The sequence below is a fragment of the Pleurodeles waltl genome, chromosome 2_2 (assembly GCF_031143425.1).
Source record: "Pleurodeles waltl isolate 20211129_DDA chromosome 2_2, aPleWal1.hap1.20221129, whole genome shotgun sequence".
NCBI classification, from domain to species: Eukaryota; Metazoa; Chordata; class Amphibia; order Caudata; family Salamandridae; genus Pleurodeles; species Pleurodeles waltl.
The window spans coordinates 637,783,329-638,071,686 of NC_090439.1; positions in this window are offsets into that span (position 1 = coordinate 637,783,329).

The window sequence follows — 288,358 nt, forward strand, 5'->3', positions numbered from 1 at the left end:
CCTGGATATAGCTGAGCTGGTAGTTGGAACGGAATATCTAGCGAGGACACTCTCGGACCACTCGCCGTTGAGAGTGTCACTTAGCTGGGGTAGGAGCCGACAGGTGATCCCAACTTGGCATTTACAAGTAGACGCGCTCCAAGACCAGGCACGTGTGGACACGTTAAATACCACAATACGAGAGTTCTGGGAAATAAACAAACTAACAGCAAACACACGTGCGGTTGAATGGGACGCCCACAAGGCAGTGATCAGAGGGCAGTGCATTGCTACAAGCTGGGGAGTAAGGCGCACACTACACACCGAAATTGTTAAATTGGAAAAGGATCTAAGATCAGCGGAAATAGCAACCGCACAGGGGGATTCCCCCTACACGACATTACAAGCAGCCCGCAGAAAGTATAATGAAGCAGACAACAGACTCCGTTACCATGATTATAACTACCACTTAACGCGCTTGCAAACAGAGGGTGATAGATCGGGTAAAATGCTGGCCTGGTTATTGCGAGAAGACAAACAACATTCTCCCATAGGCGCCATCCGGGTCGATGCGCACACCACAGTAACCACACAGGCAGAGATGAATGAAAAGTTCAGAGATTACTACAAGAATTTATACACTAAGTGCACCTCGTGCACGGTTACACAATTTGAGTCATTCCTGGGGGGCTCCCCCTTGCCGCAATTATCTCAAGCAGACAGGGACACACTAGAAGCACCTCTAACAACAGGGGAAATAGACTTAGTCTTAACACAGATGCCCAGAAACAAATCGCCGGGAATAGATGGCCTCCCAATAGAGTATTACTCCACGTTTTCGCCCCGCCTGAAACCCCAATTATTGAAGGTGTTCGAGGAAGCGTGGGCTACCGAACGGTTGCCTCCGTCTCAGACGGAGGCCATGACAGTGGTACTCCCCAAACCGGGCAGCGACCCCACGGACGTAAAATCCTACAGACCACTTTCACTCCTGAATTCCGACTGTAAGATACTGGGTAAAATATTGGCCAATAGACTCGCTCCCATCCTTCACACTCTCATACACGAAGACCAAAAGGGCTTCATCCCCAACAGAAACACCTTTTTAAACATCCGTAGACTCCTTAGTGTAATGTGAGACACCCTCTCAGATGCATATGATGAAATGGTGCTGTCACTAGACATTGAAAAGGCGTTTGATACCCTGGAATGGGATTTCCTCTGGACAACAATGAGACAGATGGGAATAGGTCTCAACTATGTAAGATGGGTCCGCACACTATACTCAAAACCACAAGCTAGAGTGAAAACAGGCGCAGTTATTTCTGAAAGTTTCCCTATAACAAGAGGTACGAGACAGGGCTGTCCCCTCTCTCCACTATTGTTTGCAATTGCAATGGAGCCACTAGCAACTAAAGTGCGCTTCATGGCAGTCGAATGGGGATTAATTAGGAATGAAACACATCACGCAATCTCGCTATATGCAGACGACGCTCTTATATACACTCGGAAAGGCGCGGAGTCTATACCCTCCATAATGACACTCCTAGCGGAGTTCGGTAGGATCTCTGGGCTGGCAGTAAACTGGGACAAATCGTGTGTGTTCCCACTGACTAGATGGAGAACAGAACGACAGGAAGGGATACCAAGTGGGCGCCTGAAATGGTGCTTTGAATCATTTAAATACTTAAGGGTCCATATTTACCACAGCACAGAAGATCTCAGAGATGGTAATTTGGGGAGAGCCCTAACCTCCATGAAGGGCTCTTTACGCTTCTGGAATAAACTTCCGCTCTCTCCGCCGGGCAGGGTAGCGATCGCAAACATGTTGGTCTTGCCCAGACTACTGTATTACTTCACGGCTCTGCCAATTGTTCTCCCACTAAGCTTTTTCAGCAACCTGAACACAATGCTGATACAGCTCATATGGGGGGGAGGGAGAGCGCGGGTGGCGCTATCAACACTGCAGCGAACGGTAGATTTGGGCAGACTGGGGGCTCCCAACTTCGAGCTTTATTACGCAGCGGCACAACTTCAATGGCTGCAGCATTGGCTCCACAGGCCGCTGTCAGCTGAAACTGTATGGATGCAGACCCAGTTAAAAGGAGACCGCCTGTTAACATGGCTATCACACAAGCACCCTAAAAACTAACCTATCAATGCACTACTGGCTGTGGCACACGCTTGCTGGGGGAGGTATATCCAGAAGGGACAAGGAACAGTGCCATACACCCCGTACCTCCCGCTGGAGTGTCTTCTGGAGCAACAGAGGATCGCGCCGCACATGTTATTAGTATGGTCGGAGGCGGGTATACGACTGGTGGGTGACTGTTTTGAAGATGGTAAACTGATGTCATTTGAGGCTATCCAGGCTCTCACAGACGTGAACCCTGGTCGATTCCTATCGTATTTTACGATATGCCACGCAATAAAGAAAATATGGGGAATGGGCACTCTAGAGCCAGAGACTTCCCCCATAACACATACTACAGGACGGCACCCAAACTAAAGCAATCTCCAAGCTATACAAAATACTTAGCAAGTCTTCAGAACCCCACTTAGAAAGAGCTAGGGAAAGGTGGAACACTGTCCTCCCCACCCCGCTCCTACAGGAGGACTGGCTGAAAGCATTGTCACACGTCCGGGGGGTATCAAGGAACCCCAGATTCCGCTACACCCAGTTTAACTTTTTACATCAGACGTATCTGTCCCCGGCCAGGCTGAAATGTATGTTTCCTGAAACAGCGCCGACGTGACCTAGATGCATGGAACCAGCTGCCCACTTTTACCATATGGTTTGGGAATGCCCCCGGGCGCAAACAGAATGGAACAGGGTGGTGAGGGAGCTATCAGACTGGACGGGACTAGAATTGGAAGCGGACCCTAGATCTTGCCTATTGGGTGTGAGGACAAGAACAAAAAAGCACAGACACTTACATTAATTTGTAGACCTATCCTTCGCGATGTATAAAAGGTTGATAGCAATGCACTTGAAAGCCCCCAATGCTCCGGACCAGAAATCTTGGCACACCCTCACATTACGGTGGGCCCGCACAGAACACCAGGTGCTTATAAAATTGACACGAGAAGGTCAGACACACACGGGATGCAACACCTGGGAAACAATGGTATCCAAACTCGAAGCAAAAAATGACGATAAACCTCCATGAAGGGGATTAGATACCACTTAAATTGCATCTAACAGAAACCTACCCAGACACAACAACATAGATCACGACCAAGACAAGAAAACGGCTGTAGGGGCGCACACTCTCTCACCCATCCAGGAGGTGCCATTCGGTAAGACCACATTTTTAAAGGAACATAAGAGAGGATGCCGAGAAAATCAGGCATTCCCACTACCTACCTTCAATTAAGGCTATGAAGTGCACCTATGGCTTCCAGGGCGGCGCGGACATAAATAGCAAGTGCCACACCACAACCACAAAGAGAGCCTCTCTGATATCCAGCATCAGCGCAATATCACGAACAAAGCAGCAGAAAATTAACACTGTATGTAATAAATGGCTAGTTAAGTGTGTTAATGGGGGGGTTTAGTGGTTTAAATGTAAAGTCAACCAGATAAAAGTGATCCTGTAAGTATTTCTGACTACTGCATGTATTGTACATCTGCTTTATAAAAACTAATAAATTTTTTAAAAAAAAACACATAAAACTACACACAAACTAAATGTAAGGTTCAATTTCATAAGTGGATTTTATGTTCTGATTATGCGGTTCCCCTATTTTCAAGGAAATAAGCCTGCATGGAATTCCCAGTATCTTGTTTAGAGGCACTGTCTTCCAAGACTTGTACTTCCAGTTTCCAGCAAGGAACGGATGTCCTCACTTCACCTCCGTTCAGCTGCGTAAGCAACAGGTTATGGTCTGACCCAGTTCTAGTCAAATACTCCGTGTGATCAACAGTACCATGACCTGATGAAGAGCATAGAACTCATCCAAACTAATATGTAGGGCGCCCATGCACGAATAAAAGGAGAAATCTCTACTTTGCAGATGGTGCTCCCTCCAGGTATTCACTATCCTCTATGCTCTATCGATCCCATATGTGACTCCGCCAGATCACTAATGGCTGCATCCAGCAGCGAGGTGTAATCTGTCTGGAGATATGTCAGCAACACAATTAAAATCACCTCCAATTCCCAGGGGGTAACGCCCCATCTGGGTTAGTTATCCCAAGAGTAAGTCAAGGAAGCCCCTTTGATCGACATTGAGTGCATAGATGTAAACCAAATCTTTGTCCCTGCCATCTAGTCATTTAACCAAAGCTAATGAACCTCCCTCTGCATCATTAATTTTAGTAGTACCTGGAATGGATTCCTAGATCTGACACATAAACCTGTAGGCACTGGTAGAGTAGCTAGTAAAATAGACCTGACCTATCTATGTTTTTGGAGTGCCCTTCCTTCTATAATCATTAAATGAGTGCCCTGGAAGAATACTGTTTGGGCTTTTCTCCTCTTTAAGTAGGCCTGCACTTTGTACCTTTTGGACATATTGCTAAGTCCCTGTACATTCCAGGTGACTTGCTTAACTTTTCAGGCATTTTTAGCAATGATAATACGATTGCAACCATTCCTTTCCGCATCAAATCTTGACAACCTACAGAGCCACTGTTCCATCTCAGATGCCTCCCTAAGTTGCTGGTCCACGTGATTGGAAGCGCTCTAAATGAAAAATGGGTGCATGAATAAATACAATGTAATGGGCCACATAAGCAGAAAACACAAAGAATATGTCAGCAACTCGTTGAAAGAACATACTTTGTGGCTTGTAATAGAGCATGCCTTCTCGTATAGCCTACATGAAACGTGAAAAAGACCCTAAAAGGTTTGGATCAAAAAGATGTAGGGCCATATTTATCAATCTTTCATGTAGCGCAACACAGCAAACCACCTTGCTGCATGAAAGGGAATGGGCATGAATGCACTGTATTTAACATTATAAGATGCATTCCTGTTCTTTCATAGTGATGGCACACTTTCGGCTGCCTAGCATCAATGCAGGCATCCTTGTGTCATATTGCAATGGTACCTGCATGGTAGGCAGGCTTGTTTTTGTGCAGGAAGGGATATCTTCCTGTACAAAAAACAATCCTGAGAGGCAATTTCCTCTTTCTACGTGTGCAGCAGAATGCAGCACACATAGAAAGAGGAAAAGACGAGGAGAATATATTTCTCCTCATTACGTGACATAGCATTTTGACGCATTCACAGGTCTACCACTAAAGGTAAATCTGGAAATACATCGAAATTCTTGGGTGGCTGCAAGGGAACATCCATGCTCTACCCATGGAACGCCTCTCTGACGCAGAGTAACCCCATTTGCGCTGCCTCACGTTACTCTACATTTACCAAGCCATGCAAAGTCCATGCTACGTTGCTTTGTGTGGGTTAATAAATCTCACTTAGGTTTTAGGTCACCGTTGTGCCCCCTTGTGTGGCATGAAGGAGATGCAAAACCTTGATGAATATACCCTGTACTGTTAGAAGGAAGAGCAGCAGAGCATTCATTACAATGTGCGAAGCCCAATGTGAGGACACACCTTTGAAACTGGAATTAAATAATGCTTCTAGAAGATTGTGGTCCCAAACACAGGAGCAGTCATGGGGGAGTACCAAAGGAAGGAATTACACAAGCATGAGTAACTTGGTGTAATTGGAGGGGGTCACCTACCTTTGCAGTACTGATTACATGGAATGGGCTGATAAGTTAGCCTTTGTTTCTGGGCCCTGTTAAGAGCACTTTAGTAAAAGTCCTTGGAGGTTGCTCGACGACACACAGGCAGCTTGGTGAAGGCATCTGTCGGAGATGAGAATGCGTAGCTCAAAGATAACTCTCTTTCCATGGGTGTGGTGGTTTGTGTGCATGCATCACTGATGTCAGTATGGTCTCATGGGATGTGTAGTCCGGATCTAAGAAGTGTCAATGCTTATGTTGCTTCGTAAAATTATTTTTAAAGAAAAAGCAGTAACATGTATGAGCAGTATGTATGGGCACGTGTCTGTGACTTTATCGTAGGCTGCCCCCTGAAATTCTTCAGAGTACCTTGGGTATACCATTAGATGTTTTATGGAAATTGTAGCTCAGAAAGACACTACGTTGGCTCAAGGAGCATAAATGTTACATTTTGGAATAACTCTGGAGGGAATAATAAGAAAAATGCCAGATGCTTTGTGTGCTTTAGGAAAGCAAAGTGTTGATGATACACGTAAAGATCATATGTCTTATATTTCAAAAATCTTATGGAGTTCTGGGCTGATGGTATCAAATTTCATGATCAAAACTGTTCTCTTTTTCACGCTGCATGTTCAGTGGTTCCTATTCTGGATTTCCTCTAGATAATGTCGAGGACCTTCTATCTCAGTTGGTTTTCCATAAGAGATGTGTTAGACTTTTCATGCTTGGCGTGGTATCCCCTAACTTTTTGCCTCTGTTTCCCAGGTTGTTGATGTGTGCTCGACTCAGTTTTTGATGTTTTTGTTACTCTGGGCACTTTACCACTGCTATCCAGTGCTAAAGTGCAAGTGCTCCTATTTAAAATATATATGTAATTGGCTTTCCATGATTGGCATGTTTGATTTACTTGTAAGTCCCTAGCACAGTGCACTAGAGGTACCCAGGGCCTGTAAATCAAATGATACTACTGGGCCTGCAGCACTGACTGTGCCTCCCACATTAGTAGCCCGGTAAACATGGCTCAGACCTGCCACTGCAGTGTCTGTGTGTGCAGTTTTAAACTGCCAATTCGACTTGGCAAGTGTACCCACTTGCCAGGCCTAAACCTTCCCTTTTCTTACATGTATGAAACCCCTAAGGTAGGCCCTAGGTAGCCCCATTGACAGGGTGCAGTGTATGTTCAAGATAGGACATATACTAATGTGTTTTATATGTCCTGGCAGTGAAATACTGCCAAATTCGGTTTTCAGTGTTGCAAGGCCTATCTCTCTCATAGGTCAACACGGGGGCTACCTTTAAACATGATTAAAGTGTAGATTCCCTTTGGGAGCAGATAGGCATGTGGAGTTTGAGGTCTCTGAACTCAACAATTTAAAAATACATATTTTAGTAAAGTTGGTTTTAAGATTGTGTGTTTGAAAATGTCACTTTTAGAAATTGTAATTTTCTTGCTTAAACCATTCTGTGCCTCTGCCTGTTTGTGGATTCCCTGTCTGGATCAGTTTGATAGTTGGGCTGTTTGCACCTCTCTCTAGACAGTGATACAAAGGAGCTGGGGTGTATCCTGCATATCCTGATGAGCCATCTGTCCTAGGAGAGAGGGGAGAAGTGGTCACTTACACCTGAAAGGGCTGTGCCTGCCCTCACACAATGCAGTCTCCAACCCCCTGGTGTGTGTCTGGGGCCTGGCCTGGGCAAGGCAGGATTTCACAAACAAGAGAGACTTTCCTTTGAAGTGAGCCTACTTCAAAGGCCAAAATGGGTATAAGAAGGGCACCTAAAACCACAGACTTTAAATTGCTTCTGGAGATCAAGAGGAACCTCTGTCTGGAGAAGAGCTGAAGAGCTGAGGAGAAGTGCTGCCCTGCCTGAGACTGTGCTTTGTGGAGCTATACTGCAGTTGATGCTTCTGGCTGCACAAGGGGACAAAGACTGGACTTTGTGTGCCTTGCTGCTTGTGAAGAATTCTCCAAGGGCTTGTCCTGAGCTTGCCTCCTGTTATTGAAGTCTCAGGGACATCAAAGACTTCTCCTGCCATCCCCTGGACCCCTGCCCTGCCAAGTGGTGCTATATCCAGTTCCTGGAGCCTTGGAAGGTGAAGCTGGCAGCACAAGACTGAAAATCCACGCACAGACCACTGTGCGGGGAAATTATCAACTCACCTTCCGAGACGCAGCAGAAATCGACGCTCCACTGGCGTCGCGACTGGAAAATCGATGCATGTAGCCGGAAGAATGACACGCAACACCCGCTGACAGAGGCTGATAACATCGCAACCCACATTGCGCAGTTTTGCTGATACTGTGCTGGAGAATTTTCGACGCAAACCTTGCTGGACGTGGGAAAACGATGCAACGCCTCCCCGGACCCGAGTGCTGCCCGGATTGACGCATCGCTCTCCTGCGGGGAGGAAAAACGACGCACGACGACCCGACCGAAGAAGAAGAAGAAATGGCGCACGGTCTCGCTTGTGGGTGAGAAATCGACGCACACACACCCGTGCGTGTTATTTTGACGCTACCCAGGTACTTTTCAACGCTAACAGCATTTTACCTGTTTTCTCAAGGATTTAAGACTCTTTTTGCTTTTTAATTAATGACTTGTGCATGTTGGATTTATGTCGTTTTGGTCTTGTTTTGTTTAGATAAATATTTCCTATTTTCTAAACCTGTGTTGTGTCATTTTGTAGTGTTTTCACTAAGTTAGTTTGTGTTGGTACAAATACGTTACACCTAGCACTCAGAAGTTAAGCCTGCCTGCTCGTGCCAAGCTTCCAAGATGGTGAGCGGAGGTTAGCTGAGGGTGATTTTTCTTTACCCTGGCTAGAGTGAGGGTCCTTGCTTGGACAGGGGGTAACCTGACTACCAACCAAAGACCCCATTTCTAACAAGATGCTTCAGTAAAATATTTGACAAGGGTAGCAGTTGTTGTTTTGCAGTGAATTCTGGACTAATGCTGCTCAGTTCTTTTTCTGATTTCCGAGTTGTTTTTGCTTTTGTAAAGTATATTGCAATGAAATATGATACATTAAACACAATTCTTAGTTTTTGAGCAGAGAGAAACTCTGGTATGCGACCTTTAAACCCATGTTATAAAACTCTGCTCCCATGGTCTGTTGACAAGCAGCACATTCTCCTCACTTAAGGTGCCTTATATTGACTGACATTCTCTGAGGTTCCTTATTGCTTTGTCAGCATAGGAGTTGGGTTCAGTACCTTACTCTAATTATATGGTCTTGAATAGTATTCCGTCTTTTTTGAGTACAAACATTGGTCTTTTTAGAAAGTAGATTCAGAAACCAAAAAAAAGTCCTTTTATTTGCACATATTTCTTAGCAATAGTAATAGTTATTTTCCCTATCACACCTACTTCCTGAAAAGCATGTTTTTTGTTGAATGTAAGAGACTATGATGAATGTTTGAAATAGTGATGGATATTGTTTCCAGTTCTTACTGTATGAGAAAATCTTGAAACATTTGCCTGATATATATATGCTTTACATTTTCATTACACAAAGGCACTGGCCTGTTCAATGAGTGTATGATGAATGGCGTGATTCCTTATTTGATATAAATGGGTTGGTTCATTTTTTGACAACCAAGTTTCAATTTATAAAGTCAGTGACTTAGTGTGTATCAGTTGATAACTTTGGGTCCAGTCTCTTCTTGCTTGACAGGAACCCATCCCCTTTTTGTCTTACATTGGTGCCCGAGGGTCCATCCTTTATGGCTTTGCAAACTAGACGAAGTACACTATTTCTGCATTTGACTATCAGGGTAGTGAGGATGAGCAGTCAAAGGCTTCTCAGGGAGACAGTGTGGAGGACAAGTGTGTAAAACTCAACTGTCAACAAACAGGTACACTAACCTATTTTAATCTTACAGCAAAACAAACTACACAACTCAGGGGAACTGTTCTCAGTTGGCATCTGTTTTGCAATCTTCAGTGAGTTGCAATACCCCTTTTTGTGCCCTCTTCCTGTGGTCAGATTACTCTATTATGTCAATCACCCAGTATATAGATAGCATGGATATTGGCACCGGTTAGGTACATCCACAGTTCTCAAAATGACCCCATTGTCTAGTGTTCAGAAAAGGCAAAGCAATTCGAAAGAATAGACGTGATCCCACAAGAAAGAATGGGGAGAATGGCACGCCTCCTCTTGATGCAGTCCGGCTAAGTTAGATTCCCTAAAACTACTTCCCAAGTCCCTTTTGGTGAAAGGATTGCATTTTCACACTTTGTCCAATAAAACTAAAACATTAGGGGCCAGATGTAGCAAGTCGGCAATTTGCGACTTGCAAATTGCGAGTCCCTGCGACTCGCAATTTGCAAATCGCAAATTGCTATGCAGTACGGTGTCTCAGACACCGACTGCGACTCGCAATGGGGTCGCAATGACCCACCTCATGAATATTCATGAGGTGGGTCGCAAATTGCGGCCCCATTGCGAGTATAGGCACTCGCAAACATGGAGGCCTGCTGTCGTCAGCAGACCTCCATGTTTGCGACCTGCTTTTCAATAAAGCAGTTTTTTTTTTTTTGAAGTGTAGCCCGTTTTCCTAACAGGAAAACGAGCTGCACTTCAAAAAAACCTAAACCTTTAGTTTCGTTTTTTTCAGGGCAGGGAGTGGTCCCTTGGACCACTCCCTGCCCTGAAAAAATATTTTGGGGTCCAGTCACAAACTGGAAGGGGCCCCATGGGGACCCCTTCCAATTTGCGATTGGGTTACCATCCACTTGAAGTGGATGGTAACTGCGATGCCATTTGCGACCGCATATGCGGTCGCAAATGGTATTGCATCCCAATGCGACTCGCAAATAGGAAGGGAACACCCCTTCCTATTTGCGAGTCTGAAATGCTTTTTGCGAGTCGGTAACGACTCGCAAAATGCATTTCTGCATTGGGATACGCGTTTAGCGAGTCGCAAACGGCAAATTTTGCCGTTTGCGACTCGCTAAACGTTTGCTACATCTGGCCCCAAATCTATAATTTCTACTAGTACAGGGTTCACCTGTTGCTGATTGGCTCCTCTTATAATGGCCTCATTATCCGGCTCGTCTGGTAACAATATTGTTGCAGCTTGAACTCCAGTCAGTGTCCCTATTGTTCTCCTCTTGAGAAAGTCAGTCTTACACATTTTACACATATAGGCCCTCATTCTGACCCTGGCGGTCGGTGAAAAAGCGGCGGCCAACCCGCCAACAGGCCGGCGGTCCAAAATATGCAATTCTGACCCTGGCGGGAACCGCCAACACAGCCCGCCGCATTAAAACTCCGCCCGCCACGGCGGAACAAACAAACAGCGCGGCGGTCCCCGCCAACAGCCAGGCGGCAGACAATGTACCGCCCACCCTATCACGACCCACCAATCCGCCACCTTTTCCGGGGCGGGAGCACCGCCGATAAAAACACGGCGGAAACAGACTACAAACGGGAAAACGCTCACCTCCACATACACCACGCGAGATTCCGGCAGTATGGAACCCGAGTTGCAGGTCATCCCCGCACTCCTATACCTGCTCCTGTACCAGGAGCACGCCCGGCGGCGCGGAAGACATCGGTGAGTACTGCACCTACGACACAGGGGAGGGAAAAGATTACCGGCACACACCCACCCACCCACACCCACTACAACACACACATCAATGCATTCCCACAGATCACTGTCACAACCCACAAACCCCCCCCTTCCGAAAGAATGCAAAGACCAAAAGAAGAGATCTCAAACGGGCAGATATATTGAAAAATGGACAGCAGTAATCCAAATAAATAAATAAACTATGTACAAAATATATACATCTACTAAATGTAGTCCAACCACTGTCCGTGGACCACAGGGGTCCTGAGCAAAGGGGCAAGGCCCAGTCCCACGACAAGAACTCCACGGAGAGAACACTGCAGGGGCATCAGAAAGAAAAAAGGACAGGCACCTCAGGGGGAAGGGAAGGGGGGGCACCTCAGCCACTTGAGTACACGACGCCAGATCCACGAGGGGACTCCATGACCACTGGCCCTTCCTGGGGAGAGCAAAGCCACAGTCCAAACAGTCCATACAGTGGGTGGCCTGCCCACTGGGCCATCCTGGGGAGAGCAAAGCCACAGTCCATACAGTCCATACAGCGGGTGGCCTGCCCACTGGGCCATCCTGGGGAGAGCAAAGCCACAGTCCAAACAGTCCATACAGCGGGTGGCCTGCCCACTGGGCCATCCTGGGGAGAGCAAAGCCACAGTCCAAACAGTCCATACAGTGGGTGGCCTGCCCACTGGGCCATCCTGGGGAGAGCCAAGCCACAGTCCATACAGTCTATACAGTGGGTGGCCTGCCCACTGGGCCATCCTGGGGAGAGCCAAGCCACAGTCCATACAGTCCATACAGTGGGTGGCCTGCCCACTGGGCCATCCTGGGGAGAGCAAAGCCACAGTCCAAGCAGTCCATAACAGACTCCACTGCCACTGGAGGAGGCATGTTGGCCAGAGGACATCCTGCAGCCCTGCCCGAGACAGATCCTGCCCTGCCACGTCCGCCAAAGGGCCAGCGGTTCCTGCCTCGAAGGGCCCAGTTCAGCGGTCCTTGCCTTGAAGGGCCCAGTTCAGCGGTTCTTGAGACGGCGGGCCCCAGTGGAGCGGTGCTGGAGACGGCGGGGCCCAGTTCAGCGGTTCTTGCCTTGAAGGGCCCAGTTCAGCGGTCCTTGCCTTGAAGGGCCCAGTTCAGCGGTTCTTGAGACGGCGGGCCCCAGCGGAGCGGTGCTGGAGACGGCGGGGCCCAGTTCAGCGGTTCTTGCCTTGAAGGGCCCAGTTCAGCGGTTCTTGCCTTGAAGGGCCCAGTTCAGCGGTTCTTGAGACGGCGGTCCCCAGCGGAGCGGTGCTGGAGACGGCGGGGCCCAGTTCAGCGGTTCTTGCCTTGAAGGGCCCAGTTCAGCGGTTCTTGCCTTGAAGGGCCCAGTTCAGCGGTTCTTGAGACGGCGGGCCCCAGCGGAGCGGTGCTGGAGACGGCGGGGCCCTGTTCAGCGGTTCTTGCCTTGAAGGGCCCAGTTCAGCGGTTCTTGCCTTGAAGGGCCCAGTTCAGCGGTTCTTGAGACGGCGGGCCCCAGCGGAGCGGTGCTGGAGACGGCGGGGCCCTGTTCAGCGGTTCTTGCCTTGAAGGGCCCAGTTCAGCGGTTCTTGAGACGGCGGGCCCCAGCGGAGCGGTGCTGGAGACGGCGGGGCCCAGTTCAGCGGTTCTTGCCTTGAAGGGCCCAGTTCAGCGGTTCTTGCCGTGAAGGGCCCAGTTCAGCGGTTCTTGCCTTGAAGGGCCCAGTTCAGCGGTTCTTGCCGTGAAGGGCCCAGTTCAGCGGGTCTTGAGACGGCGGGCCCCAGCGGAGCGGTGCTGGAGACGGCGGGGCCCAGTTCAGCGGTTCTTGCCTTGAAGGGCCCAGTTCAGCGGTTCTTGCCGTGAAGGGCCCAGTTCAGCGGTTCTTGCCTTGAAGGGCCCAGTTCAGCGGTTCTTGCCTTGAAGGGCCCAGTTCAGCGGTTCTTGCCTTGAAGGGCCCAGTTCAGCGGTTCTTGAGACGGCGGTCCCCAGCGGAGCAGTGCTGGAGACGGCGGGGCCCTGTTCAGCGGTTCTTGCCTTGAAGGGCCCAGTTCAGCGGTTCTTGCCTTGAAGGGCCCAGTTCAGCGGTTCTTGAGACGGCGGGCCCCAGCGGAGCGGTGCTGGAGACGGCGGGGCCCTGTTCAGCGGTTCTTGCCTTGAAGGGCCCAGTTCAGCGGTTCTTGAGACGGCGGGCCCCAGCGGAGCGGTGCTGGAGACGGCGGGGCCCAGTTCAGCGGTTCTTGCCTTGAAGGGCCCAGTTCAGCGGTTCTTGCCGTGAAGGGCCCAGTTCAGCGGTTCTTGCCTTGAAGGGCCCAGTTCAGCGGTTCTTGCCTTGAAGGGCCCAGTTCAGCGGTTCTTGAGACGGCGGTCCCCAGCGGAGCGGTGCTGGAGACGGCAGGGCCCAGTTCAGCGGTTCTTGCCTTGAAGGGCCCAGTTCAGCGGTTCTTGCCTTGAAGGGCCCAGTTCAGCGGTTCTTGCCTTGAAGGGCCCAGTTCAGCGGTTCTTGAGACGGCGGGCCCCAGCGGAGCGGTGCTGGAGACGGCGGGGCCCTGTTCAGCGGTTCTTGCCTTGAAGGGCCCAGTTCAGCGGTTCTTGCCTTGAAGGGCCCAGTTCAGCGGTTCTTGCCTTGAAGGGCCCAGTTCAGCGGTTCTTGAGACGGCGGGCCCCAGCGGAGCGGTGCTGGAGACGGCGGGGCCCAGTTCAGCGGTTCTTGCCTTGAAGGGCCCAGTTCAGCGGTTCTTGCCGTGAAGGGCCCAGTTCAGCGGTTCTTGCCTTGAAGGGCCCAGTTCAGCGGTTCTTGCCGTGAAGGGCCCAGTTCAGCGGGTCTTGAGACGGCGGGCCCCAGTGGAGCGGTGCTGGAGACGGCGGGGCCCAGTTCAGCGGTTCTTGCCTTGAAGGGCCCAGTTCAGCGGTTCTTGCCGTGAAGGGCCCAGTTCAGCGGTTCTTGCCTTGAAGGGCCCAGTTCAGCGGTTCTTGCCGTGAAGGGCCCAGTTCAGCGTGTCTTGAGACGGCGGGCCCCAGCGGAGCGGTGCTGGAGACGGCGGCCATTCTATGGCCAACTGCTCATTGCCTGGTGGTGCCCTCCTGGGCAGCGGGGATGGTGCTCCTTCAATGCCCACCTGGGCTGTGGGTGGTGGGGCCCTCCTGGCCAGCTGGGCTGGGTCCTCCCTGGGCAGCGGCTATGGGGGTGGTGGGCTCTCCCGGGGCAGCTGTGCTGGTTCCTCCCGGGGCAGCGGCTATGGGGGTTGCGGGCTCCTCCTGGGCAGCTGTGACGGGTCCTCCATGGGCAGCAGGCCTGCTGCCTGACTTCTCCGCCTTGCTGCCCTTGCCCTCCTTAGTCGGGAGTCTGTGGCCCTTTCCTCCCTTTGGAGTTGTGGCTGTTGACGGTGGCTGGCTAGTGTCCTGGGGGGATATCGAATCCGGGCTCCGGCGGCGGCCCTTCCGCCTTCTGCTCCTCTTCCCAGGGGGTGGGCTGGCTGTCCCCTTGCTGCTGGGCGAAGATCCAGACCTGCGGGCTGGTGGGCTCCAATACCCCTGCACCCTTGTCAAGGGGGCTGCAGGGCTGGTGGTGGCGGAGGTGCTCTTTTTACCCCGACGAGAAGGAGGGGGGGGCTCAGGGTCAGGAAAGAAGGTAGCAGTAGAGAGATAGATTTTCTTGGGACAATGGAGAGTGGTAGGTACAGTGGGTATGGGAGTGGAGGGAGAGGATGTGGTTGTAGGCGAGACAAGTTTGCTGTCTTTGGGTGCAGGTGCAGGAGCGGGAGGCTGTCGTGAGGTGGATGGCTGTTGGGTGGGTGGGTGGCTGCGTTTGTGTGGTGTGGAAGAGGGGGTGACAGACACAGTGGGAGAGGACACAGGGGACGTGTAAATGGCAGTGGGGGTGGTGACTGCACGTGTGCGGACTGGAGTGGAGGGTATGCTGGTGATGGAAACACTGGTTGATGGTGAGGTGAATGAAGGTGTGAGTGTAGACGTCACAGGGAGGGAGGAGGGAGACGAGGAGGTGGGGGTCACAGAGGTGGTAGTGACTGTTGGCATGTCTGCATCGGAATGTTGCTTGTGTGAATGTCTGCGTGATCTGTGGTGCTTATGTTTGGATGAGCTGCTCTTGGGTGTTGAGGTGTGTGCAGGCTGGTCTGATGGTGTGGGTGGGACAGGCAGAGGAACAGGAGACTGGGAGGAGGGAGTTAGTAGAGGGAGGCAGGAGACAGGGACAATGGCTGCCGTCAGTGCTGAGGCCAGAGCCTGGAACGATCGCTGATGGGCAGCCTGACCCGAATGAATGCCCTCCAGGTACGCATTGCTGCGATGAACCTCCCTCTCCACCCCCTGGATGGCATTCAAAAGGGTAGTCTGCCCAACAATGAGCGTTCGGAGGAGGTCAATGACCTCCTCACTGAGGGCAGCGGGGGTAACAGGGGCAGGGCCTGAGGTGCCTGGGGCGAAGGAGATGCCCGGCTTCCTGGCAGAGCGGGCATGGGGCGAACGCTGAGGGGCTGCTGGGAGGGCGGAGATGGTGCGCTGGGTGGCGGCTGTACCTGTAATGGCGGGGGGCACGGATGGTGCCACCCCCGCAAGGGAGCTCCCTTCCGAGGACGTGTCCGTGTCGCTGCATGGTCCAGTCGTCCCCGTCGTGGAGCTCCCCTCGCCCTCCGTCTCACTGGTCCAGTCAGACTCTGTGGCATGGCCCTCCTGGGCCATGTGAGATGCAGCTCCCTCCTGCCCCGATGCCACTTCTCCTCCGCCTGATGATGCTGATGCACACAAGCACAGAAGGACAAACAAAAAGGGGGGGGGAGAGAGAAATAAAGAGATTTTGAGTACATGGATCACCGGTACAGTTAGCGGACATGACAGACACAGATGCCCCCTGCACTAAGTTGCGCACTTGGGGTCCGCTACGCATTCAGTGGAACATGCCCTACACGCCTAGAGTTGACAACTGCACCCATGGATGACACGGCCCAGGGATGGCTGTACTGACACACTACTGAGGGTGGTGGCTGGGGACACAGGGGCTTACGGGGTGCCCAGCCTACAGATATCGCCCTGGCCTAGGGGGACCCACAGCCCTCCTTCCCCACCCAGACACCTCCACTGCGCGACAACAGAGTAGATGATGCTTGTACTCACCCCCTTGTGTCTGCTGTGCTGCCCTCACGCGCCCATCCAAATCAGGGTAGGCCACCGCCAGGATCCGGAACATCCGGGGGGTCAGTTGACGGCAGGCACCCCGCCTACGTTGGGAGACCATCCCCAGCAGAGACTCTTGCGGCAGTGGGTGCCCCGTCGATGGTGGACCCCCAGGGTCCGGACTTCCTTGGCGATGGCACGCCAAATCCCGATCTTCTCATGGGCGCGGACCTATGTGACACGTACAGGGAGGGAGAAATACCACGTTCAAGTTTGTCTGCATTATCGTTGCCAGTGGCCCAACGCCCCCCATCCCCGCCAGGCCCCCCGCCAGGCCCCCCGCCAGGCCCAACATGCCCCCCATCCCCGCCAGGCCCCCCGCCAGGCCCAACATGCCCCCCATCCCCGCCAGGCCCCCCGCCAGGCCCCCCGCCAGGCCCAACATTCCCCCCATCCCCGCCAGGCCCCCCGCCAGGCCCCCCGCCAGGCCCAACATGCCCCCCATCCCCGCCAGGCCCCCCGCCAGGCCCAACATGCCCCCCATCCCCGCCAGGCCCCCCGCCAGGCCCCCCGCCAGGCCCCCAAGCCAGCCAGTGGCCCCAAATCCATATTGAATTAAACTCACTTGTTGGTCTGGAGGACCGTAGAGTAGCGCATACTGGGGGAGGACCCCATCCACAAGTTTCTCCAACTCCTCTCCAGTGAAGGCAGGGGCCCTTTCCCCAGTCGCACCAGCCATTGTCCCTTCCAGACCGAGGTCACAGCAACACTTGCAGTATAGGTCCTCTCCTGTGAAAGTTCAAGTCGCAAGTGGATAAGTAGATAGGAAATGGCGGTCACGTCTGCGGCGGTGCGTACCGCGGCGGTGCGTACCGCCACCGCCGGCGCCCTTCGCCATTGGCTCCTGAAACCCATAGGCTTCAATGTTAACCAATGCGGCTTCGCGCCGCGGTCTTCGCCCGCCGACCGCCGCGGTGTGCCACGCCAGCGCATTGACCTCACATCCCATTGTCACACTTCACAGGTCAGGCAGCCGCCATTTCGAGGGTCCACATGGCTCAATTTCAACTGCGTCACACAGGCCTAGGCCTTGCATAGCCACTCAGACACGCCATCCACTGCATAGAGAATCGTTTACTGTGCAAGCTGTGAGTACGTACCTGTGGGTTGCTTGACTGTGTGCTCCATGTTGTCCTTCCTAGGCACCGTCCGCTGGGTTTGGCGAGGAGACGGATGAATCCTCGCGTGTACCGACCGCTGGTGGACCTGTCGACAATGGAAGAACGCCACATTATCCTGACCTACCGGCTTGACCGTGCCACTATACATGAACTGTGTGCCCAGCTGTAGCCCGACCTGATGTCCCCCATCCGCCAACCCACAGGGATTCCCCCTCCGGTGCAGGTCCTGTCAGTACCCCATTTCCTGGCAAGTGGGTCATTTCAGACAACAGTGGGAATCGCTTCTGGGATGTCTCAGCCCATGTTTTCGAAGGTGTTATCCAGAGTGTTGTCTGCCCTGAGGAAATACGTGAGGAGCTACATCATTTTCCCTGAGGTGGGCGAATTGGCTACAGTGAAGGGTGATTTCTACGCCCTTGGACATATTCCCAACGTCATTGGTGCCATTGATGGGACCCATGTGGCTTTGGTTCCCCCAAGAGACAGGGAGCAGGTGTACAGGAACAGAAAAAGTTACCATTCCATGAACATCCAGGTGGTGTGTTTGGCTGACCAGTACATCTCGCATGTAAATGCCAAGTTCCCTGGGTCAGTGCATGACGCCTTCATCCTGAGGAATAGCAGCATCCCTTACGTGATGGAACAGCTAGAGAGACACCGTGTATGGCTATTGGGGGACTCTGGGTACCCCAACCTGTCGTGGCTACTGACCCCAGTAAGGAATCCCAGGACCAGGGCAGAGGAACGGTACAATGAGGCCCATGGGCGTACTAGGAGGGTGATCGAACGCACCTTTGGCCTCCTAAAGGCCAGGTTTAGGTGCCTGCATATGACAGGTGGATCCCTAATGTACTCACCTAAGAAGGTGTGTCACATCACCGTGGCCTGCTGCATGCTTCACAACCTGGCTTTGCGCCGCCAGGTGCCTTTCCTGCAGGAGGATGGTCGAGACGGTGGTGTAGTGGCAGCTGTGGAACCTGTGGAGAGTGACGAGGAGGAAGACGACGGGGCTGAAACAGACAACAGGGACAGAATCATTGAACAGTACTTCCAATAGGACACAGGTAACAATTCAAACATAATTTAGTGAATGTGAACTACTCTCCTGCATCTCTGCTGCCTGTCTATTTGCCCCAGTGTATGATGACTGAGTTGTGGCTTTTCCCTCCCTATTTCAGATCTGGGGTCCCCACTACGAGTCCTGTGCTTCGTTTCCCCATGGACTACAGCTTTGTGGCAGCTGTTTGTTGACTTCACTATGTACAAGGACATATTTGCAATGTCATGTCAATTACAATATTTTGAAATCACAGCCAGACTCCAGATAGTTTTGTGCTAAATGGGTGTTTATTTAAGTGCTCAAAATGGGATGGGTGGTTTCAAGTGGGTGGGGGCTATGGTGAAGGAATGTCCATGGCAGAGTCCAGAGTAACAGTCACACAGGTGCATTGTCCAGAGGCCTGTGGAGAGATGGAGCATGGGCAGTTCAAGGATGGACAGGGTGACAATGTGGGACAGTGGGATGACATCAGGTGGTATCCTTTGCTGGCGGGGGTCTTGACATCCTACTCTGTCTTCTTGCGAGATCTCAGGGCCCTCTTGCGGGGTGGTTCTTCTCCTGCAGGAGGTGGGGGTCTGGTGGGCTGCTGTTGTGCGGGGGCCTCCTGACCACTAGCGCAGGCGGAGGTGGTTGGCTGTTCTTGGTCCAGGCTAGTGGCAGGGGCCCTTTGTTGTTGTTGAGTGTCCGTCCTGGTGTTGATGAGGTCCTGCAGCAGCCCGACCATGGTAACCAGGGTGGAGGTGAGGGCTCTGATGTCCTCCCTGTACCCCCGATAGTGTTCCTTCTGCAGTACCTGGATCTCCTGGAACCGGGCCAGTACCGTCGCCATCGTCTCCTGGGAGCGGTTGTATGCTCCCATGATGGTGGTGAGGACCTCGTGGAGAGTGGGTTCCCTGGGCCCGTTCCCCCCCCCGTTGCACAGCTGCCCTGTTTCCCTGGGCCTCTGCCCCCTGGCCGGTGTGCCCACTACCACTGCCCCCAGGTCCCTGTTGTTGTTGGGGTGGTGGGTTATCCTGGGTGCCCTGTAGTGGTAGACACACCGCAGATTGACGCGCCCTGGAGACAGAGGCATGGGCCCGCTGGGTGGGAGCTGTGCTGGTGTTCCCAGAGGGGTTTGGGTCTGTGGTGGCCTGTGGCTGTCTGAGGGGAACCGACTGTCCAGAGGTCCCCGATGGTCCGGGCTGGTCATCGGTGTCCAGGTCGACAGAGCTGCTGTCATCGCTGACGGCCTCTTGGGTGGGGGGTGTGGAGAATTCTGGGCCCTCCGTGGCGGTGTGTTGGCGGTCGGGTCCTGCAGGGGTATAGAGGTATGGTTATAGTTTCAATGTGTGGCATATGGGTGTATCTGTGGGTTCCCGTGGCCCCAAGTGCTGGCATTCGTGTGTGGGGGCTTTGGTGAGGGTGGCTTGTGGGGGGGATGTGTATATGCTTTGGTGATGGGTGTCCATGCTTAGTGGACGCATGCCGGCCTAGGTTTTGGGATGTGTGGGTTGTGATGGTGAGACATTGGCAGGGAATAGGTGTGCTGGGGGTGGGGGTGAGGATGGTGGTGGGGGTGAGGATGGTGGTGGGGGTGAGGGTGAGGGTGGGGGTGAGGATGGGGGTGAGGGTGGGGTTCGAGGATGGGGGTGAGGGTTGGGGTATGATTTGGCATGCAGGTGGGGGGGAAGCAGTAGTGAAGCTTCAACTTACCAGTGTCCATTCCTCCGCCGACTCCTGCGAGGCCGTCAGGATGCAGGATGTTCAAGACTTCCTCCTCCCATGTTGTAAATTGTGGGGGTTGAGGTGGGGGTCCTCCGCCAGTCTTCTGCACGGCGATGTTGTGCCGGGATACCATGGAACGCACCTTCCCCCGTAGGTCGTTCCATCGCTTCCTGATGTCTTCCCGATTTCTGGGGTGCTGTCCCACAGCGTTGACCCTGTCGACAATCCTCTGCCATAGCTCCGTCCTCCGGGCAATGCTGGTGTATTGGACCTGTGTGCCGAAGAGCTGGGGCTCTACCCGAACGATTTCCTCCACCATGACCCTGAGTTCTTCGTCTGAGAAGCGGGGCTGTCTTTGGGGTGCCATGGAGTGGTGTGTATGATGTGTGGGGTGGAGTATGTGTAGTTAAGTGTGTTGAGTGTGGTGGTGTATGTTGTTTTGTGTGTGGATATTGTGTGGGTGATGGTGTAGTGTGCCTCTGTGTGATGGTATTCTGTGTTCGATGATGTGTCTCTCGGTGCTTCTTTCTGAATTTTTTGTCGTAGGGGTTTGTGGGTGATGTGGGTGTGTGTTTTATATTGTATTGTGTGTGTGGGAGTGGTGTGTGTATGTGTATCAGGTGTGTGGAATTCAAATCGGCCAATGTGGCTGAGTTTTGTTCGTTCGTGTGTATTCTGACTGCGGCGGTGTGTACCGCCAATGGAAAACCGCGTTTGAATGACCGCCGCGTGGATTCGTGGGTCGTAATGGCATGGGCGTATTTCTGTTGGCGTGACGGTGGAGGTTTGGTCACCTCCACTTTTCCGCCGACCGCTGGTCTGGCGGTCTGTTGTGGCTGTCGGATTTTCGGAGGTTTGGCTGCTGCGGGTCAGAATGACCGTGGCGGGTTACCGCGACCGCAGCGGAATTATGGAGGATTTCTGACCGGCGGTGGGCGCCTTTTACCGCCGAGGTCAGAATGACCACCATAATGTTACATTTTACAAGATCAGCATCTTCTAGCAAAGGGGTCTCATGAGAAAGACTTTTAGGTACGGACATATTTTCCAGTACAGTGGAAATTCACAATTTAATTCTCGAATCAAACATTTTATTAATCGGTTTAGAAATACACCTTGACATGAGGCCGTGCTACTATGACAGGACTTCTGCTAAGTTAAGGCCTATGATTATTAAAGCTAATACATAATGCATAACCCTCAATATGATGTATTACTACATTAATCAAACATTAGCTCCATATTTCATATTAATAAACCATTAATAAGTATACTTTGTGAGCATTGGCAGCCACTCACCTGGACATATTTTTCAAACGTGCGCATTATTTTTCTCTATATTAATACATTTTCTATGTAAATCCATTACTCAGAACACATGAATATTCATTAATATTTTATCAAACCAACTGCCTCAGCACCTGCAGAGGGCGCTAGACCACCACACACGGTTTCTTTGCTTTTAAGCAGTGTGAGACAGGGAGAATGCTTTACCAATAGGTAGTTTTCATTACTATGATTCTTCCTTCCAAGACCTCTTCTTAGTCCTTGCTTTCACTGAGTAGAGTCTTCCTCAGGAGAAAGACTTCCCGTTGTCAAAGTCGAAACTTTTTAAATAAAAATACGTAACCTAAGCACTTCTGTTTTTGCAGCAAGTGGCCATAAATGATCAACCTAATGTCAGCTCCCCAGGAACCTATTACTATACCTACAGGGACGAAAGTGCCCCATCCTCAGTGAAGGAGAGAGGAATCCAACAACTGGAACGAGATGGTGGAACTATAGTATTGCAGATTACCGGTAATTAGGAAATTACTTCACCATTCCCTTCTACCTTATGGCCTTATTTGCATGAGGGAATACCTCAGCATTATGCAATCTATCTCAATACTAGAATGAGGATGCACACCACATTATGGCCTCCTTGCCACACTCCTCTTTTAATGACATGAAACAACAGTGGAAATCAAGGGCGGAGTCTCTTATCCCCTGCCTCGGCCGGCAATGAGGACATTCCCGTGCAGCAGAGAGCATGTCAGACAGACAGGCAGCCTCTTCAATTCAGCCCCGGAGGCGGTCACATTCTGGCGGCATGGTCCAAAGAAATCAAGTTTCACCCACCTGCACGGGGAAACCGCGGAGGATCCAGTAACGTTGCGGTCAACTCTAGGATAACTCATGGATGTCAATTAACCGAAATGCCTGGGGTAGCGAAAGCGACATCACACGCCATTTGACCTTTACTTTCAGTCACACACATGCTTACGCATAAATGAAAATTCACGCATATACACACATTCACGCATACACACACAATCACACATACACACACTGCCTCTCACATAATCACACACTCACCTGCAAGCATGCACACAACGTACATTTAAAGGCTTTTTTTGCTTACCTCAGCTGACAGAGTCATATTCTGGCTAATTGTGCTTAGTTTTGTATTACATTAATGGTGAATAATATCTTATTATTCACTGTTAGTGTAATAAAAAAATGACAGAAAGGAAGGAAAATAGAGCCCCAATCAACATCCAAAAGGACGAACTACCCCCTTTGTTTCTAACACTGATTTTGTCACCTCTGACAAAAAGACACCTCTGAGGCCAGTGCCAGGGCTTGCAAGCGGCAAGTCGGGGGTTGCTGGCCACCCCAAAGTGAAGTCCATGAAATGATTGTGTACGTCGTGATAGGGTCACCCAACTCAAGATAGACATCCAACAGATAATTTAGCGATATCATCTCGGGCGAAGGACTGAGAAAGACCAGGGACCAAAATACTTTTTTTAAAAGCACCTGATGTAAAAAAACAAAAAAATGTGTTTGCTTCCTCTATGTAATAAATCTGTAAGATAACGAGTTTAATATGTCGCGGTTTGGTGTACTTTTGAGCAGTACAATAATCCCTTGTGCAATTCTTTGCAAACCCTTCAGGGGAGGCGAAATTATGCAGGATATAGCCAATAATATGTGGTGAGAGTGGATAAAATAGGAGGATTCAAAGCCAACTCTATGTATGTTTTCAGAAGTGGTAACAATAAGGGCCAGATTTATTGGCTGTGTGGCACAGGACATCTCAGCAAGTCACTTTGTTGCACTGCTCTATGTCACGTGGAAAGGGCATTAATGCACCGGATTTATCCAATATGGTGCAACCCTGTCCTTTCCCACTGCACTGGCACCGTTTTTGATGCCTAGCGCCAGTGCAGGCACCTTTGCACCATGGTGCAAGGATGTCTTCGTTGTAGGCAGGATTATATTTGTGCAGGAAGGTGCACCTTCCTGCACAAAAACAATTTGGGAGTTTTTTCCTCTTTCTATGTGTGCTGCGCAGCACGCATAGAAAGAAGCAAAACGAGGAATAAAGATGTTTCTCCTCATTGCATCTCCCCTGGGGAGGCGTAAGCTTTTGGCACACCTGGGAATGCATCAAAATCCATGGGTTTTGTGTGGGAAAAGCCATCATAACACCCATGAAACATCTCCCTTTACACAGAGTAAGACAATGCAGCAATTTGCACTGCCTTGCCTTACTCTAAATCTATGAGGCCATTCAGAGCCACGCAAAGTGGCTTTGCGTGGCCTCATAGATATGTTTCCAAGGTTTGCACCACCTTTGCATCACTAGATGTGACGCAACGGCGATGCAAACCTCCATAAATATGCCCCTAACTCTTTAAGACAGTTTTCCTGCCAAAGGGGACTAAATAAACCATGGGCCATTACAGCCAGAGACGACCTAAAAACAGTGGGAGAGGTGCCTTTCATAGCCATTTATTTAAATAGGTGGGACTTTTGAAAAACGTGTTTTGACAGAGCAGCCAAAGCTATCAGGGGCAGTGTCAGAGGTACCAAGGGTCCAACTTAGGGATAACACCTTTTGTTCCTGGCTAACCTTCATTGACATACATGTGTTAATGGCACCCATATGTTAAAAACGAGTGTCATGAATGGCTTGGACACGTTGGAAGTATACAAAACAATGGGCGAGTATTCAGTTGATATTTCATTAATTCCTCTTTAGCTTTTGATGTCCTGATATTTCTGTATACCTTCAGTGTGCGCCAGTAGCGAAGGACTTTGAACCTGAGGCTATTCAGAAACATAATATGTCATCATAACGTGCTACCTGTGGGTCAACTAGAAAGCACAGTTCCTTCCGTGGTGCAAAGCAGGCATTTTCTTATCTTAATTGGAATCTTCATGTTCCTTATATGTCTTATCAAGAGCAACAGGAAGCAGACACGAGCAGGAAAACAAACAATAGATGAATGAAATGCCTGTCCCCTGGGTAGTAGTGAAGCAAAAGGCATTTCATTCATCCCTGGGTCACCTGACTCGAGAACCAGTGCACCCAGGAAGGAATGCAATGAATGCAGAACATATAGACCAGTTCCTAAGATAGAACATCCAGTTACACAAAGATTGTGATAGTAACAATCACGCTCAAATACATTTTGGCTAGTCATCCTAAATAGTTGATTGTTTTAATTAGCGTTAAGACATTAGAATGGCCAGTGAATTTTAAAGAAGGAGCATGCACAAGGGAAGATGATGACACGGGCTGCTACATTCCCTTGTTGGTTTCATGAGTACGCTTAGTACTCGAGTTAAATGCACACGTGAGAAACCACTAGAGGCGGCCGTAGGTGAGGACTTAGTCATCCATTTTGATAAACTGTGAGCATCCACTCAAGATTGAGGCAAACCATTTAGCACTCTATACCTGAGACCCAAACTATTTTCCAGGGTTTCAAGCAGAAAATTATGGTCAAAGAGATGGAATACTGTTGTTAACTATTTCAAGCTTAATCTGCCTAAATCAGCCTCAAAAAAATTCTAAAAAAACCCAGGGTCAAATTTATCAAAGAGTTGTGTTGCACTTGCACCATGCAAGGGGCCGCAAGGGCAACAAAAGGACTAAGTCAGATTTATCAAGCCATGCAAGATCACCATGCATGGCCCTAAGTGGTTTAATAAATGTGAAGTAACACAACGCATAGTATATCACTGTGTTGCGTTACTCGGCCTCAAGAATGCGTTCCATGGGTGAAGTGTTGGTGTTCCTACACATCCACATATGGTTTGTGGGGCATTCCCAGAATTACCATTACTGGTAGACCTGGGAATGCGTCAAAATGATACGCCTTACCAAAGAAGGTGTAATAAGGAAAAATATCTTTATTTTTCATCTTTCATGGTGCATTCCGCACTACACAAAGAAAGAGGAAAATGCCTCATACGATTGTTTATTGTGCAGGAAGGTTCCCCTTCCTGCATAAAAACAATCCTGCCTGCATTGATGCAGGGCAGTACATTGTGCACGGGCCACCCCAATCACGGGAGCCCCGATTATAGCGGCGCCGCTGGACTGGAAGGGGGTGGTGGTTGGGGAGTGACAGATGCCCCGGTCCCCACCCCAGTACAGCTGCGCAGCCGATTGGCTGTTTGGGCTGCCGCGGCCCCGGGTGCACTTTTGTGTTTCCAGGGTCCCGCGCAGCGAAGACATCACGGGCTTTGCCTTTAAAAGATGGCTGTGGTGGGAGGGCACGTCTCTTGCTTGCGCTCGCTGACCAGACCCAGGGCTCTAACGACCTCCGGAAAGAACCTGTGCTGCTCCTCAGCCCCCACCCTTTCTTCTCTGTTTTTTCTCCTTTCTTGCAGATTTACAGTGAGGATGATGATGACAGCTGGAGGGACTGTGTAAGCAGGCCAGCACGCCTCACGGATAGCTGTATGGGTTCAAGCTGAGCTCACCTGACCCGAGTTTACCTCGGTGGCGGCTTCTGTGGGGCTCCTGGGGCTTCTGGGTGAGGGGCCTTGGGGCTAGATCCAACGAGGAACTGGGCCTTTTTACAGATGCATCAGGCAGTGAAAGTTTTGGGGCTATAGTTGGTATGGCCAGGTGTGCTCAGCGATGGCCCTTGCAATGGGTCCAGGAGGGCCTAGTGGCTAATATTGGTTTCCTTGAGCTATTTTCAATTCTAGTGGCATTGTCAATCTGGCCAGAGAGATTTCAGAACCAATCTGTGATCTTCTGGTCTTATAACATGTTGGTTGTTGAGAGCACTAACCAGCAAGCAGCCAGGTGTAAGATGATCCTGAGGCTACTGAAAGAGACAGTGTTACTGTGTTTCAGGATGAATGTGACTTTCAGAGCTAAACACGTGCCTGGTGTTCTAAATAATGCTGCTGACACCCTCTTCTGTTTTAAGATGCAGGTTTTCAGGTCTTACCTCCCAGGAGCAGAAGAGTTCACTACGCCCTTCCTGGAGCATCTGGGGCAGATTGGTGCCAAGAAATACCGGACCTCATGGCAGCCAGCTTAGCATCCGGAACAAAGAAGGCTTATCAGGGAGTATTTGCAGCCTATATTAATTTCCTGGGTGGGGTAGGATCATCTCCTAGTTTTGATGCATCTTCACTCTCGGCATTTTTGGAGTTTTTGAGGGGGTGAGGAAGTCTATTGCATGTACCAGGCATCACACTGCAGCTATTTCTTTCTTTCCACAGCTGCGGGGGGTGCCTGATAGAAGCAAAATTGTTCATGGTGAGAAGAGTCCTTAAGGGCTGGCAGCTGATCCAGGGCGCTACGCCAGACTTTAGCCATCCTATGGATGCGGCAAAGTTACGAGCCTTGCTAGCCGCATCAGATTGCATTTGTATTTCTCCTTTGGAGGTGACCTTATTTAAGTCAGCCTTTACCCTGGCCTTTTATGGGGCCTTCAGATTGGGCGAACTGGTGGCTAGGAATAAGGGGGACATCACAGGAGGGCTTCAGTTGGTAGATGTTTATTGGCTGGAAGGATCTGGGTCCTTGGTGATCAACATCTGTCGTTCAAAGACGGACCAGGAGGGGGGATCACATCCTACTGTGAAGAGCCCTGGGTAGTGAGTGTTGTCCTATACATAACTTGGAGGCCTTCTTAGCACAGCGCCATCCGGGGTCCGTTGGTGCGGTTTTGATACATGCTGACGGCCACTCACCAGGTACCAGTTCTCACAGGTGCTCAAGTGCTCCTTTTCAACAGCAGGTTTGGATGCCTCTAAGTTTGGCACTCACTCCTTTAGGAGAGGGGCAGCCATGGCAGTGGTGGCAATGGGGTTTTGTGGAGCGGCGGTTAGGAGAATTGGCAGGTGGTCCTCGGACTGCTACAAACAATTTGTGAGATTGCATATGCTATGAGTTAATGTCCTTTAAACTTTGATTTCTCTGTACTCTCTGTAGGTGTCCGTGAGAACTGGTTGATGGTCCTGAAAGTTCAGTTTCATGCAGGAGCTGGCAGGGGTCACTGATGTGTGGGTAATCGGCCACTCTCATGTCCGATGGGCAGGTGAACTATATGTAATTGTATATGTACTGCAATACGCACATTGAAGGCTAGTTTTCGTCTTTCTTTCTTTGGCCGAGGCGGGCTGTGGCTCACTCAGTTAAGGACAGTTCTGGACTCAATGCGGACCTCAGGGTGCTTATCACCAGACATCATCATTTTGCATCTTGGGGTAATGATTTGGTCTCGCTAGGGCGCAGGCAGCTGTTTGAGCTGGTGGTATCGGAGGCTGGTTGGTTTCCAGAGGCAGCTCTTGCTTCGTCGAACATGATTCCTCGTAGGCTGTGGAGAGGCGGTCTTTCAGATAAAGCCCTTAATGACTCAGTGAGAAAGTCAATAACAATCTGGCCAAGTTGTTTCGGACTCCAAGGTTAGGTGTGGTCTCACATAGCTGCATTCATGGAGAAGGTTTCTTCCTGCAGCATAGCGTATATCTTTCTCAAGTTGGTTATGAAATGTTTTGGAGATCTTGCTCGCCTGGTTGTGTCATTGTACTTGGTAAGGGGAACTCTGCTGTGGGGGAGGCCACATAGTCGGTTAACTATGTGGGCCTGTGGTGGGGCGAGATTATGACTAGGAATACAAATGGGTACCTTTTCTTATAGGAACAGGATGGCAAGCTAATTGGACTCTCCAAGGAGTGCTGGCTGGGAAGTAAGGACGACATCAGGAGGCGCAGGGGTTGCGAGCTGTTGCTGGCATCTGGCCCAGAAGGCCAACCACCTGCGCATGTGCAAAAGGCCTAAAACGAGCACTGGCCCTTGGGGGGTGTAGCCTGAGAGTTGCGGTGGCACCTGAGGTAGGTATCCCGGTGGGCAGGCAGGTCCCCTCCTTGGTAATACAGTTTGGGAAGGGATGCGAATCCCCTTATGGAGATCCTACCGCTGGGATTCATAGCGGGAGAAGGGGCACTACCCAAACAGTCATGATCTCATTCACAACCACCAACATTAGGGTACACAGGAGAGAACTGTTTTACTCAGTGTTCGGAATTTGGATGTATTAGCGTACTCTGTTAAGGCTAGGCATCCATCGGAAACCCTGTAAATACTTTGTAAATATGATTGTGGTTATTGTGTATAATTTTAATGATAATGATCAATTAATGTGAAAATAAAAATACGCCCTGGGGTTCACGACCCCTAAACCCAAAGAAGTATGGCTGAACTATAAAGAAGGCTTGGGGAGAGGTGAGAGGTTGTTGGTGGGTGGTTGTTGGTGGGAGGAGGCCTCGGAGATACCCAGCCATATGCACGGGCCACCCCCAATCATGGGAGCCCCGCTTATGGCGACAGCACTGGGCTGGAAGGGGAAGAGGGTGGGGGTCGGGGAGCGACAGGCACCCTGGCTCCCACCCCGGTACAACAGTGCAGCCGACTGGCTGTTTGGGCCATGCACAGTGATGACATCATGGGCCCTGCCTTTAAAGGGCGACCACGGTCACCGGGCGCGTCTTGTGCTCGCCGGCCCAACCCAGGGCTCTAACGACCCCTGGAAAGAAATACCCACCCGCCTACCCAGTCTGAATTTCAGGTTTTTCAGCCTTTGAACTTGAAAAGGACAGTTTCTCGTCTCTTCAGGACAGAAAATGGGTCCCCACAGATCACTGAATCACCCTCTACTATTAGCTTTCATTTTAGTCTTCAACTTGAGCCAATAATTGCCCATTGAGTCCCTGGTATCCGCCGTGCATTGCCGAAAATATGCAGCCTCCTCACACGGTTAACTTCACATTTAGGTGCTAGGCAGTAATATGTTCCAAACATTTGCCAAAGGAGTAAGACCCCTTGTCAGGCTACTGCATGTGAAAACATCCAATGTTGTAAAGTCGTCAAGTGCTCGAAAATATGTAAAGTATGGTTTGCGAGGGTGCACTTTGTAAAAGTGCCACATAGCTGTGCAAAGGCATTTGTGAATCAAACCCTAAATAAATACCTATATCAGCTGCCCTTGTGTCAGGCTTGAACCACAACCCGGTTCTGAGTTAAAAGATTATTTCTTGGTTTCGAGGTCAGTTTTGTCTCTAACCATATTACACATCTTTGAGGAAAAAGATGAACGAGATGGTAGCGGTATTGTTTTAATCTGAATGAAAAACAAACGTTGGCTTATGATCCATCAACAGCAGTCAGCACCGTTTGGAAAACAAAAGCACAGATAATATCAACAGAAGTGGTAGTTCTGACGTGTACACGAGTAAACTACGACGTATAATCCAATACTTTACAATGAGCACCGCTTGATGCATTTGTACTTTTCAACGCGTTTGTAATTTGAAACGAATAAAATGTAATTCTCTAATGATTTAATAACAGAGCAAGCTAGAAAAACCGAAACTTTCAAACCTGCAATAATTTGGAAATTCTCTTATCCCACTAAATAAAGGTATAAACTTGAATGAATTAGAAATATTTTTAAGTACCTGTAGTTTTCCTCCAAAGAGCAAATGGCCATATTCACAAAACATTGTATGAAGTTGGGCCTAATTTAGGTGCCCAAAATAATCACTTTACAAATGTAAGTTCCAAGTCTTTAATTAGAAAGCCAGATTAATGTGTACTTGCAAATGCGCTGATTACATCAGTTTGACACATTTGTCGAAGTGACAAGTTTAGAGTTAAGGACAAGTGTGTGAGCATTCTTGGACGTGCCAACTTAAAAAAAGTAGGTGAACACCGACAAACCTATAACTTTGTGAGTATTCGCATACCTATGCCGGTAGTTTGTCACCTGAGAACTCCACCCAGCCATACATCTATAAAAAGCAGAAGCAAGTGTGTTTCCAGGGTGGCCTTGGGGAGGAACACTCCCAGTAATGGCAGCCTCTTCAAGGGGCTTTTCTGTGGGGAAAAATATTTTTCCAGCAGAACAAAGGTACTTCTTCTAAAGTACATTTGTGTTGGAGTTAGACAGGCAGACTGTTCCAACTGATGCCAATTGTAGAAATATTCATTTTATTCACTGGATTCCTCCAGCAAGATTATCACTGGAGCAAAGGTCCTTAAAAATTGTGAGATTCTTTGTCAATCCCTGAACAGTCGGAAATCTGCTCCAAGGGTAGAAGTTCCAAAAAGGAACAGATGTTCTACTTTCCAATGAGAAAGGTCTGAATCATTCCCTTTGATGAATGCGGTGTATAAATATGCTTTTTTCAGCGCTGGTGCATGCCGCAGAATGTGAGCAAACATTCAGTGGTAGGCCGTTGCTGCACTATTGATCATGTCAAAAGATTTGAATGGCACATACTTCACATCTTTTGAACTTCCTCCTCCAAATAACTTTATAAGTTATCGGCTTATTTTTATAAACGTTTCACTGATTAACAACTAACACGTGGAAGCAAAGGCTAATGATAAGTGAATGGATTTCAGCGCTTGACATTTTTAAGATTTCTTGTCTATTTTTAGTGCACACCTGCTATCTCGTGACATACCCACTATACTGCAGTACAAACAGTTTGTCATACTTTTCAAACTGTTTTTTGTGCAAAAAGAAACAATCTGTTATGTGAGGCAAACTTATTTAGTGTTGTTTGTTGAATTTTGGGCTTTTTGGAATAAGGGAACCTACTAAAAAATATGAAGTCCTACCTGGCACAGGTGTGTACCAACAAATTGTGCATTTTAAAGTATTTTAGAGATCCACAGCATCTCTGAAGCACTCCAGGAGAATTACGGTTTTCAGAGTTTCCACTTAATAAGTCTATGAATCCTAACTCTTCACCTGTGGGTCGTCTTTAGAGCAGATACTCCGTAGTCATGGGGGTTAAGGCAAGTGTGTAATTGCACATTTATTTTTTCCTCATACAAACTATTTTCTGTGTGAAGAAATCCATTAATCTACATCCTGTGACAGGATAAGTGTGCTTGTGCCACCTTGCACTATTTATTGCACCACTTCACAACTATTTGGACTAAGTGTAAACTTAGAAGTACAATGAGTGTGTGAAAAGCATTGCCCCACAAATCTTTGACTTTGACGATACTTATTGGCGTTGCCAGTTCTCTTAACACTCTAGTGGTAACACCCTTCCCCAGCGTACCGTATACATTTGACTGTGGAAAAGCTACCTATCATGCAGAAAGTATTTAATGCAAACTGTGAGCAGATATTCCCGCAGACCCTTATTTTGTGACTTATGAATTGGATTCGCAGTCGCTGCTTTTTGTACGCATGCGTAAAAGCTTCTACGAACAAGGCCCAGAGACCGTTGATCCATTGCCTTTGAGTTGCCAGTCATCTTACAATAATAAACCTTCCATAAAATGTGCAGTGCAACCTTTGTTGATTGCTGTGTCGAAGTCGAGCCTGGACATGCCCCAGATGGTTGGGTTAAACTGGGGGATGAATGAGGGGTTACTGTAAACCAATATGTCTTTCCTCACTGGAATCTGGGGCCAACCTTTTGGAGTTGGCCCTCGTGAATGTAGTCGAGCACTGGGAGCTAAACACAGCCTATAACGATATATTAATAACAGTCCACATTGTATTATGTGAGCGCAGAGGGAGAGAGACTGTCACCAGGAGGATTTGAGGGTAGACGTCAAATTATATCCATGCAGTTAGACTTAACATGTGATATTTCTACAGCCTTTTTCCCTTCACTCCCCCATTTTTGTTAAACTTGTTTTCATCCTGTGTGCGCTATCTGTGCACTTTCCCCCGTTAACCAGAGGTAAAGTGGTTGTGCTCTCTCTCTTTAACATGGTAAAATTGGCCTAATTAGCATAATTAATTTACTTATAATTCCCTAGAAAATGGTACTACATGTAACCCATGACTGTATATGAAATGCTACTAGTGGGCAGCAGCATTTATTGTACCACTCACAAAAGTAGCACCGCTAAACCTGACAGGCCTGCCACTGCAGCTGTGAGTGCAGTTTTAAACTGCTATTTCATCGTGGAAAAATAATCTTTTTGCCAGGCCTAAACATTCCTTTTTAATACTTATAAATCACCCGTAAGGTGGTCCTACCAGCTATTAGGGCAGAGTGCATGGTATTTAAAAAGTAGGATATGTGTACTTAATTGTTACATGTCCTGGTGGCGAAGATGGCAGCTAAACAGGACGCTTTCTAAAATAATATTTTCGATGGATATATCTTAGTCTGGATTGGTTTCTGCATAGTATCTTTGGAGGATTGAAGAAATTGATTTAGACTCTCTGAGGATTTGGAATTGATTTAATGCAGCAAACAGAAAAGAATTAACCAACTGTTTTTAATGTTTCTTGTATAGGTTTTTGATCCATTGGAATATGTATTATTCTTCTTTCTATCTATCACAAGCACTTTTTCTCACACTACCTGTCCTTTGGTGTGTTGTTTTATCAGATGGGCTGTCCATCTAGGATGAATATATTAAATTGATATTTATGTATAAGTAACTAAATGAATATTATATTTGTATGAATAAATAGTTTGTTTGTTTTTCACCTGTGCTGTTTTATGATATATAAACAATTTGTTTTCCCCCGTTAGGGCATTGTTGTATGTAATGATTATCTTCCACCCAGCCCGATCTGGTTTTTGGGTTACCCTCTGTGGTTTACTAGCACCAATACTAGTCAGTCAGGTTTCCTAGACAAGCTCACTCCAGTAGTCTTTTGGGACCCCCATACCCAGAACTTTGGGGAGGTGACTTCAATTGCATGTGAGTTGATCTTGACCTCTGCCCCCTACATGTATTGGCACCACACAGCATTTTCGCACATGGATTACTCACCAACTCTTACAGGACGCCTGGTGGCTAGGGCACCTGACCCACCAGGAATACTCATTACCTTCCCCGGTTCATGATGTGCACACCAGGATCAACCTTTTCCTTCGCACTGAACAACTGGACCCCCCGATAACACATGCAGAGTACTTGGCACATACTCTCTGTCCACTGCCCATTATTGGTTACCCTCAGGTGGGGTATACAATGCCCCACCATACCCACATGGCAGTTGCAAACATAGGCAATCTTTGATTCCCACATTCCACGAAAAGCTGGTGCAGGGCATCCCACAATACTTTGACCTTTACAAGGGCACTGCCTTGTCTCAAGGCTTAAAGTGGGATGCACGTAAAGTTGTTGTACGTGGCCACTACTTCCCATTTACTTGAGGGATATGGAGTCACTTGGTGGGAGAGATCTCTGCCATTGAGTATGATCTACGACCCCTGGAGATGAAGGAAGCCACTCACACCGCAAAGGCTGAGCAGCTCTAGCAGCTGTGCAAGCAGGTAGCCAAAGCTGAAGTTTTCCTGAGTAAACATGACTACAAATGCCTCACAGCCCTGCTACATGCTGAGAGAGATTGCTCGGGGAAGCTACTGGCGGGGCTTGTGAAGGAGGATTAGTGAAGTGCTCCAATTGGAGAGATTGGCCTGGATGATTGCACGTTAATCACCTCTCATCAGGGAATCAATGCTATCTTTCAGGAGTATTACCTGAGGTTGTACACAGCAACAGCTTCTTCTAGAACATACTGATGGTCAGGTCGAACCAATTGCAACAAGCTGAACTGGACCAGCTACTGCAACTGTAAGAAATACGTTCCACTATCTTACAAATAACCTGCAACAAGACGCCAAGCACAGACGGGCTGCTGTTTTAATACTATGCAACCTTTTCCACTCTAATCACTCAACACCTGCTGGACATGTTCACCGAGGTCAAAATGCTGGGATGCCACTTGGCCTCGCTACGAGAGGCCCTGACAGGATACTTCCAAAACCAGGCAGAGACTCACTTTATGGTCCCTCTCACCATCCTCTCTTATTACTGAACCTCGACTGCAAGATCCTGGGCAGAGTGCTAGCGAAGTTAGCGATTCAATGCTCTTTGTGAGCCGGAATGCGCTTTATAAATATACACACAGACATACACACATACTTCCTCCCAATAATTAATGCTCTTGTCCATGCTGACCAATCGGGATTGGTCGTAGCCTTTCATCAACATTCGTCCCCCAACTACGCCTTCTACATGACACTACCGTTGACGCCTTTGGGCAAGTGGCTGTGTTGTTGGACATCAAGAAGGCGTTTGACACCCTGAGCTGGAACCTTCTCCTCACCCTTGAAACCATGGGATTCGGTCCTGGTTTCTTAGGATGGATTCCCAAGCTGTATGACAGGCTATCAGCACAGGTCAAGACTGGTCAGCTGATCTCCAACAGCTTCATTATTTAAAAAGGCACCAGCCAGGGTTGCCCACTCTCCCCACTCATCTTCACCCTTGCCAGTGGTCGCAATCTTGAGGTATCCCAGAGCTAGGTGCCCATCACATCATTTTGCTTTATGCGGATGACGCCTTGGTCTACTTGTGAAACGTAGAGGTCTCCGCATCTGCTGGATGACTTTGGGGACATATCAGGGCTCCATGTGAACTGGCCCAAATCATGTTTGTTCCCTCTGGCACTGTGCTCTAACCCACTCTGCATCGCCCCCGTGGGCCTGTCTCCAGGGGTGTTACAACACTTTTAAATACCTGAGAGTCCAGATCTATCTTTCAGAGAAAGACATCAAAGAGGACAACCTAAACAAGGTGGTCGGCTCTATTGTTCGGTCCTTGCCCTTTTAGCTTTTGCTGCCTCTGTCCCAGCTGGATTGTGTGGTGATCTCCAAAATGTTGGTGCTCCCCGCTTACTTTCTTTTTTCACCACACTCCCAATAGTGCTCTTGAGGAGATTATTTTGAAAACTGCATGGCTTATTGCTCAAATTGATATGGAGCGAGGAGCTGTTGATGTTCACATGCCACCTTAGAGTGCCCACTGACTGAAGAGGATCTCTGTGCACCCAACTATGAGCTTTATTACATGGCGGTGCAATTACAATGGCTTCTGGCCAAGTTATGCATACCCACATTTCCATCTGTGTGATCCTGGCTAACCAGAACCTCTACATGTGGCAGTCAGATTCAAAAGACCACCCCCCTCAGGAGATGCACCAGATGGCTGTGGCCCACACTTGCTGGGGCAGGTTTGTACATGCCAAAGAAACTCATATACCATATTCACTGGCTTTTGTGATCTGGGATTTGTCCTGACTTCGCAATGTGACACAGCAGCATGATGTGGCTCCCTGGTGAGAAGCAGGAGTTGCTCAAATGGGGAACACTATAATGAAGGCTCCATCATGACCTTTTATGATGTCATGGACACTTATGGAGTAGGAGCTGCCCAGTTCTTAACATTTCACAACATGCACTATGTGCCACATGGGGTGGTGGTGACGCAGAAACTTCCACGTCTGCCACGCTGAACATGCTCCTGTCATTGGTTAGCTCGCACCATGCAATTACCACCCTATACATGTTCTGTAACTCAACCCCACCAAAATATGTCACAGGGGCGTGCACCAGAAGAGATGTCATATTACCACAGCAGCCCCTATCAAATAAATCTTGGTCCTGTGCCCTACAATTGGTAAAGGATGTATCCCATAACCCCAGATTTTACTTCATACAATTCAGCTATGTGCACATCTACCTCTCCCCTCAGCGCATCAAACTCATGTATCTGGTCCAGACCGCTGAATGCCCCCGATGTAAATTGTTGGATGCTGTATTCTACTGCATGGTGTTGCTTGCCCGACACTACAACCAGTATGGCAAGAGGTCACTGCCATGGTGTTTGAATTGGCAGAACATACTCTTGAACAAACACTTGAATTCTCCTCACTGGGTCTACAGACCCGTGCAAAAGGTGACAGACACCTCCACAAGTTCATTGACCTCACCTTTGTCCTATTTAAAAGACAGATACCTATGGCACCCACCACTACCGAACCCCAACGCTGGCTGTCCACACTACTGCCATGGATGTGTACAGATACCAACACTCTTAGGCTCCTTCGCATGAGGGAGGCACAGAAATAGTCCGAGAATGCTGGGAAAACTTCTTGCTTCATGATGAAACCAAAAATGATGCCCCCCGGAACCACACCACGACCCTACATGCATGAACTCACACTCATATGATCACTGGCAAATCTTTTACCCCTAGAGTTGCTGTTGCCCCACATCTCCTGCATGCAACACATCAACTAACATGCATGCTACTATAAGGCTTCCACAGGACCCATGCCCTCGTACCCCAAGCACACGTCATTGTTACTTCCTCGGTTGCAACCCTCCCGGTGATGACCACTCATGCTCCCTGACCTCATGCTACTTTCACCGTGCGATCCACCCTGGCGACGGACCCTCCCTATTTAGCTCATGCTGTGCACTCTGTCACATTACCTCTCTATGGAGACATCACAGTCATAACAGTTTGAAATAATTCTTTATGTTTTCATCATGCTCATTCACGATACTGTTGTGTGACAATGGCTGTAACGTCATATTAAACTGTTACCATATACATGACTAGCTGGGACATACTGTTATGCTTATAATTACACCTGTCACTGCTACCATGGATTGTCCTCAAAATTCAATAAAACACATTGTTAACAAAAAGTGTTACATGCCCTGGCAGTGACAAACTCCAAAAGCAGTTTTTTTCGATATAGTAAGGCTATCTATTGGGTTACCTTGTTAAATTTAACTTCAGATTGGTAACAGAAAGATAAATACTTCTTCTACTCAGTTGAGTTGTAACCCCTCTTTAATGGTAATGTCAGATGTTAAGTTACAATGCTGAAAATGCCACTTTTAGAAAATTGGCATCTTTCTGCCTAAATCAAATGTGCCTTTCTACCAGTGTGCGGAGTCACATGATTGTTAATGGCTCTCCTGTGGTGTGTTGTGTATTCCTTCCAGATGTGGGGACAAAAAGGCCTTGGGAGTTTGGCAGGGTGTTTCTCTCCTGAGCAGAATGTCCTGGGACGTTGTACTCCGCGTTCCTTAGCTTTAAAAGATAGCCTCAGGATGATGCCCTCCTGCTTCCTCAGGACGATGCCTTCACTCTTCCTGACTTCTAAGGGTTACGTGCCTTGCCGCTGACATATGAAGATCAAACCTAGGCCTCTCTGTGTTACCCTTAGACAGTTTGAAGCCAATCCAAGGAAAAGAGAAAGGTTAGAAAAAGGAGGCATTCCCAACCCACAGGCTGGCATTGGGTATAAGAATAGCACCTCCAGACCTTCTCATCAGAACACTCCTGGACGTGTGTAAGATTCAGAAGGACTGGCATGTTGTCTGAAGAAGGAAGACTAGACCTGTTTGTCTTGAACCCAGGCTTCCTAGAAGTAACTTCAAAGATCAATCGGTTGATCTCTCATTTGAGCTACAGGAACACAAAAAGCTTCCAGAGGCCTCCTGTAACTGCCCAGCTGACCAGAACCAATGGGACCTGCCAGGTCCTGCCTGAGCCCTGCTGCTGGCCTCTGGTGGGGTGTGTCCTAATCCGCAAGAGGTGCCCCTCAGGTTCTGAACCCTTGACTGGCATTAAAGTGTACTCCTCCTGAACTCCAGGTAAAACTCTAGAGGTTTTGGATGTCCCTTATGATGTCCTCCAATGCAAAGCTCCAGTGTTGACCTGCTTTTCACGTCAGTGACAACGGGTTGTGACTGCCATGACCATAGCGTCTCCAGCCAAAGCGAGGCACCAATGATGGCCTGTTCTTCACATCTAACAGTGCCTGCTCATTGCCCTTCCAAAGCACAGCTCCAGCTGGGGCTCCTTCCATGGACTTGAACTCTGAGAAGGTAAGCTCTTCACCAGGGCAAATCTGGTATCTGTATGGGACCCACAATCCATCGCAGTCCATCCAAAGATATGACTTTGACCTGGTCAAACATAAACAGATACTTAGGAATGGCGTTTTGCACTTTTTGGTGCTATTTTCACCTAAAACTTAATGACTGTGGTTCTACTTATTAGAGTTTTGGAGTTTTGGTGTCATTTTATTCATTAAAATTAACTTTATTTATTTTAAATTGGTTTAGGATTTTTTAGTATTGTGTTTTCAGTTTATTTCTGTTTAAGTGCTTCATAAATACTTTACACATTGACTCAAAGTCAAGCCTGACTGCTGCTGTGCCAAGCCACCAGAGAGTTAAGCACAGGTATATTTCATGACTTTTGCAGTTCACCCTGACAAGTAGTGTGCTTATTATGTGAGTGGGGCTTCCACCCCTCTCAACTAATAACCCAATTTATTACAAATGTCTACAAGATAATTGTGTGTGTTTCTTCAGGGCTGATTTTAAAGTAGCATTCTTCAAGATCCCTCTGTCTATTTTCTCTTAAGGCAGCCTCCTTGTCATCAGATTACCAGAGGTTTTACTTGTGTTCTGCCCTGTATAAATGATGAGCGGTGAGAGGTACTTCTAGGTCAGAAGCAGGATTCCTGTCCCTAGTAATCATTGCTGATACAATTGATCTCTGTCTAGTGCTGAATGTCTCCAGGGTATTTTGCCACATGGTGGAGTGCCCCACATTCTTATTCCAGGTTTAGTAGATCTCTATGTCTATTACTCCAGTCAATCTAACTAACAAACTCTCATATCCGCGGCTCAAATTAACTCATATTAATACTAAAACTGTACTCATTATTTCCCGATACTAATCCATCACTAATTCTTGTTGGGTTCCAGAGTAGCGTGCTACTCACCGAAAAGTGCTTCAACGCCTCGTCAGGGGTAGTAAGCGCTATATAAATACGATTACAATACAATACAATACAATACATAGAACACCTGGTGGTTCTTGAAAGTGTTAGTGAGTGGGGCCATGTTAGACTTGAAGAAGAATGTCGGATGGCTGATCCCTGGGAGTAATCTCAGAAAGTAATAGGTCCAGTTTGAGTTTCTGGGTGTGATTGCTGAGAGAAGATGAAAGCCAAGACATTATGGACAATTCCGCGAAATGATTCTAAGCACTTCAGCAGCAAGTTAAGTTTTATGAAAGTAGGAAAGGAAGTCTTAATTATTGATATAATCTTAATATTGGCTTGCTAAGAGCTTGGATATATATATATTTAGCATAACCTTTTTGATTAACAGCTAAATGTGAATTTATTGACAAAGAGTATTTGCCATATTGTGGCTTGAGGTACATGCAGACACACACCGTGTCAACTGCTGTTTCAGAATCAGATATACTGATTTAAAGACAAACATTTGTTCTTAGAATGTATTAAACTATCTGCGTGTAAAAGCAGGTACTGCCATCACACAATGCTGACTTCTTATGCCTGGCCAAATAATTAGTTATTTCATTGATGACATAAGCAGGAAAATTGCAGAGTCCCCTAATGTATTTTGTTTTGCCAGCCAGGTAATTGGTGTGATGTTTATATATAAAACCTGACTCTGCTGAGACACAATCTATCAGATGAGATAAATACCACCAAATGATTTGTATTTAGGTGCTAACTGCTCTAAGATCCACATGTTGCAGTAAATATCAAGCATTTTCCCCCAATATATATCAGCTGGTTTGATCTACCGCTCATAATAAGGCCTCTATCTGGATGACGCCCATTACTCACTATGAGCAATGGTTATTGGGTAAATCCTTTTTTTTAGGTCTCACCAACCTCATGTAACCCAGAACAAAATTCCCACAAATGAAAAATGCATACACGTGTAAATATATGGGGGGAGGGGCATTGGGGGCAACCCCCGCTTTCGCAATGGGTCTGTAGAATTGTCACTCAGATTATGCTTTTACACACCACAGCAAAGGACATGGAATAGTGCGTCAAACCACTTTAGCTGTTAGTTAACTTACTCTGTGAGGGACAGCATTTCTTACCTGATCACATGTTCACAGAGATCAATACATTTTTGCATTGTTGTAATCCCTGTACCTTCCTCGTGCCCTTCACCTTTGCTAATTAGACATAGGATAACATGCTTTAAACTATTTTCATGGTAGATCTTTACTGCACCCCTTCAATCTGGGTGATTTATCAACATGTTTTACATTAACTGTGTAAAGCTTCTTATGATAAGTTCTAGTTTGAAACCCCGCTATTTGAAAGTTTCTAAAACCTTGTTGTCTGTGAAAATGTATTCCTAGGAGCAGCATGTTTTAGAACATGTATGAAATCAGTGAGATATGATACGTCTGCTATGGGAAATTTATTTGCCTGGTGCTTTAAATCAATATGAGCTTCTGGGTGAGAATAGGGGCCACACACTCAATGTTTGTTCATAAATGTAGTGCATGACGAAGTTGATAAAAACGTCCGCTATTAATTCTTTGCATATTAATGATCTGCTGGAGCCAGAAGGATGAAAGGAGAAAAGTCCTTCAAAGAAAAGGTCCCATAACCGCACCAGCTACCATTCAAGTCCAGAATGGATAGACAACTGCCTCAACGCCCAACAATCTAGAACCTGGCTGGCACCTGATGTAATCATGGTTCAAATAAATTATGAAACATAAACAACAGATTAAAGCCAGAATAACATGAGAACATGAGATGAAACATCACATATTACAATGAAGTATTCCGTTTCCTAATCATTCTTTACCATACCCTCTCTGAGAGCACTGAAAATCAGCTGTGCTTTTGTTTTGCTTGGTGCTAGTCCTGACAGCCTGAAGGTGATCTTCCCCCAACTATTTGCCTGCCTCCCTCCATTTTTCTGATCTTGTTTTTGCTGGTTTTAGGACTCTGCACACTTTACCACTGCTGACCAGTGCAAAAGCGCTTGTGCGCTCCCCCTAAACATGGTAATATTGTCTCCTACCCAACTGACATATTTCATTTCCGAGGTGAAAATCCTAAACTCTTGAGATGCTCCATCTCCGTACAGGGAATGGACTTTACAGTGGAGCATCTCCCGGGGACTGACCACACCAATGTTGATGGTCTCTCCAGATTCTTCCGCCTTATTGAAGAGAGCTTCCAAGAGGTTGGGAAGCTCTCCCCACTTTCAGCTGGGGGAGAACACATTAGACCTGACAGCCTTAGGTCCCCCAGTGTTTTGCCTGCCTCCCTCCATTTTTCTGATCTTGTTTGTGCTGGTTTTAGGACTATGCACACTTTACCACTGCTGACAAGTGCCAAAGTGCTTGCGCTCTCTCTCTTAAACATGGTAACATTGGCTCCTAGCCAATTGGCATATGTAATTCACCTATAAGTCCATAGTAAAGTCAACTATATGTGCCCAGGGGATGTACATTAAGTGCTACTAGTGGGCCTGCAGCCCTAATTGTGCAACCCACATATGTAGACCCTTAACCATGTCTCAGGTCTGCCATTGCAGAGCCTGTGTGTGCACTTTCACTGCCACTTCAACTTAGTACTTAAAATTACTTGCCAAGCCTTACACTCACCTTGTATTACATTTGTCACCCCTAACATGGTCCTAGGCAGCTCATAGGGCAGAGTGCTATGTAAGTCAAAGGCAGGCCATGTACTGGTGAGTTCTACATGTTCTGGTAATGGAAAACTCCCAAAGTCACTTTTCACTATTGTGACACCTGCTCCTCTCATAAGCCAGCATTGAAAATTCCCTTATATGCTTTTAAGTGGTATTTTCTGATCTGCAAGGAGTGGCATTGCCATGTTTGGTATGGTTGGAACAGTAGTGAGAAAGCCTGCTTGCTGTTGAAGTTGGATTTAACATTTTTATTTTAGAAATGCCACTTTTAGAAAGTCGGCATGTCTCTGCACTCACTGCTCTCTGTGCCGTACAGCCTGTCTCCAGTTCACATCTGGTCTGTGCTGGTTGACAGCTCCCCTTGAGCATTTCACCCAGATAGCCATAAACACAGGACACTCAGCTGCATCTGCATTCATCTGCATACTGTTGAGTCTTCTGGGGAAGGAAGGGTGAAGGGGCTCTCAGTATCCCTTCAAAGGCTAGTGGCCTGACCCCACACAAAGGACTGATAACCCCACGAAGATATCCTGGAGGACAGGGCTGGGATGAAAGGGGAACTGGTGCACTTCAAAACGACTCTTTGAAGTCTCCTTCACTTCAAAGGCACAATTGGGTACATATAATGGGTATGTGACCCCCTAAAATCAGACACTTCTGGACCTACCATTGGACTCTGTTAGAAGGACTGCAGTGCTGCCCAAAGGACTCAAGTGGATTGTTTTTCTGGAAGGACTGCTCTTCTGCTTGTTGCACTTCTGCCGGCTGCTCCCTAACTCTGCTGGAAGGACTCTGCCTATCCGACCACAAGTGATCTCCAAGACCTTGTCAGCTTGCCTCCTGTTAGGAAGTCTAAGGGCCATCAAAGACCTTGCCTAAAAGAGAAAATCCATGCCTAAATGCACCTCACCTAAAAAAACAGATGGAAAAACCAACACAATGCATGCAGAATCGACGCAGCACCCGTCTCATGGTTGAAACATCAATTCAGTGCCTTTAGAATTGAGACAGTGCCCGTTTCACTCTGGTTCCATCATCATAGCACATCTGAATTTTCCACGCATCATCCCATGGCATCAATTTGTCATCAACCCCGCATCACAGTAAGGAACTGAGGCTGCATGACCGGAAAACGATGCATCGCCTTTCCTGCGAGGAAAGAATCGATACATCGCCTCTGCCATCCCAGAAAAATTGGCGCATCACTTTGCTTTCCGGCACCTCACCTCTTCTTTGGCCTGCATCGTCTTTGCTTTTGACACAGATAACTGGTGTGGAGTACTTTTGTGGTGTTTTCACTGTGTTACTGTATGAGTTATTGCACAAATACTTTACACATTGCCTTCTAAGTTAAGCCTGCCCGCTCTGTACCAAGCTACAGGAGATTGAGCACAGGGTAATTTAGATTGCGTTGTGACTTACCCTGACTAGGATTGTGGTCCCTACTTGGACATGGTGCATACCTCTGCCAGCTAGAGACCCAATTTCTAACACTTGGGTATATAATAGAGGCATAAAAGAGTATATTTGTTTTGCTTTTACATCTTTGTAGTTTGTTGGTAGATTACTTTGATTAAGCAAAGGTCCTGAATCCTCAACCCCCTTGTTTGTAAATTAGGAAGTGTGCCTCTAACTGTAATTCTTCTGAAAATTAAGGTACTTACATTGTTTATGTGTAATTTCATTACAAATTTCCTTAGCATCAAATATTATCTATTGTGGCTTAATTCCAGCAATTAATCACAGGGCATAATATCAATATATACAAAGGTCTTCTGCAATTTAATTGTCTTTCGTTCCGCTCACTCTCAAAACAGAATTAGCAACTTTGATGTTTGTCAAATAATCAAAGACTTGGCGGCGAAATGTTATTTCTTTACATTTTGTATTTTTGTATTTTCCTCACTGTAGTTCGGTCACTTCTCATATCAGTATCTGAACCCGTGGTTGGTTTCATCATCAGTTTTGGCTTTACCACCCAGTGACTACCTCAGCATAGAGTTCAATTTGTAGCACTGCAGCATTTATTTTAGAGCGGTATGAATATATTTCTGTGTGTCTAGTATGTTTGCCTTCTCGCAAAGCCATGCGAATGATCCATGCCTGTAATTAATTGCTGTAACCAATATTCACACATTGCATTCACGTCTACTGGCAAATTAGGCATCATGTTATTACTCCTTTCATCTATCAGACCAATTAAGTAACACAACTCGCCACAATATAAGACTGATTAATTTGAATTTTATGTAGCTTTGAAATGTTGCTTTTTACTTTTTGCAGTCTCACGTTGTAGAATAGAGCTGGATACTGTAAAAAAATACAATATTAGTTTAGGATGCATGTTTGCAGTCTTCATGCGCATTGCATGCACCAGAGGGTGCTAGTGTTCCTATTACAAGAGCATTTCAAGCAGTAGAGGGCGTAATGTTGACAGTCCTTAATTCTAAGATGGGTGGTTTTAGAACATTTGTTCAGGAGGGTTTTAAATCATTTACTAAAAGTATTGATGCATTAGCTGGATGTGTTACAACATTATGGCGGTCATTCCTACCTTGGCGGGCGGCTGTCGCCGCCCGCCTGGCGGGAACCGCCAGAAGACCGTACCGCGGTCAAAAGACCGCGGCGGTCATTCTGACTTTCCCGCTGGGCTGGCGGGCGACCGCCAAAAGGCCGCCCGCCCGCCCAGCGGGAAAGCACCAGCAACGAGGAAGCCGGCTCCGAATGGAGCCGGCGGAGTTGCTGGTGTGCGACGGGTGCAGTTGCACCCGTCACGATTTTCAGTGTCTGCCAAGCAGACACTGAAAATCAATGTGGGGCCCTGTTAGGGGGCCCCTGCAGTGACCATGCCAGTGGCATGGGCACTGCAGGGGCCCCCAGGGGCCCCACAACACCTGTTCCCGCCAGCCAGGTTCTGGCGGTGAAAACCGCCAGAACCAGGCTGGCGGGAAGGGGGTCGGAATCCCCATGGCGGCGCTGCTTGCAGCGCCGCTGTGGAGGATTCACAGGGGCAGCGGGAAGCCGGCGGGAAACCGCCGGCTTCCCTTTTCTGACCGCGGCTTTACCGCTGGGGTCAGAATAGCCCCAGAAGCACCGCCAGCCTATTGGCGGTGCTTCCTCCGTCCCCTACCCTGGCGGTCTCGGACCGCCAGGGTAGGAATGACCCCCTATGTGGTGCAACACATGATGGAAGTAATAATCAAAGGCGCTGTACAAAAAAACGTAATTTGAAAGGTAAAAAGGCATGTAGAGCAGAACATGTAGAACAGTAAAAAAAATTGGTCGATTCTAATAGTGTGCTGACTAGAAAAACTGTAAATGTACAGGAGAAACGTCACAACGTTAGAATTAGAAGGTACAGGCATGGGTAGAACCCTCCTCTAGCAGGCACACGGTTACCAGAGGCAAGAAAAAAAACACTAAGGGGCATACGTATGAGCCCCTAGCACCACCTTGCAGCATTTATTTCGACACAAATGTGGCATTAAAGTGTCATTTCCCACGCACCATATTTACAAAGTGATGCAATGCTTGCAATTGCGCTACTTTGTAACCCCTTGTGCCACATTATGCCTACACCAGGCATAATGGATGCAAAGGAGCGTTCCTGAGCTGGGGGGGGTCCGTAAAAATGGTGCAAAGGAATCTATGAGATTCCTTCGCACCATTTTTATTGGCGGTTTTTAACCCCTGCTAAGTGCAGGGGTTAAAAAGAGCCTTCCATTGATTACAATGGGCCTCTTTGTGGTTTGCAGGATTAGCATGATAATTTGTGACACTAGTCCTGCAAAGCGCTAGACTAGCGTCACAAATAATAATGCTAGTCACCCTTACTACCGCCACAGCGCGCCGTATTATAAATACGGCGCTACCATGGTGGCTTTAGGGGGCGCTAAGGGGGGCAAGAAAAGTGGCGCTGCACCAGGTGCAGCGCCACTTTTCATAAATATGCCCCTTAAATATAGCCATGTTATTCTGCTGGTTTCGTTTATGATGTTTAAATAAAGGATTTTACAATATGCATGACAAAAGTTTAACATTTTCAGCATATTGAGATTCTGTAAATAAACAGAAAATGACATTTTATTTAAAGCAACAAACAACTGTTTTGTATTTTTTAAGAAATTGTATCCATGCAACACCTTCACGTAGAAATATTTGTTGGTTATGAATGATCTGCGTAACCTTCCTTCAGCTGCCTTTGTTGGATACTGACCAGGGGAAAGTTCCTGCTCCTCCTCAGAGTAATCATCTTGAGGGCCAACATACAATGCTTTTCCGTGAAGCTGCTTTATGGAGCATCGGACAACAAGTCATTATTTTTCAGGATGTTTCTGGTGAATAAGCCTGAAAGACCTTTGTACTATGGCCCTCGTGCATCTATGCGCCTATTGTATCTCCGTTCACTGGGATTTAACAGCATTCAAATGAGATGGCTAGAATATGCACCGTCACATAATGAAGCAAGAAAAATTCTAAAAGTAGAGTCGCGAAATAACATAAGAATATTTACAGTTTCAAAAAGACTCCATCTCCATATTCCTAAACGATTACATACTTAGCAATATTGAAACTTATAGCAGGCTTTAGTCCTCCAATGGTAACATTAAACAATGTCTGTTATAATACACTCGACATTGAATACTATCTGAAAATTTAGGTAATGCTTGATTTTTCTAATATGATAAAAAAAATTCTCCAGCACCGGCCATGCAAATCAGAACACGTATTCCATCTCTTCAACCTATTACCTGAGGGAGTTGTGCAATCCAAAAAAACTGACTTTGTGTTGTTGACTTGCTGTGTTTGTTGAAGCAGTATGTAAGTCTAAGCATAGTATCTAGAAACTTTCTATTGAAATCTTGATACAGCACTCCGTGACAAACCACCTACTGCAGTAGTTGTTCCCTGGTAACTGCCTGAAGTCAAAAGATGCAGAGAACAAAATACTTCTGCATGTGTTGGAATAACCTTACTTTTGTGTACCTGCTTCCCCAATATAGGATTTAAATAATTTAAATAATTAATAAGGTCACAAGCCATTTGCCTGCCTCCTATATGTCTATGTCCCATACATGTGCCCTCTTTTGTTGCATTAAATATTGTGACCCGAAGCCTAAAAAGAATCTCGTCTCCTCCCTCTTCTGTGCTGCCATTATTCTCGTTCATCTTACCACTTGGTAAAGTGCACCCATTCCGGAGAAACATAGGTGCATGATAAAGGTTGGTGAGAAAGTAAATGTTTATCACCTGCTTCCATGCAGTAGCAATTTGCAGATTAAAAAAGGAAAGTTTGCCTCTATTCACAAACTGGCCATTCTTGATACACAGTGTTAGACCTGACAGCCTCAGGGTGGTCTTTCCCCAACTTTTTGCCTGCCTCCCTCCATTTTTCTGATCTCATTTTTGCTGGTTTTAGGACTTTACACATTCTACCACCACTGACCAGTGCTAAAGTGCTTGTGCTCTATCCTCTAAACAAGGTACCATTGGATCCTACCCAACTGGTGAATTTCTTTTACCTATCCGTCCCTAGGAAAGTATGTGCCCAGGGCCTTAAATTAAATGCTACTAGTAGGCCTGCAGCACTGATTGTGCCACCCACGTAAGTAGCCCCTTAACCATGTCCTAGGTCTGCCATTGCAAGGCCTCTGAGTGCAGCTTTACTGCCACCTCGACGTGGCATTTAATACTCTTTTCCAAGCCTTAAACCCCCTTTTTATTACATCGAAGTGACCCCTAAGGTAGGCCCTATGTGACTCACAGGGCAGGGTGCAGTGTATTTCGAAGGCAGGACATATACTTGTATGTTTTACATGTCCTGGTAGTGAAAAGGAAGAAAGTAGCTACATCATGGAGCATATCTTTGGAATTGCAATGATAAATCCTCGTTACTAGTAAAGTCTGATTTAACATTACTACTTTAGAAATGCTACTTAAAGGAAGTAGGCTATTCTCTGCTCTTACTGCTCTAGGTGCCTTAAAGCCTGTCTCCAATCCACGTCTGGCCTGGGTGACAGCTACCCATGTGCATTCCATCCAGACAGCCATAAACACAGGCTATTCAATTGAATCTGCATTCATCTGCATGCTGTTGGGTCTCCTGGGGCAGAAGGGTGGAGAAGCTCTCACTTACTCTTTAAAGGGTAGTAGCTTGACCCTGCACAAAGGACTGATAAACCCCTACAGTTCTCCTGGCAGACAGGACTGGGCTAAATGGGGAACTGGTGCACTTCAAAAACAAATTTGTTATGTCTCCCCCACTTCAAAGGCACATTTGGGTATAAGTACTGGGTCCCTACCCCCCTCAAATCAGATACTTCTGGACCTGTAACTGAACATCTGGCAGAAGAACTGCTATGGTGCTTAAAGGACTCAACTGGACTGCTTTTCTGGAAGGACTGGGGCCTGTTTGTTGCCTTGCCACCTGCTGCTCCTTGACTCCTGGAAAGAATCCCCTTATGTCCAAAGTGATATCCAAGGGCTTGTTGGCTTGCCCCCTGTTCCCCAAAGTCTCAGGGCCATCAAAGACTTCGAAGTCCACCATGGAACTCTGCTCTACGAGGAGTCTGGCATCGTCCTGCATCTACTTTGCCAGCAGAGCTGACCCGCAAGCTTGTGTGGCTGAACTCTGAGCGCTTTTCTGGGATCAAGTGTCAACAACTCTGCTCTGACCCAGAGTGACTGAGGGATCAAGTGCATCACCACAAGAATGCCTCCCATGCCTGTGATCTCCAATGCCGAAGTGCCAAGGGAAGCCCCATTTGCTGTGCTCCCCGCCAGGTTGCCTGTATGATGACAGTCAGCATGTCAGTGCCGCCCACCCCATGAGGAACTCCAATGCCAGGCTCCGACAAAAAACAACTCAACACGATCGCCTACAGCTCTAGAAATGTGCTTATTTTCCTGACCTCAAGCAAGGTTGTGGTCTGTACGCACACCTGCATGCGTCAGTCCTGTTGTACAGATCCTCCAACAGGTGCAGTGTGCACCAAGCGATCCCTGATTGGGATCGACAACACTTTGAAACCTGCATTTTGCACTGTGATTCCCTTGCACATTAAACTTTTTAACTAATGGAATAAGTATTGGATTTCTCATGTTTTTATCATATTTTACTCAGATAAACATTCTCCATTTTTCTAAACTGATGAGTCTTTTTGTGGTGTTTTCACTGTGTTACTGTATGAGTTATTGCACGAATACTTGACACATTGCCTTCTAAGTTAAGCCTGCCTGCTCTGTGCCAAGCTACCCAATGGTGATCACAGGATAATTTAGGTTGCGTTGTGACTTACCCTGACTAGGATTATGGACCCTACTTGAACAGGGTGCATACCTCTGCCAACTAGAGATCCAATTTCTAACACATAGCATTACTGAATCACTAATAGAGAATTGCTATTTGGTAAGCACTAAAATACAAAAATATTTGCTATATAACAGTTAGATATTTATTTGGTTCATTATGCAAAGTATGTGAATTACTGATTTGAAAGGCTTTATACACAGCGATGTGCTGGTATTACATTTGCAAACCAGTTTGCAACTGGCTTAAGAATCACAAAATGTTACCAAATCAGTCCATATGTGAGGCGGGTTCAGAAAAGTGATAACCCACAATGTGAAAAGATGGAGACATCCATTGACATGGTTGACCATTCACTTCCATCTTCAGCAAGGCGCACACACCTTGCCCAGTCATGTGCACGAGGCTTCTGCGTGTGGAATATGACAATGTTTAAGAAATGGAGGATGTGTCTTGACAATGCATATTTGATGAGGTGGTGATTGAAAGTTGATTTATGCAATGTTATTGATGTGGATCAAGCTAAAGTTAGTCAGTTCTTGTTGGGCTCTACATTTCAATCACAGAAGGGTAGGGATGCAAGAGTGTGTGATGTAGCATAAGATGGGGCATAGCATTCTAGATACAAGTGTGTGATTATTGGCATGCCCATACCATCCTAGATACAGGAGTGTGTGATTATTGGCATACAAGTGTAGTTGTCCTTGGGAGTGCATACTTGACTATTGAACATTAAAGCTCTGTTTTTGCATATATATTCATTTGCCAACTGACTGACGCATATCTTCACATCCTAATTGGAAACATGCTCAAAATTATTCTTATACACTCCAGGCATTAATTTGAAGAGATGTAATTCACCTTTAGGACGGGGCATGGTTCTTAAAATGTGAAGTGTGTCCAGACATGATGTGGCATAAGATGGGCATAGCATTCTAGAAAGGAAATTAATTATTCATCGTATAGTATGCTGTCACCAGCTTGAGAGAGGTCAACAACATATCACAGCCTTCCAGGCTCAGAATGGATTTATGGGGAACCCTGTAGTTTGAGCCATGCATGAGCATCATTGAGAACGCCGGAGCAGGCATCTTATGCCACGCTCAAGAAGATTTGGAAATTATTCCAACTGGGTCCTGAAAAGTGTTATGTTAATGGAGTGAGTGAAGTCTGGGGCTAGTGGGTTGGGCTTAGAATGTTGCTTGGCATTAAATAAAAAAGAGAGATCAATGTGGACATGTTTAAGCAAAGATTTATGTGGAATAACTTTCAGAATGTGTAATTCTGTGACATCACAGACATAGACGTTTCAGGTACGTTACTGTTGAGCCTCACTGTTTGTAAGAGTAAAGGGAATGTTAGGAAACCTTTAATTTGCCATTTTCTTTCCTGTTCTCCACGGAACATTACTTCTCATTTCTCATAACTTCTTATCTTTGTCATTTCCTGATCAATAGGGAATATTGTGGCAGTGTTTGGATGCACACCTCAAACAGCCAACAATATCTGAGTCTCCATTTGAGCTTTTGTTTTTACAGTCATTTACTACCTGACCTCCAGCAGGTCTAATACTTTTGGTGGAGGTGTGAGATCCACAAACAACATCTTTATGGAGAGGCTGCATCCTCCTACAATATAACTTGTTTTCACTGTTCAGTGACCTAAATATTCCATCTTCAGGATTGGCGTTCATGAGTATCGAATCACCAAAAAAGCACCGGAGCAGCTGCTGAAGCAGATGTCTTAATTATTAATGAGTGTTTATGTATTTGAAATAATGACTTATGGAGAAAATGGATAATGTAGAGAAAAATTAATGTGCAAGTTTGAAATTGTGACCTCAGAGAATGGCCAGTGTTCATGAAATGTACTAATTGATAATTGCTATGTATGAAATATTGAAAATGTGTTAGATTAATGTAGTAATATGTCATAATAAGGGTTATGAGTTTTGCTTTAGCTTATTAATTGTAGGCCTTAACTTAGCGAATGTCTTGATCTAGTTTGCCAGTCCTTATGCAGAAGCTGTATTTCTTAGCGTTTAATAGAAAATGCTGACAGAGTCAACTAACTGTGAAATGTTCATTGTCTAATAAAATGCTTAACCGAAGCTTACTATGGGAGCCGAGGGACAGGAGATGATGTCTCTAGTAATGTATCAAAATGTATGTAATGTGCGTGAGATGTACCTTCGCAGGACGCGAATAATGAAGACACTGACTGGAGAGGAAGATGCAACAAATTCGATATCTGACAAGCCGGATGATGAGAACATCGTATGGCAGACCAATCAACGTTGTGTGAAAGGAGAATTTTTAGAATTCATAGATTTGGTATAGAACAACTATTGGACAGAGTAATAACGTATGATTAATTGACCAATTGGGAATTAAGGATAGTTTGGGTGACTTTGATATAACAACATGACAGAGGGAAAAGATTCAGATTAGACTTATGCAAATTTGAAGAGAAGAAGAGACTTAGAAGAGATTCGAGATTCTGTCATTGGGCTCATACTCTCTGAGAGCCTGATGTGTATCAGATCAATTGTTGACCTGAAGACTAAGACTGATTCTGTTTGCTGACCCATACCGAGGATAGGTAGATATGACAATATGACTGAATTGAAATTTTATGCCTTTCCTTTATAGGTACCAACTGCGCTGTTTATTAGGTTTCCTTAGCTAGATGTTTCCTAAATTTGTGTTCTAAATTGTTTTGCATGAAGCCCCACATGCTGATGCTAATCTGGATTAGTTGAGGGTATCTACATGACAACTGACAAATTACAGAGATAAATGGTTGACGGACTACTTTGTTGAACCTTATGGATTATGTAGCCTTTTTGAAACTAACTTTGCTAATGAAGTGCACTGATGCTTTAGAATGTATTGTGACTCAAGCCTTGAATAGGTTGTGTTTCTCGAGTCTTTCTGGTTAATAAATATTGATCTTATATGCGTTCTGACTTGATTTCGAGATGAAGCTACATGACTTTAGCATTGTTAATATAAGGGAAATGAAATTGCTAAACTTTTACCATAGGTGTGGTTATTCATGGCTGACAAGTCATGGTGTGTGACAATTACTGACTCCATTGATTACTGATTATTGATTTGACAAATGATTATTGTTTATGATGTATTGATTATTGATTTCCATTCCTGAGCTATGGTAAGAACATCTTGAACGAGTCAAAAGGTTAAACGACCTATACGCGCCCCCTTGTAAGTTTACTTATTAAGGATCGATGCGCTAACAGTTAAGCAATGGCATCATGTTCCTTTAAGTCACTGATAACACCACAGGGGTGACCTGTCCTATTCATAGATGCCGAACCGCCTGCCTGTGGAAGGGCTTGAGGAAGAGTAAGGGTATAATCTAAAGAATGTAAAAGGGATCTTGGTGTCATGTTTACTTCTTGTTTCTTTCGGTGGCTTTCAGAAGCCTGAGGGAGGAGATAGCAAGGGCAGTGCTGTGAATTTTTTTTTTTTTCAGGTTTATATTTTTGTGCATCAATAATGACATTTACCATGCATTTCAGCACATGGTTTATAGACTGAATGAACATAAATTGCAATGAAAACAAATTTATTATGATGCATAGAAGTGAAGTTATTAAAGTTATTTAGTTCAGCTACATTTCTGTGCAAACCTTCCATTTTGAGCAAGATGGCTGCCATATCAGTCGCTCACTCCTCCTCCCCCTCCTGTGCATATTCTTTCCCCACAGACTTTATATAGCACAGTCAAGCTGATGTCATAATAGTTTATTTTCACTATTGTCCTGTTTGTGTTGAATCTTTTATGGTGCAGATGTAAGATTGCAACAAGTATCAATGTTTTCAGTTTCTTCACTGGTCTGATTCATTCAGAGAAAGTGTTATTGTTCAACATTTCATATTTGTTAAAACGTTATCGGATGACATTAATATGGAGGGTGTTGAGTAATTATTCAAAGAATTGAGACAGTGCCTTGCTCATGTGTTAAGGCAATGACGTTTATTATTCTTGTGTTATAGTTTGCTAAAGAAATAAAACTTTCACGCACACCACAATGAGTTTGCAATATTGCTAATATTCTATGCAAGAATTATCTATAAAAACCCTTTGCTTTGAGGGTGAACCAGAAGACATTCTTATTCTATTAGGGATACTACCCAATTTATTTTTAATTTTGCTGTTCATTTGGGAGTAATTTCTGATTTTACATACTCTTTGCAAAAAATTAGGTTACAGGTTGAGAGAGGTGAAACCCTACTCAAGCAGCAACCACTATCCTTGTCAGAGTGAAGTCAGAGGCAAAACCCAAATTAACCTCTGGTAGTTTAGCATGGAGCAGTCAAGCTTAACTTAGAGGCAATGTGAAAAGAATTTAGCAGCATTACAAACAATAATAAAGAGAAAAAAACACCAGAAAAGGCCCACACAATTTAGGAAAACAGTACATTTTATTAAATAATTCAAGACCAAAATGGAAAAAATCCAATCAGTAGAACCAGAGATATTCACTTTAAATGTTTCAGTCAATATAGTGCCAAAAAATTCAAAATGTCAACTGAGGCTCTGTGGGTGTGCCAGACTGGGGCAAAGTCACAAGTTCAGGCCGACCACAATGGAGCATGGGCAGGCTACAGGGACAGTTAGGCCCGCTGAACACAGCACCTAAATCCTCATTATGAAGTGATGTAGAGTCTCATGTTGAGGATGCGTTGCTCAGCAGAGGAGATGCGAGGAGGTGTGTTGCACAGAGGCAGCTCTGGTGAGCTGGGAAGTGTGACTCAATGTCCTTGCATGGAGATGCGTTGGCTCCGATAGGCTGTGCTGGGCAATGCAGAATCCTTGTGGGACGTATGCACAGCAGGGGTGATGCATCAGTTCCAAGGGCAGTGCGTTGAGCAGCGAAGACGATACACCAGTTCTGTGAAAGATGCGCTGCGGAGGAGATGCGTCAGTTCTGCTCAACACAGGTGGGGTGGCAGAGCACCTTCGGCCTAGTTCCATGGTCCAGGACTTGGGGGGACACCACTTAGGAAGGTGGGACTCACAGATGGCAGAGTTCAGGTGATGGGTTCAAGGTTGTTGGAAGCCTGTTATGTTCCTGAGGGTTCTGATCAGAAGGCCAGACAACTAGCCCTAGGATTCACTCTGGGGCCCTGGGTTTAAAGAGGCAGGGACAGTCCTTTTCACTCAGACGAGGGCTGCACAGCAGTGCAGCAGTACTGTAGAGCAGCAATCCAGTAGAGTAGCAGTCCTTTCAGCAACACACGGTCCTTCTTTCTGGCAAAATCTACAGGTCCCAAAGAGTTGGGGCTCAGGGTCTAATATTTATACCTCATGCCCATTTTGAAATAAAAGATGCTTCTAGATGTTTCCACCTCTCTGAGGTATCAGGCATTCCCTTCCTCTCTGTACTGGTCCCTGCTTGTCTTGGGCCAAGAAAGGCCAGTGTCAAACCCCTTTGTGAGAGTGCTCAAGCAGACCCTTTCTGATGTGCAAGTGTGGCAGGTGACAGCTCCTCCCCCTAGTTAATTCAGAGTGGCCCATCCTACCAAAACCTATCTTCCCTATGACTCACTGTCTAAGAGCAATACCCAAACACCAATTTCCAGTTACACCTAGCCATGTGACCCAGGATCAGGCTGCAGGCACCGTATGGTTGGGACAGGAAAATGTTAACCTTCTAAAAGTAGAATTTTCAGAATAGTGATTAAAAATCTAACTTTACAAATAAAGCGGGATTTTAAAAACAATTATTTAGGCACTAAATTCAAACTGTATACCAGCTCCCAAATCTGTATACCAGCTCACAAATCGGAAGTCACGGTCTATTAAATGTAATAAGGTAACTCCAGTGTTATCCTACAGGAAAGGTAGGCCTTGCAGTGGTGAAAAACAAATTTAGGAGTTTTTTGCTACCAAGACCTGAAAAATTTAAAAGTACATGACCTACTTTTAAAATACACTGCCCCCTGGGCTGTTTAGAGCTTACCCTAGGGATGACTTATGTGTATTAAAAAGGAAGGTTTGGGACTGGCAAAAGGATTATTTTGCCATGTCAAAATGACAGTTTAAAAACACACCTACAGGCTGCAGTGGCTGGCCTGAGGCATGTTTAAAGGGCAACTTAAGTGGTTGTGGCAATCTATGCTACATGCCCACTTGTAGCATTTAATGTACTGGCTCTGGGCATATTTAGTACCACTTTACATGTAACTTACAGGTAAGTTAAATAGGCCAATTGGGTGTAAGCCTATTTGACCATGCTTTAATGATCGAGCACAAACACTTTTGCACTGGATAGCAGTATTAAAGTATGCAGAGTCCTAAAGCCAGCAAAAACTAAATCAGCAAAACGAGAGGGTTGCAGGGAAAAAGTTAGGGGAGAACCATGCCAAGGATATGAGGTCTAACACTCTGTATAACTCTTGTTCTGAGAGCTTTCATTGTAATTATTCTTTAACTCCTTTTCAAATTTTGTAATAAAACCCTTTAACTCCTTATCAATCTAGAACTCAGTTATTGAATGGTTTTATTTACTTTCTTAAAGTGTTTCCTCTCCTAATTTGATGATCGGAGAGGTGCCTTAAAGTGGGGACACATTGCCTCATGAAATTGATGGTTAGCACTCTCTCCGATGCAGTAACCCGTGGGAAAATTGTGCCAGGGGTAACAAAGGGCAAGACAGGGGTAGCATCTGCTATTTTTGCTACTTCAAATTGACATTCATAATGTGATTGACTCGCAGAATGCTAATGTTGGTGCAGATGCTCATTTCAGGTGACATGGTTAGCATGTTTTTTTTTAATTTCCAGGTGGCTTGGCTATTTTGTGATAAAGCCCAGTGCAAAGATTATTGGCATTCTAGGCAAAGAACACTTTTGGTGGTCCTTTATAAAAGGTTGACAATTACTGCTGATAATGTGCAATCCACTGCCTCTTATGGGTGGGCTCTTGGGTGGCAGATTCTTGAATTGTACCTGAGAGTGCATGCTCTGGGTGCATCATTGCCAAATGGAGAGGGCTATTAATTTATTTATTTATGAGAAGTTCTTTAGGGCTCTGCCTGCACATTTCACTAATTTCATAGTGTTGATAGAGTTGGGTTTAGATCAGCACAGCCTGGGTCTTAGAGTAGAAGGTGATGTGGCAGACCATCAGTTATAAACTGATGAAGGGACATGGTGGAATTCTCCAAACAGACTCACGTTGAAACTGTGCTTTTCTTTTGAGTGTGAGTTTGCTTTGAGGTTGATTTTCTAATCATCATCACCATGGTACATGTGTAATCCATTAGCCACGCCAGTGTTTGTGTTGCATTATTGCAACTTTCTGCTTTTTGTTCAATACCTTTGAGAGGGATTTCACATTTAGGGCTTGACTTTGCGCAGGGATTACAATTACAAAATGTGCCAGAATTTACTGCAGGAAAAATACAGGGTAAATTTAAAGAAATGTGTAATGAGCTTCATAAAGCACAAAATCAGCATGCAATTTCTCAGTTTTTAATTGGGAGAGTTGAAATCAGCAATATTTACCGCAGCCGTGAAATATCGCAGCCCTATCGATATTTACCAAGCACTGTAAATACTTCAGCCCAGCGGTTCTTAACCTTTTGACTTCTGTGGATCCTCGCTAAATCATTACTGGAATCCATGGACCCCCTCTGAGTCAGTATTATCTTCTATGATTTGAACCTCAAAACAATACGAAAAATTACATAAACAAACATACACCAAACAAATGCTTAAACAGTGAAATCTTTTGTTTAATTCACAATCGATCATAGAAATCGTTATCGAATTTTCAATGTTGCTTCTGTATTTGTATATAGTTTGTTAATGTTAATGTGTTAATTTTAATATTATTTAATTTGGTAAAACAGTGGCAGACTCCGTTTGTACGCCATGTGGACCCCGCAGTGGTCCTCAGACCACATGATAAGAACCACTGGCCACAGCCCGGTCTGGGCCACTCGTAGCGAGGGCTACTATAATAATGCACTGTGTCAAAAGGTGCCCAAGTGTGACCAAGCAATGCGACGTCAGGGCCGTCATGGCTGTGAAAAATGTGTGCCCTGACCCATATGAGAAGCGCTGACAAATGCCCCGCCCTCCTCCTCGCGCGGGTCTTTGCAGCTCTCTCTGCTGCTGTCTCTGCCCAGCTCTCGCGGAGTGATCAATCTGGCTGGGGCCATCACAAGGCTGGCTGGGTGCGGTGTGCTGATAGCTCTCCTGATTAAGTGTTTTCCTGTGCCAAATATAGCTGTGATATACTACAAACAGGCAGTTGGTTTTTATACAACCTTGTCTAGCTGCTACTAGACTGCCTGGCATGTCATACTCATACTTAAAAATAAACTGAGAAACAGGAAAGAAAGTACAGAATTATTGTTTTAAGCTGACTGCGAGGGCTTATCATCAAAGTGGCAGAACCTCCATTGTATGTAGAGAAATACAGCGCTGGCAGAAAACCCAGTCAGTCAGAGCGCCCAAATAAATCTCTCCTGTACTCAAGTGTCAGTCTAGAGCACCGTGTTTGGAGTGTCTTACTATGTGTTGCTGAAAGGCATTTGCAGGTCTCCATTATGAGTGGTCCAGTGTTTGATGCGATGTTTACTGCATCCATTAAACTGGAACTCCGAAGAGGTCAAAGTTCATTGGTGTGATATACAGTAGCTACTACCAATTTTGAAAGCATACTGGGGAGTAAACACGCGGAATTTGGTGCTTAAAGCACTTAATCCCTATGTCCTTCAATTCTGGAAGGTTTGATCTGCCAAAATGTAACATGGTGTATCTACTTTATTGCACCCAGTATTTGTGCAGGCTTGTGAGTCTGATGACTGTGCAACCAGGGGTTTACAAGGAACAGGGTATCCTGGACCACTCCTGAGGACCTTAGGTGTTCAAAGCAAAATTACATTTACCTCTTGAAAATCATACGACTAATGCACTGTAACGGCAGAAAATCGATCACTGATAATCGTGACTGACCTTGCCCACGGCTCATTATTGAGTGTTGTACACTGTGGTGAATTACCCCGGAATGTTACCTCCGTTGTAACTTGTTAAATAATTCAGCGTAACCAAGGTGGGCAGCCCTCAAAATATCTTTTTCACTTTTAATTTATAAATGTAATCAAAATGAATAGAATTGGCAGTGCTACCCACTTTGTTATATGTTGACACCCTATGAGTTTGACTCTGAAATAAAAAAGAACAGCTCCTAATAATAGTAACAGTAATTAAACATTAATATGCACTTTGGGGTGTACTAAATGTTTTAAAATAGCCAAATTGATGTTCATCTGTGCTGTAGCACAAATGTCGCCGGAATGCTAGATTTACAAATAAACATGAACATATCTGTAAGGAACTGTTTGCATTCCATATATGTGTGACTGAGGCATTACAAAGTGTAGGTCCCATATTTGCTAATAGAGCTTTCGTAACTGATGAGTGCGGCGCAGCTTGGAGCTGCACAGCTTGGTACTCTACACATAAAAAGTACTGGTGAACAGGTAATACTTTCTACTGCAATGGCTCCCGGAAGACACATGGATTGAGAGACATGTGCCTGTACCTCACCGACGAGGGTGGTGGACAGCAATGTCCTGATCCTCACCTTAGTAGGCTAGTCTAGAGATATGGAACTGATAAACTGGCACGCACTCAAACATTGCAACTCTAAAGTCACCCACTTTCATCCAGCCCAGACCTCCTACCACCATCACACATAACAAACACATTGACTACAATTACCCTTCATAGTGAATAATACTCATCTTGAACCATGCATGAAGCAAACAGTCAGTCTTATTACTGCAAATGGGCTTGATGCCATCCTTGTCAATGAGACCTAGTTTGCATCAACCTTGTGCATACCTGATGTCTTGTTCCCCGAAAACTAGAGCGCACAGCAAATTGGCAGGGCTACCGTTATCAAGATATAGGAAAGAAGTTGTCAAACAACAAGAAAAGAAGTGGTGGACAACGCAGATGTAAGAAAACATGACACCCCTTCATGCCATACACAGATGTCTAAATACATTCACTTAAACACATCAACATTATATTCACCCAAGTATTATTCCTGGCAGTCCTTCGGAAGGTCATTGAGAAAAGCATCACCAAACTACCGACAGATCAGATTAAAAGAAGGACCTTCTTTGAAAACTACCTGTCAGATTTCCAACTGCTGTGTAGTATGGAGAAAGCAATTCTTTAAATCTTCAATGTTGTCCTACAGGTACTGGACATTGGTTGCCCCTTGTCCTGCTTCTCCTTTACCCCCTCCTTCCGCCCATTTACTATTTCTTGACATGTTTTCATTGTTAATTGACTTCCACAGCATTATCCTCCAATGGCGCAGCCAACACCTGGAAAACAGAACCGGGAGCTCCAGGCCTGTTGTTCCCAACATAAGCTTATCCAAGTCTCATGGGAGTTTCAAGGCTACTCCTGTCATCAGTGATCTTCATCCTGTGGAAAGAGCCTCTGGGAGGACTGATGACTGATAATGATGTCAAGATCCACTAATATGTTGTTGACAGGCAACTTTGTCTATAAGTCTCATATTTCCACCATATCTATTTTTTGAAGAGCACATGCCTGGATGTCCAAGACCTATAGGAAGCTGAGATCTGTCTCTGATTTTTAGGTCGAGCAAGCAAGTGCTTTGACCTGTTGTAAGTATTGTGGGCTTTTAAACATGCCCACCACACGTCCATCACACTCACTCGTTTGTGAGCTTGCCTTGTCCCTCCTTGGGCGGTTTTGTTACCGCCTTGTAGACTGTCCCTGTTACATGGATAATTGCACGGTCGGCAATGTGTTTGACTGCAGGCAAACTTCTTTTTCTTTTTGTGTCTCTCCTTCGCAGTTATGCTCATGGCGGCCATGGCACTTTGAATCGGCTCACTTATGTCAACTGTTTTACTTTTCATTTTAATTTTAAGTGGCAAGAGAAGTCTTGTTAGGAATTTACAAAGCTAATATCTCTAGCTCGAGCAAATGCGAGACCCATTGCATTGCAAAAGCTTGCTTCCTATTCCTGTCCTCCTCCTTTTTTCAAGACTACTTCTTAGAAACTCCCATTCTTGTACAGCTCTATGTTGCTTTGTATGAAAGTTCATTTTATGTGCACCACATACACATATACTTACCTGTTCCAGGGAAAACAGTAAGGTCTAATGCAGGTACTTTCTGAGATGTTATTGTATTGTGATTTGTAAAACGCGTAGCTGCCCTAACGGATTTCCCAGTGCTTACATAACAGATCAAAGCACACCGACAGAATTAGAATAACCAGGCCTTCAACTGCTTGCAGAACCTCTCAGAGTAGGTACAGAGCCTTAGAGGGGGAGGCGAGAGTTCCAGTGTTTAGGGCCAAGATATGTAAAAGAGCACCCTCCTTTTCTAGTCAAATCGACTTGTGGAATCACTGCTAAGTTCTGGTTACTGCACCGCAGGGGCTGTGGGGGCCTTAATTACGCCACTGAAATGGGGCCACATAGAGATTAAACAATGTGGGGATCGATGCTGAGCCCTGATATACTCAGGAATGGCAGGGTGCAAAAATACCACTTGTCATTGGTCCTTCAAAAACCAGGAAGTAAACTCACTTTCTCACATTCAGGATTCCTGGAAATGCAGGAGCACAGTGGTGTACAAGACAGTGACATCAAGAAGAAAGAGAACAGCTAGTTCTCTGTTGTCCACAGAACAACAAATGTTTTCCAAAAAGGCGACCAAGCTGAGATGAGGTCTGAAGTCTGTTTCTGAGCCATCAAAAAAATACTTTCCTCCATAAAAGTCAAAAGCTGAATTTTAATTGCAAAATCAGCAATTTTGGAAACGAAAAAAAGAGTGAAATGGGGCAGCAAGTAGACTGTGTCAGTGGATCCACGTTAGGCTTCTCCAAAAGATGTAATATTATAGTCCAATGGTCTCAACACATGTTATTACCACCCCCTCGCGTAAAATAATTTCATCTGGTACAACAAAATGACAAACATGTTTAGTTGCGTTTATTCTGTAAAATTTTAAATACTGCAAATAAAGGGAAGAATTGCGGTCATACAATGGACCCATCTGTTCACAAATATAGGCAAACCTCGCAGTGCTTTTCAATTTACCACAATTGATATGTGCACTGTAAATCCAAGCAAGGAAGACAACAATTAAAGTGGAGTCATTGGGTAGAGGGGCAATATTAAAGAATAGTCCAAATCCTATGTTCTCTTGTTACTTGTACATTACAATAAATTCCATATGTGAAATTTAAAATTCCTTGTAAGCAAGGAGCCCACTTGTGTGAGGGTTTTAGAGGGTATGCAAGAAAGATTGATACTAATTATCATACCCAGCTGCGCACTGGCCTAGTGTCATGTATTACCCCTTCAGGCAGTCCTAGCTTTGTAGCAAACTGCACTTCGTACGCTGGTATTTTTAAGCCCATATTTACACTGTGTTACAATAATGTCACTAAGTGCCCATTAAAGTGTGGCTTTCGCATTTTTTTCAGCCTGATGCTTGTCTGCGTTTTTCAGGTGCAGATTAGGTGCTCCTCTTTGGTAGAGTCTTGTGCCAACTTGACATCCAACCGCACCTCAACCCACATTTTAAAAATCCGTGCTATAGCATGTTTCCAGGATGGTGGCACTTCACTAGCTGAAAGTCAAAGATTGCAGATTTCTAAATGAGGTTTTTGATGTGGCCACAACCATTGTTTTCCTGATGATATACTTCAAACATGGGTCCAAACCTGGCTGTCTGGGAATGTCTTTTTCGACAGTCAGCATGTGTTTGAGTATCTGTGCTGAAATTAACTATCAAGCAATCAATTAATCAGCATTTTTATAGCGCAGCTCTATTACCCCTGGGGGTCTCTGGATGCTGAGGTTAAGAAGGTCTCAGGTAAAGAGCCAGGTTCTGAGTCTCCTTCTGAAGTCCGCTAAGGAGGGTGATGTTCATATGTGGAGGGGCAGGTCATTCCAGATCTTGGTGGAGATGTAGGAGAAGGAACGACCAGCACTGCGAATGCGCCGAATACTGGGGTATGTGTAAGGGCCAGGGAGGTAGAGCGCATGTGCCTGGCGGATTGATGGAAGTTCACGCTGTGGTTGATGTATGCCAGTCCCTGGTCATGTAAGGCTTTGTAGGCGTGTGTGAGAATCTTGAACTGGCATCTCTTCTGGATGGAGAGCCAGTGGAGGTGCCTGAGGTGGGGGTGATATGAGTTCATTTGGGAAGGAAAGGATGAGTCGGGTTGCTGCATTCTGTATGGTTTGGAGTCCCTTGAGGAGTTGAGTGGAGATGCTGGAATAGAGCGTATTGCCGTAGGCTAGCCGGCTGGTGATGAGGGATGGGGTGACACTCTTTCTGGTGCTGATGGAGATCCATCTGAAGATTCTACAATGCACGTGGAGTGTGGGGAAGCGACTGCATTGATTTGATGCTTTATGGTCAATTTGCTGTTAAGGATGATGCAAAGATTGACAGTCTGTTGGTGTGGAAGTGGGTCCAAACTCAGAGAGTCACCAGCTGTTGTCCTATAATGATGTGTTTTTTTCTGAAAATCATCACTTCGTTCTTGTCCAAGTTGAGCTTAAGGCAGTTGGTTCTCATCCAGTCGGCGGCACTGGTCATGGTGTTGCGGGAATTTGTACTAGTGCTGGAGGGGGTTTGGTGAACGAGAAGATGAGTTGTGTGTCGTCTGCGTAGGATATGATGTTGTGTCTGTGGCATTTGACAATTTGGGCGAGGGGACTCATCTAAGTGTTGAACAGGGTGAGGCTGAGGGACGATCTTTGGGGTACATCACAGATTATGCTCTTTGGTCCCGAGGTGAAGGGTGGAAGGTGGTTTCCCTGCATTCGTCCCGTAAGGAAGGAGGGGATCCACTTGAGGGCATTCCCCTGGACACCGATGCTGTTGAGTCTGCTGACGAGGGTGTGGTGGGATATGGTGTCAAATGCCGCTGATATGTCGAGCAGGATCAGCGCTGCTGTCTCTCCACATTTGAGGAGGGATCTGATGTCATCGGTGGCCGTGATCAAGGCAGTCTCCATGCTGTGTTTGGCGTGGAAACTGGCTTAAGAGGTATTCAACAAGGTGTTTTTCTCCAGGTGTCCGTGAGCTGGTGGTAGATCGCCCTCTCAAGGACTTTGGAGGGGTACAGGAGTTGAAAGATGGGGCGGTAATTTTTGAGTTTGCTGAGGTTGGTGGAGGTTTTTTTCATGAGGAATCTGACTCAGCGTGTTTCCATCTGTCAGGGAAGGTCACCGTGGTGATGGAGATGTTGAGGATGTGGGTAAGTTCCATAACAGCTGAGTTCTTACTATAGTGAGTGTGTCGTAGTCGTAGTCTTTGCTTCCTGGCTCTGTCTCAATTCTAAATAGTTTGTGTTTCCTTGAGTTGCCATATTTGTCAGAAGCAAAAGACACATAGAAATAGGATTTGTCATGCTCCACAAAGGGAAGAATTTTCTCACACATATTAAGGCTATATTAACTGTGTTTATGGGGTAATTGGAGGGGTTTGTTTTCTCTGTATGTTGAAGGACAGTGATGTTTTGACCACCAACTGCTTTGGTCTTTGTTCTTGCAGCTCATATTTTGTGGTCCATATGGGATTCTGAAATTGTAACGATGCTCAGCCTTTACATATGGAAAGATTTTTTTGACTCTACCTGCCTCTTTGATATTTTATCATTTGAGAATGGTAGAATCAAAACATGTTAAAAATCAAACAGCTGCCTTTCTGGTGAGGATGCAAATCGGCAAATCAGAATTTGCCAAAACACTGGTGTAACCACTTTGCTTCCAGTATTTTGGTTGATTTGCCAGACACAAAACACAAAATGAGCTGGATTCTGCTAAATGTATTAAGTGATGTTAGATGAGACTTAAGGTATGCATAGTGGTCAGCTTAATATACTTGACACTTATTATTTGAAATATTTTCTATAGGGCTGACAGCCTTGAAAGGCCTGGCAGTGATCTACAAACAATTAAAAGTTACATTTTCCTAACAGTTAAAGAAGATAGATAATAAAATAAAAAATATATAATGAGCTAACCTAACACTAACAAAAAGGCAGCGTTCTACGAAAAAAGTAGGGCCCATATTTATACTTTTTTAGCGCCGCATTTGCGTCATTTTTTGACGTAAAAGCAGCGCAAATGTACAGAATGCAATTGTATTTTGTAAATTTGCACTGATTTTGCGTCAAAAAACGACGCAAATGCGGCGCTAAAAAAGTATAAATATGGGCCTAAATGTCCAAGAGTTTAAACAGGGTTCTCACCAGAGCGACGAAGACTTTTCTAAATGATCCAGGAGCAACATTGTTTTCAGTTTATTTTGAAAAGATTGTATAATCTCTTCTAACTTCAATAAAACCTAAAATGCTTTTCAAACAATCCCTATACATACACGGAGTATCCAGATATATGATATAGCTGTTATAGTTCTCCAGCCTCCACTTATATTTTTTAATTTTTCAGTGAATGAATATGGATCCTCAAATGAATATTGTTCAAGGTGGTGACCTTCGTCTTGAATCTGGCCAGACCCACAAACAAATGAAGGCTTCTAAGAACTAAGGTCTTATCATATGATCATAGTACAAGCCATTGGGAAACATTCTGTCAACAGCATCCCTTGAGACCTGAAGAAGGCAAGTGGGCTGGAGAGATTTTCAGGACAGTGAGCACTGCTTCCCAAGGATACAAATGAAATAAAGCCATGGCCTGTACCTGCGTCTAGAAGCCAGTCAGAGGTTTCAAACGACATTTTCTTAAAATGGAATAAACAGAAATTAGCACATTTCAAAACATCCGTTCTGTGGACTGGAAGTGAGGAGCCGATCCAATGTGAAGCCCAAAGATTTATCTACTAGAGCTACTGTGGGGGTGCAGTTGAACTCATCCACTCAGTGCTGTACAGGGAGTGTACACATTCTGACATGCATTCAAAGAAGTTCAGCCGTTGCTTGATTCCGTTTTAAGCAGTGACAGACGATCAGCGTCTCCGGTGGCGTAACGAAACTTTAAGCCCCCCCCCCCCCTCCCCGCACAGTACACAGAGGGGCCCCCTGGAACTGGAGGTCCCCCGCACCGCCACTGAGCGTCTCCTTGGAGTCAAGGCAGCACCTTGGGGTTGTAAGATTAGCAAAGCACTGAGTAGCATCAACAAACTGGTGTACGGAGAGTCCCAGCCTTTTTTCAAACGTAAACTTTAAAAACATGAGCGGAAAGAAGAATCTTTGTGGCACACTGAGAAGGGACGCAGCAGATTTTGATTACAAGTATCACAGCCTCACTAACTTTGGCTAGTTTGAAGGTAAGTACAGAAGACCACTCAGAGCAGTGCGATCAAAACTCTTCCGATCCCTCATGATATTAGCGAGAAGCTACTGTTTATTTCTTCAAAAGATGCAGAAATGCCCAGACGCACAGGCCAACAGGTAGCCCGCCACCAAGTATGGCCAGTGAGTTAATAATAAATAATTACTCAGCACTACAAGGTCTCTTTAGGAGTGGTGTGACATAACCCAATCAAAGACATTCTGAGCGCCAGCCTTAAATTAAAGACGCAATAACCAGTTGTTGATTACTTCTATGTGTACCAGGCAGACTGCCAGTACATAATATTTTATTCTGTTCCATAACATGCATTAAAACATTGGAATGTTGAGAGCTTATTGAAGACAATGGGGTAGCTGAGGGTCAGTAACACCTGTATAGGGGTTACGCTGTAAAATTGAAATGTTTAAGTTATAACATTTGTTGAAGCAGATATGCTAATTAAGAAAATTATTAATGATATATATGTGTTTACTGATGAAAAATACGTAGACAATTTAATCATACAGAAAATAATGTGCACATTTGAAAATGTGCCCTCGGGGTGTGATCACCATGTGTACTAATAGAACTGAAACTGTATGAAATAATGAAAATATATGAGAAAAATGTAATGATATGTTATAATGAGATGTATAACCTATGTTCTGCATTAATTTGTAGTGCTAAGTTAGGTCAACTAAATGCCTAGTTTTCGTGGGCCTCACACACACGAAGAGCTGAATTACTGAACGCTTTACAAAGGACTGGAGGCATGCAATGACCCTGTCCCGCTCGATGTAAAAGTTGCTCAGCTAGAATTTTCTGCAATGTACCGGCAGACAGGAGATGATGAAGACAATTTGTTTCAATTATGTGTAGAGCAGGCTAAAAGTACTTTCCCAGGACTTGAACAATAGAAGCACTGACTGAAGAGGAACATGCAACAATTTCGATACCTGAAGAGCTGGATGATGAGGACATCATATGGAGAACAAATCCACGTCTTGAGAATGAACTGATATGGAAATTAGTAGATTTGGTAAACAAAAACTATAGGTTAAAGTTATATCTGCTGACTGATTGACCAATTAGAAATTAGGGGGATGGACTGGGAGACCCTAATAAAAAGTCATGACAAGGGGCTAAAATTTCATATGATGTGGGGAGATGCGAGGGGAGAATTGATGACATCAGAGACTCTGTCCGAGCTGCTGTCGTTGGGCTCATAATCTGTGAGCCTGATCCGTAGCTGACTAATTGATGACCTGAAGACGAAGACTGACTGGTTGCTGATCCATCTTGGATAGGTAGCTATGAAAATGTGACTGACAATTGTATGCCTTTTCTTCTGGGTACCAACTGCGCTGATTATTGAAATTCTTACTTAGATAGATTTTTCAAAATTAATGTTTTCTCTGAAAGGTTTTTTGCATGAAGTCCCAAATGCTGATTCTAAACTTGGTTAGGTAGGCTGATAAGGGTGACGTTGACAGTGACAATTGACTGACGAACTCAATTGCTGAACTTTGCTATTAATGCTGGTATTCTTAGCTTATGGAATTGCATTTTCGCATAAGTTTCCTTCAAGTGATGATGTTTTCTATTAATGAATTAATAAAGAAGTGGTTTTGAATAAAGATTTAACTAATAGAGATGCTTTAGAGTTGTAATCAATAGGGAAATAAAAATTGTTAACTCCTTTCCGAGTTGTGGTTATTCATGAGTAGATTATTTTAAGCTGTTTTCTTATAAAATGTTTCTTGATTATTGATGTTGATTATTGGTTCAGTAGTCACTGCATGCCTAGGAAACTCCATGCGATTCAAAAGGTTCATCGACCTATACGCGTCCACTTGTAAGTTTACTTACTAAAGACCTGGCGCGCTAGCACATTCTAACTTCAGAAGGTGGAATGTTCTAATAGTTGTACAGCCCTTCTGGCTCAGCTATACCTGTTTTAAAGGCCCCCTTCCTTGTTATAGCCCCCTGCCGGTGGTTTGAGCCTGTAGCTCAATTTCAGGACCTTTAACAAGTGGCATAATCCTCAGTGGTGGCCGATAAGCTTATATTAGAACATTGCGTGGTATAGGCCTTCATTTCCAACATTCTTTCTGTTCTTCACTTTTTAATACAGAACATTCCAACCTCAGTAGATGGAATATTCTAATACTGTTAAAGACCTTCTGTCGTGGGCTATGCCATTCATTACAGGCTGTGCCTGAGGTTCAGGCCTTGAACTTGGGATCTGGGCCCTTAACAATCGTATCGTTCTTGGCAACGGACTGTAATGCTACAATGTAAATTATTTCCACATCAAGGTAAATGCACTCTGTATCAATCAATCAAGGATTTATAGAGCACACTAATCACCCGTTAGGGTATAAAACCAGTCCAGTTGCATCTGGCACAAACTTGCACATGAATCCCTTCGGCATTCATCATACAGGGCTCACTAGAATGCTGGACACTCCATATGTGTGCAAATGCCCAACTATGCACTGTGCCGAATATACATGCTTGATTTGTGCTGCACTCTGTTGCATTGAGGGCTTCCATTATTGATCTTGGGCGAGGACCAAAGGGTCCTCCCAAATGGAATTATTCCTTAATTACCCACACTCCAAGTATGCTGCAGTCTCTGACAGCGCCCCCTCTTTGTAGAAGGGCCTTCAGGCTCAGTTGAACTCATGTAGCATTAAGCCTCCCTCCCTTCTACATTTCACTCTCAAATGTAGGTTCAAAGTCACAGTTGTATTTTGCATAATATCAAACTAGGGAATGCAGGACCTCCCCCGTACACATCAAATTGATGGTGAACATTTAAACTCAAAGCATTGGGCTCACACAACCGGCATTGTATCCTATTCTGAAACGCATGAACAGACTCGATTAAAAAGAACAGCATCAACAACTTTTGCTTTTTGTTTGCACTTGGTCATTTTCTTTATGGTCTAGAATGTCAGTGTGGTCCAGTGTTCCATACTAATAATGCAAATAACCCTCCTGTGATATAGCAGTAATTATAGCTTTAAGGTGTTAGACTGTATTAGGATTCTATGTGTTGACATGGGGAGCTTGTTCAGGGATCTAGAGTGTGCATCCTGTGAAAGGAGCAGTTGGAAGGTGGAGAAGGAGATGTGACGTTTCCCTTTCCTGGACTGAACTTGAAGAAAATAAGGTGAAAACTTCATCATCTATCCATGATGACCATCTTTTTTACATTAGTGATGTACAAAAAAGTATGGTAAAGATAGAATGGTGGATGACCAAAAGAAAAGAAATCTAAGAATTTTTTTTACGTTATTGTGCACAAGTATCGGAGCGCCGGCATCGCCGTAGCCCGCGTTTCTGCACGTCTTCTCTCGCGGGGCGGCCCGGCAATGACATTTCGTGCTCCCGTTTGTACCGCTTTTCCAGCCTGCCTACCTGATACACCTTTCCTTCCTTACCTGGTAGAAATCCTCTTCTTTCTTCCTTTTCCTTCTTCTTGTCTTCCACTTTTACCTCTTACCTGGTTCTGGTGTCCATGTTGTCTTCTTCTTGGTGTTCGTTTTCCCAGCATGCCTTTTTTCTTTTTCCTTTTATACTGCTACTTTTTCCCTATTCTTTCCTATGCGGCCTTCCCAATCCAAGATGGTGTCGCTCTTTCTTCCTGTTTGTCACTTCCTGTCTCCTGGTATATAAGCCTTTCAGTTCTGGTCTTCTTTGCATTGCAAACACTTCTGCTTGGTGGTAATCCTTGTTCCTGTTTCTTCGTGTTTTTCTCCAGTTCCTGTTGCTCTTGGCAAGGGATTATTCCATTTATTCCTTTATTCTTTTTTCCTCTTTTTCAGGAGTTCCTGTGTAGAGGTTATTCCCACATTTTGTTTTTTTTGCTCTGGGACTCCTTCTGGAGGGTACGGTCTGCTTAGGAGTTTCCTGTCAAGCAGCATTGTGGCTACTATAAAGGGTCGCCCTTATCTTGGTCAGTCCAGAACCAGCAGAAGACCGGGTGTTCCTTCAAGTTCTTCAGCCAACGGTGGGAAGCGACGTGCAGACAGTGACACAATGGGCTAGTGACAAAACTTGCACAGCATGGACAGCCAAGTGTAAAGTGTTGGATGATTTGACATTTTGGAAAATATTGCAGGTCTCAAGATAAGATAAAAAAAGTGGAAGAAGTGAATGTGGAAGATGACTACGAAGACGAGGATTTGTTTTCTGGAGAAATAGTTTCTTGAATAGGAGATCAAAACAAAAATAATCCCATGAATACGATGAGTATTAATGAGGTCTCAATAGGAATGTTATTAGACTCAGGTGCCAAGATTTAATTGATTTAAAGTAAGTGCTTTCTAGAGAAACTAGTTAACAAAGTATAAATGTTTAAACCCAAGATTCGTCCTCTAGAGTGTGGAGGTCAACTGATCAAGCTGGATGGGTATTTTATGGGAGAAATTTAATATATGGGGATGTGTGCAGCAGGATAAATGTACATTTTAACCAAAAGAGGCAGCATCATCAGCTGGTTTCATCAGAGAGATGTAAAGTTGATGTTGGATCCTAACAGTGAGAAATCAATTGTTTTGAAAGAATTTAAGTTGTGTGAAATGGATTTAACTGGATCTAAAAAGGACAGTGTGGATGCAGTCATGGGGAAAAGTGCAAATGATGATAGTGTCTTTGATACAGTGCACAGTGAGTTTTCTGATGTATTTACAAAGACACTGGGATGTTTGACAAAATATTTGCATAAAATTGATTTGAAAACAAATATCACTCCTAGTGTAAGCAAAGTCTGGGGACTCCCAACGCCTTTGAGAAAAGGCATAGCTGATCAAATTGAAAATCATAAAACAGAAGGAATTATAGAGGCTGTATAAACAACTGAGTGGGTGGCTCCGGTGGTTATTGCATGCAAGGCCATGGGAGCTGTTAGATTATGTGTGGTTTTAAGATTTACAGATTACAGATCAGATTACACTTGATAAAGACTCCATGAATTTAACATCATTTATTACACTTTCGGCCTGTTCAGGTTCACAAGAATGTCTTTTGGATTAATATCGGCAGCTGTGGTATTTCAAAGGACAATGAAGGAAGTGTGGAGTGGTATAGATAATGCAAAGATATATCAGGATGCCATACTCATTTTTGGTCAGACTCAAGAAGAACATAATCCGGTTGAGAAAAGTCTTGGGGAAACTTAGAGAGAGGGGCCTTAGTTAAAAGAGGAAAAATGAAAGATTGGATGTAAAGAGATAATATATCTAGGACACAAATCGTCTGGAGAAGGGGTGAAACCTAACAAACTTACCGTAAAGACCATTTCAAATTGACCTAGTCCTGAAAACAAAGAGGACTTCTTAATTTTTTGGGGGATGACAGATTGCTATGATAAATTTGTGCACAAGTTTGCGAGTCATACTACCAATTTAAGAAAGTTATTTGAAAAAAAGTGTGAAGTCAATGTGAACAAGAGAGTGTACCAGTGCATTTGAAGACATAAAAAATGCAGCAGCCCCATCTTTACAGAATGTTGATACTTTAGAGAGTTCAGTGTTAGTAACAGATGTTAGTTCAAAAGGCTTAGGTGCAGTATTGAAACAAGGCAGAGGTGAGAAAGAAACAAAACATCTTGTTTATCTCAAGGTGGGTCGTAGGACTGGAAAATAGATACTCTGCGATAGAAAGAGAGGCTCTGTTTATCTTTTGGGCTGTATAGAAATTAAAGATGTTTTGGGGGCACTATTTTTGTTGTACAATCAGGTCACAACCTTTTAAGGAAGTTTTTTCAAACAAGGAATATATGCTATTTCCAGCTGAATATGTAGGTGAATAATAGCATTACAAGAATTTGATTTCAAAGTTGAATACACACTGGGAGTTGAAGACAAAGTGGTGGATTGTCTGTCTCGTTTTGTCACTAATGAAGAAGATGAAAAGTATGATGAGTAGGAATGGGATTTGGAGAATTACAATGTATCTGAGGTCACAGAAGATACCATAAAAAAGAAGAGTGGAAAATGTTAATGAAGGATGATGGCAATATGCAAGAAGTTATAGGTCTACTTGAGAATGGGTGGAAAACTAAAAAAGGTATAAGTGCAGAAAGTACAAAGTACTCAAATGTGAGAGCCGAGTTATCTGTTTGACAGGAGCTGTTGTGGAGAAGTACAAGTCTTTTTCCTCCGATTTGTGTTAGAGAAAAATAGATACACCTGGCACATATAGGACACCAAGGGCTATGCAAAACCAAAGAAAGAATTAGATTACAGTGTTGGTGGCCTGGTCTTGACATTCAAGTGGGGAGAAAAAGTTGAGAATACCAGGAGTGTATGACACGTGACAAAACATGCAAAACGAGGATACAACCAATGGTGGTGAGGGATTATCCAGAAAAAGTGTGGCACGAAGGTCCACTTGATATTTTGGGCCCAGTACAAAGTGGAGCTAGTAAACATATGTGATGGTATTAAATGATATATATTCATGATGGCAAGAAATATGTACAGCACATAGAATAGAAACTAGTAATGTTGTGAGTTTCTTGAATGAATTAGTAGGCAGGGAAGGAATTCCATGTTGCATTCTTACAGACAATGGGGTGAGACTAGTCTCTTGTGAAATGAAAGAAGTTTTAAATAAAAAATGGAATACAACATAAACAATGTTCACTTTATTATCCAGAATCTAATGGAATTGTAGCAAGGTTTATAAGGTGCTAAAGGAGTCTATTCAAATAGCAAAAATTCAAAGAAGAGATTGGAGGAAAGTGATTCAAGAAAGGGTGGAGGAATATATTTTAACACCACATTCAATCACAGGGAGGATTCCTATTCAGTTATTCAGAGGTAGGAATCCAAGTTGTTTGATATGCCTGCCATGGATGAAAAAAAGAAGTGGTGGTCAAAGTGGAAAATGGTAACTGGAGAGACAAAAAGAGAAGATGGAAAGAATTGCCTAATTTAAAGCACTCTGTGCGTACTACATCTGTTACAGGGGGAGGCCTTGTAAGAGTTAAGAAAACGTATGTGGGTAGTAAGGTAACATTTTAAAACCCTCTCAGAGTAGTTAAATTATTTCAAAATGCTTTAAATTAGAAGACATTGCATATGGGGCCAGATGTATCAAAGCTTTTTGCATTCCCAAGCGGTGCAAATGCCCGTTTGTGAATGCAAAAAGCCCTTTCAGAATGTATCAAAGGCATTCTGAATGTAATTTTAAGGAATTGCTAAAATAGCGATTCCTTAAAATTGCGACCCTGTTTAGAGAGTCGCAAATTGCGACTCTCTAAATAAGAAAACGCAAATAAGGAATCCTTATTTACGATTTCTAAAGCACATGTATGAAGCAATTCCTTAATGCGAATTGGGCATTAAGGAATCGCTATTACCACCAAGTTGAACTTGGTGGTGCTAACGCTTCCCTCTATGATATTTCATTACACATCAGGACTTGTTTTAGGGCAATGAATCTTTTGACCCAGTTGAGAGACACCTTAGGACGAGATAGCTAATCAATATGTCAACCAATACATCTATAATGTCATCAATATTTATCACGACAATACATTTCACTTTAGTCAAAGTCATTAATCAATTCAAGGACACTATCATGACCTTTCAGCCATGAATAACCACACTTCGTTTAGTAGAATTTTGTGAGTTTTATTCCCTATTGTTTACAATTCTAATATCAGATATGTCAATCTTAAAGCCAAGAAACATAATAGCATAGTCACGATATGGCAACTTTGGTAAGATTTCATTAAAGCGAGAATCAGAAACATCAGAACATAACACAGCGTAAACATAGATCAAATTTAGCAGAGTGTCAATAATGCGTCAGTTCAACAAAGCATAGTCTCGGTCGTTTGTCTATTTGCGTCAGTTTAATGAACATCTGCCCTAATCACCGATTAGCATTTGCATGTTGGGCTTCATGCAAAACAATTTAGAACACCAATTTGGAAAACATCTAGCTAAGGTCTCTGTCAAAACAAGCAGTTGGTACCTAGAAAGGAAAAGCAAACAGACAAATTACAAATGCATTGTCATAATTACCCTCCAAGGATTAGGTCAGCACACAGGAACAGTCTTCGTCTTCAGGACATCAGTCAAATCGCCATCAGTCAGAATTCAGCTCTGGGGGCAAAAGGGCACTTCCCTCATAAGGAGGTAAAGTGTAAATGGGCAATTCTAAGGGCAAGGATGGTTTTAGATAAAGTAACAAATCACCAAACAGAGTGACAGAGTTTCTGGATAAAATCAATAGCATTCCCTACCTAGTTCTAAATGACTTCCTGTGACATGGGTTTTTTATCCCTTTTCCGTTGTACATTCCCCCAAAATTCTATTGGTCGCTTGTTATACCCCACTATCTCTAACCTATCAAATTAAACATTAGGAAATCCTAATCTTCACCTCATATTGTTTTACAAGTTTTTGATTGGTCTTCGTAATTGACTTCTTCAGAGGTGGCATGTCCGGTATGAGTTCATCTTTCTGTAATTCTTTGCACATCTTTTGGTCAGCAGTTCCATTGTCTTCACCGGTTTGAATGACCTTGTACATTACATTAATCTACACTGTTTCAATTCAATTTTAACATTTTAGTCTGTGGACGAGGGAAGATGGTGAGAAAGGATCTAATGTGGTTACATTCATCTTCCAAATCGAAGGAATAAACAGGGTCATGTCCCCTGTGAGTCAGCACACTGAAAAATAGAAACATGCATTTAATATAAGAGCCAGGCAGCTAAGCTGCAGCTCATGCTAACTTAAGGCCTATGAGGTTTTCAATACAGATTTAATAACGCAAGTGTTAGTATAAACTTATTGAACATAACATAACAATTTTGGTCATCATTATTAGTTTGCATATACATTGGTGGCCACTCTTCGTGGTCACAATTCAAGTATATGTCTAAGCAAAATTACTATTATTATGGTTTCTATGCGGTAGTATCACACCTAAATTCGTAAACATTTCATGTTAATATAGATTATATAAGCTGCGCTCTCTCAGTGGTAACCATGTGCAAATTTTAAAAATGCATTTGAAATGCATTTTTAAAATGTACATGTAAAGCACACATGCCCTTTTGGCATGTGTGCACCTTACATGTTGTTAGAAAATGTTTTGGGGTGCAGCAGAGCACCTTGGACTTTGCATTTCCCAAAATTGCAAATTCCAGTTAGGAATTCGCAATTTGGGACATGCAAATATTCGCAAATATGGGCCGACAGGCCCATAGATGCGAATGGGGGCTGGAATCGCAATTTGCGATTCGGTAATAGCATTCGCAATTTTTAAGAAATCGCTATTACCGAATCGCAAATATTACACATTACATTTTGTGACTCAGAAATAGCGATTTCTGAAAAATCGCTGTTTGCGATTCGCTAAGGGTTTTATTCATACATCTGGCCCCATGGAATCTAGGTAGAATAGCATTATTTCAACAGGCTGTGGGAGATAAGACGAAGTTTTGGGAAAATTGTGGGTAAAAAAGAAAATAGTGAAAACAAAAGGTGTTGGGGAAGTGGGAGGATAATAAGAAACCCACTTTTCTGAAGGATTATGTGTAACATACAAACTTTTTACATATATAGTTTGTTTTGTGTGTTTTGTTATTATGGGGGGGATGTGTCATACAGGAGTAGGTATAGCTTTAAGGTGTTAGAATGTACTAGGATTCTATATTGTTGTCATGGGAAGCTTGTTCAGAGATCTAGAATGTGCATCCTGTGAAAGGAGCAGTTGTAAAGTGGTCTCAGAGATGAATGGGACGTTTCCCTTTACTGGACTGAACTTGAAGGAAATAAAGTAAGTATTTCTACGTGTGAAGACCATCTTTTCTACATCACCCAACACCCCTCTTCCCCCACCACCACCACGACCACCTCTCCGGCTATTTCCCAACCCCCACAACATAATCCTGATGGTCTGACCCAGAAACACATTTTGAATGAAAAAGAAAAGGATAAAAATGGCAGCTAACGTCCGGTGAGGGACGTGGGTGTTCACACAGCAGCAGCCACTACAGTAAAAACCATTTGCTTATTTCTTTTATCACTCTTAGCAGTGGCGGCCGGCAGCTTTGGCAGGAGGGCGGGCGGGGCACACACACAAACACACACACAGACTCATTCTTTCACACCCTGACACGCACGCACGCTCACCCATTAACAACACTCATTCCATTCAAACATGCACGCACGCACCATTCATTTTACAAATTCACACACATTCATTCTTACACACACGCACGCACGCACTCACATCCAGTAACAACACTCATTCCATTCAAACATGCACGCACGCACCAAACATTCATTTTACAAGATCAAACACATTCATTCTTTCACACACACACACGCACGCACATCCATGAACAACACTCATAACACTCAAACATGCACGCGCGCACCAAACATTCAAAGGAAAACATAACACACATACACACACACACACACTTACCTTCAGCCTCCAGGTCCCAGGAGGGTTGGGACTGCTGCCTTCCTTCATTGGCTGACCTTAGGTCAGCCAATGAGGGAAGGCAGCAGTCCCAGCCTCGTCACAGAGTGGGATGGGGTCAGTGAGACTGCTGACCCCACCTCACTCTGTGACGAAGTGTCACTGATTGACACTCGCCCTGGGCGCTTCAGGGCTTAAACCTGAAGCGCCCAGCGAGAGTGTCAATGGGTGACGCTTTCCTCGTCACCCAGGGGAGGGCCTGGAGGCACCTTTGCTGGGCCGAGGAGATCACGCCCATAAGGGTCGTGATCTCCTCAGCCCAGCAAAGTTCAGCTCAGGCAGCTAGGAGTCTGCGCAAATCGCACATGTCTGCTCCTGGCTGCCTGACCTGAACATAAAGAGTGTCTGTCAGGCTGACCTTTGTTCAGCCTGACAGACACTCTTCATGGGGTGGGGGAGGCGTGGCCCCTCCGCCCTAAAGGACGGGCCGCCACTGACTCTTAGTGATTTCACTGATTATTTTTGTGGTTCTTTGTTCAGGCCTAATTAGTTGGTAATGCTGTTGACAGCTTTATTTACAGCAAACAAAGGACCATAGGCCAGCACATGCACTTTGCAGAAACTCCCGACTGCATCTACAGTAGAACTAGTGCAGGCATGTACCTAAAGATAACAAGGCTTTGCCATAACAGCATTTCTGTGATGGTTACCCAGCAGGATGAAGAGAATTCACTAAGCAATTGCTAACATTTTTGTAATTAAAAAAATCACAGGATTAAACACATAAGGGGTCATTTACATTTTTGAAGACAGGAAAACCATCCTCTCCTGTATCAGAGGCCTTACCTCCCACCCCAAGATGTCATGGCCGCCGAAATCACATGTTTTTTGTTTTTCAGAAACAAAACCGAAAGCTAAGGGTGTGTTTCACAAAAACTAAAAAGAAATGTCCGTGACGCATACATTGTTTTCTCTTAATGCGTCTTGTGCATACTTATTTTGTTCCGGTCTGGGAAGCCGTGCCTTTCACTGAAGGCCCATGTAGAGCTACCATATGATGCTGAAAAACAGATAGCCCTGTGGCAGAGGCAGCTGAGGCCCTGACATTGGAAACCTAGTGGTTCACTTTCTTTAAATAGGGCAGGAGATTTGTAAGAGTAGTGGATGTGGCCTTCCACCAGCTAACAGCAGATGCCCAGCTTTGAGTCTGAGTCAATGTTCCATCCTGATACAACACAATAGCGCGTGGAGAGCCCATGCCAGTCTCTTAGAGAATTTAATCGGGTGAAGCATAATTCAGCATGGCACCAGCAGAACCCTAAACGCGTATTGACTGGATAGAAACTTTCAGTGGGGATACCTGATGCAATAAGCAAGCTCCAGTTCAAGGAAACAAGACCATTTTGGCTATTTCATCGGCATAAAAAGGTAAGTCCAAATCATTCTAAATAATGTGTGTCAGAAATAGAGACAATGGAAGAAAATGTTATGTGCATTTTGGTTACCGCTTGATGTCAGCATGCAAAATTGTGTTTGTTCTGCATATGATTTTGTTTCACTGACATTGGAACTTTGTAGGGTTAACTATTCTTTGAGAAAAAGCGTCACAAAAGGAGAAAACAGAAAGCTGCAAGAGTGAGCAGCAGGGAGTGGCTGTTAACGGAATAAAGGAGCCCCAGATCGCTTCAGGTCTAAGCTGCCTCCGTATTACGTGTTCACACATTGAATTGCAGCAGCTGCGTGTTTCAGAGGAGAGTTTTGGAGACCCACGTTTTTATTTACAAATTAAGCACTGCTCAGCATCAACAGCTTGGAGCAAAGTGGTGGTCTGCAGCAAAATATTTACTTCTAGAATGCTGTCAGCCACCTCTGCAGTATGGAGTTTCCGGAACATCCCACATTTTGTGCACCCTTGGATCACATGAAAAAAAAAATGTACAGGGGAGTGTAGAGGATTCTCTAGAGAGAAGAGATAGATGAAGCAGACCACGATCAGATGTTAACCAGAGTGCAGATGAGATGAGACCAGAGCAGAGTGATATCAGTGTTCCTGTAGCAGTGTGGGTTTAGCTGTGGTTAGGCCCAAATCTTCTGAAGACATAACTGATGGTGTCCCCTAGCTGAAGTAAACTGCTTGTTGCTACCCTAACTATTGGTAATGTATGCCATTGTAATGTTATATGTGTCTCTTTTGCTTTCCAGGTACCAGCTGCAATTTATGATCTGAATGCTGCATATTATTTATTTTTTTATTAACCGGAGTTAAAGAGTTTTTCTAAATTGGTGTTACTAAATTCTTTTCACATGAAGCCCAAAATGTTGATGCAAATTCGTGGTTAGTGAGGCAATTAATGTGAAATGCTCATGACTTATTTTGACATCTTTTAAATGCTGTACTAATGTATACTTTGCCATTATTACCACTTTTGGTATTATTCATAAGTGTGATTCTTTTGGAGATTATTTGTTTGGTTGTCTTAATCAAATTGAGACATATAAGACCTTCAAATCAACCGTTATTAATCCTGTATGTTTATCATTTGTGTTTGAGAGTTATTTTTGTGATGTTAGCATTGTTAATCTAGGGAAATACATTTAATAATTTTTCTTAATAAACTGGTGTGGTTATTGAGTGAGTTTTAATATCATGGATTGTGTTGATTATTGTGGATGCTCACATTACTCATTGATGACATCCCCTCAAACTTATGTTGCTTCAATCCATCGTCCTCTAGTGCAGAATCCACTATTCAATGTAAATAATAGCTGGGATTCCGTGGCGCTGCAGAATTTTTTGGTAGCAGATTACAGTTACGTCATTGTTTTGAGAATGTCATAATGAGGTCTTGAGGTTCTTTTGGGTGAAAAATAAATTGTTGGGTTCGTTGAGTTTTTCTTTTCTAAAATGTTATACGGATTTTGGAAGATGAGTTACTAGTTGGCTTAAGTGACTTTCCCCAGTTCTTGGAGACCCCCTAGTTTAAAGGGTATGTTCTTAGAAGTGTTTGATTGAATTGAGTGAAGTGATTTTGTGCTTGCACAGCTCTAGCTAATTTGCAGATGATTGTGGTGAATATGAGTTTAGAGGAGTAGAGATATTCAAAGTAGCTTTTTAGATGAAGTAGGCATACTCTTACAGGTATGAGAGTAGGGAAGCAGTGTTCTTCATTTGAGTGTGGCGCTTGATGCAGGAAAAATTACCCACGTGGTTGTTGATGACAGACCTAAGGAGAGGGTCTGGGACTCCAGAGTATATTGACAAGTGCAGAGAGACACCTGGTATATGTTGTAATTCGTTCATTTAATAGACCGATCCATTGTGATTGGTAAGTCAAGTTTGTAGGAGATTGGTGTGACTGAAATTATACCGAAGACTTGGTGAGTAAAAAGTGCACAAGACAATAGTCCAAGGAACAGTGGAGAAGTGAAGTTCGTGGGTCGAATTTTACTCATGATTGTGGGAACTGTGAAAAAGAGTAGGCGAAAGCTGAAGGTTACTTTGGAAGGTTCTGAAGCGATTGTATTACCTTACCTCTAGTAAATGAATGAACTTGTTTTCTTATTTTTTTGTCTAAGTTAGCTCGCGAATTAATATTGTGTTGATTTTGTGTGTGGGTTGTGAAAGAAATTGGTACGATAAGCTTTGTCAGCTTCTCAGCGAGTGTGCTGAGGAGGGGTGAATGGGGTAGTGTTACGTAGTTGGTGCCGCGCTGGGATTGGAGATTGGTGAAAGGAGTTGTGCACAGATTCGTCAATCAGTCCGACAATAGAGTAGTGCGGCTGGAAGGTGAGGGGGTTGAAGAGAATTGTTGATTCGTAGTCACTTTTCATGATTGGTTATTCTTTCTTTACTTTTGTTTACTGTTTGTACCTGTTTAGTTTAATTGAGTTTGTTAATAATTTTGTCGTGTACATCAGGTTTGAACAAATCAGTTGAAAATGACGTTTTTCAAAGCTTTGAGAAGCACGCTGAGGGGTGATGAGTATATTCCAGCACTCAAAGGAGAGGTTTGTCTGCCAGAAAATACTCTGGCATATATTGTGTTTGAGGAGAGGGGTGCAGGAGCATGTCTTTGGTTGAAACATTGGGTCAAAATTACAAAGAAAGAAGGTTGTCTGGCTTTTCCAGAACATGGTACATTTAATTTGAGAATTTTGGATAATTTGAAGTCAAAGATGTACAGTTTAAAACCTTCACCAAGGCCAGCACAATACGAAGCTTTAGCGATATGGGAGCTGGTACCAAAACAGCAACAGGCATTAAAATCTGAAAAGATAATGAAGAAAGTAGAAAAAATGCTAGTGGAAGCTATATGGGAGGAAGAGCAGAAAAGGTGGAAGGCAGAGACAAAGGAACAAAGGAGGATGAGACTGAAACAAAAGATGGAAAGAAAGAGAAAAAAGGGTTTAACAGAGATTAAAGAACAAAATTTGAAAGACTCAAAACAATGTTAAATGACGATGATGAGATTGGGGATGATGAGATAATTTCTCAGATTTTAGAGACCTATCCTCCACCAAATGCAGATCAGAGGAGGGATAATAGATCAAATGGGAGTGGAATTAGGAATACAATTCATACTGCACCATTGACTTCAGAATCATCAAGGATTAATCTGGACAATGAGAGGGTTCAGATGCAGAGTAGTTTCAATGACTCATTGAGCAACAGACAACAGTTTGAAATGAACATTCCTGAAATACAGCCAGAGGCTCAGATTGTGAGGACAACTACTAATTTAGTGTTGTCACAAGGTCAGCAAGGGATGAATTTAAGAGAGCCTGTTCAAATACAGATTCCACAGATGCAGAGCATGGGTGCAGGACAGATGCAGAAGGTTGGATCGTTGACTAATCCAGATGCAATTACAGTACCTATTACAATGGGTCCGGTAACTCCATTATATGCTTGTATGGATAATGGTGGAGTGATTTCATTAATAAATGTGCAGAATAGATAGGGACCAAGTGTGAATTAGACTAATTATTTAATAGATTTGTCTCCTGTTGAAAATTCCGGAACTAAGGGCCACATGTAAAAACATTCTGAATTACGACCCGCAAATTGTGAGTCAGAGGGACTCGCAATTTGCGAGTCGCAATTCAGAATGTTGGATGGTGTCCCTGACACCATCTACGATTCTCAAGGTGGTCGCAAAGGCCCACCTCATGAATATTCATGAGGAGGGTTGCAATTTGCGACCCCCTTGCAAATGGCGGCCCTCACAGGGATGGTGGCCTGCTGCGGACAGCAGACCATCAAGTCTGTGACTGCTGTTTTGATAAAGCAGTTTTTTTTTTGTAATGCAGCCTGTTTTCCTTAAACGAAAAACACAGGCAGGAGAATCAGTAAAAATGCTGCCAATGAGACAAACACCAGGAGGGAATTTTATACATGTACCTTGGAATAGGAGTGATATTATAAGTTTTACAAACAATTACCCAAGACTGAGAAAGAAACCGATAGAGTGGTACCAGCAGACAGATAGGTTTGTGAAAATTTCAAAGTGTCTGTGGGAAGATTTGAATACACTTTTTGATATTGTGGTTCCAGCAGATTTGTGGATTGAATGCAAGAGGAGTGTTGATTGGCCAACGAGTGAACCGCAAGGAGATTTAAAAACAGGTGCTCCATCTCCCGAAGTAATGAAACATTACTATAAGGTCATTGAGTTTCTGAAAATGAGAATTTGCCAAAAAATGTTGATTGGCAATGCATAGATAGAACATCACAGGAAGGAAAGGAATCAGTTCATGCATAGTATGAATGATTGTTGAAGGCGTTCAAACAATTCAGTGGTTGTAGCAACAATTGAGAAAGAGAGCATGAATCATTTGGTGTTCAGATTTGTTGAAGGGTTGAAACCAGAAGTGAGTCAAATGATTAAGAATCACTTAATTTGCTGGCAAGCAAAGCCGATTGACGAGGTGTTGCAGTATGCTAAATACTGTAGTGACGAAATTGAGTTGAAGCAGAAAAGACTGAAAGAGAAAGCCATTGGTGATGCAGATTAAGGCTGCACAGACAGGATTGCAGGGAAATTTTCAACAACTGTCACAGGTAAATGGTTTGTTTACGAGTCAAGGTAGAGGCAGAGGTCGAAGTGGAATGATGATTCCGGTAGTCAATAGAAATGTGGATTTGAGTTCAGTGGTGATGGAAAATGAGCAGCAAAGGCAAAAGGCAAAAGGTGTTCCTCAGGGAGGAATGGTGCAACAGACTAATGGTGTAAATTCATATCAGAGCATGAGAAGACTTAGAATGGGAGGTCAAAATCAAAATTTCCAGAACAATGTGAATAATATGCAAGGTTTCCAGCCTTTACAGCCAATGCAACAGATGCAGAATGCACAACCTCAGGTACAACAGGTACAAATGCAACAAATGCAGCCACAGGTACAGATGGTGCCTGTACAGCAAATGCACATGCAGAGACAGGTTCAAGTAAATACATAGCCCGATGGAGCAGCAGCAAGTAATGCTTTCGCAAGTGGTCACAAATCAGAGTAAGAAGAAAAGTGTAAAAACAGCTGAACAGTTTACATTACACAGTGAGAATGAAATAAAAGCGGAATGGCCATTGGATAGTTCAGATGAGGAGGAATATATGATGGCCGTATCATTAGAAGTGGATCAGAGGGGTCCTTATGTGAAAGGTGAAGGACATGGTCATGAGGTTATTTTCTGGTTGACACAGGAGCCACACGCTCGACAGTGAGAACTATAGAAGTTCCAGACATACCAGTTTCAGAAAGGACAGTGCAGATAGTAGGAGTTGCAAATAAACATTTGGTCAACACTCTTACAGAACCGGTTCCTGTGAAAGTTGGTAATTTTAGAGATTACTATAGCTTTGTTGTTTGCCATTCCAGTCCAGTGTCATTGTTGGGAAGAGACTTACTGTGCAAAATAAATTGTTCGATCTTGTGTTCAGTGAAAGGAATTAAAATTGAGACGAACAGTGATGAAGAAAGAGATTTGTCAGCTGATGGTGAGAGAAAGACAAACTTTTGGGAATTTATTTTGTTGGATTTTGATGATCACGAGCAGGTAAATGAGGATTACAATTCAGTTTTTGAAAAGAAAGATCTAACAATCGATTTGCAGGAAAAAGTTAAATGAAAAGTTTGGGACTTCTCAGGTAAAGACATTGGTTTGATTAAAGGAGTTGAAGGGGTTCATGTGGCAGTGAAAGCGAATGTAGTGTTTCCAAAGACTGCACAATACCCAATGACAAATGAGGTAATTGACGGGATAAGACCTTTGATAGAACAATTTCTGGAACAGGGATTTTTGAAAGAAGTGATGAGCAGTCCATGTAATTCACCAATAATGGGTTTGAAAAAGTCGAATGGAAAAATGTGTCTTGTTCAGGAGTTAAGGAAAATAAATGACATTGTGGTGAAGTGTAGTCAAGTTGTGCCAAATCCAGCAGTGATAATGGTTCAGATTCCATGGGATGCAGAATGGTTCACAGTAACTGATTTGTGTCAAGCTTTCTTTTCAGTACCTCTAAATGAGGATAGCAGATATCTCTTTTGTTTCAAGTTCCTGACCAGAGTTACTGCTGGTGTAGAATTCCTCAAGGGTTTTCAGAATGACCATCAATTTTCAATCAGATTTTGAAGAAGAATCTGGAGTCATTGGTAATGCCTCACCAATCGACATTAGTACAGTACATTGACGATTTGTTGATTGCATCAAAGACAAAGGAAGGTTGTAGGGAGGATACGATTGCATTGTTGAACTTTCTGGGAGACATAAAGCATCTCCTGCTAAACTGCAGTACTGTCAGCAAGAGGTGAAATATTTGGGACATTCGATTGAGAAAAGGTCAAGGAGATTTTCAAGAGAAAGAGTAGCGGCAATAATGAAAATAAAAATACAGAGTTCACAGAAAAAGTTGAGGATGTTTCTAGGAATGGTAGGATTCCAAATTTTCCAGCTATTTCAAAACCACTGCAGAGACTGACACATAAGGATGTTTCAGATCCCATAAAGATGGATGAGGAATGCATGAGAGCTTTAACTGACCTGAGAGAGAGTTTGTGTCAAGCAGCAGCCTTAGGTATGCCTGATTACACAAAACACTTTCTTGTTGTTTTGTCATGAGAGAGATGGATGTTCTTTGTCTATCTTGACACTAACACATGGTGGAGTCAATCGCCCAGTAGCGTATTTTTCAGCTACTTTGGATAATGTTGCAGCAGCTTTACCCGGATGCTTACGAGAAGTTGCAGCAGTTGAGCAGAGTATAACTCAGAGTGAAAACATTGTGATGGGTTATCCTCTGACAGTGATGGTACCTCATTCAATAGAAATTCTATTGACTAGGTCAAGACACAATACCTGACAAGTGCAAGATTGACACAGTATGAGACAGTGATTCTTGGAGCACCAAATGTAACCATCAAAGGATGCACAGTGCTTAACCTGGCAACATTGTTACCAAATGAAGGGTAAGATCTTATAGAATAGACGATGTGGAACATGATTGTTTGGAGGTGACAGAACTATGTACCAACCAAGAGATGACATTAAAGACACTTGTTTGGAAGACAAGGATCAAATTCTCTTTGTCAATGGTTCTTGCTTAAGGTACGACAGGGGTGCCTTAAGAGCAGGATATGCAGTGTGTATAGTCACTGGCATACTAGAAGCTTCATGGCTTAAAGGAGTAATTTCTGCACAAGTTGCAGAATTTGTGGCTCTTACTAGAGCATGCCTACTATCAGACCAGATGAAAGTAACGTTTAACACTGATAGTCAGTATGGATTTGGTATTGTACACGATTTTGGGCAAATCTGGTCACAAAGAGGGTTCCTGACATCTTCAGGTTCACCAGTGAGAAATGGAGAAAGAATAGATGATTTGTTATGAGCTGTACAAAAGCCTGAGAAAATTGCTGTGGTCAAATACAGTGAACATCAGAGAGGACAAGATTATGTAACATTAGAAAATGCTTATGCAGACCAGGTTGCAAAATGTTGTGCTCTGAATGGTATTTCATTCAAGGGAAATTGGGAATTGATGTCTGGAAATTTTGAGATATATGCAAACTTCATGATGCAAATAGTTGAGACATTAGATGAGTTGAAAGCCATACAGAACAATGTTCCAGAAGAGGAGCTTAGGGATTGGATAAGACATTGTTGCATTCAAAGGGAAGGTGAAATTTGGGTGACAGTAGAGGGGAAAGTAGTCTTGCCAAAAAGTTTGTTGACACAAATGGCTAGATACTATCATGGTCAAGCGCACATAGGGAGAGATGCAATGATCAGGAGTTTTAAACAGTTCTGGGACAATCCGAAATTCAGACAAGTGGCGGAGCTGGTTTGCCATAAGTTCATAATTTGCCAACAAATGAATGTCGGCAAAGGAACAATTGTCAACATGGGACATATAGGTATGGCGGGAGATCCATTCAGTAGAATGCAAATGGATTTATTGAGATGCCTGCATGTGCTGGTTTGAAATAGGTGTTGGTGATTGTGTGCATTTTCAGTCACTGGACTGAGGCATATCCAACAAGGAGAAATTACAGTCTTACAGTAGCTAAATAGTATTTACGAGACCTAATTCCACTTTTTGGTTTTCTGATTTCAATTGAATCAGATAGAGGAACACACTTCAATAATGAAGTGATACAATTACTTTTTCTGCATTAAACATTCACCAGAGACTACATTGCAGTTATCGTCCAAAAGCTTCAGGTCTCGTAGAGCAAATGAATGGAACATTAAAATCACGATTGGCAAAAGTGTGTTCATCGACAAATTTAAAATGGCAAGATGCTTTACCACAAGTGCTAATGTAACTGAGAAGCACTCCTGATAAGAAGACTGGGTTGTCTCCAAATGAGATTTTAATGGGGAGAGTGATGAGATTGCCAGCAATACCTGCAAATACACTTGTGAATATTACAGATGATATGGTGCTAGATTACTGCAAAATCCTGGCTGATGTGGTTTGGTCTTTTTCTCATCAGGTGGAAGCCGCAACAGTACAACAAGCGCAAGGTCAAGGCCATAGATGGAGAGCTGGGGACTGGGTGTTTATATGGAAGCACGTAAGAAAGTCTTGTCTGGAGCCACGGTGGAAGGGACCTTATCACACTGTGCTCACTACGACGACAGCTGTGAAGTGTGCTGCTTTGCCGAATTGGGTGCATGCGAGCCATACGAGAAAAGTGCATGATCCAAAAGAAAGAGAAGAGGAACTGTTGAGATTACCAACAGTTGAAAACATTGGGAACAAAGAGAAAGAAAGTGAGCAAAATGATGAAAATGACAGAGGTGTGCCTACTCCTATAACAGACGAAAAAGAGCAGAATACTGAAGAAGCTGAGCAAGCTGCAAAAGGAGTAAAAGAATCAGTCACAAAAGAAAAGGAAAAGGCTGATTTTGATCTGAGGAGGGTGACATTGAAAAAGGGTAAATCAGAAGAATCACCAAAAGAAAGATCTGCTCAGAAGAGGGTGGACCACAGAAGCAGGTGGTTTGACATACCAAGCTGAAGAAAGGACAGACCCTATTGGGAAAGGAATTGAGGGTAGTCCCACCCAAGTGGGTTATACTCTTCCTGAACTAGTTGCGGGGATGTCAGAAGAAAAAGGTCCAAAGGCAAGTTAAGACTCAATATTGAGAAGATTGTTAATGAAAAAGACATTGAAAGGAGACAATTGGCCAGAGAAAGGTTTGAAGAGTGGAAGGGTCAATGTAGTTCCAACGATTCAAGAGAAAAAGAATTAAATTAACGAGAATATACTAATGAAGAAGAAGGTGAAAGTGGCAGAAAACGGAAAAGGAAAAGAGTTGTGAGCAAGAGATATGCAGGACCTGAATGGGCATATATAAATACAAATGATTGATAGGAAGAATTTTTGAGCTATTGTTTTGACAGAGACATTGAAAATGTTTGCTTCGGCATCTGAATACTGCAAGAAAAGACTTTGGGAAAATTAAATGAAAAGTCATGCTTAAAAGTACATATTCATGATATAAATAACAATACTTACTAGAATAGACAAATAGATAACTGGATTTGACAAGCTGCTATATTGGAATTGACAAGGAGACGGTCCAAGAGCAAATGAATTACTGAAAAATAAAGAAATTGGTATTTTTTTTTAAAGATTTTTTTTTTTTTTTATTTAGAAAATATGTGTAACTCACATAACCAAAACAGTAGAATTAGTTGTTGTAAAGTGTTAAGTATGGGATTGGCGGTAGTGAGTGTGTTAATATGTTTATTGTTGTTTGTAGGAGTGCCTGTTTATGAGATGGATGGAGCCAACCAGACTATGAAAATGGATAGTTTTTAGATTTGACTGATAAGTCCCTAACAAAAGATACATTTAGAATATATGTCAAATACTTACACGAAGAGAAAGAGCTATCGCTTATTGCATGAGTATTTTGAGGTGATGGACGCAAAAGGTTGTTATGTATGCACACAGATTCCGACTTTAGTGGAAGAAGGAACTACTTATCATAGTCTGCCTGTAACTTACGCTATAAGTTGTAGTCTTTTGCTAACGTGTTTCTATAATCAAGAATATATTCAGTATTTCTATTCAAACTATGACATAACATTGTCATTTGTACCTGTCATAGGTTTTTTTAATAGAATAGCTAAAGAAAATAACATAGTAATTATGAGAGATTCGTTGAGCCTACTTTCACTTTTGGAACAGCTTTTGCTCACCAAAATAATTTAGTGTTTACTAACACCTGTAGAAAATAAATTCTTAGATAACACAGAAGATAGAAGAAGAGAAATAAAGGCAAAGATAGATAAGGGAATAATAAGTAGAAAACCTGCAGAAGATTATGCTTATACTGACATTAGTAAACAAGGAAAACCAACAGTAGATGCTGAACATGTAGGAAGACTTTGTAGACATAGACCTTGGAGTAAGAATGATAGAGTGTTTGTTAGAAAGAGTGAATGTAGATATGTTTTTATATTCAGGAGTAAGTGGGATTTTATAATGAATGGACAGGACCCCCGGTCACTGGGATTTATTATATTTGTGAGAGAAATGCATATTACCGTCTTCCCAGAGGATGGTATGGAACATGTTATGTGGAAACAGTCTTTCCGAAAATCTATCTGTTGGAAGACTTGAGTAAGATTCCTGCAACGATGAAATTTCAAATGAGACACAAGCGAGAATCAATTTCTAGCATTGTGGGAGACATTTTGAAGGCTATAATTCCTTCAGTGGGAGTAGTCTTGAATTCAATCAAAATACAGAAGTTGTCTACAATAGAAGATAACATGGTGACAAGATATTCTGGAGCTATCATTCCTCTAGACACAGAACTGGCTGCTACAAGTGCTATGGCACTTCAGAACCGTCTTGCGTAGACATACTTTTGGCGAAAGAGGGTGGAGTTTGTAAATTACTTGGTACAAATCACTGTTGTTCATTTATACCTGACAAGTCAGGTAAAGTTAGGGAGCTGATTAAAAATGTAACCAATACTAATAGAGAAGATTTAAAATAACTAACAGAAACTACAATTTGGGAAAAAGCTGGCAAAGGGATTAAAACTGTGGGAAATTGGTTTAGCAATGCGGGGAGAAATATTATTTTGACAATGGCAAAATGGGTGTCAATAATTGTAATTTGTCTAATTGGAATTTGGGGAACATATAAAATGATAAAATGTGTTAAGAGAAGAAAATTGGAAAATAATAGAACAAATTTTGAAACTCAAATGAATAAATTCTACAGAGAAAATAAAAAAAGAAAGAAAAACAATGTGAAAATAAATGAGAATAAGTTTTGAAATTGATGATAATAAATGAATTTATTACAGATTGACGTGATTACATAAATAGTCATCAGAGGAGGAATTGTGATAGTGTGAATTTTTTAATATGTTTAATAATGATTTTGGGGTAACTAAGGGCCAGAGGTAGCAAGCAGTTTTGCCCATTCTGTGTCTATGGGAAAATGTGTTCGTACATATGGCCCTAAATGTGTAATGAATTAACGTGTAAAACAGGTGACTTTTGAAAATGGTTGCCACAGTTTGTTTTCTGTTCCTAACTGAGCAAATTTCTAACTAAATGTTGTGGTTATTTTCCATAATTCAATTCTTACATGAAAGTGTATTCGAAGTTTGAGTAGATGTGTCCACAGCTACCTCTAGTGGGTTGCTGCATTATGTCTTACAAGGTCATGTTTTAACCAAGCATTGAATAATTTGAATTTCTATTGTTTGAGAATGTTACTAATACTTGGTTTTTCCTCGAGGATGGAAGTGAAGTGGATACAGTAAAAGTTTCTTCCTGGGAAGAGGTGTTTTGAAAGGCGATGAATCAATTGAGCTACAGACGAGACGGAAGAGGAAAATATATTGACGAAGAAAATGTTCTAGTTAATGTAGAATTGTCGTATTTAGGTTATCAATTTAGTTGTTGATTGGCTGAAGCATAACTACCCCATAGACTGACCAATCATAAGCTTTTTAGGATTTAGTATAACAACCTAGGTAGGATTCTCTAGAGAGGAGAGACAGATGAAGCAGACGATGATCAGATTTTAACTAAAGTGCAGATGAGATGAGATGAGAGCAGAGTGATATCAGTGTTCCTCTAGCAGTGTGGATTTAGCTGTGGTTAGGCCCAAATCTTCTGAAGACATAACTGATGGTGTCCCCTAGCTGATGTAAACTGCTTGTTGCTACTCTTACTATTGGTAATGTATGTCATTGTAATGTTATATGTGTCTCTTTTGCTTTCCAGGTACAGCTGCAATTTATGATCTGAATGCTGCATATTAAGATTTTTTTTATTAACCCGACTTAGAAGAGTTTTTCTAAATTTGTGTTACTAAATTCATTTCACTTGAAGCCCAACATGTTGATGCTCATTCGTGGTTAGTGAGGCAATTAATTTGAAATGCTCATGACTTATTTTGACATCTTTTGAAGTTGTACTAATGTATACTTTGCCATTATTACCCGTTTTGGTATTATTAATAAGTATAATTCTTTTGGAGATTACTTGTTTGGTTTTCTTAATCAAATTGAGATATATAAGACGTTCTAATCAACCATTATTAATCCTATATGCTTATCATTTGTTTTTGACAGTTATTTTTGTGACATTAGCATTGTTAATCTAGGGAACTACATTTTATAATTCTTCTTAATAAACTGGTGTGGTAATTGAGTGAGGTTTAATATCATGGATTGTGTTGCTCACATTACTCATTGATGACATCTCTTCAAACCTATGTCGCTTCGATCCATCGTCCTCTAGTGCAGAATCCACTATTCAGTGTAAATAATAGCTAGGATTCTGTGGCGCTGCAGCACATGTTTGCCGCCGGTGCTGCCTTGTTAAGCAAAAGCTGCTGTGAGGCAGCAAGAGTAGGAGGTCCAGGCCTGGCTAAACATGATCAAATGTGCACATGCGTGTGCACCTGAGTGAGGGCTGCTCAGGGAGGATTCCTGGCATGTGCACCTCAACAAATGCACATAAGTAGCCTGGTGCAGAAGGGACCATGCAGGGTGGTGATCTGGAGTATATCTTATGAGGTAGGTCTACACATGTGAGGCACAGTCAGTGTGCTTTACCGTTTTCACTCTAGTGGCACATCATTATATGCCAATGGGAACGGCTGGTGTAGGGTGCATCTCCTGTTCCCTAGGGTCCACAGACTCCAGAGTCGCACTAATGTGCATTGTAACCTGTTTGAAAAGAATAATGCAGTATCTCAGTGCAGGTCTCATCACCTTCAGCAGTCACTGCCCACACCATGAGAAAGGGACAGGTGGCGTTAAGGGGCGCGGGGGGGAGCTGGTGGGTGTAAAAATTAAATTTAAAAAACCCACTTACCTCCTCTGTCGCACCACTCCTCTCTTCCATCGCTGCTGCAGGCACAGGCTCCCAGCCTGCCTTGCGGCCAATCCTGACGCTGCTCAAAGCAGTGTCAGGATTGGCTAGGAGTGCCCAACCAGGGCACTCCCAGGCAGACTGGGAGCCTGTACAGGCTCTGAGAGAGCCTTGTGCGCATGTGTGTTTGGCTGGCCTGAGACAGCTAGCCAAACACACATGCGTTCTGAGGGGGAGTGCTGAGCATTCCCCCTCACTCCTCGTCACCCCTGTGGCCCCGCCCCTTCATAGGGAAACAATAATAAACTCTGTTTATTATCGTTTCCTTGTAAAGGTTTGCAGCTGCTGCTGCTGGCAGGAGGGAGGCGCTCCTCCGCCCTAATGGAGGAGCCGCCCCTGGCCTTGGGACCCCATGGGTGATTAGCCATGCTTTAGAAATTATTGATTGATTGATAGGTTACAAAAGCATATTTCTACAACTTATGGGTCATCCAGGAATGTCATCTTTCTCTGACTCAGCTCAGGATTAGGGACAATTACTGCTCTTTTCAGCTGCCCGAGCAGGCCCATGCATCAATCAGCCAGCTGTTGTTCCGAGCCACGTAATAGGCTTGAGAGGCCCTGGAAGGAATGTCAGGGGGGAGGAGCCGAAACTCTCAGAGCACATGTGGCAACTAACTTCTGGACGCTGTCATTTTGAGCTATCCCAGAAGACGGTGCAGGAAGGTTGGGACAGGGGTGGAGAAGTGATGTGGCACATCTGGATAGGATAGAGGTGCAGCCCTGCTAGACACTTCGGCCCCCACTTAAAAGGTCTTGCACAGGGGAGGGCTCTCTCTCTCTTGGCAGTGTTCCCTGCAGGACACTGGGACTGAAGATGGGCATCATGGACAACTGGAAGGAAGAACCCCTTGACTGCCCACTGGGGCAAGGGCTTTGCCCCTGAATGACTTCAGACCAAGAGAGGCGCATACCAGGGCCAGGTAATGTGGTCCCCTTAAATCCCATAAAGGGTCAGTTGGGGGAAAGACTGGACCCTGGTGCAAGGACAGCACACTGCCCAGAAGAGAAGAAGGCTTCCAAATGAAAGTCTGGCAGAGGGAGTCAGTGGGACTGGCTCCCTACTGAGGTGGGAACTGTCTAGGCCAGGAGGCCAAAGGAAAGTGCTCCTGGTGGCAAGGGCTCACCACCAGGAGTGAAATGAGCCAAAGGTCATCAAAAATGGCCCAACAGAACTTTCCCTGGTTGATGACAAAGCGTGTGGGGCTCCGCCACAACCAAGGATGTGCGTCTGGGGTGGGCCAGAGCATGGGGGCTGACCCCCACAAAGAATGGAGCTAGGGAGCGCCGCTCCGCATCCCCAGGAAGAAGAGGCTGCATGAAGTGTAAGTGAAAGTCCTGGACCCCCTCCCGTGGCCCTCGCTGAGATGCCAAGTCGGGGATACTGTTGCGCCCCCGTGAAAATAGAAATAGGCACCCCAGACCTCATTCCAAGCCCCACAGGGAAGCAAAAATTAGGGAACGCAATAAAGATAGCAGGAAGGGGCCCCGGACCCCAATCCGTGGCCCCATAGAGAAATGAAGCCGGGGAAGCCATTGTGCCCCCTGTGAAGATGCCCGCTGGCTGTGGGAGGGGCCGGAGGCCAAAGATGAAGTCAGGGAGCGCAGTCGTGCTCCCCATGAACAAGGAGGGGGGCCCCAGTCCCTATCCTGGGGGCCCTGATGGTCTGAAAGAGGAGGGTGGAGTGCTGCTGCACTTCCCCAGGTGGCCTGTCCGGCCACAGCTTCACACACATCTGCCCACAGGAGTGGGCAGACACCAATTGAAGGTCCAGATCCTGGTGCAGCACAGGAAGTTCCTGCCCGTGGAGGGCGCCAGCGGGAGCAGCCTGGGAGTGGGCTCCCGCACTGCTTCCAAATGAAGAACTCACATTGTGTTGGGAGGTGTCCGGATGGGACCTGGAAGCCCAGGGCAGTGAACAAGACCCTGGCAGCAATGCTGCCCTCTCCAGCTCAGCGGAGAGCTGTTCATTAAATATGCACGCTCCGACGAAGAGCACCAAAGAATGCATTGAGGTCCATCATGTTGGCCCTAGGAAGGGCTCTTTCTCAGCTTGTGGTGGCCCCAGGCAGATAGGGTCACCACCAACAGAAAGCCAATGGAAAGGGGGGGGGGCTACAGGAGCAGCCCAGCCTCCCCACACAAGATGTTTTGTGTCCCCACCCTAGGTTGGGTGGGACTTGAAAATGATAACCCTTCCAGGGTTCTAGCATGTTTTTAATCAAATCCTACCTGGAACTTTTGTTTCAGGGTAATGGAACTGTGCCCTCTAGGGGCAAAGCTCATGGCTGCAGTTTCTGTGGTCTGAATTGTGATAACAGGATTGTTATAATGGTGAACAACCTCTAGGAGTGAAAGGCTGTGTTTACAAGTGTTTTTACAGTAATAAAGTCCCTTAGGCACTATAGTTAAAATGGTAGCACGTTATGCTAAATGTGTTTTAAAATGTAAAGATACCCTCTAGGGGTGAAGGATGGTATTACATCATGATTAACTGCCAAGTGATGTTCTTTAGGGACTGTGTCAACTCTGCATCATTTTTTTGCTTAGACATGTTCCTTGTTGATGTTTGCTTGAGTAATGAAGCAAAAAGAACAGTTGATGGACGGAATGTAGAACAAATCAAACATTCACCCCCAGTCACAGATCTGGGTTTAATCCATCATTTTTTTTGCTCACCATGCCATTCCAGTTTGGACCCAGTCATATGCAAATCAGTCTTGACCCTGTCCAGCTCGAACTGCCAGACCAGGTCCTCCCTGGACCAGAAACAAGCATCCTGGGACCGGTTTCAGGGTATCACCCCTCTTCAGCCAGGCTAGCTTTGTGTGCTTGGTTATTACAAGCCCACATCACCTCCCTTGAGTAAGCCTTGGTCTGCTCTGCAAAGCTACCCTATGAGAGTCAAGCACTACAATCGGTTGTTTGGTTGCTAGTTCTTTCCTATGGACCTAATTTAGAGATCTTATCTTCATACAAGGCCTGGCAAAGCCTTGATCTAGACTTTGACATTTCCAAATAGCTGCAATACTGTTTATTTCAGGAAAAATGGGGCACAGTGCAGTTTAAAGCTGGGAAAGCTTGTGTCCATACCCCCATCCCAGGGAAATTTTGATGTTGGGAAAAATAGTTTCCTTGGCCCTTTTTCCAAAACTTACACAAAACTTTTCAATGTATATTTTCTGTGAGAAGTTCAGGCATTCCATGCAGAACTAAAAAACAACTTTGAAGTGCATAAAACATCTACAGAACAATAACCACCTGTAGAGATTAAACACACACCTACTGTATATGTCCATTGACTCTGAGGTTATTAGTAGATATTGGTTGTAATCATCTTTTCTTATTGATATTCGTATTTATCATGACTTCTCGGAAAGCATGTAGATGTGTTTCTACCAATTTGGCACACTAGGAGGAGAACATCTTAGAGGATGTCAGCCAAAATATTATGCAAAGGAGTAAGTTTAATGAATGTCATACTTGCATTTCTAATACCAAAACGGAATAGTTGTTTTTCGCAGAGTTCATCTGTAATACACTTTAAAATCTATAGGCCTGATTTAGATCATGGCGTGGGGAATATTCCTTCACAAACGTGATGGCTATCCCGTCCGCCATATTACGATCCCAATAGGAATATAGAATGGGATCGTAATATGGCAGACAGGATATCCGTCACGTTTGCTGGAGTATTCCCCGCTACCAAGATCTAAATCAGGCCGTATGTGTCTACTACTTTCAGGTGTTGTTGGGCCTAATGAACTAAAGGAAAGTTACGCTTGCCCATTCTATTGTTAGGAAAGAGCATTGCTTACATTTCAGGGTCCCATTCTGCCAATGTGCTATTCATGTGACACTTATTAAATACACATTATTTTACATGTAGTAGGAAACTTTCATACTTCCAACAGTGTTATTAAGTAAAGGTTATCTATCTGAGGAAACTTTAGATGCGCCCAATAACCTTGTGAATATTGCACTGGGAAAGCAGTAAGGTTTGTTGGTAACTCAAAACTTAATTTATAACTAAAAACTTGTGTAACATATTTTTCAAGGGTACTATAGAGTTCGGTTAGGTTTTCAATCACTCAGCTTTTTCAGTCAGCCATGGCAGTTATTATTCTAAGCTATTGCTGTTTGTAAATAATCTTTGTTGCTTCATAAATTGTGTCTGCGAAAAGACATGGTTGCTTTTATCCAAACTGCAGTCACAATTTGATGTCTACTGATAAACTTTCATATCAATGTTGTTAAAATTGTGGGGGTTTCCTGCTTGCACTAAGTAAGCGAGTGTGAAGAGAACTAAGACATCCTAGTTTCTCAAGTTAAAACATTTCCTTATGCTATTTGTCTAATTCTAAAAGTACAAACATCAACAGCATAGCACCCAGTTCTTCCAGCAAATCAAAGGAAATTGACGAATATCTGTGTTACTTTAGGAAATTAGTCCTGTGAATTTGGATTTATATATGTGACAAAAAGTACGCCCAATAAACAGCGCAAACTAGCATTTGCCAAGAGTAAATTACTCTGACCTCTTTTATGCATCGGTCCAGACGGACTCAACTCCATTCCAAGTTATAAATCTGAACATATTTGTGCTGTCAAATTATTATTGTGAAGAATGTTGACTATTCAGTGTCACTTCTACACAGGGTTGCTTGTCCTGGAAAATACCTGATTTCAAAGTATTAGGTTGAAGGGTAGCAACATTGATGATAATGATTCTGGAATGTCATAAACGCTACCCCTACATGGAGCAGTAACAATTGATAATGTTTGCCTTCCACTAAATGTCTATGTTTACACCCAATACATTAATGTTTTTGTATATATTTGCTATGCTGTGCATTCTCACTCGTTTTACTATTACCTTACACTGTCTCATCTTTTCAGTTGGAACACCTGACCTTTTCTTTGTTATCCAACAAATTGTTTTTGTCTATAGATTATGTCTTTGACTAATGAGAATTGATGAAGTATTTATTCGCATAATCCATTTGCCAAATATATTTTTTTAATGCAGGCTCTCATTAATTGTGACTTGAAATGCACTTTTTGACCTTTTAAGTGTGGAAATTATTCCCTGTGATTCGAGTCTATAGGGGAGTGTATGGATTAGCCTCTTTCCCTAATAAATATCATAATAGTTTTTAAGTTCTTCACATCATAGGATGGGGAAAAGGAGAGGAGGAACGACCCAGTGGATAAGCAAAGGGCAGTCGGGGAACAAGGAATTCAAGGACCAGTCGATGGGGGAGTCTTACTTACCTTAGGGCACGAGTTATAGTTACTTGAAATAACTTTAACTATAATAGCTGAATTTCTATGGTTGTGTACCTTCAAAATGTGATCCTAAATATAACATCCCTGTAACCTTTGGGGACAGATTTAAGAAGCCCTTAGAGCCACCTTGCGCCACATTAGCGGCATTTTTTTAATGCTAATGTGGCATTAGGTTGGCAAACACGCCACGCCATATTTACCAAGTGACACAATGCACGCATTGCACCACTTCGTAAACCCTTGCACCACATTATGCCTGCGCCAAGCATAATGTATGCAAAGGGGGCGTTCTGGAATTAAGAGGCCCAGACAAATGGCGAATCTATAAGATTCCACTGTGCCATTACTAGCATCATTTTTAACGTCTGCCTAAGGCAGGTGTGAAAATGAGGCTCCCATTGTTTTCAGTGAGCCTCTTTTTACTTCGCTAGTTCCCTAATGTGCACCATGGTACGCTGTATCATAAATACAGTGCACACATGGTGGCTTTAGGGGGGCGCAAAGAGGCACAAGAAAATTGGCGCATCATAACATGATGAGCCACTTTTCATAAATTTGCCCCTTCGTTTTTAAAGGGAATTTCTATGTTTTTTTTTAAGTTCTATTTCCTAACTATAACATCCCTGTAATCTTTTTTTTTTTTTTTTCAGTGAAGTTCTATGGTATTTTTTAAAAAAAAATATTTGTAGTTACTATATGTTAATCCAACCACCTCCCATACCAAGCCAAAACCCTAGAAACACCTTAACACCCAAAAACCCACACCCACTTTAAATCCTAAAAAAATGAGGAGCACCAAAAAGGTGACCCGATAAAGGGTGATATATTTTAGTTACAATATAAATCATTTGTTGATGATACCATACTAATATTAAGAATAGTGGGTATTCTAAGGTGATTTCACCCTGCTGGGATTTCATGAATCATGTTTGAGAGAAAACTGTTCTCTCATGATTTTCCCATAGAGTTTATGGAAGGTGCTCCAGAAGCTAAAATGAGAGCGTATGTGCTGTAACTTCACATTATCATTCTCTGCCATATGAGAACAAAGTCAGACATTCTTAATAAAACATGTACTTCAAACAGGAGCAGTCTGTCAGATGATTTCTTTGTGTTCTACTGCAGCCCCCAAGATTGTTCTAAAGAACAACTAGAGCACTAAAACTCTTACTATTGACAAAAGTGTGGCGCATCTGAAGCCATCTTGATTAAATCAAACTGGTAAAACTCAAAACATTTAATTTAGAAAGGAACAAAATGAGGGTGTTCATTTTGTCATAGAAATCATGATCAGTGCTCTAAAAAGAAAAATTAGGACACGTTTTAAGTATTCAGCTAGAGTTATTTCAATCAACTCTAACTTGTGCACTACAGTAACTATAACTCGTGCCTTCGCCAAGAACTGCTAATTACCCCAGGTATTACATCACTCATGAATCTTCTAGGACATCAGTAATAATATCACGGTAACATCTGCGGTACAATTATTGATGAGAAAACTGTGCATGACCGGGGAGTGAGTTATAGTTACCTTAGAGCACGAGTTATAGTTACTTGAAATAACTCTCACTGTAACAGTTGAAAGACTATGGTTTTGTGTGTGTGAAATCTAAACCTAACTATAACGTCCCTGTAACCTTTGTTTTTTTTAGTGATATAAATATATATGCACACACACGCACACACACACATCAAAGGCATGTGTGGTAAAGGTATATGCCTGGTAAAGGCATGCGTTGTAAACGCACTGCGTGATAAATGATGCATGGTAAAAGTATTGTGTGGTAATGTCTATATTGCAATGGCTGTTTCCGCCAATAAATCAGTTGATATTTACCAACGTGTATGAAATATAAGTAGGTTATCTCAAACAAAATATGCAATTATGTCATGAAATAATGTGCATAACACTGAAATTTATGTTCCCTTACACACCAGGAACTCATCATTGCCATTTGGGTCCATAGGACACTGGTGTGAACTTCTTGAACTTTCATAAGTAATTTTATTTCCTGGGATCATTCCACTTAATACAAGGAACTGTGGATATTTGCCTGGCTTAACTGTCACTACTGGGGCTGGACGCGATTGACTGGTTGGGAGGACACAGAGCTGCCAATGTTTGAGATATGAGTGACATTTCAATGATTATGAGTGACACTTTCTCACAAGCAAAATCAGGCAATGAAGTCCAGGGAAACATATAAATGTAAAAAATTACACCTATTTGAGTAACAAGAAACTCTAAGATGATCTTGGAACTGCTGCAATGCAACAGAAATGGAAGGGAAATAACCCGATCGTACTGTAAAACAAATGTGTGACCTTGACATTAAACAAGTTATTATTAGTAGTCAGAAAGTGAGGATTCACCCAGAGCTGAGAGGCGCGGCGAGTCTTGTAACAGGCACCAGAGGGAGTCCGATCCAGTTTTGTAATCATCTCATGATCCTGCCTCTGCGAGGACTGTGCAACCTCTCCTCACCAAGCCAATAAATGCCGTCGCGCATGATGCGGCACCAATGTCGCTGTTGCAAAGGAAAGAAACATAACTGCCAAGACAAACAAGAAAAGAATGTGCAAGTAAGTGATCATACAGTTGCGGTAGCAATCTGTACAGCCAAAGTCTCAAAGGTGAAGATGAACAGAAGAAGCAGTAACAACAGCCGTCAGTCTAGGACAAGTGGATAGGGAAAGGGCCGGTAAGTGTGTAGATGTCTGAGCAGGGACACGCGCTAAACTAAAAGACATGAATACATGTTGCTGACACTGTTGCAGGCAGTGTTGTTACGAAACCTGAGCCGCCCCCTGCCCCCCCCCTTGCAAAGTACATACAGGGCCCCCCTTATGAGCTCACCCTGGATCCTGCAGGCCAGGGTACTGTGCTGAGGGGGCCCCCTGGAGCTCGGGGCACCCCCGCATCACAGGGGCTGCGGGGGCCTTTGTAAAACTTCTGGATGCAGGCTTCTTCCACCTCGGCCTAAAATGGGTGGCCCTACTTCTCTTTTCTTCTTCCTTTACAAGGAGAAGTCATACAGCTTTGTTTCACTGCGTACACAATTAACTATCCTAAATGAAAGAAACAACATTTACAAAATATTGTTTAGTAATGTAGTTCATTAATTTACATGAGAACTATTATATTCAACCATCATGTGAAACATGCTGAGAAACATAAATCTTTTTTGCCATTCATATGGCCTTCAAAACTGCAAAGGTCAACCTAGTGTGATGTCCAGTCCAGTATTTAATTTTTTTTTAAATATAAGAGTACAATGTTTTGTGTGCTAAATTATATGCATCATTTTGCAATTGAATATGTATAGCGTTTAATAGCCATGATGAGGTGTCATGGTGGTTCTGGTCATGAGGCAGGATAGTACTCTGTTAATTTTGGACTGCAAATTAAAGGTTCGTGGTGACAACAGTCAACCAGTTGGAAAAACAAACTACCTCTGCATGAAGCTCCGTCCTCGGTGACGTGCCCCATTCATGAGCACATAGGACAGACTGTGAGTGTGCAGTATTGCAGTCCGCGCTGCTTGCTCCCGTCCAGCTTGTGTCTGTCTGCCTCAGTACCGGTGGCGTCAGGAGTCACTATAAATGTGTGACTTTGCATTTTGGTACGGTGATGCGGACCACCACACTAATATGCGTTAGTCTAACCCCTGATGCACGGTACTTGGAAGGGCTGAGGACGCGTCAAGTAGACTCACGAGTTAACCGCTGGTTATGGCAAATAACGCTGATTTCTATTGACGTTATCTGGTGAAGCTGGCGGGGCTGAGACTGAATGTGTCCCTGCTTCTTTTATGAACTGATACGGCACAAGTTTGCTGACACGTCAAACAACCGCTATCCTGACTGTTTCAGTACTACTGCTTTGGCAGTTGTGATACTACTAGCACAATGACTTAAGGACGGGATGTTAAATGAAAACAGGCTGCAGACAGTTTATTCTCTGATCTTATGTGAAAACAAGACAGCGACAAATACTCCATTAACTGGTAATTTATCTTTACGGCAAAAATATGGTACATTAGAAAAGCTATATAAACAAGTGATGGTAGGCAGTCTCTTTGCAAAAGTACATAGACTGCAATAAAATACCATGGCCCGTATTTATACATTTTTTAGCGCCGCAGTTGCGCCGCTTTTTGATGCAAAAACAGCACAAACCTACAAAATACAATGGGCCCGTATTTATACATTTTTTAGCGCCGCAGTTGCGCCGCTTTTTGACGCAAAAACGGCGCAAACCTACAAAATACAATGGTATTTTGCAAGTTTGCGCCGTTTTTGCAACAAAAAACGACGCAAATGCGGCGCTAAAAAATGTATAAATACGGGCAAATGGTATTTTGCAAGTTTGCGCCGTTTTTGCGTCAAAAAACGACGCGAATGCGGCGCAAAAAAATGTATAAACAGGGGCATGAGACTTAAATATTTTTACTTTTCCGTCGTGTGAGGTTTCTGATCCTTCCACTTTGGAAGAATGTGCTGATAATAATGCCAAATGCTCACAAGAAATGCTGCATACTTGGTTAAAATATGCTTGGAAGGACTGCAACAAGCTTTGGAAGGCGATCAATGAGCTCGTTGATGAAATTAAGAACATAGAAAGCAAGGAAAACTTTGATGATAATATCGAAAGAAATAACATTCACCTTGATAAACTGGCAGAATAAATTAAAACCAGGAAACCTTGGTAATATCTAAGGAATTTTAATGATTATCAATAAGGTAGATTAATAACGTTTAGTAAAAAATATGATATGTTAAGAAGAGGTGATATGAATAATTACAGTCAACTGGGCCAGGAGAAACCAGTATCGGATGTGAATTCAGAAGTATGTGTGGACAGCTACACCTCAGAAAAGAATATCTCAGCCACCTCAGATAAACCTTTCTTGAGGTTGAATTTTTTAGTTGAGCTTCGCCTCCTAAATCAAAGTAAGGGTGCACCCAACAAAATCAGAAACAGACCCAGGGAAGAGGAGCAAAAGGTAGAGGCAGAGGAGAAGAAAAAACATGTTGTGGAAGATGGAAACAACACCCTGGTGGGACGAGTAACAAGGAGTCAGAAATCGGAAAAATGAATGGACAATAGTCTCCCAATGTGGTAAATCTTTCTGATAGACTGTTAAATAAAGATGAATTGGATGTTTTTACTCATGGCTTATCTCTTTGTCCTACAGCACCATTCAACTATACAGACAGTTGCACTAAATTGTTTGAATTCACTAAGAAATTGAAAGTAACAAAGTGGTTTAGACCGAAGGTGGGGACCACCAGTAATACTTTGGTTCCGTAAATACCAATAGGTAGTCTGAATATGAATGATGCAGAACTGTTACATACTTTGACTGAAATGGAAATGAACGGTACTAGTGATGGGATCCGATTCTTAATTTGGATTTGGACAGTGGTATTAGTTGCCCTACCAACTTTAAAACCAAATCTACTTTTCTCCCTCCCACCCCTACTGACTTGACTGATATTTTTAGGGAGGTTGTCGTTGAAGATTTATTGAAATTAAGAAAGAACAGTACAGCCTTATCCCATAAATACAATTTGACGATACAACAACAGATGTATGATTCATTTTGGAAAAGGATGAGAGTATTGTTATTAAGCCCTCCGACAAAGAGGGTAATGTGGTGGTAATGTCCAAAAGCATGTATTCGGTTGAAGGCTTGAGGCAATTGAATGATCCTGAATGCTATGCTAAGGTTCCTAACACAGAGGTAACAGAATCCCAAAATAAATACCGGAATTTACTGGATGACAGGAGAGATAAGGGGTTAATTGAATGGGAGGAGTATCGGTTCTTAAAATGTGAACTTCCTACAACTCCCATTCTTCTTCGTAAAATACACAAAAGTCTATCTAATCCTCCTGGGTGACTGTCTCCTCGAGGTAGCCTACTGGAAAAGATGTCAAACTACATAGACTACTTTTTGAGATCTTGTGTCACAGCCCCACCGTCCTACATTCAGGGCAGTAGAAACTTCCTGCGTATTAAGGATGGCATTGGATGAGAAAGTGAATTTGTCATGATGATGCTTGATGTTAACAACTTGTATGCTGTCATACATCATACATGATCTAGGTATTTCTACATACAGGTATTCACTTAGAACATGCTTGTTAGCTTATCTGTTACACACAGAAATGATACTTGATATGATTTAATTATTGTCTAACAACGATTTTGTTCTCAATGACATGCATGTCTAACAGATCCAAGGGACTATGACAGAGACCTGCTTCACCCCCAGTTATACACATCTTTTTGTGGGCCGGTGGGAGATGCAGCTTGTCGGCACCCTTGATCTGTTTCATACTAATGTAGTTTTTTGCATCACTTTTGTGGAAAGGTTGATTGATAATGATTCGAATCTACTCTTCTCATCTAGCATGAGTGCTGTGTCAATTGAATTTCCTGATTTACAGATTTCAGCAGTAAACAAAGACCAAAACAAAAACCCAGTCAGTAGAAGTTGAGATATTATTTTTGAAAGATTAAACTCAATATACGGCTTAGAAGTCACTTGTGGTCAAAAGGTTACTTGAGGTCACAAGGGACAGGTACAAATCTAAATTTCAGGCTTATCACGATGGAGGGTAGGCTGCCTACAGAACCCACATAGGCTCTGCTGAAAAGCACCTTCGATGGCGCAAAGCATCGATGTTGAAGGCATGATGCGTTTGTTCCGATTGGCGAAGTTGGGTAGATCCGTTGTTGTCGAGCCTCGCAGTTGGATCTCGCGTTGAACTCTGTTGAAATTAATGCAGTGTGTCATTGTTGCACAGATCATTGTTGTTGGGCTGTACAGGCTGTGAATCTGCTGTCATTGAACAGCCTCTACGTCAGCTTCGAAGGGGGATGCATCAGTTTCAACTGGCACAATGGTGACGAAGCGTTGGTTTTTGCAGACATCAGCTCCAGAACCCACTTCTGAGGCTCAGGACTGGAGAGGGGCACCTCCGGCAAGGGTAGGACTCACAGATGGCAACGTCCAGCAGCACCAGGAGAGTTGTAGGAAGTCTTTGATGACCCTGAGACTGCAGGAGAACAGGGGACAAACCAACAAGCCCTTGGAGTCACTCTGGATTCAAGTGAGATGTGTCCAGTCCTTGTCTTCAGCAGGGCAGAGATCACCAGGCATCAGGGCAGCTCAGCAAAGCAGAGAAGCAGTTCCTTAAAACAGTCATTCCAGGCAAAGTGGAAATCCTTCCAGAACAGTAGTCTTTACTCCAACAGAGTTCTTCCCAGGTCCAGTAGTGTACCGATATTGTAGGGTCAGGGCCCCAGTACTTATTCCCAAATGTGCCTTTGGAGTGGGGGTGACTTCAAAGAAAGGCCTTTGAAGTGCACAGTGATCCTTTCTTCCTCGTCCTGGCTCCAGACTACCTATTCAAGTGTAGGTGTCAACTCCCCTCTACCCTTCTTGTCCAAGAAGGCCTATCAGAATGCAGATGAATGTAGGTGAGTTCTTTGTCACACCCACCCTTCCTGTGTTTGTGGCTGTCTAGAGGGAATGCATCTTTAGGAGATTGCTTCCCCAGGAACAGAGGTGGAGTGCTATAGAAAGAGAAGCTTTTGCTGTGGTTTGGGCCCTGAAGAGGTTGAGCACAAAGAACTAACGATGGACGGAATGCGGAACAATGCAAACTTTCCCCCCTGGTAACGGAGATCTGGGTTTACTCCATAAATTTTTTGCCCACCACACCATCCCAGTTTGGGTGCAAATCAGCAAATCAGTCTTGACCCTGTTCCCCATGGGAACAGTCCAGCCTGACTTGCCAGGCCAGGTCCTCCCTGGACCAGAAACAAACATTCTGGGACCGGTTTCGGGGAATCACCTCTCATCAGCCAGGCTAGCTTGAATCCAGTGGTGCAGTGAGCATGGGACCCACGTCTGGGCATACCCTTCCCACTTAGGACAACAAAGGCAAAGAAAACAGATGTTGGACAGAATGCTGAACAATGCAAACATTCTCCCCTAGTCACTGAGATCTGGTCCCAGGATGCTTGTTTCCGGTCCAGGGAAGACCTGGCTTGGCAGTTCGGGCTGGACTGTTCCCATTGGGAGCAGGGCCAAGACTGATTTGCATATGATGGGGTCCAAACTGGGGAGGTGTGGTGGGCAAAAAAGGGATGGATTAAACCTAGATCTTTGTGACTACTTCATAGAAGTCAGCTCAGTCATAGGGGCAACATTGGTGCCATATCCCTTGACACCTCCTATAATACCCAGTGAGGTGCAAGAATTTTCTGACAGATTAGGTTTTGGGAGGATCCCAGGCCATGATAGCTTCAATCTTGGCCTGGAGGGGCTGCACCTTACCCCTGTCCGCAAGGTTTCCCAAGTACACCACAGACCCTTGCCCTATCTGGCAATTATTGGCATTGATAGACAGGCATGCCTGTTGCAGGGCATGAAACACTTCCCGGAGGTGAAAGAAGTGATCCTCCCAGATGCTACTGTAGACAGCTTTGTCATGCAGGTATGCAGCTGGGAAAGCCTCCAACCCAATAATGACCTGGTTCACCAACCTCTGGAAGGTTGCAGGGGCGTTCTTTATTCCAAAGGGCATCATCCTAAACTGACAGTGGCCCTTTGAAGTGAAGAAGGCTGACCCCTCTTTGGCTTCTTCTGTTAAGATTATCTGCCAGTACCATGATGTAAGATCAAAGGTACTTAAGTATTAGGCAGCCCCTAGCCTATCAATGAGCTCATCCACCCGGGGGATGGGAAAAGCATCAGTCTTTGTCACGAGGTTAGGCCTCTATAATCCACACAGGACTTCAGTTCAGGTGTGGTGCCTGGTGGGACCGCTTTTGGTGCCAGAACCACAGAACTGGACCATGGGCTACTGGAGGGTTCTATCACCCCAACTCCAACATCTTAGAGACTTTGCTCTTGATGCTGGCCCTCACCTTATCCGGCAACCTGTAAGATTTATTCTTGACAGGGAGGTTGTCTCCTGTGTCCACATAATGGGTACACAGGAGGGTAACCCCAGGAGAAAGGGTGAAAAGAGAGGAGGACTGCTCCAACACTTGGCAACAGTACCTCTGCTGTTTGGGAGTCAAAGTTGGGAAAGGATTACTCCTTCCACAGACCTATCCTTCTCCTGGAAGGATAACAGGTCAGGGAGAGGTTCTCTCTCCTCCTCCTCTGCTCCATCTATCACCAACATCATGGTAAGCTTAGAACTCTCAAGTGTGGTTTGATGCGACTGATGTGAAGCCAGTGGGTTGCCTGGCAGTCTTAAGGTCCACCACATAGGTGGCCTTACCTTTCTACTCAATTACCTCATAAGGCTCAGTCCATCGGTCCTGGAGAGCACTGGGTTCCACAGGTTCCATTACCCCCACTTTCTGCCCAGGTTGGTACTCCACAGTGGTAGAATGTTTATCATACTACTTCACAGCCTGACTGGCTTCCAAGTTGTCAGAAGCTTGCTTCCACAACTTAGCCATTTGGCTTCGGAAGGTTGACATGTAACTCGCTGCATCCTAGGGAACTTTTCTGAGAGCTTGCTCCCACCCCTCCTTCACCAAACTGAGAGGTCACGTGACAGGGTGCCCTGATAGAAGCTCAAAGAGGCTGACGCCCACTCTCTTCTACGGTACCTCCCTGTAGGTAAACAGACAGGGAAAAAGCATATCCCACTGTTTTCCTCACGTACACTTCTGATAATGCCTTTCAGAGCCCATTGGGTTGAGAGAGGTAAAGGGTGGAGAACTTGTACGTTACTCTACACTCTTTCCACATGGACTGTATATATGCAGACATGAAGTTTGTGCACCTGTCAGACACCACTTCCTTGGGGAAACCCATTCGGGTAAAAATCCCCATGGGGGCCTTTGCCACTGGAGGTGCAGTGGCGGTCCTCAGAGAGATGGCCTTTGGGTAACGAGTGGCATGATCCACCAGAACCAGGATAAACATGTTGTCTGAAGCAGTCTGGTGATCCATAGGCCCAACAATATTGATGCCATCCCTGTCGAGGTGGATGCTAACGACAGGTCAGGGAGAAAGGGGGGCCTCTGCCCTGTCTTCCCACTGACCTGGCAGGTCACACAGGACCTACAGAACGCATCTGAGAATGTCCTGATCTTAGGCCAATAAAAGTGGGGGCAAGCCTTGTAAAGGTCTTGTCTTGACTCAAGTGTTCTGCCAGGGGAATCTTGTGAGCCAGCTCCAGTAGGAAGGCCCTGTAGCATTGGTGGACCACCAGGAACCATATTGTCCATGCACAGAAACCTTAGGTTTACTGTAAAGGAAGTTGTCCTCCCTGTAAATATGATAGCTCCCAGAAACATTTCCTGCTGCTTGGGCTTTGGCCTGTTTCCTCATGCCCTCAAGGGTTGGGCACTCCCTCTGTGCCCTACAGAACTCCCCCTTTGTGGATCCTCCTTCTACATGCCAGTCAGCATGTGTAGGCAGGTCACCAAGGGAAGCAGTACCCTTCTCTGTGGACTCCGGGACAGCCAATGCAGGTGCCTCATGCATCTAACTTGGTGTACACTCAGGGGTTGGTTTGCCACGCCTTCTGCTTTTGCCATTTCTAGCAGCTGGCTGGGCTATTGTTCCAGGCTCCAGAACTTTTTGGCTTCATTCCCGGGCAGTTATGGACCTTGTTGTTGCACAGATCCATACACTTAACCCCAACATCTCCACAGAAGTTGTTAACTTAACTTCTTCCCAGATAGTAGACTCCAGGTCATTACCCAACAAACAGTCCACGGGCATGGCAGGGCTCACAGCAAACATCAGAAGTCCTGAACCCCCTCTCAAATGGAACAAGGGCCACATGATATTGGCCCTCTCTGTTGTCAGATACCACAACTTAGTGGAATGCATGGGGAATCACCTGCTCTGGGGATACCAGATGACTCCTTTCCATAGTCATGCTGGCACCTGTGTTCCTCAGAGCCTCAACACCTTGCCCATTGATGGTGACCCATTGCCTAAACTTGTTAGCATTTCATGACCCATGGATCTTAGGAACCAACCAACTAACACTAGGGTAACCCCACTAACCCCCCACCCATTAGCTGGGACAAACTCCTCCCCCAGTACTTTGCTAGCCACCCCTGGGTTCTTACCTCCAATCCTCCAATGGGAGGATATGATATTTTTCTGCACTTGGGGTCCCCCTTGTAGTGTCCATACTCACTGCACTCATAGCACTTGGGAGTTTGGGGCTGCTGACTTTTGTCAGGGTAATTTTGTTTCTGGTGGCCAGATTGGGAATGAGAACCAGACCCTTTCCCTTGTGAGTTGTTTTGGGGGCCTTTAGAGAACTCCTTCTTTTTATCCCCCACCCTCCCTTCTTGCTTCTATTGGGAACCCTGACCATCCTTTTGGAAGTCCCCCCAGATACCTTCTTGGAAACGTTGGTGCTGACCCAGATGTCCGCCTCCTCAGCAAGCTTCCTAGAGTCAGTCAGCTTGCTATCCACCAGGTGTTGGTGCAGCTCTGGCAAACAATTATCAAGAATGTGCTCCTTCAGAAATAAGTTATTCAACCTGTCATAATCAATAACTTTGCTGCCCCTCACACAGACCTTCGGTGCCTTCCCAGCATAGTCCAAGAAATCCACCCATGTTTGTGTACAGTTTGTAATTAGCCCTGAACAGCTGCCTGTACTCCTCAGGTGTCAACCCCAACTTACTGACTAAAATGGTCTTCATGCAGTGTAGTTGGTACACAACTTATGTACAGAGTATGTCCCTTTCCACTGTGGGTATGTTCTGCCACCGACTACCGCCCTAGAACTCCTCCGGGACCCTGTGCACTTTTAAAGCCACTTCACAGGCTGCCAACCATTTAGCTATGTCATCCCCCACACTGTAACTGGGCACCATATCTTCTGGGATATGAAACCTGGACTCATGTGATGACACTGCAGGTATGCTGCCACATCTGTTTGGTATTTCATGTTTGGCTATATTAAGGGAGTACCATGGAGATGGCTTAAATGTCACATACAGGATAAGTAGGAGAACTAATACTTTACTATCTTAATGATCAACATATTTCTGTCTGGTGGGCTCCTATGAAGTTGATGACATTGATCAGGACCTGAATCCCTACTGCCTTGCACTTAGTGCCCATACATTCACTCAGCAGTCAGCAAACACAGTGAATATACTCATGTTTGAGGTTAAATGTGCAACTCTTACAAAGGGGTAATATTGCTACATGGAAGTCACACTAGACAGTCCCTCTAGTAACACATCTGTTAAAGGGTGATCCCCATGTACATCTATTCGTAAGGAACATCCTTCACATATACATATTTTGGTAGCCTATACGGAGGTTAACATACTTGGTAATGAAGCAACACTTCAGTTTGTTCTCAAAATGACCAGTGTTTGGGGGATGGCAGAGATCTGGAACTCTGTACTTGTGGAATCCGAAAAGAATTGTGAAAGGGTCTTCTCCTTAGCATAAAAGTGTTTAGACACAGAGACTATTTAATCTAAATGGAGAGCTGTCCTCTCCAGGTCTGTATTTTCTTGGACAGTACAGGGGATTTTAAATCACTGTATTATACTTCAGACATCCCATTGTTAAAGTCCATGTAGCCTCTAATGGGAGCCATTTCAGCAACACCAAGATTTGGGTGATGTGGTTACAATTTTGTGGCAAGACCACAAGCTCATATTATGCTTCTCTAATCTTGCTTTCATTTCACTAGCAGCAGTCAAGAATAACAAAATATACATTTCCCATAGGGCTTACAGCAAACAAGCCAATGGGAAAGTAATACTAGTACTGAAAGAAATACCAGTCAGCAACAAAGAACACATATTATATCTAACTTGACTGCAATCAGCCCTCTTTTCTGGCTGCTTGCAATCAAGGTAAGTATTCTTTATTTACATGTTTAAAATGATAGGTTGTTTATACTGATATATATTTGTTAATGCTTAGAGTATTAACTTTCAAAAACACACTGGGCCTCATTTACAAGGATTTAGTGCCACCACAGCATAATTTTTTCTGATGCAGCGGCGGCGCTACAATAACTCCAGATTTACAAAGTGACACTAGAGGCCTCTAGCATCACTTTCCCCTGCCTCGTGTCATTTTTTTAACAGCGCCGAATCTGGCTGCATAAGACACCGACAATGAAATGCAAGGTAGCTGTTCCCTCTTAAAAAATGACGCTTGGCAGCTAGCCCCGTATTTACATGCCTTCTGTAAAATGGCGCACAGCTAGGAAAAGTCATGTTAACTCTGACTAGTGTCAAAATTTTTTACTTTTCTGACCAGGCATTAAAATGACTCAGACACAGGTATTTAAAGAAAACACATCCAAAGCACTCTGACAACCTGGAATACACAATAGATCTACTCTTGCTACAACTTGGGGCACCAAGGAGACCACTGCAACCCCCACCATCACCACCACATGCACCAGCACCACCACAGTCACCACCACCCGCACCACAGAGGCAGCGTAGGAGAAAAGAGCGCATCTACGCAAGCTGTCATCCCTGATTGCCCTCTTGGAGGCAGAGGATATTACTTTCTACTGGCTGCACAGGGAGTCCATCATACAACTGCTCTGTCTCATTGCGCCCCAACTGCAGGCAATGGTTGAGAGGACCACCACCATCCCCCCGCTGACCAAGCTCCTGTCTGTGCTTCATCTGCGCCACCCTGTGCCATGGCCCTCGTAAATGAGGCCTTAGGTGCTAGATGATAAACCACTGCCCAGGGACAGGTGACATGTAACTGTACAAAAGTACAATGCTATGTTGCATTACTCACATCTCACATTTTGGAGGGTAATGCTACACACAGATATCACTCACCATGCTTTAGAGGCAACTGCCTTGACTAGAAGGTGCTTCTGCATACACAAATTCCATCCTGAAAGCTAAGTGGAACACCTACAATCCCTGTTGCAAGTGTGAATGTGTACCAGGCGACTTGTATGTAAGTCTAGTTGCATGGACCCCAAATTGCAGTACGATGCAGAAATTGCAGATGACCACACACAAATTTGAAGGATACATGTGTTGTGTGCACAAATTGGCCACAACTTTGTTACATGTGTACACAATGTTATACCACCCTGACATCCAACCATGGATTGGGAAATTGCACTTGTCACATCATATCACTCGACTGGAATGTGTGAGGGCATGCTGTGTGGATGGCATCATGGTAAACTTATGGACAATATAGGACATCCAAAGGCATGGCCAAATGTAATGTAAGCCAACACCAACATCTGGGGATGAGCATGGACCCATACGTGTGTCTGTGTCAGCGATGTCTGTCATGTCACCAACAACCTAGGCTGGACCTACAAAAAAGTTTCACAGCCCTCTTCTGTCTCACCAAATATATAGTGGCAACACAAAACACTGAGTGGACTAGAGAAATGAGAATCAGCCACCATCCAAGCCTGCTCCACAAACAGGCCGGTCAGGAAATGTAATTGTATGTTTATCTTCCCATGCACTGTATTTGACATCACATACAGTGAGTGAACAGTCCTCTGGAAATGGCACTACACTGCCATGATTGAACGATCATGTGTTCATAATTAGAAGACGTACATGCATGAAAATATCAATACACATGGCACTTAAGGGCAGGATGTATCCAAAGGAAGTAATCTAAAGCAATGACACTTTTTAATCCTTTAACTTTTGAGCTGACCAAGGTTATGGCATTCGGCCATGGACGATGACACCTTTCGCAAACCCACAAACAGATGCAGAGAGGGCCTATAACCAGGCACATGTTCGGACCAGGAACATCGTGGAGAGGACGTTTGGCTTGCTACAAGCCCGCTTTCGCTGCCTTGATGTATCAGGTGGGTGACTGCACTACTCCCCACCCATGATCTGCAAGATGATTCTGGTATGTGCCATTTTGCATAATATCTGTGTAAAAAACAATGTCATCTGGGATGAGCAGCAGGAGACTCCCTTGGAAGAGGATGAGGATGAGATCCAAAATCATCCAGATATACAGAATTTTGCTGCCGGTGCATGGCGATGTGCCCACATTGTGTAGCATTTCTTTTTGTGAAAACGTGGAATAAGGCATGTCTGCCAAACATGGTAATGGATAATCCCATACAACATATGTCTTGAAGTGTTTGTCAAAGTCCCATTTCTAAATTAAACAAAACCCATGAAGCCATTAGTAGACCTCAAGAGTCGTCACTATAGTGTGAACACTGTCATCATCCTCTAAGTACCAGACTCAATGCACTGCGGTGTGAAAAGTGAGGTGTGTAATATTTGCATATCCTGCAAAAAACATGTTTAACCGAAAACACTCATATCTGCCATTGAACTGTTGTTCAAAAAGGGAAACAGATAGATAGAAATCACTACGTGATGCATCAGGCCAACACTGTATGTCAAGGTCTGTAAATAGTTGTCAGGACCTGCAACAGTTGATCAGTGTGAGATATGTGTCAAATAAATGGATGAAAGATTCATAACTCTGGTGACAACTCACAACATCCACATCTTTTGCACTCACATGTATGACAAACAGTAAGAGCATCAAAGAGGACAGTACATCTCTATGTGTAGCACAGTGCGCGACAAATCAGTGATCATCTTGCATGTAGCCCATCAATGTCTTTGCATGTTGCATGCTGTTGGCAATAGGTTTGAGTACATCAGGACACAGAATGACATGTATATGGGACAATTAGCTGTAAAATAAATTCACCCAAACCACCTCTACTCACTGTGCATCTGACAAAGGATATAGGGGGTCATTATGACCCCGGCGGTAGGTGATAATGTGGCGGTAGTACCACCAACAGGCTGGCGGTACATACCCCCACATGACATTGGCGGATTGGCTGCAGCCAACCCGCCAATTTACCATTCCTACCACCATGGCGATAGCAGCCGCCCCCGGCGGCCGCTATTGTACCGACTGCGGCATTTTGAGCCTCCCTACGAAAACCATGGCGGTAGGCCCTATCAGTGACAGGGATTTTTTTCCCTTTCACTGGTTGGAGGCTCACCCACCCCCCAAACACTCCCCAGACGCCGCCCCTCCATCCACGCTTCCCACCTTCTGATCCCCAGCCCCCATTCACGCACACTCGCAGACACGCACCACGTATACACACACTCACTCACACTGGCATACACGCATTAATTCACGCATGCATCCATTCATTCTCGCACACATCCGTACACACATTCACACGAACACGCAGACATGCATTGACATTTCCATTCGGACACTCATTCTCACACATGCACACACACACACACACACAACACCCACTACCCTTCACCCTTGTTGGAAGCCCAACTTACCTGTATCCAGGGGGTCTTCCGTCAGGGAACAGGATGGGGCGCTGCTACCACCAGCAGTGCCCGCCAGCAGAACACCAGCAGACCGTATCATGTGTCATGATACGGCTGGCCGGCAGCGGTCTACTGGCATGGCGGTGCTAGCAATAGCAGCGCCACCTTACCACCATCCACCAGTATGGCCACAGCCGGATTTCCGCCCTTCTTGTGGCGGAATTCCGGCTGCGGTCCTAATTTGGCAGATGAATGGTGGCTGCAGCGACGGTCTTTTGGTGGCCGTTGCCGCGGCGGTAGACGGCTTATACTGCCACTGTCATAATGAGGGCCTTAGTCTGTAGCTGTGGGTCACTACTCCTCACAAATACACCCACATGGAAGCCCAACAGAGTCTAGATCATGGCCTGAACAGGACCTGCTACATTATGGAGGAGACTCCCTGAGTACACCAGTATCACTCCTGGAGTAAGGATAGGTTTTGGGAAGATTTTCTCTACTCCCCACCAATAGCAACTAAACCAATACTACTGTGCTGGAGTATGGGGAAGATGGGGGAAAGCCCGAAATGTAACGTAAATAGCATCAACATTGCTGAGGTTACAAAAACTAGTCATGGGTGTGGTACATACGTGAGTGAAACACACAATGTCAGAACAGCGTGATAACAAGAAAGAGGGTACCCATGTAGGATAACACATAGCATCACAACCAGTGCTTGGCCAAATTACATGCCAAGTCACGTTGTGAGAAAGTCACCCAGTTTGCATATACTACACATTTTGAGTCACTGAAAATGTTGTTGAATGACCCTGGGCCTGCTAACCAGGCAAAAGCACGATTGCCAACAACAGACTCCTGCAAGTCCCAAGTAGATAATAGGGCAAGGTTGAATCCAAATACCTCTAAGTCCTTAGTAGATAGCACGGCAAGGTTGATTCAAACTACCTGTAAATCCCTAGTAGATAATAGGGCAGGAAAGGTGTGACTGTATGTCAGATGTGCTGCAAGGTGCTGAGACAAAACTGGGTGGCAAACTGGCAGTGTGTCCCCTGATGGGAGGCCCCTTGAAGTGGGGAACATGAGCAAATTGCACCATTCACATATACATACTCATGTGTGTACTAAGTATCACAACACGTGCCTGCACCAGACACTGCCCCCCCCCCCTTGCTTGACAGCCTGCGGTCTGCAATTTGGGACACAGCACATATTGGACATCTGCCCTGTCCTAAATGTGGGTGTGCGGGCCAATTTCCAGGGCTAGTCCACGGCATCCCTGGGGGTTAACTAAGCAATGGACTCAGGTGCCAATACATAGTTGGCACATAGGGCAACCCTCTGAATGTGTAGTGTCCATGAAGCATAGGAAATGTGGCCTATGCGTGGTCCGATCCTTCTAATGCACGTACTTTCACCCATGTACCCTTTCAATACATACATTGGACACATGGAAAGAGAGGATTGTGTGAAACACAACTGGTCACAGGCAACAAAGGAGCCCATATGACAACAAAAACGATTTCCACATGACACCATACACATATACATATATTTGAGTCATTGGGGGTCATTCTGACCCTGGCGGTAATTACCGCCATGGCGGAGGTCGGCGGTAGCACCGCCAACAGGCTGGCGGTGCACCGCTGGGCATTCTGACCGCGGCGGTTCAGCCGCGGCCAGAAACGGAAAGTCGGCGGTGTACCGCCGACTTCCCGCTGCCCTTGAGAATCCTCCATGGCGGCGGAGCGTGCTCCGCCGCCATGGGGATTCTGACACCCCCTACCGCCATCCTGTTCCTGGCGGGTCTCCCGCCAGGAACAGGATGGCGGTAGGGGGTGCCGCGGGGCCCCCGTAAGAGGGCCCCACGAAGAATTTCAGTGTCTGCTTTGCAGACACTGAAATTAGCGACGGGTGCAACTGCACCCGTCGCACCTTCCCACTCCGCCGGCTCCATTCTGAGCCGGCGTCCTCGTGGGAAGGGTGTTTCCCGCTGGGCTGGCGGGCGGACTTTCGGCGGTCGCCCGCCAGCCCAGTGGGAAACCCAGAATGACCGCCGCGGTCTTTTGACCGCGGTACGGTCTTCTGGCGGTTCCCGCTTGGCGGGCGGCTACCGCCGCCCGCCAAGCTTAGAATCACCCCCATTGTGTCAAAACAATTGACGCTTTGTCCCATTGTATGTATTTTCCAGCCATCCCGTATGCCAAAAATTGACGCATGCCAATGCTGAAGATGTGGATGCTGTGTTCATGGCAGCTCTCATCTATGGGAACACTTGAGCCAGCATAGCAGCAAGGAGGACCTGCATGGCCTGCAACACTGCAGCAATGTCAGGGTGAAGGGCACCCAGGGTGGCAGTGAAGGAGTCTTGCTTCCGCTCCATTGACTCCAAGACATTTTGTATTTCCCCCAGCCTGTTGGCAACATTGCTCGTGGTACTTGGGCTGGGAATTTGCTCATGCCTCAGCCTCATGACACAAGCAATGCCAGACAGAGGCTGCCGGAGGCCAGGGGGTGGAGAGTTGGTGCCTCATATGGAAGACATGTTGTTCTCATTTGTACTAAGGCACCTCAGGACTGCTTCTAGGGTACCCGCCACAGTCTCAATCCCCACTTGCACCATATCAGCCAGCTCACGCTGGACTCCTACCAAAGTCTTTTAAAATGTAAGTGCTGGGGCTTGGCAGTCCAGGGCTGTGGTTGAGCTGGCGAGTAGAGCATGTTGGCTGTGGGGTGGATCATCTAGAGACACTGCAATGCTGTCTAGCCTCATGCAACCGAAGATGGTGTCTAGATGGAACCCAGGATTTGCTGGAGGGTATCCGGATGCCTGGTTTAAAGTTGGTCATCAGCATCACCAGAGAAGTCTAGGACAGGCAGCTGGCCTGGAGATATGGTGTCATCCTCTGCAATGAAATAGAGTTAAGTTAATGTCAATCTCTGCTAAATGTTGACATGAGTGATCAGGTTTACAAACAATGTTTCCAAGGGAGCACTTATAAGATCTATTTTCAAAGGCCCTAGCAGCACACTGTGCAACTGGAGTGTCATTGATGTTGATACTCCAGTGGCACAGTGTGCAGACCCATAAATTGCAAGACCACACCACACCAACTTGTGTCACTTGTTATGGCCCTGTAATTATGTATCCCTTTCACTCATTACACTGCATACAAGGTGAGGTCCTGTGGGTGTTCCCCTGCAAGACCCATTGAATCCATAGTAATTTGAGACATTTGCAGATTTAGATATCTGGAAATGCGTCAGATTCCCATCCAACCTCAGGGATGGCATAGTAGACCTGCAACACAGAGATTAGACATTTTAGTTCACATTTTTTCATATTTCAATGTTTGCATCATTCAGCAGCACACATATTAAGTGGAAGTTGACATTCAGGATTGTTCAAGTTCAAGAACATGTCCCTTTGAGCACATGAGCACTCATCCCTGCAGTGCATACACCCCTACACCATGGTGCAACGGTGCAAGTGTTGGCGCCAGGAAGCAGGCAGTACACCATCATAGAGGGACGTGGTGGGTAGGTGTTTATTGGTATCCCTTTGCCAAATCCCTGTTTGACCTCCTCCAAATCGTACATGTGGCACCATGAGACATTGTTGCATCATTCTCCTTCTAAGCATGTGCCACATTCTTCCCCCGATCCACATGACATGTAGGTTGTGGTCCCCCGATGGGTTTTCTCTGGCAATCCTTCAGGTATGCCACACGCCTTGCCCAGCCAGACCCAGTGGTGCATGTGTATTTGTGTAGGTACCATGCAGAACACATGTCCATTTCCGCCTCATCAGTATGTAGACTCCACATTCAGATCAAATATAGTGTTGCCATGAGGAGTCAGCACCTCCAATGCAGAGCAGTAGAAGTGTCCCACCATGCCGACACATAATCATTAGTTTGTACACACATGATCCAGTGTTGTACATCTTTCACATCACCCACCCTTCATTTGCTAATTTGTAATGGGTTCCTGTGGTTCCTTCCATGGCAGATGACACCTGTGTGCACGCTCCTGCCCACCTTGTCAGCTGGGTGCAATTTAGTTTTATGCAGGGTACAACAGAAATGTCTATTGCCATGTCCTTATGTGTGTATGCTTCCCGTTGCCCACACCTGACCCTCTCAGAAGAGTTGTTTGTCATGTGACACAACCATTCCATTCAGAGGATTTCCATCCTAGATTAGTGCTCATAGGCCCAAGTAGCTACATGGTGCAAGGATGCCTGCATTGGAGCTAGGCAGCAGTTTGCGCGCCATTGTCTTGTATTTCAGTTCATACCACACATCCCTGCACTTTCCACATGACACAGTGCTGCACAGCAAGCTAGCTGACTTCACTACACTGAGGGCCTGATTACAACTTTGGCGGAGGGTGTTAATCCGTCCCAAATGTGACGGATATACCACCCACCGTATTACGAGTTCCATAGGATATAATGGACTTGTAATACGGTGGGTGGTACATAAGTCACATTTGAGACAGATTAACACCCTCCGCCAAAGTTGTAATCAGGCCCTGAGTCTTTTCCTCGTACATGATGCACAAAGGGCCTCATTTATGTGGCAGGTACCACAGGACGGTGCAGCAAGTACCTTGCTGCAACGGCCTGCATCACCGGGAAAGGACAAAGATGCACAGTATTTACAAGCTAAGGCACATTTCTTTCCACTCCCCATGCGCTTGTGCACAAAGTGCTGCCTAGTGTCAATGGAGGCACCCTTGCACCATGGTGCATAATGCCTGCCTAGTGGGGATGAATGTTTTTGTGCAGTAAGGGACACTTCCCTGCACAAGATACAATTACAAGAGGTGTTTTCTTCTTTCTATGTGTGCTGCATTGTGCAGTACACGTAGAAAGTGGTAAAAACAGGACATGAAGATATTTCTCCCTGTTGCATCATTCTTACGTCACCCTGGGGTGGCGTAGGAATGTGACACATTCCCAGTCTTGTAAATCTGTGACTGCATGAAATCCCTTCAGGTTCCATGGTTGTTGCATGTGAACACCCCAAGCAACACCCACAGAATGGCCACTTTATGTAGTGTTATGCATGAAAGCTGCCCATATTTACAAGGCCACGAAAAGCAATGCAAGGTGGCTTGCATGGCCTTGTACATATGGGCTGGCACACTGTGCCTCCGGAACGTCAACAAAAATTTACACTCTAGTGCTGCAGCGTGCCGCAGCGCCTCATAAAAGACGCCCAAAGTGAGGTACACGTGGAATGATGCTTTCCTTCACACAATGAAGAAAGTGATGTGATAATTCTGGTCTGGGATGTGCTAATTGTGTGAGGTCAGTGCACATTACACCGCTTTGCTGTTTAACCATAAGTGCCTCAGTATACTACACTACTGCTTACAGACAGTGCATTCTGGCTCAGGGACATGGCTACCATCCCCTTTTGATGTTGCATAATGACCACATTGCCCTCCACTGTGACTTACCCTATGGTTATTGTAGTTCGTGATATACTGCACTGTTGTGTCCTTGGACTCCGGTCACCAACTCCTCAAAGATGACAGCAGCCAGCATCTCCTCCTGGCCATCTAGCACCTCCTGGGGTGCTGGACTTCCACCTCCAGTCTGCAATGGTGCCTTGTGATTGCTTGCCAGTTTCTCCTTTCTTCTGCGCTTGCAATTATTCCAGCGCTTCTTACAGTCAATGATTATCCTCATCACCTCTGCCACAGTGTTGACTTTGTCCACTATGGACTGCCATATGGCCTCTTTCTTCCCTAATGGCAGTTTTGAGGAGACAAATAGGTGTTGTTGATGCTGTGTCACCTCACAGGTCAAGATGTTGTTTTCCTCCTCACTGAACCTGCACTTCCTCTTCCCTTTCTCCTGGGAGTCTGTCTGGACATCCTGGCTGGTACTGAACCTGCATTTCCTCTTCCCGTTCTCCTGGGAGTCTGTCTGGACATCCTGGCTGGTACTGGGGTTGTTGGGGTTGTCCAGGGGTGTTTTTAGGGGTCTCTATTTCTGCTTCTTCAGTGTCTCCTGTTTGTATTTATTTTGTGAAGGGGGGTTTTGCAAGTGTTTTTCAGAGGCTTTTAGGTACAAAAGTGACAATACGCTGCCTGGCGTCAGCTTATGTGACGCTAATCAGGCTAGCGTCACTTTTTCAGCACTAGCTTCAGTTTGGTTTATGACGCGGCACACATGCTAGCATAATTTTTTTCTACGCTGCCCAGATCCTAATGCCGTTTTGTGGATACGGTGCAAGGAGGTGTTAGGATCTGTCGTTACACGGTGTTAAGAATTTTGATGCAACGCTGCACTGCAGCAGCTTTGCATCATTTTTGTAAATGCAGCCCACTATGGGCCATATGTACGAAAGCTTTTTCCCATAGACACAGAATGGGTAAAATCCTTTCGTACATCTGGCCCTATGTCTTTCCTTTTATCTCCCCTCCAGGACCAGTGGCATAACGAAACTTGAGGAGGCCCCCCCAGCATAGTACCTTCAGGGCCCCTTTCCCCCTGGACCCAGCCAGAGGCCTGCCGCCCGTGGACTGTGCTGGGGAGACCCCCTGGAGCTCAGGGGCCCGCCACAATGCGGGGGCTGCGCGGGCCTTTGTTACGACACTATCAAAAGATGCATTGTGCGACTGTGCTCTTCCTATTCTCACTTCGCATCATCAAAATATGACGCAGTCACTCCCTCAGAGCTTACATCCTGTCAGGAAGGCTGCCCGAGGGGAGCGCTCACCTGGGGCTTACCTCACTGCTGCAGCCCAGTCCTGCCTGCCTTCAGCACCCTCTTCCTTTAACAAGCAGATACAACCTCTGCAGTGTTTCTCTTTGTCTTCCCCTTTTGGGTGCAGTCCGTCTTGAAGCTCTGCCCCACCACATACATACAAGGCACATGTATTTAAAACTCGACTCCTTCGCTCCTTTTTCTTCGAATAACAGGGCTGCTTTGCCTATAAGGCACTTTTTAATCTTTTGGCCCAACTCACTCTAAATAAAGGGTTTTTTCAGGAATTTTAACCCTTCCTGGGTTTCATACACTTGTACTCACTCTTTTTTTCACTTCTGCAGCGTGATTATCCTTCTGTATCATTAAAAGAGTTTCCAACTTGGTTTATTATAATTCTTTATTGTAGTACTATTATAATTATTATTCTATAAATCATTTACCATGAATACTAACTTTTCCTCAACTTTTTCCTATGGCAGTGAGGAAAGTGTAGCCTTTATGAATAAATTAAATTATTTTATTTTGCTGCCAGTTCAGCAAGCTGTGTCCTCATACATGTAAAATATCATAAAACCACATTGAACCAATTAAGCAAAATATAATGAATAAACATTCTTTGGCCCATTGTGCGGGGATTGCAGAAAGCAAAAGGTGCAAAATATATAAGTTAATAATATATCTAAAGCAAAGGACAATGCCACTACTACTATTTCTAATGAAGATGATTCAGCTAACAAGAAATCATTCTCTAGTAGTGCACAATTGGTTGGTGAGTATTCCTCACACATGAACGAGGGCAGGCCTCCCTTGAAGAAAGCAATATTATCTAGGAACATACAGTCTTTTCCACAAACAATAAACCAAGATGTAGAAGACACAGATGATGATAATTATTATCATGACACTGACAAAATTGCTAACAAAGATGATGACTCAGTATTCTGGTTTGGTCCCATAAATAAACAATGCAAATTGTCACTTGCTCTAAAATTGAGAAATTCAAAAATAAAAGTGATATTAGATTCTGAGGGCCAGCCTATGTTTAAACCTATGTAGATAACAGCACCCTAATTCCATTGAGGGGCCACCTGCAGACCACGTATGTGATTATATTTCAAGTAGGTTACAGTTGGCGCTGGGAAAACAGACTAGATCCAAACTTAAAATGGAATACCCTAGGCCTTCATTATCCAAAAGCAACAACACAACTCTACACATTGAGCCAAATATGTCAACATTCTTTTTTAAATTTTGAAACGACCCAAGGAAAGGGGTGAATAAGGACTTGTCCAATTGCCAAGATAACATGCTTGATGTAGTGGGACCCCAATCTCTTGTATTAGATTTAGCAAAATCAGTCAGATTACAGATTTCTGTGATTGATGCAGAATAATAATCCATGTGGACCCAAAGAACAATATGCCTTTTGGGAAATGCCAATTCTGCTATGTCACATGAAAGAAGAAAAGGTCTTCTTCTCAAACTAGACCCTAAATTGGTTAATGTAGCTAATGTAGATGTAGGTGTGAAAGCTGATGAAAGGCTGTTTGGACACTCCTTCATAAAGGAACTAAGCAAATATGTTAAAACCTTTGCTTCATTAGGCAAACAGTCTCCCCTGAGGGTCTTTGAACAGCTGTTTTTTGCCAGGGCGATAAAGGAAGGAGTTGTTTTGCCGACCTCATCAACAGATGATCTCCATACACATGAGGGCCAGAATTTCGACTTACAAGTTGGGATGGTGCCTTGCTCCACGATTTCTGAGATTTCTGCCCCTTTGTGGGAAGAACTGGGGTCGGAAGTCTTGAGAGTAGAAAACTAGGTTTGCGCCACCTTGTAAACCCTTTGCGCCACATCATGGATAACATGTGTTTGTTAGAGGGTCGCTAAACATAGCGCAATGGAATCTACAAGATTCAATTGCGCCATTCCAAGCCTCATTTCTAACACCTGCTTAAAGGAGGTGTTAAAATGAGGCTCCCATTGATTTCAAAATGTTTTTTACGCTAATCCAGTGTAGCGTTACAATAGTGTCAAAAAAATGACGTTATTGCCCCTAACATGTGCCATGATGTGCCATATTGTAAATACTGCGCTACCATGGTGGCATTATTGGAAGCAAAAGGGCCGCAAGAAAAGTGGCGCATCAATAGTGATGCACCACTTTCTTGTAAATATGGCCCAATATTTCTGGGGCCCCTTCATTATTGAGCCCTTCAGAGATTAAAAATGTGTCGCTTCTTCAGGGGTTTATCTTACACTGTTATAATAGATCTAGATCAGGAACCTCAAATAGAACTTCAGTAGTGGCTAGACCGCTTAGACGCCTGGAATGGCACAACCGGTGTTAGATTGAGCCAGTGGGGGGCTCCAGCACTTATTTTAGGAGTATAGCATGTATTTTTCCACATAAGATATTTAAAGAGAGCAAGAAAGGCAGAAACACATAAATCAGAAAGACGTATGTAGAGAACTAGGAAGAGAAGATCAGAAAAACGGTTACAAAGGGAGAAAGGAGGATCATGCAAGAGTGAGATAAAGGCCATGAGAGTGTCTGGTGGTACAGTAGAGACATGATGCGTATTCTAGATTCTGCAACCTTGGCATTGAGTGCACCGACCTTTATTTGAACCTTCTGAATAGAGTTTCGGGCTTTGGCACTCTTTTTTTTCCAAATTAAGCACTGGCAACAGTTTCAACTTTTGCTCCAGATCGAGTATTAAAGTCAAATCCAAGTCTGGCACTCTGGGGCACCTAAAGTGGTCAATTTTCAACTGGAGGTACATGGTCCCAAGAGGAGACCCCCATGAACATAAATTGCTTAGAGATGCTTGCAGCCTCCTCTGCAATTTGGAGTTTTGCATAAAAGCAAGATATGTTGTTCCATTCTCCTGCACATAAACAATCTGGCAACAGTGAGATACATAATACACCTTGGAGGAATAAAATCCAGACCCTTAGAGGAGCTGGCAAAACGTTTTTGGGAGTTCTGTCTTCAACACAACATCTTGGTCTGCGGGGAGAATCTTCCTGGGAATCGCAACAAAGTAGCAGATTGGAATTCTCTGTATTTCTTAAGACTTAAGCTATTAAAGAGTACATCCATCCATATTTGGGAGCCTCTTTCACAAATGGGGTCCTTTGGCAATATAACTTTTTGCCTCCTATCTCAAGTCGTACCTTCAGTCTTTCTTCAGCTGGACACCAGATGCGTTAGCCTTAGCAAACAACACCTTATTTCAGTATTGGTCCGTGGAAACCAGTTATGATTTTTCTCCATTTTGTATGACCAACTGGGTGCTGGCTCAAGTGAGAGGACAGAAATCATCCCTGATTCTAATAGGTCCTCACAAGTGGTATCCAGCTATCTTAGAAGTGGCAGTAGATTTTCCTGTACTAATACCAATTTTTCCCAAACTTCTAATGAATTGCCAGGCCACATACATAATTTAATATTGATCAACACTGTAATAGTAACTACTTGGAACGTATCCACTCCAGGTCTTTCATCAGAGGCTACAGACTACCTCTGGAAATCCCAGGTCCCTGGTACCACTAAAACATACAAATTAGCATGGGCTGTTTGGTCATGAAGCTGTCTGGGAAAATATATTGACCCCTTTTCAGCCATTTCAATTTAACAGTAAATTTCCTGGTGTTGAAAAGTAGTGCAGGGAAAACTTACTATACACGCTATACTTATTAGTCAGCAATTTCTGCAAAGCATCTTCCTATCAATGGGAAACCAGTTGGAGAACACTCTTTTCTAAGTCAACTTTTAAAGTGCGCAAGGAGGGCAGCAGCTCGGCCCACATGCGCCTCTGCTAGTGCGCTTCGGCCCAGCCCCCTGCTGCAATGACGCAGTGATTTCTGGCTTCTGGCTCCCCGAACATGTAGAGGAACACAACAAGGCTGTTTGGCAGTGTGTTTGGCAGGCAAGGGATTACGGCATGTGAGGAACTTTCGGTGCTGTGGTTTTGACTCTTGGCAGGTGGTAGCCCATTCAGAACCTCATGGGAGGCAATCAGCATGAAGCGGCCTGTGCGATTGGGTGATACAGGGAGCAGCATGTGGCTTGGCCCCCACACGGCCTGAAGCAACCCAGTAACCACAGGAAATACGGACTGAGATGGGGAAAGATGTTGCATCCCAGGTGCCTCCCGGTGGCCCCCAGTAGGGGGAGTAAGTCATCCCACCTCGAGAAGTAATGGTAGAAGAGTCGGGTGCCCCCTCTACCCTCCCAAGTGGAGGGTCTCTGGTAGTGCACCCTCTCTTTCATTCACCTTATAACCTCTATGATCCCTAGGAATAATTCCTACAAGTGTTTTTGCAGGCATAGATTGAGTTTCCCTCAACTATGACTTTCTCTTTGTAACCTGGCAATTTGGCAGTGGACGCTCCCTGCCTTAAGAATACATTATCTTAGTGGCTGTAAGCGTTATGAGGCAGCAACATCTAATGGGTTCCCATACCACCAAAACCTGACTTGCACAAATGGCAAAGCATTGAGCAACACAGGCACATAACCTTCACTCACAGAGATAAAGGAGATAAAGGAGCAATGCTCAGAGACAGTTTATCCGGTGTCATAACCAAGGCAGCAGCATCAATGACGAACCGTGAGCCCGTGCCCAATCTCAGTTCCGGGGCAGTGTCTCAGGAAGGTTTCTGATATTGCTGGTCAGTGATTCTCAGCAGGAATCAGTGTTGGCTCAGCAGTTGCCCCTGCTGGTCTCTCCATGCTCTGGTGAAATGCCACGTGATAAGGCAGCGCAAGATGAGGATAGGGGTGATGGCACAGGAACAAGCAGAGCTATTGATTCATCACCTCCCCTGGAGTCAGGGAGGGTCCCCGTTCTACAAGGGCTTATGTCGGGCCCTCAGGATTTACAGGAGAGCTGCCACAAGATTTCAGGATTACGCCTTGTCAATTCCAGCTGGTCTACCCACAACCAACCTCTTGTGGCAGGGGGTTCCCCCGACATCTGTTACTTCTGTTTCACTTCTGGGCGAATTTCAGCATTTAGAGCTGGTCCAGGTGTCAATTGGGGGTTGATCATATGGGCACTGCCTCCTTTTCTGCCCTTGTCAACCAGTCAAGCTCCACAGTAGATTTAGGCTTGCGCCATCCCCCGTTTGAAACTATCCTTTCAGACATTAATGCACTAAAGTCCGCACACGCCGCCGAGACTGTAACACTTCACCAAAGGCAGGGTAAGATCAAAGAGATGGTTTCTCAAATCCCTGAGCGGCTGCTAGGAGTTGAGGAGAGTGTCTGATCTGGAGGATCCCTTGCTCCTCTGGGTTAATGAGTTAGCAAGTCTGCAAAAGAAGCTGACGATCTCACAGGGCAAACTGGATGAGTTACAGAACTATGCATGGATATCTAATCTGAATTTTGTATTGGTCCCTGAAGGTAGAGAAGATTCTGGGAAGTATGAGAGCACCTCAAATCTTGTGGATTCCTTGATTAGATCACATATTCTTGAGGATACCCCCAGACCTTATTATTATGAGGGTGCATCGGGTATCAACCCAACGCTTTTCCAACTCCAAGTATCGTTGTGCCATCATTGTGAACTTTGCTGTCTATCGCATTAGGGAACAAATTCTTACCAAAGCAATTCAGAAACAAAGCTTTTCAGTGCACGATGCGGTGAGCTCCATGTATGCTTTGACATGTCAGCCACAGCAGCCCGTAGAGACGAGACTTTCTTGGATTAATTGGCCAGTTTGAATTATTATCATCCTACAATGGATGAAACTGAAGCTTTGGAACAAATGTATAATCTCGTGATTCAGGATGAGGGGCCATTAGTGCTGGGGGTGATTTTAATTTTATTCAAGATTTGTCTTTGGATACCTCTAAGAAAGGCAAGAGGCAGCTCATGCCTAAATCATTCAACATCCTGAATATAATTAAGCAAGATACGATGCGGGAGGTGGCTGTATTATTTTTAAATGCACTAAACTTGGAGATAATGGAGGTTCTAAGGGATAGCAAGAGCAGGTGGATATGGGTAAAGGCCAGACTTGCTGAGAAAGTCTTACATTTTTTAAATTATTATGGTCCTATATTGGATGAAACTGAAGCTTTGGAACAAATTTATAATCTCGTGATTCAGGAGGAGGGGCCATTAGTGCTGGATGGTGATTTTAATTTTATTCAAGATTTGTCTTTGGATACCTCTATTAAAGACAACAGGCAGCTCAAGCCTAAGACAGCCAACCTCCTGAATATAAATAAGCAAGATTTGGCACTGGTGGACCATGGCGTCTCACCTACTCCGAGCTCACATAATATACAGGTTATTATGCCAGGTTTCGGTCAACCTCTAAAATAGATTTTTTCCTTTTGACAAAGTTATTAAAAAGAGGGAAGATTGAGACTTTGGCTAACCCCTTTTCAGACCATTCTATAGTTGCTTAAGGGGTAGTTTGGGAAGCTGGGGAGGTGAAGAGGTCACAATGGCAATTTGATAAGTCTTTGCTCTCCGACCAAACTTGATTGACCGAAATCCAACAGTTTATTTGAGAGTTCTTTGAGGTAAACTCCAATACTGTCTGCATCTTTATGGTATGGAAAGCATTCAAGGCAGCATTCAGGGTACATGTGATATCTCATAAAGCCAATCTAGCCAGGGCCCGGACTCACAAACTTCAGAGCCTTCAAGCTGCAGTGGAGACTGTGATGAGGGAAGCATCAAAGCCATTAGATCATCTCCATTCTCCAATAGCTAGTCAGGAACTATGAGATCAGCTTGTTAGAGCTAAGCAAGAGCTTAGGAAGTTCTTTTTGCTAGAGGAATACGCAGGGAGTAAAGCTTTCCAGCAGAAGCTCTACGCGGAGGGCCAGCATATGGGAAAGTACTTGGCATGGTTCGACAAAAACTCAGAAGAGTAGGCAGCTAATTAATCACATAAAATTTCCAGCTACTAGGGTTACGAAGGCACATAGTAAAAGGGTAGCATAGATATTTCTCCACCATTATAGGCGGAACAATGAAGAAAATGAGGCAGTAACGGAAGATGAACTGTCTGACTATTTTACTTCAGTGCAGTTACTGCAAGTTACCAGCATTCATAAAAATGCTTTGTTATAGAAAATAGTGTCCTGTGGAATAGCTGCTGCTGTCAAAAACATTGCAAGAGCTTAAGCTAGTGGGAGTGATGGCATCCTCAGTGTGTTATATAAGGCTTTTGACGCAGAATTGCTCTCCTTTTTAACAACACTTTTTAATAACATAAAGGAAGTCGTATAAATTCCAAAGAATTTAAAAGAATCAATGGTAGTGAGCTTTCTGAAAAAACATAAGAATCCTGCAGACCCCAATTTTTATTGCCCCATAAACTTGTTCAAAGTGGAATTCCATCCCTAATTATTATTATGTTTAAATAACTTTATAATGGGGCAGAGGCTAAGATCATTATTAATACCAAAGAGGCAGGAGGCATAAGGATAAAGGATGGTACTCTGCAGGGATGTCCCCCGTCCCTGCTTCTCTTTACCCTTTGCATAGAGCACCTAGCGGTCAGGACTCGTACTAACCTTTTGATTTTGCCTCCCAGAAATGGGATGGCAAAGATCAAATTGTTCACTGATGATGCAAATTTATACTTGAAGGATGATAGGGTAAATATTCGGAATTATGTCTATGAAATTACCTGTTTTACACACATAGGGGAGTATAAAAGCAACCAAGGAAAAACTAAACTTCTCTTGTTCAATGCAGCTCGTTCCGAACTCCTGGCTAGCTTGCAGACAATTTCAAACCATCTTATTAGATACTTAGAAATCTTTGTGTCAAACAACTAGTCACAATTATTTGAGTTAAGTTATAGGACCATGCTCTCTAAAGTAAAAAATGTTCTACAGACTATTCTACCTCTGTCATTGATTGGTAGTGTTGCATTATTAAAGATGTCTATTATGCCTCTATTTTTATTTTTATTTTTGAATGCCGCCTCAGAATTTCTAGTGCATATTTTAATGAAGTGAACAGTGCCATCAAAACCATTATATGGTCAAATAAGCAGCCCAGGGTGAAAATGAAAGAGTTACACTCAACGTAGCACAGGGAGATCTAGCATTACCACATCTGCAGACATATTACCAGGCTGCATTAGCTGACTTCATGGTTCTATGAGCATCAGATTTTCCAGTCTATAATAATTTCTTGCTGAATTTAATGATTACTGAAAGTCAAACCAAATTACCAGTCTTTTGATGAACTAACAAAACTTCCCCAAAAATCAAGGTGTGAGACAGCCCTGGCCTTTTCATCACATATTCTATCCTTTGTTAGATCTTGGGATATTCTGGTTTGTCATGCTTGCATTTTATTGCAGGATTGCAAGATTTGGGGGCTGTCATTATCCAAAAGAATTTTAAAAGATTGGGAAGTATTGGGGTTTAGGAAGTTAGGATATTTCTTCGGCGGGGTAAATTTGATAACAATGGATTGCTTAAATCAACTACTGGGCACCCAGAGCTCCTCACTCTGTTTCAGGTTTAGTTAAATTAGTAGCTTTCTAAAGAGCAATTACATGGTAACGAATGAGCCCGCTCGGCTGATGATATACCACATAAATGAAACTAAACTGACAGGGGTGGGGAATTGGTACCTTCTGCTATACCAGCATATAATTCAGAAATTACTACCCAAGCTACTGTAAAACAATTTTCAGGAAACAAACTGCAGGTTCAGTAGTAAAGAATGGCAGTTTCTTAGTGAGCTAGGACAGGGTTCTGCAAAGTCAGTCCTGGAGAGCCAGTCCATGCCAGAGTTTTAGCATATCCACATTTAGAAAAGAAATGTTTCAGAAATCTACATTTTTCTAAATGTGGATATGCTAAAAATCTGGCATGGACCCGGCTCTCCAGGACCGACTTTGCAGAACCCTGAGCTAGGACATAGATCATTAAGAACAGCAGATTTAAAATGTATGGTATTTATATCCAGATGGTTAGCATACTACACACCCCACAGGCTACATAGGATGTTTTCATTCTTGCCAGATCGGTGCTTAACCTCTTCTGTGCCTTGGACGAGATGATCTCGTCCAAGGCTACAGTTCCCCTGTGCCTTGGACGAGATCATCTCGTCCATGGCACAGGGGAACTTGGGGGCGCGCTAGCGCGCCCCCGTGCACCCCCCTTGCCCCCCAAGTCGGGGATGGAAGGGGAAGACCTTCCCCTTCCACCCCCGACCCCCCCCACCCCCCCCTGTGAAGTCAGCGCGCGCGCGCGCGCTGATGTGTCACAGGGGCCTCCCTCGTCGCGCTGGAAGCTCTGCTTCCAGCGCGATTGAAAAAGAAATGCAAAAGCATTTCTTTTTCAATCACTTGGGAGGCCCGGAGGGGCTTCAAAGGGAAGGAAAAGTATTTCCTTCCCTTTGAAGTCCCTCCGAGGGTTTCAAAAGCCGGATTGCTTGCAATCCGGCTTTTGAAACCCCACTAGACACCAGGGATTTTTTTTTTTTTCTTAGAAATTGACAAAAGGGAGCGACCCCTTGGGCAAGGGTCGCTCCCAGAGGGGGCATTTTTTTGAAAAGGCCTTTTCTGCCCCCAGGGGGGGCAGAAACCTCTAGGCACCAGGGACCATTTTTTTTTTTTTTTTTTTTTTTTTCATTTTTTTTTTATTGAGGTGGGGAGCGACCCCTTAGGCAAGGGTCGTTCCCCTTGGGGGAAAGTTATATTTTGGCCATTTCTGCCCCCCTTGGGGGCAGATTGGCCTATTTTGATGAGGCCAATCTGCCCCCAAGGGGGGTAGAAACCACTAGACACCAGGGATTTTTTTTTTTTTTATTGTTATTGACAAAAGGGAGCGACCCCTTGGGCAAGGGTCGCTCCCAGGGGGGCATATTTTCGGGAAGGCCTTTTCTGCCCCCCCTGGGGGCAGATCGGCCTACTATTAGGCCGATCTGGCCCCAGGGGGGGCAGAAACCTCTAGGCACCAGGGACCATTTTTTTTTTTTTGTTTCATTTTATTTTTTTTTGGTGGGGAGCGACCCCTTAGGCAAGGGTCGCTCCCCTTGGGGGAAAATTATATTTTGCCCATTTCTGCCCCCCAAGGGGGCAGATTGGCCTATTTTGATGAGGCCAATCTGCCCCCAAGGGGGGTAGAAACCACTAGACACCAGGGAGTTTTTTCTTTGCGTGAATTTCACGCAAAGGGAGCGACCACTTAGGCAAGGGTCGCTCCCTGGGGGGGGAGGTGAATTTATTTTAGGCCATTTCTGCCCCCCCTGGGGGCAGATCGGCCTATTATTAGGCCGATCTGCCCCCAGGGGGGGCAGAACACTCTAGGCGCCAGGGCAATTTTTTTTTTGTGTTTTTTTTTTTTGTTGTTACTTTTTTTAGAGATGGGGAGCGACCAATCAGACAAGGGTAGCTCCCCTGGGGGGGCAAATTGTATTTAGACCATTTCTGCCCCCCTGGGGGCAGATTGGCCGATTTTAGGTCAATCTGCCCCCAAGGGGGCAGAAACCACTAGGCACCGGGGATTTGTTTTTTGGCGCCAATGTCACGCAGGGGGAGCGACCCCGTAGGCAAGGGTCGCTCCCGGGGGGGGGGGGTGGGGGTTGGGAGGGCAAATTTATTTTAGGCCATTTCTGCCCCCCCGGGGGACAGATCGGCCTATTATTAGGCTGAACTGCCCCCGGGGGGGGGCAGAACTCTCTAGGCGCCAGGGCAATTTTTTTTGTGTGTTTTTTTTTTTGTTGTTTCTTTTTTTAGAGATGGGGAGCGACCCATCAGGCAAGGGTCGCTCCCCTGGGGGGGCAAATTGTATTTAGACCATTTCTGCCCCCCTGGGGGCAGAATGGCCAATTTTAGGTCAATCTGCCCCCATGGGGGCAGAAACCACTAGGCACCGGGGATTTGTTTTTTGGCGCCAATGTCACGCAGGGGGAGCGACCCCGTAGGCAAGGGTTGCTCCCGGGGGGGGGGTGGGGGTTGGGGGGGCAAATTTATTTTAGGCCATTTCTGCCCCCCCGGGGGACAGATCGGCCTATTATTAGGCCGAACTGCCCCCGGGGGGGGGCAGAACACTCTAGGCGCCAGGGCAATTTTTTTTTTGTGTTTTTTTTTTTTTGTGTTTCTTTTTTTAGAGATGGGGAGCGACCCATCAGGCAAGGGTCGCTCCCCTGGGGGGGCAAATTGTATTTAGACCATTTCTGCCCCCCTGGGGGCAGATTGGCCAATTTTAGGTCAATCTGCCCCCAAGGGGGCAGAAACCACTAGGCACCGGGGATTTGTTTTTTGGCGCCAATGTCACGCAGGGGGAGCGACCCCGTAGGCAAGGGTCGCTCCGGGGGGGGGGTGGGGGTTGGGGGGGCAAATTTATTTTAGGCCATTTCTGCCCCCCCGGGGGACAGATCGGCCTATTATTAGGCCGAACTGCCCCCGGGGGGGTGGGCAGAACACTCTAGGCGCCAGGGCAATTTTTTTTTTGTGTTTTTTTTTTTTGTTGTTTCTTTTTTTAGAGATGGGGAGCGACCCATCAGGCAAGGGTCGCTCCCCTGGGGGGGCAAATTGTATTTAGACCATTTCTGCCCCCCTGGGGGCAGATTGGCCAATTTTAGGTCAATCTGCCCCCAAGGGGGCAGAAACCACTAGGCACCGGGGATTTGTTTTTTGGCGCCAATGTCACGCAGGGGGAGCGACCCCGTAGGCAAGGGTCGCTCCCGGGGGGGGGTTGGGGGTTGGGGGGGCAAATTTATTTTAGGCCATTTCTGCCCCCCCGGGGGACAGATCGGCCTATTATTAGGCCGAACTGCCCCCGGGGGGGGGGCAGAACACTCTAGGCGCCAGGGCAATTTTTTTTTTGTGTTTTTTTTTTTGTTGTTTCTTTTTTTAGAGATGGGGAGCGACCCATCAGGCAAGGGTCGCTCCCCTGGGGGGGCAAATTGTATTTAGACCATTTCTGCCCCCCTGGGGGCAGATTGGCCAATTTTAGGTCAATCTGCCCCCAAGGGGGCAGAAACCACTAGGCACCGGGGATTTGTTTTTTGGCGCCAATGTCACGCAGGGGGAGCGACCCCGTAGGCAAGGGTCGCTCCCGGGGGGGGGGTGGGGGTTGGGGGGGCAAATTTATTTTAGGCCATTTCTGCCCCCCCGGGGGACAGATCGGCCTATTATTAGGCCGAACTGCCCCCGGGGGGGTGGGCAGAACACTCTAGGCGCCAGGGCAATTTTTTTTTTGTGTTTTTTTTTGTTGTTGTTTCTTTTTTTAGAGATGGGGAGCGACCCATGTGGCAAGGGTCGCTCCCCTGGGGGGGCAAATTGTATTTAGACCATTTCTGCCCCCCTGGGGGCAGATTGGCCAATTTTAGGTCAATCTGCCCCCAAGGGGGCAGAAACCACTAGGCACCGGGGATTTGTTTTTTGGCGCCAATGTCACGCAGGGGGAGCGACCCCGTAGGCAAGGGTCGCTCCCGGGGGGGGGGCGGTGTTGGGGGGGCAAATTTATTTTAGGCCACTTCTGCCCCCCCGGGGGGCAGATAGGCATATTATTAGGCCGATCTGCCCCCGGGGGGGGGGGGCAGAAACCTCTAGGCGTTAGGGGAATTTTTCTTTTTTTTCTTTTTTTTTTTTTTTTTAGAGATGGGGAGCGACCCATCAGGCAAAAGTCGCTCCCCTGGGGGACAAATTGTATTTAGGCCATTTCTGCCCCCCCTTGGGGGCAGATTGGCTGAGTTTAGGTCAACCTACCCCCAAGGGGGCAGAAACCACTAGGCACCGGGCATTTGTTTTTTGGCGCCAATGTCACGCAGGGGGAGCGACCCCGTAGGCAAGGGTCGCTCCCGGCGGGGGAGGGTGGGGGTTGGGGGGTCAAATTTATTTTAGGGCATTTCTGCCCCCCCCCCCCCCTGGGGCCGGCTGAGCTACAGGCCAAACACCACAGGTAGGCACCTTGCAAAAAACACCTCTGTTTTCTGTGAAAAAATATGTTGTGTCCACGTTGTGTTTTGGGCCATTTCCTTTTGTGGGCGCTAGGCCTACCCACAGAAGTGATGTACCATTTTTATCGAGAGACTTAGGGGAACGCTGGGTGGAAGGAAATTTGTGGCTCCTCTCAGATTCCAGAACTTTCTGTCACCGAAATGAGAGGAAAAAGTGTTTTTTGGGCCAAATTTTGATGTTTGCAAAGGATTCTGGGTAACATAACCTGGTCAGAGCCCCGCAAGTCACCCCATCTTGGATTCCCCTGGGTTTCTAGTTTTCAAAAATGCACTGGTTTGCTAGGTTTCCTCAGGTGTCGGCTGAGCTACAGGCCAAAATCCACAGGTAGGCACTGCTTTTTATAAAAAAATGTGATGTGTCCACGTTGTGTTTTGGGCCCTTTCCTTTCGTGGGCGCTAGTCCTACCCACACAAGTGAGGTATCATTTTTATCGGGAGACTTGGGGGAACGCTGGGTAGAAGGAAATTTGTGGCTCCTCTCAGATTCCAGAACTTTCTGCCACAGAAATGTGAGTAACATGTGTATTTTTAGCCACATTTTGAGGTTTGCAAAGGATTCTGGGTAACAGAACCTGGTCCGAGCCCCGCAAGTCACCCCTCCTTGGATTCCCCTAGGTCTCTAGTTTTCAGAAATGCACAGGTTTGGTAGGTTTCCCTAGGTGCCGGCTGAGCTAGAGGCCAAAATCTACAGGTAGGCACTTCGCAAAAAACACCTCTGTTTTTTTCCAAAATTTAGGATGTGTCCACGTTGCGCTTTGGGGTGTTTCCTGTCGCCGGCGCTAGGCCTACCCACGCAAGTGAGGTATCATTTTTATCGGGAGACGTGGGGGAACGCTCGGTGGAAGGAAATTTGTGGCTCCTCTCAGATTCCAGAACTTTCTGCCACAGAAATGTGAGGAACATGTGTTTTTTTAGCCAAATTTTGAGGTTTGCAAAGGATTCTGGGTAACAGAACCTGGTCCGAGCCACACAAGTCACCCCTCCTTGGATTCCCCTAGGTCTCTAGTTTTCAGAAATGCACAGGTTTGGTAGGTTTCCCTAGGTGGCGGCTAAGCTAGAGGCCAAAATCTACAGGTAGTCACTTTGCTAAAAACAGCTCTGTTTTCTGTGATATGTCCAGGTTGTGTTTTGGGGCATATCCTGTCGCGGGCGCTAGGCCTACCCACACAAGTGAGGTATCATTTTTATCGGGAGACGTGGGGGAACGCTCGGTGGAAGGAAATTTGTGGCTCCTCTCAGATTCCAGAACTTTCTGCCACAGAAATGTGAGGAACATGTGTTTTTTTAGCCAAATTTTGAGGTTTGCAAAGGATTCTGGGTAACAGAACCTGGTCCGAGCCACACAAGTCACCCCTCCTTGGATTCCCCTAGGTCTCTAGTTCTCAGAAATGCACAGGTTTGGTAGGTTTCCCTAGGTGGCGGCTAAGCTAGAGGCCAAAATCTACAGGTAGTCACTTTGCTAAAAACAGCTCTGTTTTCTGTGATATGTCCACGTTGTGTTTTGGGGCATATCCTGTCGCGGGCGCTAGGCCTACCCACACAAGTGAGGTATCATTTTTATCGGGAGACGTGGGGGAAGGCTGGGTGGAAGGAAATTTGTGTCTCCTCTCAGATTCCAGAACTTTCTGCCACAGAAATGTGAGGAACATGTGTTTTTTAGCCAAATTTTGAGGTTTGCAAAGGATTCTGGGTAACAGAACCTGGTCCGAGCCACACAAGTCACCCCTCCTTGGATTCCCCTAGGTCTCTAGTTTTCAGAAATGCACAGGTTTGGTAGGTTTCCCTAGGTGGCGGCTGAGCTAGAGGCCAAAATCTACAGGTAGTCACTTTGCTAAAAACAGCTCTGTTTTCTGTGATATGTCCACGTTGTGTTTTGGGGCATATCCTGTCGCGGGCGCTAGGCCTACCCACACAAGTGAGGTATCATTTTTATCGGGAGACGTGGGGGAACGCTGGGTGGAAGGAAATTTGTGGCTCCTCTCAGATTCCAGAACTTTCTGCCACAGAAATGTGAGGAACATGTGTTTTTTTAGCCAAATTTTGAGGTTTGCAAAGGATTCTGGGTAACAGAACCTGGTCCGAGCCACACAAGTCACCCCTCCTTGGATTCCCCTAGGTCTCTAGTTTTCAGAAATGCATAGGTTTGGTAGGTTTCCCTAGGTGGCGGCTGAGCTAGAGGCCAAAATCTACAGGTAGTCACTTTGCTAAAAACAGCTCTGTTTTCTGTGATATGTCCACGTTGTGTTTTGGGGCATATCCTGTCGCGGGCGCTAGGCCTACCCACACAAGTGAGGTATCATTTTTATCGGGAGACGTGGGGGAACGCTGGGTGGAAGGAAATTTGTGTCTCCTCTCAGATTCCAGAACTTTCTGCCACAGAAATGTGAGGAACATGTGTTTTTTAGCCAAATTTTGAGGTTTGCAAAGGATTCTGGGTAACAGAACCTGGTCCGAGCCACACAAGTCACCCCTCCTTGGATTCCCCTAGGTCTCTAGTTTTCAGAAATGCACAGGTTTGGTAGGTTTCCCTAGGTGGCGGCTGAGCTAGAGGCCAAAATTCACAGGTAGTCACTTTGCTAAAAACAGCTCTGTTTTCTGTGATATGTCCACATTGTGTTTTGGGGCATATCCTGTCGCGGGCGCTAGGCCTACCCACACAAGTGAGGTATCATTTTTATCGGGAGACGTGGGGGAACGCTGGGTGGAAGGAAATTTGTGGCTCCTCTCAGATTCCAGAACTTTCTGCCACAGAAATGTGAGGAACATGTGTTTTTTTAGCCAAATTTTGAGGTTTGCAAAGGATTCTGGGTAACAGAACCTGGTCCGAGCCACACAAGTCACCCCTCTTTGGATTCCCCTAGGTCTCTAGTTTTCAGAAATGCATAGGTTTGGTAGGTTTCCCTAGGTGGCGGCTGAGCTAGAGGCCAAAATCTACAGGTAGTCACTTTGCTAAAAACAGCTCTGTTTTCTGTGATGTGTCCACGTTGTGTTTTGGGGCATATCCTGTCGCGGGCGCTAGGCCTACCCACACAAGTGAGGTATCATTTTTATCGGGAGACGTGGGGGAACGCTGGGTGGAAGGAAATTTGTGGCTCCTCTCAGATTCCAGAACTTTCTGCCACAGAAATGTGAGGAACATGTGTTTTTTTAGCCAAATTTTGAGGTTTCCAAAGGATTCTGGGTAACAGAACCTGGTCCGAGCCACACAAGTCACCCCTCCTTGGATTCCCCTAGGTCTCTAGTTTTCAGAAATGCACAGGTTTGGTAGGTTTCCCTCGGTGGCGGCTGAGCTAGAGGCCAAAATCTACAGGTAGTCACTTTGCTAAAAACAGCTCTGTTTTCTGTGATGTGTCCACGTTGTGTTTTGGGGCATATCCTGTCGCGGGCGCTAGGCCTACCCAAACAAGTGAGGTATCATTTTTATCGGGAGACTTGGGGGAACATAGAATAGCAAAACAAGTGTTATTGCCCCTTGTCTTTCTCTACATTTATTCCTTCCAAATATAGGGGTGTGTGTAAAAAAGACATCTATTTGAGAAATTCCATGTAATTCACGTGCTACTATGGTCACCCCGGAATTCAGAGATGTGCAAATAACCACTGCTCCTCAACACCTTATCTTGTGCCCTTTTTGGAAATGCAAAGGTTTTCTTGATAGCTATTTTTTACTCCTTATATTTCAGCAAATGAATTACTGTATACCCGGTATAGAAGGAAAACGCACTGCAGGGTGCAGCTCATTTATTGGCTCTGGGTTCCTCGGGTTCTTGATGAACCTACAAACCCTATATATCCCCGCAACCAGAGGAGTCCAGCAGACGTAACGGTATATTGCTTTCGATAATCTGACATTGCAGGGAAAAGTTACAGAGTAAAAAGTAGAGAAAAATTGATGTTTTTTTCACCTCAATTTCAATATTTTTCTTTTTCAGCTGTTATTTTCTGTAGGAAACCCTTGTAGGATCTACACAAATGACCCCTTGCTGAATTCAGAATTTTGTCTACTTTTCAGAAATGTTTAGGTTTCTGGGATCCAGCATTGGTTTCATGACCATTCCTGTCACTGACTGGAAGGAGGCTGAAAGCACAAAAAATTGCACAAATGGGGTATGCCCCAGTAAAATGCCAAAATTGTGTTGAAAAATTGGGTTTTCGGATTCAAGTCTGCCTGTTCCTGAAAGCTGGGAAGCTGCTGAGTTTAGCACCGCAAACCCTTTGTTGATGCCATTTTCAGGGGAAAAACCACAAGCCTTCTTCTGCAGCCCCTTTTTCCAATTTTTTTGAAAAAAACGAAATTTTCACTGTATTTTGGCCAATTTCTTGGCCTCCTTCAGGGGAACCCACAAAGTCTGGGTACCTTTAGAATCCCTAGGATGTTGGAAAAAAAGGACGCAAATTTGGCTTGGTTAGCTTATGTGGACAAAAAGTTATGAGGGCCTAAGCGCGAACTGCCCCAAATAGGCAAAAAAAGGCCTGGCACAGGAGGGGGAAAAGGCCTGGCAGCGAAGGGGTTAATGTGTTCTGCACTGTGGAGTGGTGGATGGGTCCATGTTTTCTTTGACTGCCCTAGGTTACAGCTAATTTGGCCTGAGCTATTTCGTGCAATCAGTTGTAGTGCCCAGACCAAGATCTCCCGACCCCAAAGTTGGTGTTGTTTGGGCCTTTGTATGAGATACATCACCTGCAAAAGTCATAGCAGTACTTCCTATCAATAGCTGTCGCGGTGGTCCATTCCCTGATCTTGCAGGGCTGGAAAACAGCAAAGGTTCCATCATACCATCAGTGGGTTAGCAAAATGATAGGGATGCAAGTATTTGAGGAGGCCTTTGCTAAGAGGGTAGGGGCTCTTAAGAAAGTTAAGGCAACATAGACGGCCTTTCCAGCGCCTTAGCTTACTGCCCTGGTATCATTTACTATTTCATTGTTTAGCTCTAATGCGCTTCCTGTAAGGGTAATGGTTCTTGCTCTTAGTTGAATGTGGATTTTATTATTCAATAGACCAAGAGGGCAAGTTTTCTGTCTGGAGCTATAGATTTCCTGGGTACTGTTAAGGCTTAATGTTTTTAATTGCCAATATAACACTCTTTGTCAGAGATGCTGCTATTTGAGTGTATGCCCAATCTTCCCAATAGGAAATGTGCTATATTACGTTGTGGTCCGCACTTTCAGCACTGCTGCACTTTAATATTAAGCTTTTGCTGCTATTTCCAATTGCTTCGAGGGGAGATGATCTGATTCAGTATCAGATAATGTTTTGTGTTGAGAATAATGACTACTTTATTGGAGCTGCTACTATGTGAATGAATGCCCAACATCTTAATATGAAATGTGCTATATTATGTTGTGATTTGCACCTTCAGCACTGTTGCACTTTAATATCAAGTTTCTGCTAGCATTTCTAACTGCTCCGAGGGGAGATGGTCTGATCTTGTTTTAGATAATAATACGTTTTTGCAGCTATTTCCAATTACTTTAGGAGAACATGGTTTGATTTTGTTTCAGATAATGTTTTGCAGTGAGGATCCTGATAGCTCTAATATTGGAGATGATGGTACTTGAGCGAATGCCCAACATCGTATTATGAAATGTGCTTTAGTAGGTGGTGATTTGCACTGTTGGCACTGTTGCACTTTAATATCAAGTTTTTGTCATAATTTCTAATTGCTTTGGGGGGATTCGATTTTATTCCAGATACTCTTTTGCAGTGAGGATAATGATTATTGTATGTGTACATCCCGTCTTTTTTGTATTTAATCACCAAGCCTACTCAATAAAAAATAGAAAAATATAAAATAAACTTTTAAAGTGAGTAAGCTTTTGTAATCCTCCTCTTCCAAATAACAGTCAATTGTGGGATGTTAATTTGGTTCCTAACATGTTTATCAACTGGTCAGATGATCCTTCTTTAACACTTAAGATAATCTCTGCGAGGCTAACAATATTACAATGTCAGGGTTCCATACAACGTCTTTCCGATGTAAGAGTATTAGACGTTTCTGCAAGCTATTCCCCACCAACAGGAGTGTTTTTCAATATTATAAGACATCCTAAGATAAATTTAATTTCTGTTTTCTACCCTTACTTTCCAAAGCAGCCTAAACTCTATGTAGATCATTGTTTAAAGGTGTGTGGACAAAAGGCCAGCCACCCCACAATGTCCTCTGATACCCAACTCCTCAATTCTTTCAGGAAACCCCACAAACCAGTTTCTTCTCCTACTCTAACTAGTTGGGTCAAATGGATAATGTCCGTGGTGGGTACTGATACTTTTATATCATTAGATATAGATACATTTCTGTAGCCCATTCTTCCAGAGGGGTCATGGCATCATTTAGGGAGGGAGCATGCTTAGAAGACATTATTGGATCTGTAAACTTTTTTGTGTCTTCTATTATACACCTGTAACTATGCCAAACTCTTTGATAGTAAACATGCTTTAAACAACCACAATATGTGCCTCCGGTCTTGCATAAAATGTAGATTTGCCAAGTGTTTAATGAAGTAAATTCTTGATTTTATTAAAGACACAGAGCAAGAATTATGCCACTGCTTTGTTCTAATTAATAATTTTCTCTCCCCCTTGTTTAGTGCCAGCCACTCAGACCAATTGCACTGCATAAGAAATCTTCAGACTACTTCAACAGCACTTGGATTTATTCTTCAAGGATTCTAAGGATCTTCATCACGTGGCCATATCCTGGGCAATTTCATTTTCCAGAATCACTTTCACACACATTTCCCAAGCGCTTTTTACTCTGACTGTGCTATTAGTGGTTTCTATTATGTTTCTCACTCTACCATTGTTTCACAATTCTTAAAAGCTGTCTCGCTCAAAAGAGGTCTGATTGCACTCAAGCTAGGTATTAGTTCCTTGTTGTTGATTGGTGTTTTTTAACTATTATTCTCCCATTTACTTTTTCACTCTATGCACTATGGGAATTCGATTTTTCTTTTTCTTGCCTGCTGCGATTGAAATTAAAACAAGTTTAGAGAAGCATAATACTCCATGTCTTTAGTAAAATTCAGAATTTCCTACACTAAGAAAATCTAGTTTGTATTCTTTAGATAGCAGGTAACCCACAGAATGTATGCCCTGTATAGGGTATTCATAATTTTAGGGATACCTAACTAACAGGTTACTCTCAAAGTTGTTCCTTGATAGGACAAGAGACAAAACTATAGATTTAGGTATAAAAGATGTTATGTTTCTGAGCAATTTCAGCTGGTCCCAATATTTTTAACTAGGTTGAGCTTACTGTCAATGGTAAAGCCAAGAGACTTTAGGGCATATTTACAAGACAGTGGCGCATCATATCGGCACCTAACAACACCATGTGTAAGCATTTCACCAATTTGTACATATGGCATGGCTGAAAAGCCACCTTAGCACTGCCTTGGTGTCAAAGAAATGACACTATAGCGGTGGTAAGGTGGCGCAGGGGGAACTGTAAATATGCCCCTTAGGTGGTACATAACTGTTGGGGAGATGCCGACGAAGACATGAACCTGGGAGTGGTTGAGAGCAATAATAAAAAACTGAGTCTTTGAGGTTCCAACGTGATGGACAAAGAGAGCAGTTATTTAGCCTGCACAAAGCCTACCGCATGTCCGAGTAATGAGTTTAGAGACTCAGGTGCAATGCATTTATAGAGAAAAAAATACAGTTTTGTAATAAATGTGTAAATCTGCACCTATACGTTGACTCACTCCCTGGGGTGCAGATTGTTAATTTTTTGTACTCACGAAAGCTTCCAACAGTTATCCCTGGAAACCTTCAATACTTAATATCAATGCTCAAATAACATTTTCGAAATACATTTTCTAATTGCAAACTTTTGTTTTTTTCTGAAATAGGATAAGATAAGCTATCAGGAAAAGATTATTAGTGCTGTACATAAATTCTGGATAGCTTCAAGTGTGCACAAGTTTGCCAAAAATCTAGCGAGTTTAAGGTTTATTATTGCAGGAGCAGGTATATCAATTAAATATCAGTTTATGAAATAAGGCTTCCCAACTCATCAGGGAGGAAATCCCCGTGTCACGGGCCGGTGGGCCTTGGACATAGTTTAGATTAACCAGGGTCTGCACATCAATTAAATAGTCTTCACAGTTTTTATCATTTTTCAGTCAATGATAAGAGATGGTGTGAGTTCACATGTGTTACTTATCGGTTGTTTTAATCGCTCAATCCTTATTGAACTCATCATAGAATATCATCAATATCAATCAATATTTAATAAAACATATTATTCAATCAATTACAGAATAAATGCATTAAGCACATTCCATGAAGGAAAGAATGCATATTTTAAGTCTCATGATGGATTTGGGAAGGACGATAAAAAGGTGTCAGCCAGAACCCATAACAAGCTCCAAATAGAGAGGTTCAAGCATAAAGCTTCAGAATCAAATATCAGTTATCAGTCAAAGCAATAGTTCCCATAAAGAGTGTCTGAGCCTACTCTAGGATCACACACTAATATAAAATAACATATCTAAACTTTTGCAACAGGTTTCTATTTCTTCCTCTCGTCAGCCAATCAGCAATCGGTGTCGTAATGGGAACAGAAACATTTCATCGTCATCTCAACCCAGAAACAATAGTCCTTAGAAAACAATGTTTAAATAAATCATGTTTATCAAATATTTTGTATAAATCCATGATGGTTCTCATCATTCACCTTTCTAAAGAAAACTTCAGTTCATGGTTAGGCTTTTACATCATTTTACTAAAGCACAAACTAGATATTCATTCTCATTGTATGATTAGAAACATTTTGCAGAATTATGCTGATATATTTTAATACAATATTATTTTCTATGAAAAATATGCCTACGGGAAGATCAAACTTAACTTCTTTTACAATTAACCATCGTTTTCACATCATGTTAGCTTGTCGAAGGTTTAACTTTTCACATTCTTTACTTAGGCCAGCTTTATAGAGTTGGAGTATCAGCTAGTCAAGGCTAATATGTGTAAAATGACAACATTGCGCTTTTTCTTGAATTGAAAGACCTTGCATTTTTGTCTAAGGCCTACATGTCAATTCTATGCGTTGTTGCATTAATTGTCATTATTTAAAAAATGCTTCTGCAGTAACATTAGACGTACTACATCCTCACACAATCTTCTTTTATGAGATTTGCTTTTCCCATTGCACTGTTCAGTTTTATGGCAGTTTACCATCTCAGTATTGTGTGGACATGTTTTTTTTAGTATTTGACCTAAAGGATATGAAATGTGTTGTGCCCTATTACATTATCAACAGACGCAGAATTAAGGCTACTTTTCCTGCAGCATGACTGGCAGCAAGGCCCTTTCATACCCACGGAAAGGAAATCCCATTCTCATAGAGTCTCCTATGCTTTGATGATGGGGACGGTGTAAGGAATTACCACTAAGAGAGCCTTAACTATGCTCCGAGGTGCCAGTTATGAGTGGGAGAAAGACAGAGTGGTGGTATATCACAGAACTATAGTGAAATCTACACTTCAAAGCACAGCTTTGATAATCACCAGAGCGTGAAATACACAACCAATAATTCCCTTCTAGTGTTTTGAACTGGAATACATGTTTTTATTTTCCTGAAGAAAGTCAGTTCTCTGAGGTTTTATGCGGGAGACTGTCAATAAAAATATCACCCTTTTCTCCAGAATTAAATGTGCCTGGTTTGTGCTAGTGGGAGTCTGAAAAACTCTACATCTCCTTCAATTAACATGTCAAAGGTTGAGGGTTTGAGGAATTATTAAATCATATACCAGAGCTTCTACAAAGAAACAAAGTGGAGCAGGGGTCAAAAGCAAAGCGTTACATGAGACTGGTTCAAAGTATTTAGCCATCAACTGACACACTTCAGAAAAAAAATGGTCAGATGACAGGAAACCATTTTGAGGAAAAGAAGGAAGTATTTTTTTATTTTTACCACTAGGTGGAACCAGTGACTTAAAGTTCAGTTTGTTCTGTTTGAAACCAAAGGTGGGACGTGCATTCCTTGTCAACACTTTATTCAGGCAGAAACACCTCGTTTCGTTAAATTAATTTGCTTTTCAACAGCTTTCCTCTCAATCATGGGAGAGTATGACTTTTATTCACTAAAGGTTTGCGCAGACAGTTGCGCGACGTAAAAGATGCCAACTACTTACCTTTTTTAAAGGCCCGCTTGTGTATCATAAAATTGTTTTGTGTCACGCCGATACAAGCATTAGCAAATATGGACATTTCACTTCCAATGGTCAAATACTGTGCTGTTCAAAAGTCTTTGAATTCTCTGTTTACTGCACACTGCAGACTTCGATATATTTTTATTTTAGTAAATTAGCAAAAGTGGTTTGTTTTGAGTCATCTATTGATGTGAGGGTGCTCTCAAGGAAGTCGCTTTTTCTCGGACCTTCGGGTCAATCAATGACCATATCTACCATACTATATAAACTTTATCTAATAAAGTAATGAAATAACCTATATATCTTGATACAAAAGATTGGCAATCTGTGCCATCACGCATTTCTCGAATGGCATCTATTAATAGATAAACACTATAATGTAACCGCTAGATGGCGCTGTAGGATACGAACGGCACAGGACAAATGATATTTTTATGTTCCTTAGAGAAATAGGGAGTAAACGAACACCTGTATTGCAAATGCTGTTTACTTTTATACGTGCTCATTCTTACCCTTGTCCAGAAAGTCCTGAAAACTTACGATTTAAAATGTTTACCCATCAAAAAAATTATAATTCCGCGATTTCCTGGAACTTCTTTACTGGGTCAACCAAAATATTCACTTCATTTGGAAAAAATCAAGGAAACAAATTGCATTGAGAATACAAACTCATATTTAGTAATCTGGGTTGTAATTTGTAATATGATGTTTGGAGAAAGTAAAAAGCACTCTTCCACACACACACACACACAGATGTGTTGAGTTTTTGAGGTCTGGCATTAGCGTACACATTTCTAGACATTTTCATTTTACTATTATATACACAATATGCTTACTTATAGGGGCTTCAGCCAGCCCTCTTCACCCTTTGGTTTATTATTGTGTCATTCACATTTTTCCACCCAACACACCATACAGCATGGAGCATTGGGTCAACCCTAGAGTCTTCTCTGTAGCTGTCATTCAAATCATCCCAGTTTGAAAGGGTCTATTTATTGCTTACTTTCCCGCTACATGCAGTGAAGCAGCCTCCCTGGCATTATGGTTGTCATCTTTTTGGGGCAGGCAAAACGATAAACCTACACAAATGCCCTGATCAAACATATTATTCATGGTGTAGTGTAACTGTAAATAATTAGCCTAGATTCCCCGTCCACCTTATTACAAGTGCACTAAATACTATTGCTCTTGTAATAAGGTGGAAGGGATAGATGTCATTGTTTGTGACAGAACACCTAAATGCCAAACTCCAAATCAAGCTGTTACACATATAACTCTAAGGCACTTAGAAAACCACACATAATTCCATGAACTTGGGGCCATATTTACAAGTGGCTTGTGCCACCGATGCGTCACTTTTTTGACGCACCGAAGGCACAGGATGCAGGCCCATATCCACAAGCCCACGCAAAGCCACTTTCCATGGCTTTTTATGGCCTTGTAAATATGGAGTAAGGCAATGCAGCGCAAGTCATTATGTTGCCTTACACTGCGTCAAAGAGGCTTTCCATGGGTGTTTCAGTGGGTGTTGCCACACAACACCCATGGATTTTGACATATTCCCAGATTTACAAGATCTTGTAAATCTGGGAATGTGTCAAAAGCCTATGCCTCCCCATAGGAGACGTAAGGGAGCTGCAACAAGGAGAAATATCTTTATTTCTCCTTGTTTTTTTCTTTTTTCTGTGTGTGCTGTATTGTGTAGCATACATAGAAAGAGAAAAACGCCTCTTGTGATTGTTTTTGTGCAGGAAGGTCTCCCTTCCTGCATAAAAACAATCTTCCATGCAATGTAGACACCCTTGCACCTTGGCATTGGCGCAATGCAGCCTATTGTGTGCCAGCACACAAAAAAAGGTCAGAAATGTGCAGTATCTTGCAGATACAGTGCATTCCTGCCCTTTTCTTTTGACGCAGGGCAGTGCAGCAAGAAGGTTTGCGGTGTTGCTCTGCGTCTAAATATTGTAAATATGCCCCTTGGTGTTTTACACATTAGGGCCCAGATTTATCAAGCCTTTGCATTGTCCTTGCATTGCACAAGGTGACACAACGACAACACAAAGACTTAAGTAATATTTACAAAGCCACCAGGGATGATTTGCACCACCTTGCGAGGCTTTGTAAAGAAATGTACTGCAACACTACTGCTTGTGCTGTGTTTCATTACATGTCAAGCTGGGAGGCTTTACATGGGTGCATGTATGGGAATGGCCATGTATTTTGGCACATTCCCAGATTTACTAAATCTGGTAAACCTGGGAATGCATCAAAATGCTACGCCTTCCCCTTGTGAGACAAAACAAGAAGAAATATCTTTATCTTCTTACTTCCACTTTCCATGTGTGCTGCATGCTGCAGCTCACATAGAAACAGAGAAATGTCTCTAAGGATTGTTATTGTGCAGGAAAGTGTCCTTTCCTGTACAAAAACAATACTCCAAGTAACACAGGCACCCTTGCACTATGGTGCAAGTAAGCTTGTATTCGCGCTAGGCAGCACACAGTACGCAAGCACAAGGAGAGAGAAGAAAAGCTCCATATCTTTGTTAATATGGAGCATTTCTGCTCTTTCCCTTTCACACAGCACAGCAACTTTGCTTACTGCTGTGCGTTGCGTGAAAGATTAGTTAATATGCCTCTACATATATTGGAGGTAATAGTTATGTACATTTTTATTTCTGTTGTTGTGTATTTGTTTGCTTTGTTCATATCTGAAGAAGATTAAATGCGCTCTGGCGCAAAAGACTAAGGCCCACATGAACAAAGCATTTTTCCTTTCTCAAATTTCCCGATTCCCTGAATCAGGCCGTTTGAGTCTTGAAAAATGCTTTTTCTAATTACAAAATGCAAAATGCAATTCAGTAACTTGTTGCCAGGTTGCATTTTGCATTTGCGATTCAGTAATACAGAATTGGTATGGTATATATTACTGTTTTGGGACTGAATTCCAGTCGCAATACAGTAATACTTTACCACCATTTTAAAACTGGTGGTAACCCATTCGCAAAGGGGAATGTGAAGGGGTCCCTAAGAGATCCCTTCCCCTATAAGAATGTAAATAATACAATTTTGTAGGAGCAAGCAGTGATCCCATGGACCAATGCATACTCTTAAAAAATGAAACTGCAGTTTAATTTTTTTATCTTCAAACGCATCTTGTTTTCTGCATTTAGAAAAAAAGATTGCTTTATTTAAAAGCAATCACAGACACAGTGGTCTGCTGACCTCAGCAGGCCACCATCCATGTTATGGCTACGATTCATAACGAGTCACAAATTGTGGCCTACCTCATTAATGTGCATGATGCAGGAATTGCTGATGAAACTCAAAAGAGTTTAATACTTTAGGACTACCGATTTCCTAATTGCAATTTGTAGAGAATCGCAATTAGGAAATTGGTGTTACTAATATGAGTGCCTCTGGCACTATATATCATAATTCTTCAAGCTGGAATAGAGGGGGAAACATATGACACAATATCATCTATATATGTCTCAATCAGCTGTAAAGGGAAGGTAAACATGCAAGCCGTGAGCTTAAAAGAGGTCCAGGAATCAGATAAGAATGCAACCATAACCAAATCTTCTTTACTATATATCAATAACTTGTTTAAACTGCTACAGGAGTCCTAGGCCCAAGTTTGGTATTCTGTGTCATATTTATTAGCATTTTGTGTCAAGGTTGCACCACTTTTGTGGCGCATCCATGATGCAAAATGCTAGTAGATATTTATGAAGCCCCTTGCGCCGCCTTGCCTAGCTTTGTAAAGCAAATGTAACGCAATGTAGCGACTTGAGCTGCATTGCGTTACATTTCATTCTGGGAGGCGTACCATGGTTGGAACTTAGGCGTTCCCATGCACCCATCAATGGATTTCGCGCAATCCCAGATTTACAAAGATTTGTAAACCTGGGATTGCGTGAAATCGCTACACCTCCCAGAGGACGGCATAACAAGGAGTAAAATCTTTTTTCTACTCGTCATTTCCTCTTTCTATGTGTGTTGCAAACTGCAACACACATAGAAAGAGGAAAATGTCTTGAGAGAAATTGTTTTTGTGCAGGAAGGCAATCCTTCCTGCACAAAAACTATTCTCCTTGCATAATGGAGCAAGGGTGCCTGCATTGGAGCTATGCTACCTGGAGTGTGCCAGTGCAAGGAGAGAGAATACATGCTCCCTATATTTACAAATATAGAACATTTCTACTCTCTCCCTTTCATGCCACGCAGCACAGCAACTTTGCTTGCTGCCCTGCGTTGCGTGAAAGTTTAGTAAATATGCCCCAGAATGCCTAAATATTCAAATTATTTTTCCTAGCCCCACCAAGGGTCTCAATCATCATCATAATCCTCTGGAAGACTACTGCAGACGATGGGGCTTGGAGACAAAATTAATTAAGAACAATAATATGATTTTTTTTTAAAAATCAAAGAGCAAGAAAAATACTTCATACTCTTTCGTAAGGGTGCAAAAGTAGAGCATGCATCATAGTACACTTTGATGGCACTTGGACACATCAAGATAAAGCCCTGCATGCTTTTAGCTATTTAAGCAATTAAGAAATTATTCAAACCACCAGCAAGAATAATGCTAAGTGTCTGGCAGACTTTCTTTCCAGAATCTTACTTCCTGAGACAGAAGAGTTGCCATTAAAAGCAACAAAAGTGTATGCAGAATAGGAAAAATCCCCAAAATAAACTCAAAAGAATACAGGTGCAGAGACTAACCTTGCTGCTCAGTGTCCAGAAGCGCATCTTTAAATTCTGATGTCACGTAAAGAAAAGCAATGCAACTGTACTCCAATATCAGACACAGAAAGACCAAGGGGCCTATTTATGACCCTCTTGTGCCGCCATTGGGTCACTTTTTGTGATGCAGCGGCAGCACATTTCTTGCAACCATATCGTGGCTTTGAATGGCCTCACAGATATTAAGTAAGGCAAGTCAGCGCAAATCACTGCGTTGCCTTACTCTGCGCAAGGGAGGCGTTCCATGGGTGTTTGGGTAAGTGTTCCCATGCAACACCCATGAATGTTGGTGCATCCCCATATTTACCAACCCTTGTAAAGCTTGGGATGCGCCAAAATCTTACTCCATCCCAGGTGAGCCACAAAGAGGAGAAATATTTGTATTTCTCCTTGTTTTTCCTCTTTCTCTCTGTGCTGCAGAAAGAGAAAACGCCTCCCAGGATTGTTTTGTGCAGGAAGATGCCCTTTCCTGCACAAAACCAATCCTACAGGCAACACAGTCACCCTTGCACCATGATGCTATGCTGCCAATAGGGTGCCAGCGCAGGGCGAAAGGACAGGAACACACCGTATTCCTTATATACAGCAGATTCCTGCTTTTTTCAAGTGACGCAGTGCAGCACAGCAAAGTGACATGGTGCACTGCACTACGCCACTTTTTCGTAAATCTGGCCCCAAGTAACTAAATGATCCTGTTGAAATGGGAATGTGCCACGCATTGACAACAGGCATGTACCAATTCCCTCAGTGTCTCACTGTATGCGAAACTGGTATCCTAACCTTTTGTTTTGTCCTTGTGTCACGCCAATCTAGCATGTGCACAGAGGCCTTGGTTTGCTCCTGGTAACGTGTGGTCCAGAATCTGTGCTGTGATCTGCAATGGTGCCCAAAGGGTGCCCTCGTGCTCCTTATGGTCCATTCCCTCTGTAAGACATATAAAGTGGTGGTGTCAGCATACAGAGTTTTGATGAATCTTTTTTAACAAGACCTTTTTCTCTGTGCTGATGAGAGGGTGGTCTACTGAACCCTAAAGCTATGCTATGTGTGAGTCCCATATCTTCTACTCGTAATCTGTGTACATTTCAATTACGTGTAATATGTGTCTGGCAGCAGGATTCTATGGTGAAAGCCTGATTCCTAGGTCCCATTTTTTTGGATGACTGCTAATTTAGCATGGCACAAGATGAAGGATGGATACAGTTTCCCAGACTGTGGAAGTGTATCGCCTTCATTCTTGTGGCTGGAGGGTGGAGATCCAGATACTGATGGGACATTGATGAGAGGGAGGATGGAGACAGTGCTGCCTTTAGAAATTCAGTGAGGGACTTGTTAGAAAGAGGCTACTGATTATTTCTAAGCAGTGGTATTTGATAGCTGGTAGGAGTGAGGGGTGAGACTGCAGTTTCTGTTGCTCAGGGTGAGGATGATTTAAGGCAGGGCCTGCCCTTTTTTATGTCAGTGTCCTGTTTCATGAAGGCAAATAGTGAGGTGCAGAGATCTCACAATCTATTTTGCCTCTGTGCTGGACACACCTGAGCCAGTACCATTGCAGCCTGCTGTCAGAATCATCAACTTGAACTAAGACCATGTCTAAGGAAAGGCACAAAATTACATTTGAAAGAGAATGAACCCACACAGGTTCGGGAGCTTTCCACAGTGGATCCTCATCCCGTCTGGAAAATGTGTTTAAAAGTGGGAGCCAAAACACCCCACTTTGTTGCAGTTCCACATTTTTCTTGATCAATGAAAGAAGTGCTCTGCAGAGTACTTGAAGTACTATTTTGTGACCAGAGCTGGTGTCTGCATGACAGCCTGCCTCCCAGAGGTAAAAGAACATCACTTGAATTCTGCAACTTGCTGGAGAAGCTCATGGTCTGCCTAAGCCTACCTCAGAACCTGAAAGCCTGCTGGTTGAGAAAGCGAAGGAGAGTGTTTGGCTTTGCAGGAGTAGAAACTGTTCAGAAGGAGAGGCCCTGCATGTTCCCAGCATGAAGAACACCTGGAGGTAGCTGACTACCAACAGAGAGCAAAGCAAGTACTGAACCGAAGTGGTCCAAGGTCTCCCAAAGCTGTTCTTGATCGAAGCTGGGTACTAAAATGTGGGTGTGTTGATTATTACAGAGCATGTGTGTGTTGACCATTTACAATGCAGTCTCTTGATTTTAATCTTGGCATAAAGAACAAAAGTTACTATTTGCAGTAACTCTCAATTCATCAACTTCAGGATGAAAATAGAGCCAGTCTGACCCACCATATTCTAACTCTATGAACTTAAGATATTGACAAAATCAGTGCAGCGAGTGCATTTTTCAGCTGACAATTGACCTATGTTGAGATTAAGATTACTGCATTAAATGAAAACAATATTACAAAAAATAAAGACCAGCACTGAAAACATCTTGATTGTCACTTCTTGTGCAAAGTAAAGATAAAATACTACAAATGGTAAAGATTCAAAAATTCCAGGACAACGTCATACTTCTATGTCCTAAATCCCATTTTATTGTCAGGGATAGTTAATGTATGCATTTGCAAGCTTGTTGATCACAGAATTTGCTTAAGTGCCAAGACACTTATAGAGGATGAACACTGAAAAATACAACAATTTGTATATAGTCTGGCCACACTTTAGAGACATCAATAGGAAAGGACTGATGGACATCTGGAAAAAAGAATTAGCTTGGAGGAATACAGAATGGCAGCACAACTGGTCCAGGTGTTTCCCTCCACCCTTATGTTATTCACAACTATAAGTAGATCTGGCTAACAATGTGTCTCTATTAATCACTGACCCTTCCTTTCTACCACTGAGTGTGCATCATGTCATGGACAGAAAGCATGTGCATCAACTGTTGAGGATAGAGGTGGTTAAGTCACTGAAAACTTGTTTCGGCTCAGCTCAAGGTCGTTTTGAAGCCTGTCTACCACCCATGCTCTAACTTTATGTGCCAAGAATTAAAGGCAATCTGTAAACGTTAATGTAAAAAAGCCAGAAAAAGTGATACCAATCTAATGGCAGAATTGCACAATATTATTTCACCAAGCCTCATTTTTCTTCAAGATCACATAGCAGAGCATGCTCTAATATGTGAGTTCAGGATGTGCACTGTACAAAACCCTCTTGTGTTTCACTTAATAGACTATAGTGTTGCTTCACGTATAAGAAGAACTTAGGCCACATATGGTACACGACAACTGAATTGCCTCTTCATTGTGATCAGAGTGAGAGATGAAGGATGTTTCTAAGTTTGTGGTTAAAAACTAGCACTTTGATGAAAAACCTCCCAATGCTGTAGGAAATAAATAAAATGAATTAAACATACCTGAATTAAGGAGCACAAGCTTGGTTGACTGCAGGCAATTTGTGCTGCTCTCGAAGGTACATTGCTATGACTGTACATTAAAAAAAGCCTACTTTTCTTCCTTGTAAGTGGGTATCACAGTGCCAGTGACAATGATGCCCATGGGGTACTAAATGGGAATTTACCACTTGGCATAGCAGAGACACACATGTATGACAATGATGAAACAAGTTGGAACATTATATGGCATTCCTGTTGTCAAAGAAATACTCGGAATACAGCTAACACTGCAGTTTCATTTAATAAGGCATAAGGGTGCCTGAGTGACCAATTTCAGACTTCATGGATAAGGGCAACAACATTGTGTATTGGGGATTTGTGCTGGAAATGCGGTCAGATCCCAACCACAACATCTTATAAACAGTGTTTGCCAATGCACTATAAGTTATGCTTCACTGAAAACAGCAGTGGTAGGGCCCCTAAGACTCCAATATCTTACAAATATATATAGGCTTTAGGCTGAATGAGGGCCCTGAAGGGTCAGGCGAACCCCTGTGCCCCAGGGATTGCCGGGCCTGTGTTAAGCCCCTGTGATCCTTACAACAGGGCCCTGGGATGAAATCAATGGCATCCTTTAATTCCCAGAGGTAGTGTTAAGCCTGAGCAACTTGGCGCTTGCCTGGTAATGCTCTGTATCTGCGTATGAGATTCTTCCTGGATTATAGGGACCGTAGGACCTTCATGCCCCCAGTAAGCCCCCACCCCAAAAGTCCCACCAAATGAAAACTGTCCAAGCACGAGTGTCTTAGCATTGGAAGAATATTTATTAGGAATACACGTCTTTAGTACACAGTGCGCAAGATTAGTTGAATCACCTCTGAAATAGAAAGACAATACATCATCAAAAAACACACCCTGTAAATCAAAGTCATTATTCAAAATTTCAATTTGTAAACCAAGGACCCAGCCGCAACCCGAACCACCGTTGGACCACACAGGTGAACCATACTTCACCTGTATCCCTGGGGTGAGGGGGGTAGCTTCAAAAACTCACTGTACCTTGTCCTCATGCTCCAGGTTCCATCCCCCCTCCCCCAAACACCAATCTGCGGTGGGGGCACAACGGGGTAGTCAGGAGCGGGAGCCCCATGCCCACCCCAATGACCTGGGCACCCCAGCCCCCAAGCTGGTGTGTACATCCGTCAGCTGGTTCAGGTCTGCTGGATCCTACCCTGGTTGTTATCTCTGTTGTTATCCTAGGTACCCTGCTTTGAGTACCCCTCAGTTGTTTAAGGTGCATTTAGTATCTCCTGTCCAAATGTGGGGTAAACACCCAATGATTCACAGATGTGTATTTCTTGTCTTCCTCTGCTGATAAAGTGGGTTGCCAACTTAGCCACTGGGAGCTTGCCTGGTGACGAACACTTTGCCTATGCATGTAAGTTTCTTTGGGATTTATGGGGTCGGGATGCGGGGTGAACCCCCAAAAGTTCAGCAGTAACGTTGTGTGTTCCTCGTCCCCAGTGTCTAATCATCTGGGCAGACAGATTATTTCACATAGCCACTGACTGCCCTTGGATCTTCTGTAAGTTAAACTATTACCTTACTAAATAATCCTGCAACATCACTTTGTGCTAACAGTCGCAGTCATTCGCTTGTGGACTTTTCCTTTGCATGCATTTATTCAGTGTAATTAGGGGTGTATGTGCCTGGTTTGGGTTATGGATACCATGTGGCTGTGCCCGTCACACAAAGAGCGACAATTAGAGCAGAAGCAGCTTACTGCACCATTCCACAGCCAGGCATAACATGCTTCACCACCTGTTTTATCCCTCTCATGGCACGGTCCGAGGTTGAAGGGAGAGTGCTTACATCAGGGAGGAAGGCTAAACCCCTTTACTTAAGTAACTTCTGTAGAAGGGATCCCTCTTTATGTGCAACATAGCTCCAAGGGTTTACATATTTGTCAATATTGTACAGAGAAACCTACCCTACCACTTACCCTTTTTTGCATGTTTGTAATTACTGATGTAATGCAAGTGTTGTGAGGTTTTATTTTATTTTGGTCTGTGTTGCAGGTAGAGTTACAGGCTGATTTATATATGTTGGGGTGAAAAGCAACCACAAGAGCCAATACGGACTTCATGTCAATATCCCAGGAGTCCTTACGACAGGGCCACTGAATTAGAAAGATGGCGCCCTGCTATTACCATGGGTAACTGGAAGCCTGAGCAACTGGGGCATTGCCTGGTAATGCTCTGTATATGCACCTTGAGTTTTTTACCTAGACTATGGGGTCTACATATGCAGTGAACCCCAAACGATTCAGCACCAGATGTGTATTCCTGGTCCTCATTGGCTTATAAGGTGGGTTGCCAGCTTAGGCCATATTGTAGCTGGCTGCTCTTGAGTCTCGCATAAGTTAACCCATTACCGTACCAAATAAACCTGCAACATAAATTTCTACAATCAAAACTGGTGTGGTCTCAGTTGTTCGCTTGGGGACTTTTCCTTTGCATGCAAGTATTTAGTGTAATTCAGGGTGTGTGTGTGTGTGCCTTGCTATGGGATTGTAAGGAGTGCCAGGGGTGAGTGAGAACTACATGATGTCCACCAGCGTAATCCACTAGGGAAGACGGTACACATTCTACCCTCTGAGAGGACTGGCAAAGAGGCCCTACTGTGTGACAAGGAAGTGAAGAGCAGGGAAGGCCTGAAGAAGTTGTTGGGTGAGGATAGCAAGGAGACGTTGAACCGAGAACTCGACATGGAAGTCCAGACCTGGAAGGAACCGGAGGAGGAGTTGGAGCATATTGAGGACGAGGTGACCCTCCACAAGGACGTTGAAGAAGACCCCGGCAACAGAAGTAGAGGGGAGAGAAGCAGCAACCATGGCAGTGGCTGATGCCAGGAACCAGAACTTCCTGCTTGTAAACCCATGTGGCCCAGAGAGGCAGAGAAATGCCTTGGGTACCATCGCCACAGCCCTGGAGGAGGGTTGTGGCCACAGGCAAGTGCCTATCTTACAATTTGTGCAATTGTGGTGGTGGTAGCACTGGGGGAGCAACTCACAAACTAGGGGGGTGGGAATAAGAGAGGAAAAAGGGAAGACTGAGTAACAAATATGGCACTCACAAGGAAGGTGATGGGGGCAGCTAATAATCCTTAGAGGGAAATCAAATTACTGATTATTTCCAAGTGGTTTGCGCTGATGACCTCTGCCCTTTTTAGTGAGCGGGTCGTGGGAAGAAGACAGACAGCCATTTACAGGAACCACAGATGAGACAGGGAGAAGCTGAACCCAGGGCATCGTCTGAAAGGAAAACTACTGAATGGCACTGTGACGGATATGCCCCGACACCTTAATAAAAATCCCTTGTAATACAAACTGCCAAGGCTTCAGATTGCTATGTGTGACATTTACATAATTTCAGTGTAATTATGAGTGATATTTCAACAACTGTTAGTGACACATTCTTGTGAGAATAATCAAGCAATGAAGACAAGGGAAACATAAATATCAGAAATTACACTCATTTTAGCAACAAGAAAATCTAAGATCTTGAAGGTGCTGCAAAGCATCAGACATGGAAGGGTACTAACATTGTGCCCTTGTAACTGGGTACAAACCGTCTGCCCTGTTAATCTGATCATAAACAGCTGAGCACCTGGCCGTCAACCTGAGGCTGAGAGTTCACTTGCACAGCTCTATCTAACCAATTAACAACTAAACAAACATTACGGCACAGAAGTCATTTTGTACTGGTGCCGCTCACTCTCTTAGCCAGTACTTGTGGATCTGCACTGAATCGTGGCAGCCGAGCCTGGCTGGGGTTGGGTCCCTCCGGCTCACAGGATGTGCAGCAGGGATCGATCCCCTCATTCACACCTTCCCCTGCTGTGGTGCGAGCAGCGAGGTCAGAGGAGCTGCGGCTTGCATTGCTTCCCCAAACTAAAGCACAGCCAAAGTTGTATGAAATCCCACCCGCTCACACTGCAGGCGGCAGGGCAGCTGAGGTCAGGATGGACCTGTGACTCACCCTCCACCTAGCCTATTAAACTGTAAACTTTGCACTTCTATAGCACACTGCTCACCCATTAGGATCTCAAAGTGCTGTACACATACTGCTGTCAAACCCCTCCCGGATATTCCCTGTGAGGTGCCCACTCTTGGACAACCCCAGGGTGAAGCCAAGCATCCAAGCGCTGTTGTGGAGATTAAGCAAGCGATTTCCCAGAGTGGGACCCATTAATTAGATTAGGCACCAAGGCGAGAATTATCTAGTCCAAGGGAAGTGAGCCCAATACCAGCCAACGTGGGAATTGAACCCTGGCCCCGGACCAGATCTCTGCATCAGGGTCTGCCGCTCTAACCATCGTGCCACACTTCTCCACTGAGTCTCTCACTCACAGAGTCTTACTAGTGACGCCATGATTAGTCACACACTGACTGTGAAGTCAGTTATAATTGTGTGTCAGGCCTGGGGGTGCGTCTACAGCTTAGATACATTTTTGTAGCTGAGAGGGTACTGGAAGCGCTGCGAGCAGATCTTAATGAGGCAGCCCCCTTAGCCTGCCGGCTCAGGAGCAGCGCACACCGTGCTCTGACACTGCAGCTCACAGTCATGATGGTGCATTATAGCAGCACTCCACTTGACAGCTGAGCTGCGCTATAATGCATGATTAATGCATTTCATTTCGGTGATGTGGACCACCACAATGGAAAGCGTTAGACTAACACCTGATGCATGGTACTTGGCAGGGCTGGAAATATATCCCAGTGGTTGCCTGAATTACATTGGATGATACTGGTGCAAAGTAAACTCTAACCTATTAAATGCATTCCAGTGCCATACAAAAGGCAGATAATGTGTCCTACAAATGCCAAGAACTTCACATAACATGGCATGAAATAAGATTACCTCATACAACATGAACACGTTCAACTAATCCAATGTCTGTCAGTATCCTTTCCTGTCTGGTGCTTTGCTTCAGTTAGTTGGGATGGACTGAAGAGGGACAGACTCAGACTTTCAACCTTAAGTGGTCGATGAATTGAAGACCTTCGATTTGACAATTGTAGCTGCACAATTGTGACAGTAACACAATAAATATGGCTGTATTGAAAGTCTGTGAATGCCACAGTTCGGTACAGGCCGTTCTACATCCTATTGGAAACAAACCCTGCACATCTAAAAACCTTCCCTTTCTGTTGTCAGAGCATCACTTTTATAATTGAGTCAGTTTTAGCTCAATCATCACAAACAATGAAGGCCTGTTACTACAGTGCAGAGGCAGAAAGTGCAATTGTTAGGGGCGTGAGTTTAGGGTGTTACACTACCCCTAACAAAATGTATTATGTATTTAATAAATAGGTGGGTACAGGAGCTCTCAGTCGATATGGTTAGGTGTGTCGGACTTCACATGGGATTTTTGAGCACTCACTCAGACAAAAACACACACGCACATCTCTGTTTTGAAGGTCTTAAAACATGGTCATTTTACAAAATACTAAATTTCAAATAACCTCTCAGTCTGCACTTATTTCCTTTTCCACTGGCCCTTAAGGTCCCCTCGTGCGCTGCTTTTTATGTAATGAATTAACACGATACACCGCTTCTTCAGCCTTACTGACCAAGCCACGTCCGGGCGACTTTAAAGGAAAATACCATCACAATTAAAAAAGGATTGCGCAGTAACCTGTCTCTACAAGTGTATTCCGCGTGACGCACGTGCTGGAGGGAAGAGCCCTCACTACTCGGAATTGATCCAATCATGGCCTGGCTGATACTCTTAAACCTACGGCAGTTAGGCTGTTGACACTGGCTCGGTCGGGGTCGAAGATCTCCAGTCGGACCCCTCATTGTATTGGACTGGGCTGGGGGCGGGCCTGCCGGCCGCATTGTGTTTTAATCATGTGTGTTCATAAGCGCTGGCTGTGACATGAAAGGTCTGTTTACCTTCTCCTGCCGGGTTAAGGTGTAGCTCCCAGCGAGGCTGGGAAAATCCCTGTGGGTTGGACATGTCCCCGGTGAGCCGGGATGGCTGTCTCACTCGGCCGGGCCTGTGTTGAGAAACTTGTCAGACCCTCGTTTTGTAATCTCCTGGTTGGGGCCTGCCCTCTGTAACCGTGCACCTGAGGATGGTGGGGTGCGGGAGGGGCGGGGTGTCTGGGCAGAAGGCCCTGGAGCCTGCCCCTGCAGAGCCGGCACAATGGAGGCCAGGATTAGGCCTGGATCCCAAAGGATATAGCCATCCCGAGACGTCTTCACAAGGCTGCCGTGGCCAGGCTCGCACATTAGCTGAAACAATGTTGCGGCATGATTCCAGATTAGGAAATGTGATTACATTGATAAACTGATCATCAGGAAGAGGCTTGAGGTTCACCATATCTGAGCATTGTGTGCAGCCATAGTGGTATCTTTTGCATTGCGTGTGTATGTTGGGGATTGAGAAGGTGGTGCAGCTGCTCAGAAGAGCCCTCCTTTTGAATACAACCATTAAAAGATGCCCTCTCATCCAGTCTACAAAATGACTCACATTAGAATCCTTTATTGATCGCGTATTTTGTGCACGTGCTTTCACACACTGTTGGCTGCTTCTGCTGCCATGCTTAAGGTACCTTGGTGCATTCATCAGAAATGCGTTATTAGTCAGTGATCATAACTGGAACATTTAAAGACGTTCAACTCGAGGGCAAAACAGTCCTTAGTGGGGCAGGTGAATTAACACCAGGGCCCAGTGGTCTGAGAGGCCAACTGTACTTCAATTACGACTATTTTTACTACCCTTAGAAATCTCGAGAATGGTGCAGTGGGATCTCTGGGCTCCCAGCAAATTTTAAGGCATCTGTCTTCTCTGTCACAGACTAGCTGACAAGCAGTCAATTCAACCTACTTGAAGACGGGCATGTTCTTTTATCGGCTGGTCAGTCCCAGTTCAATGAGACACCACGATGTCCACTTCCACTGACCAGTCACCAACATTTTGATTATAGTAGCAACTGTGGTAACATCTCTCAAGTTATGTCTTCATTTCAGTTATCCCTTTTCAAATTTTACCTAACGTTGTAATAAAAATGATCTTAAACTTTAAACTTTGGATCCCCCTAAAATGTGATCAACAGCACCTCCACAGATTCCCAGAGTGTCTCTGCTCATGACAAGGTCTACTTGGTCTCAAAGACTGAGGTTTGTCTAAGAGAGGATTATTGTATTATAGGAATTTACCGCAGACGGCTCTCTAAGGTGCCGCAGTTTTACACAGAATATTTTTATTGTAGCAGGATCATCTCGTGCACGAGATCACATAGCTAGAACTGTATAGTCCTGTTAAAACCATACCCTGGCACGACTGGCTAATTTTTTTCAGATATAATACACAAAGGGACATATTTACAAGAAAGTGGCCGCACTGCATCACTTCAGAAACCCAGGGATGCGCCGTCTTTACAAAAATAGGGACACCTTACTGCACATAGACAAACATTCATGGCCTTTTGCTCTTTCTATGTGTGCTGGAGAATGCAGCACACATAGAACCATAGAAAAAGAAAAAGCGAGGAGAAATAAAATTATTTCTCCTCATTGCGCCATGCTAACGCCAACCCTGGTGTGGCACTAGTTTTTGGTGCTCCCTCAGATTTATGTTTTCTTGTAAATCTGGGACAGTGTCAGAAAGCAACGGGTATTTCATGGGTACGCCCACAGCAACACCCATTGCGCGCCCTCTGCTGCAGAAAACTGCGTTGGGGGGGTATATTTACAAGGCGGTGTTAAGCCACAAAAAGTGGCTTAATGCCTCTTTGTAAATATGGCGTAGGGCACAGTGGCACCGGAGCGTCACAAAAAGTGACATACCGGTGGCACTAGGGGCTTTTAAATATGCCCCTCAGTTTTCTGAAATGATGTGTATTATACGCGTTAAGACTGGGTAGTCGTTTGCAGAAATTTATAGGCAAGGTATGCTCTCAGATAAACAAATCATGCAAGGTAACTGCTGAATATATTTTCAATATGATTTATAAAGTCACACGATGAGCACTGCGCTCGCAGCCACTGCACATGCCTTTCCCATATTTTCTGCTTAAACCAATCTCCAGCCAGTGACAATTACACAAAAATCATAACCAGAAGAAAGCAAAAATTTGGTGAAATTCGGTCACCTCAAATGTTGGATTTTGTTTGTGATTACCCATGTATACAAAAACAATTTTGCCGAGGTATAATCAAAACTAGATTACCAGATTCATGTTCGGATAGTACGTGGCTTGGGGAACTGCAGTTGGGACAGTACTATAAAGTACATCTGTGTTTACGTATGTACCTTACACATATTTATACAATGTAATAACAGACATTTACCATTTCATCCCTAAGGTGACTGCACTGACGTTGAAAGGGTTGTAGGTATGAGTGTGTACATGTATACAATTATCGTGAAGCATTGAGGATCCACATAGCACAAAGAAGCTTAGTTTCACGAAATCATGCTTCATGAGATTATAAAGCTCGCAGTTTGCATCCAAAATGCCTCAAAGACTCTACTTACAATTTGCATTTTAACAATTTCTTAATACATTGAAATACACGTAGGAATATTACTTTTTTGGTTAATATTTAGGAGACTTTGTTTAAATATTTGAACTGGTACTGATTAGTAGAGGCGGGATACCTATACTTGTTGCAAGATGGCAATATCAGATATGGTGGGGAAGATTAGAAATCAGATGGCCAAACACCCTTTATTACTTTGGGGATACACGTAAGGGGTGTGTGGGGGTGTGTGGGGGGTGGGATTTACTCCTGTAGACTCCTGTTTCCAGCGTTCAAACCTCTCTGATGCTCAAAATTTGCACTGGTGAAAATGTTACTGAATAGAGTTAAAAATAATTTTCTTCTTAGTTGTCCAGGAAAGCATGGGTGTTTTGTATAAATTAGAATGGACCAACCTTTAATTTTGTTAAAGGTTGTAAATATGTCCCATCAAAATGTGGCCTGTAGCACAATACACATCACCCCATCACACAGCAAGGGTAACCTTGGGCACCATGAATGTTATGACAGGCTAAGGAAATTGGACCGCACCTCGAAAAAGAAGACTAGAAAATAACGGTTTTGTAATACCGTTGTTAGAGAAGGTGTTTGAAATCTGCCTCTCAGGGTTGGGCCGTAGACATAGAGAATTGTGACCCCTGCTTCGAAATTATGGGCCATCATATTATTCGTGGATAAAAAAATACATAGGGTACTTTTAATTGATACATGAAACAAGTTTACTGAAATATTTATGTACATTATTATAATATTATATATATATGTATATATATATAATATATATACATATATATATATGTATATATATTTTTTTCTTCACACACACACATATATATCTATATATATATGTATACTGATATGGTAACTTCAAGCATGATCCATGAATGTGGAGAGACCGAGAGAGTGGCAAAAGGGGCAGAAAACCTACAAATACATTTTTTAAAGCATACACCTAAAATATGTTTATTTAGAGGCAGGAAAACACTAATTGAATAATGCACTGACTGTGAATAACATGCCTTACACGCAGGTGGGGCAAACTCTGACTAACCACAGCTCCGCTGAGAAGTGCACTGGCGCCTATTACCCAGTGTGCCACTGTCTGCATGTTTTAGTCCTGCAGAGAGCACAATGCCTCATAAACAGCTACAATACAATGCTAAGAACCCAGTATGAACTGAGCCTATTCTAAAAGACGTGATACTAAGGCTACAAAAGTAACATGGACCTGAGAAGCGGAAGAGCATTCTTGAATTTCCACTCTGGAAGTGGAAAAAATGTCGATTTTAAAAATAGCGGTTCAAACACCTGTAGTGAATGAACTAGATGGTTATTGAGTGAACACCTGGCGTTAAGATGCGAACTTTGAGCTGACGAATGTATTAACAGGAAGCTCGTTCCCCATACCTTTAGCTAAAGATAAAAGACATCTCACAATATAAGGCTTAAGCCGCCAGCATTGAAACACTTCCCACGGAGGATTATAACAGACACTACACTCCCAACCGCACACCGTATATGATTAGCACGCCGTCAATGCAGGCAAGCGTTTCAGCGCCCCACCTAGGGGTAGGAAGCGCTATATTACAGCTGCAATACAACACAGTACCATCCAAAAGTCAGAGAAACACTTATCTGCCGGGGGGAGGGGAGGGACCAGCCAACGGAGCAACCTACCCGTCCGCTCTCCCTCTAGTTCTCGCCCCAGCACTCTGCAAGTAGTTTGGAAACAGCTATTCAGTGCAAAGCCGTCACTGAGATGACAGTGTGCGTTATACAAATCCAAGTCGGAGATAGATTCAAGTGACATTTTAGCCTCCATGAAAACAAGCTGCGGCTAACATACACCACATGGCCCTCTTCCTTTCAAAATAAGCCACGTTCCGTCCAGGTTACATCTGCCAGTGCAGTGGGTTGGTGCTGGCTGCAGGTATCTCAGAGTGTAATCCGAAGGTCACAGCCAACATTCCAGTAGGTCCGCTCCGCCTCTCATCCACAGGAGATTAATGAAATTAGTACCCATCATTGGGCTGGATCGTACAACACTGTTTTTTTTTATCAAAAAGATACACTTTTAGTCTTTAGCGGGTGCACAGGGATCCCACCGTGCCTTCATCTGGCCCTTGTGCTTGGGGCCTGTCATCGCCTGCTCACACAGCTCGTCGAGCACAGAAACTAGAGTAGAACTGTGGGTCACGAACCATGTGGGGTGAGACACCCTTCAAACCCCGAAGTCAGTGCCAAAATCCCACCTGAGTTGACAGGGCCGATGACATTAAAGGGCCCCGGCTGCCTGCGCTCTAGAGTCCAACGTGTCCTTTTCCTTTGTAAACAGGTGACGCCAGGGTCAGAGGCCGCCATTTTGAATCCGTCTTCTTAGCAACAGGTAGGTTGTAAAAATCAGTGCACCGGTGAAACTAGTCCGTTGGTGGTGGGAAGAACGGCCCCAGGAACAGCACGGGTGTGCTTGCAGCATCGTCGAACCGAGAGAGTGGTGGAAAGTCCGAAAATCTGCTATTTTATGCCCTGGTCTTTGCTGCCGTCACAATGGCACATTGTTTAAGTATAAGATCTGCTAAACAATGAGGCTTTGATAGGACAGAATACCTATTCAGAAGCTCAACTTTGCACATTTACTCGGAAAACACAAAGAGCTTAACTGGAATGTACCTTTTCGAGCACAACAATGAACGTGTGCCATAATCCTTCAATTGATAGCTTTATTTTATCCAGACTGGACAATGGCTCTCAGGCACTTTCACTTCTGGACTGGGAGGACAGGCCCTGCGTGAAGGGGTGGGTGACCTGTGATCCTCTCACTGTGCAGTCAGCAGACATCTGCGTTGTTCAAACACCTGCCGAAAGCTCAAGAGTGGTTTGAATATACAGTCGAACACTACTGCATGGCAGTTCACATCTGTAATACATAATTAAGAGGTGCTTTGCAACATGATAGGTAAAGCACAGTTTTTTCCTTTAACAACGTTGGAGGGAGGTAATTTTAAAAGTAAGATTTGAACCACCCGTTAGTAATAAATGCTTTATATTGCCAAATAAATGTATCAACAGTAAAAAGCACACTACTGATGTTGCCTCACAGCAAGGTCAGACCCAAATTCCGTTTTTTTGTACACCCAGATATCAGAATTATGAGTTGTGTGATAATTATGACACCATCACACTTTTTCCTTAATGTGCTAAGATTACAAGTGCTCTGGTAATTTGAGATCCTTGGTAAACACCTGTTAGCCCAGAGATCGCAATTATCAGTGGTGCAATGTTTATCGAACCCAGTAACTACTTGGTGCAATATAATTTGCATCCTTCGTTAAATGACAGCAGGTAAAACCTCCTGAAAGGTACTGGGGGTAAAAAAAGGGCCAATATTTATAAAGACGTGTATTTTAGTGCAATAACCCCCCAAATCCACTATTCCCCACTAAAGGCAAAATAATTGGAATAGGTACTATTCATCACATTTGATAAATTCTGAACCCCAGGGGGTCAGATTTTATTGGGTCTTTTAAATACTAACTATTCCACTAGGGCACTTGCAAATAGGCACATAGATCCCACCAAGTCCAAAATGCTCACACTTATTGGGGGGATACAAAGCAATGCCAAAACATGCAGAATTTGGTGTGTTAATCCCTTCGTGGTTCACCCTTCTCTCCGCCCCCCCGTGCTAAGCCTTTTTTTTTAGCTATTTGGTGTAGTTTACACTCAGGCCCCCATAACCTTTTGTCCACATATGCTATCCATGGAAAATTTGCGTCCTTCTTTCCCAACACCCTGTGGATTCTAAAGGCACCCAGGGTTTGTGGATTCCCCTGGAGGGGGCTAAGAAATTAGCCAGAATACAGGTACATTTGTTTTTTTGGGGAAAAATGGGATAAAAGTGCTGCAGAAGAAAGCATCTGTTTTTTTCCTTGCAAATGGCATCAATGTAGGGGGATTTCAGTGCTAAACTCGCCATCTTCCCAGCTTCCAGGATCAGGCAGACTTGAATCAGACAACTAAATTTTCAACACAGTTTTGGTATTTTACAGGAACATAGCCTATTTTTCCTATTGTTTGTGATTTTAACCTCGTTCTGTCAGTGGGAGAAATTGGTGTGAAACTAATGGTGGATCTGGGAACGCTATACATTTCTGAAAAGTAGACAACACTCTGAAATTTAACAATGGGTCATTTGTTTAGATTCTTCAAGGTTTTCCCAAAGAACGTAACAGTTGAAAAAAAAAGATTGAAATTGAGTTGAGAAAAAACAGCAATTTGTGTCTACGTATTAATCTGTAACTTCTAACTATGCCAGATTTTCAAAAGCAATATGCAGTTATGTTAACTTGACCCTTCTGGTTGTGGGTATATATAGGGCTTGTAGGTTTACCAAGAACCCTGGGTACCCAGAGCCATTAACTGAGCATCACTTTGCAATAGTTTTTGATTCTGTACCGGGTATAAAGTAATTAATTTGGTGAAATATAAAGAGTGAAAATTAGGTATCAAGCAAACGTATGAATTTCCGAAATGGGCAGACGATATGGAGTTTAGAAGCAGCGGCTATTTGCACATCTCTGAATTTGGGATTACCCATACTAACGTAAATTAAAGGGCATTTCTCAAAATGACTTCTATCGTCTAAACTGTCTTACGTTTGGAAGGTGCAAATGTAGAGAAAGATAATTGGTAATAACACTTATTCTACTAATCTGAGTTTTCCCAAGTTTCCTTATAAAAATGGTACCTCGCTTGTGTGAGTAGGCCTAGGGCCCGTGACAGGAAACGGCCCAAAACACAACACGGATACATCAACATTTTCCACACAAAATTGACCTGATTTTGCAAAGTTTGTAGCTGTGCTTATTGGGCCCTACCTCAGCCGGCACCTAGGGAAACCTAGCAAACCTATATATTTTTTAAAAACTAGCCACCTAGTGGAATCCAGGGTGGGGGTGACTTGTGTGGCTCTCACCAGGTTGTTTTACCCAGAATCCCTTGCAAACCTCAAACTTTGACTAAAAAAACACATTCTCTTCAAATATCTGTGATGGAAAGTTCTGGAATCTTCACAAAGCCACAAACTTCCTTCCACCCAGCATTCTCAAAAGTCTTCTGATGAAAATGGTACCTCACTTGTATGGGTAGGCCTAGTGCCCGTGACAGGAAGCGTCCCAAAACGCAACATGAATACATCACATTTTTCCAAGAAAAACTGACCTGTTTTTTCAAAGTGGGTAGCTGTGGTTTTTCGGCCCTACCTCAGCTGGCACCTAGGAAAACCTAGCAAACCTGTACATCTTTTAAAACTAGACATCCAGAGGAATCCACAATGGGGTGACTTGTGTGGCTTTCACCAGGTTGTTTTACCCGGAATCCCTTGAAAACCTTAAACTTTCCTATGATGGAAAGTTCTGGAATCTGAGGGGAGCCGCAAATTTCCTACCACCCAGCGTTCCCCTTGGTCTCCCAATAAAAATGATACCTCACTTGGGTAGGTGGACCCAAAGCCAGCTACAAGGAAGGGCTAAAACCTGTAGAAATTGAAGGGGAACCAAAGTAGGTCCAAAAGAGCAGTTTTGTTTAATATTTCTTTAGACTGACTCTGCTTTGGGCACCCATACAAGTGGGGCAGCGTTTTATCAGTACAGATAGAGCAATGCTGGGTGGTAGGAATTTTGTGGATTGCTGTGGATTCTGGAAGATTCCATCATAGAAATGTAGGGAAAATGCATGATTTCAGGAAAAGTTGGAGATTTGCAGGGCATTATGGGTAAGAAAATGACGTGGGGTGCATGTAAAGCACACCACACTGGACTCCCTGAGATGTTTAGTTTTTAGAAGTGCCTGAGAGTGTAAGGTGTTTCCAGATGGCAGCTTACCCAAGTCCAAAAAATACAGCCGCTCCCCCTTGAGGGTGGCACAATACTGGGAGTTAGCCAAGCTCTCTTGGCCTAGATATAAAACCAAAACCCAAAAGAGTCAAATGTCCTATTCCTTGTCTTTGGAAAGAGATGCTTTCATTTGCAGAGAGGGCAGAAAGACTGTTTCCTCCTTCAGTTGGAGTGTGGAGCATCACCATGCCCATCGTTGTGGGCAGCCCCAACCCCTCTATTTAAAAAAATGCTTTCCTGATGTCTAGTGGGCTTTCTGCCCACCCCGGGGGGCAAATTGGGATAATAATCCCCATCTGCTGACAGGAGGGGCAAAAAGACTGTGCCCATTTATTTTGGGGGTGGGGGCATTGCCATGTCCATTCTGGTCAGACCCAACCTCTACACTACCAAAAAAGGTCACTGGTTTCTAGTGGGCTTTCTGCCCTCGGGGGGGGGGGCAGAAAGCCCACTAGGCACCAGAGATTTTTTTATTAATCTAGGGGTGGGGTCTTCCCAAAATGGGCATTGTAATGCCCTGACCCCCTGCCCCCAAAAAATGAGCTCTGTCTTTTTGCTATTGCCCCCAACTGCCCTCCGTGGGGGGCAGAAATACTGTGCTTATTTCTGAGAGCGATGGAGGCATTACAATGCCCATTCAGGGCAGCCCGCCCCCTAAATGTACATACAAAATTGATCCATCCCTGGTGCCTAGTGGGATTTCTGCTCCCCTGTGGGACAAATAAGGGGCTATTGCCCCATCTGCCCGGGGGCGGAGGGAGCAGAAAGACTGTGGCCATTTCTGCATGGGGGCATTGAAATGCCCATTCACGGTAGCCCCCCACCCCTAAATTTAAATAAAAAAATGAATCCCTGGTTCCAAGCGTCCTTTCTACCCCCTGTGGGGGGGCAGAAAGACTGTGCCTATTCTTAGGATGAGTGGGTGCATTACAATGCCCATTTAGGGCAGCCCGCCCCTAAATTTACATAAAAAATGAATCCCAGGTTCCTTGTGGGCTTTCTGCCTCCGCCTGGGAGAAGGCGGGGGGGGGAGAAGCAGATCAGGGGCTATTGCCCCCATCAGCTACCCAGAGGGGTAGAAAGACTGAATATGGGCAGAATCTGTAGGGGGGAGTAAAAGTCCTTGCCCAAGGGGCCACTCCTCCTTCCTGCCATCTAGTGGGTGGATCTCTGCTTGGGAATTGCCCTCCTGTGGTGATCCCCAAGCAGGGATCCACTAAGAAGGGGTAACATTGGAAAGGGGGGATTCTTCCCTTTCCAATGATACCTTTCCTATCTTCCTGAGTGCTCAGGGCTGAGATAGCTCCCTGAGCACCAAGGCAGTGAAAGTGAAATGCTAATAATGCACGGGTGTCAGGTGGTGGAAGGGTTAGGGATATGGAGGCGGTAATATGCAGTTTAGACTCTATGGATTAAATGTTTGCTTTGCTGCATCCTGCGTTTTTGAGTGGAGATGGGACGAGCATCTGCTTCTGTGGTTACTCAACTGGATCTGGTAAACAGTCTGGCTAATGTGCTGCCCTGGCTCCACAAGATAGGTGGGCTTTCCAGTATATTTCTGAATGTGAGAGTGCATCAGATGCCCCAAGTGGGGACAATTTGGAACAAGCCAGGAGGCTGGTTGCACAATTTGGGGCCAGAGAGCAAGGACAGACGCAATCCCCAACCCAGTTGGTGAGTACCATAGTACCTCAGGTGTCGGGTGGATGGTGTCTTTTAGAAATGGGGTCTTTGGTTGACAGTCAAGCAAGGACCCTCACTCTAGTCAGGGTAAAAGAGAATCACCCTCGGCTTACCCCTGCTTACCCTCTTAGTGGCTTGGCAGAACAGTAGGCTTAACTTCAGAGTGCTAGGTGTAAAGTATTTGTACCAACACACACAGTAGCTTAATGAAAACACTACAAAATGACACAACATAGGTTTAGAAAAATAGGAAATATTTATCTAAACAAAACAAGACCAAAACAACAAAAACCCACAATACACAAGTCAAGTTATCGATTAAAAATCAAAGAGTCTTTAAGTAGTTTTAAACACACACTAACACTGTTAGCGTGAAAATGTACCTTGAGTGCATAAAAAATAACCCCGCCAGGTGAGTGTGCATCAAAAAGGGCTTGCGATGCGTCGATTCCACTCATGAACGGGACCTTGCGTCGTTTCTCCTTTTGTCGGATCGGGCGCGTCGTTTCGTCTCTCCACAGGAGAGAGATGCGTGGATCTGGTCAGCACTCTCGGGTCCGGGCAGGTCTGCATTGTTTTTACACGCCGAGGGGTGATTGCGTCAGAAACCCAGCCACACGATGATCCGAAAACCATGCAGCGCGAGTTGCGATCTCCCAGTCTTCGTCAGCGATGTTGCGCGTCATTTCTCCAGCACCGTGCATCGATTCTTCGGTTGCGTTGCAGGCGAGCGTTGATTTTCAGCCGCGAAGCTGACGGCGCGTTGATTTTTCAGCCGCACATCGGAGTTGCGTCGATCTTTTACCTGCATGGCGTTCTGTGTGTGGATTTCTTCCTCTTAGGCTGCCAGCTTCTCCTTTCAAGGTCCCAGGAACTGGATGGGCACCACAGGGCAGAGTAGGAGTCTTTCTAGAGACTCCAGGTGCTGGCAGAGAGAATTCTTTGCTGTCCCTGAGACTTCAAACAACAGGAGGCAAGCTCTAAACCAAGCCCTTGGAGATCTTCACAAGATGGAAGGCACACAAAGTCCAGTCTTTGCCCTCTTACTCTGGCAGAAGCAGCAACTGCAGTATAGCTCCACAAAGCACAGTCACATGCAGGACTGCTCTTCTTCCTCAGCTCTTCAGCTCTTCTACAGGCAGAGGTTCCTCTTGGTTTCCAGAAGTGTTCTAAAGTCTGTGGTTTTGGGTGCCCTTCTTATACCCAGTTTCTCCTTTGAAGTAGGCCTACTTCAAAGCAAAGTCTCTCTTGAATGTGAAGTCCTGCCATGCCCAGGCCAGGCCCCAGACACTCACCAGGGGGTTGGAGACTGCATTGTGTGAGGACAGGTACAGCCCTTTCAGGCGTAAGTTACCACTCCTCCTCTCCCTCCTAGCACAGATGGCTCATCAGGAAACGCAGACTACACCCCAGCTCCCTTTGTGTCTCTGTCTACTGTGAGGTGCAACCAGCCCAACTGTCAAACTGACCCAGACAGGGAATCCACAAACAGGCAGAGTCACAGAAATGGTATAAGGAAGGAAATGCTCACTTTCTAAAAGTGGCATTTTCAAACACACAATCTTAAAATCAACTTTGCTAAAATGTGTATTCTTAAATTGTGAGCTCAGAGACCCCAAACTCTGCATGTCCATCCCAAAGGGAATCTACACTTAAATCATATTTAAAGGTAGCCCCCATATTAACCTATGAGAGGGACAGGCCTTGCAACAGTGAAAAATGAATTTAGCAGTATTTCACTGTCAGGACATATAAAACACATTACTATGGCCCTCATTCCGACCCTGGCGGTTTGAAACCGCCAGGGTGGAGGGCAACGGAAGCACCGCCAACAGGCTGGCGGTGCTTCCAGGGCTATTCTGACCGCGGCGGTAAAGCCGCGGTCAGAAAAGGGGAACCGGCCATGGGGATTCCGACCCCCTTCCCGCCAGCCTGTTCCTGGCGGTAAAACCCGCCAGGAACAGGATGGCGGGAACGGGTGTCGTGGGGCACTGGCATGGGCAGTGCAGGGGCCCCCTAACAGGGCCCCACCATGATTTTCACTGTCTGCTATGCAGACAGTGAAAATCGCGATGGGTGCTACTGCACCCGTCGCACCCCTGCAACTCCGCCGGCTCCATTCGCAGCCGGCTTCCTCGTTGCAGGGGCTTTCCCGCTGGGCCGGCGGGCGATCTTCTGGAGATCGCCCGCCGGCCCAGCGGGAAAGTCAAAATGACCCCCGCGGTCATTTGACCGCGGTGCGGTCTTTGGGCGGTTTCCGCCCGGCGGGCGGCGCATGCCGCCCGCCGGACTCGGAATGAGCCCCTATATGTCCTACCTTAACCATACACTGCACCATGCCCTTGGGGCTACCTGGGGCCTACCTTAGGAGTGTCTGACATATAAGAAAAGGGAAGGTTTAGGCCTGGCAAGGGGGTACACTTACCAAGTCGAATTTACAGTTAAAACTGCACACACAGACACTGCAATGGCTGGGCTGAGACATGATTACAGAACTACTTATGTGGGTGGCACATCCAGGGCTACAGGCCCACTAGTAGCATTTGATTTACAGGCCCTGGCACCTCTAGTGCACCTTACTAGGGACTTACCAGTAAATCAAATATGCCAATTATAGATAAACCAATCAACCATACAATTTACACAGAGAGCATATGCACTTTAGCACTGGTTAGCTGTGGTAAAGCGCTCAGAGTTCAAAAGCCAACAGCAACAGGTCAGAAAAATAGGAGGCGTGAGGCAAAAAGATTGGGGATGCCCCTGCACAAGCAAAAAAGTCCAACATGACCCCCTACCAGCCTAAAGCCAGGGGAGAACAATCAATATCTTGATGTACTTCCCTGACTGGGGCGATAGAACAAGGACCCAGGCCCACAACAGCAGGGGCATGTTCCAGTTCTACGCCTTCCTGACTCCAGTTTGATCCCTCTGTCCAAACTCTCAGGTCCCACTAAGCTAACCCATGGGGAACCCTTCTCCTCCTTTGCAGATACGATCTGTGCAGCACCTAACTTTACTTTGCTCATTGATGTGTCCCAATGGGCAGATAGTCCCACCGGGATCAACACAGTGGTGTTGCCCACTCCACCCCCGGGGTGTGACTCTCCCCCCCCCCGGGGCAACTCTGTCAACCAGGACAGCAAGCCACAGTGACCCCTGACAACTGTCTGGGATGAGAGCCTGCCCTCAGGCTTCTCCAACCACTGTGACTGTGGAGAGTGGGGGGCGGTAGTCCCAGGTGCCTGGCACCCTTTGACCACTTTCTCTTCCACCAAGTCCAGGATGACAACCTGACCGTGGTCCTCCCCTCTGGGGCTCTGTACCCTCCCTCCAGGAGTGGCACCCCCAGAGTCAACAATTGTCAGGGTGCTTGTAGAAGCAGTCCTGCACAATTCTTCCATCAGTGCAGGGATGTTAACCTGCCTTTGGTCCTCCAACCTGGGGTCTGTACCTTCAGGTTGGACCAGGGCCAGGGGTGAGGCTTCTCTCCCCCTGCCCTCCCTTCTGGGGTCCTGCACCCCCCAACTAGGAGTGCCCCCCCAGAAGACAACATGGTAGGGGCACTGTTATTAGTAGCTCCTTCCTCCAGGTCAGTGGGGACACCCTGAACCTGGTCTTCCAATCCAGGGTCTGTACCCTTAGATTGCACTGGGGTCTGGGGTGAGTCTCTCTCTCCCCTGCCGCTACTCTCAGGGTTCTGCACTCCCCCCTCAGGGAGAGTATCCCTTGAAATCACACCAGGGGGGGTGATTGGGCAAACCGCCCCCCCTTTCAGGTCAGGGTTTTCCCCCTGCACCTGATCCTCCAGTCCATGGTCTGTACCCTCAGACTGTACCACTGCCTGGCAACCCAGGACTTCTTGGGGGGCATACCTACCCCCCATTAGGTCAGAGATTACCCTCTGAACCTGGTCATCCAACCCAGAGTCACCACCCTGCGGTTGAACCACTGCCTGGTGCACCAGGACTTCCTTGGAAGAACACCTACCCCCCCCCATCAGGTCAGAGTTTACCCCCTGAACCTGATCATTCAACCCAGAGTCACCACCCTGTGGTTGAACCATTGCCTGGCACACCAGGACTTCCAGGGGGGCACCACACTGTCCCCAAGGGCCACACAAGAGTCTGGCTGGTGCAGGTCTCCTGACAGAGTCTGGATTCCCCCCAACCCAAAAATGGTCTCACCAAGGTCATTCCTGGGGGGCTCTGCTCTCAGAGCTGACTCCTGACCCTCCAGGTTCTCCACTTGGGTCCGCAATCCCCTCTCAACCCTCTGTCTGGACTTCTGCACCCCCTGACTAGAAGTGGTACTGCCAGACACCAGAACTGCTGGGATGCTGGTGGCAGCCACCCCTCCAAGTTCTCCTGACACTGTGGGGTCTCCCTCAACAGATGGCCCTACGGTACAGGCTAGGCTTCCCTCCTGGTGTTCCCTCATGGAACCCTCCAGGACCTGGAACCGGATCTCGGGTACCTTGGGACTCAGCCTATCCCCATTCCCTCTTCTCTGAGACTGGACATGGGGTCCCTCACCCATCCCACTACACTGGGTCCTACCTGGGACACCACAATCCTTCCCTACCTCACCTGGTTGGGAAATACCTAGACCACTCCTCTTAGGAGCACCCCCAAATGCCTCTTCAGACTCTCTGGTACTCACCCAGAGGTCTGCCTACAGTGCAAGTTCCCTGGGGTCAGACAACTCACACTCCACCTGGTGTTGGCGTAGCTCTGGAAAATAAGGACTAGACATATGCTCTCCAGAAATTACATCACTCAGCCCCTCACATGAATTAACCAAAGTACCCTTCACCCAACCATCCAGTGACTCAGCCTTGAAAAAGAACCCCACATCACCCTCCTGAGACTGGTGAGACAATACCCAACTGTCCCTGACACTCAACCCACACTCTTCTAGGATGTCTTCACACTACATAACCAGGACTTCTACCTGGGGGGAACCCCTCTCCCTGTCACTCTCACCTAGAGTCAGTAGAGTGTCTCTCCCACTAGTAGGAATGTGACTCCCCATGCCAGTTCCCCAATCCACCTCAGGGACCCTGTGCATCACTGGAGCTACCTCATACCCCTGAACCTCCTGGTGTGTGTTAACTCCCTCCTTCAAGTAGGGCACCACCTCTCTGGGCATGTGCACTTCTTCAGCAGTACTGGATACAAGAATTCTGCTGCCACCATCTGAACTGGACTCAGCCGTCATGTCCTCAGCTGTTCACAGCTCAGCTCTTGAGCTGCAATCCTTTCTTTTTCCAAGGCTAAGGCTCTCTTCTCCTCAGTCCTCTTAAGCTCTGCTTCTAGCTCTTCCAGACTCCGGATTCGAGCTAGGATCCAATCATTTCTTTCTGTTCCCTCCTCAGGGCCACTGCCCTCCTCCTCAGAGTAGTCCTCCTCCTCAGAGTAGTTCTCCTCCTCAGACTCATTTGGTGGTGTTGCCTGACAACGTTTCAACTCATACTGAAACAGGGCTGACTCAAGAGCCTCCCTTCTGGATTTCTTGTTCACAGCCAGTCCCCTTTCCATGAAGAATGCTTTAAGCTGCCACTTTTTATAATTAGGTGCCAGAAATTGACTTCCATTCTGCAAAGGCTTCACAACCAAAAAACAGAGTCCAAAAATATTAGCAATATTTCCAGGAAGACATCAGAGAACAAAAAGCAGAATCACAAGACAAGTAGTATGTGGTCACGTAGTGGTCTGAACTCAAAACAGTAGTGTACACTTAATCACTATGTCAAGTACAAATACAAGTCCAAATCCCAACCGCTGATCACCAATGTTAGAAATGGGGTCTTTGGTTGACAGTCAGGTTACCCCCTGTTCAAGCAAGAACCCTCACTCTAGTCAGGGTAAAAGAGAATCACCCTCAATTAACCCCTGCTTACCCCCTTGGTAGCTTGGCAGAGCAGTAGGCTTAAATTCAGAATGCTAGGTGTAAAGTATTTGTACCAACACACACAGAAGCTTAATGAAAACATTACAAAATGACACAACACAGGTTTAGAAAAATAGGAAATATTTATCTAAACAAAACAAGACCAAAACGACAAATACACAAGTCAAGTTATCAATTAAAAATCAAAAAGAGTCTTTAAGTAGTTTTAAACACACACTAACACTGTTAGCGTGAAAATATACCTTGTGTGCATCAAAAATAACCCCGCACAGGTTAGTGTGCGTCAAAAAGGGCTTGCGATGCATTGATTCCACTCACGAGCGGGACCTTGTGTTGTTTCTCCTTTTGTCGGGTCGGGCGCATCGTTTCTTCTCTCTGCAGGAGAGCGATGTGTCGATCTGGTCAGCACTCTTGGGTCCAGGCATGCCTTGCGTTGTTTTTACACGCCCAGCGGTGCTTGCATCAGAAATCCAGATGCACGATAATCCTAAAACCATGCACCACGGGTTGCGATCTCCCAGCCTCCGTCAGCGATGCTGCGTGTCGTTTCTTCAGCTCTGTGCATCGATTCTTCAGTTGCGTTGCAGGTGAGCGTCGATTTTCAGCCGCGAAGCCGACGGCCCGTCGATTTTTCAGCCGCACATCGGAGTTGCATTGATCTTTTCCCCGCACAGTGTTCTGTGTGTGGATTTCTTCCTCTTAGGCTGCCAGCTTCTCCTTTCAGGGTCCCAGGAACTGGATGGGCACCACAGGGCAGAGTAGGAGTCTCTCTAGGGACTCCAGGTGCTGGCAGAGAGAAGTCTTTGCTGTCCCCAAGACTTCAAACAACAGGAGGCAGGCTCTAAATCAAGCCCTTGGAGATCTTTACAAGATGGAAGGCACACAAAGTCCAGTCTTTGCCCTCTTACTCTGGCAGAAGTAGCAACTGCAGGATATCTCCACAAAGTACAGTCACAGGCAGGGCAGCTCTTCTTCCTCAGCTCTTCAGCTCTTCTCTAAGCAGAGGTTCCTCTTGATTTCCAGAAGTGTTCTAAAGTCTGTGGTTTTGGGTGCCCTTCTTATACTACTTCTTCAAAGCAAAGTCTCTCTTGGATGTGCAATCCTGCTGTGCCCAGGCCAGGCCCCAGACACTCACCAGGGGGTTGGAGACTGCATTGTGTGAGGACAGGCACAGCCCTTTCAGGTGTAAGTGACCACTCCTCCTCTCCCTCCTAGCACAGATGGCTCATCAGGAAATGCAGACTACACCCCAGCTCCCTTTGTGTCACTGTCTAGTGTGAGGTGCAACCAGCCCAACTGTCAAACTGACCCAGATAGGAAATCCACAAACAGGCAGAGTCACAGAAATGGTATAAGCAAGAGAATGCTCACTTTCTAAAAGTGGCATTTTCAAACACACAATCTTAAAATCAACTTTATTAAAATATGTATTTTTAAATTGTGAGCTCAGAGACCCCAAACTCCACATGTCCATCCGCTCCCAAAGGGAATCTACACTTTAATCATGTTTAAAGGTAGCCCCCATATTAACCTATGAGAGGGATAGGCCTTGCAACAGTGAAAAACTAATTTAGCAGTATTTCACTGTCAGGACATATAAAACACATTACATTATGTCCTACCTTAACCAAACACTGCACCCTGCCCTTCGGGCTACCTAGGGCCTACCTTTGGGGTGTCTGACATGTAAGAAAAGGGAAGGTTTAGGCCTGGCAAGTGGGTACACTTTCCAAGTCGAATTTACAGTTAAAACTGCACAAACAGACACTGCAATGGCAGGTATGAGACATGGTTACAGACTACTTATGTGGGTGGCACAACCAGTGCTGCAGGCCACTAGTAGCATTTGATTTACAAGCCCTGACACCTCTAGTGCACCTTACTAGGGACTTACTAGTAAATCAAATATGCCAATCATGGATAAACCAATCAGCCATACAATTTACAGAGAGAGCATATGCACTTTAGCACTGGTTAACAGTGGTAAAGTGCTCAGAGTTCAAAAGCTAACAGCAACAGGTCAGAAACAATAGGAGGCAGGAGGCAAAAAGATTGGGAATGACCCTGCATAACCAAAAAAGTCCAACAGTGTCCAGGTAGGGTGAGGGAGCAAATATCTTTAGTGGGGGCTATGCCCCCAGTGCCAGCGCAGCTGGACAATGCCAAAGATGCACCCAATGCAGGTAATGTTGCCTTACCTACTGCCGTGCCTACTTTACCTAGTATGGGATTGGGTGAGGTTAGATCAGAACAGAATCTGCTGAGGGGTCACCTCAAGATGGAGGCCAAAGAAAAGGTCTGGAGTGGGGCATTCGTGGAGATTTTCGATTTGATTATTGAGAACCCAGCCAGGGAGGATCCCAAATGCTGTATAGAGTGTTCGCATTCTAGAGACTGCTCACAAACTCCACGGAAGCAGAAGGTAGAGGCAACCCCCTTGAATTGGGTGAAGGGTTCTACTATTTTTCACTGTTTGATGGTTGAGAAGTTTCCGGAGTTGGGGCCGCAGCTTTCTTGCTACCAAAACAAAATTGTCTGCACACACGATGAGCTTGGGAGTACTTCCTGGAAAGACTATGACAGGGCCATTAGGAGAAAGAAGGCATCATCCAAGTCATTATTTTGGGAACAGACATATTCATGGTTGTGCCATATGATGGTCAGGAAGCCAGAGCCCGGTGGACATTACCCTTTCGGCCAGGGACAGGCCAGGGTTCAGGTGAAAAGAAGGGGACATGCAGGGCATATAATAGAAAGACATACATGACACTGCTAGGGATCTGTACGTTCAAACACAATTGCTCCTTTTGTGGGATGCTGTTGCATTCAGAGTTCAAATGCTTGAAGAAAGCGAAAGATAGAGCACAACAGAAGTAATGATTCCTCCCCCCTTTTTCGGAAGGCTCACTCCTCCATTGACATTCAGGTATTGAGATCACAGCCTAACAAGTACAACAACACAAGGGCGGCGTTAACGCTCTGGGAAGGTTTCATGTATGGCTGGGGGGTGGAGACAGAACCCTTTGTGCAAAACCGAACAGCCCTTACATGCCAATAGGAAGTTAGCCAGCCAGAAGATTGCCAAAGAATGCACCCTTGGCAGAGTGGCAGGCCTATTGGATCCCCCAACCCCCATTTTAGGTACTTTGTCTGCAACCAGGCAAGTTCCGCTTGATACATAATCTCTCTGCCTGAAGGGGAGTTTAATCAATGAGGAGATTGACATGAAGCTTTGCTCACTGAGGTACACTTCCTTTGACCAGGCTTTGGCGATGCTGCAACAGTTGGGTAAGGGTGCCCTGCTGGCAAAAGCGGACATTGAATCCGCTTTCCGCTTGCTGCTGGTACACCTGGAAGAATAAACATTTTTTAGAATTTCAGTTTTGTGGCTCTTTCTAGTTTGACAGATGCATGCCCATGGGTTGCTCTGTGTCATGAGTGTACTTCGAGACCTTCAGCTCCTTTCGGGAATGGGCCTGTAAGGAGGCGACAGGCACACAATGGGTTCAGAATTACCTTGATGATTTTATTTTTCTGGGCCAGCTGGATCTTCTTATTGTGGGGAGGTTCTGAGGGTTTTGTGGATTTGATGGGGGTTTTGGGGACTAGCGGCCCTTCCACAGTAATGACCTTTTTGGGTACTGAACTTGACACCCAGGTGGGGGTATGCAGGCTCCCTGCAGACAAAGTGGCCCAGTTCCGCCACTCGCTGAGGGATTGCCTGGTGGCTAAGAAGATTATGATTCGTCGGTTCCAGGTGTTTTTTGCTTTGCACGTTATCACTATGGGAAGGGCCCTTTCTTGGTCCATCTCTAAAGCCATGATTGGCTTGAAACAGGGTCACCATAGGATGCGTCTCTCTCTTGAGGTCAGGCAGGACTTGAGAATTTGGGATTAATTTTGGCAGCACTTTAATGGGATTGTGCAATGGGTATCCCTGCCTCAGTCTAGCTTTGGCTTGGGTCTTTTCACAGATGCAGCAGGTGGTGTGGGTTTTGGGGCAATACTGGGTGACCAGTGGTGTATGCAGTCATGGTCTGCTAAGTGGTGCCAGGTTGGGTTGGTGCGGAACCTGGTACTTTTGGAATTGTTCCCAATTACAGTGGCATTGACAGTTTAGACTGCACAGCCCAGGGACCGCTGTGTAGTGTTCTGGTCAGACAATATGGCAGTAGTTGAGGTGATAAATCATGAGAGAGCAAGCTGCTGCATGGTTTTGAGACTGCTTAAGGACCTTATTCAGTTGTACTTGATGAAAAACCTTATATTTAGGATTTAGGGCTAAGCATGTTCCATGGACACTCAATAACCCAGCAGATGCTCTGTCTCACCTGAAGTTGCAGGATTTCAGGCACCACTATCCAGAAGCATCAGCGCACCCTACACCATCCCTGGAGCATCTTCCTACAAGACCTTGTGGCAGCCAGCTTACCTCCAAAGTTCAGGGAAGTCTATAAGAGGGCATTTCAAAGATTCCTGAATTTTCTAAGTCAGAGGGGTGGGGGGGGCATTTTCGAGCAGTCCTCTTGGGTGGCCTTCGTGCTTCATCTGAAGGAGGTGGGTCGGTCAGCAGCTTACATAAGGAGGCATATGGTGGCCCTCTCTTTCTTTGCCAGACCGGCTGGGCATAGGGATTGGGCCTCCTTATTTCCCATTAAAAAAAACTTGGGATGGTTTTGCAGAAGTTAGAAGGGGCGCATGAGGATGCTATAAGGCTGATTGACACTCAGAGGCTGGCAGCATTGGTTGCAAAGTTGCCTGAAACCAGCCTCTTGCAGTTTAAGGCACATCCGTTTAAGGCAGACTTTTGCCTGTCTTTCTATGGGGCCTTTGGTGTGGAAGAAATGGTGGCTCAGTCTAAGAAGCATATCCATAGGGACATTCAGCTGGGGCAGTTGTTTTGGCCTAGTGTGTCGCTGGCAGTGCCTTTGCAGATTTCCAAAACTGACCAATTAGGCACAGGCAAGCATATAGTCATGCATAGGGCTCCTGGCTCACCCTGTTGCCCAGCCTTGTCCCTGCTAGACTACCTGTAGGTGCACCCCTGAGGGTCTGACTCAGCCCTGTTTCTACTCCCAGAAGGATCCCCTCTTTCGAGTTACCAGTTCTCTCATGTTTTGAGGCTTTCCATAGCTGCAACTGGCAGCAACCCTTCACTTTTCAGCTAGCACTCTTTCGGCATAGGTGCGGAAACCATGGTGGCGGGTGATGTCTTGGACAGGCAACAGGTACAGATGATCGGGAGGTGACATTCATAATGCTATAGGTGGCGCGTCTGCTTGTATTTGCTATGACTATTAACGTTGCTTCTTTTCCTCTCTCTATGCCTGCAGGTTCTATGCCGACCAAGGAGGTGCGGATCTTCAGCCAATCTATCATCCGGGGGACTCAAGAGGCCTACTGAGCTGGTGATTATGCAGCGCAAGCCAGGGATGCTGGCTTCAACATACTGTGGCTTGGGGAAGGAGGGCTCAGGGTAAGTGGGTCAGCCTTTGAGGAGCTGGTTCACAAGGGGCTTCTGCCCCCGATTCTAGTAATACTGCATCTAGGAGGTAATGATCTGGCCCAATTGGGGTGTAGAGACTTATTTGACACCATTGTTGCTGAAGTTCTGAGGCTCACCAAGTGTTTTCCTGGGGCCTTCATTGCATGGTCTCACATAGTGCCCCAGCAGTCTTGGCGTGGAAGGCATTCCTTGCGGGCACTGAACGAGTCTGCCAAGCGACCGAACAGACAGGTTCATAAGTATCTGAGATCGTCCTGGTTGGGCTGTATCCTGCATAGCTGCATCAGGAGGAAGAAATTATTTCTGTTGGATGGGGTACATCTATCCCCCGAGGGCACTACTATGTTTGTTGGTAACCTATTTGCATTTTCTTGTACTTTTTGTGTGGGTGAGGGGCCAGATGGTTGGTGAACTATGCTGGCCTGTGGCAGGGTGAGTTCATGGTTACCAGGTATTTTCAAGTCACTCTTGCAGGTCATTATAGGAACCTGTCTATCTATGTAGTGTACCAATGTAAAGAGACACTATGCAGATAGTCCAAGGTGACCATTAGTGTCTGACAAGGGTTAAAATAATATCCCTAAAGTCTCTCTTTTGTGGTAGTATCGGCGAGCAGTTAGGCTTATTAGAGGACAGTGTTAAGTATTTATTACATACACAGAGCCAGTAAGTGAGACACACACTCAATAAAGAAATCCACCACCAATTTATAAAAATAACATTAATTTTTATATGAATTTAGATACCAAGATCATCAGGTTCAGGTAAGTTCTTTTCGACATATGAATTTTTATACGTTTCAAAAGTTGACCATGAAATTTCTGGAGCGGTAATGTTATTGTACGGAGAAAAGATATACACTGCATTCAGGCACTTAACAAACAAGATACTTATTTTTGGTAATGAATGATCTGTTAGAGACATATTCTAGTTGCAGATTCCTTAGCTTAGAATTTCCCCCAGGCGTCAGACTGAATGCAGAGATTTTTCTTCGGGCAGTACATTCGAGCAGGAAATTCTAAGGTAAGGAATCTGCAACTAGAAGTCCCTATCAGAAAAAGACATACAGGACTGTTCTTCTGGTTCTTCTGGATAAGTATGGGGCATGGTCCAAAGCAGCACAAACAAATTAATTTCAGGAGGTACTGAGGCGTCTGGGTGCAGAGGTGCTTTTCAGCCTTGAGTTCCCTATTGTTATCCTATGGAGAAAAAAAGATACAGCATATGGGTACTTGGCAATGATTTATAGAACTGTTTTTCTGGATTTGAAGTGAGTATGGGGCAAAGTCCAAAGCCATACCAACAGGTCAGCTCGGGGGACTCTGGGGCTTCTGGGTGCAGAGGTGTGTTACAGCTTCAGGTGTCCCATTCACTTCAATGGAGATAGGTCCGGTTAGAAAGTGGCTGCAAGCAAGGACTGGGGGGCAGACTGGGGGAACCCGCAGAGGGGCTCGACCCTTGAGAGCGTCAGGCCCGTAGGGACGCCATTGGCCCACTTCTCCTCGGGCTGTGGGGCTCAGGTGCAGTGGTGTCTTTTGGCATCGGTTTCCGGTGTAGGGGATACTCGTGGCTGGAGGGGGCCAGCAGAAAGAGGCTGCAGGCAGCATCAGGGAGCCCACTGTCTCCAAACCTAAGGTGGGCTAGGGGGCAAGGGTGCAGTGGTTCTGTCTGGTGTTGGGTTTTGGCGATCCTCAGTCCTCGCATGTCTTCTTTGGCCCCTCAGGGTGCAGGGAAGCAGCTATGTTACTCCACAAGAGACCCTGATAATTTCTCTAAGTGCTGACAGTCCTCCCTGACTTTTGGAGGCAGAACAGCAGCAGGACTTGTCATCCTTGGTGCAATTGTCACGAACAACAGGCAGGCCGGATGACTTGCGGCAAAGTATGTTGCTGCTCCTCAGTTCTTCCTTTTCACAGCTCTTTGGGTCCTTCTTCTTCTTTAGTTCAGTGAATCTGAAGTCCTGGTATTAGGGGGCCCCCTAAATACTCAATTTAGGGACATTAAGGGGAGTGAAGGGTAGTAGCCAATGGGCTACTTACCCCTTGGGTCACTACACCCTCTACATGGACACTTCCTGTGGGGAGTAGGCATCACCCTGTCCCAGAATTCCTAATTCCACCACACAAAAGATGGTGGCATTCCTAGTTTCATGTTCATTTCAGGCTGGCCACCCTAGAGGTGTGTTAAGCCTAGCAATGCAAATGCCTTGTGCATAGCTAATTTTCACGCCTGTCCTGGTGCCAAATGAGCCTCAGGGCAAGGATTTGCCTTTCCCAGGTCTGGAGGAAAACAGAGGGGGGCGCATACCAAGGGCGGCAGAGGCTTTGAAGTTTCTGCTCTTGGTATGCAGATTTACTAGCCATTCTGTTGGTGGAGGTGATAACACCTCCTCCCACAGCAGGCATTGTTTCTGACCTCAAGGAACAGAGGCTGTCACCTCCAGGGGGTCAGAAACTCATCTGTGATGGCAGGCTGGTCGAAACCAGTCAGCCAGCACACTATAAGACTAGTAGATTTCAGGAGGCAACTCTAAGGTGCCCTCTGGGTGCATGTCATAATACATCCAGTACTGGCATCAGTATGGATTTATTAAGATGAGGTGTTTCATACCAAATACCTCTATTTTCGGTGGAGCCATTATGTATCTGTGACACTCGTGCTGACCTGTGCCCAGTACATGCTTTAAGATGGCTGGTCAGTCACTTGCAATATCTAGGAACAGGACTAGACATCATAGAGGCATATCTGCTCATACAGATAACTCCTTACATGTATTATAATGCACCCTGCCTTAGGTCTCTTAAGGCCTGCTGTAGGGGTGACTTACATATAATGCATGCAGTGACTTTGGGATGGCACACAATGTGTGTGCCATGTTGTGTTTTCATTCAAGGCTTGCACCCTGACACACAGTCTGCGATGGCAGGCTGTGTGCAATTTGTGTGTGGTTCCCTTAGGGTGGAATAAGTTATGCTTCAGCCCTGAGGGACCCTCTTTAGTACCCATGCTGTAGGTACCAGGGGTACCATTTACTAGGGACTTACAGCTGTGCTAAAGTCCTGTGCCTATTGTAACAATCCTTTTTTTAAGGAAAGAGCACTGGCACTGAGGTCTGATTATTAGGCCTCAGTGCACTGTTGGAGGCAAAAACTAGCATCTGGCAGTTCTAAAAGGGGGCAAAAGGTGTGCGGGGCATCTGCAAAGAAGCCCAGTTTCCTATAGTCATTAACTAATGCATTCACAAAAACTATGTCTGGGGGACCTCAAAGGGGTGTGCAGCCAGCATTTGGTAAAGAAACTGCCAGTGGAGGAGTTGGGATGGTCACTTCCGTGTTCCCAGCCTAGCTCATCCTGTGCGGTGGCGCTTTTGGTACACTGGCCCTTTAGGGGTGAGAGAGTGCAGCCCATGCCAAGGGATCAAGGCATGACTCAGATGACCGGGCTTGCTCTACTGTGGGGGCACGCGGGGCACAATCACCCTTGGGGTGAGCAGGCCCCCGGCACATGGTTACAGGATCCATTAGTTTAGTCTTAGGAGGAGAATCTTGGTAAGGGATGTCTAGGGAGGTTACATGTAGTGAGTGGGTGCTTGAAAGGGCAGGGTGACCCAGGGAGAGTCAACCATGAGCTCACTGAAACCACATTTTTGGGGTGGTAGAGGGGCTAGGAGACGCAATGTATGACTGACTCTGTTACACACCTGACTGGATGTAAACTCATGTAAAAATATTTTTAAACTGTGCTGATGGATTTTTGCTGACCAATGTTTGATGATATTTTGTTAAATCAATGTCTTTAAGAATAAAATACTGGCTGAGATGTTTTCATCTCTAATCAAAAACAAAGAAAGGGTTCGGCTGGATTAATCAAGGGGGGTGGGGCTTGATGGGGGAAGCGAGTGGGGGCAATTGGGATCATCTGGTTTGGCGGGAGAGAGTCGACATGCCCACCACATATTACCTTCCTGAAGAATTTATCACCCAATGTAATTGCAAGGAGAAATTCTGGGTTGTAATTATTACATAAACAAATCAAGTGGAGAATGTTATTTAATGGCGTTGATATGGACATATCAAACACAGGAATAATTATTTAGGAAATGAAAAGATCACATCATGAAGATTGCCTAGCAATCGGAAAGCTAAACAAAATTGTCTAGAAATATGTAAGGAAAATAACTGCGTCCAAATACGTTATAGTGGTATGTTATTCATTGAGGAGAAACACAAGGACAATACATGTTGCAGACTTGATTTATTTGCTGTCTGCCTACCAGTCCTATTAAATTTCCATAAAAATCCATGTTATGGTTTTGAGAGGCAGCATGCATCTCTCTGTCTCTTCAGTAGGCCAATTTATGCTGTATTATTCAGAGGACTACTTTCGAGAATCATAGTGGGAGAGTTGTGCCACATAAAGAGTGTAGCATATGAAGTTAATTTTGAAGCATGTGATTTGCCCAAAGTGTTTGTGCAGATCTAATCAGATATTAAGAAAAAGGAGCTATATAGGAAACAAAAAAGAAAGGGGTGCCCTCTACTCATAACAATGCCATAAAATCACCACTTCTTACACCCTTTGGAATACACCTTCAGTTTACCAGTTGAAATTAATTTACGTAGATGATATCCCGACCATACTACTGAAAAGAGTCCTCTACTTTGGAGAAGGCAATCTTCCAAAAGAGTACGTCTCAAGACCACACCCTGGGCAGATGATTAATAGTAACATGTTCAGACCATTATTTTAGAAGTCCTTCTCTTAAAATAATGGTCTGAGCATGTTACTGTGTTTTTAATCATATGCTCAAGGTCATACTACGAAAGGACAGAGGTATTCCTGTGGATGCATTTTTTGTTTTGTGGTCACTAGACCTATTCTTTTGGAAGATTGCCTTCTCCAAAGTAGAGGACCCTATTAAGCAGTATGGATAATATCTGTAGACCCACACCAGGTTCTTGCCAGACGAGCATGATTAACCCCAACGTTTGGAAATGCTAACCAATTGATTCCTCTGATTGCTTCAATGAGGCGTCTCCTACTTTTTAAAGCAGTACCCACCACTACATTTGGGGCATAGAATCCACCGCTTTATGATTTTAGCATTATAGTGACACCCTTAGAACCTTGATAGGTACAGGTAGTTTGCCCTTTTGTAAATGAATTTCAAGGGGTAAACTGAAGGTGTATTACAAAGGGTGTAGGAGGCGGGGCTTCATTTTTCCTGGTACAGATGTAATGAGTAGCAAAGTTAAGGGGGGGTGCTCAAAATATTTCTGAATTACCAAAAACTTTGTTGCCTTTTGGTGGATGAGCACAAATTGAAGCAGATAATTAACATGTTTACCCAGTTTCATACAGGTTCATAAAGAGTGCACCACATTTAAAGGAGGATCGACAAAGTGTTCATTTGCTAGTACATTTGGTACAGTTTTATGACAGTGCATGAAACTTGGCATACATTAAGCAGGTTTTGGTTGGCTATGTCAAAATCTGAGTAGAGCTGTCATGAGTAGGGCAAACATAAAAAGGGGCAGTTTTGAGGACTACTTCAAAGGGAAAAGGGAAATAAAATGGGGTTCAATAAAAATTTAGGTACCTAATAATGTTGCCATGATGGCTACATAATTTGGCAGCACAGGAATATCAACATTCATGCTGATAAGACAGGGAAGCAAATTTAAGTGGGTGGAACAAAAAGGCAATGGTCTGCAACTAATCCACACTATGTATGACTACATTTCTTGCATACCACTTTTTTCTGCCAGCAGGGCTTTGGCACAGGGACTGACCAAAGGCTTTACGGCTATCACCTGTGCAGCACATCCAAACATGGTCAATAGAAGAGTTTGTCCACTGGCACTAGAGTGTTAAAGAATGGGAACTGAAAAGATCTGTTGGCTCTCCTTCCTGATTGCTCAAGAAAGGGACGACTCGGTCCAGTAGCCATATAATTACCTTGACCTGAACACTAAATATGAAATGTGTCAATGGGTTCATTAAGAGGGTTCTAATTAGGAGGAAAAACTCAAAAATGGGAAAAGCTCCTTTGCAAAACAAAGGACATAATGTAGTAGGGGAATTGATAGGATCCTTGAGATTTCTCATTTGTATCATTTTCAAGGCTGTGGAGGAACTCCTGTGACACGTTTGTGGGAAAAGAAGGGGAGAGAGCAAAATGAGTGAGAGGGCAGAAACTAACAAGGAGACAGAGGAACAAATAGGAGGATTGGTGATGGATTGGGACAGTGGAACATACAAGGCAAGAGTAGCAGAGTTAGCCCCAGAGAAAGAGCAATAAGAGATTAAAACTCTGGCAGGTAAAACTCTGGACTGATATGGGCAGAGCAGCATCACCATGAGAACAGTATTGATGAGCACAAAATAGAAGATACGAGTCAGTGAACATATTTACATATTCAAACTACTGCACTGAGAGATGTGTTACAAAGAGGTCAAAGGTGGAAGAAAGGGAGTTAGCAAAGCAACCCAGATTACCCACCAACATAGATAGCAGGAAGGTGACATTTGCCATTTATGCCTGCACATTTTGTGAAAAGTACCCAGAGAGTAGTGTAGCGCTTTTCAACATTCTTGTCATTGTTAGGTCAGTTCTGATCAATTTTGGAAAACTGGCTTGGCTGAGATATGATTTAGAGTTAAGAGCCAGAAGAGATATGTGCCCTTCAATTCACCAGGTAAGATTGACAACGAAAGACACCAATGCAGACCATACCAGCAAGATACATGGCAAGTACAATATGTCTCCCTCACTTGTCCTTTCGAGGCTAACTCACCTCAAGGGGAAGGGTGGAGAAAGGGAAGTACTTTAGAGAGTGGAATAAGTGAGGCATGCTGAAACTCCAACAATAGAGCATTCTTTAGATTAACGTGCATGTTTAGGCACAGATGCTCCAAATGCAGTGGGATGCACCCACAAGTCCAGTGCGTTGGGTGAGGAACTGGCATTGTTTGTTAGAGCAAGGTGAACAGAAGAGGGGCTTTGGTCAAGGGCCAGTACTCCAGTTCAGCTAAAGGCAGTGGTTCTGTAGTTGAAAAGTACCTGGACAAGAAGTGGGCAGAAAGGTTGGCTGAAGGTTTAACATTCAATTTAGGTTGCTGCTCAGTAGCTTGGCTGAAATTTGAAGTCAGTGAAAGGAGTGACAGATAGAGTACTAGGAAAAGCAATGGAAAGAGGGCAGGCAGGGCAGATGGCAGGCCTCTTTGAGAAAATCCTGCTTCTAGACCTGATTATCTCACTATTGGGTGCTGTCTCAAAGGACATGAAAGGCGTGTTCAGGTTGATTCACCATCTTGAGCAGCACCGAGGCTGATTTGCATATGGCTGGTTCCTGTCCGAGATGGCCTTGTGGGCAAAAGAATGATGGACTAGAATGCAGCCCACAATAATTACCAATTGCTGGAATTAATACAAGCATTCCACCTATCACTTTTTAGTTTTCCTCATCACTGCAGTGGCAAGACAGAGGATCAGTTAACGACCATACTGACCACAGTGATTAGTGTCATTCTCGAGCATCAATGAGGCCATTGTAATAACTTGGAAATACAGAGTAGGAGAAGGTAGGCATAAAGTCAATCTTCAGTTTGCTAGAGGTGTGCCCAAATTACTCTGTTGGGATCCAATTTGAAGTGCAGATATGTTTTAAAAAACCAATGCTAGTAGGCTGCTCTGTGATGTGTGGGTCAGGTGTCACACACATAACACGGCTGGCCCTTTAAGGTTGAGTGCGTAGCCTTTAAGGCCACGTGCTGCACCATGATGACTGCTTGTCGTCAGCTCCATTTCCCCCTTACTCACCTCGGTAGAGGCATTTCTCCAAGCACTTGACGCACTCACACAGCAGATTTTCTCTCTGTCAAAGTTGTTGCATTCCTCTCTTCCGTGCTGCCTTCTGTTAACAAAAAAACCCTGAAAAAGACGTGCCAAAGACATTAAGGACTACTTATCTGAAGGAATCCTTTTGTAAAAGGCTGGTAAAGTCAGCCATTTTTTCTGTTGTTATTGCTACCTAAGGAAAGAAAAGACATTATTTATTATTTTTCTTCAGCAGCTTTTGCTATATAGTTATCAAGGACTCGCAATAATGTTGTTATTTGTACTTGCTTAGACATCTTTAATGCACTGTAACTGTTTAGTTAGACTAATGATACACTGTGTTTATGATTTCAGGAGATGAAAGACTATTGCGCCAGGAGTCATTATTTGAACCCTGACCCATTTTAAGGGATATATGTTTGATTAACTAGGTGTGTAAAGCATATATACTTGAGTAGATGCTAGTGTGAAATGTTATGTGCTTACCAATACCTGAGATAGTACCTGTGGAATTTATCGTCTTAACCTTGCTTTTAGAAGTCTTGCATAGCCAATTCAGCCTACAGCAACCAGCACCTAAAAGAAAGGGAAAAGGGACATTAGGAAAATCAAACGCGGATTACTTAAAATTGGGAAGAAGTCAAACTGAGTCTTCTTGGTACTAAAGGTTGTTCTTAAGTTTACAGAGAACTGAAAAGACACCTGCCATTGTACGGTGGAAGCCTGGTCCTGGTCAAGGTTTGTTCCTTCATCCCGGTGGGTCATTGAGACTTCTTTTGGAGTCTGTTTGATTGATAGGGAAGTTGGGAACCATGTCATGTCCATTTCACTCTTGTGGAAAGGTGCAAGCTTGACAGTATGACGAGCCCACGTAAACATTTTGCCTGAGTGAAATGAAGACAAGAGAGGTTACACTGGCTGATTTAGCCCATATGATTGGTAATTTGCAAAGAGAGACTCAGACACTAACTCAAAGAGTAGACTTCTGAAAAGGTGGGGTCACTGCAGCACCCCCTGTTTCAGGTGTGAGCATGGGCATCACTCCACGGACAGTTTTTTTTTCTCGCAATATGGGGTGGGGCTGGACCCAATCACAGTATGGGTGAAGCAGTAATTCAAGTCACCACACCACCTGCTATTCCTTTAGCTCCTGCTGAGTGTTTTTCTGGGGACCACTCAAATTTCCAAATCAGTGTCAATTACATTTTATTGGCAAACCGGCTTGCTTCCCTAATGATCAATCTAAAGTGGTCTTTACATTGTCCTATTTGGGTGGGGGGCAGCTGCTATGTGGTCAATTCCCATTGTAGAACGATGACCCCTTACTATACAATTTTCCTGCATTTAAGATTGAACTGAAAAAATTGTTTGACCGCCACACATTAGTCCAGTCAGTAGCTACAGAGTTATTGAACTTAAGACACTGTAGTAAAGATCTATTAATTTATATTTCTATGTTCAACTGTTTAGTTGCGGAAACAGGGTGGCCAGAGAGTCAAAGAAGTTCCTTGTTTTATAAAGGGTTGACCCTCCAGTTAGCTGGAGTAAACTCATAGACTTGGTTGTGAAATGTGAACATTGTTTGGCTGAGCGGAGGCGGGCCAAAGGTTAAACTGACACTAAATTAGTGGTATGCAGGAAAAAAAGACCTGACCTAGACAAAACTGATGAACCAGAACCCATGCAGATAGGCAGTCTAAAGAGTCCTTTAAATGATGAGGAAAGGCAAAGGTCAGTAAAATGTTGTCTATACTGTGGTGATAAGCGTCATTTTTGCGTGACTGTCCAACAAAACTGAAAAGGAAAAGTGAGGCAGAAAACTAGGACACCCGGAACCAGATTTCAGGTGTACAGACTAGTTTAGCCTCTAAAACCTTAGCACAAACATCTTGTATCCAGCACTACTGTTATTTCTATGTAACAGTTCACTTGTCTTGGAATGGGGTTGTGATTGTTTTTCAGTTGTTAGTGGATTCAGGAGCTACAGGAACTTTTATGGATCACACTCTTGCTTCATCATAATGTATTCCTTGTGAACAGAAAGAGAAAGCTGGTGAAGTGAAAACCATTGGTGGTAATGCCCTTAATTCAGGTCCTCTAACACATACTAATACTACTTTGAGGCTTAGCATTCAGGGAACGTATTTAGAGAAGATAAAATTTGATCTGACACAAGCTCCACAATTCCAAGCTATTCTAGGTTTACAATGGTTGGAGACCCATAATCCTGCCATAGATTGGAAAAAACACAAAGTTACCTTTCATTCCTCCTATTGCAGAGAACATTGTTTTCAAGGATCCTCTTGGTTAGCTTCAGGCAATACAGTAGCATTATCCATTATTGCAGTGAATCCTCAGATTCCTTCCTAATACCAAGATCTAGCAGACGTTTTTGACAAACAAAAAGCCACTGCTCTTCCTCCACATCGTCTATATGACTGCCAGATTAATCTGATTCCTGGGACTTGCATACCATGCAGCAGAATATATGCACTCACTGAAAAAGAAAGCATCCATTTGCGGGACTATCTATATGAGATGTTAAAGATAGGCTTTATCATGCTGTCTCGTAGCCCAGCTTCTTCCCCTTTATTTTTTGTACCTAAGAAGGGGGGCGAGTTGCGCGCCTGCATTGACTACGAAGCGCTTAACAAGGTCACCATAAAAACCGATAACCTCTCATTTCCAGTCTCATAGAACAAGTTAAAGACGCTCAGGTGTTTACCAGATAAGTTCTGAGAGGGGCTTATCATCTGGTACGGGTGAGAAAAGGAGATGAGTGGAAAACATCATTCCGTACTAAGTTCAGATTGTATGAATATCTTGTGATACCATTTGGGTTATGTAACACCCCTGCTGCCTTTCAGTTATTTATAAATGAGGCTTAGAGACACTTTTTGGATGTGTTTGTGTGGTGGCCCATTTTGATGATATCATGATCTATTCCTCATCCATACCTGAACACAAGAAGCACATCAGAGCAGTCTTGCAACAACTACAAGATAATAGGCTCTTTGTCAAATTGGAGAAATATGAATTTCATGCTTCTGAAGTCACCTTTTTGGGGTATGTCCTCTCTTCACAAGGGGTTAGCATGGGCCCACAGAAGGTTGATGCTATTGTGCACTGGAAATCTCCTAAAACTGAAAAAGAAGTACAAAGCTTTCTTGGATTTGGCAATGTTTTGAGGCAATGCATGAATCATTTTTCCACCTTGGTATCCCCCATAACTCAATTGCTAAAAATAGGGGTGGTATTTCATTGGACTGATGCAGCAAAGCAGGCTTTCCAGCATTTAAAGGAAATGGTCACGAAGGCCCCCATCCTACAACATCCTGAGACTATACAACCATTCATTGCGGAGGCTGCTGCTTCTGAGATGACAGTTAGTAGGGGCTTATCTCAGAGAAACAAGGAAACAAGATAGCTTCATCCTTTAGCTTATTACTCTCACAAACTCAGTCCAGCTGAAGTAAATCATTCCATTGGTGATAAAAAATTACTGGCGGCTTTTGAGGAGTGGCGACATCATTTGATGGGTTCCTTGCACACTGTCACTATCATTACTCATCATAGAAATCTCAAATCCCTTAAATCAGATAAAGCAAAACAGTTACGCTGGACCCAAATTTTCACTGCCTATGATTTTGATATTCAATTTCAAGCAGGTTGACAGCATGGGAAAGCAGATGCTTTGTCATGTTTTGGTCATGAAATAGAAGAACAGGAATCTGACAGCCCTGCAGTCCTACCCTCTGACTGTATTTTAGGGGCTGTGATATCTGAGTAATCTTTTCTGGCAGATGTAGCTGCTGCACAGCAGTGCAAAGAAGCTCAAACGATCCTACAAAGGCAAGTAAACAAGGTCATAAATAACATACATCATGTACATAATAGATTATTTGTTCCCAGTTCAGCTTTACAGAAACAGGCATCACACTAGTGTCATAATCATATTCTGGTAGGACACCCAGGAGAAAAGAAGACACTAGAGTTGGTTAGATGCCATTTTTGGTGGCCGACATTAGTGCCAGACACACAACAGTTTGTACAAAAGTGTGCTAGTTGGGCTTCCTACTACAACCATTACCTACCCTTGGCATACAACTCCATAGATTTTATAGTGGAATTACCCAAGACAGACCATGGTTATACTACAGTATTGGTTGCTGTTCCTGTTCTCTGAAATGGCTCATTTTACACCACTGTTAGGCTTACCTATATCTAAAGCACTTGGAGACATCTTATTGCAGTCAATTGTACATTTACATGGTTTACCTTTCATCATTGTGTCTGGGCAGAACCCTCAATTTGTTTCTAAATTCCGGAGGGCTTTGTGTGGAGTATTGCAGATAGATATCCATTTATCAATTGGTTACTACCCACAGTCAGATGGGTCAAACCAAAAGGGTAAATCAATGTCTGGAGCAATTTATTAGGTGCCAAGTACTGAGTGACACTACAGAGTGGGATACATTTCTCTGGGCTGCCTAGTTTGTCTACAATAATGCACAAAACAGCTCTACCGAAGTAACTCCAATTCAGTGTAACTATGGTCTACACCCTTATTTTCTATTATCACTTTCTGCATCTAGTACTGATGTTCCAGCTGTTCAGGAATATATGGATATAATACGAAATATACAACAAACAGCACATGATAATTTGATCAAGCAAAACTGACATATAAACAGAATGCGAATGAACACCGAAGAGTAAATCCCAAATATCAGGTGGGAAGTATGGTTGTCCATGATCCCTTAAATTGAAGGGAACATGAGCATTTCAAACTTGATACATAGGCCCTTACCCGATTCTCAAAAGAATTAATGATGTTGCATTGAAATTACAATTACCTCCATAGTTATGAGTGTACCCCGCATTTTATATGTCTTTGTTAAAACCTGTTGCTCCTGGAACTGTTCTCCTTATAAATCTCTAGTGGTGATGATAGATGACGAGCCTGAAATTGATGTGGAGGCAATTCTGGATTCCAAGTGAGTGTGACACAGATTATATTTCTTGATTCACTGGAATAGATATGGACCAGAGGATCTCACTTGGGAACCTGTGTGTCATGTGCACGCCCTTCATCTTTTGTGCCTCTTTTGATGTTAACCTGATAAACCCAAAGTTGTGGGAGGAGCCTTGGTGAGTGTACTGTGGGCACCACACGCTTAATGCAGTAGGCCCTTTAAGGTGGAGCACGTAGTCTTAAAGGCTATGTGCTGCACCATGAAGACTGCACATTGTCAGCTCCATTTCCCCCGTACTCACCTGGGTGGAGAGGTGTCCTCCATTTTCATTTCTCCTAGCGCTCAGCTTCCTCACACATCAGATTTTCTCTCTGTCAAAGTCATCAGGTTCTTCTCTTCCGTGCCACCTTCTGCTGATAAAAAAACCCTGAAAAAGACAAGTCAAACACATTATTCATGTGGCAACATTACAGAGTGGTAAGATTTACATGTTATTCTAAAATATGAAGGACTATTTATCTGAAGGAATCCTGTCGTGAAAGACTGGTGAAGTCAACCATTATTTTTCTGTTGTTACCCCTACCTAAGGAAAGAAAAGCTATTTATTATTTTTCTTCAGCAGTGTTTGCTATATATTTATCATGGACTCTCAATAAGGTTGCTATTTCCACTTTGTTAGACTTAGCCAATGCACTGTGACTGTTTAGTTAGACTAATGACACACTGTGTTTATGATTTCAAGATTATTGTGCCAGGAGTCATTATTTGAACCCAGACCCATATTAAGGGATATATGTTTGATTAACTAAGTGTGTAAAGCATATATACTTGAGTATGAAATGTTATGTGCTTATCCATTCCTGAGATACTACAGGTGGAATTAATCGCCTTATCCTTTCTTTTAGAAGTCTTGCATAGCCAATTCAGTCAACAGGAACCAGCACCTTAAAGAAAGGGAGAAGAGACATTAGGTAAATCAAGTGTGGATTACTTAAAATTGGTAAGAAGTTAAAGTGAGCATTCTTGGTACTAAAGGTTGTTCTTATATTTACAGAGAACTGAAAAGACACCTACCATTGCATGGTGGAAGCCTGGGACTAGTCAAGGTTCGTCCCTTCATTCCAGTGGGTCGTACGTGACTTCCTATGGAGTCCGTTTGATCCATAGGGAATTGGGGAACCACGCTACATTTCTGGGGTGTAAGCTGGTCTCTGTAGCTATGGTGTATTGTTTGCAGACAGAGGAATTGGAGAGCTCTGGAATACACAATTTACAAGTGGTGCTGTGACTGAGAGTTATAAAGTGGAATGGAATAAAATAGAAAATGGAGGTCTAGTAGGGTTAGGGTTTACATCTGACATTAAGAGCCACCCAGTGTAGACAAGCCCTAGAGGAACACTAAAAAAGAAATTTGCATACTTGGCAACTCCATAATGAAGTGGGCCATGGAAAACGGAAAGCGACTTCATGACCATCAGCTGGATTTGGATGAGGGACTGTTGACAATGTTACGCATGGTTTAGGTGGCATGTGATGGGGCAATGGCTGCCCACACTTTAGGAATAGATTCGGGGACTCAATAGATTGTGGTCCTCCTGGAGGGAAAATAACCTAGGACAAATCACAGGTTTGAAAATGTTGGAAGTGGATGAAAAAACTGAAGGTGATATTCATTACAAATGAGACTGCACAGGCATTTTTTGGACTTGGATACTACCCCAACGTTTTGGTGGGGAACACATAAACTGTGACACATTAACAGGACATGCAAGGAAGTGAACAGGGATGTGTGAGTTTTTTTCAAATCTCACAACAGTGGGGCAGTAAGTCGTGTTGACACAGGGCACAGATATCTGTATTGTATAGGCATGATGGAGTAACCTTATACTCATTAGGGACTAAGATGTACTTGGAGATTGAAGAGTTAGAGGAATTAGAGACACAAAGAACACCCCAGGGATGTTTTTTATGGTGGCAGGAAAGATCTGAGGTGAAGGATGGGGGGAGCTGGGATGATTAGAATACAGAGAATTGCGGGGAAAGAATATAACACAGAAGGAAAATGAGCAGCCTGGGCCTCGTGAAGGCAGACTGGACACCAAGTTGATAGGGATTCAGGAATAAGGAATGGGGAGTAGGAAGTTAAGAAACAAACATGCTAGAAGTGTTTATTGTTAAAAGAGCTGCAATTTAGAGAAATGAGTATTATTTTGGTGTGAACTGATGGATTTGATTTTATTGTTAGCATTTTGTTTACAGACGGTTAGGGCATCATGCATTAAGAAGTGTGCACCAACATTTGGCGACCTGTCTCTGATTTTGAAATGTGACCCTTAGACTAAAAGGCCATGTTACAAATGTTCAGTCACAGAATGACCTTCTGAATACATTTTCTGTGTCACTCCCTGTGAGTGGCTACAAACATGGGCTTAGTAGCCTGAAAGGACAGCAGGCTACCATCACTGTGTTTGCGTTCCCAAGAAGGATTTTTTTTTTTTTAAAGCAGCTTGTGTTCCTTAAAGAAACTAGGGCCAGATGTAGCAAAGGTTTAGCGACTCGCAAACGGCGAAAAATGCCGTTTGCGAGTCGCTAAAGCCACTTTGCTATGTTGAAATGCATTTTGCGAGTCGGAACCGACTCGCAAAATGCATTTCCGAGTCGCAAATAGGAAGGGGTGTTCCCTTCCTATTTGCGAGTCGCAATGCGATGTAATTCCATTTGCGACCGCGAATGCGGTCGCAAATTGACTCGCAGTTACCATCCACTTGAAGTGGATGGTAACCCAGTCGCAAACGGGAAGGGGTCCCCATGGGACCCCTTCCCCTTTGTGTCTGGACAAAAAAATAATTTTTCAGAGCAGGCAGTGGTCCAATGGACCACTACCTGCCCTGAAAAATACCGAAACAAAAGGTTTCGGTTTATTTTTCAAAGTGCAGCTCGTTTGCCTTTAAGGAAAACGGGTTGCACTTTGAAAAAAAAAAACTGCTTTATTTAAAAGCAGTCACGGACATGGAGGTCTGCAGACTACAGCAGGCCTCCATCCCCGTGAGTGCCCTGAATCGCTATGGGGTCGCAAATTGCGACCCACCTCATTAATATTAATGAGGTGGGTCTTTGCGACCCCATAGCGACTCGCAGACGGTGTCTGAGACACCGTTCTGCATAGCAAATTGCGAGTTGCAATTTGCGAGTCAGAAGGACTCGCAAATTTCAACTCGCAATTTGCCTTCTTGCTACATCTGGCCCCTAGTGCTGTTTTAAAGACAGAGGGTTTGCATTTGGAAAATCTTCAGGGGGAGCATTCAGTGGTCACCTGGATCACTGTCTGCTCTTGCCATTCACAAAGAGAAGATGACTGAATGGTACGCCTTCCCCTTTGAGAATCAGTTCCCAACTCCTTTCAGGTGTACGTACGAATTCGGGAATAGAATGTGGGACGCGTGCAGCTTTTAACGGCGGACAGTTGGAGGCGGCGGTGCTGGGTCTGTCGGTGCCGCTTGCTTGGATCGGACTTAAATAAATATTATTCTCATCTCCCACCTATGCCTCACCTTCTTGGATTATTTCTTAACATTGGCGACGAGGGAGAACAGTTAGCGGCACCGAAGGCATCGTTTGATCGACAAGACGCATCTGTTGCTATTCCTGATCTTCATTTTACCGGCGTTTCAGGACGTTATTTGATGTTTTTCTCAGATTGCTGTCCTCGACGAACTGCCGTTTTCCTGAAGACCTGAATGACAAGACATTCATTTACTCGCCGCTTATTGGCAACTGTGAGCCTAGTGGTGTGTACATGTAAAAGCTAGAGCGCGTCTTTCAAAATAAAGGGAAATAGAAATTACGGCGGCCATCTTGAAGTAAAATCAGTACACTGAAATTGTGCTTATTTTCTGGTACTTGTACGATGATGCAGCAGCGGCCATCTTGAATTAATTCTTGACTTAATTCTTCAATTTTAATTTACTGCTCAGACAGTGCATGTTAATCAAAAGGGGATATTTTTATGCATGTACATTATGATGCTGGGTTATAACGCATCATTGTTTTGACTCGTTGTTTTTCTTACATATACTTCTTTGCTATTTTGGAATTTTGGATTTATAGTATGTCAAATATCCATCCTCCACCATTTTTTCTTGCTGAACCTGGTGAACCTCCTATTCAATGAGAACTATGGGTAGACTTATTTGAAGCTTATGTGGAAGTTTTGGAAGAGCAGGAGTGCCCTCCTGAAAGACATTTGGCGTTATTGAAGCACAGATTGGACGCTATCGGATTAAGAGAATTTAAGAACTTGCCACCTGTTGAGAACGTTGGAAATGTTAACGTATATGAACTTGCTAAGAAACAACTTCAGGAACGTTATGGTAGAAAAATAAATGGAGTATTGGAACGCTACAAATTTTATTCAAGATCTCAACAGGACAAAGAATCTATTGATCAATTCGTAGCTGCTCTTAGAGGTTTAGCTGTTACTTGCAAATTTGAACAAATGTCGTATGACCAAGTTTTGCGGGATCAGATTCTGATGAAAACTAAGGGCCATATTTATACTTTTTGACGCAAAACTGCGCTATCGCAGTTTTGCGTCAAAAAAATTAGCGCCGGCTAACGCCATTCTGAAGCGCCATGCGGGCGCCGTATTTATTGAATGGCGTTAGCCGGCGCTAGCAGACCGGCGCTGCCTGGTGTGTGTGGAAAAAAACCACGTACACCAGGCAGCGCCGGCGTTGGGGAAAATGGCGTTAGGGCGTCTTAAAATGGGGCAAGTCAGGTAGAGGCAAAAAAATCGCCTCCACCCGATTTGCGCCATTTTTAACGACGCCCAGACGCCATTTACATGACTCCTGTCTTAGTAAAGACAGGAGTCATGCCCCCTTGCCCAATGGCCATGCCCAGGGGACTTATGTCCCCTGGGCATGGTCATTGGGCATTGTGGCATGTAGGGGGGCACAAATCAGGCCCCCCTATGCCAATTTAAAAAAAAAAAAAAAAAAAAAATTATACTTACCTGAACTTACCTGAATGTCCCTGGGATGGGTCCCTCCATCCTTGGGTGTCCTCCTGGGGTGGGCAAGGGTGGCAGGGGGGGTCCCTGGGGGCATGGGAGGGCAGCTGTGGGCTCATTTTGAGCCCACAGGTCCCTTAACGCCTGCCCTGACCCAGGCGTTAAAAAGAGGCGCAAATGCGGGGTTTTTTGCCCCTCCCACTCCCGGGCGTGATTTTTGCCCGGGAGTATAAATACGACGCATTTGCGTCGCAGTCATTTTTTTAGACGGGAACGCCTACCTTGCATCTCATTAACGCAAGGAAGGCGTTCACGCAAAAAAATGACGCTCATTCCTCATACTTTGGCGCTAGACGCGTCTAACGCCAAAGTATAAATATGGCATTGGTTTTGCGCCGAATTTGCGTCTAAAAAAATGACGCAAATTCGGTGCAAACGGAGTATAAATATGCCCCTAAATCTCGCAAAATTCAAGAGAAATTGTGGTTGTGTGGGAGTGACTTGTCCTTGAACCATGCAATCGATGTAGCACGAACAATGGAAGTGTCTGAAAAATGTATTCAAACTGTAAGGAAGGATATGAATGATACTGAACATGGTGTGGTTGATGTTAATGCTATCTCTAAAGACTTGAAAGGTGTTGAAAAAACAATTGAATGGAAGAAGAGTGCTACTAGAAATTGTTACAGATGTGGTGCTGCTGACCATTTAGCAAATTATAAGAAGTGTCCAGCGACTAACAAGTGTTGCAATTTATGTAAGAAGATGGGACACTTTAGCAAAGTGTGTAAAAGTATGAAAGGGGTCAGTTATATTTCTAGGCAAGAAGATCTTGATTGTGTAGGAGTGCATGAAGTAGTTTTGAGTGTATTACCTAATGATGATCGTACGTCTCAAGGCCGGTTGGCTGGTTTACCCACTTGTGACTTGCACATAGATGGTGTGGTGGTTACTACCATGGTTGACTCATGTGCGTGGTTCACGATCATGAGTTTGGGTAAATTTAAGTGTTTGTGGCCTGGTAGAAAGTTGATACCATCAGATGTGAATCCTGGGAGTTACACAGGGCCCAAAATTACTATTGTTGGTTATGTCAACATGCACATGGAGTTTGGGAGAAAATTGTGTGCAGGCAAACTATATGTAGCTGAAAGGGGTCAAGCAATTTTAGGATGGCCACACATAAAGAATTTAGGGATTAAGATTAATTCTACGAAATCTCATCCCGTGTATGCAGTGTTGAATCATGATTCCCTGGGACAGCTGCAATATGACAAATTAGAAGAATGGTATCCTACAGTGTTTTCGAAGTCCTAAGGTAAATTAGAAGGATTTAAACATAAAATTGTATTACAGGAAAATGCCAGCCCTGTGAGGCACAAAGTACGCAATGTTCCGATAAATTGCAGACCTAAATTGAAAGAATTGTTGAAGGATTTGTGCGAGAAAAATATTATTGAACCGATTGAGAGCTCTGATTGGATATCACCAGTGGTTTTATCTCTCAAGAAAAATGGGGATCTCAGACTGTGTGTCGACTTAAGATCTTTAAATGAAGTGATCTGGGTTGATACATTTCCGTTACCGAATCTGCAAGAACTGGTTTCGTCTGTGTGCCCAGCTTCAATCTTTTCTACTATTGATTTATCCAGCGCATATCATCAAATTGAGCTGGATCAATCTTCACGGCATTATACAGCTTTTGTAACGACGGAAGGTGCATTTCAGTACATAAGAATGCCCTCTGGTCTTGCTAGTGCATCTGCAGTATTTCAAATAGAGATGAGCAAGATTTTTCGTGACGTGTGTAATGCAAGGGTGTTCCAGGACGACATATTGATATATGGCAAGAAGAAGGCGGAACACGACAAAGTTCTCAAGCATGTTTTAACATTGCTTGACAAAAATGGCTTAACTGTAAGGAAAGATAAATGTAGTTTTGGTCAGTCCCAGGTAGAATATTTAGGACATGTAATTTCATCTGAAGGTATCCGTCCCAAAGTAAGTCATGTAAAAGCTATAGTGGACGCACCTATACCAGAGTGGAAAGAACGATTAATGTCGTTTTTGGGTCTTACTAAATTTTATTCTCGGTTCATAGAGAATTATGCAACCAAGGTGGAGAATTTGAGGAAAATTTTAAAGAAAAATGTTCAATTTGTGTGGGAGCAAGAACAGTCAGAATGTTTTGATTGTATCAAATGAGAAATTGTGAATTCACCATGTCTGAAGGCATTTGTAACGAATGCTGATTGTATAATTGCAGTTGACGCAAGCAATTATGGCATTGGGGCTGTTTTATCGCAGAAAAGTAATGGTGAGAATTGGATTGTATCTTATGCCTCACGTACTTTATCTCAATCTGAAAGAAATTACTCAGTAATTGAGAAAGAATTGTTGGCAGCTTCGTGGGCTCTAGAAAGATTTCGAATGTATGTGTGGGGAAGAAAATTTTAATTGCGTACAGATTACAAACCTTTAGTGAATATTTTACAACCGGGCGGTGGACGGAATTTGTCTTCAAGATTAGCAAGACTTGCTTCCAAATTGCAGATGTATTTCTTTGATATAGAGTATGTACCCGGTAGAAATAATTTTATTGCTGATGGATTGTCTAGATTACCTATTCAAGATGCGCATGATGACGTAGAATGTGATGTTGCATACACGTATGCTGATGTAATCTCTGGTTCTGAGATAAATTGTGAGACGGAACAAACAGTACTAACTGAACAAGTATGGGAACGGGAAATGATGAAAGATAATGAAATGCAATTGATAAAAAAATATATAAGCGATGGGTGGCCTAGTGAGAGATCTATGAGAGGTGAGAGTGCAGTGCTATGGAAATTGCAAAATGAACTTAGTTTAGAAAATGGTATAATCATGCGTGGCGACAGAATAATTCCTCCAAAGGGAGTACGTGATGTGATTGTGCAAAGAAGTCATGTTGGTCACAGTGGAATGTCTCGGAATAAACGGCAGGTAAAGGAATTTTTCTGGTGGCCAGGAGTGGATGCAATGGTAGACAGATTTGTGCGAAATTGTGTTGCTTGTGCCCAAAGTGATAAGAGTGCTAAACCTTGTTTTGCACCGATATTGCCAGTTGAACTACCTGATAGGCCTTGGAGGAAATTGGCTATTGATTTCATTGGTCCGTTCTCCACTTTACCTGCAAGAGAAGCTTACGCTGTTGTTTTGATGGATTATTTTTCCAAATGGCCTGAGGTTGAGTTTGTGAGCAGAATTTCTACTGAGGTTGTCATAGAGTTTTTGGAGAATGTTTTTGCTAGAGAAGGGGTTCCAGAGACATTAGTATCTGACAATGGTGTGCAGTTTACCTCTACAAAAATGGCAGCATTCTTGAAAAGAAATGGCATTAAGCATGTCAGGGTAGCTTTGTATAATCCCTCTTCTAATGGATTAGTTGAACGATTTAACAGGGTTGTTAAGGAAACTACTCAACTAGCTTTAAAGTCTGGAATTCCATGGAAGGAAGCAGTAAGAAAGATGCTTTCTTCCTACAGGGCATCGCCACATTCTGTGACAGGGAAAATGCCTTTTGAACTGTTAAGGGGAAGGAAGCCTTCTACTGGTTTAGTCCCTTGGTGGTTGATGGAAAGAAATCGTGAGAAGTTTAAGGTAGTTTGTGATGAGGAGATGAAGAATAGGGTGTTGCAATCTCAGGTTAAGTTGAGCCATAATGTTAGATCCAGTATTGGTGGACTCAAAGTGGGACAAAGTGTTTGAGTTAAGTTACCTGGATTTGTGGAAAAAGGAAAATCTCAATGGTCCGAACCGAAGAAGATTGTGAGAGTTTTGAGGAATGCGGTGAAATTGGATGATGGGAAAGTTTGGAATGTAAGGCATGTGTCTATATGTAGGGGAGAGCCTAATGTGTGATAAGGGATGCAGAGTGCAGAGAGGAATGCAGTGGATATCTATTTGGAAGTGATCCTACTGGCATGGGTGAGTCTGGGCGTCATAGTGATTATGACAATGAGTGGAAGTGCCACGCCGTAGTGAGAGGAATAAGAAAATGCCTACATATCTAAAGGACTATGTAATCCACAAGTGAAATGTTGTTCTTTGTTTTTGCCTTATTATGTGATATTCATTATAAGCTATATATTTCTAATTTATTGTTAGATTAGTTTGTTCCGTAGTTATTATGTTTTTTTTGTTGTAAATTTTCTTTGTTGAGAGGGGGATGTGTGACAATACGTAGGAATTCGGGAATAGAATGTGGGACGCGTGCAGCGTTTAACGGCGGACAGTTGGAGGCGGCGGTTCTGGGTCTGTCGGTGCCGCTTGCTTGGATCGGACTTAAATAAATATTATTCTCACCCCCCACCTATGCCTCGCCTTCTTGGATTATTTCTTAACACAACTCATTTCAGGTGTTGGTTGCCAATTAATGGGTTGAGACTGAAATTGCAGATGCAAACCACTAATACATCTTATATGGAATCGCAATTAGGAAGGGATACCTCTTTCATTTACCTTATTAAGTTTGGGTTGCTAAATCGGCTTTTCTGACTTGCAAAATAGGATTAATCCATACCTAAATGCCAGTTTGTGGTGGCAAACCCTGTGATTTTCAGGATTTTTTTATTGCAAAATAGCTTTGTACATCTGGCCCTTAGAGTTCTGTTGTGACCTTTACTTGCTTCTAAATAATGTGGCCTTTTCCACAAAAGCAAAAGTATCATGAATAGTTCCTCCGAAGGTTGGCCACACACAGAGGGGAGGGAACTGCGCTTTCCATGTGTGAACAGTGGGAAAGGTGGGGAGTGACACAGTGCCTTTCTTCACATGCAGCAGAGGCACTGTTTAATCACTTGGCGTGATGAAGATCCCACCTCCTTCTCTGATACACTTTATAGGGCTTCCTGAAAGGAGGTTGCGCAGGGATGTTTAAAGTTATGTATGTGTTGTCAGCAAAAATAAGAGAAAGAAGTGAGCTCATGGTAAGGTGGGGAAGCAGAAATGTTAAAATAGAGGCATATGGGTAAAGCACACAGCAAGGAGGGAATAGGAGGCAGGCTTGGCCTAATGTGGACTGACTGGACAGCATGTCAATGGGGATTTATAAGTAAGAAATAGGAAACAGTAAGTTAACAGATAAACATTTTAAAAGTGTTTTGTGTTAAAGGAGAGGGCAGGGCTTTAGAGACTTAAGGGGTGATAAAGGTTTAGCAATGGAGATAGATTAGAATTTATGGTTGGTAAATTCTTTAGGGAGAGTTAGATTTATGGCTGAGCCAAATGTTGACATATATATTGACCTCTGGCTGCTTCTAGATCAGGCAGCCCTTTTCACAAAAGCAAGAGCATCTGACTACTTCTAAGATGCCTGGGTATCGGCAACTAACCCAAAATATACAAATAGAATTTGTAAAAAAAAAAATGTGGTTAAGGAAAAAGGCAATCCAGAACAACACATGAGTTGTAAACTAAAAAAATGGAAGTTAAATATTCATGGGTAATTGCTTCGAGAGGATGTGTCCCAAAAATGAACTGAGATTATTAAATGAATGGTGATGAGAGGAATAGTTGCAATAAGTCTAAGTGCTGACAATCGCTTGGGGTAGCATTCTAACCCATCATTCTTTTGTCCACCATGCCACCTAAATTTGGACCCTGCTATGTGCAAATCTGTCTTGACCCTGCTCCAATAAGAACAGTGAAGCTGAAATCGCCAGGCCAGGTCTTCCCTAAAACAGAACACAAGCAACTCAACACCGGTTTCACCCTGATTACTGCTTGTCAATTGAGTGTAGCTTAGTTCCAGTGGCACAGTGAGCACAGGGCCCACGCCTGGGCATATTCTTGCACGTAGGGTAGATCAAACAAACAATAGGTGATGGGAGGAATGTCTGCTATAAATCTAACCATTGGTAATTGCTCAGGGTAGCATTTCAACCCTTTTTTTTTACCACTACGCCACCTCAGTTTGGACCCAGTCCTATTACAGATCATTCTTGGCCCTACTCCAGCGGGAACAGTCCTGCCCAAACTCCCAGGTAGGTCCTCCCTGAACCAGAGCACAAGCAACCCAATACCTTTCCTGAATCAAGACTTTATAATAGTTTACCTCATTGACTACAGCCTCTCTTTGGAATTTCTGCCTTAAATTGAGGGTTTGAAAATCTATTTCTAGTTATTTGAAATCCATTATGCATACTAAACTGGAAATTGACAAGACTAATACATTTGTGTGTAAGAACACCCATGTGTGAGAGAGAGTTAAGACATATAATAAATTGGGAAGAAACAAGAGAACATTATTTGGAAGAAGAAGCTGAAGAGAAATTCAGATATGGGAAAATCCATCCTAGATTGAGGGCGGAACAGAAAAAGAAAGGAGTAATGTGCATGGTGCAAAAGAAATCTCAGAGTGCTGAAATAGTTGAATATGAGGGTAATAGTGACTGCAATGTGAGTCATGTAGTTGAAGATAAGGATTTGATTGATGAATAACCAATCCTGAGAATAATTTATTATGTTTGTTGTAAGACTGCCTATTTTAACCTCCCTCATAATTGTTGGGAAGCTACTCTCTTCCCTTGCATTAGTTTTTACATGTGTAAATCATGTGAATGAGATGCATGAAAGGGGTGACATGAGTCTTAAAAGATCATAAACGTGGTTTTGTTCAGATGTTGATGAATATATTTGTTGTTTTGATTCCTCTGATTGGTGTGGCCTAGAATGATGTACAACCCAGGAAGTTGTCTACTCAAGTGGATAGTGGATAGATTGGCCTCTAACACAGCATTAACTAAAATAAATGAGGAGCCTATAGTTATGCGTGCAACGATTATGCAAAAATCCCTTGCTTTAGATATACATGCAAAAGAGGGCAGAGTTTGCTGTGTTTTAAGGGTCAATAATGTATCCCTGATAATATAAAATGTATTAATGACTACATTCAGTACTTAATTTGTGCTTGTGCTGAGCACTGGCAATAATTTTTGAGGACCAGCGCTTATGCTACTGCCTCAAGCATTTGCTGTGAGCAAAACACACATTTGGGAAAGACGGAGGAAGAGAAAAACGTAAAAGCATCACGATGGGAGAAAGCAGAAAGTTGCAAAAGTGAGCTAAAGCGCAGTGAGTGGCTTTAAATGGATTAAAGAGGCCCAAGATGGCTTCAGGATTACCCTGCCTCAGTATTCCTTGCTCACACTGCAGCAGCCGTGTGTTTCAGAGGAGAGCTCTGAGCACAGGTACGTTTTTATTTACAAATTAAGCACTGACTACATTGATAATATTACTAACAGTTGGCATGGAGCAAAGGGTCTTGAAGAACATGGGGTGTGGGAATCAGTTGGTGTGTGGTTCGATTGTAAGGAATTTTGCACAGGCTGATAAATGGAGCGATAGGATTGATGTGGTGATCTAGACAAAATACTGACCTCTTTTATTATTGTTTTGTTACGCATAATTCGTCTCATTGTTATGTTTACATTTCTTGAGATATTCTGCTTAGGAAAGGGTTCAAATTGTGGGTGTATAAAGTGGGTGCCAACAACGTCTACAGAAAAAAGGAGAAGATATGGCCTCTGCCCTGCCCTTCTTCAGAAACTATGTTATCACAGCAGGAACAGCTCCAAATCTGATAGCCCCACAATACAGGACATGAGAGTGCATAGAGGTTCACACCCAGAATTCAGCCATAGTGGTATGTGTATCAAAGGTTTACATCAGGGCCTCATCCTTACTCTTTATGATTCTTTTATCAGCCCTATCTCCTTCCTGAGATGTGTCCTGTCCCCTTTTTCAGTGAGCTCTTCTTGAATCAAAGAACACCCTGTGAAGTGTACTGAAGAGCCTGGCTCATCTTCCTCCATTGTGTGTGTACCCAGCTCACAGGAATGCAGCAATCCACAAACCTGTGTGGGGGGATTCCTCTACCTCCTCCTGCTTCTCCAATCATCACGAGGTGTCCCAAAATGAAACAAGAATCTTCCATCTATTGTACCATTCACGGGCACACATACACCCAGCACGTGCATAGAACACAAATGCACTGCACAGCACTACATACCAGCTTGATGTACACAGCAGCAGAGTGAGCTTACATGAGTGAGCCTGTGGGCTTCATTTCATTGACACAAGCAAAAAGGGCCTATTCATTCCTACTGATCACTATGCTGTATGCTGCCACCATCACACTCATACTACTATCACCTGGCAAAGGCAGTAGCCCTTCACTGCTATGAGTGTAATGCTTTGGGCTTCCCTACTGGTCTAACGGGACCGAAATTTGTGAGACAGGCCTATGTCATGGCGCGCACACATGATTCGTAAGTCTCCCATGCCACCATAAATCAGCACTAGGTTTCCAGACATCATTGCTGCTGGGGCACTCACAGCAGGGGTACAGGTCCATCACCATGCAAGGGACTTTTTCGTCCCAACACTTTATTTCATATATGGCATCTACTGTTTATGTCATTGGATCCTGATACTATTTATGTACCATTATACTGTGGCCTTACCATAAAGTTGGACAAAGCAGTTATGGCTAGACAATATTTTACTGAGTTTAGGGTTTAGAACACATGCATTGGGGACTGTTTAGCGCTTTCCAACTCCAGTTATGTTATGTTATATTGATTTGTATAGCATATTAATCACCCTAGCGGGTATCCAGGTGCTAAGGCAGGTATGTTGCTTGGGGACCACAAACGTAACATAACACCATTCACAAATCCACAGTTTAGAGAAATTGTGCATGGACCTGCACTACCCCTCCTCTTTTTTTGGACACAAAGCCCAAATGCAAGCAGACAAAGCTGCTCCATGGGGTGGCAGGGAGTGGGTCCACTATCTTACTAAGACTCCTCTTATATTTTCTCTCTTACATCTTCCGTGTCAGAGTCAGATTATTCTTGTGCAGTGTTCCTCCAGTGACCCACATAGCTGGAACTCTAATGTCATCCCAGAACCAAAATATGATTGCCAGGCCGCTGCTGCATTTGGCTAAGAGTTTAACCAATGGGTCAGATGACTTAGGTTCTGTGGATAGGGGCCTTTTCCCAAAACCTGCCTCCTGAACTCTTCTTTTATGACTTTTAAAAACATTTAGATTCTGAATATAAGACAAGCTCACAGAAGGGATAGTGGTTCTTAGCCTTACAGGTTCTGTCTGGGTGGGTGCTAGGCTTCTTGCTAAATGTTTGCAATCCCCGAGTTGTCAGTTTCTGCTAAGGTAGGACATGAAAAAACAGTTTTATCTGGCTTCCTCACCCTGACCTTACACATAAACATTTTTTCATGACACTTTGATCCCAAACCAATTGGGGTTCACTTCTTTTTTCAGTCAATTCCACTCCTGCATACTAGTATTCTTTCCCTGCTGTGCCCCCAAATAATTCACAGTGCACAATGAGAGTCTTATTAAGCTAAATGGCTAACTGTGAACCTAAATTGAGATTTCTCCTGTAGGATCAAGTTAGGCCTGGGTGGATTTTTGCTTATGCCAGCATAACCTCCATAATATGATGTGGAATTACTAATAATTAAGTGATTACTCCTATTGTCGTAATTAGGAGTAATTCGGGGGAAACAACTCCTCCTGCAAGAGCACATTTAGGAAGCCTGAGTGGCTGCTCACACTTTCTATTTGTGTTCTGCTGCACTTAGCGCTATTTCTAGTGCAAAATGCATCCTCACATCCATTTTCGAATTATTAGAAAATTCTGCATGAATACACTACACAGAAGTACACGAGGTACACCCACTCCTAAATCAAATGGTATATGATGAAACCTTTGTGAGACCATCCGGGGCGGAAATCCAATGCAACCGGGAATGTAGGTGCTTCAGTTGTAACAACTGGAGTCTTATAACTAACCACTTGGAACCACCTTACTGTTGGACCTCAAGTGAGCACCAAGAACACGTTTTCAGCACTGGACTCACAGTGCCGTCGGTCCAATGCCTACCCAGGAAGAAGGTATAAACTTGAAACTCAGAACTCAGTGAAGCATAACAAACACCTAATAACTCAAAATACAACCAGTGCTTTTACTTTGTCAAATATAGCATACTTTAATACAGACACACACACACAGCTAAATGCTAAACACAAATCACAAATTACTAATGTATACAATGAAAACCAGCAGACTTTAGACCTTTTCTAACTAGGGGTTTTGTGGAAAAATGTCCTGATAATGTTACAACAAGATGTTGTCACTTCCTGTCTTTCCTAATATATATGTCACTTGTTAACCAACTCCAAGTCTCTTCAAAGTCTTCCTACTGTGCTCGACCCAGTGTTATGTAGGAAAGCTAACACAGTTCTTTGGTGCTCATAAGCACCCTAAGGTTTACAGTCCTTAGCACTGGCCTAGGATGACCAAGCATCCCGGATTTGCCAGGACAGTACAAGTTTTTCACCAGCTGTCCCGGCAGATTTTGACAAATTTGTCTCATGTCCCGGGTCTACGAGAGGGCCATCTGAAAACAGTGGGATACACATTTTTATGTGTTCAAAATTATGACTAGTTATCAGTTGTTAACCTAAAGCAATGTAATTACCATATGGCACTGGCTTTAAAAATGTTATTTTATTTATTTTCTTTGTGCCTTGTGTGTGTTTCTATGTTTAAGAGGACTGTCATTGTGCCTTAGGGTTAATGTAAAGCTGTAGGCCTTCTTCTATATTGGGTAAATGTCCCAGTTTTTAGTTTTCAAAACCTGGTCCACCCTATGCAGACTCCACTCTACATCCAGTTGCAGGGATAAAACTGTGGCTTCTGTATGGCTTTGCCGGAGTCGAGCTGGCCCTCTGTCAAAGTTGCTGCCCAAAAGAGAGAAAGAGAGAGAGAGAGAGAGACCACACTTTTGGTACAAAAAAGGGGAGTGCAGGAAGACAGCCTACAGTGGCAGGTGTCAACACATATGGTAGGGCACTAAAGATATTCCTGCTACTTCGATAACCCTTTGGTCCCCCACAATGTGACTTGTACTCCACTCGGAGAGCCAACAATATGGGGGGAGTGCGTGGGGGGGGGGGGCATTCCTAGAACCAGTGAGTCCCACTTATTGTCACACATTTCTCAAAGCAAGTAGTCCTCCTTTGGCACCTAGTGGCAGCATTACAGAGAAGTCCCACATAGGTGCCAAACGAGGTTACTTGCGAATGTGTGACAATAAGTAAGACTCCACCTCCTAGTGACTGATGAGGCCTTTCCCTGATAGTCAGAGGGAGACGCATAGAGGACGAGGTAAGGATTGGTCTTACCCATGTAGCATGTATGAAATACAAACAGGTAACTGATAGTGGGGGCATGAATTTTGAGTATGCCCTGAAAAAAGGCCGGAGGACCTCTGTTCTAAGGAAATAAGTTCGACATGTACCTTAAAAGGGGTGGAAACACGTTGGCATTTGATAAGGTGTATTGATCCATTGATAATCATTGATACACCAACCAGTTGCCCCTCTGTAGAATAGGAGGGACTAGATATTTATATCCTGCCCGTACCATCCAGAATAAAGTGGCATCTTTGGATAGATGCAGAGGTAGTTTTAATTGTTTTTTTTTAATAAACACTGGTTCCCTACTGAACAGAAGATACCTTATTCTGACCTCAGTGTCCCAAAAAGGAGCTAGTTCTCCTTTGGGGCTACAGTTGAGACTGCTGAGTTAGTATCATATCAACTAGGCAGGGTGGACTGGCCTATCATTCAATCGAGGGGTCTTGTAGAGTGCAACTTGTCACCCCGGGTGGTCTCCAGGTGCTGGTGGGCTGCTGCGAGCCTCGTCTGGATGACAATGGTGGTTGAAGGGCCAAGTCTTGAGCTGCTTTCTGAAGTTCTTCAGAGAAGGGGAGGTGCACAGGTGGAAGTGTAGATCGTTCCAGGACTTGGCGGCAAGGTGGGAGAAGGAGCGACTTCTGAAGTTGTCGAGATGGATGCAGGGGGTGGGCCTGGGTCAGGGAGGCTGAGCAGAGTTCTCTGGTCCGTCGGTGGACTGTAAGGCGGATGTTGATGTAGGAGGGTCCGGAGTTGTGGAGAGCTTTGAATGCATGCGTGAGGAGCTTGAAGAGGCATCTTTGCTGGAAGGGGACCCAGTGGAGAACCCTGAGTTGAGGAGTGATGCTGGTTCTTCTAGGGAAGTTCAGGAGGAGTCTTGCTGCTGTGTTCTGGATGGTCTGGAGGTGGTTCAGGAGTAGTTTCATCGTTCAGGCGTAGAGTGCATTGCCGTAGTCGAGTCGGCTGGAGATGGGGGCCTGGGTGTCTGTCTCCCTGGTTGAGATTCGGATCCATCTGAAGATCTTGTGGAACATGCAGAGGATGTGGAAGCAGGCAAAGGAGATGGCGCTGATCTGTTGTTTCATGGTAAATTGGGTGTCCAGTATAATTCTGAGGTTGCACGCATGGCTGGTGGTCCGAGGGTGGTGGGCAAGCATGCGTCATCCCAGGGGGAGGGCTTGTTCATGAAGATGTGGACCTCTGTTTTGTCTGAATTGAGCTTGAGGTAGTTAGACTTCATCTAGGTGGTGATGTCGGTCATGGTGTTTTGGAAGTTGGTACTTGTGGTGGCAGCATCGTTTGTGAGGGATAGGACGAGCTGGGTGTCGTCGGCGTAGGAGACAATGTTGAGTCCATGGATGCAAGCGATGTCTGCTAGTGGTGTCATGTAGGTGTTGAAGAGGGTGGGGCTGAGGGCGGAGCCCTGGGGAATGCCGCAGATGATGGGCCTGACTCACAAGGGTAAACTTAGACCAAAAGTTTAGGTTTAGACCAAAAGTCTAAACTTAGACCAAAAGTCTAAGTTTACTACGAGTTATGTTAGATTTTTGATCTAAGTTTACACTTTGGGTCTAAACTTAGACCAAAAGTCTAAACTTTAGCTGATGCCTTTGGGTGTGGCGGTGAAGGGTGGTGGGTGGATCCTCTGTGTTCGACTGGAGAGGAAAGAGGAGATCCAGTTGATTGCATTGTCTTGGATGCCAATGCTGTGGAGTCTGGTGAGAGACTGTAATGAAGGCTGCAGTTGAGTCAAGGAGGATGAGAGCAGCTGTTTTCCCCATGTCGAGGAGGCGTCTGATGTCGTTGGTTGCTGCGATCAGGGCGGTCTCAGTGCTATGATTAGTCCGTGAGCTGCCGTTTGATGGACTTTTCCAAGACTTTGGCGGGGAATGGACGAAGCAAGATAGGGTGATAGTTTTTGAGTTTGTTGGGGCTGGGTGAGGGTTTCTTCAGGAGTGGCTTGACCTCTGCATGTTTCCAGGTGTCAGGGACGGCGGCTGAGGAGATGGTGGTGAGGATTTCTGAGAGGGAGCCTCCGATGACATCTCTTCCTAGGTTGTAGAAATGGTGCAGGCAGGGGTCTGAGAAGGATCCGAAGTGGATGGAGGTTATGATGGAGATGGTGTCTTTGATAGAGAGCTGCTTCCAGTCAGTGAGCCAGTGGGGGAGGGAGGTGTGGGTTTGGGTGCGGGGTTGTTGAGGTCAGTGTGCTGAGGGGGTCGAAGTACCTGTAGATGCCGGAGATCTTGTGGTGAAAGTGGCCCGATAGCGTGTCACAGAGACTTGGGAGGGTGGATTGTGTTCTCTGTAGTGGAGGAGCAGGAAAATTCTCTGATGCTGAAGAGGTCTATGGCGTGGTTGGTGCTTGCTTCGATGCGGGTGGGGAACGCTTCTTCCTTGGTCTCTCTGAGTCGGTGGTGGTAGCTGTTCAGGGCGGGTAGAAGTCGAGGTTGCTGGGGGTCTTGCTGGAGTACCAGTGTCTCACAAGTTTCTTGCAGTGACGTTTGAGAGTCACAAGCTCTGGGGTGAACCACCTGGCTTGCTTGGTGGGTTTGCCGCTAGTGGTGCTTCATGGGGCGATGGTGTTCGCGGCTGAGGAAATCCAGTTGGAGAAGTTTTGAACATGGAGTTCAAGGGTGTCTGTGGAGATGGGTCTAGATTCTTTAAGGGTGGCAATTCAGGGAGTTTCTGTGGCTTTGTCTCAGTTGCAGCAGGGGAGGGTGGGGGGTCACGCCTGGGCTTCTGGCTGTCTGTCGATGGTGAAGTGGACGAAGTCGTGGTCTGTCCAGGTTACCTCAGTGGTGTGGGAGAATTTGGCTCTGTTGCTGGTGGAGAAAATGGGGTGCAGTGTGTGTCCTGCACTGTGCGTGAGCGCAGTGACCAGTTGTGAGAGGCCAATGAGGCTCATGTTTTTGAGGAGCGAGGTGGAGTTGGTGTCATCCTGGTCTTCTAGGTGGAGTTCAGGTCCCTTATGAAGAAGACATGGTTGGAGTCGATTGCCAGGGGGTAATAAAGTCCTGGATTTAGTTGCAGAAGCTGTGGCGGGGGCTAGGGGGTCTGTAGGTGAGGGTTCCTCTGATGGTGGTTTTGGTGTCAGGTTTGATCTGGAAGTTGAGATGTTCCATGATCGGTGTCGTGTCATCATCTGAGGCAGTGCAGTTGAGGGAGTCCTTGTGGATGATGCCGATGCCTCCGCTGTGTGTGTTGGGATGGCCGTAGTGGATCATCTTGTATCCGGGGGATGTCGCGGTTGTGATGTCTGGTGCTGACTCGGGGATGAGCCAGGTTTAAGTGATGAACATTACCTCTGGATCGAGGGTAGTAATGATGTCCTAGATTTCCATGGCATGCTTTCAGAGGGATCAGATGTTAAGTAGTGTGCAGTAGAGTTGTTGTTTGTGGCTGGGAGTCTGCTGGGTGGTGATTGTGGAGGTTTATACATCACAGGAGACGCAGCCGTTGTGGCAGGAGAAGGGGCCTTCTGTGAATCAAGGTGCAGCAATGCTGCAGTTGGTGTTCTGGGTCTTAGGCATGAGGTTATGGATTTCATTGGAGTACCTGCAGCAGGCTGCATATCTAGGGGTCATGGCGCTGCGTGCTGTCCAGGTACACTGTCCACCCACTGCACGGTCACAGAGCGACTACCATTTAGTAGATCTGGGGGGCCAGGGTGCAGTGGTAGGTGGACCGGATGGAGGTGCAGGAGAAAAATGGCAGGAAATGGTGGCATGGGGCCAGAGGCAGCCACACACAGAGGTACAATAAGCAACAATAAGCAAAATAACTAAACCAACAGTGACAATGAAAAGACAAATGAATCGGGACTAACAAATAACAGTCCTGGGAGACAGGAGATACCGCAGGAGGCAGCAGACCCAGGGAAGCTCAGCACGGAGCGAGCAACAGCAGAGGGAGCAGGGCTCATGACCCTGTGATGAAGCATGCCACTACTAGGTGGGTGAGGCCTCTCCATCCCTAAACAGGATATACCTGCTTTTAGAGACTAGGTACATGGTTTGGAGCAAATATTAGTAGAGCTTCTCTAATGTGGAATAGGGTCCCGTCCATGTCTTGTGTGATTGTGCAATGAATTAGGAGTGTGTAGGGTTCTAGGGGTTTGTCTCCTACCTCTCCTGAGTGGTAATATATGGTCTTAGACATTGTCATTGACGTGGATATTTGTAGGGAATGGTAATTACCCATGGGACATTAGCGACTCCCTGGCCCTATTTGAGATTTTCTGGTGCCTTGGGGCAAATCAAGATGCTCCCACATGCTGGTGGGTGCCAAGAGCAACGTGGGACATGGGCAGGGGAAATAGATGCTCACATATCTTGGATCTGAATGAATTGATTACCCTGCGCATGCTGCTTTGATTTTAATACAGTGTGTAGGGTTCAGCTCTGCAAAGCCATTCCTAGCTACCTCAGAAGCACTTTCCAGGGCCAAAATCAGATCTCAAAGCCCTTGGGAAACAATTAGGGGCGCACTGGAGATGTCAGGGATGATTGAGACTTAGCACACGTCTTTGTAGTTGCTATTTCTTTCTCTGGAACTTTTCCTGGGCTTCAGATAGGGTTGATATCAATTGCTACCCTATGCCCTGCACAGCTCCTAGCGGTTTTCAGCAGGCAGGACTTCAAAAGCAGGCTCTCCTATGTTGGGATACAGTTTAGCCATCCCTACTTCCCAGTGGAAGGGCACATCCCTTTGCAACAGCCTAACAACTCTCCTTGCAAGGGCCTTTATGCAAACTCGATCTCAATCTAAAGAGGAGCTAGAGACCAAGGATCCTGGTGCAAGAGCACAACAATCTACTTAGTCACACGTGTGTGCTTTGTCTGTGGTCAGTGGGAACTTTTGGCACCCTAATCATGGCAGCTGCCCAGTATGTATCCCCAGAGCTGACTAATGAGTTCCGGTGCCACATCTAATTTTGGAGACCCTTCCAATCAGATCACCTCTGGCAGGAAGAGAGGGCAGAGCTATGAATGCCCTAGTGACAGAGAAACGACTTGTGTGTGAATGTGTGTGTGGGAGGTGAACATTCCAAAGAAGGAATGTGACACCCCCACCCACTAATTTCTCAAACCCACTACAGTGACACCTGGGGGAATTAAATAAATATTCCATTCCCTGTGCATTGGTTGGAAATGAACCTGAGCTACTTCCCCATAGGGGCCTCGAATCTGTCTTGCCTTCCATACAAAGGCAGGCTAAGATGGATTCACTGCAGTAAAGCTCCCAGGCAATCATGCCCAGAGGCTACAGAGGCTTCACACTCTTTCTGCACAACAAAACGTCTAAATCACCTGCTCATTCACGTCCCACACAGACTGAGTAACAGACCTGGGTGAGGCAGCGTAACCTTCAGGCAGAAGAGGCCTGTAGCTGTCTACTTTTAATGGAGACACTTAAAACTGCTTATTCTTTCCACTATAAATCCATTCCGCCACAAAAGTCAGGCTCATAAAGCCTAGTCAGAAGACAGTAGTGACTCTCTATATGAGGAAGCACTTAGGGTGGCACATATGACCTCAAGCCATGCTTTGGAGTCTGTGTGTAAACACTGAGGCCCTTAGTGAACGTGCATGACTGAGGCAGAAATCAAAAGGTCTGGCGCACCACTTCAGCGACTTGCTGAAAGAGCTCCATGTGGCAGAGATGAATGCTCTCCAAAGCCATACAGCATAATTTCCGTTCCGATAACCCTTCATCCAGTTCATATAGTATTCCTGAATCTTAGGTTTACACTGCCTTTTATGTTGCCTCTTGTGAGTCCTTGCAATGTACTTCTGTTAGTTTGTCAGAAACAGAATCAACAATTTCCACAAAATCCTCTTTTGTCTCCTTTGCAATATGAAGTCCACGCCGATCTCAGAGGAAATCACAGCTGAAGAACCTGTAGGCACTGTGGGGAACTAGCCTCACCTTGCGTCCAATGGCCTTCATATTCTCCACTGCATTGTCATGTTTCATTGAAAGTTGCCCACTGCATGGAACTACTGCAACAGCCTGTGTAGCTGGATCCCTTAATGTAACCTGGTAAGAGAGAGCAGATTGGTGGCTATGGCCATCAGTGCAGAGGCCACACGTATGCTATGGCAGCTGATCACTAGTAGCAGCTACCCTAGCTGTGTCAGAGGGAACAACCACACCAGAAGTTGAAATGCAGGGTTGGCAATCAATGTGGTCTGTGCTCCAAATTATGGACCTGGGATACCTGTAATGCAAGGTGTAATCTGAAGCCATTGTCCCCAAAGATGGGGTAACCTGGTGATGCTAGAGTTAGCACCTCTACTTGTGGGGAAACAATGGGTACATTCTTCCTCTTAACAACATCTACTGATCAGGTCTTCGACTTACAACATCCTTTTGGATCCCTTTTCCGTGCATACGCTTGAAGATTATGTATTGCACTGCCTGCTAAGCAGTTTTAGGAGTTTCCCAGATTGCGTTTTCCCCTCGCCCTTTTTCACCGAAATATGACTACAACCAGTGCAGGAGCAGGTATATCAGGCACAGTAGTAGGGCTGCTAAGTATTGTTGAGATCTCCTCAATCCAATTAGTTTACCCAATCCCATGGACAAATCTTCGCTACTGATCTCCTGGCCCCTCCCTGTCCCCAGGGGAGCCAGTGCACCTTTATAAGTATCCCTAAGTGTAGTGCCAGGCAAGGAAATCGTTACCTTCTCACTTAACACAGAGACCTTTGGAAACACACTACCCATGTACAGATCTCTACGAAGAAAAGTGCTGCCTTATTTCTTAGTAAAGAGAACGTTTGAAACGGCCTGTGAGCACAGCAATCTATAAGCAAAAGCAAAGGGCCATATAATTATGCTACTATCGGTGCCACCATGCTGAAAGGTGAACAGATTCCTCAGGCCTAACTAGCTTGCATTTTGGTGGGCTGCCTAAAGAATCATCCCATACGTGGAACTAAATAAACTAATCACTGTGGCGTCTAGGCTAATCTTTTAAACAGTCTTAGCAAAACCTTACACAGAGCTCCAACCCTGCCACCCACTTACAAATAGGAATATGGATCAAAATGTACACACAAAGCTACAAATCCCTTCCACTGTTTAGTCCCAAACCCAGTGCTAATTGCCCTGCTCCCACTTGGACAGTTAACAAAACGCTAATGTACCCCACCCCGCTTGCCCACCTTACTTTTAGGGAATGTTACTATTGCCTTGACTAAGGAGAAAATAAGCTTGTCTGGAGAGACCTCCCCCAAATGTAGTCAGCAAATGGGCTGAACCCTCCACCATGTGGCGCACACTGGTGTAGGGTGGCTGTGGGAACAAAGAGGCCAAATAGCCTCAAGTCTGGTTTTTACAAACCCTTCTTTGGTCTCCGCTCCCCCCCCACTCAAAATGGAGCAAGGACCCCTGGTTCTGGATCCACAAAGAAACACAACTCCACTTAGGCGTACTGAACCTTGCCAGAAATACGTTGTTTGCAGGTGCAGCATCAGCGCCGCCCTAGCCTTCTTATTGGCATGCTCTGCTGACGCGTCTTTCATTAGTCAGATTATTCATGATTTTTGGATCATCAAGACAGCTTATTGTTAAGTTAAGACCTCTAGACTGAAGGCAAGCAATATTTACCTCTGGGAAACAGCTAGCTGGCCTGTTTTACTTTCTACTGAATAATTAATCAGGCACTCTTTCTGTTCATCAAAAAATAAAGTCCCTAAAATGTAGAGCAGGCTACTGTTTTAGAGTTTAAACAACTTTAGCATTTCTATGATTGCAAATCGTGCACATCTGACGATGGTCAGCAAATATGTTGCCAGTGACCTATGCCTTGTGGTGCTGTCACTGGTTATCAATGGCACTTATCAGAAGATGTGACAAATATTCAGATCACTGCTGACATAATACCTTTAAAACAGATTTGTCAATGACAGGGGTGGAATTGGTCTCTTCCTTACATTTGTACTGATCTGCAGCTCTACCCAACCGACGTAGCCTTTTAGTGGATGTTGTGGTAAGTCAAAGTCATGTCACCATGAAAAAAGCCACGGTTGCTGTTTTTAGTGAGCCCTGTCTTTGCGCAGATCTACTGTAGATACACTAACTCGAAAGATACAGGTTCCCTAGCATTCTCTTCAGTCCTGCTAGTATACGACTTGATTTGCGAAATTAATGTTACATTTCAAATACAGGGCTGGCTTCCTTTGGTAATTACACATTTTCATTTTTCTTTTTCATAAAGTCATTAGACCAGAAACATATGTCAATCAAATTATAATAGCAATTAACAATTGATGTAATCTCTTTAAGCAATATTTCATCTTTGTACAAATCTCCCCGGAAGCTGGATGTCTCTGATAAGCTTTCCTACCAGTGATTCACAGTGCTGGTACTGTCAGGTGCTGAGTACCTTTGGTTTGTTAATTTTAAAGGGAGAGTACTTGCACCTTTCTGCGGGTGAGTAATATTTGTAATGGGAGAAAACATTTACTTTTCAGTAGCAAAAAGGTGTTATGGGATATTGAGTGCATGCACCTCTATAGTTCCACTTCAGGAGCTGCTCTCTACCGATAAGGTTACCTCCTTTTTGTAGGGTACTTGAAAACCCCCATCTTCCCTCATGCGTATCTAACACCTGTTACTTTGTACCTAGCCTGTAAATAGTTATAGGAACATTAGCGTTGCAACACTTTTCTTTACAAATGTTAGTGCCCAAAGTGCAGTTTGCTGGAAAGACCTGAAGAAGAGTATTCCCTAGCCAAAGCAAGAGAGCTGTGATCTTTCTAGAGAGGACCATGCAATCTTCAATCGTGGCTTGCTAGCAGAGCAGCTTGAGGGAGACGTGATTCCTCTCCAGAGTCTTGTGGCAACATTTCTGTCCTGAGAATCGTTTATCCAGTTCTTAAGCGACTCCTGAATACGGTCTGCATTGCTTTTGCATGGTTTATTTGAGTTCTTGCAATGTCCTTCTGTTGGGTGCCTGTGAGGTTACTTCCGCATACCGCCCAGAGGAGGGACGTTTTGGAAGGTATTGAATAACATAGGACACGATAAAAGAGCTACCACCGATGCATTACAGCAAGTCAGCAAATAAATGCGTAGCCCCTTTTGTAACACTTGCTTATCAACGACACTTACTCTCGAGTGAAATGAGGACCATGTGTGCATAGTTTCTTGCCACAATATGAAGGACTGAAGCTGATATAACGTCTGTGGACTTATTGCTGAAAGTGTTCAGTGGATTGTTTAGGCAGGTGTGCCCACTTCTTCTAACCCTGAGCACTTTGGTATTACAAGTAGGTTCACAGTTGCTTGTGCAGCCACTCGAATAATATGGAACATCCAAGTACATTTTTATGCCAACAGACTCATGACAGGTCATTCCATCATTTGGTTAGAGGAATGGTATCATGCAAATGAGGGAATACTTTGAACAGAATGCAAGGCCTTGGACGTGTGCGGTGTTAGGACCCGTGACCACCCAAAGCCAGGCCCTCTCCTGCTGTCTTGACATTCCAACCATCACGGGAACGTCCTGTTGCCTCACATCGCGAAATACGGTTGGGACAACAGGAAATGCAGAGTTGAACAACATATGCGTCACTTCCGGCCACTGCGATGGCCAGAGGCATATATGGTCATCTGCCCCAGGCCTCTGCCTTTTCAAGTAGAGCATCGTAGTGGTGAAGCTGCAGAGGGTGCATGAGACGCCCGAGGGTAGGGTGCAGTAATCCTGAGTCAACCAGAGGATCTTCACACCGGCTTTGGGGCTAGGGCTCATGGTTCACTTGGGGTGGACATGGGGCTGTTTTTCCTCGTCACCTATTCGCAGTCCCTCAGGTAGCCTTGTGTTTGATGAGATGTACCCTGAAATGCTGACAAGGGTACAGTAAGTCAGGGACTGCCCTCACAGATGCAGGTGGTTCCAACTGTGTGGTCCAAAGGTATGTGGCATTGCCAAAGACCCTGGTGTTGGAATTTTTTAATGCTGGGTTCACTTGAGTATTCTGTTGTTTGATTTCAGATCCTGGGCCTGATATGATTCTGTCACGTTATCACTTTATTGACAAGATGTACTGCATTGCTTACTGTATGATATTTTCTCATCTGTGTTTGACTAATTTGTGTGCTTCACTTACCTGTAATAAACATGACTTTCCCATGATCCAGTCTTTGTTTTTGTCAGTGCCTCGCTTAGGTTGGGGAGGGGCACGGACCAGACTGGCAGTATCCAGATCCTATGCCTTTGCACCTGCACCATGTTATGAATGGGGCAGCAGAGCCAAGGAAGTTGTTGGGAGGTGCAATGACTGTGCGCCTCATGAATAAAGTTAGTGCACTCTCTGAGGGCATCCCTAAGGAGGATCAGATAGACCCTCAAGGCTTCCACCTGCAGCCCTTGTGCAGCCAACTTACTGCACGTATCTGCAGGGCTATGCCTTTTTTTTCCTCTTCAAAGAGAGACGGTTCACCTCTGGTGACACACAGAAGCACAGCAGTTTTCTTTATCTAATGTGCTCTCCTGAGGGCAGATGCAAATTATCAGAGTTCACAATTACGCTGACACCACATTTATTTAAATAATCGGGTGGTCTGCCTGGTTATGCGTGGGTGCACCTAGTGAAGGGTAACTGTAACGGGTTCTTTATCCCGAGTGGAAGGGATATTGGATTAAGACGACTGACGCATTTTCAAGGGGTTAACTAATTTATTTCTGTTACGTTTATAAGGTAAACTTATCTTCTTCTCAGAATACCAGACTTGGTATAGTCTCTAAATGCAAATAATAAATCCCTTGTTTATTTATTTTCTCTTCCAGGGTTCGGACAAGGGTCCTGGTGGGGTCTGGTCCGGCTTTAAGAGGGTTCTGCTCCTCCCGTGTGACAGCAGCCCAGGTATCCAAAAATAAGGAAGAAAAGAAAAGAAAAGAAAAACAGGTAAGTGGGGTTTTAAGAAGTAGGTAGGATTATTTGGGTTTAGTAGGGGGGTGGGGGAATAGGTAGGAGTGCAGGTAGGTGAGGGATACTTTTTATCACGTCCTCCTCCTTGCCCCAAGTGCCTTCGTGGAGCTCCCCTTCTTGTGGTGGTAATTACTTAGGGTTGGGTTTCGTGCGGTTAGAAGGTACACTGGTTTCCCCTTTTTACACTGTCTCACCCCCCTGATAGGACGTCAGCCCCCTCCCCTTGGCCCTCCGTAGTCCCAGTAACCACCCGAAGCCCCAGTCCCACTTGGGGTACGACCGTACCTCTGTAGGCCACGCCCCTCCAGGGACGCGGCCGGCTGACTGACGGTCTCCCGACTTCACTGACCCAGGGGCGGGAGGCTCCCTGCTTATCGCTCTTCCTTCACGGTGCTCCTCTGCTTCACGGGGACTCGCTCCGTTGTGGTGTGCGTTTTGCCTTTCGTCTTGCTCTCCCCCTGTTCTCAGCGTGTCCCAGTCCTTCGCGTCTCCCTTTGCTGCGGCGGCGTCCCGATCCTCCGCGTCTCTCCTTGCTGCGGCGGCGTCCGTCCATTTAAATTTCCCTCCGACGTACATGACGTTTGACGTCATGTAGTCCCGAGCTCCTCGGGTGCCCCCGGGGGATCCCTCGTCAGTTTCCTCGCTTTCATGCAAACCGGCATCAGAAGACGTCCGGTTACACATCCCCTCACTTGAATGTGGCTGTTCGAGCCCCACAGGACCCGGGAACCGGGATAGATAGTCGGCCTGACCCATAAGGTCACCTGGGAGATGGCAGACCTGAAAGGAGAAAGGTTGAAGCTCGATGAACCATCTCAGGATGCGATCGTTGGTATTTTTATATCTTGAGAGCCAGGTAAGGGGAGCGTGATCTGTATATAACAGAAAGGACCTGCCCAAAAGGTAATATTGGAGGCTTTCAATTTCCCACTTAATGGCAAGACATTCTCGCTCGATAATGGGATACTTCTGTTCTCTAGGAAACAGTTTACGGCTAATAAAGACTACGGGATGGCTTACTTCGGTTTCATCTTTCTGAAAAAGCACGGCTCCCAATCCTACGTCGGAGGCATCCGATTGAAGATGGAAGGGTTTATTAAATTCAGGGCATTTTAAAATCGGTTGAGTAGTGAGACATCCCTGTAAGGTACGATAACTATGGAATTGACCTGGGCTTAGTCTCGTAAAGGTTTTAGGTTGTCCCTTTCTCAGAAGGTCAGTCAGGGGGGCGGCCAAGGTGGAATAATGGGGTATAAAGCGTCGATAGTATCCTACCAGGCCTAAAAAAGAACGGACCTCCTTTTTTGAGGTAGGAGCATCGATGCGTAGGATGGCCTCAATTTTGTTCATTTGGGGTCTCAGTATACCTTTCCCTATGTGATAGCCCAGGTAAGAGATATCTTTAAAGGCCAGACGGCTCTTAGAAGGGTTGGCTGTCAATCCAGCCCTTCTTAATGCTATAAAGATTTTTCCTATGTGTGTTAAATGGTCCTCCCAAGTCTCGCTAAATATGACGATGTCATCCAGATATGCAGCAGCGTACCTGGTATGAGGTCGTAGAATTGTATCAATGAGACGTTGGAAGGTGGCGGGGGCCCCATGTAACCCGAAAGGGAGAACATTAAAATGATATAGTCCAGAGGGGGTAGAGAAGGCCGTTTTTTCTCTATCTTCTGGGGCCAGGGGAATCTGCCAGTAGCCTTTCGTCAAGTCGAGAGTAGACATGTAGTGAGCTTTCCCCAATTTCTCTAAAAGTTCGTCTACTCTAGGAAGAGGATACGTGTCAAACTGGGATATAGAATTAACCTGTCTAAAGTCAATACAAAAACGTATAGACCCATCCGGTTTGGACACCAAAACTACTGGCGAACACCAGGGGCTTTGAGAAGGTTCTATAATGTCTAGGTCTAGCATTTTCTCTATTTCGCTTTCCACCAGAACCTTCCTAGCTTCGGGGATACGATAAGGGCGTAAACGCACTATCTTGCCAGGAGGGGTTATGATCTGATGATGTACCAAATTGGTTCTACCGGGTGTCAATGAGAAGATCTGAGCATGTTCATCAAGGAGTTTGTTTAACTGCTTGTGCTGTTGAACCGAGATGTCTGTATTTATGACCGGTATCTCCTGTCCACGGGCCGGTCAGTGGGGCACCACTCCACCTCTAATTCCTTAACAGTGTTAACCAGACATCCTTGGACCGGGTCATTCACAGGCTCTTCCCATTTTTTTAGCAAATTAACGTGAAAGATCTGTGACCTATTGGGTCTATCGGTGAGCTGAATTTTATAGGTCACAGGTGTTACTATTCCTGTCACGTTATATGGTCCCTGCCACTTTGCTAACAATTTATTGTCTGAGCTAGGGAGATGCACTAATACTTTATCCCCTATGGAAAAAGACCTCAACTGAGTATTCTTATCATGATATCTTTTCTGTTTTTCTTGAGCCTTCTCCATATGTTCCCTTACATTCTCCCACACCGTGTGTAGGTGGGTTTTTAATTCTTGGGTGTATTTCAGAAGGGTCTTCTCTCCATCCTCCTCCTCCCATAATTCCGCTGCCATGTCTAATAGGGTTCTGGGTTGTCGTCCGAACAACAATTCAAACGGACTATGGCCCGTAGAAGCCTGCTCATGGGTTCTGACAGCGTATAATACTAAGGGGAGTTTCCTATCCCAGTCTTTACCTGACTCGGAGATAGATTTCTTTAAAAGGTTTTTCAGCGTTCGGTTGTACCGTTCCACTAGTCCATCGGTCTGTGGATGATAAACCGACGTCCGCAATTGTTTAATCCCCAAGAGTTGACATATTTGGGACATTAGGGAGGACATGAACTGGGTGCCTTGGTCGGTTAAGAACTCTCGGGGAAAACCGACGCGGGAGAAGAATCCTATCATGGCGTGGGCAACACTCTTGGTGTTGATGCTACTAAGAGGGATGGCCTCGGGGTACCTTGTGGCGTAGTCTACCAACACTAATATGTAACGGTATCCTCGAGAAGAGGGTAGGAGAGGACCAACTATGTCCATTCCTATTCGTGAGAAGGGTATATCTATGATGGGGAGGGGTTGTAAAGGGGCTCTTCTCCTCGTCCCAGGATCAATCATTTGGCATTTAGGGCACTGTTGACAGAACTTCCTAATCTGAGAAAAGACACCCGGCCAATAGAACCTCCTCAACAGATACTCCTCCGTTTTTTCCCTCCCATAGTGCCCACCCCCTGGCTGACTGTGGGCTAGGTGGAGAACTTGTTGTCTGTAGGGTTCAGGGACTATCAATTGCTTCTTTTCTGCTCGGTCATTGCTGGTAACTCGATATAATAGATTTTTTTCTATGGTGAACGAGGGACCTTTATCTTGGAGGGTCCGGGGCCGTGCGCTTCTCCAGGCATGAACTAAACTTGGATCCTCTCTTTGGCAGCTCCGAAAGGGGGGAAGGTTAGTAAGGGTAAGAACCGGTGTAATTACCCTCTCTAGGCTTGTATTTTCTTTTGCGTAGGATTTCCTGGTTGCTCTTTTTTCACCTCGGGAGGGTTTATATCGATCTATCGGGGACGGTATCTGTATGCTAGAGAAGGGAGCATTTTTCCACCAGGTATCCATTTTTTCAGAATGTCTTGTACTATCTAGAAGCTCCGAAAAATTTGTAAAATCCGTTCCTATAATAGCTTCTTCGACTAGTCGTTCCACTACCCCCATCCTTATGGGATTTTCTTTTCCTCCCCATGACAGGGTGGTCCAAGTTAGAGGATATTCTTTAGTTTCCCCATGAATACAACAGATGGACACAGTAAGCCCGGCAGTAAAGGTAGGGTTAACAAGTAGATCAGCTCGGATTACGGACTGACTGCACCCTGAATCAACAAGGGCCAGCGTGGGTCTTCCATTGATAACCAATCTCTTCTTATATGGGGTTTCTTTTCCCCCGGTATAAAAGACTCGTCCCCTGGTAATTCCAATTTCCATTGGTTCTGGTTTTTCAGTTTTTAGGGGGCAAACCCGGGCTATATGACCCCATTCACCACAACTAAAACACTGTGGTTGTTGAACATACGGCTTTTCAAACCCTCGCGTTTTCCCACTTTCCTCGTTGGTTCTTCGTCCTGCCCAGGAGGTTGAACTGGGATTCTGTCGAATCGGGCTAGGTGTTGGCCGAAGGGGGGGACCTTAAATTCGAGGGAGCGGTGAAAGGCACATGCTAACTCGATGGTGGTGTTAGTGTCTAGGTTTGGGTGTAGTTTGATCCAGAGACGTGTGTTGGGTGGTAGGGCATCTAGATACTGTTCCAAGAGGACGATCTCGATAATGTCTTCCCTATTAGCCCCGATGGGGCCTAACCACTTGAGACCCAAATCCTTGATCCGGAAATATAGGGCTCGGGGATTTTCGGAGGGTCCCCACTTGGCTTTTCTAAACCGGACTCGGTAGTGTTCTGAATCGAAACCCACCCTTTCCAGGATGCTCTTTTTAATGTCCTGATAGGGAGTTATTCCACCTGGGTTCACCGCTTGATAAGCTGCTTGGAGGGTTCCTGTCAATAGCGGGGCTATATATTGGCCCCATCGCTCCTGGGGCCAGGTAGCGGAAGTGGCAACTCGCTCAAAATTGGTAAAGAAAGCATCTGGGTCCTCGCCTTCCTGGTACCGCTGTAGGACCGAACTGGGTACATTCGGGTGCACCCGGGTGGCAGCAATGGTATCCGTGAGATTTTTAATGGCAGTTTCATGAACCAATTGATTGTTGGCCATGATAGTGGCCTGGCTTTTGAGCGCGTTTTGCAGGGCTTCCCTTTCCACTTTAGCCTCCTTCTGTTGTTCTTCCCAGACTATTTGCAGATGCCTCTGTCCCTCGGCTAACTGCTGCATCATATCTGATATTGTGGGTTTATCCTCCATGGTCCTAGACTGTCTGTCGCCCGGTCCAATATCCCACTTCTGACACCACTGTAACGGGTTCTTTATCCCGAGTGGAAGGGATATTGGATTAAGACGACTGACGCATTTTCAAGGGGTTAACTAATTTATTTCTGTTACGTTTATAAGGTAAACTTATCTTCTTCTCAGAATACCAGACTTGGTATAGTCTCTAAATGCAAATAATAAATCCCTTGTTTATTTATTTTCTCTTCCAGGGTTCGGACAAGGGTCCTGGTGGGGTCTGGTCCGGCTTTAAGAGGGTTCTGCTCCTCCCGTGTGACAGCGGCCCAGGTATCCAAAAATAAGGAAGAAAAGAAAAACAGGTAAGTGGGGTTTTAAGAAGTAGGTAGGATTATTTGGGTTTAGTAGGGGGGTGGGGGAATAGGTAGGAGTGCAGGTAGGTGAGGGATACTTTTTATCACGTCCTCCTCCTTGCCCCAAGTGCCTTCGTGGAGCTCCCCTTCTTGTGGTGGTAATTACTTAGGGTTGGGTTTCGTGCGGTTAGAAGGTACACTGGTTTCCCCTTTTTACACTGTCTCACCCCCCTGATAGGACGTCAGCCCCCTCCCCTTGGCCCTCCGTAGTCCCAGTAACCACCCGAAGCCCCAGTCCCACTTGGGCTACGACCGTACCTCTGTAGGCCACGCCCTTCCAGGGACGCGGCCGGCTGCCTGACGGTCTCCCGACTTCACTGACCCAGGGGCGGGAGGCTCCCTGCTTATCGCTCTTCCTTCACGGTGCTCGTCTGCTTCACGGGGACTCGCTCCGTTGTGGTGTGCGTTTTGCCTTTCGTCTTGCTCTCCCCCTGTTCTCAGCGTGTCCCAGTCCTTCACGTCTCCCTTTGCTGCGGCGGCGTCCCGATCCTCCGCGTCTCTCCTTGCTGCGGCGGCGTCCGTCCATTTAAATTTCCCTCCGACGTACATGACGTTTGACGTCATGTAGTCCCGAGCTCCTCGGGTGCCCCCGGGGGATCCCTCGTCAGTTTCCTCGCTTTCATGCAAACCGGCGTCAGAAGACGTCCGGTTACAGTAACTTTCAGCTCAAACAGTGACAGTGCATCCAATATGTAATGTGGGCCTTCGTGTCATGCAGAAGTGGGTGTACAACTAAAGTATCGCTACTTGTGTGCGTTTCCCCCAGTGAACATTGGCATAACCAGAGCCTTTATCAGGCATTGTGACAATCCAGGACAGCATCTCCTTCAGCTAAATGTGTTTAGAGCCCACACAGTCTGAGGGTTCATGCTTTCCTCTTGGTGATGGTTAGTTGTTTTTTGCACTCATTTTTTGCATCTAAGGATAGTCTGTAAATGCGTGTGTAAAAGTCCATCCTTTATATTACACTTAACACTGACAGCAACTTTGTACTTAAGCACTTCCAAGTTTAAAAAAACACACAACCTGCCTCACACGGAGACAACGCTTCATGAAGGACTGCTTGCAGGGGTGGCAGTAGGACAAAGAGGGCAAACTTTTGTTGCCTGAGGGACTTATAGCAACCCGTGCTGCTGCAAGACTTTGGTACATATGACTCAGGAGGCCAATGGAGCACCAGAAGTGACATCGCTGCTGCTGACCCACGCAAGAGTAAAAGTCCTCTCTGCATAGCAGGTGAGGTATATGCATCCAAGGAAGAGGGGTGTATCCACCACACCAGCCCACCTAATGTGTGGTGCTCCCTATTTGGGGGAACTACATTTGTTCAATTTGAATAGCCAGGTGTTAGAATGCAGATTTCCTGACTCCACAATACCACAACTTCCAGGTGTCCTCCATTTCAATTAAATCTACGAACCCTTTTAACTCCAATATTGATGAGGTGGATGCTATGTGTATTTTTGATGCATTGGCACATTTCCTTCATGCCCAACTGTGTCATGCTAGTGATGAATATTTGGTTTTCCTTTGCATGTTACTGCACTGTATTGTAACATTTGCAAAGACCTTCTTATAACTTCGGAGGCCCTGTAGCACTTCCAGCAGGTTAGGAAAACATTTACGTTGTTTGTGGGTTAACTTTGTGGCCTACATTGGAAGCGAGGGGTGCTGTGCATGAGGCTCTGTGGAGTGTGCCAATCATGTTGCAATTAACTTGTGTCTGTATAAGCATGGAGTGAAGCACAGAGATGAATGAGGCAGAGTTGTGTGTACAGGTACATGTCACCTTCCAAGTGTTTGGGTAGGAGGCGATCAATTGCTACGTTTTAGTGGTAGGCTGGTCTATTTGGTGTAGAGTGTGAGTTGTTTTAGCCATCTTGCTCCCATCCAGTAGCTGTTCTTACGGTTGGAATGTGGCAGAGAAGTGTATGATTGAGATGGTTGGGTGATACTTACCTTCATCTTCTAACCTGACTTGTCAGGTCCATAACCAGGTCATCTATTTGGTAACAGTCAGGTCTTCACCACCCTCCAGAGTTCACTGGGCTCCTGGATGATTCCTATTGCTATGAGTCAGGCATTCCAAGTCTAGCCCCCTTTTCCTTCAAAATGGTAAAAATTTGCTTGCATTGAAATTCTGCTGAAATTTTGGCAGCCACCCCTTTACTGACGCTCCCAAGAAGTTCTGCTGTTGCACGGCTTAACAACATGGCACAGCCGTTCATTCAGGAAACAGGAGAATGGGTTCCTTTATTTGCTTGTGTACACCTATAAGTGACAGGTGACGTCTCATCACAAGGTGGTACATGGTGTCACTGTAGGGAGACAGAAAGCCCCAGTCTAACTGCTGGGATAACTGGGTACGTATACTGCTGGCACTGGTGCACGAGGGCGCAGGAAGCAGTGAGGTTCAAGGCTGGCGATGTGGGCTGGAGCATTTGCCCAGCTATTAGCCATGTCATGCAGTGCATAATTTGTAAATAAAATCTTGCCGGAGCCCAAAGGCCTCCTCTTAAACAGGCTACTGCTGCAATTAAATATGCCAACACAAAATACTGAGGCAGCGTAATCCTGAAGCCATCTCGGGCCACTTCAATCTATTTACAGCCACTCCCTGCCCCTTCAGCTCAGCCTTGCAGCTTTCTGCTTTCTCCCATTGTGATGCCTCTTCATTTTTATCTTCCTCCATCTTTCCCATATGTCTTTTGCTCACAGTAAATGCTTGAGGTAGAAAAATAAGTGCCAGCCCTCAAAAATAAGTGCTGGTGCTCCGCACCTAAAACAGCAAGCACAAATTAAGCACTGATGTCTTGTCCCTGACGGTCATTGTGGAAACAGTGGCTTTAACTACGACAGAAGCCTCTGTGTTGGTTGTTGATTTTTGTGACAGTGTAGGTTCTGTGCCCCACCTGTCTGACAGACAGACTTTCTCTCACCAGCTGTATTCCAGCAGAGAAGAGACCTCAGGTAATTGCCCAGGCCATGAACACGCAATCCGGAACCAAATTAGTTACTTTATGGGATTTTCAATTAGAAGTATATATTTGTTTGTTTTCTTTCTGTCTCTAACAAAAAGACAACATGATACGAATAATGTGGATATTGCTCAAATTACCAGCATATTCTTCTGTGGCGGGTGTGATTTCGGGTGAGCTGAAGTGTGTTAAGTGCTTCTTAAAGTCTGGCTAATGACAATAGAGTTTGCTACCAGACACCACAGGATTCCAGTCACTGTTGTTATGGCTAATAGAGAGTCACAGTTAAAATAGATACATAGACAGACAGACACGCTCACAAACACACTGGTGCACACATGGGCATACCGACACAAACACAAGCACGCGCACAGGGCCTGCTTTACAAAGCCCTAGTGGCACACTGCGCCACTAGAGGGTCATTGTTTTTGACGCTCCAGTGATGCATGTGCCAGCCCATATTTACAAGGCCACGCAAAGCCATCTTGCGTGGCTTTTCATGGCATTGTTAAATATGGACCACTTTCACGCACAACACTGCATGAAAGGGGTGTTCTATGGATGTTGCTTTGGGTGTTCCCACGCAACACCAATGGAACATGAAGGAATCTGATGTATTCCCAGATTTACAAGTATTGTAAGAGTGATGCAGCAGGCAAAATATTTTTATTTCTCCCCGTTGTTTCCTCTTTCTATGTGTGCTGCATTTTGTGGCACACATAGAAAATGGAAAACACCTCTTGTGATTGTTTTTGTGCAGGAAAGCATCCCTTCCTACATAAAAGCCATCATCCCCACAACGCAGGCACCCTGGCACCATGGTGCAAGGGCACCTGCCTTGGTGCATGGCAGCAATTTGTGCACCAGCGCATGGGGAAAGGAAAGAAATTCACTGTATCTTGTAGATACAGTGCATTTTTGCCCCTTCCCGGTGGTGCAAGGCAGGGAAGCAACACCCTTGCTGCGCCACCCTGTGCCACAGGACTTGTATATGAGGCCCACAGAGTTTCTTGGCAGGCATTCATAAGAGGGGGCTGATGTGTCTAAAGTTTTATTTATGTAAATCGGAATTTCTCCAAATTAAGATGTGAGCTTTAGACAGCACTAGTCGGGAACAGGGAGAAGCAATCCATTCCCACTGCTCGCAACTTGTGCTGTACGCATACAATGCATTAATTTGGATTAATTCACTGCTATATTTGGTAACTTCAGACACAAATGCAAAAAACATATGTTCGGCTCTGCGCTGAGCCAGCATAACTTTAGTATTACTGCACTAGGACAATATTTATCACAAAGTGTACCTGGGTAAATATTGTGTGTGCGCATTCAGTTGCACAGGTGCAGTCGAATTTCTATCATTTTGACCCCAAATCATGATGTCTCCCATGCGCCCCCATTTGTGATTGGAAGAGAATGCACATTGAATTTCTGTTCTTTACAAGATGAAGCGCTGCCCTGGCTCGGTGCAGAACCATGCATCTGTTTTTTTAGGTTGCGCATAGCAGCGCACATGCCCTTCTTTTCCGACGTGTTGGTATGTATCTGGGCTTTTAACAACGCCCACCTCACACCCATCACTATCATTCGTTCATGGGCTTGCCCTTCAAAAATCCTTTGATGACATTGGTAAATGATTTACGTTTGTCCCTCCTTAGGGCAGTTTTGTTACCATCTTGGCTATTGCCCCTGTTACATGGCTAATTGCACTTTTGCCGATAAGTTTGACTGCAAGTGAACTTCTTTTTCCTGTTCTGTCTCTCCTTATTGCTGGTGCTCATGGAGGCCATGGCGCTGTGAATCGGCTCACTTATGTGAAACTGTTTTACTTTTGATTTTCAAGGTATGTCGCAAGAAAAGTCCGGTTAGGAGTTTACAACGCTAATAGCTCTAATGTCAGCGAGTAACCTGACCTCCCATAAATCGGGAATAATAGCCCCAATGTGTGGCAGTCTCGAGGGGGGAAGGTCGGTTCGATTTGGAGCTCTTAGTGTTGGAGACCTCAATGCTTAGATTTTGGGAAACTGCTTCGACTTTCACCTTTGCCTAGAGGCACTTTTTGTAGATTTTGGGAGATAAGCAGGTCGTTTTGTAGCAATCACTGGTTTAGCTGTCGGATGTGAAAACTGCTAGGTGCCTCAGCATTTTATCCACGGAATACAAACTAAAAAAACAATGCAACCTGCAATTGTTATGATCCAAACAAATAGTTTTTTCCTTCAGGCATTGACTTCTTACCTTACACAAATGTTACCTTTCTTCAACTCCTCGAGGTTGGAACCTTTTATTGTGAGATGCTGTTATATTTTTGTGACTCATATTTCAAGATAATGGGACCAATTAATAAAAAATCTAAATCGGCCACCATCTATTTCTTTAAAGATTATTTTGACTTCACAAAGCATTCCAGAAATACTAGTTTGAAAACCATATTCAGCTTCTATAGGATACACACAAGCACACATTTACATACTCCACATTTCGGGCTGAGTTGATGCTTAGTGAAACTGTTTTCCACAAGCTAATTCAGTTGTCTTTTTTTCGCTGGAGAAAACACTTCTTCACACAGAGAAATCACTTTACCTACTCTCCAATAATGTGTCCCATTCCCATCCATCCACATACAGATTTACCCTGCCCTTGTTGGGCTTAAATCTTTGATTATATACAAGGTGGGAGCATTTCTGAAAGCCAACAAATTTAAAGTTTGGGGGTGTTCACCCATTCTGGATGGCATTTATGCATTGGAATGTTTAATGAACGCCATGAGAGTATATTTAGCATACAGGCATAAAATCAATTTAGAAATTACTCATAATATGTGCATATTTGTTAGGACCCGGAGGCCTCCATACAACCCCCACTCCCCACCAGAAATACACAAACCGACAACTTTAAACGTTGGAAGTGGTTTATTCAAACATTAAACATCTTATAACTTTTCAAGCATATTAGATATTCCCAAGAGTACTGGGTATCCGTTTACCAAACACTTAACATATTTACATTTTTATATCTACATGTCATGAGCATTTTTGTGACCATAAATCAATTCTGACAGGATCCCTTCCTGTCCTGAACCACCATTGGGCCACACAGGTGACCCATCTATCACCTGTATCCCTAGGAGGGGCGGTTACCCTGACTACACTGTACCTTGTCCTCATGCTTCGGGTTCCGCCCCCTCCTCCAAACACCAATCAGACTCAGGGTGTAACGGGCGGCCAATGGAGCCCCATGTTCCCCCCAGCGATCTGAGCTCCCTTACCCCTTGATCTGGTGTGTACATCCGTTGGTTGGCTCAGAACTTCAGGATCCTATCCCAGGTGTCCTCCCGGGGGCCCCACCTTGGGGACCCCCCCTGTTGCTTCTAGTCACATTTATATCTCAATTTCTGCAATACACATGCCTACCGCCTAACAAAAGGAGAGGGTGGGTGGGTCAAACGCGGGACCCCGCTCCTGTCCAGCCGCCGCAAAATGGTAAAGAAGGGCTTGCCTTCTTGGGGGGGCCATTAAATAGCCCCCCACCAGTTCGCGGCGGTCAGAACCAGTCAGGGCCCAATGTAGACCCAGCGTTTGGTCCGGGGAAGACTTCCGCCCCCAGGCCTCGCGAGGCCCGGGGGCGGAAGTCCGGCCAGCCACCTGCGCACCACAGGTGCGCACCTGAGGGGAGTGCAGGGACTCGGAGCCCCCGGCTCCTAATAGGCCGCGCCCCCCCACTTTGGCAGGGGCGCTTTACCCTAGGACCCGGAGGCCTCCATACAACCCCCACTCCCCACCAGAAATACACAAACCGACAACTTTAAACGTTGGAAGTGGTTTATTCAAACATTAAACATCTTATAACTTTTCAAGCATATTAGATATTCCCAAGAGTACTGGGTATCTGTTTACCAAACACTTAACATATTTACATTTTTATATCTACATGTCATGAGCATTTTTGTGACCATAAATCAATTCTGACAGGATCCCTTCCTGTCCTGAACCACCATTGGACCACACAGGTGACCCATCTATCACCTGTATCCCTAGGAGGGGCGGTTACCCTGACTACACTGTACCTTGTCCTCATGCTTCGGGTTCCGCCCCCTCCTCCAAACACCAATCAGACTCGGGGTGTAACGGGGCGGCCAAGGGCTGGAGCCCCATGTTCCCCCCAGCGATCTGAGCTCCCTTACCTCTTGATCTGGTGTGTACATCCGTTGGTTGGCTCAGAACTTCAGGATCCTATCCCAGGTGTCCTCCCGGGGGCCCCACCTTGGGGACCCCCCCTGTTGCTTCTAGTCACATTTATATCTCAATTTCCGCCACGAGGGCGACCAGGGCCCAAAAGGTCCTTCGCCCTCCCCACCTGAAAACAAACTACGCGCAAAGGACCACATGTCATGAATGAATTGATTGGTCCCTGTATCAGATAGGTGCACCTGGTCCTTGTGGAACATGTGTGAGCCCTTTAATAGTTTGTGGGGGATGTTCCATAGCCGCCCCGGGCCCGGGCAAAGTTTTGCCATCTCAGCGTTAAGCTGTCGTACCGAAACATTGATAGTCCTTGACCTGATCCCTGCGCCCCATTTTCGCCGTGGCACCATGTGGGACCACGCAATCGCAGCATTTGGAAATTGCTTTGACAATTTAGTAATCTCTAAAAATACTGTTTCTCTTAGAGTCTTGCGGCCCAATCGCACCAAGTCGTTGCCTCCTAAGTAAATAATGACAAGATCCGGGGACTGTAGCCCCTCACATCCCTTCGCCATATTGACCAAATGCTGTAGCTGAGTGATGCCCACTCCGCCAATTCCACACCAGCGGAATGCCACACCTTGAACCATCGCCGGATTCGACCCACGGAGCTGTTGCACCCGGTACGCCACCCGACGAACAAATGAATGCCCCAGAACCCAAACTACACGTTGAGACATTGTACTGAAATGAAAAGAAAAGAGCGTGAGGAGATCATATACTAGCACCGTGCTACCTTTACAACAATTCGGGCCTAATGTAACGTCTGTAACACTCTGATGACCACCGTCCGATGCCTTTCACTGCGGTGGCCGTCAAGCCAGCACCTGCCGCTAGTGTGGCTGCCCCTATTCTAAAAGAATGGGAGGAGTAACCTGTTTGCTCCACGCCTAATGCCTTCAAGGCCAACTTTAAGATCATCAAGAATTGGTATCGCGATAGGCAATCCCCGTTAAGGTGTATGAATAAAGCGGACGAGCCAGCCCGGGGGCGGACCTGGAGGTAATTATTCGTAAGCAGTCCTGGGCATAACGGTGAACCGGGCGCGGCCCTGAGTGTGATACGGGCCCCCTTCTGAAGCTGGTCCATTTTTGATTTGCGCAAGACTATCGAAAGGAACCCAGCGCAGGAAGTAATGTCGCCCCACTGTAGTCCACCCGCATGATCGCACTTGGATGCGCCCACCAATTCACTGATTCGGAAGGCCCCGTAAAAGGCCACAGCAAAAGCTGCAGAGAATAAGGCAGCCTCTGCGGGGGACGAGCAGATGCCTGGAAGTGCGCCCAGAATGTTCTCAAGTAGGGGTGCGGTATTGGGGCGCCTAGTATCTGCTTTAACACGAGCCACCCTGGCCCAACCTGCTAAGGCCCTATTTATAATAAAAGTATTCAAGGGTGCCTCGAGTTTTCTGATCTTTGCGAAAAAACGTATCGCCGCCAAATAAGCCTTTGCGCACGACACTGGGCGCCCCTAGAGTTTTAGATGCTGCAGGAAAGCACAAACCGCGAACTCAGTGAATGGTTCAGAAATATGTTGTGACTGTAAGAACCGCCTGTAATTATAAAAATCGTTCTCGTAAGCTTTCTTAGTACGTGGTGCTAGAGATGTTGCTACTAAATCGGGGAGGGCGGGGCACCAATTCTCCACAGAGACTCTGGGAACTCCGACATCTTCTCCATCGCCTGGGGGTGATACCGCAGAAATTCCTGCATTAATGAGCGAGACAGAGCGTCAGCTGCGTTGTTATGAACCCCCGGCACATGTTTAGCCCTGAAAGTAATGTTGTGTTGCAAGCACGTCAAGATCAGGTGCTTTAACAGGCGTAGGTCCAGCGGGCATGAAGCCCCTTGGCGGTTAATGACTTCTACTACTGCCATGTTGTCAGACCAAAAGATTACCACCCTATTCTTCAATATCTCCGCCCAGATACTTACTGCTACCACGATAGGGAATAACTCCAAGAAGGCTATGTTCTTGGTCCAACCCTTGCTAACCCAAACATCGGGCCAGTCAGCTCTGCACCACTGGGGGCCCAATATTGCTCCAAACCTACGCTACCAGCCGAATCCGTATACAAACCCAGCGTTGGGCTGGAGACTGCCTTTTCGGGCCAAATGACTGCACCATTGAAATCTTGCAGAAAAAACTCCCACAACCTTAGGTCTCCCTTAACCTCCACAGATAGCCGAGTGTGGTGATGCTTTTCAAACAGCCCGGACATTGAACGAGCTATAGATCTAGAAAAGGGGCGGGCCATGGGGATGATTCTCAGTGCGAAATTTAGTTGGTCTACCAGCACCTGAAGCTGGTGGAGGGTAACTCTCTTCTGAGACAACATTACATGAATGGATTCCTTGAAAGCCAGCAACTTCTCCTGAGGTAAGCGACACTCCCCGGCCACCAAATCAATTTCAATCCCCAGGAAAGTGATGCACGTAGTGGGACCGGCCGTTTTCTCGGGGGCCAAAGGAACCCCGAATTCCTCAAACATTGCAATCAAGGCCTGAAGAGCCCACCCACATTTGTCAGACCCCGGGGGCCCAGGATTAGGAAATCGTCCAAATAATGAATGACATCGCGGTGACCAGTGCGAAGTGAGAAAGCCCACTGGAGAAAGGTGCTCAATTGTTCAAAATAACCACATGATATACTACAACCCATGGGCATGCATTTATCATAGAAGTATTCCCCATGGAACTGAAAACCCAAGAGATGATAACCGTCGGGATGGACCGGGAGAAGACGGAACGCTGACTCAATGTCGGTCTTTGCTAACAGGGCCCCTTGGCCCAGTGCCCTTACCTTTTCCAATGCGTTGTCAACTGATGCATAGCGGACTGAGCAAAGCTGGGGGTCAATGGCACCGTTAACCGATGACCCCCGAGGGGCAGACAAATTGTGAATCAGCCTGAACTGCCCTGGTTCCCTCTTGGGCACCACTCCCAAAGTGGAGCACACAAAGCCGGATAAAGGTGGTCTTTCAAAGGGGCCCGCCAGCCTCCCCAGGGCCCGCTCTTTTGCCAGCTTCCTGGCCACCACACAAGAGCTCTGTGATGCTGAGACTAAGTTTTTACAGTGATTTACTGGTGTGACATTTGTGGCGGGGATCCTGAACCCGTAGGAAAACCCGTGAAAAAGTAACTTTGCGGAATCTAAGGCTGGGTAAGCCTGTAACCATGGAAGCAATGTGTTTCGTCTAATAGGGGAAGGCAGAGGGTGGTCAGTTTGCTTGCTTATTTGGATCCCTGCCCCTTTCTTTAGACTTCTTGATACACTTAGATTCGGGGTGGGAGGGGTGCCCGCAGATGGAACAGTTATGCCTGAACTTGCATGAACCTGCGGGACGTGAACACACCTTACGGTTGAATGCCCAGCAAGAGCCCTTCCTCTCACTATGGGCCTGAGGCCAAAAGGGCTGCCTCCTAGAAACCTTGTTGTTAACGCATTCCAGCCAGACATTAACCTCAGTTTGATCCCATCCAATGGATGGATCCTCTACCTTAGCCCAGCGGAAATCCCTGTCGTATTCTAACCAAGCATACCCCCCATAAGTGTGCTGGGCCTTCAATATTTTATTTGCGTAGTAAATCAAAGAGGAGCCCAACTCCGGTTTATTCTCCAACAAGACTGACATGAATACATTAAAACCCAATAACCAATTTGTAATACTCTCTTCCACCTTGGGTTTCCTATCCCCAAAGAATGAAGACTTGGGTTCTTTATCTTTAGACTCGGCCTCCCTCATTTTTGCCCTTATCAAGGAAAAGATGTCCACAAATTCCCCTTTCCAGATTTTCTCCTTAACCTCTGCAGCAATGTGTGCTGTCAGCTTACCTGGTCTGGATAGCAACGCATCTGTTGTCCCTTCCTTTGTAGCGTTATCCTGAACCGGAACCTTGCTGGCCCCAGGCTGGACATTTTGAACTATGGGGGGTGAGGCGATAACAGCGCCCGGTGTCAGGGTGACACTCGGGCTGAGAACAGATGCCTGCAGGTTTGTTGTATGTGCAGCCGATAGCGCATCCACTTGGCGTTTTAGTTCATTTAGTGTGTTCCGCAAAGAATCATCCGCCACCCACGGTGTTGTAGGAGGGGGCGGGTTAACAGGTGATGTACTAATACTGGCTAACAACCTGGATACTTCAAGCAATGTTTGCATGGATGGGTCCTGTACCTGTGCCTGATGCTCAGGAGCCTTAGGAGTGGGGGGGGGGGGGGGGTACAGGCAGTGCTGCAGGTACTGTTGCGGGCAAAGCTACCCCTGTTAAGGGGGCGGGAGGGGCCCCTGACTGTGCTGCGGGTGCCAAAGAGGCCAAGGATTTCTCAATATCCACTAAGACCCCTTCTAAACCTGGTACTGGTGCTATGCCCTGGGTCATGGGGGAAGGGGCAGCAACTGGGGGGGGGGGTTCTGGTAGGTCAATAAGAACAGGTGGACTGGCTACAGCAGTAGGGGCAGCTATAGTGAGGGGCTGCGTGGGGGAGACTGGAGCCTGCGTTCTTCCCTTCCTCGTGCGCTTGACTGGGGGAAAAGCCGCGCTTGGAGCTACGTGAGACCGCTTAGGGCGGCTGCTCCTATCCCCACCAGCATCACGAACGGGTGACCCCATGACCTCGCCTGCCTCCTCTCTCCCTAATTTTTCTAGGACCAATCTCAACAACGGCGATAATTCTGGATCATTGCCATTTCTTTTAGAGGCGCTCGCCTTCTTAGGGGCCATGATCAAATGTAAATGCAAGGATCCCCCTAATCAGACAATGACAAGAAAATACCTATATATATATATATACATATATATATATATATATTATTTTTTTTGTGTTATTGATGATCCTGCAACAAAATGAATACAAACACAGTTAACTAATGAATCAAGGACCACAAGTATCACAACTTAACCCAGCTAAGACCAGCCAGGCAATGAAGTGCGAATGCAGCGGCCACCCTCTCTATTTGCTGAAACCCTGTGTCGGTTCAAGATAGACTTACCCAGGTAGGAGTTACCATTTTTCCCAAGAAGATTGCAAACACAATGCTAAAAAAGGGGAACTGTAAAAAAAAAACAGTTGCCACCCTAGTTTTAAATAAACATTACTTTCTTTGACTAAAGACTATGGGCTTGTGGGGTTTTCATTGACTTAAAATGTAAAAGTAGCAAAATATTCCCCAGCTAACCAGCGAAATGGGACCCTAACCATCACAGCATTACCCCCAGAGTAGCATATCCCAAGGACGAGACTAGTTCTCCAAGACAGAAAGTGATGCCCGTCCACAAACAAGACTCTACGAGTGTTTAAAATTGGACAATAAACAATGCGGCATTGGTAACTATTAGTGCTGTAAAACAAGTGATTCAAAACATGTGAAAAATACACAATTGCAAAAAGTACACAACACAGATAAACAACCTGCATTTGTCACGCTGCACGACCCCAGGGAGTATGCAGGCTCGACCGGAATCCCAGCAATCCGGTGCCTGAATAAACTTTTTTGCCCCCACGTGGACACCCCACCACAATGCCGCTCTGAAGCAGGGGAAAGCCTGTTCCCCCCTTAAAAATTGCGCCTCCTACGCGCTGCTGGGTTGTTTTTTAAGACAGACCCAGGCACAGTTCCAGACACAGCAGTGCCTTCCTCCCCCTGCCTAAGCGCGGCGCTCCAAGGACTTCCACAGGACCGACTATAGCGCCTATTACGCGCTGCCCTGAATGTTAATAAACACATATAACTTACCCCAGCTACGCGCTGCACGCTGTGCTAAATACGCTAAACGTGAAGGTTAACACTACGCAGAGGCTTTCAACTGCCAACTCCAAAGGTTGTACAATTAAGGCAACACGCGGCGGGAATATACTTACGGGACCACTCTCCGATGAATCCACCGACACGTGACCCTGGACGCGCCGTCGAAGATCCGGGAATCCTGCGGAGCCCGAGGACGACCACTCCAAAGGTTCCTGGACAAGCCCTCGAATCCGACGACCGCCAAGGAAACAGGAAAGCAGAAAGCAGCAAACGCGGGACCCCGCTCCCGCCCAGCCGCCGCAAAATGGTAAAGAAGGGCTTGCCTTCTTGGGGGGGCCATTAAATAGCCCCCCACCAGTTTGCAGCGGTCGGAACCAGTCAGGGCCCAACGTGGACCCAGCGTTTGGTCCGGGGAAGACTTCCGCCCCCAGGCCTCGTGAGGCCTGGGGGTGGAAGTCCGGCCGGCCACCTGCGCACCACAGGTACGCGCCTGAGGGGAGTGCAGGGCCTCGGAGCCCCCGGCTCCTAACGGGCCGCGCCCCCCCACTTTGGCAGGGGCGTTTTACCCATACCTAAGTTGACCGTAGGTACGCGAATGGCTCTATGAATCAAGTCTGACATTTCTTTATGAAAATTGTTGAGGTATTACCACCTTTTCAATGTGGTGGATGGCTGTTTCTCTGTTTTCTTTGCACCCAATATTTTTCAGTTGACTTTGTTTTATCCAAAGTGTCTCATTACTCTGCTTAAACATTCTTTATCGGTTGAAACACCAATAAAAAGCGTCACAGGCCAGTCCTTACGTGTAGAGAATTCATTTTTAGGCCGAGCGCACAAGCGCTTTGACCTGATGTAAGTATTGTGGGCTTTTACCCACGCCCACCACATGCCCATCACTTTCACTCATTCGTGGGCTTGCCTTTCAAAAATCCTTTACCATCATTGGTAAATGCTTTACGTTTGTCTCTCCTTTGGGCGGTTTTGTTAGCCTTGCAGACTGACCCTGTTACATAGATAATTGCACGATTGCCGATACGTTTGACTGCGAGCAAACTTCTTTCCTTTTTATGTCTCTCCTTTGTGCTCATGCTTATGGTGGCCATTGCCCTTTGAATCGACTCGCTTTTGTCAACTGTTTTACTTTTCATTTTCAATTTATGTGACAAGAAAAGTCCAGTTACGAATTAATAACTCTAATAGCTCTAACTCGAGCATATGCGAGCCCCATTACATTGCAAATGCTTGTTTATATTTGGAAACGCAAAGGCAATTACTGCTTTGTGTGTATGAGCATTGCTGTCAGCAAAACATGCATTACTCAGAGATTTTTCAAGTTAATATATGTGCTGTAGATGCCATAAGGGAGCACACAGATTCGTTCTGCACAGGGCCAGCGCAGAAAACGGAATCATGAAACGGTTTCACGTTTTTATGAAGCGGTGAGTAACTGAGAACACGTCAAAAAACTGTTATACCATATTCTCTGTTAGACACAACTAAATAACGTGCACAAACTGGTGACAAATGTAGTTAGTGCGTCTGCTCTAATCACAACCCATGGTGCGTGTGCAACCTTTTGATTAAGCATAAAAATGACAAATGCGAACGTATCTGTGCAAAGTGCGTGTGCCATCGTCTGCACAGGCACACATTGTGAGGCACAAGAGAAATTGCACATCTATAAATCTTTAGTCCCACGCCTGGCACTTTTCAAACACGAAACCTAAAGGTGTACACAAGGTTTGCTGCCAACACCACCTTAGTCTTAGAAATGTGATTTCATGAAATCTAATCTTAGTTACTAACTTTTACTAATTTAAAAGATGCATTATGCATGCATATATACATTGGGACATCTGAAGTGCATACGACAATCAGCTCTGGTGGCAGGAGTCTTACCCTGAGAAATTCCCAGGGCAACAAAATTAGCCTGGAAGCACAGGGAACGCCAGTCTGATTTCGCTTTATTGCTTTTTTTACGTTCAAGTATGACATGCTCCAGGGATGTACGAGCATTTATTCCCCTCATTCAAAGAGTAGGTCTCACTGGCGCCCTCTCTGACTCTTGTGCTCGGCAATAATCACAATCAACATACCTCTCACCTGAGCACTAATGCTTTAATGGTGATTACTTGATACTGTTGTAGGCCTTTCACAAGTACATGCCGAAGTTCCCAGAACACTCTCCGGCGCCCTTCACCTGCTCTTTGTCCACCTGTTTGCATGCACTGGCAAGTGTACCCACAATGCAGCGCGGGGACTCGGATAATAATGGTGCTAGCATCAGTGAATGGCGAATTCAAGGTAACCTGCACACTGGGGGTATCCTGTCCTGCTCCTTTAATGGAACAATTCTTCCGGTTCATTGCTGACCCCGCCCGGCGCCTATCTCGCTGCAATCTTTAGTAAAGCGAGTTTTTTTTAAATCACTATAGGAAGATCGAAGATTCCTTATGTGTTCACTGTGCATCACAGCCTCTACGAGACGTTAGCCTGCGAGTCCCTTTCGAGGGAATTTCATGTTTGTACTTGTGTTTAACATCTTTGAGAGATGTCTTTCCTTAAGAAAGATACTTAAAGTTGCAGAGTCTTTAGATTACTTCTTTGCTTTATGTTCACCTTGTGGAGGCGAAAGGTAGACATTGCACATTTAGGGCCACATTTTTGAAATTTTGGCACAGGGCAGCCTAGAAAGCCATCTTGCTTCATTGTCCTGCTTTAAAAAAAAGGCTCTATACGATACAGCGCATTCCTGCCCATTTCAAATGCGCTGGCGCCGTTTTGGCTGCCTAATGCCAATGCAGGCACTCTTGCAGGGATGTCTGTGTTGTCAGCAGGATTTTGTGCAGGAAGGAGGCACCTTCCTGCACAAAAACAATCCCGGGAGTTTTTTTCCTCTTTCTATGTGTGCTGCATAAAGCAGCACACATATAAAAGAGACAGTCTAGATATTTCTCCTGGTTGTGCCTCCCCTGGGGAGGGGTAAGGTTTTGGTACATCCTGAGGTTTACAGTCTAATGTTAATCTGGGATTGCGTCAAAAACTATGGATGTTGCATGGGTAAAGCCACCGCAATGCCCATAGAATGACTCCCTGGTGCAGAGTAAGGTAACGCAGCAATTTGTGATGCCTTATCTTACTCCATATCTTTGAGGCCATTCAAAGCCAAGCAAAGTGGCTTTGCGTGGCCGCATGGATATGGTTGAAAAGTTTGTGCCACTGTTGCATCACTAAAAGTGATGCAGCTGTGGTACAAGCCTCTCATAAATATGCCCCTTAGTTCCTAGTTCATGCAGGAAATGAAATATTAGAAACAGCAGCATAAATCCCAATTGAAATAAGATGACGTCTTCTGTCATTTCCATAGAAGGATAGGGTGGTCCTGTAACTCCTGTTGTAGGGCCAGGAAATGAAAGAAGGACACAACTCTGTTTGGCAAATAATATGAGCATTTATAAATAACGGCTGGAAGGGCAGCATAGCTCTCTGACTGATAGCGCACTCAACTCTGTCAGTACAAACACCTTCTTTTATACTTTTTTGATGCCTTGAATGCGTCTTATCACTTGTCATGCACTTTGATTTAAGCGCTTGCTTGGTACATTGTCATCTTTACTTACGTTAACATAAAGCCACGTATCTCCTTGGGAAAGCATCTAATTACGCATTTACAGAGAAGCGAAGGTTACATATCTGTGATGAGCACGTTTGTTAATAAACTGCAATGTATTTTATCTCATTTTCTGAAGCCTATCAGTACTTTCTTCCTCAGCTAACTCCACACTTGGAAACATTTCTGTCTGTCCTCTCTTGCACAGCTGCTGGCCTTCAAGCATCAAAGCTTATCGTGTTCCCTTTCCAAAACCACCATGGTGTATCCTTCCCTTGTGAACGTGGATTGGAATGTGCGCCCTCCCTGTGTGTGTGTTATCAAGTTATGACTCAAGCTTTCTATGGCCTTCTACTTCCAGTTGCATTATGAATAAATGTTTCTGCTTGTTCTTGTCCTTGCCTCCGTGCTTCCTGTCCTGGGCTCTCTATTTGGACGTCATGAGCATTCTGGGCCTGTATTCTTTTCTGATCATGTACGATTCTGCACATTTTACTCCTAATTCATGCATTAGCAAAAGTGGGCCTTCTCCTTTTTCCATATTTTCAGTAACATTCCCCCTTTAGTTGAACTTTCAACTATTTCCTCACCTTCCTTGCTACATACATTCATTAGTGTGTATATGTTGTCCTCGTCCTCCTGCACTTTCCTGGCTACCCTAATAGTGAACATCCCACTCAACTTCTGGCAAATTCTCTTGCAGAATCCTACCACTACCTGGAAGATACAAAACATCAACAGGATCACCACAAGTATCGGGAATAACCCCTTAAACAGTCCCGACAACCAGGATGGCATCCATACAAACCACCCTGAAAACCATTCGTCGGGGGCACCCCCCCTCGTCTGCCATCTTCCTCTGTAGATTATGTAGAGTCTGTATGGCCTCCGTTATTGTTCAGTTGTCTGCATCATTAGCTGGCACTTATGTACAAAAGGCAGTTCCGATTTTGGCACAAACCCCACCCTCCATGGCCGTCATCAAGTCTAGCACATACCTATGCTGCATAAGCATCACCCTCACAGCCCGCATTTCTTCCTTGACTGCATGAAACCATCTTCAGTCGTGTTAATGGACTTCATCAGTTCACATTGGGTTATTTGCAGCCAGCGGGCAGTTGCCTTTGCTTGGACAAATGGGAAGATGCTTCCAAAGAACAATTGGGCATCATTGAACAACCTGTGCTCTTGTGGAACGTCTTTTCAGGTTGTAGTGTCTAAATAATCTGCAGATCTCTTCTTCCAATGGTGTAGCAAGGTGGTTGGATGGCTCATTGGGATGTCATGTAACTTTTAGATGTCCACCCCCGGAATCCATCCAGAAGGAAGTCGCGTGTACAGCCATTCTCCGCATTGCCAATAGTAGTCCATCACACTGGAGGTGCCCCATTGCATGTCAGCATTATACCTTGTGGTGATGCAATTCATGTTCCTCCCTACAGGGACCGTTCCATTCCCCCTGAAATATAAAAAGAAAACAATTGGTGTTCTACCTGCTCGAAGAGTGGATGACGTTTCTTCCCATGTTAATCTAGATATATTTTCATCCCATATAGCCTGACATTTTTGCTGAGTGCTATTGTCACGCTGATTTCCCATCCATGAAGAGAGAGCTCTACATCCAAATGTTGCGCCATGGCACCACTGACCATGGATGTATACTGATCCATTTACTCAAAAATATGGCCTCTCCTGACAATCATGGGGCATAGGTGTGGCTGAATAGATTTTACAGAAAAGTGTAGGTTGTGATATTCCCACGAATCCCTGCTTTAATATTCTAGTTTTCCATTTTTTACTCTTGTACCTCATGACCCCTGTCCCAGCCACTGTTTCTACCTTCACTATTAACTCCTTGTGGGCTGTCAGGACATTCGTTATATCGGCTAGCTCCTCCTCATATTGTGTGTGTTTAGTAGGAACGCTCCCTGTCTTATCTGTAAGTGTTGCATCCGTGCTCGCATTATGCAAAGATACAAATGCAATAAACATTGAGTAACATTGCAGTAGTCTGCATGCCTGTCTCTGTCATATGCTAATATCATATGTTGTCTAGCAAACTAACATGAATATTATGGGATACATTTTCATACTTATATACTTCTTTCTGCAAACGCTTGGTATACTGAAATATTGCCATACATGGGCTAAAATACCATTGAAATGTAATTGCTAGCATAACAAGACATGAACAGAAAAACATAATTGAAATACATAACTGTCCACCAGCAGTATCGAATAGGAGCTCTTCTGGCCTTTTTAGAAAGGACGTTGTCCTTCGTCTTTTTCTTTGCCCTCCTCTAAAAGTTCCTGTGAAGATGGTGATGCGTGACATAAAGCATGGGCCAATCGAACGTCTGGCAGATGTATCCATGGCTTCCTGCCCTCCACCTTCACTGCTGTGGGGGTGCTCTGGGTAAATAAGTAGGGGCCCTCGAACTTGCTGTCTCTCCGTCGTCGTTCAAAATTGCGGATATACACTTGCTGGCCCACGGAAATTGGACTGGTCTGCTGGGCTGCGGTAGTGCACTTCTCCTGTCGTAACACCTGTTTAGAGAAGAACTTGACAGACTTCAATAACTGAGATAAATAACTACTCATCTTGTGTCCTAAAACCTCAGCTGTCTTTTGAGCATCTGTCTTCTGTCGAGCTATCGTTAAAGGAGTTGGCATAGGACGTCCTGTCACTGTCTGGTGAGGGGTCAAGTGATGATCACTTCCTGGTTGGTTTCTGAGGGCATTTAAAGCTAGTGGAAGGCAATATAGCCAGTTTTTCTGCAGTGTGGCACATAATTAGCTAATTTTGTTTTTTAAAAGGCCGTTAAGGCGTTCCAATATACCATTACTTTGGGGATGATAAACAGATGATAATTTATGGTTTATTCCTAGAGAGGTGCAGGTGTACTGAAACATTGCTTCTGTGATTCTCCACCTAGGCATCACCTCTCGTATCAGAAAATTGGCTGCTGCTTTAGCATCATTATGTGCACATGGTCCTGCCTCGATCCACCTTAAAAAGGGGTAGACCACCACAATAAGGTATCTGTAATTGTTACATCTATCAATCATGTCAACAAAGTCTAAATGTAAATTTTTAAATGGGCCTGTCGGATGTGGTATTGTTGAGGTAATTACTTTTAGTGTGGGTCTAGGGCTGTATTGTTGGCATACTGCACATTCTGCAGTGTACATAGTAATCATTTCAGATAATTGTGGAATGAACCAATCTGTCTGTAGCGTAGCAAGAAGATATTCCTTGGCAGTGTGTGCAGGGGGGTGTAGTTGCTCTAGGGCTGTATTCAACAGGGCTTGTAGCATTACTGGTTGCCTGTGCTTTCTTGCCTATAGATACAATCTGTTGGTGACTGTATACGCCCTCGCTGATCCCACAGCTCCCTTTCATGGGGTAGTGCTTGTTCTTGCAATTCACGTACATGTAATTGTGCTTTCTCTGTATATTGGGGTGGTAATTCAGTAGCATTCTTTTGTTTGCTTGTCATCATCCCTAATGTGTGTTCATCCTGTTCACTATCATTTGGAGATGTTTTAGCTGCTTCTTTTGCTGCCCAGTCTGCCAAGACATTTCCCCTGGAGACAAGATCTTGCTGATTGGTGTGTGCTGCACATTTTATAACTGCTACCTTGGATGGTAGAGTTAAAGCCAGTAAATCTTTATGCATTACAGGGGATCCATCAGATTTAAGAAATCCCCTGCTTTCCCATTGGTGAATGCTAGAATGCATGGTGGTGGTGACATATGCTGGATCCGAATAAATGGTACCCTCTAGTCCTTCGGCGTGTTGCAGTGCTTCAATAATGGCCACTAATTTTGCAGCTTGTGCTGAGAAATGGGATGTAAGTGGTATTTGACTCACTATCTGTAAGATGTCAGAGGATCCCTGCTGTTCGGCTTTTACAATGGCTGCTCCTGAGTGCCTAATCCCAGTCTCCTGATCTATGAAAGAGGACCCATCGACAAAGAGCAATGTACTCCCAGGAATGGGGTCTTTTCCTACCTTGCTCTCTTCTTCTGGGATGTAAGCGGCACAGTCATGTACTTGTTCATCGTCAGAAACTGGGTGTGCAAAGAATGTTGCTGGATTAACTGTGTGACATCGAACCAATTGGAAGGATGGTATTGAAAGTATTACTTCATATCCAGATACCCTTTGAGTTGTAAGGGTGCTCTTGCTCTTTTGGAAGATAGTGAATACCGCATGCTCTACATACAGTGTTAAAGGTAATCCCATCACTATGGTGGTGCTCTTTTGAACTGCAAAGGCTGCTGTAGCCAGTGCTTGCTCACGTGGATGATACCCTTTCATGACGGGATCTAGCAGCCCACTGTAGAAGGCAATTGGTTTGTGTCCCATAGATGTCTTTTGAGTTAGTACTGCTGTCATCGTTGTTCCATTACAATGACAGAAGAGGTAGAATGTTTTATTATAATCAGGTGTACCTAACACAGGCATTCGTAATTGCTCTCTTTAGCTCCAGGAAGGCTGTCTCCCTCTCGTCAGTCCAGTTGATTTTGTTTGCATCTGTTTGGGACTCCTTTAAAGCAGTTAGAAGTGGTGCGGTCAGAGTGGCGTAATCAAATACCCACTGCCTCACATAATTGCAGAGTCCTAAAAACTTCTGCATTTGTTTTGTAGTTGGGGTCATAGACATGTTCCTGATGCTCTCTACTCTTTCCGGTGTCACCCTCCTCCCATCTTTAGATATTATCTGTCCCAAATAGTGGACCTCTATCTGCATGTATTACAATTTATTTTTGTCCACTTTGTAACCCTTTTCTACAAGCATGCAGAGGAGATCAATGGTGTCATCTCTACATATGACTTCAGTAGCACTACAAACCATGATATCATCCACGTATTGTAACAGAGTTCTCTTGCATTTTATGTTTGCTAAATCCTGCTTCACTGTTCTGTTGAAAATGCTCGGGGACTCACAGTAGCCTTGTGGAAGTCGCCGATAGCACTATTGAGTCTGTCTAATGTGAATCCAGTCAAATATTGGCTGTCAGTATGCAGTGGAATGCTGAAAAACGAATTCTTCAGATTGACCACTGAGAAATAAGTGGCTTCTTTAGGAATGTTTGTTAGTATGCCTGATGGATCGGGTACCACTGGGAATTCTGGTATTACTACATTGTTTAGGGAGCGTAAATCCTGAATCATTCTCCAAGAACCCCCCTTTGCTTTGCGTTGATCGTAAAAATCGGGGTGTTGCACAGTGTCAACCTCTCATATATTACTCCCTGCTCAAGTAACGGTTGTACTGTAGAGAGGATGCCCTCTTCTGCCTCCTTGGACAAGGGGTACTGGCGTATCCTCGGCAAAATTGCTCCAGGTTTCAATGTAATTTTCACAGACTCAGCCCCTTTGATCAGTCCCATATCATATGGACCCTTTGTCCACAACACCTCTGGGACTTTTGCCAAATCTCTCTCTATTATTGTTCTGTCTTGTGCGTGTCTGGACACTGTTCTGTATTGTAACTGTACTCTAATGGCAATGTCCATCTCAAACACAACTTTCTCAATTAGTGGGCAATCATCAAATATTTCTTCGTCTGATATATCTCTTAATTTAACCCCAGGATCTGTGAATATTATTGATGCCCACATCTCCTGCCTTTGGTCAACTGCCATTAGCACGGCATATGTTGATCATATTTCAAGGGCGGATATTTCCAATATCATTTCAGGTTCTTTTATGGGATCCACAGGCTTGTAAGGTCTAAACAGCAGTTCCTTTGGTAATTGCACTGTTTTCACTCAAAGCACTGGTGTGTGCGCTATCAAGGCAGATATACCGCACAAAAAAGCCTCTGTACCAACAGGAACCGCTCTGACCTGCTGTCCTAGCTCCTCATGAGCTATGAGGTACAATATCCTGCTCGGTGTGACACCTGGTGTGTAACATACCATTGACCCATCCTCCAGGAAGGAGATGGTCATGTTCAATTTGCTCATTAGGGGCCAGATGTAGCAAAGGGTTTTTCCCATTCTGTGTCAATGGGAAAATGTATTCGTACATATGGCCCTAGGTCTCTCCCAAGAAGATTGACTGGTGACTCAGGGGAGTACAGTAGTGGTCCTTCAATTTGTGTATCTCCCACGATCATGCTTACTGATTTGGGGACTGGAACCCTCCTCACAGCACCAGAAAACCCTTGTGTGTCCAATGAGTTACAAGAAAGTGGTAGTGTTCCTGCCTTTATACACGATTTGGTGGCCCCAGTGTTGATTAAAGCCTGTAGGGGCGACCTTCTATGGCTACCGTCACAGTGGGTTCCTCATCTGACCTGCCGGTTACCGATAGTATCGGACACACAGTGGCCATCTGCAGGCTGTCATTGGGTATAAGTTTGAGCTGGTGTTTCCCCGAATATTTGGGGTGATGCATGGAAGGGGTTGCCTCCTTGCACTGTTACTCCTCCCACCTGAACCTGTGGTTGCCCTCCTAGAGTGTTGTTGACACCTTGGGGCCCGCCCTGCGACACTGGCCCTTGGGGTGCAACCCACTGGGCTTGGGGGTCCCTGCATTGCTTGCTGGTGGGGCGCCCATTGCACCTGTTGAGGCCACACCTGCCCCTGCGGGGTATTCCAACCTTGTCCTCTCTCATCGTTTTTCCTGGCTCTGCATTCTCTTGCAAAATGGCCCATCTTACCACAATAATAACATTGTTGTCCTGCCCTATAGCTTCCTTGTGTTTTCCCTTGTGTTGACCCTTGCTCTCCTATATAACTTCCCTGTCCCTTCCTCGTATCACTTACTGGTTGTCCTCCTGGTGCCTGTACCTGCACTGGCGTTGTGACAGTCATTGGTGGTGCAGTCACAAGTGCCCCTTCTGTACTCGATTTCTTAAGTTTTTGTTGCACCAACTTCAGTGCGGCCCTTTCTGCCTGTTCTGTCCTTTCCTTGTCTTTTTCTTGTTTTCGCTTAAAAAATTGACTTATGTGGGCTTGTATTTCGGGCCATGGTTTAGCCTCTATTCCCACCACTCCATCTAAGCTTGCTTGTATATCAGTGGGAAGGCCTCACTTTAATACATTATAAAACAAAATTGCATTTCCTCCTGTGTTTTCCCAGTTACATCCTGCTTACTGCACCCATCGTTCTTTCTTTCTAGTAATGAATTCTGCAATATCCTCAGTTGGCTTTATACTTTCTGCCATAAGGGCACCAATGTCTGGTCTATCTAGATACGTCCGTTGAAGTGCATCCCAAACATGTTGGCGGACATTGTTAAAAGATGACTCGTCCAACTGTGTATTTATCAATGTCACTTGAGGGAACCTTGCCCTAACAAAAATTGTATTTACTTCATCTCCCACTAATGAGCTGAGCAAGCTTTTGACATCACTTAAAGGCAAGGTTGAGCCCGGCAGTGTGTTTTTCAAAGAATCCTATCCATTTTCCTGCACCTTCAGACAGCGGGGTAGTGCTCTTTTTAAATTCTCTTTGCCCATTTGAGACCATGGCACATATGTTGGTACTTGTCCTCCCTTAAAAATAAGGGGCAACTGAGTTACTGGTCGAGGGCTTCCCGACCTGAGACTTAACCTTGGATCTGGTCTAGTACTGCATGTCACTTTAGTTGGTTTGTCTATGGCATACTTCTCCCAAACTGCAAGGCATTCTTGCATGTAGGGGTAGTTCCAATCTTGGTCACCCCGTCCCTGCCGTATGCAATCTTCTGCAGTCGCTAAATCAAAGGGTTGAAAAGACCCTTGTCGGGGCCATGGCATCCTTCCTTCTCTTTTAGTCCACCTCGCCAATTCATCTGAGAAAAGGTGACAATAATAGCTACTCTCCTCTTGCTCTATTATCTCTATAGGTGTCAATTCTGACCTTGTTTTTAGGATTTACCGTCTTTTTGTATCTGTGGGACCTCTTGCTGTCATTACTAATTCTTGTGTATGGCGCGGGTGAAAATTGTATAAACTTCTGTTAACCCCTTGTTCGTGCGCCCTCCTTTTAAATCCATTGTCCCAATCCTCATCATCTTCTGCCCCTATTACGACCTATGAACCATCCGGGGGCTCCTCATACTGTGGCATCTCTATATCTCTCTCCCATTCTTCTTCCTCTTCTATCCATTCCTCTGCTGCCTCTCTCAGTGTGTCTGCAGATGTGTCTTCAAACATAAGAATGATGTGCCCTGTAGTCCATTGTCCCCGGAGGGGGGCTAGGCTCCTAGATCACTCTGCCTGTCTCACCCTGTGTTACAACTCACTTATTAGCCTGTCTCTCCCGCTCTGTTCAGGGTCGGCTCAAGGAGCTGATGGGACGGGAGTGGGGGTTGCCTCAGCTCCCTGCGCCTCTAACCTCTCCACCTTAGGCTCAACCCGAAGTGGATCTTGGTACCCTGCAGCTGGCAGGACAGGGTAAAGACCATAAGGTGGGGGCTCCCCTAGAGACTCTCCTAGGGATTCTGTTTGTGTTTGTGCCACTACCTCTTCTGGCGTGGTTGATTTTACCTTTGTTTTTTCATGACAGAATACCTGCCATAGTGACAGAATAGCTGTGAGAAATGCATCAAGAAGAGCCTCTTATACAAGGGGTGATTGTGTAATAATTTCAAACCACAGGGTGTTGCATGGGAATGGGGGTTGCCCATGAGCCCATTTAAATACTAATTTTAACTCAATGGTATCTGTTTCCTGCCACAGATAATCATCAACCTCACTCATAGGGATTTGTTATCAACCTTCACTTACTTTGGGATTGTTTATTCTGCCCCATTGTGTTTTTATCTACACAAACTATTCCCCACTTACGGGACACTTGAGGGGTGTCTATTAGGATGTCAAAATGATTGCAAAGATCTCGCACCCTGTCCTCCTCACTTATATCTGATTGCGTGACAACTGGTGGGGACACCTGCCATTTCTTTATAACCTGACCCATATGATTGTAAAACACTGTACTATTTTTGTCCTCTTTCTTACTCATTACTCATAAAATACATCCACGTGTTACTGTTGCACTTTTTAGGTTTGCAACCAAGGGTCTGACTGTGCTCAAGGCAACGTCAACTGACACCAACCATCAGGTTGTCCCCTTACCTAAACGTCAGGCTCCCACTGATATCTCGGCCTTGGTCGCTCTCCCTCAAAGACGCCTTACAGATGTTGTTAAATCTGGGAATTTGGTGAACTGGGCATCTGACTCATTCAGAGCAAGGTCTGCTGGCGCTGGTAAAGTGACCGTCTCTTACCATGTCAGACTTCACACTTGTTACAAGGGCCACCTCACTATTTCTACTCTGACCATCGGGATCTAACCGGGATACCTGGTAGGCATTCCCAAATGAATGCCTCTTCTGGGGTCTGCCCCCTGGGTAATGCACTGCTGCCTGCCGCACTAGCTAGTCTTCCGGTCTAACTGGGAAATCACAATTAATTTGTACCATACCAGCAAAACATTGCATTTAACCCCTCTAGCTAGTCTTCCGGTCTGACTGGGAAATCACAGTTCATTTTTAGCATAACATAACATTGCACTTAAACCCCACATAAATCGTGCATGCATTTTCTCATATTATAGTTGCCAAAAAGAATCATGCAATTAAAAAATATTAAGGTATGAAGCCCAACCTCTCTCCACCCTTTAGGACAGCAACATCTGGAATTCCCGACTGCCTGATTGAATAGACAGGTGTAAGCTCACCTGTTTTTGTTGCATGCAGTGATCTATTCAAGCAGTGCAAGTGGTGCCTCCTTCAGCTGTAGTCCGGGAAAGAGAAGATAACTCCTGGCTGGCTCACCAAATGTTGTAGGGTCAGGAAATGAAAGAACGACACAGCTCTGTTTGGCAAATAATATAAGCATTTATGAATAACGGCTGAGAGGGCAGCACAGCTCTATGACTGATACTGCACTCAACGATGTCAGTAGAAACACCTTCTTTTATGCTTTTTTGATGCCTTGAATGTGTCTTATCACTCGTCATGCATTTTGATTAAGTGCTGCTTGATACATTGTTATCTCTACTTACATTAGCATAAAGCCACATTTCTCCTTGGGAAAGCATCTAATTACGCATTTACAGAAAAGGTGTGTAACACTCCTGACACCAGGAGTGCCAGGCTTTAAGAACAGTGCAGTAAAATTAAAGGGGGGGGGGCTTTGAAGTATCAAGGTATAAAACTGAAAAAAAGGACTGATAATATATATGCCTTCATGTCTTTAATAAAATCAGGATTTTTCTTAACTACTTATTTGGGAAATTCTGCATTTTCTTTCAAGACAGGAGGCACTAATATGTATGTTTAAAGCCTATTAATTGGGGAAAAAGTAGTATGATAGAAAGGCTCACAAAACATCCTTAATTGTAGAAACCTTGGACCAATCAGTGGACCTAAAAATGTCCTCTATTCTTGCTCAAGACCCAAAATCCTTAGGACCCAAGACTCTTCTTGCAGACTGGGCCCTGAAACAAAGAGAAAGGTCCCCCAAACTTGGGCTGAGCGGCAGAAGGCCAGGAGAACCAGAGGATCCCGCCCCCTACACCACTCTCAGACTGTAGCCCTTCTGGGAGTGAGAGGGATCAACCCGGTGCCTCTACAGTTGGTATTCTATGCCCTGCTCTCACATGAGTGTTTATCCGATTCCCTGAAGACAAGGGGTGAGAAGTGTGGCCCATGATTTGCATGTCACAGCCTGGAGTATCCAGGAGGGAGCATGTTATTTAGGTTGTTGTAAGGAGTAGCCAGAAAACAACCCCCACTTTGAACCAAGCCTCTAATGACACAGAGTGAGTGAAGCAAGTAAGCCTAATTCTTCTTACAATTTAAAATCAAATCAAATCAAATCAAAAACAATTATAAAGCGCGCTATTCACCCGTGAGGGTCTCAAGGCGCTAGGGGGAGGGGGTTACTGCTGCTCGAAGAGCCAGGTCTTGAGTTGCCTCCGGAATGCGAGGTGGTCCTGGGTGGTCCTGAGGTTGGTGGGGAGTGAATTCCATGTCTTGGCCGCCAGGTAGGAGAAGGATTTCCCACCTGCCGTGGTGCGGCGGATGCAAGGGACGGCGAAAGCGAGGTTGGCGGAGCGAAGTTGACAGGTGAGCTTGTAGAAACTGAGGCGACGGTTGAGGTATTCGGGTCCCTTGTTGTGGAGGGCTTTGTGTGCGTGGGTGAGGAGCCGGAAGGTGATCCTTTTGTTGACGGGAAGCCAGTGCAGGTGTCTCAGGTGGGCGGAGATGTGGCTGTTGCGGGGTATGTCGAGGACGAGGCGGGCGGAGGCGTTTTGTATTCGCTGCAGACGTTTTTGGAGTTCAGCGGTGGTTCCTGCGTATAGGGTGTTACTGTAGTCCAGGCGGCTCGTGACGAGGGCGTGGGTCACAGTCTTTCTGGTGTTGGCGGGGATCCAACGGAAGATCTTTCGGAGCATGTGGAGGGGTGAGGAAGCAGGAAGATGATACAGCGTCGACTTGTTTGGTCATGGTGAGAAGTGGTTCCAGGATGAATCCGAGGTTGCGCGTGTGGTCTGAAGGGGTGGGTGCGGTGCCCAGGGCTGTGGGGCACCAGGAGTCGTCCCAGGCGGACGGGGTGTTTCCAAAGATGAGGACTTCCGTTTTGTCTGAGTTCAGTTTCAGACGGCTGAGTTTCATCCATTCTGTGACGTCTTTCATTCCATCTTGCAGGTTGGTCTTGGCGCTGGTGGGGTCCTTGGTGAGGGAAAGTATCAGCTGAGTGTCGTCGGCGTAGGAGGTGATGTTGATGTTGTGTTTGCGTACGATGTTGGCGAGGGGGCTCATGTAGACATTGAAGAGAGTCGGGCTGAGCGAGGAGCCTTGTGGGACGCCGCAGATGATCTCGGTGGGGTCTGAGCGGAACAGTGGGAGGTAGACTCTTTGGGAGCGGTTGGAGAGGAAAGAGGTGATCCAGTCCAGGGCCTGTCCTTGGATACCGGTGGAGCGGAGGCAGGATATTAGGGTTCGGTGGCAGACGGTGTCGAAGGCAGCCGAGAGGTCGAGGAGGATGAGGGCGACTGTTTCTCTATTGTCCATCAGAGTTCTGATGTCATCTGTGACTGAGATGAGGGCGGTTTCTGTGCTGTGATTGGCTCGGAATCCGGACTGAGAGGGGTCGAGTAGGTTGTTGTCTTCAAGGAAGTTGGTAAGTTGCTTGTTGACGGTCTTTTCTATGACTTTGGCAGGGAAGGGGAGGAGCGAGATGGGTCGGAAGTTCTTCAGGTCGCTGGGGTCTGCCGTAGGTTTCTTCAGTAGGGCGTTGACTTCTGCGTGTTTCCAGCTCTCGGGGAAGGTGGCGGAAGTAAACGAGCTGTTGATAATGGTCTGGAGATGCGGGGCGATGATGTAGTCGGCTTTGTTGAAGATGAAGTGTGGGCAGGGGTCCGAGGGGGCACCAGAGTGGATGGAGTTCATGGTAGCTTTGGTCTCTTCCGTGCTGATGTGAGTCCAGGCGTTGAGGGTGATGGCTGGGGTTGTAGGTTCTGTGGTGGTTGGCTGGGTCTGGTGTCCGAAGCTGTCGTGTAGGTCGGTGATCTTACGATGGAAGAAGGTGGCGAGGGAGTTGCAGAGGTCTTGTGAGGGCGTGATGGCGTTGGCATTGGCATTAGGATTGGAGAGCTCTTTGATAATGTTGAAGAGTTCTTTGCTGTTGTGAGTGTTCTTGTCCAGTCTGTCTGTGAAGGAAGTTCTTTTGGTGGCGCGGATCAGTTGGTGGTGTTCGCGGGTGGCGTTTTTGAGGGCAGACATGTTTTCTGCGTTGTGGTCCTTGCGCCAGGCTTTCTCGAGGGTGCGGCAGGTTTTTTCGATTCCTTGAGGGTGTCTGTGAACCAAAGAGGTTTCCTGGTGTTGGTCTGTCTTGGGAGGCGTCTGAGGGGTGCGAGATTTTCCGCACAGTTGGTGATCCAATACGTGAGGCTGAGGGCTGCGTCGTTGGGGTTGGTGGAGAAGGTGGGTTGGTTGTCGCTGAGAGTGGAGAGAAGCTGTTCCGTGGGGATTTTGTTCCAATGTCTGCGTGGGATGGGTTGTGTGCGGAGGTGGAGAGTCTTGCGTCGGAAGGTGAAGTGGACACATCTGTGGTCGGTCCAGTGTATTACGGAGGAGTGGCTGAAGGATACGTGGTTGCTGGCAGAGAAGATGGGGTCGAGCGTGTGTCCGGCGATGTGGGTGGGGGTGTTCACCAGTTGCTTGAGACCGAGGTTGGCGAGGTTGGCGAGCAGGGCGGTGGTGTTGGGGTCGTTGTTCTGTTCCAGGTGGAAGTTGAGGTCACCGAGGAGGATGTAGTCCGGCGAGGCAAGGGCGTGCGGGGAGATGAAGTCAGTGATAGAGTCGCTGAAGAGGGCGCGTGGTCCAGGGGGTCTGTAGATGAGAGTTCCTCAGAGGGTGGTCCTGGGGTCGGTGTGGATCTGGCAGTGCAGGTGTTCGGCGGTGAGGGGGGTGTCTTCTGTGTAGGTGGTGACGTTGATGGAGTCCTTGAAGAAGATGGCGATTCCTCCACCGACTTGGTTGGTGCGGTCTCTCCTGGAGATCTTGTAGCTGTTGGGGATGGCTATGGCGATGTCGGGGGCCGAAGAGGCGTTCATCCAGCTCTCAGTGATGAAGGCGACATCCGGTGCGGTGGAGTCCAGTAGGTCCCATAGTTCAATGGCGTGCTTGTGGACGGAGCGTGCGTTGATCAGGATGCATTTGAGGTGGTTGTTGCCGCGTGGGCTGGCGGGCGGGGTGGTTTCGCGGTGGAAGGTGAGTTTGCAGGTGAGGCATGCGAAGGGTCCATGGGTGCGTTTAGGGTTGGCTTGGAAGCAGGTACTGGAGCGCCCCTGGTTGAGGGCGTGGAGGGTGTTGGGGTTGTAGCGGTGCTGTGGGGTTTGGGAGTGCTGGAGGCCAGGGGTCGTGGCGCTGGGCGCGGTCCAGGCGCGGACGGGAGCAGAGGGGCTTGCCTTTGGCGCGCCTTTGGCGTGCCAGTGGCCGCCAAAAGAGGGAGGAGGGGGGAGGAGGGGTCAGCTGGGGGCGGGGGGCGACGGATGGGAGCAGGGGGGGCGGGGCCGAGCAGGAGGTGGCGGCGGGAAAGCGGAGGGTGGGGGGGTCAGGTAGAGGGGAGGGGAGAAAAGATAGGGGAGGGGGGATTACAGAGGAGGAGGGGAGTCAGGAACAACAGAAGAGGAGAAGAGAGAAGAGTCAAGAGAGAAGAGAGAAGAAGAAGAGTAAAGAAGAAGAGGAGAGAAGAGTCAAGAGAGAAGAGCGAAGAGTCAAGAGAGGAGAGAGAAGAGTCAAGAAGAAGAGTCAGGCAGGAGAGGAGAGACCTGAGAAGCAGAGGGGAAGCGTCCAGAAGATGAGGAGAGGTCACAGAGGAAGAAAAGGAACACGCAGGGAAAAGTACAGAAGAGGAGAAGAACACGCAGGTCGGGGTGCAGAGGAGAAGGAAGAACACAGATGAAGAAAGAAGAAAGAACACGCAGGTCGGGGAGCAGAGGAGAAAAGAAGTACACAGATGAAGAAAGAAGAAAGAACACGCAGGTCGGGGTGCAGAGAAGAACACAGATGAAGAAAGAAGAAAGAACACGCAGGTCGGGGTGCAGAGAAGAACACAGATGAAGAAAGAAGAAAGAACACGCAGGTCGGGGTGCAGAGAAGAACACAAATGAAGAAAGAAGAAAGAACACGGAGGTCGGGGTGCAGAGGAGAAAAGAAGAACACAGATGAAGAAAGAAGAAAGGACACGTAGGTCGGGGTGCAGAGAAGAACACAGATGAAGAAAGAAGAAAGAACACGCAGATCGGGGTGCAGAGGAGAAAGAAGAACATAGATGAAGAGCAAAGTAGGAAGAGAACGCGGTGAGGAAGAGGAGCGGGCCGAGGAAGAGGAGAACACGCAGCAAGTGGGATGCAGAAGAGGAGCAGAGAGCGAGGGGAAATGGACAGCAGAGCTGCGGAGAGAAGTTGGAGGAGAAAGCGGAAGGCAGAAGACAGAAGTACAGGAAAAGAGAGGTGAGTAGCGCGGGGCTGGGCGAGGGGCTGGACGGGGGGAGTACTAAGGGCCATATTTATACTTTTTGATGCACAACTGCGCCAACGCAGTTGTGCGTCAAAAAATGTAACGCCGGCTAACGCCATTCCAAAGCGCCATGCGGGCGCCTTATTTATTGAATGACATTAGCCGGCGCAGCTGACTGGTGTGTGTCAAAAAAAATGACCCACACCAGGCAGCGCCGGTGTAGGGGAAAATGGAGCTTGGGCATCAAAAAATGGGGCAAGTCAGGTCTGAGGCAAAATATTGGCCTCAACCCGATTTGCGCCATTTTTTTTTACTCCCAACCCCCATTGAAATGACTCCTGTCTTAGCACAGACAGGAGTCATGCCCCCTTGCCCAATGGCCATGCCCAGGGGACTTATGTCCCCTGGGCATGGTCATTGGGCATAGTGGAATGTAGGGGTGCACAAATCAGGCCCCCCTATGCCACAAAAAAAATTAAAAAAAATACTTACCTGAACTTACCTTAAGTTCCCTGGGATGGGTCCCTCCATCCTTGGGCGTCCTCCTGGGGTGGGCAAGGGTGGCAGGGGGTGTCCCTGGGGGCATGGGAGGGCACCTCTGGGCTCCTTCCGAGCCCACAGGTCCCTTAACGCCTGCCCTGACCAGGCGTTAAAAAATGACGCAAAAACGGCTGGACGTCACTTTTTAAGGCCCGCCCACTCCCGTGCGTCATTTTTGCACGGGAGTTTAAATAAGGCGCACATGCCTTGGAGTCATTTATTAGAAGGGAACGCCTACCTTGCATATCATTAACGCAAGGTAGGTGTCCACGCTAAAAAATGACGCAAACTCCAAGATCTTTGGCGCTAGACGGGTCTAACGCCAAAGTATAAATATGGAGTTAGCTTTGCGTTGGATTTGCGTAAAAAAAAACTACGCAAATCCGGCGCAAACAGAGTATAAATATGCCCCTTACTGTTTTAGCAGGTCTTGCTGGGAGGTGTCAGGAGCCTGGGCTGGTGGAGCTGCAGCGGCAGGGGGAGCGACCTACCCTCAGGTCAAGGGTCGCTGATTCTGCCACGCAGCGGCCGCCATAAGAGGGAGGAGGGGGGGAGGAGGGGTCAGCTGGGGGCAGGGGGTAGGAGGGGGGGCGACGAATGGGAGCAGGGGGGGCAGGGCCGAGCAGGAGGTGGCGGCGGGAAAGCGGAGGGTGGGGGGGTCAGGTAGAGGGGAGGGGAGAAAAGATAGGGGAGGGGGGATTACAGAGGAGGAGGGAAGTCAGGAAGAACAGAAGAGGAGAAGAGAGAAGAGTCAAGAGAGAAGAGAGAAGAGTCAAGAAGAAGAGTAAAGAAGAAGAGGAGAGAAGAGTCAAGAGAGAAGAGCGAAGAGTCAAGAGAGGAGAGAGAAGAGTCAAGAAGAAGAGTCAGGCAGGAGAGGAGAGATCTGAGAAGCAGAGGGGAAGCGTCCAGAAGATGAGGAGAGGTCACAGAGGAAGAAAAGGAACACTCAGACAAAAGTACAGAAGAGGAGAAGAACACGCAGGTCGGGGTGCAGAGGAGAAGGAAGAACACAGATGAAGAAAGAAGAAAGAACACGCAGGTCGGGGTGCAGAGGAGAAAAGAAGAACACAGATGAAGAAAGAAGAAAGAACACGCAGGTCGGGGTGCAGAGAAGAACACAGATGAAGAAAGAAGAAAGAACACGCAGGTCGGGGTGCAGAGAAGAACACAGATGAAGAAAGAAGAAAGAACACGCAGGTCGGGGTGCAGAGGAGAAAAGAAGAACACAGATGAAGAAAGAAGAAAGAACACGCAGGTCGGGGTGCAGAGAAGAACACAGATGAAGAAAGAAGAAAGAACAAGCAGGTCGGGGTGCAGAGGAGAACACAGATGAAGAAAGAAGAAAGAACACGCAGGTCGGGGTGCAGAGGAGAAAAGAAGAACACAGATGAAGAAAGAAGAAAAAACACACAGATCGGGGTGCAGAGGAGAAAGAAGAACACAGATGAAGAGCAAAGCAGGAAGAGAACGCAGTGAGGAAGAGGAGCGGGGCCGAGGAAGAGCAGAACACGCAGCAAGTGGGATGCAGAAGAGGAGCAGAGAGCGAGGGGAAATGGACAGCAGAGGTGCGGAGAGAAGTTGGAGGAGAGAGCGGAAGGCAGAAGACAGAAGTACAGGAAAAGAGAGGTGAGTAGCGGGGGGCTGGGCGAGGGGCTGGGCGGGGGGAGTACTTACTGTTTTAGCAGGTCTTGCTGGGAGGTGTCAGGAGCCTGGGCTGGTGGAGCTGCAGCGGCAGGGGGAGCGACCTACCCTCAGGTCAAGGGTCGCTGACTCTGCCGCGCAGCGGCTGCCATAAGAGGGAGGGGGGGGGAGGAGGGGTCAGCTGGGGGCAGGGGCGGGAGGGGGGCGATGAATGGGAGCAGGGGGGGCGGGGCCGAGCAGGAGGTGGCGGCGGGAAAGCGGTGGGTGGGGGGTTCAGGTAGAGGGGAGGGGAGAAAAGATAGGGGAGGGGGGATTACAGAGGAGGAGGGGAGTCAGGAAGAACAGAAGAGGAGAAGAGAGAAGAGTCAAGATAGAAGAGAGAAGAGTCAAGAAGAAGAGTAAAGAAGAAGAGGAGAGAAGAGTCAAGAGAGAAGAGCGAAGAGTCAAGAGAGAAGAGAGAAGAGTCAAGAAGAAGAGTCAGGCAGGAGAGGAGAGACCTGAGAAGCAGAGGGGAAGCGTCCAGAAGATGAGGAGAGGTCACAGAGGAAGAAAAGGAACACGCAGAGAAAAGTACAGAAGAGGAGAAGAACACGCAGGTCGGGGTGCAGAGGAGAAGGAAGAACACAGATGAAGAAAGAAGAAAGAACTCGCAGGTCGGGGTGCAGAGGAGAAAAGAAGAACACAGATGAAGAAAGAAGAAAAAACACGCAGGTCGGAGTGCAGAGAAGAACACAGATGAAGAAAGAAGAAAGAACACGCATGTCGGGGTGCAGAGAAGAACACAGATGAAGAAAGAAGAAAGAACACGCAGGTCGGGGTGCAGAGGAGAAAAGAAGAACACAGATGAAGAAAGAAGAAAGAAAGAACACGCAGGTCGGGGTGCAGAGAAGAACACAGATGAAGAAAGAAGAAAGAACACGCAGGTCGGGTGCAGAGGAGTACACAGATGAAGAAAGAAGAAAGAACACGCAGGTCGGGGTGTAGAGGAGAAAAGAAGAACACAGATGAAGAAAGAAGAAAGAACACGCAGATCGGGGTGCAGAGGAGAAAGAAGAACACAGATGAAGAGCAAAGCAGGAAGAGAACGCGGTGAGGAAGAGGAGCGGGCCGAGGAAGAGCAGAACATGCAGCAAGTGGGCTGCAGAAGAGGAGCAGAGAGCGATGGAAAATGGACAGCAGAGGTGCGGAGAGAAGTTGGAGGAGAGAGCGGAAGGCAGAAGACAGAAGTACAGGAAAAGAGAGGTGAGTAGCGCGGGGCTGGGCGAGGGGCTGGGCGGGGGGAGTACTTACTGTTTTAGCAGGTCTTGCTGGGAGGTGTCAGGAGCCTGGGCTGGTGGAGCTGCAGCTGCAGGGGGAGCGACCTACCCTCGGGTTGTTCCCTTTAGACTTACATTCACTCATCTATGCATCCATTCTGAAAATCTTCCAACCATCATCCTTTAACCTTTTCGATCTTCAATCTATCCTTTCATTGTTTTATCATTTGTTGGGGGTGGCACATTCTGGTTGGCTGAGACAAGGCCCTAGCCCGGCAGAACATAACACTCCCATCAGGGGTGGGTGATTACACTCATTATATAACACGCGTTCACCCTTGGGTAGCTTGGCACTGAGCAGTCAGGCTTATCACAGGGGCAATGTGTAAAGCATTGGCACAGCATTCTTACACAATAAATACTCTGAGCATAACAAGACAGACTTCACACATTGTCTTTGTAAAGAAGATTTGTATTCAACACACATATTAACTAACACAACATGTAAATCGTGTACTTCTGGGCATAAATCACATTTGGAAATATCACTGGCAGTACTGGGCCCAACCATGTTAAAACGACATCAGCAATATGTACACTTGGGAAAAATCCTACTCTTCATCCCAACACCCTCCTGTGGTGCAAAACGTTGTCAACACAATACCCACCCTAGCAATTACTCCAGTTCACTACCACACAGTTATAGGGTGCACTCTGGTTCACAACAATAGCAGCAATGGGTACACCGATAATGACAGCACTTTTAAATAGCCTTGTGGGCCTAGACCTCCTGGATAAAAACCAATTGCGGTGTAGTTGATCACAAGCAGTCACTCCCACACACTGTTATGCGGTGAAACAGATATCGGGTAGGCTTGTATAGCATGCACTCGCACACACTCGCTCCCAACACCTTAATGAGGTGCACTGAATTCCGGCAGACCAGTTACTACTCTACTCCCAGACCGTTTGGGGCTAAACCCTTCTCTGCCCTTCAAGCAATACATACTACCTGCCCCAAGGGCTGGATATTAAAGAAACCTTTCATGGGGTACTAGGCCAATTTCAGCCGGAGTCACACCTATTCAGGGTGCCGGGGGGAAGGTGGGAAAAAAATAGATAACAGGCTGATCAAGCAGCAGTTGACAAATGAAGGTTTGGTCCCCACTCTGGAAGTTCACTCAAAGGTCTCTGCACCGTGCCTTCTGGCACAGGACCTGTTCTGCCAAGTATGGGGAGAGGGTCACCTTAGGACACATGCCATTCATCCAGCTAAGCCGGGCACTCCAGGACATGAATCTGCTCCTCCATGCCACCCTGGAAATAGGGCACAACATCTGGTGTGTGATGACTTGACTCACACCAGACTAATCCGATCACACACGAAGAGTCACTAAGTCTGTACCTCCCTAGACTGCGGCACAACATCTGGTGCGCGATGTCTTGAGTCGAAACCAGACAATTCCAGTCACACATGAAAAGCTACCAATTACGTACTCCCTGGAATGAGGGCTAAGGTCTGGTGCACAATGATTTGATATGCACCAGACAATTCAGATCACACATGAAGAGTTACCAATTCCATACCTCCCTGGAATGAGGCACAACATCCGTGCGCAATGACTTGAGTGGCACCAGACAATTCCGGTTACACACAGAGGCGCAAGCTCAGCGGTGCCACACAAGGTAGAATGCGGCACTGCTACGGGTATGGCCCTCACCTGTGAGGGTTGCAACCTGTGAATCGAACACCTCATGCAACGAGCATGGAGTCGGCGTGTCTCACAAGAGAAATGCAGCACAATCGACGGAGTGGGCCACCCGAGGTCTTGCAACCAGTGAATCTGCTCACCACCAACAAGACGCTTATGCGTGTCGAAGCCCCATGATTAAGGGCCACATTCCTTGAATGCGGTTAGTACTTTGAGGGCTCTGCACCAGGCGATTTAGACTCCAGGCACAATACTTAGTTCCACACTCACACCACTGCTACCCAGTGGAATTCAGCAGGCAATGTGGGCACATAGGAAGACACCCGCTCTCCAGATGTCACAGATAGAAGGGATAGGTCCCTCGCGGGAGGTCTTTGATGTCCCTGAGACATTCACCAGAGAACAGGGGGAAAGCCAACAAGCCCTTGGAGAGCACAGTTTAGGGTTCCACACAGCAGCAGGCAATCAGCCCATGCCAGCCACAACTCAGGAAGGGCAGTAATTTCTCCTTGTGCACAACAGATTCCTCTGGCAGTGTGCACCACACAGTCCAGTATCTCTGATCCTGCGTTCCCACAAGCGTACCTCTAGTTTGCTACAGTGTGGTACCAGTAGTTATACTGTACTGTGCCTTTGAAGTTGGGGAAGGTTCAGAGGGTTCCCCTTTGAACCACAGATGTCTCCTCTAAATCTCAGTCCTGTCTGCCATGGGGCCGTGATATGCAGATCTTAATGTTATTGGGGCCATGATCTGGCTCTGAAAGGCCAAGTGTCAAAATCTCTCCCTCCAATCAGGCCATCAAATGGCAGAGATCCATTGTTCTGATTGCGTGCCCAATGGTTTATAGCTGTTGCTAGGGAATACACAGATGTGCTTCCCCAGCCTCCAGTGTACATTGAAATTAAAAAGACACACAGTAGCGTTTTAGAGCATAGAAATGTTCACTTTCTAGAAGTGGCATTTCTAGTTTATTATTGACAAAACCACCTTTACCACAGAAAGAGGTTTGTCAGAACGAATCCAATGATAGTAAACATTATGAGGCTGTGCTGTTGCAATCCACTATTCAAATCAAATCAAATCAAATCATTAACATTTATAAAGCGCGCTACTCACCCGTGCGGGTCTCAAGGCGCTAGGGGGGTAAGGGGGGGTTATCGCTGCTCGAACAGCCAAGTCTTTAGGAGTCTCCGGAAAGCGGAGTGGTCCTGGGTGGTCCTGAGGCTGGTGGGGAGGGAGTTCCAGGTCTTGGCCGCCAGGAAGGAGAAAGATCTCCCACCCGCCGTGGAGCGGCGGGTGCGAGGGACGGCAGCAAGTGCGAGGCCAGCGGAGCGGAGGGGGCGGGTGGGGACGTAGAAGCTGAGGCGTCTGTTGAGGTATTCCGGTCCCTTGTTGTGGAGGGCTTTGTGTGCGTGGGTGAGAAGACGGAAGGTGATCCTTTTGCTGACTGGGAGCCAATGCAGGTGTCTCAGGTGTGCGGAGATGTGGCTGTTGCGGGGTACGTCGAGGATGAGGCGGGCCGAGGCGTTTTGGATGCGTTGCAGGCGGTTTTGGAGTTTGGCTGTGGTCCCGGCGTAGAGGGTGTTGCCGTAGTCCAGGCGGCTCGTGACGAGGGCGTGGGTCACGGTTTTTCTGGTGTCGGCGGGGATCCAGCGGAAGATCTTACGGAGCATGCGGAGAGTGAGGAAGCAGGCGAAGGACACGGCGTTGACTTGCTTGGTCATGGTGAGAAGAGGGTCCAAGATGAAGCCGAGGTTGCGGGCGTGGTCTGCGGGGGTCGGTGCGGTGCCGAGGGCCGTGGGCCACCAGGAGTCATCCCAGGCGGACGGGGTGTTGCCGAGGATGAGGACTTCCGTTTTTTCAGAGTTCAGCTTTAGGCGGCTGAGCCTCATCCAATCTGCGACGTCCTTCATACCCTCTTGTAGGTTGGTCTTGGCGCTGGCGGGGTCCTTGGTGAGGGAGAGTACAAGTTGGGTGTCGTCGGCGTAGGAGGTGATGATGATGTCGTGCTTGCGTACGATGTCGGCGAGGGGGCTCATGTAGACATTGAAGAGTGTCGGGCTGAGCGATGAGCCTTGAGGTACGCCGCAGATGATCTTGGTGGGTTCTGAGCGAAACGGAGGGAGGTAAACTCTTTGGGAGCGGTTAGCGAGGAAGGAGGCGATCCAGTCCAGGGCCTGGCCTTGGATCCCGGTGGAGCGTAGGCGGGTGATTAGGGTGTGGTGACAGACGGTGTCAAAGGCAGCCGAGAGGTCGAGGAGAATGAGGGCGACTGTTTCACCGTTGTCCATCAGGGTTCTGATGTCGTCTGTGACTGAGATGAGGGCGGTTTCCGTGCTGTGGTTGGTTCGGAATCCGGTTTGTGAAGGGTCGAGCAGGTTGTTGTCTTCCAGGAAGGTGGTCAGCTGTTTGTTGACGGTCTTTTCTATTACCTTGGCTGGGAAAGGTAGAAGAGAGATGGGGCGGAAGTTTTTCAGGTCGCTTGGGTCAGCCGTAGGTTTCTTTAGTAGGGCGTTGACTTCAGCGTGCTTCCAGCATTCGGGGAAGGTAGTAGAAGAAAAAGAAGAGTTGATGACGGTCTGGAGGTGCGGGGCGATGATGTCGTCGGCTTTGTTAAAGATGAAGTGCGGGCAGGGGTCCGAAGGGGCGCCGGAGTGGATAGAGTTCATGATGGATTTGGTTTCTTCCGTGTTGATGTGGGTCCAGTTGTTGAGGGTGATGTCCGGGGAAGCGGGTTCAGTGGTGTATGGTTGGGTCTGGTGTCCGAAGCTGTCGTGGAGGTCGCTGATCTTGCGATGGAAGAAAGTGGCGAGGGATTCGCACAAATCCTGTGAGGGCGTGACGGCGTTGGCGCTGGCGTTGGAGAACTCTTTGACGATGCTGAAGAGTTCTCTGCTGTTGTGGCTGTTTTTGTCTAGTCTGTCGGTGAAAAAGTTCCTTTTGGCAGTGCGGATCAGGTGGTGGTGTTTGCGTGTAGCGTTCTTGAGGGCGGTCATGTTGTCAGCGGTGTGGTCCTTGCGCCAGGCCTTCTCAAGGACACGACTATTGCAGCTAGGAGTAATTGTAAAGTTCCCCCATGTTAACCTATGAACAGAGCAGCTATCATAGGTAGTGAAAACACACATGGGTATTCTTCACTCCCTTGCTCACATACAAGCCTGCATTGGCAGGTTGTACACATGTTTAAGAACACCATAGGTGCAAGTGGACACACACAGGCTTTCTATGGCAGGCTAGACACCTCTTTAAGGACGCCATAGGTGCAAGTGTGCACACACAGTCCTGCTATGACAAGCTAGACTCATGTTTAAGAGTACGATGGTTGCAAGTGTGCACACCCAAACTTGCTATGACAGTCTGGACTTATGGTTAAGAACACCATAGGTGTAAGTATTTACACACAGGTCTACTATGACAGGCTGGACTCATGGTTAAGAACACCATAGGTGCAAGTGCGCACACACAGGCTTTCTATGACAGTCTGGACTTATGGTTAAGAACACCATAGGTGTAAGTATGCACATACAGGCCTGCTATGACAGGCTCAACACATGTTTGGAACACCAGTACGCATGCGTGCACACACTGGCCATGACCACTTTCTAACTGATGTAGGAAATGTGCACGCACTTTCACCCTGATCTTACAGTGGGAAAGTGCCCAGGGCCCTAAGGCCACTGGATAGAGAATCAGCAAAACCCTATGGGAAGAGCCAATTCCCTAGGGAGGGAAAACTCGCATGAGGGTTCTTCACAAACAGGGCATGGGACGCCCATGTGTACCTGCCCAGCCTTCTATTTACCACCTGCCCAGACCTTCAGGGGGTACTCTAGGGGTAGCTGAGGGCCCACTAAGGATTGCCTGTGGAGTTGGAAGTGCCAACCTGACCACCAGCGCAACTGCGCCTCCACAGGCTTGACAAGCTATTCTGGTAGGTGGCACAGTCAGCGCAACATCCCACTAGTAGCCAGGGTTATACCCGCCCTGGATACAGTGTGTATCTTTTTACAGGGCATTCCTGAACCAATCACGTAAGTGCCCTCTCCTGGCATGTGTAGGAAGGGCAAGTGCACTTTTCAGCAGCAGTACAGTTAGAAAGTGCCCAGAGTCCTAGGGCCACACATAGAGAGTAAGAAAAAAACTGGAAGGAAAAAGCAAAATGATTCAGGGAAATCCCCTAAGAAAGGCCCTGTCCAACATCATTCATTTGCATTCCATCCATCTGTTCACATATTCATCAATCCTTTCACCTGTCCATATTTTCACTTTTTATTTTTCCATCCATTTATTCAATGAACATTCCCATCAAACATAGATCTTTCCTTTCACTCTTCAGCCGCTTTTCCATTCAATCTTCAGGCAAGCCTTCCATATGCCAATCCATCCCTTCATCAATCACTTCCACCTCTCTTTCATCCTTTCTTCAAGCGATCCTTTAAGCATTCTATTCATCCTTTCACCCTTTCAACCATCCATCCTTTCACTCACCTCTCCATTTTTGTACACACCCTTCCTTCTTTTCACTTTGCCCTTCAGATGTACTTCCTTCCTTGCATCTTTTATTACTTTCACCCTTTCTTCCTTCTCCCCTTTCTCCTGTCCAGTTTCTAAGTATCACAATTCTTTACTTTCTCACATTATTTTCTTGCCTTTTTCTCTCTCATGTCCACTACTTGCTACATTCTCTCTTTCTGTTTTTTTTTCCTTGGGTCATTTCTTTCTCTCTACCCTTTACTAAACTTGGCTCACTTAGCAAAAATTAACATCCACCTGTTAGCCGTGCCCTGCTTCCCTTGGAGTGTTTTATGAGCTTCTGTCTGCAGCACTGCATACAGACCCTCCAGGATACTGCAGCATTGACAATGAACTTTTGCGGCACAATTTGTGAAATTTTGCTGCACAGTTTTGAGTTTTTAGCTTCATTTTTGCGCCACTTTATTTATTTACCATTCATTCGTTTTGAATAGTTTGTTTTGGATTTTAATTTTAAAGTATGAGTCACCTTAGAAGAAGATACTTAAGTGATCTGCAATCTATCTTTAGTTTGTGGGTATGCACGCTCTACAAATTTATATATTTATAAATACATGTACATCTATCCCCTTAGCATCCCCTACAATAAAGAACAGTGTGCACCCTCACTTCCAAACTAGCTTTATTATTTATTACCTCACATCCTGAATGTGGTCATACACAATACAAGCCCTTTGCAGTAGGTGGTCCCACACATTAACAACACATGGCAATCTGTCTGGATTGTGCACTGTTCTTTTGTTACGAAGGATGCTGTGGAAATAATGAAATGGGCAGCTCCCCAGTATCAGCCCTAATGTGGCACCCATATTGCCCAGAAGGTCTGTAGAACATATTAGTATATAAATTAATATATATATATATATATATATATACAAACACACACACTATATGCACACAAATATGCATACATATACATACACCGACAAAACACAGAAAAAACAGCGGTTAAAGTATCATTATAGTTAGGTGAAAATGTCAGTTAAAAATGTTTGAAACTATAAAAACCACTGAAATTCACCAGGAATAGTCAACTGAAGAAACTATAACTAGGGCGAAAAACAGATGACGCGTTTCAGCTCAGCAGAACCTTTTTCAAGTAAAATGCTCCATTCTCTCAAGAAACATATAATCACAGATTCATAAACATAGAAGACATACAACAACTGCACTACAAAAATGAAAATAAAAAGAATGAAAATGTCCAATTCACAAAACATTGTTACTACATGTTTCAGGCTCAAAATGCATCATAGTCAGCACCACTAGTATACCTGGGTACAATCATTTTAAACAGTTCATGATTAATAATCACGTTGGATTCCAGACTTCATTTCTCAAAATTCACTAAAAAGGTGGCCAACCACGAATTGATACAATTTCTCATATCCCATGGCTAAAAGATAAAAGGTATGTAAAACAAAGATTGGCAACATTAGAACTGACCCCTGTGAAGTGATAGTTGAATATAATGATGTTTGTGTATTCCTGCGTATTCTTAATATTAACATGTCCAAGTGGATGCAATAGGTGGACTCTATAATCCGTAACGATGCACTAGGATGTTGACAAGAAGTGCTGATGTGCACGTAAATTATGCAGCACATATCATGTAAAAATGAGAGAAAGTATTTTTAAAAAATCATAAAGTGCATTTGTTTTAACATGCAGAAGTGTTTCATATCAAAGATGGCACGTTAGTTGTCATGCATACCCTATATGTGGCCTACATTCTTTAAAATCATGGAGCAACATTATATCATAATAAAACAAACATAAAAGGTTTTTGTACAGCGCATACACTGATACTGAACTCCTGTATTTTAAGGTGTTGTTATTTGTGGTAAAGAAGTAAAAATAAAATGGTTTTGCTGAAGTAAAACATTTACCTAAGATCATACAATTTGGTCCTGCAGGGAAGAAGGGACTGATCTCAGGTTTTCAGGATTATTTGTGGAATTCAGAGACTATATGGGTATGCCTCTCTCCTGTTTTGCATCAAAGGTTATTGCTTTATCATTAATTCTTGAAAAAAAATATGTGTGTGTGTGTGTGTGTAGTTTTGTGTGTGGATGTACAATTGTTTGTAGGGGGGTATGAGTGGATGTTTGAGATTTTTTTGTGGGTGATGTAATCAGTGATGTCATATGAGATGTCATCAGTGATCTCACTGACCATGCCATGAGTGATGTAATATGCGAGGTCCTAAGCAGTGCATTACTGGGGTGCAAGTTATAGTTAGCTGAGGTAACTATAACTGCTGAATTTCACTGGTTTTGTACATATGAAATGTGAGCCTAACTAACGTCTATGAAAACTTTTGTTCCTTTTTCCTCCTATTTTTTCTGACCTGCTTTGATTGGCTTTAGGGCTCTGGGGACTTTACAAATGCTGTGCTCTCTGTCTAAATTGTATTGTTGATTGGTTTATCCCTGATTGGCATATTTGATTTACTAGGAAGTCCCTAATAAAGTGCACTCTGTGTGCATGGGGTGCACTTTAAATCAAATGCTAATGGTGGGCCTGCAGCACTGATTGTGCCACCCATATCAGTAGACCTGTAAACATGTTTCAGACTTGCCACTGCAGTGTCTGTGTGTGCATTTCTGACCTGCAAGTTCGACCTGGCAAGTGTACCCACTTGCCAGACCTTCCCTTTCACTACATGTAAGTCACCCCTAAGGTAGGCCCAAGGCAGCCCCATGGGCAGGGTGCAGTGTATTTAAAAGGTAGGACATGTACTGGTGTGTTTTACATGTCCTGATAGTGAAATACTGCTAAATTTGTTTTTCACTATTGTAAGGCCTATCTCTCCCATAGGGTAACATGGGGATCGCCTTGAAATATCTTTTAAGTGTAATTTCCCATTAGGATCAGATAGAGATCTGGAGTTTGGGTCAGGGTGGTTTTTAGATTGCAAGTTTGAAAATGCCACTTTTAAAAAGTGGCATTTTCTTGCTTAAACATTCTGGGGGTCATTCCAAGCTTGGCGGGCGGCAGGAGCCGCCCGCCAAGCGGGAACTGCCAGAAGACCGTACCGCGGTCAAAAGACCGCGGCGGTCATTCTGGGTTTCCCACTGGGCTGGCGGGCGACCGCCAAAAGGCCGCCCGCCAGCCCAGTGGGAAACACCCTTCTACGAGGAAGCCGGCTCCGAATGGAGAATTTTTACTTTTTCTAAAAAATATGACCATTTAGTTAGAACGGATAATAAGAAACGAGTGATGGGACCAGAATTGTCAGGATCAGGTACGACATCACTTGGTGCCCCATCAACAAGTGACAGTGATTCAGATATTAACAATGGTACTTCATTGCAATCAATACCCCTTAGGGGGACTGCTCCTTCTTTTTTAAGGGAGGTGCAGAGAATCAAACAAGGACTTCGGGAATTGAACTGGGGGAAGTCAAATCCAGGATTAGTCTCATGACGAAACACGTGTTGGCTGGGCTGATTTGGATGACACTGAGGAAGAAATATTCAATAAATCCAGGAAAATGTGTCACTTATGAAACTATGGATATGAACTTTATTCTGTATATGAGTGCCTTTGACATTTTTGTTTAAGCTTTTCCTTTTGGAATCTTCGGGGAGTGGGGTGTTTTTCTTCCCTTCCAGGAGCACCGTTGAATTTTTTGATGCCATAAGATGCCTAGGTGTGATATTAGTGAGCGCCATTCCTTATCTCAAAACACCCACTTTGTTTGTCTCCCTTCAATGTCTTTGTTTAATTGTTTTCAAAGGTACTGTACCTGGGGTCCGTGCGACTCTGTGACAGGCCTGCACTCCCTTGCGAGTGGCATCAGACTGTTGGGAACGACTCTGTGTCAGGATACTTCAATTCGATTTCCTCAGAAGCAGAAGATAACTCCTCAGTTCCGACCCAAGCTACTGACAACTAATTTTAATCCTTCGTGCTGAGTACCCCGGAGGGGGAAAGGGGAATGGGATTGTAGAGAGACTGCCACAGAGATTATGAACGTCAGTACTCAGTCTGCCTCTTCACGTCTAAGATTGGATGCAGCACCTGCAAGAGTCACAGTCGCAATTACTAGGGACAAACAACATCAGTTTTACACTTTCTACTCTTAACACTTAATTCTCTTTAATTCATTATTTCTTCACTTACCCTGAGTTCTCTGTAGCCTTGCTTCTCTCTATAAATGATAAGCTCTTCTTAAAAATGCTTATTACTGATTCTGGAAGAACTTCTCAACCTTTGTTAGAGATTGGTTTTATGTTGATATATATATATATATATATATATATATATCTATATATATATATATATCTATATATATATATATAGATATATATATATATATATATATATATATATATATATATATATATATATATATTTGGTGATAATGCGTTCTCCAAATCAGCTGATGTTAGTTGGTTTCTACTTTACATTAGAGAGTTCAATTACGTTTATTGCATTGGTAATTCTTGCTTGTGAAAGTTTGTTTCTCCTGTCTTAGTTTGACTTCTGTCAATACTTGTATTTGTAAATGCTTGTTTATTAAAGTTTGTTTCTTCTTTCTTACTTCGACATCTGTTGATAACTTGTATTTGTAAATGCTTGTTTATTAAAGTTAGTTTCTCCTTTCTTACTTCGACATCTGTTGATAACTTGTATTTGTAAATGCTTGTTTATTAAAGTTAGTTTCTCTTTTACACTCTACTTTGGTTTATTACCGTTGCATTTGTAAATGCTTACTTGTTAACATTCATTTCTCTGTTAAACTCGGCCTTCGTTTATAACCTTGGTATTTGTAAATACTTGCTTGTTAAGGTTTGTTTTTCTTTTGACTTTGATATCTTAAACAGGAACCTTGTAAACATAAGGTTTATTCGTACATTAAACTCTGTAGCCTTGCCAAACCTCCACTGGAACGGTCTACTATCAAACTCCTCTAATAAACCTTGACAATATTTATCACATTTTCTGTAAAATAGTCTTCAAGGGTAATTTTACCTCACAGGAGTTTCTGCTCTGAAGCGCGCTCTCTCTCCACACAGCTGATTCCTGTAGGACCTCAGTTGAAGTGCGAAGCTTCTAGCTGGTGAGCTCGTAACCTAGCAACCAACCGATTGCAAGACTAGAACTGTAACTAACCTTCAGGACTCTCGACGGCCATCTTGAATCTTCTCTTCTTGATTCTTCCTTTGAAATAAGCGCAAGATTACTCTGCAAACCTTCTTCCAGTTTGGGCTTTGCTGTCTCCACTGAGGATATCTCTTTGCTTTTCTCAAGCATTTCTTTGATTTGATTTGGCAAGTTTGTGTGGTCATGACAGTACTCCCCCTCAAGGAACAGTTCTCCAATTTAGGTTTGCTTGGGTAGGTTCTATGAAAGTTTCTCACTAATCTTAAGCATGTACATACTCGTGTGGCTCCCAGGATCGTTTCTCTGGACCATAACCTTTTCAATCAATTAGATAATAAAGCTTGCCATTACGGATTTTGGAATCTAAGATTTGATTGACCTCATACTCTTCTGCAGAGCTAATCTGGATAGGACTTGGAGGGGAGTTTTGACATAAATTTGGAGGACTGTTCTTTAACAAGGAGACATGGAAAACAGGATGTATCTTTAGATGAGCTGGCAACTGCAATTTAACTGCCACTGGATTGATCATCTTGTCAACTTTAAATGGGCCTATAAATCGTGGCTGAAATTTGCGATTTCCTTTGAGACGTAAATGACGAGTGGATAACCAAACTTTGTCTCCTTTCGAATAAATGGGGCTCTCTCTTCTTTTTCTACCAGCCTGAGTCTTATATGAATCTTTTGCTTTAATGATGTTTATTCTAGCTCTAACTAACGTGGTCTGCAAATCCCTCACCATCTCTTCTACTGCAGGCACTGAATCATCTTCTTTACCCAACATTACATTAGGATGTCTACCATGGTTCAGATAAAAGGGGGTGAACCCAGTGGTGGAATGAACAGCATTATTGTAAGCAAATTCAGCTGCCCACATCAACTCGGGCCATTCCTTCTCTTGATCAAATAAATTGAGTCTTAAATACTGTTCTAACTCTTGATTCACTCTCCCTGTTTGCCCATCTGTTTCAGGATGGTAACTGGTAGAGTAACGAGAATCAATTCCTAATCTTTTACTAAAGGCCTTCCAAAAGTGAGAAACAAATTGGGACCCCCTGTCTGCAACTAGAATTTTTGGGATACCATGGGCGCGTACTATGTGTTGTGTAAACAACTGTGCAACCTGTGGGGCTCGAGGGATTTCTTTCAAAGGAATGAAATGCGCCATTTTAGTGAAAGTGTCTACAAAAACTAGGATAGTGTTAAAACCTTGGCTACTAGGGAGGTCCACTATAAGATCCATAGTAACAGTATGCCAGGCATGGGGTGCAGTGGGTAAAGGTCTTAACAGACCTTGTGAAGCTGTTCTATTTGATTTCCCTCTTTGACATTTGTCACAAGTTGACACATATTGTCTTATCTGAGTTTTCATTTTTGGCCACCAAAATTCTCGTTGTATCAGATTTTGAGTTTTTTGAATTCCTTTGTGTCCAGCCAATTGATCATCATGATAAGCCTGAAGATTTTTTCTTGCAGCTCCACAGTCGGAACATACAGTGTACCTTTAAAGTATGGCAAACCATTTTTGATTTCTCTTCCTTGGCCTTCTTTGGACCACTTCAGCATTCCTTTGAATGTTAAGTTTTCTTGAATTTCTTTGGTTAAATCTTCATACAATATGGCAGATATGAACTTCTCTTGTGGAATAATCAATTCTTTTTCTGGAGGCTCTTTAACTGCACCGGTATCAATTCGAGATAGAGCATGTGCCTTCCCACTTACTTTTTGCTGGTCTGAAAGTGATAACAAAATCAAAGTCTGCAAAATATAGGGACCAACGCAGTTGCCTAGCTGTTAGAGTTCGAGCTGATTTTTAAAACTGTAAATTTCGGTGGTCCGTGTAAACGGTCACTTTATGCTTAGCTCCCAAAATGTAATGCCTCCACTCACGAAAAGTTTCTTTGACTGCCAATAGCTCCTTATCCGCAATTGAATAATTTATCTCTGGTGGTGTTAATTTTCGAGAGAAATAGGCCACTGGATGTAATTGACCTGTATCTTTATGAGGCTGGGAAAGGATACCTCCTATGGCAACATCTGAAGCATCTGCCTCCACGTAATATGGCTCATCCTGATTGGGGTGGAGCAAGATTGGAGCTGAGACGAAGGAATTCTTCAAAAAATTTAAAGCATTTTCAGCTTCTTTTGTCCACTCAAACTTCACTCCTTTCTTCAACAATCGAGTAATGGGTGCAACTGTTTGAAAAAAATTGGATATGAATCTTCGATAAAAATTAGCGAACCCCAAGAAACTCTGGATCTCTTTGACATTGCAAGGAAAAGGCCAGTGTTGGTAGGATCCATACTAACTCCTTCTGGTGACAAAATGAACCCTAAGAACTCAACTCGTTCCACATGAAATGCACACTTCTCCAATTTTACATAGAGATGGTTTTCTTGCAACCTTGTGAGGATGGATCGAACATGGGAAATGTGCTCCTGTAGATTGTCGGAAAAGATTAAAATGTCATCTATATAAAGCACGGCAATCAGGTCGAGGAATTCTCGTAATATATCATTAACGAAATGCTGGAAAGCAGCGGGAGCATTGCATAACCCATAAGGCATCACTTGATATTCAAATAATCTGTATCGAGTCCGAAAAGCGGTTTTCCATTCATCCCCTGAAGCCACTCGTATCAAATGATATGCTCCTCGCAGGTCCAATTTGGTGTAGATTCTAGCATTCTTTACTTGATCTAATAAAACTGACACTAAAGGCAGTGGGTATCGATTCTTGATGGTAACCTGATTGAGGGCTCGATAATCAATACAAGTTCGAAGACCCCCATCCTTCTTTGGTACGAAAAATAGTGGGGATGACACTAGGGATTCAGAAGGACGAATAAAACCATTAGCAAGATATTGATCCAAATACTCCTTTAAATGTTGGTTCTCTGCTTCGGTCAATGCGTATATTTTGCTACATGGGAATATCGAACCTGGCTCCATTTCAATTTTGCAGTCGTAGGGTCGATGTGGCGGCAATTTCTCAGCCTCCTTTTCATCAAAAACGGTGATTAAATCCTCATATTCTTTTGGGATTTCTGTTGTTTTTAGTGCACAGATCATTGAAGAGTGTGATGATAAACAGGCCGCTTGGGACTTGGTGGACACTTCCACTCCATCATGAAAGCAATTCTCTTTGTAGTAAGAGGAATTCATCTTGATCGTTCCCTTGCTCCAATCAATTTGTGGATTATGTTCTGCAAGCCAGGGCAGTCCCAAAATGAGTTGAAATTGTGGAGCATCTATCAAATTAAAGATTATCTGCTCCTGATGCCCACCAAAACCTTGCATCTGAATTTGTTCGGTCTCATGGGAAATGGGTCCTGAAGAAAGATTGGTTCCATCCACAGCTCTTACTACTTCCAAAGTAGATTTCTTGATAAATCGAATACCCATTTTACATTTTACGAGCGTATTTGATATCACAGAAGTTGCTTGTAGCTCCAGAGTCTATCATAACTGAGATCCCTGGAATTTCCTTCTCAAGGGTCTTAACTGATACTGTTTGTACCAAATGTGGCGCTGCGGTTTGTAGGGTATTTGTCACTCATTGATCTAAAGGAGTTGTCTTGGGTTCTGCTTTCATCAGGGCAACTCCCTCTACTGATGAAGCTGGCCTTTGTCCGACTGAAGAGCTTTGGGTTTCTTGGGACAGTTTTTAACAAAATGCCCAGATGCACCACAATATAAACATAGTTGATTCACTCTTCTTTTCTCTTTTTCTTTCTTAGATAAAGGACCTCGGATGGAACCAATTTGCTTTGGTTCTTCTATCGTTATCCCTTCTCCGGCTCTCATATGATCATTTCTTACACGATCAATTCTCAGGGGAAATGGTCAATATTCTCTTCTCTTTTCTGCTCTTCGTTCGGTTAACCGGTGGTCAATCTGTAACACAAGATCAATTAACTCCGAAATTTCGTGGGTCTATTTGGAACTTGTGCTAAGGTATCTTTCAATTCATCTCTCAGTCCACGATAAAAGATGGCGGCTCTTTTTGACTCCGGCCAGGCAGTCTCTACAATGAGTTTATTGAAATGAGACAGATAGGCTACTAGATATTTATTACCTTGCCTGATTTCCAATAGTTCATTGTCAGTGGCTTGAGCTGCAGTTCGCCGATCAAATATTCTTAAGAACTCTTCTTTGAAATTTTGGAAATTATATAAAACAGGATCATTTCTGGAAATTATTGGCATGGACCATGCGTCCGCATCACCTGTCAGATAAGACAATATAAATGCCACTTTGGACTGGTCTTCGGAAAAAATGACTGGTCTACATAAAAAACGCAATGAGCATTGGGTCAGAAAAATCTGCGCCTTATTTGGATCCCCACCGAAGCGCTCGGGTTGAGCCAAAGGAATAATAGGGGAAACCGCATGAATTACTTGAGTGGATATACCTGCAGACTGTGAAGGGCTAGGGATTTGTGAAAACACAGATTCATTTGATTTAGTGGTGTTCCCTAATTTATTTATTCACTGTTTTATTTGGACTGTTCCTTCTATGGTGTTATTTAATTGTTTCTATAACCCTTCCAAAACGGTGGCTAATGCTTTCATATCAATTCCTTCTGCCATTCTGCTCAGGAGGAAATCTGTCTTTTCCCTAAAATGAGGGTGAAGGCACTTCAATCTGTCAGGATACTTCAATTCGATTTCCTCAGAAGTAGAAGATAACTCCTCAGTCCCGACCCGAGCTACTCACAACAAATTTTAATCCTTTGTGCTGAGTACCCCGGAAGGGAAAGGGGAATGGGATTGTAGAGAGACTGCCACAGACATAATGAACGTCAGTACTGGGTCTGCCTTGTCACGTCTAAGATTGAATGCAGCACCTGCAAGAGTCACAGTCGCAATTATTAGGGACATACAACATCAGTTTTACTCTTTCTACTATTAACACTTAATTCTCTTTAATTCTATTATTTCTTCACTCACCCTGAGTTCTCTGTAGCCTTGCTTCTCTCTATAAATGATAAGCTTTTCTTAAAAATGCTTATTACTGATTCTGGAAGAACTTCTCAACCTTTGTTAGAGATTGGGTTTATGTTGCTATATATATATATATATATATATAGTTGATGTTAATGTGTTCTCCAAATCAGCTGATGTTAGTTGGTTTCTACTTTACATTAGAGAGTTCAATTACGTTTATTGCATTGGTAATTCTTGCTTGTGAAAGTTTGTTTCTCCTGTCTTATTTTGACTTCTGTCAATACTTGTATCTGTAAATGCTGTTTATTAAAGTTTGTTTCTTCTTTCTTACTTCGACATCTGTTGATAACTTGTATTTGTAAATGCTTGTTTATTAAAGTTAGTTTCTCCTTTCTTACTTCGACATCTGTTGATAACTTGTATTTGTAAATGCTTGTTTATTAAAGTTCGTTTCTCTTTTAAACTCTACTTTGGTTTATTACCGTTGCATTTGTAAATGCTTACTTGTTAACATTCATTTCTCCGTTAAACTCGGCCTTCGTTTATAACCTTGGTATTTGTAAATACTTGCTTGTTAAAGTTTGTTTTTCTTTTGACTTTGATATCTTAAACAGGAATCTTGTAAACATAAGGTTTATTCATACATTACACTCTGTAGCCTTGCAAAACCTCCACAGGAACAGTCTACTATCAAACTCCTCGAATAAACCTTGACAATATTTATCACATTTTCTGTAAAATAGTCTTCAAGGATAATTTTACCTCACAGGAGTTTCTGCTCTGAAGTGCGCTCTCTCTCCACACAGCTGATTCCTGTCAGACCTCAGTTGAAGTGCGAAGCTTCCAGCTGGTGAGCTCGTAACCTAGCAACCAACCGAATGCAAGACTAGAACTGTAACTAACCTTCAGGACTCTCGACGGCCATCTTGAATCTTCTCTTCTTGATTCTTCCTTTGAAATAAGCGCAAGATTACTCTGCAAACCTTCTTCCAGTTTGGGCTTTGCTGTCTCCACTGAGGATATCTCTTTGCTTTTCTCAAGCATTTCTTTGATTTGATTTGGCAAGTTTGTGTGGTCATGACACTGTCAAGATGTTAGAGCTATAGTGTTTCTAAGCTCTATACTGAAGTTTAATCTTTGAAAATTTGTATCTTTGCTTCTGTATGTGGATGTTTGTTGCTTTGGTCTTGTTTTACTCAGATAAATATTGGCTGTTTTCCTAAGTTGGTGTAGACTACTTTTGTTGTGTTTTCACTGTGTTACTAGATGAGTGCACAAATACTTTACACATTGCCTCTGAGATAGGCCTGACTGCTCGTGCAAAGCTACCAAGGGGGTGAGCAGGGGTTATCTTAGGTGTGTGACTCCCTTATCCTGTCTAGCGTGAGGGTCCCTACTTGGACAGGGTGTAAACTGACTGCCAACTAGAGACCCCAATTCTTATATATATATATATATATATATATATACACATATATATTATACACACACACACAAATATATATATATATAGAATATATATTCCAAATGTGACAGATGCTGAAGAAAGCCCAGCCTCACAAGTCAGGGCTCATGTAGCGGCATCACAGTTGAAATACATACACAATCTCTGTTTATTCCATAACACGTTTCGACTATATCGACTAACGTTAGTTTTATGAACAAATAAAACAGATCTCCATCAACAGATCCACTCTCTTTAGGCTAGCAAACAAATGAATAAACAAATACTTTTAACACAATAACACACAAATATCTTATATACAATGATATAAGGGTTCTGACAATTACAAATAAACTCCATGTTTCAAAGTGTCATCAACCTCCGTCTAATGGATTTGCCTTTTAACATACATGATGAAATAAACGTCATACAAATATTTGGTCTGGAATACAAAAAATCATTCTTTCACACCATGCATGTGTATATTCAATAGAACACAGTTCATTCAGTGAGTGGATGCATACTTTCATCTCTCCGTGTGCATAGACAGCTCGTATATACAAAATATACAAAGTCACCTGGATACTGGCTCGAGTAGCCTTACATTGCTCAAAGCCTCATCATTTGTACAATAACTCTACCCAATTGTACTCTTTCAGAAATTCGATCCGGTAAACAAAAAATACATTAATTTGCTCTCAGCGTGTGCAATCAACCGAACATGGTTTATAGAGTGGGTAGCTATATAATCACATCTCTACGTGTAACATCAACATCTCATGTCTACAAAATGTAATAAGTCTACTAAACATTGGCTCAAATAGCCTCACATTGCAAGGTTAGACTCATCATTGTTACAGTAACATTACCCAATTAATCTTTAGGGGCACACATTGGTTCTTAAAGCCGTTTTTATTATACCACAAGATATATATATTTTGCAATGAGCAGTCCAATGCATCGAGGTTTCCACCTGCAAAGTAAAAAAAAACAAATGATAAATTCTGAGCCCTAAAAAACCTAAAAGAGAGAAAAGGAGAAAACATGACCATCACCCCAAGAACAAAATTAAAATTGATATATATAAATTTCATTGTTGTTAGAAAACCACCATCAGGGCAACATTAAAGTAATGCCATGTTTAGGGGCAATGTCCTAATTGATAATAGATCATTACAAGTGTACATGTAATTTCTCATCAACATTCATCCAACCGGGTGCTCCACAATCGGTTGAAGGATGTATTTAGATTAAAACCCTCAGAGGGCTAGCACCTCTTGGCTGTTTAGGTAGAGTGTTGATGCCAAAAAAATGCATCTTCTTTCAGTCACCTTTGGGTACCTCATTCAAATTTTGTGCGGTGCAATGTGCCACTTCTTGTGAATGCAGGACAGTGTAACTGAATATGCATTGTCACAGTACTTGCACACTGTGCACTGTCTGCACGGGTGAAACCCTTCCCTGTTTTCAACCAGTTCTTCTGCTGAGGAGGACGAACGATATGCATTAACAAATCCTTTAGTGATGTATTTCATTAAAAGGTTAGAGAAGGGTTAGTCCCTACCCTCTCCTTCAATAGTGGGTCCTGCGATAAGATGTCCCATCTCTTCTTTAAATCAATCTGAATTCATTTACATTATATTGAGTATACTTAGTAATGAACTGAACAGGTTCCTTACCTTTGTGCTCCCTACGTCTAGTAGGCCTAAAAGGGGCCTCCCCTCTATTAACATCATCTGCCCTGTTACTTGCAAATTCCAACAACTTACGAGGGTACCCCCTGCCCTTAAATCTCTGTATCATTTCCAACTTTGTCCTGTGTTAATCCTCTTCAGAGCAACAATTGCGTTTAGCACGGAGAAATTGGCTGCACGGGATCCTTCATCTGAAACTTTATGGAACAACTGTGGGAGTGCAAAATGAAGTTCCCTGCCATGCTTTTTCTAAATAACTCAGTGTATGTTCTGATTCTGTACCATAACTCAGAGATCCAAGAAGTCAATTGCTACTTTACTGTAGTTCATAGTAAATTGTAAATTAAGATTGTTCAGATTCAGGGCTGCAGCAAATCATTTTGAATCATTCTCATGCCCATTCCAAATACAAAAAAATATCTTTAGTATACCGCAGCCAAACAACTACCTTCTAGTTCCACATCTCCAGATCACCAGCCCAGAACACCTGTTCCTCCCATCAGCCCATCACCTTATTGGCATAGCTAAAGGGGGGAGCAGGTGCCCATCGCAGTTCCCTGGATCTGCTTAAAGTATGGGTTCTCAAACATAAAAATATTTTCACTCAGGCAGATCTGAATCATCTGTAGAAGCATATGTGTATGTTCCAAAAGGTTAATCCCTCTTACTCTCAGAAGTATTTGCATGCATCCAGCCCATCATTATGCCGTATGCTAGTGTACAGGCTTTCTACATCAAACCCCACCATTAAATACCATTCCTTCCAGGCCAGGTGTTGGATTTTACCCTATAAATCTGTAGTGTCTCTGATGTACGAGGACAGGTTCTTAATAAAGGGAACAAAAAATAGTCAACGTAAACAGAGGTATGTTTAAGAAGGCTATTCATGGATACAGTATTGGCTTTCCAGGAGGGTTTTTTGGATTTTAGCTAACAAGTAAAGTGTGGGCATGGCAGGTGTATCATTCTTTAAGTATTGAAACTCATCCCAATCAATCAACAAATTGTTGTAAGTCCATAAAATATGTCCTACCTACTTTGACATAGCATACTTCATCATTCAGCTGTCTGTATGCCTCTTTAACATAATTCTCCCTTGACATTAAAATATTACCCCTTTGTCAGAAGGTTTGATAACAATGTTATCATTCTTTCGTAGTGTCAAGATAGCCTACCCTTGATCTTTACTCACATTTCGGCTTACTCATGGGATATTTTGGTGCCTGTTGTTTGGAGAAAAAAATTGCTAGCTCGGGCTAATTCCCACCGGGCGGGTCATTTGTAGTGCCTTTGTGTGATATTCTGTGGTAACTTACAGTTATGCGTACAGCCTTGGGGACAGGGTAGGGGTGTACACAGGCACGTGGTGTGGTTTTACAGTTGAGTTCTGTACAAGGATGCCGGGTGGCGTGAAGAAAGGTTCCAAGCACCCACGGGCTGAGTTTGATATGGAGGCTTTATTGTGTAGGATGGATGCAATGAATGAGATTTTGGCCCTGCTGTGCCCACAGACCCCGGGGGCAATCTAGTGAACTGGTAGTGCCGGCGGAGAGGCCAAGGAGAAGGAGGTGGCACCCAGGGTGACATTTCCCCCAGTTAAGAAGTGGGGTAGGGGGCAGGAACCTCATAAGGGAGTAGCTACAAGGAATGGGGTTCCCCCTGCAGACACCACCAATGTTGGGATTTTAAGTGATCCTGTACTAGACCCTGTGGGACATGAAAATTCAAGCATTACTGTTCCTTCCATGGCTTGCCCTCACACCCAGAGGTGAAGTGTTTCAAAAAGCCTAGGGATAGAGGTGCCAAAAAGCAGGAGTGATCACCCCCGTCTGATCAAGACCCCCTCCCAGTTAACTGGCAGGCAATGGTTTCATAGTTCGGTGTCTATAAAAACCCCACAGCAGTGCAGGCCCTGTACAAAGAATTTAGGGAAGGTTGTAGGATCCCAGCAGTGGGGTATGTAGGTGTCCCGTACTGCAAAAATCAGCAGTTACTCAGGTCCACTCATAGCATTGCCAGGGCTAAGGTCCTCAAGGAGAGGATCCTTGGGAGGGTGGCAGGACCCTTTGAGTCTGTCCGGCTCAAATATTTGTCTGCTCCCCTCTGGGGGTAGTCCCCAAAAAAGAGTCTGGAGATTACCGATTGATACACAACTTATCAGCACGAAGGGTCAGTCTGTGCATTAAGCTATTGATGGGGCTTTATGCTCAGTCAAGTACACTTCTCTTGACCAAGCGATCAGGATGCTGTTAGCAGAGTCGCACATAGAATCAGCCTACGGGTTGCTTACCGTGCACCCAGATGATTTTCATCTAGTGGGTTTCCAATTTGAGGGCTTGTTTTATTTGGACAAGTGCATGCCCATGGACTGCTCGGTCTCGTGCCTATTTTGAGAAATTCAGCACTTTCCTTGAATGGGTGCTCAGACAGAGGTGGGTGTTGCCCTACTTCGATATCTTCCTATTTTTGGCCCTCTGGACAGTAGAGTGTTCAGGGGCCTTACAGTCCTTTAAGGAACTAATGGGAATCTTTGGAGAACCTCTGGCACAGGGTAAGACCTGTAGGTCCGCTACAATTATTGAATTTCTGGGAATTGATTTGGACTCGGTGGCAGGGGTGTCTGGGTTCCCCTTGGAGAAAGTTAACGCATTTTCCCAAGTCCAAAATATATGTCTGGGAGCTAAGAAGGTGTCCTTGCATCAGTTGCAGTGGGTGTTTGGGCAGCTGAATTTCACTGTTCTCATCATTCCCAGGGGCAGCCCATTTTCCCGGTTAATTGCACAAGCCATGTCTGACCTTAATGTGAAATATCACCACTCCGGGCTGTCGTGCGAGGTCTGTCTGGATATGAGAATCTGGGAGGAATTCCTGAGGGACTTCAGCAGGAAGGTAGTGTGGCCCAGCCCAGCCAGGACCAATGAAGAGATAGGATTGTTTACAGATGCTGCAGACAGTGAAGGTTTTGGTGCTGTTGTGGGTCCTGCATGGTGTGCTCAGTGGTGACCAAGGGAGTGGGTGCAGTCTGGGCTGGTGACAGATATTGGTTTTCTCTAACCCTTTCCCATTCTAGTTGCCCTCAAGGTTTGGCCAGAGCAGTTCTGCAATCAGTCTGTAGTGTTCTGGTTGGATAACATGACTGTGGTAGAATGCATTAACCAGCAAGTAGCAAAGTGCAAAATGATCCTTAGACTGTTGAAAGTAATTATGTTACTGTGTTTGAAACTGAATGTCATTTTTAAATCCAAACATATGCCTGGTGTACTGAACAATGCATTGGTTGCTTTATCTCATTTTAAGATGCAGGCCCTCAGGTACCATCACCCAGGAGCAGCGGAGTTCCCTACATATTTCCTGGAGCAACTGTGGCAGCTTGGTGCCACAGTCTACCAGACCTTGTGGCAGCTAGTTTAACACTCAGGAAGAGGCGTGCCCCTGAAGGGTCATTTGGCACATATTACAAGTTGCTGTGGCATTCTGGGGTGGGGGACAGGTTTGCTCCCAGGTCAGTGATAGCACTCCTGGGGTCCCTAAGAAAAAAGGGATGAAAAGTCTCATACGCCATGCGTCACACGGCTGCGATATCAATTTTTGCAAAGATGCTGAGACTTTGAATGGTTAGCAGCATCTGGAGGGGAACAAGTCAGACTTCAGGTGCCCCATTGACACAGTTAAACTAGCGACTATCATGTACACCCTAGGGAGCATTTGCAGATTGCTGGATGAGGTCCGCCTCTTCACAGCAGCCTTTGCCCTTGCGTTTTATAGGACACTGAAAGTACGAGAGCTAGTGGCCACAAACAAGAGGGATACCCAGGCGGGTTTGCAGTGTGCTGACATCCTGTGGCCAAATGGCTCCCTGCAATCACTATCACCCATTCAAAGACAGACCAGATGGGTAGGAGCGATCACATCCAGTTACATAGTGCTCCAGGAACAAATGCTGTCCCCTGGAGAACTTGGAGACTTTTCTCACTGAACCTGGGGGTCTGTGGGTCCCCTGTTTGCGCAAGAAGATGGGACACCTCTCACTAGGTTTCAGTTCCTTAGAGTGCTTTCCAGAGCTGTGAGGTTGTTAAGTTTGGACCCTAGGGAGTCTGGCTCACATTCTTTGAGAATTGGGGCTGCCACCACTGCAGCAGGAATGGGGCTAAGGAGTCCAGCTGTGCAAAAGACTGGCAGGTAGAGATCTGACTGCTACAAGCGTTATGTGAGATTGAACGTGTCGCCTGCATCTAATTTCCTCTTCTCCTTCTGTATTCTCCTATTGATGCCGGTAGATGGCGTGAGGATTCGAGACAGCCACTGGATACCTAAGTGGCTCCTGACAATGTGGGAGCGACAGGCATTACAGAAGTCCAGGTGTTGGACCACTCACACGTACGGTGTGCAAAGGTTTTCTATTCCGCAAGTGGCTTTGTGGCCAGGGCAAAGTAAATAGGATATCAGCTGACTTTTTGAGGTCAAGGGGGGCTATGCTTGGCCCTATTGAGGACTGCATTAGACAAACATTTGCCCCTGGGGTATATATGCCTAGGGATTGTTATTGTGCATCTTGACGACAATGACTTAGCAGAGATTGAAGGAAGGGCTTGTTTGAGTTGGTTATCTCAGAGATTGGTGGACTTGCGAAGACGTTTCCAGAGACTGTGCTAGCATAATAAAACATCATTCCCAGGTTTAAGTGGAGATGTGGTAAGTCGGTGATTAATAAGATTGATAAGTTAATTAGGTCGGCTAGGCTGTCATCTATACCTCAAGGTTGCATAAAAGGCGAGCATTTCTTTCTTGCACTTGTCTAAGGAAGCTAACTGAATATTTGTTGAGGATTTGCTGGCATGGTTAGTTCATCGCCCCACCTAGTATATGTGGGGGCCCAGATAGTAGGTGGACTATGCTGGCCTGTGGCGGGTGAGGCCATGATTGGTGGGAAAGTTTGGTCCATTTAAGACATAATTATAGACCAAAAAAGACAGTGGCCTTACTGGATCCTGCATAGGGTGCTGGTAGCAAGTCAAAATGAGGTTGCAGCGGTGCAGGGGGGTTGAGGGCGGTCGCTTCCATGGGGTCCTTACCTGCCAACCACCCGCTCTGGAGCAGTGGGCGCAAGCTAGCACTGGCCCTTGGAGGGGAGGAATGATAAATGTAGGGGGTGCCCAAGGTAGGTATCCTAGTGGCCGACAGGCCCCTTGCACAGGAACATCCTGGTATGGGAGGTCAGAGGGTGGGGTCCTCCCCTAATAAGGGACCCATCTATGTCCATTTTATTGGAAAACGTTTAACAGGAATGTACACTGGAACCAGTCATGATCTCACTCTCAAAAGTAAGTTTGAAGAATGCACAGGAACAATCTTAGCTTTGGTTAGGTAAATACCATGTACTAGCGTCTCTGTTAAGGCTAGCTCTTAATCTCTGTAAGAACAAATTGTACAATTATGGATTACTGTGCATAAAGTAATAAAATATGTTTTTTGTACATATATGTGAATAATTACGGCCAGGGGTCTTACGACCACTAACCTCAAGAACTTGATTGGTGTTCCTTGTCAGTGATATGGGTTTGTTGGGGCAAGAGTGGTTGTTTTTTTTTTTACCCAAGGGACATTGGCAATACTTGGCCATATTGCAAAGCCCTCTCTCAGTATCTGAAAGTTCATGGGGAAAAAGATTTATCAGCGTTAGCCGGTTTTCCACGGTACTCTTCTCCATCAGTGTCTCCTCCTCCCACGTCCCATAGCGGTATTGTTGCCTTTCTTTTCTTTTCCACTGCTTTTCACTAGATTTCCTTTTCCATTTTTTGGGGCGTTTAGGAAAGATTGTTCATTGTTCTGTACTCCTCAGAAGAAGACAACTTGTTCCTCTGAGCTGATACAGACTCATCATCCGAGCTGGTATTGGTAGCAGTGTCCTACGCTCTTTTGTCCTTGTGTTTTCTCATGGTAGCTGTGTGGCCTAGCCCTATCAAATTTTCTCACAAAGGTCAAAATTCTCCCTGTCCCATAATCATTCTCATCACGTTTAAATTTTCTCTGCTTCCACTCATTAATTTATTTCTCATAAGTTTTTATTTGTTTGTACACTACTTTGAGTGAACTAGTTATATTCTCATCATTCCCAGGGATCATGAATTAGAGTTCTCCGTCCACACAGCCACAAGTTGCGGGTTTGGGTTTGAGAGTCTAGGGATGATGACGATGCATAGACCTCGAAGTACATGCCCACATTCCAAGTATTTTTTAAGTGAAGTCACGTCCCACCAGTGACTCATTTCCCTAAGACATAATTTTTCGAGGAGATCCAGAGCCTCATTTGGAACTTGGAGTTCGAGTTACTCCGTCACAACGTCCACCGAAATTTAAATCCCATTACATCCTATGGGATTTATATTTTGACGGATGGGATATCCGTCACTGTTGTGATGGAGTAACTTGTCTGCCAAGTTCTAAATCGAGCCCTCAATTTTTGCTTAGTATTCAGGTTCAGGTCTTTTCCATCTGCTGAGACAGGGGCCCCAATGCTCCTCGTTTAAAAAAATCATTTCAGCAAAAGCCTCCCGCCCGTGGCAAAATCCTCCACCATGCTGTGGTTCACTCCACTTTACCGGCTCTGTATATGAGGATGCATGCCCCTCACAAACCCTGGCTGCTTACCACACTTAAATCAGTCATACACATGGAGCAACAAAACGGATGCTCCCTTCATCTTCCAGCGTGTGTCTCATCATGCTTGCACAAGTCCTGTATTCTCTTTGTGAAGCCGGCGGGTGTCTTCTCAAACAAACAGCTTCCAAATGGGACAGACGCTGAAGACGCCCAGCCTCGTGGGTCAGGGCTCGTGTGCGGGTGTCACCGCTGAAATATACACACAATCTTGCACTGGTGCAGAGTGCAAAATGAGTCACTCCTTCCGGGTTAATACTGTGATAGGTTTTATTCCATAATGCGTTTTGACTACATCGGGTCCTGGTTACATGTCCTGGGGTGGCCTACTTTTCATTATAAACATGCCAGTTTCATGAACAAAGAAAACAGACCTCCAACAACAGATTCTTTCTCTGTGGGCTAGTAAACAAATGTATAAACAAATACTCATAGCCTAATAACACAAAAATATCTTATGTACAATGATATAAGGGTGTGTCAATTACAAATAAACTCAATTTTTCAAAGTGTTAGCAACCTCTTAAAGAAGAGATGGGACATCATATCGCAGGACCAGCTACTGTGGGAGAGGACAAACCCTTCTCTGACCTTTCAAAAAAATTAATCCCTTAAGGGTTTGTTAGTGCATAGCTTCCTTCCTCCTCAGCAGAAGAACTGGTTGAAAACAGGGAAGGGTTTCACCCAGTGCGGAAAGTGCAAAGCGTGCAAGTACAGTGACAAAGGATGGAATGGAAAGGTGTACCTGAGTGCTGAGTTAGTGAATATGCAACCAGCAAGCCCAGTCTCTCTCTCTCTCTCTCTCTCTCTCTCTTTCTCTGAGTAGGACTGATTTGTAGTTTTCATGTGATCATGTTATGTTCAAAAAGAAATGTTTTGATTTTTGTGATGTTTTTAAAGAACATGCCCATTTTTGATGCACACTTCCAGACAAATTTGTTAAGTTTTGTCATTGACTCAGTTGAGTTTGAAAGGGCTACTATTTGGCCTGGGTGCCTCCTTGGCTTATCCCTATTGACAGCCTATAGAGAAGTAATCCATTTAACTCACCTTTCTATAGTGGGGAGAAGACTTTCTTAAATGTGCTGTTTTGTCAACATACTGTTTAATACAACGTGCAGCTTGGGGTGCAAAGGAAAACAAGGACACTCAACTGAAGCTGAATAATTTCTCGTACATCTGGGAATGGTAAAATGTAAACCTGAAGGGGAATAATGCATCGTGATGATATCAAGTAGGCTACCATCAGACACTCCCTTAAAAGAGATGCTCGAGCTACCCCATTTGGAACCGGAGGACGCCAGTTTCAACCCCAATCCTGGCGCTAGTCTCCAGACCAATGCTCTTGAACTTTGTGATGACTTCCAATGACCAAGATCTCTTTCAGGTTCCAGTTGGTGAAGGCTTGCACAGCTAAATCCATTGCCAGGTCTACTATAAATGAAACCAGTGTGAGAGATTTAAAATCCCATGACTAAAGACATCCAAGTTCTTTGTTTTTGGATCTCGACCTGGAAGAACTGCTGCTTTCATGGTTCATTCCGCCATTTTATTCATACCACATGAGCACCTATTTATGGTGATTGCATTACTTTAAATTCATAACATTTTTTTTACATTTTCCTTTAGTTGTAATGGAGAATTTTCTCAGGAGCTGTTGGTCTTTAAGGTGCAGTTGTACTTTTTTTATATAAATGTTATAATTGTACTTGGGGAAAAGGAGTATTTGTATGCTTTTTCATATATTTGGGTTTGGGTTTGGTTTCTGGAGGCACGTTACTGTTGTGAATTATTCTCTGATATTCATTTTAATGGTCAATGGAAGGGGTGGGATCAGCCTTAGATATGACTCAAGGATGCCATAGTTTCTCAGGACCTTTAATCATTTGGGCACCTGTAGCCAGTCTGGGCCTTTTTGCACACACTATTGGTTATAGTTGATCTTCACCCTAGAAATGGTTGGAAAGATGACAGTACTAAATCCAAACAATATTTTTCTATTTTTTGTAAATAATAATTACTACATTTACTACGTTTTAACACAGTTGTTTCCTTTAAAATTGCATATAGTTGTAATTTTGGTATGGGCAACAGTTTGATTTGTTCTGTGCTACTGTAAGATAGCACTCATTGTCAATATGTCACATGCAATTTGTATTTCCAATACTCAGTGCTTACATTGAGTGGGATCCATATGGACTCTAGTTGCATGCGCTGTTCTTGAACCGGAACAAGTTTCTGCCCAGCCACAGGGACTCCTGTCTACTGTACCTGTGTATTAACACAAGGACACATTTTCAACAGGACCCCTGGGAACATTCAGTGTGTGCTCCACCATGCAGTGCAGTGGTCTGCGGGGAATGGAAAGCTCTTGGTGCCTTTTCCAGTGTGAGCTGCTGCAAATGCCTCTCTTCACAATCAGTAATTTCATTCGTCAGTGTTGTGTTCTGGCTGAGAGTTGGTGTTAGAGATCAAATTTAGCTCAGCTGAAGCCTTATACCTCTCCACAAGCTGAGCGGCTGTTCCAGGGGGGAAAAGATGCACTCAGACTATCACTCGACAAGCTGTCTATAGGTATTCTCAGATTTGAAAATGTTTTTAACATTCTCAAGCACTACCTCCATGTAAGAGATGAAGAGCTGTGTATTTTCTGCACGAAAGTCAGGTATGTCTCCCCATATGTTACTACACTAAAAATAATCATTTTTGTAGGACACGTTAGAAACCAAATTTGTTGGCACTTAATAAGTGATTATTACTACACTGGAAAATATTAGATCAATGTTAGCAACACAGAAGATTGAGTTAAAATCGACAAGAATTAAAATGTAAGCCATTAAAGTTGCATGTAACTAAGTGAGCACATAACAGCGCATGGCAACTTGGCACCTTACACAAATAACTGCAGCAAAAGTGTTAACCCATAGAACGATCTTGCATTGAATGACAATCTAGGATACACTTTACACACAATGGTTTGCGGCAGTCCCGTTAGCTTTATGAGCTATTTTGTGGTGATGCAAACAGCTGACTTGAAATGGCACACTCACATTTCTGCAGTAAGTGATTATCGCACTAGCATTGTACCCGAAACTTGATGGACACACATTATTCTCTGCCACAGGTCCCATAGTCACCATTTTATCTTGATTTAAAGTATGTTTGAGACCAAGTAAGTAAGCAAGGAGTGCGTTCAGGAGTGCCCACTGCTCCAGAGCGCAAAATCACATTTGCCCTCATTGTCAATTTCTTTGGGTATATTTATTTTTTTAAGAATTCGGCAACTGGTTGTCAGTGTATCTACTCATCATAACGCCTCACCTCGTGAGAATGAATAAATACATTAAAATGCATATTACTTTCAGTTATATATGTAGACGTTCCCATTGATGTGCGTGCTTTACATTTAATAGCATATAGGCTCCAACTTATTTCTACAATGCTATCACTACTATTCCGTAATATGCAAAACCTGGCCGATCTGCTGTTGCGATCCGAAGGCAGTTACTGTAACTTTAAAAGTGTGTGATCAGTAGAGAACGCCTCACAGTACGGGGGAAGCGATACACATTATTTTTATGCTTTTCTGTTTTTAGAAGCAGGGTGACACTGCGGCTTGTGGTGGAAGCTGCTTTTTATGAAACATCCCCTACAATATTGGTCCCATGGGCAGCGCACGCGCCAGACGATCCTCCCAAAGAGCTCGCTTGCTATTCGTCTGGGAGGAAACATCTTGCAGCGGCCCCGCGCGGTGTGTCATGTTGGAGAGTGCGTGTCACCGATTCCTTTCAGATCACACATGACCGTCGTTAGGGACACTGCCTCTCCTGTGCCAAAAGTCCTTAGCTCACCTGCCTGTCAGAATGTTG